The sequence below is a fragment of the Macaca mulatta genome, chromosome 16 (genome assembly GCF_049350105.2).
Source record: "Macaca mulatta isolate MMU2019108-1 chromosome 16, T2T-MMU8v2.0, whole genome shotgun sequence".
NCBI classification, from domain to species: Eukaryota; Metazoa; Chordata; class Mammalia; order Primates; family Cercopithecidae; genus Macaca; species Macaca mulatta.
In genome coordinates, this window is record NC_133421.1 from 91256909 (window position 1) to 91521766 (window position 264858).

General features: G+C 54.6%; 13 protein-coding genes and 6 long non-coding RNA genes across 87 annotated transcripts; 8 read left to right on the plus strand and 11 right to left on the minus strand.

Moving 5' to 3' along the window:
- Positions 1 to 486: 486 nt before the first annotated feature.
- Positions 487 to 87318, minus strand: NPLOC4 (NPL4 homolog, ubiquitin recognition factor). 7 transcript variants are annotated; one of them, XM_077973281.1, is made up of 18 exons: positions 87122 to 87318; positions 80337 to 80417; positions 70354 to 70466; positions 62719 to 62895; positions 60187 to 60235; positions 58680 to 58774; positions 56322 to 56445; positions 53543 to 53722; positions 48495 to 48581; positions 44512 to 44583; positions 43214 to 43340; positions 34797 to 34957; positions 15937 to 16008; positions 12804 to 12899; positions 11219 to 11335; positions 9302 to 9404; positions 7759 to 7817; positions 487 to 3017 (listed from the first exon to the last, which is right to left on the minus strand). In XM_077973281.1, exons 1-18 carry the CDS (start codon positions 87134 to 87136, stop codon positions 2910 to 2912), a joined length of 1836 nt encoding a protein of 611 aa, XP_077829407.1. In that variant the 5' UTR covers positions 87137 to 87318; the 3' UTR covers positions 487 to 2909. The 7 variants fall into 7 exon arrangements, with proteins under 7 accessions (XP_077829407.1, XP_077829410.1, XP_014976073.1 ...); XM_077973284.1 differs by lacking the exon at positions 7759 to 7817 and adding an exon at positions 83486 to 83601; XM_015120587.3 differs by lacking the exon at positions 7759 to 7817.
- Positions 4736 to 6067, minus strand: LOC144336075 (uncharacterized). Its single transcript, XR_013407497.1, has 2 exons — positions 5559 to 6067; positions 4736 to 5251 (listed from the first exon to the last, which is right to left on the minus strand). It is a non-coding gene; the product is annotated as an uncharacterized LOC144336075 (long non-coding RNA).
- On the plus strand, positions 28362 to 32777 carry LOC144336077 (uncharacterized). The gene is made up of 3 exons (XR_013407500.1): positions 28362 to 31124; positions 31651 to 31922; positions 32057 to 32777. It is a non-coding gene; the product is annotated as an uncharacterized LOC144336077 (long non-coding RNA).
- LOC144336073 (uncharacterized) lies at positions 49811 to 51604 on the minus strand. Its single transcript, XR_013407495.1, has 3 exons — positions 51446 to 51604; positions 50737 to 51278; positions 49811 to 50588 (listed from the first exon to the last, which is right to left on the minus strand). It is a non-coding gene; the product is annotated as an uncharacterized LOC144336073 (long non-coding RNA).
- On the plus strand, positions 86183 to 126015 carry CCDC137 (coiled-coil domain containing 137). 12 transcript variants are annotated; one of them, XR_013407478.1, is made up of 8 exons: positions 117776 to 117925; positions 119232 to 119365; positions 121717 to 121945; positions 123554 to 123636; positions 123865 to 123944; positions 124284 to 125612; positions 125656 to 125850; positions 125895 to 126015. XR_013407478.1 is itself a non-coding variant. In XM_077973366.1 (7 exons), exons 2-7 carry the CDS (start codon positions 117792 to 117794, stop codon positions 124491 to 124493), a joined length of 870 nt encoding a protein of 289 aa, XP_077829492.1. In that variant the 5' UTR covers positions 86183 to 86186; positions 117783 to 117791; the 3' UTR covers positions 124494 to 126015. The 12 variants fall into 12 exon arrangements, 2 of the variants coding, with proteins under 2 accessions (XP_077829492.1, XP_014976075.2); XR_013407479.1 differs by having other exon boundaries at positions 125656 to 125811; positions 125852 to 126015; XM_077973366.1 differs by adding an exon at positions 86183 to 86186 and having other exon boundaries at positions 117783 to 117925; positions 124284 to 126015.
- On the plus strand, positions 87403 to 99329 carry TSPAN10 (tetraspanin 10). 2 transcript variants are annotated; one of them, XM_077969313.1, is made up of 4 exons: positions 87403 to 87610; positions 93224 to 93365; positions 95567 to 96204; positions 98482 to 99329. In XM_077969313.1, the coding sequence occupies exons 1-4, from the start codon at positions 87603 to 87605 to the stop codon at positions 98873 to 98875; spliced, it is 1182 nt and encodes a 393-aa protein (XP_077825439.1). In that variant the 5' UTR covers positions 87403 to 87602; the 3' UTR covers positions 98876 to 99329.
- On the minus strand, positions 100699 to 113920 carry PDE6G (phosphodiesterase 6G). Of its 3 annotated transcripts, none has more exons than XM_077973389.1 (4): positions 113852 to 113920; positions 103211 to 103415; positions 101865 to 101905; positions 100699 to 101378 (listed from the first exon to the last, which is right to left on the minus strand). In XM_077973389.1, exons 2-4 carry the CDS (start codon positions 103354 to 103356, stop codon positions 101302 to 101304), a joined length of 264 nt encoding a protein of 87 aa, XP_077829515.1. In that variant the 5' UTR covers positions 103357 to 103415; positions 113852 to 113920; the 3' UTR covers positions 100699 to 101301. The 3 variants fall into 3 exon arrangements, with proteins under 3 accessions (XP_077829515.1, XP_077829514.1, XP_077829513.1); XM_077973388.1 differs by lacking the exon at positions 113852 to 113920 and adding an exon at positions 106190 to 106239; XM_077973387.1 differs by lacking the exon at positions 113852 to 113920 and adding an exon at positions 103735 to 103778.
- OXLD1 (oxidoreductase like domain containing 1) lies at positions 116032 to 117642 on the minus strand. The gene is made up of 2 exons (XM_001112666.5): positions 117567 to 117642; positions 116032 to 116616 (listed from the first exon to the last, which is right to left on the minus strand). The coding sequence occupies exons 1-2, from the start codon at positions 117624 to 117626 to the stop codon at positions 116197 to 116199; spliced, it is 480 nt and encodes a 159-aa protein (XP_001112666.4). The 5' UTR covers positions 117627 to 117642; the 3' UTR covers positions 116032 to 116196.
- A 7102-nt stretch (positions 126016 to 133117) lies between the features above and the next one.
- On the minus strand, positions 133118 to 136922 carry ARL16 (ADP ribosylation factor like GTPase 16). 2 transcript variants are annotated; one of them, XM_077973376.1, is made up of 5 exons: positions 136853 to 136922; positions 136697 to 136755; positions 136165 to 136278; positions 135225 to 135832; positions 133118 to 134966 (listed from the first exon to the last, which is right to left on the minus strand). In XM_077973376.1, exons 4-5 carry the CDS (start codon positions 135431 to 135433, stop codon positions 134795 to 134797), a joined length of 381 nt encoding a protein of 126 aa, XP_077829502.1. In that variant the 5' UTR covers positions 135434 to 135832; positions 136165 to 136278; positions 136697 to 136755; positions 136853 to 136922; the 3' UTR covers positions 133118 to 134794. The 2 variants fall into 2 exon arrangements, with proteins under 2 accessions (XP_077829502.1, XP_077829501.1); XM_077973375.1 differs by having other exon boundaries at positions 135225 to 135340; positions 136697 to 136754; positions 136852 to 136922.
- Positions 136923 to 137161: 239 nt separating this feature from the next.
- On the plus strand, positions 137162 to 156670 carry HGS (hepatocyte growth factor-regulated tyrosine kinase substrate). Of its 13 annotated transcripts, none has more exon segments than NM_001261611.2 (22): positions 137162 to 137261; positions 138757 to 138841; positions 139473 to 139548; positions 140108 to 140200; positions 141800 to 141923; positions 143693 to 143745; positions 144185 to 144253; positions 144948 to 145072; positions 147880 to 147958; positions 148031 to 148129; positions 148247 to 148342; positions 149152 to 149190; positions 149261 to 149404; positions 149500 to 149559; positions 150100 to 150313; positions 150649 to 150821; positions 150898 to 151038; positions 151115 to 151289; positions 155055 to 155188; positions 155271 to 155390; positions 155620 to 155706; positions 156047 to 156669. In NM_001261611.2, coding segments are annotated over 22 exon segments (2334 nt in total). In that variant the 5' UTR covers positions 137162 to 137224; the 3' UTR covers positions 156158 to 156669.
- Positions 156671 to 157996: 1326 nt separating this feature from the next.
- MRPL12 (mitochondrial ribosomal protein L12) lies at positions 157997 to 162190 on the plus strand. 5 transcript variants are annotated; one of them, NM_001266331.1, is given in 5 exon segments: positions 157997 to 158173; positions 158848 to 159034; positions 159237 to 159320; positions 161575 to 161709; positions 161794 to 162181. In NM_001266331.1, coding segments are annotated over 5 exon segments (597 nt in total). In that variant the 5' UTR covers positions 157997 to 158099; the 3' UTR covers positions 161911 to 162181.
- LOC144336074 (uncharacterized) lies at positions 158052 to 161400 on the minus strand. Its single transcript, XR_013407496.1, has 2 exons — positions 161183 to 161400; positions 158052 to 159535 (listed from the first exon to the last, which is right to left on the minus strand). It is a non-coding gene; the product is annotated as an uncharacterized LOC144336074 (long non-coding RNA).
- Positions 162191 to 165336: 3146 nt separating the features above from the next.
- Positions 165337 to 168108, minus strand: LOC144336067 (uncharacterized). The gene is made up of 2 exons (XR_013407488.1): positions 166513 to 168108; positions 165337 to 165794 (listed from the first exon to the last, which is right to left on the minus strand). It is a non-coding gene; the product is annotated as an uncharacterized LOC144336067 (long non-coding RNA).
- Positions 168109 to 168415: 307 nt separating this feature from the next.
- Positions 168416 to 183750, plus strand: SLC25A10 (solute carrier family 25 member 10). Of its 8 annotated transcripts, none has more exons than XM_077969402.1 (11): positions 168416 to 168909; positions 171096 to 171215; positions 171628 to 171742; positions 171836 to 171884; positions 172138 to 172179; positions 172945 to 172988; positions 173114 to 173184; positions 173508 to 173600; positions 173876 to 173980; positions 176090 to 176146; positions 176233 to 177241. In XM_077969402.1, the coding sequence occupies exons 2-11, from the start codon at positions 171132 to 171134 to the stop codon at positions 176332 to 176334; spliced, it is 762 nt and encodes a 253-aa protein (XP_077825528.1). In that variant the 5' UTR covers positions 168416 to 168909; positions 171096 to 171131; the 3' UTR covers positions 176335 to 177241.
- Positions 183751 to 203370: 19620 nt separating this feature from the next.
- GCGR (glucagon receptor) lies at positions 203371 to 213345 on the plus strand. 10 transcript variants are annotated; one of them, XM_077973288.1, is made up of 15 exons: positions 203725 to 203825; positions 204614 to 204799; positions 208391 to 208628; positions 209187 to 209289; positions 210163 to 210270; positions 210349 to 210470; positions 210561 to 210667; positions 210743 to 210899; positions 210991 to 211150; positions 211225 to 211285; positions 211523 to 211592; positions 211912 to 212000; positions 212143 to 212281; positions 212351 to 212392; positions 212811 to 213345. In XM_077973288.1, exons 3-15 carry the CDS (start codon positions 208569 to 208571, stop codon positions 213066 to 213068), a joined length of 1476 nt encoding a protein of 491 aa, XP_077829414.1. In that variant the 5' UTR covers positions 203725 to 203825; positions 204614 to 204799; positions 208391 to 208568; the 3' UTR covers positions 213069 to 213345. The 10 variants fall into 10 exon arrangements, with proteins under 10 accessions (XP_077829411.1, XP_077829414.1, XP_077829419.1 ...); XM_077973293.1 differs by lacking the exon at positions 204614 to 204799 and adding an exon at positions 206195 to 207783 and having other exon boundaries at positions 208475 to 208628; XM_077973292.1 differs by lacking the exon at positions 203725 to 203825 and adding an exon at positions 205218 to 205308 and having other exon boundaries at positions 204653 to 204799; positions 208475 to 208628.
- Positions 213346 to 217687: 4342 nt separating this feature from the next.
- LOC144336082 (uncharacterized) lies at positions 217688 to 219200 on the plus strand. Its single transcript, XR_013407506.1, has 2 exons — positions 217688 to 217894; positions 218480 to 219200. It is a non-coding gene; the product is annotated as an uncharacterized LOC144336082 (long non-coding RNA).
- A 1256-nt stretch (positions 219201 to 220456) lies between these two features.
- Positions 220457 to 261576, minus strand: MCRIP1 (MAPK regulated corepressor interacting protein 1). 10 transcript variants are annotated; one of them, XM_077973378.1, is made up of 7 exons: positions 231622 to 231678; positions 224385 to 224520; positions 222509 to 222564; positions 222296 to 222414; positions 221454 to 221555; positions 221251 to 221353; positions 220457 to 220950 (listed from the first exon to the last, which is right to left on the minus strand). In XM_077973378.1, exons 2-6 carry the CDS (start codon positions 224397 to 224399, stop codon positions 221289 to 221291), a joined length of 357 nt encoding a protein of 118 aa, XP_077829504.1. In that variant the 5' UTR covers positions 224400 to 224520; positions 231622 to 231678; the 3' UTR covers positions 220457 to 220950; positions 221251 to 221288. The 10 variants fall into 10 exon arrangements, with proteins under 10 accessions (XP_077829504.1, XP_028692835.1, XP_028692836.1 ...); XM_028837002.2 differs by adding an exon at positions 223906 to 223919 and having other exon boundaries at positions 220457 to 221353; XM_028837003.2 differs by adding an exon at positions 223784 to 223919 and having other exon boundaries at positions 220457 to 221353.
- On the minus strand, positions 231876 to 240124 carry PPP1R27 (protein phosphatase 1 regulatory subunit 27). Of its 2 annotated transcripts, XM_077969414.1 has the most exons (5): positions 239937 to 240124; positions 238825 to 239823; positions 233162 to 234456; positions 232902 to 233052; positions 231881 to 232236 (listed from the first exon to the last, which is right to left on the minus strand). In XM_077969414.1, exons 3-5 carry the CDS (start codon positions 233349 to 233351, stop codon positions 232113 to 232115), a joined length of 465 nt encoding a protein of 154 aa, XP_077825540.1. In that variant the 5' UTR covers positions 233352 to 234456; positions 238825 to 239823; positions 239937 to 240124; the 3' UTR covers positions 231881 to 232112.
- Positions 241451 to 261576, minus strand: P4HB (prolyl 4-hydroxylase subunit beta). Of its 6 annotated transcripts, none has more exons than XM_077973336.1 (11): positions 261267 to 261576; positions 260135 to 260341; positions 254681 to 254814; positions 254366 to 254503; positions 245591 to 245695; positions 245287 to 245352; positions 244711 to 244911; positions 244158 to 244278; positions 243847 to 244028; positions 243422 to 243508; positions 241451 to 242381 (listed from the first exon to the last, which is right to left on the minus strand). In XM_077973336.1, exons 1-11 carry the CDS (start codon positions 261415 to 261417, stop codon positions 242301 to 242303), a joined length of 1473 nt encoding a protein of 490 aa, XP_077829462.1. In that variant the 5' UTR covers positions 261418 to 261576; the 3' UTR covers positions 241451 to 242300. The 6 variants fall into 6 exon arrangements, with proteins under 6 accessions (XP_077829462.1, XP_014976086.3, XP_077829460.1 ...); XM_015120600.3 differs by having other exon boundaries at positions 245287 to 245412; XM_077973334.1 differs by having other exon boundaries at positions 244711 to 244950; positions 245263 to 245412.
- Positions 261577 to 264858: the final 3282 nt, after the last annotated feature.

Sequence of the window (264858 nt, forward strand, 5' to 3'; positions counted from 1 at the left end):
TACCTGAGGCTCAGAGAGCACTTGTTCTAGACGCTTTCTATTGTCACAGGAAAGACAGCTCAAGCAGCACAGGCGTGTCACCCCCAGGCCTCACTCCTTGCTGCACTTGTGCAGCCTGGGCTTCCTGGGCTTTGTCCTTCACCTGCTGTTTGGTCACATGTACCTGTCCACAAAGCAGTGACTCGGGAGCAGCTGCGGGGCTGACAGGTGGGGCAGATGCAGAAGAGGCACCCAAGGGCGGCCGGGCTGTCAAACACTGATGCACTCTCCTCCTCCTCCTAGATGTTAACACTTCAAGAAACTTATCGAGGAGTCAAGGTTGGGAGGGACTGGCTGGGGAAGTAGAATCCCCATCTTTAAATGGTCCATGCACATACACACGCGTAAGACGGTGATATCTTGGGGACAAGTTATCAAATCCCCACACAGTGAGCAGATGCCAGACAACAGTTGAGTGCGCCGGAAGGACACACTAAGACCAGGCCGTTGCTTCAGGCGCTTTTATTAGGTTCCACTGCAGGGCTGGGGTCAATGTAATGCAAATCCAAGCCCAGTGATGCACACCTGTGAGCCGAAACAGAGCCGAAGCAGGAGCACCTGTGCCCCACGAGCAGCCTGGTTAGAAGAGACCAGGGCCAGGCCCCACCTCCTCTCTGGGCCAGGAGACTGGCAGCCGCTGTGTTCACCTGGGCAGGTGTGCACCCAGTCACCCCCACTGGGTTATGGTGCTGGTAGCATGAGAGGGTGTGTCCACACCAAGGGCAGGTGAAGATGCGAGGTGGGGCTGAGACCTCCCTCCCACAACGGGAGGTGGCTGAGCCTCCCAGGGCCTGAACTCTTATAGCAGGGCTCACCCCCAAGCCTGTATGCTTAGCTCTGACTCTCTTTGGACAATAAAATAAAGTGCATTACTGAACAAAGAGTAACTCAAAACCAGAAGCAGACAAATTGCCAATGTTTTTTCTTTAGCTGAAAGACAAAAGAAAACATGAATGATGTGAATGCCGGAATTTCAGAGTGAGGGAAATGCTGGTGGAGGACAATGGAAACTAGAATAGCATGGCAGATAAGGATGAGCAAGTGGGAGAGGAGGAACTGGCAACGCGGCTGTCTCTAGAAGTCCGTGTTGTCCAGCTCCTGCCCAGTGGTGGGGACGGCCTTGGACTCACAGGGAAGCAATGCAGGAAGCCTTGGCCACCTAGGCTCACAGCTGATCTCAGGACCAGAGACAGCAGAGGACAAAACTTCAGCGTGACAGCTGCTAGGAGGGAGAGCAGACAGCCCACAGTGGCCAAGCTGGGAGTTGCACCCGCAGCAGTCCGCTTCAACCAGGCTCCTCTCCACCCCTCCAGACCCTCCACGACAGCTCTGCCATGCCAGACCCAACCCAACTGGCCCCTGGTCCCAAGAGCAGATGAGCTGCTTGGGCTTTCCACTTGGTGTCCCATGCCAGGCGGACCTGGAGGTGCCAGCCACAGTCCTGACCACTTCAGAAGCCAACAGGCAAGTGTTCTCTGTTCATAGTGCCAAGAATGTGGGAGGGTCACATGGGCTTACCCCCCAAGATGGACACAGAAGTCCAGCAGTCTGTAGCTGGGCCAGCCTCTCCCGTGGGTGCAGAGCAACCCAAATGTGGCCATCATTAAGGCAAAGAAGCATCGAGATGCCCACCACTCCCCAGGTAAGAGCCGTGCCCCGGCCTGGCCACAGACGATCGCAGAGCCCACAGAGCGCACACACACAGGACCCCACCAGGTGCTGTTCCAGATCGCCCAGGCTCCCTCCATTGGTACACTATCAATTGTGCAGTGCCCCAGAGAGGTCCCAGATGGCCCTCACAAGAGGCACAGCCCCTAACACCCTCAGCCAGGCAGTGCAGTGGGATGAAGCAGCGTATTGGGGAGGGCCAGAGCATCAACACCGGCGACCCAGCTCTCCCACCCAGGCCATCGCAGGGCAGCCTCAGGGCAGGCGCCACCACTGCTCCTGCTCAGCCCGCAGTATCTGCAGCTGCTGCAGCTGTGTGGCTTGGTAGAAAAGTCTCAGGCACTGAGGTTTACTTCAAGGGAGAACTGACTGGTACCCCCGTCCACACTCATCACCCTGGACACAACCTCGGGGGCTTCACTAAAGGAGGGAAAGATGTGGAAACTAGTCTCTCTCACTCCCCTTTTGTGCAGTTTTTATCTTAAAAAAAAATAAATAAAAGTCTTCTGGGCAGGAATTACTGATAACTGTTATTATAACCAATGCAGACTTTAAAATCCCACCTGGACATCGGGTGAGAGGAGGAGGGCAGGCAGCAAACCGACCTGCAGACCTGCAGAGGGGAGCTGTGTCCAGGGCCACGGCATCCCCCCCAAACAGCTCCCGGCAGAGGAAAGTGGCCCTCACAGGCAGGGTGTCTGCCACCAAGCAGTCCGACCAGGGGCAACCAAGAGCTCCCAGCCAGAAAAACGCGGGGGGCGGGGAGGCCAAACAAAAAGCATTGAAAGGAAGGAAAAGGCTGGGTGGTGGCAGCATCAGCCCCTCCCTATGCTCCCCAATTGCAGGTGCCGTATAGAGGTGAGAGGTCCTTCCAACACAGTGGGGGGCTTGTCAACAGGATTAGGCATGAGGGGCCGCTCTGCTTTTCCAGTCTGGGACTGCACTCAGCGTGCAGAATACCAGCCGTGGCACCCGCTCTCCAAGGAGGAACGTGCTGAGAAGCTTCAGTGGGTCAGGGAGCCCAGGACAGCCAGCCCTTGTCCCTCCAGGGCTGCCCACTGTGGGGCAGTTATAGGGAACACACTGAGCAACGCTTCTGGCTTCAGGAAGGGCTGGGCTGGGCCCGGTCCTAGCCAGCAGAGGGCAGGCACCCTAGGTCCTGGGGAGGCTGCACATCTCGCAGTGGCCCGTGCCTGGCTGGTTCATGAACGTGCAGTGCTGACAGGCCCACATGGCCGCAGTGGCCGTGTGTGTGGAGCCCCCGACGGCGCCGTACTCGTGGAGACCTGGGAGCTGCACGCCAACTGTGCCTGCAGGGTGGGAGAGAAATGAGCACTCATCGTTTCTGGCCCACCAGAGACCTCCAGAGTGTGGGCACAGGGACAGGGGCAGGCAGCTGAGAGCTCCCCACCCTCCACCTCCCACCCCGTGCTGGTCCTGCCCACGCAGCACTCCCACCACAGACACGTTTTGAAGTCCTTAATGCCCTTGGCTGTGACAGACTCAGAAAAATGCCTCCTGCACCACGGGGATTAACAGGGAGCCTGTGCTTGCTGGTTCCTTTTTGTTGCAGAGGGTGCCTCTCCTTGTGAATAATAATTCCCTGGGAGATATGCATTTGGGTTATTTCCAGCTTTTTTTTTTTTTTCCCCTGAGATAGGCTCTTACTCTGTCACTCAGGCTGGAGTGCAGTTGCGCAATCTCGGCTCACTGCAAACTCTGCCTCCCAGGTTTAAGCGGTTCTCCTGCCTCCGCCTCCCAAGTAGCTGGGACCACAGGCGCAGACCACAATGCTTGGCTAATTTTATCTATTTTTTGGTAGAGCTAGGGTTTCATCATTTTGGCCAAGCTAGTCTCAAACTCCTGACCTCAGGTGATCCGCCTGCCTTGGCCTCCCAAAGTGCTAGGATTACAGGTGTGAGCCACTGTGCCCAGCCTCCAGTTTTGAGCTAATATGAACAAAGTTGCCAGGATCATTCTTTTTTTTTTTTTTTTTTTTTTTTTGAGACGGAGTCTCGCTCTGTCGCCCAGGCTGGAGTGCAGTGGCGAGATCTCGGCTCACTGCAAGCTCCGCCTCCCGGGTTCACGCCATTCTCCTGCCTCAGCCTCCCGAGTAGCTGGGACTACAGGCGCCCACAACCGCGCCCGGCTAATTTTTTGTATTTTTAGTAGAGACGGGGGGTTTCACCGTGGTCTCGATCTCCTGACCTTGTGATCCGCCCGCCTCGGCCTCCCAAAGTGCTGGGATTACAGGCGTGAGCCACCGCGCCCGGCGGATCATTCTTATACAATTTCTTTGTGGATCTGTGTTTTTATTTCTCTTGGATAAAAACAAAGAGTGAGGCTGGGTGCAGCGGCTCTTTGTGAGCCAAGATTGTGCCATTGCACTCCAGCCTGGGCAACAACAACAAAAAAAAGGAGATGCAGGAACAGTCACTATGATTAGTCATCAGGGAAATGCAAATTAAAACATGATAAACCATTACACATCCATCAGTGTGGCTGAAATGAAAAAAACCAACCATGTCAAGTGTGAGTGAAGATGTGAAGCCGCTGGAACCCTCCTGGTTCAAGCGATTCTCCTGCCTCAGCCTCCCAAGTAGCTGGGATTACAAGCACGCGCCACCACACCTGGCTAATTTTTGTATTTTTAGTAGAGATGGGGTTTCACCATATTGGCCTGGCTGGTCTCAAACTCCTGACTTCAAGTGATCCACCAAGTGCAGGGATTACAGGTGTGTGCCACCGCGCCCGGCCTGCATTTCCTATTGTGAAACGTTTCACCCTCTGCCCAGCTTCTTATGCTCTTTCTGTTTGGTTATCAACAGGCAGAATTCTTTTGCTCTTTCTGCATGATTATCAACAAGCAGAGTTCTTTTTAAGTTTCAGATAGAAGTCATGTTGTGTGTATGTATCGCTAATACTGCATCCCCCATCGGTGCCTTTCCATGTTTCTAACAGTGCTGGTGAGCACAAGTGTTTTGTTTACGTAACATACATTTATCAATTTACCTTTTTTATGCCCGTGTTTTTCTGTGTGCTACCCCAAGGTCCTGCCTCCTGCCGAAAAGAATCTTTGTGTACTCCAAGGCCCTGAAGAGATTCAACTTAATAATAACTGTTTTATAGTTTTTATTTTTTTAAGACAGGGTATCGCTCTGTCATTCAGGCTGGAGTGGTACAATCATGGCTCACTGTGACCTCGACCTCCCGGACTCATGGGATCCTCCCATTTCAGCCTCCCCAGAAGCTGGGATTACAGGTGTGGACCACTCACCATGCCCAGCTAATTCTTTTGTTTATATATATTTTGTACAGACGGGGCTTCCGTGTTGTGTAGGCTGCTCTCGAACTTCCGGGCTCCAGTGTCCTCCAGCTTTGGCCTCCCAGAGTGTTAGGATGACAGTTGAGACATCGTGCCCAGCCTGCTTCATAGTTTTACCTTTTACCATTAGGCCTATGACCCATCCTGAGCTGATCTTTGTGTCTGATGTATACATGTCTGTAATCCCAGCACTTTGGGAGGCCAAGGCGGGTGGATCACCTGAGGTCAGGAGTTCGTGACCAGTCTGACCAACATGGTGAAACCCCATCTCTACTGAAAATATAAAAATTAGCCAGGCATGGTGGCGCACACCTGTAGTCCCAGCTACTTGGGAAGCTGAGGCAGGAGTATCACTTGAACCCAGGCGGTGGAGGTTGTCGTAAGCCGAGATCACGCCACTGCACTGCAGCCTGGCTGACAGGGTAAGATTCCATCTCAAAACCAAACCAAACCACCCATGAGGGCCGGGTGTGGTGGCTCATGCCTATAATCCCAGCACTTTGGGAGGCTGAGGTGGGTGGATCACTTGAGGTCAAGAGTTCGAGACCAGCCTGGCCAACATGGAGAAACCGTCTCCACTAAAACTAAAAAAATTAGCTGGGTGTGGTGGTGGCCACCTGTAATTCCACCTACTTACGAGGCTGAGGCAGGAGAATTGCTTGAACCCGGGAGGTAGAGGCTGCAGTGAGCTGAGATCACGCTACTGCACTCCAGCCTGGGCGACAGAATGAGACTGTCTCAAAACAAACAAAAAACCCATGAAAAAATGCCTAACATCACTAATCATCAGAGATGCAAATTAAAACCACAGTGAGATACTATCTTACACCAGTCAGAACTGCCTATTATAAGAGTTGGCTGGACATGGCGGCTTACCCCTGCAATCTCAGCACTGAGGCGGGAGAATCGCTTGAGCCCAAGAGTTCAAGACCAGCCTGGGCAATACAGTGAGACCTCATCTCTACAACAAATTTAAAAAATCAGCCAGGCTGGCCGGGCGCGGTGGCTCAAGCCTGTAATCCCAGCACTTTGGGAGGCCAAGACGGGCGGATCACGAGGTTAGGAGATCGAGACCATCCTGGCTAACACGGTGAAACCCCGTCTCTACTAAAAATACAAAAAACTAGCCGGGCGAGGTGGCGGGCGCCTGTAGTCCCAGCTACTCAGGAGGCTGAGGCAGGAGAATGGCGCAAACCCGGGAGGCGGAGCTTGCAGTGAGCTGAGATCCGGCCACTGCACTCCAGCCCGGGCTACAGAGCAAGACTCCATTTCAAAAAAAAAAAAAAAAAAATCAGCCAGGCATGGTGGCACATGCTTGTAGTCCCAGCTGCTCAGAAGGCTGAGGCGGGAGGATTGTTTGAGCCTGGGGAGGTCAAGGCGACACTGACCTCAAGTGCCACTGCACTCCAGCCTGGGCGACAGAGTGAGACTCCATCTCAAACAAAAAAAAAGATGGGGTCTTGCCATGTTGCCCAGGCTGGTCTCAAACTCCTAGGCTCAAGTGATCTTCCTGCCTTGGCTCCCAAAGTGCTGAGATTACAGGTGTGAGCCACCGCGCCCGGCCCTCCTTTTTTTTTTGAGAGCGGGTCTCACTCTGTCACCCAAGCTGAAGTGCAGTGGCACTTGAGGTCAGTCTCACTATCTTAGTTCACTGCAACCTCCGCTTCCCGGGTTCAAGCGATTATCCTACCTCAGCCTCCCGAGTGGCTGGGATTACAGGCGCTCACCACCATGCCCAGCTGATTTTTGTATTTTTAGTAAGAGATGGGGTTTCACCATGTTGGCCAGGATGGTCTCAATCCCTTGACCTCGTGATCCACCTGCCTCAGCCTCCCAAAGTGTTGGGATTACAGGTGTGAGCCACCGCGCCCAGCCAACCCCATCTCTTAAAAAAAAAAAAGAAAAAAAAAAAAAAAAAAAAAAAAACGTAATCCCAGCACTTTGGGAGACCGAGGCGGGCGGATCACGAGGTCAGGAGATCGAGACCATCCTGGCAAACACGGTGAAACCCCGTCTCTACTAAAAAAAATACAAAAAACTAGCCGGGCAAGGTGGCGGGTGGCTGTAGTCCCAGCTACTCAGGAGGGCTGAGGCAGGAGAATGGCGTAAACTTGGGAGGTGGAGCTTGCAGTGAGCTGAGATCCGGCCACTGCACTCCAGCCTGGGCGACAGAGCAAGACTCCGTCTCAAAAAAAAACAAAAACAAAAACAAAACAAAAAAAACCACCATTAGTTGGGTGTAGTGGCTTATGCTAATAGTCCTAGCTACTCAGAAAGCTGAAGCAGGAGGATCGTTTGAGCCCAGGAATTGAAGGCTGCAGTGAGCGATGATCACTCCACTGCACTCCAGCCTGGGCAACAGAGTGAAATCCTGTCTCTAAAAGGGAAACAAAAAAGAAAAAAAAAAGACTCTGGTGTCATTGTTAGAATCGCATAAAAGGGTTGGGTGCCGTGACTCCCAGGTATAATCTCAGGGCTTTGGGAGACTGAGGTGTAAGGAATGCTTGAGGCCAGAAAGTTTGAGACCAGTCCGGGCAACACAGTGAGCCCTCATTGATACAAAAAAATTAAAAACTTTTGCAGCCATAAAAAGGAATGAAATCATGTCCTTTGCAGCAATTGGATGCAGTTGAAGGCCATTATCTGAAGCAAATTAATGCAGGAACAGCAAACCAAATACCATGTTTTCATTTATAAGTGGGAGCTAAATGTGGGTACTCATGTGCATAATGATGGCAGTGCCAGGTGTGGTGGCGCACATCTGTAATCCCAGCTACTCGGGAGGCTGAGGGAGGGGAATTGCTTCGAGCCAGGAGGCAGAGGTTGCAGTGAGCCAAGATTGCGCCACTGCACTCCAGCCTGCGAGACAGAGTGAGGCTCCATCTCAAAAACAAGAAAAAAAAAAAAAGGCTGAAAAACTATTAGGTACTATGTTTAGTACCTGGGTGATGGGATCAATCATACCCAAACCTCAGCATCAGGCAATATACCCAGGTGACGAACCTGCACATGTACCCTGTGAATCTAAAATAAAAGTTAAAATTATTTTTAAGAAACAAACAAAAAACAACAACAAAACCCCAAGAATTAGCTGGGGGTGGTGGTGTGAGCCTGTGGTCCCAGTTACTCAGAAGGCTGAAGCAGAAAGATCACTTGAGCCTGGAGTCTGAGGCTGCAGGGAGCTATGATTGTGCCACTGCACTCCAGCCTGAGCAACAGAGTGAGACTCTGTCTCTACAAAAATAAAAATAATAAAGAATTGTATGAAAAGAAAACCTTGGCTGGGCGTGGTGGCTCATGCCTGTAATCCCAGCAGCACTTTGGGAGGCAGAGGTGGGCAGATCACAAGGTCAGGAGTTTGAGAACAGCCTGGCCAACATGGTGGAACCCTGTCTCTACTAAGAATACAAAAATTAGCCTGGCGTGGTGCCGCCCGTAGTCCCAGCTACTCGGGAGGCTGAGGCAGGAGAATCGCTTAAACCCAGGAGGTGGAGGTTGCAGTGAGGCGAGATCATGCCACTGCACTCCAGCCTGGGCGACAAGAGCCAAACTCTGTCTCAAAAAAAAAAAAAGAGAAAATGGTATAAAGGTGTTTGATATGTTATTTTGAAGGCTCTGTTAATAGAGGGATTCTAGTGTTTGTCCAAGGCTGTAGCAGCTGTTGGGCACTTTGGTATTCTCAGCTTGACAGACTCAGGACAGGCAGTCAGGCTGCACAGGGCACCACGGTGCGTGAGGAGTCCCTGCAGCAATGCTGCCACAGGTTCTCGCGGGTGGGGAGCTGTTCGGGACTTGGTGGCTGAGGGTCCTGAAGACACGCAATGCCTGCGGTTCATTCTGGAGAGAGCCCGCCAGGAAGAACACGCACGCTGTAGGCTTCTCCTCCTTACAGCTTTAAGCACTAAAGGGAAATTCCCAAGGAGACCAAAAGGTCCTGCGCTTCCACAGAGTTTCTGATTCTCTTAAGACAATGATGCTGAAAGTGCTCCTCGGATGCCTGGAGATTAGTATCTCTGATGTATAGATTTATAAAATTTACAGGGCTGTGCACCTAAGATGCATGGCCTGGACAACATGTATGTTACATCACTGGAAACTGCCACGTGCCTGGCAGGGAGGTCGAGTCTCTAGTCTCATTGCCCACAGCAGCTGCCAGGATGCAGCTGGGGTACAGAATCCAGGGCACGACAGGCAGTGGGGAGCTGTGCAGAGTGGACTGCTCTCCAGCCGCAACCACGGGGTACCAGGGCAGGGGGTGGGGGTACTCACTGCACAGCTGCTCGATGGTGGCCCACTGCTCAGACCTCTTCCATGTCTGGGCGAGCTCCTCATTTCTGGTCCGCACAGCCTCCAGCAGCAAGCTGATGCTGTCCTACAAGAAGCCAAAAGGAAGGTTCCACTTTGCTGTGCAGCTTCCTGCTGGGACAGGTTTCTTTTTCCCCAACACTAAGACATATTTCCGAGGACATTTAAAAAATCTTGCAGGATATCACTATAAAACGTAAACTGCCACAACTTACATCTATAAACTCAAGTGCTAAATTGAACTAGAATTTAAATTCTTCCCAAATAGGCCCAAGCAGGCATCTGTGCCTCTGCCGTGCACTGACAGTGCTCAACAGCCCAGACGATAGGAGCTCATGCCTCTCGTCCTGGAGGCTGGGATGGAGGGTGGAACCCTGGCTGTGAGACGTGTCCTCTTCCCTTACATTTCATCCCCCTGCCTCTTTCTCTTCTCCATCGTGTCTGGAAAAAGGCACTCTCTATCCTAGCCTTCCGGGTCAAAGTGCAGGGGATTAATGCATTAAGGATGGGCACGGTGGCTCACGCCTGTAATCCCAACACTGGGAGGCGGAGGCAGACGGATCACGAGGTCAGGAGTTTGAGACCAGCCTGGCAAACACGGTGAAACCCCGTCTCTACTAAAAATACAAAAATTAGACGGGCGTGGTTGCGGGCACCTGTAATCTCAGCTACTCGGGAGGCTGAGGCAGGAGAATCACTTGAACCCGGTAGGCAGAAGTTGCAGTGAGCCAAGATTGTGCCAGTGCACTCCGGTCTGGGCAACAAAGCAAGACTCCGTCTTAAAAAAAAAAAAAAAAAAAAAATCATATATGAGAAACGGATAAAGCCTTCAGGAGCTCTCAGTACCTCCAGAGAATGTCTTCCAACAGATGACTGCAAAAATAGTGCAGTATACTAGCAAGGTGGCTCTGGTGCAGAGGAGCCTCACCTTTCACCACCTGTCCAGACAGATGGGCAGCAGCTGAACCTGAGAGCAGGAGGTGCAGCTCCCTGGGCTGACTAGGGAAGGCACAGGCAGGCAAGAGGCACACGGTGCCTGATGTCAAATACCCGAGTGAGTGGTTTTGAGACAAAATACAGACACAAAATAAACTAGCAGGATACAAGAACAGCTATAGGCTTCCTGACAGAGAAAGGTTGGGGGAGGAGGAGCCTCTCCATTCTGTCTCCTTCAGGGAAAGGTCCTGAGTCAGTGGCGGAGCAGCTCAGAAAGAATTTGCTCCTTTCTCTTTGGCATTTCCTGTCGGCTTGAATAGTGAAGAAAAAGCCAAAGTTGGACCCCCACACATGGCACATGCAAGAACCTCCTGGGAGCAGCTGCCCACTGCCCTCCAACTACCCAGAGCAGCCGCTTCTGCAAAGCACTCGCCCTCTTCTCCCCCAACAGTGCCTCTTAAAAATGCCAACTGTGCAGCTGTGAGCTTGGGGTCTGGAAGCTGGCCAAGCCTTCTGGGCCAAGGCAATAAAACCAGAGTTGATTCGGGAGGAGGGGAGATATGAGTAAAAAGCAGAGGCTGTGACTCTGAAACTGTTAGAACAGGAATTTTTTAAACTGTCTAACTCTAACGCTGGAGGCAGAGCTAAATCACCTCTGCCTGCCATCCAATTGTAACAGATGAAACCGTACTTCCTCACAGAGGTGCAGACACTCAATGAAAATGCTAAAGGTGAAAAAATTCATCTTTCTATCAACAAGCTTCTTGTGAAAAGCTGCTGCCTACACTCTGCCCACAGGACAAATGAGGGGGACAACATGTGACCCCAAGCTTTGACCCAGTTTCCCAGTCACGCTCTGGTCTGTGAGGAAAGAAAGCAAGACACAGGCATCTCCTGGCGGGCAAAGCCCACTTGCTCAGGCAGACACCACACTTGGGCACGCACCTGCAGAGGCATAACTTCATTGGTGACCAGGAACAGCAGGAGGTGGAAATCTGAGATGGTATCCAAGAACACGGATGAGGTATTCTGGGACAAATAGGTGGCCAAGCTATGGAAGTCCTAGAGGGACAGGAATAAACATGAATGTTCCACACAGTCCCCCAGTGCCAGACCCCGAAACAGAGCCGTTTCCTACTAAGATGCAACTCAATACACTGAATGCTGAGAGGCACCTCTCCCTCTGCCTCTGCAACCACAAACAGGGTCCAAGAAAGAGGAGCAGGCAGCTGCCAAGCAAGCTCTTGCCCTCTTCTCCCAAGAAGATGCTCTCAGCACACCTGACTACCCAGATGTGCAAGAAGACACACTTCTAAAGCTGACTCAGACTGGCCAGGTACGGAGGCTAACGCTGTAATTCCAGCACTTTGGGAGGCAGAGGCAGGCAGGTGGTCAGGAGTTCAAGACCAGCCTGGCCAACATGGTGAAACCCCGTCTCTACTAAAAATATAAAAAAAATTAGCCAGGCTTGGTGGTGTGTGCCTATAATCCCAGCTACTTGGGAGACTGAAGCAGAAGAATCGCTTGAACCCGGGAGGTGGAGGTTGTAGTGATCCAAGATCGCACCACTGCACTCTAGCCTGGGTGATAGAGTGAGACTCTGTCTCAAAAAGAAGAAGAAGAAAAAAAAAAGGTGACTCAGACAGAGACACAGTCAAACAGAGGGCAATGCACGCTGGCCCCCAGGTGAAGAGTGGGCTGTGGGAGGGGCCTGGGGCCCCCTTCAGGGCAGGGAGATGCGTCTGGCTTTTCCTGTCGAACTGTATTCTCCATACAGGGTGGCAGGAGGGAGGAATGTGCAGGGCAGCCATGATGCGGCACAGACATCGTCAGCAGAACCACACACAGAGCTTCAAGAGTGCACCCTAATAATCGGCTTTGCGCCTCTACGAGCACCCCAAGTTCCCTGGGCGGATGGGCACTGAGGGGACCAAAGCACAGAAGCTTTGTCAGCCACTGAAGAAAACCTCATTATAGACATTCTTCGGAAATGTCTGTTAGCAAGTTATGATTTAAGAACAATCGTGTGTACGTAGCCTGTCTACACAGTATGCAGAAGGCATGACAGCAAATCGGACCTGGCCTGATCTGCCGGTGAGAGCAGAGGCCAACACGTGAGCCACGCTAAACAGCAGATCAACACTACACATGGGAAAGCCGAGGCCAGGACGAGGGGCGACACAGTCCCAAGGTGCCTGAGCAGGTGACCAGGCAAGGGCCAGGCCAAACCAACAGTGACGAGGCTGCTGGCAGAAGACACAAAGTGACACATTTGGGAAAATTACGAGGTCCACTGAGGATGGGACCAGTCTGAGGACGTCAGGGGCTTAGCCTTTGTGGCTGTCCATCACCCAGCCACAGGAAGGGCGTCCACCTGACCAACAGTGCCCCACAGCAGGCCCCAGCTGACCTGTCACGAGAATGCATCGGGAGCGTTTGAAAGCTTGATGTTTTCTGGAAAAACAATACTGACACTAGATAAGCAATCAGCAGTTACCTTAAATTATGTTTCTAAAGACAAAGAGCTCACCTGTGTCTCACCCAATACATCCCGGTTTTCAATAGGAAATGGATTTTGCGAAATAGAAAAAGTGTAAACTGGATCCTTGGGGAAAGTTGTTGTGATCTAATGAAGAAAAACATAAACCCATGATAAATGAGGCTGAAAATGGTGTGGCCAACTCCCAGCCAGCCCAAAGCATCTCCCAGAGCCCGAGTTAACGACTCCCAGCAATTCTGAGAGAGTTCTACAAGCTCTCCGTCGAAGGGAACCGTTATCTATTAGTGTCATCTCTAAACAAACACTTTGAAACTCTGCCATGTTGGAGGCAAGCTACACCATATCCGGGCAGCCTCTGGCCTGTGCACTGGCCTCGACATCCTACAAAAAGGGCACTGGGACTCCCCCTGCGGCACAGCTTCCCTTCACGCAGGTTCTCTCCCTCTGCTATGGAGGAACTAAAGGCAGGTTTGACCCCTTGTCCAGGTGACAAGAAGGGAATGGAAGGGGCCAGGAGGCTGTCAGGAGCTGACTTTGCTGAAGAGAAATTCGTGTCCCTGGATTTGGAGGGCACATGAGGAAATCAGCCAGCCAAGAAACAAAGCACCCTCCAGCAGCTTGCTAAGCCCCTTCTGAATGCTGGGGGCCACTCCATGGAGCTGTGGGCTTTTCCAGGCAGGGGTGAATATAAGGCCCTTGAGGAACACACGGCTCAGCTCTTCTCTCTCCCTCACAGCTGATACCCAAAGGCCAGCTAAGTACTTCAGGGGCTCAGACAGGCCTTAATGACAACAGAGGGCATTTTGTACCTAACATATAATCAATAGAAGCTACACGGACAGTGGTTAAATGTGCAAGAATATCAATAGAAATACAACTTTCATTCTTCGTGAAGCACCCAAGCTGAGTTGATGCTGCTTTTCTCTGCAACAGAACAGCAGCAGCCGAGTCACACCTCTTCCAGATTTCGGGGAACTATTCTGGTTCCTTTGGGACTGTTTCTAAAGAATGAGTGCGGTTCTGGTCTGTTTTCTGCATCAGCAAAGGCAGTGAGTTGTTGTTGAGCTGGCTGGCCCGGGATTTGCTGTGCCAGCACGAGCCGCTCTGGAAGGACAGCTGAGCCACCGGCAGCATCTCTGGCCTGAGCTGGCCCTTCATGGGCAAGCGGTGGGGCGGGGCATGAAGACTCGGGCCGCAGTGCCACATGTCGGCTACATGGCCTCGTCAGTGAGGGATCCTGGGCCTCACTTTACTCTTCCTCGAGATGAAGATGATCGGAGTACTCGCCTCCTGGGTGCCCAGCACGGGGCTGGTACACATAGTGTTGGCACACACAGTGTTGGTACACACAGTGTTGGTACACACAGCGTTGGCACACACAGTGTTGGTACACACAGTGTTGGTACACACAGTGTTGGTACACATAGTGTTGGTACACACAGTGTTGGTACACACAGTGTTGGTACACATAGTGTTGGCACACACAGTGCCGGGTACCAGGTGAAGACAGGGGAGGTGCTGACCTCCTGCAGAGACAAAGGCCTGGCCTACTCAGGCGTCTCCTTTGGGAAGGCCTAGAAATGGGGAGGGCGGCACCCCCAGAACACGTGCTAGTGAGCGAGCTAGTGGGACCACCGGGGTCTTGCTGGCCTTGTAACTGGCCCTTGGAGGGTAACAGAACCGAAGTCCACACAGCCCATCCCAGATGTCCCAGGCAGGGCATCAGTTCCCATCTTACACACTGAAGCCATTTCCCTACCCTACCCATCGTCTATCAGCCAGATGATGCCCCCAGAACCCACAAAGAAGCCCCAGGAACACTGGCTGGTGCCTTTTCCTGCCTGCCCAGCCATCCCATCCCAAGGTTTAAGAACCCTGACCCAGGCCAGTGCCTGTGACCCGGGGCTGGGCATGGAGCTTGACACACCTCTCTGGGCACCTGCTCTCAAGGACTCCTCATGCCTCACTTCCACAGGGTCAAGGAGTTTGGGCATCACAGAGCAAAATGCTCTCCCAAAAACAAGAACTTCTGAAAAACTGCACTAAGGCAAAAAGTTAACTTCCTTTATAAAAGAAGAGGAAACGAGTGGGGAGGCCGCTCGGGGTAGAAGACCTGAGAAAGCTGGTTTTAAATCATGCCGGCTCCTCCTGGGTGTATGCTCCATCAATCTGTTTTCATCTTAATTACACCCCAGGTAGTCTAAAAACCAGAGGCCTCCACGGCCTACGTAATAAATATGTTCTCGGGAGCTGTCAGTTGGAATGGTGCATCGATGGGCTTGGCTCGTGGGGACCTGCTGCTCCGAATGCAATGATATTTTACTGCCTGAATCACATGCCCATTCGAGCTCAAATGCAGCCTGAATAGATCCTGGCACGGCAGCAGCATAGCAAATGAGCTGCCTCCCGTCCACTCCGGACAGAGCTCTGGTGGGGCTGATGCAAAGACTCATCTTGCCATCCTTGCTGCCCTGTGGCCAATGGCACAGCCGTATCTCCATGACCATAAAATGCCTCCAGAGAGGAGCTGAGACACTGGGAAGATGTGGAAGAGCCAGGGGCATTTGTGGCTCCTGGAATTCCACCCAGTAAACCACGCTGATCCCTCACTCAAGAACACTGAGTCACAGGTGCGTCCCCTGGGGCCCACTCTGGACGAAGTGGCCCGGACGCACTGTGGGCTGTGGCAGCTGTGCTGGGGCCAGGGCAGCACCTGCACGTGCAGGACAGCTGACAGCCACACACCAAGCACGGCACATCTGGACAAGACTGCTTGATGCTCCGGTGACTGGAGACCCAAGCATTGGCGGTTCGCTGCCTTCCAGAGGCTCCCTAGCCTGGGGTCGGTGGTCCTTTGTACTTTAGTATGGGGACAGTTAACCCCTAGGCTGATGTCAAGGAAATAAAAACCTGAAACTACAACAAAAAGCCATTAAAGCTGTGAGCACTTCAGCAACACCGCACGCTCAGTGACTCTACAGCAACACCGCACGCTCAGTGACTCTACAACCACTCCTGGGTGCCTGTTATGGGGTGGGCACAGCACAAGGCAGAGGGTGCCTTAAATTGCAGCCTCCTCCCTTGAGCAGCCACCACCCAGCAGTCCCACCTCCAAGGCGCCTGATGGGTCTGTCTGCCCAGGCTGTGCATGGGGGGCACTTACATCTATGATGAGATACTCCACAGGTAAGGGCCGGGCCAGCTGGGTGATCTCGTTGCCAAACTTGTCTACGTCCTGCAATAGTCAGAGGGGAACAGCAGTGAGCAAAGGCGATCAGTGGTGATGATTTTCCTTTCGCATGTTTGTCTCACCCTTTATTTTTATTTATTTATTTTTTGAGACAGAGTCTTGCTCCGTCTCCCAGGCTGGAGTGCAGTGGCGCAATCTCCACTCACTGCAAGCTCTGCCTCCCAGGTTCACACCATTCTCCTGCCTCAGACTCCCAAGTAGCTGGGACTACAGGCGCCTGCCACCACACCCGGCTAATTTTTTTTGTATTTTTTAGTAGAGACGGGGTTTCACCGTGTTTGCCAGGATGGTCTCAATCTCCTGAACTCGTGATCTGCCCGCCTCAGCCTCCCAAAGTGCTGGGATTACAGGTCTGAGTCACCGCGCCCGGCCTTCACTTTTTAAATTACTACAAATCTTATTGAAGTGTATGGATAGCACAAAGGAAAACATGCGTATTTTTGCAGTGAAACCACCTTCCACCATTTCTTGGGGCTCCTTATTATAACCACAGCCTGAGAAAGCGGTCAAGCTCTCGGGCACTAGGACTCCCCACCGGGAGAGCACATCAAATGCCTCCCCCTCCACCCACGGTGCTTGGCCTGGCACTCAGGTGCGATCTGCGACAGGCAGAAGGGTCCGTGTTCCCCTCAGGCTGGACCCGTGCCCTGTCCATCCTCCAAAAGCACATGAAGCCTCACAGTCTGAATGCTAACTCTTAGAATCTCGCTCACACCTCTGAAAACCCGACTTTCCAGAAACCGAGTACTTGGACATGAACAGAGTAAAGGCATGCACAAATGAGCGCACACACACACAAAGACACGGGAGCCCCACACCGATCTGTCAAAGTCTCAACTTGTTTTGCTTTGTCAGATGCACGGAACATAAAGTTTAATTATGGGGAAAAACGGCCAGCATATGTTCATTAATCATAAAATGACAATTAGATCTGATTTATGTCAAACATGCTGAGTTCAAACAGAGCTCCAGACATAAATTCATAAGAACCAAAGCTTTTCATTAAAGATTCTGCAAGAGGGGGTCATATTTTCTATCTAAATCATCACTTAACATTATATAAATCATTCATTAAGTCATACGTAAATTATACATCCATAATTTCCAATTATAGGGCCTTACATAAAAGTTTACGTTTATTGGAGCTCTCAGACCCGAAATGATTGCCAAGCAAATCTCCCTGAGGTGTGCAGGGTTGACGGGAGGCCACCCCTAGCACAACCACACCTTCCTGGGGACGTCAGGGAGCCCTGCTGTCTTCTGAGACACTCATCACAAACTGTTCCCAAGTCAAACCAAGTCCATTATCCTAATGAGAAGCCCCAGGCCCCATGTGGCCCTTGGCCCTGCTCCTTGCTAGAAAATTAGGTTTCTGGCTGGTCTGAAGGTGATGAGTTATCTCAGTTGATTGTTCACAGTCAGTGACATATCCAACTCCTTGTTCTACTCTCTCCCCCTTTCTCACTACTGTATTTGACTAGTCTTAAAAAATAATAAAAATTTTTTAAATTCAATGTCTGGCCTGAAATGTATCTCAGTCTCCATACCCTCACACCTTTTCTCTACTCACAGCTAGAGAGCGGCCAACAAGAACTTGCCTCTACCCTCCCAGAGAAAAATGGTCCAAATATATCCAACCAATCTTTCCAGGAGGGCAGGAGAACGAACCTGTACTCTATTTCCATTTCACGTATTGCTCCCCGCCCCATCAGAGGCTACGTTCCTGCAAATACACAGTTCTGCTCTGTTTGCCTTCCTTGGACACTGAAATGACTTTCCACTGACGTGGGTGAGGGTCGTGTGTCCTCCTTCCACGTGACGAGTGGCTGCCACGGTAAGGACAGCTTCCACATTCCGGGCTCTGCTGGCTGTGATGGGGACACTAAAGACACGGGGACTACTGCTTGAGTCCTGGGGCCTCAAAAGAGGTGGTTTTTCAATGGAGATTTGGTAGGAGGCAAAAATCAAATCCAATCAAACTAAATCACCATTTCCAAAAATACACGCTTGCCCCTACAAGAAATAACCTGCAACAACTCACACATAATTAGCCCATCTGGAATTCATCTTCAAATCTAATTAAGCTCTAATATGCAGAAACATTTTTCCAGCACCTGTTCACTTTAATCTCCCCCTCTAGGGATTTTTCTTGTTAAATGTCCCTCTCTCTTTTTTGTGTCATGCTATTCTCTTTCAAACTTAACTATCCAACTGTACCTTTTCCAGTCCCCAAGAAAATAAAGGTGTTGTATCCCCCTTTCCTCCCTGGGGAAACAGGTAACTTCTACCTCTCCCCCAAGCCTTCACTCAGATGTTTTCACCAGCCAATCCCTAGGCCTACACACCATTTTAAAAGGCAATTACTTTTTATGGGCCTCAGCAAATGTCAGTTGGAATGTGCTGGGAGGAGGATGTCTTAATTCTAAGTTTGGCAGCCGTCAAAGTGTCAGCAGCTTTATCTCCACCTGGAGTGAGGCACCAGGAGGTCAGAGGTTGTGGCCCCAACGCCTCACCACCCGCCAGAGGCCACTTCTGGAAGTACTAGCGCCAAGGTCTTGACACCAAGAGAAATCCAGGAATCGATGTCTTTGTTAGCTCAAAAGCATTGGGGATGCCCGGGGTACGATGGCTCATGCCTGTAATCCCAGGGCTTTCAGAGGCCCAGGTGGGCGGATGGCTTGAGGTCAGGAGTTTGAGACGAGACTGGACAACATGGCGAAACTCCGTCTCTACCAAAAACACAAAAACGAGCTCGGTGTGGTGGCGCACTCCTATAATCCCAGCTACTCAGGAAGCTGAGGCAGGAGAATGGCGTGAACCCGGGAGGTGGAGCTTGCAGTGAGCTGAGATTGCGGCACTGCACTCCAGCCTGGGCCACAGAGCGAGACTGTCTCAAAAAAAAAAAAAAAAAGAAAAGAAAAAAGAAAACGAGTGTCTGAAAGCTTTGTTTTTCTGAGATATCCTGTGGCGGCTCAGATCCTGCTATCATTTGTGCCTCTTCTTGCCAGTTCTTAGAAAAGCAACACATTCAGGATTTCATTTACCTTTTCTTTTTTTTTTTTTTTGAGACGGAGTCTCGCTCTGTCGCCCAGGCTGGAGTGCAGTGGCCGGATCTCGGCTCACTGCAAGCTCCGCTTCCCGGGTTCACGCCATTCTCCTGCCTCAGCCTCCCGAGTAGCTGCGACTACAGGCGCCCGCCACCTCGCCCGGCTAGTTTTTTTTTGTATTTTTTAGTAGAGACGGGGTTTCACCGTGTTAGCCAGGATGGTCTCGGTCTCCTGACCTCGTGATCCGCCTGTCTCGGCCTCCCAAAGTGCTGGGATTACAGGCTTGAGCCACCGCGCCCGGCCTCATTTACCTTTTCTAAAGCAGGGTTGATGCCATTCAATCAATGGAATTCACTGTTGTCCTGGCACAAAGCCCACATGCTTTTGTGTGTGTGTGTGTGTGTGTGTTTGGTTTGAGAAAGTCTTGTTCTGTCACCCAGGCTGGAGTGCAGTAGTGCGATCTCGGCTCACTGCAACCTCTGCCTCCAGGGTTCAAGTGATTCTTGTGCCTCAGCCACCACGCCCTGCAATTTTTTGTATTTTTAGTAGAGACGAGGTTTCACCGTGTTAGCTAGGATGGTCTCGATCTCCTGACTTCATGATCCACCTGCCTCGGCCTCCCAAAGTGCTGGGATTACAGGCGTGAGCCACCACGCCTGGCTGACACTCGGTTTCTTAAAAGCACCACTGCTTAGAAAACAGTCCAGTCCATGTGCAACAACACAGCACCTGTCAGCTGCACACAGAACCGGCAGCTGGTATTTCTCGGGCCAGCTGTGTGCACAGAGCTACTTGGTTCTCACAACCACACCAGTCACAGGCACTACTGCTATCCCTGACACACAGCAAGACAGGAAGGGTTACAAAGATGAATGAACCTCCTAAAGCGATTGGCGAGGACAGTTGGACAGCTGTGTAGATACTGGCCCCCCACACCATGTGCACAGGCTCCCCACCTCCCAAGTCAGTGCTGGTGCTGCAGGGCCAGGGCACACGCAGACCTCCCTCCTGCCTTTGGGGAACCTTGAAGTTGAGGCTCGGACCCCAACAGTGGTCTCACACTGAGTAAGACTCTCTCCACCTCCACTGCAAGGGAAGATGCAAAATTTTCTCTTAGACTGGGAATATACTATAAGAAGTGATTCAGCATCTCTTCTCTTGGCAGTTTCTTAATTGATAAACTGTCCTGAAAAATGCTGGAAGCAAACACAGTCTCCTATGGGTGAAAACGCTTATTTTAAAAAGCTGTGTGCTGCTGGGTCTTGTCCCAACAAATACAAAAGTGGGTTACGGGGCTATAGCGAACAGAGCGGTTTGGTAACAACAAGGAGTACATTGCAGGTAAGTGGTAGAAGACGATGCCCAGAAGTAAGACACAAGGAGACACAGATACCTTGGTTTACAACAAACAGTGGGACTAGGTCAACCAGGCGAACATCTGGAGAAGCACAAAGCTAGATTCCTACCTCTACCAATATCATGCATAAATGGATTAAGGATCTCAAAGTAAAAATAAATCCTAAAAGCACGGAAAGAGTATGTAGGCAGATGCATAGTTCTGGGGTAAAGAATTACAGTTGGCTGGGGATGGGTGTGGTGGCTCACACCTGTAATCTCAGCATTTTGGGAGGCTGAGACGGGCGGATCACAATGTCAGGAGATTAAGACCATCCTGGCTAACACAGTGAAACCCCGTCTCTACTAAAACTACAAAAAAATTAGCCGGGCATGGTGGCGGGCGCCTGTAGTCCCAGTTACTCGGGAGGCTGAGGCAGGAGAATGGCATGAACCCTGGAGGTGGAGCTTGCAGTGAGCGGAGATCACGCCATTGCACTCCAGCCTGGGCGACAGAGCGAGACTCCCTCTCAAAAAAAAAAAAAAAAAAGAATTACAGTTGGCCGTTGCACAACACAGGTTTGAACTGAGCAGGTCCACCTATAGGCAGACTTTTTTCAACCGAACACAGATTGAAAACACAGCATTCAAGGGCTGGCAACTCCTGTATGCAGAGATCCAGCTTCACACACAAGCAGCCTGGAAGGGCCCACTTTGGGGCGTGAGTACAAATGGACTCAGGTGTATATGGAGGTCCTGGAACCGATCCTCTGTGTCAACTGAGGGATAGTTGTACTTCCAAAGTTCGACGACAAGGCAGAAATTACAAGAAAAAGAGTTAAGGTATCTTTGAAATCAGAAAATACTTCAGCTTCTTTGTATAAAAGACAAAGAATGAAAACCTGGTTTGTTGGCCAGGCGCGGTGGCTCAAGCCCTTTGGGAGGCTGAGACGGGCAGATCACGAGGTCAGGAGATCGAGACCATCCTGGCTAACACGGTGAAATCCCGTCTCTACTAAAAAATACAAAAAACTAGCTGGGCGAGGTGGCAGGCGGCTGTAGTCCCAGCTACTTGGGAGGCTGAGGCAGGAGAATGGTGTAAACCCAGGAGGAGGAGCTTGCAGTGAGCGGAGATCTGGCCACTGCACTCCAGCCTGGGCGACAGAGCGACACCCCGTCTCAAAAAACAAAACAAAACAAAACAAAAAAAATCCTGGTTTGCAACATATGACAAAGGGTTAATATACAAAGACCTCACGAATGAATGCCAAAAATGATGAATCACCTTATAAATACCTAAGCACACAAAGAGGCGACTCACAAAGAAAACAGTCAGTAAACACAGGAGACTCCCTGTGGCCAAAGCAACACAGAGAGAGGGGTCCTGGGCCTGCTTGGTTCTCGCCAGCGTCGCAGGCACGAGGGCCAGGCTGGTCTGCAGCACCACCCACAAGTGTCCACCCTGACACCTTCCCAGAGGAAATGTGGGAGGACACACAGACCCTTCGAGTACACAGTAAGCTTCGGCAACAAAATCCTAGTTCTGGGAATTCATCCCAAGCAATTTAAAGCATGCACTAAGAATGAGTTACAGGGTCCACCAAGTGCTGTTCACAGCACCAGATGCTAACAAGCCCCATGGCCTGCTGAGTAAGCAATGCCTGGCCACAGCAAGGGGCAGTGGCTTCCTCCGAGATGCCCTCTGGCCCCTCCACAGCCAGCTCCTTGAAGGAACGCTGTCCTTCTTGCTGCTTCTATGCCCCCTCGACCCCCCACGGCACTCTGACCTGCCCCCCCACGGCACTCTGACCTGCCCCCCCACGGCACTCTGACCTGCCCCACCCCAGCACTGTGTGGTCCTCGCCAGACTGCCTGTCCGCACAGCTCTCCAGGTGGGGGACCCCAGCACTGTCCCTTGGCACCAGGACAACACCCTCCCACCTCTCCCAGACCCTTCTCCTTGACCTCTTTAGAGCAGCAATCCTTGGAGTTGCTCAACACCCTCTTCTTTTCTCCCACTGAACCACAGCTTGGCTCATCTACTCCAGGTTAGCTCAACGCCCTCTTCTTTTTTTTTTTTTTTTTGAGACGGAGTCTCGCTCTGTCGCCCAGGCTGGAGTGCAGTGGCCGGATCTCAGCTCACTGCAAGCTCCGCCTCCCGGGTTTACGCCATTCTCCTGCCTCAGCCTCCCGAGTAGCTGGGACTACAGGCGCCCGCCACCTCGCCCGGCTAGTTTTTTGTATTTTTTAGTAGAGACGGGGTTTCACTGGGTTAGCCAGGATGGTCTCGATCTCCTGACCTCGTGATCCGCCCGTCTCGGCCTCCCAAAGTGCTGGGATTACAGGCTTGAGCCACCGCGCCCAGCCTTCTTTTTTTTTTTTTTTTGAGACAGAGTCTCACTATGTCGCCCAGGCTGGAGTGCAGTGGTGCGATCTCGGCTCACTGCAAGCTCCGTCTCCCGGATTCACGCCATTCTCCTGCCTCAGCCTCCCGAGTAGCTGGGACTACAGGCGCCCACCACCACGCCCGGCTAATTTTTTGTATTTTTAGTAGAGACGGGGTTTCACCGTGTTAGCCAGGGTGGTCTCGATCTCCTGACCTCCTGATCCACCCGCCTCGGCCTCCCAAAGTGCTGGGATTACAGGCGTGAGCCACCGCGCCCGGCCAACGCCCTCTTCTTTTCTCCCTCTGAACCACGGCTTGGCTCGTCTACTTCTGGGTTAATTTAGGCTTTCTCCGCAGATAGTCTGAAAAGGACATTATTGGCTGTATCTCTTGCCTGAGCTTCCAGACCTGAGTCCTGGCAAATGTCTGTCCTGCTACATCTTCAAACTCCGCATGTTGGCACCTGGACTCACCATCCTCTCCCACAGACCCATGGCTCTACTCTGGCACCAGTGGCAACCCTACTCCCCCAAACCAGGAACTTGGCTTGAGACTGTGCTCCTCTCTGCATGCCTGCCAGGCCTCCGAAGCTCTCAGTCCCAACACACCGTCCTCATCCCCAAGGCCACAGGGAATTGACATGTGGCCTGGATTACCAACATCACCAGCTTCTCACTGGGCTCCCCAACCCCAACCCGTTCCCCCCACTGCAGCGCAGGATGGGTCTTCTACAGTGGGGACCTCCCCTGCCCACCCCATCCGGCTGTCAGCACCTGTCCACTGCCTCTCCTACCTGGATTTCAGCCCCACTCACTCCTCTAACCTTGCTGCCTTCTCCTGACTCAGGCTACTGGCATCCAATGCCTGGACTGTTCAAAAGCTTCCCGCCTCCAGACTACCCCTCCTGACACCTCCAGTAGGAACATTCCAGAACCCACTTTCCGTATCTCTTTCCATGGCCTCCCACTGTCCACCACAGGTCACTCCAGCTAGACTGGCCCCCCAGGCGCATCCTGTGCTCTCCAGGTACATGGCTTCAGCAGATTCTACTCCACCTGGCTTCCTCTCACACACTCCAGTCTCAGTGCTGTGAATGGCCACCTCGGCGGGCCCTGTTTCCCAACAAGACACCTCCACAGAGTCTGCAAGAAGAGGGACCAGGAGGGACCTGCTCACCATGGAGCCCCAGGTCCGAGGCCTAACACCTGATCCACGGGACGCGCTCAGCAGATGAATGGTGTGACTGGTCCGTTTTCTCACTGCTATAATGAACTGCCCAAGACTGGGTAATTTATAAGAGGTTTAATTGACTCATAGTTCAGCATGGCTGGGGAGGCCTCAGGAAACTTACAATCGTGGCAGGAGGGGAAGGGGAAGCAAGGCACCTTCTTCACAAGGCGGCAGAAGTCTCCTTCACAAGGAGAAGTGCCGGGCAAAGCGGGAAGAGCCCCTTATAAATCCAACAGATCTTGTGAGAATGCACTCACTATCATCAAGAACAGGATGGGGGAACCACCCCTATGATTCAATCATCTCCACCTCATCTCTCCTTGACACCTGGGGATTACAAGTCAAGATGAGGTTTGGGTGCAGACACAAAGCCTATCCATATCACAAAGGGTGCTAGAGGCGTCCATTTTCTTCTTACCAATCTACAATATTTAATTTTTTCATAATAAACATACATTTCATTTCATATTTAAAATGTTCCATCTTTATTTATTTAGAGACAGGGTCTCAACATGTTGCCCAGGCTGGAGTATAGTGGTGCAATCAAAGCTCACTGCAGCCTCGAACTCCTGGGCTCAAGCAATCCTCCTGCCTCAGCCTCCTGAGTAGCTGGGGCCACAGGTGCACACAGCATAGACTGCATACATTACTGTTTAGTGTGGTGGCTCACACCTGTAATTCTAGCACTTTGGGAGGCAAGGCAGGTAGATTACTTGAGGTCAAGAGTTTGAGACCAGCCTGGCCAACATGGCAAAACCCCTCTCTACCAGCCTAGGTGACACAGCGAGACTCCATCTCAAAAATAAGTAAAGAGGCAGGGCACGGTGGCTCACGCCTGTAATCCCAGCACTTTGGGAGGCCGAGACGGGCAGATCACGAGGTCAGGAGATTGAGACCATCCTGGCTAACACGGTGAAACCCGGTCTCTACTAAAAATACAAAAAATTAGCTGGGTGCGGCGGCGGGCACCTGCAGTCCCAGCTACATGGAAGGCTGAGGCAGGAGAATGGCGTGAACCCAGCAGGTGGAGCTTGCAGTGAGTTGAGATCGCGCCACTGCACTCTAGCCTGGGCGACAGAGCGAGACTCTGTCTCAAAAAAAAAAAAAAAAAAAAAGTAAAGAGCATTCGAGCAGTCTGATGCAAGTGCATCTTTAGATGTGAGACCCTCCTGTTGCCAGCCTCTCCCTCCTGCCTGGACAACACCCCCTTCACAAGTTCTTGGTCTAAAAGGTGGTCTCCACTCCAGCCTCCCGCTTCAGCTGACCCTATGGCTTCCTGTGAGCAAGGTGATCCCCAAACCTGCATCCCATCGTTCCTGCCAGCTCCGCCCACCTCTGCCTCCCATCCTCATTGTACTGACCTGTCTCCAGATGCCCCAAAGTTGTCCCTGACACACAGACCATGCCCCTTCCTCTCTGTGTGCCAATTAGCTCCTTTGTTGGACACCAGGAAGCAGTATATGCCCATGCCAGTATTTCCCTTACGTTAATAAAAACACAAACAAGAAAACTTCTCAATCCCACTTCCCACCCTAGTGACTGTCCTTTGCTCTTTCCCTTGCAGTGAAACCCCCTGAAAGAATCATGCAGCTTGCTGAGGTGAGCTCACCCCCATCCTCCTCTGTGAGCTCACTCTCGGCAGCCGCTCGTCCTCTACTCAGCCAGGCTCATCAAAGCTCCCAACATCCCTGAGCTGCTGAAGGCAAAGCCTCCTCTCCCGACTCACCAGGGAGCTCCTCTCTCCCCTGCCTTCCAGGGCGCTATGCTTCTGCCCCCCAGCTCCTGCCTCCTGGTGCTCTCCACCTCCTTCCCCCAAGGAGGGGTTCTCCTCAACCATTCCCTTCAGGATGGACGACTCGGCCTCTCACCAGATCTTGAGCACTACCCCAACACCATCTGTGCCATGTGCCTCTCCCGAGCAATACGCTCACCTTGGGTGGTGCCCCTGCACTGGCACATCACCAACAGATCCCTGGCCTTCCAGCCTGGCCTGGACACCCTGGAGTCTGCCTGCCTCTTCTCTCAATCACACCACACACTCAGCCTCCTCACTACTGCACGGCCATCTCTACTCTCTACCCTTGTCTCCTTTTCCAGCTCTCAGCCCAGCAGCCAGAGTGATCGTCTCACAGCCCGGACACAGCCATCTCCCTTCAGCACCTTTCAGGAGCCCCCATCTCACTTCCAACCATAGATTCAGCTTCCAGGGGACCCTCCCACCTCTACCCTAGCAGGCCACCCTACTTACCACTCTCTGTGCTGGGAACAGGCTGCTGCCTTTGTCTGAACAATCTCCTCCAGACATCCCCAGAGCTGCTCTGTCAATCAACACCTTCTCTCCCCTCTCAGGACTTGACCCTCCAGGGCACTCCAAGCTTCTCTACCTGTTCTGCAGCAGCGGCCCACCTCCCCTGCTGCAGCAGTGTCCCCAGTGCAGGGGGCCCTACTCCATTCTCCGTGAACCCCAGGGCCTGGCAATTTACAGGTGTTCTCTGAACACTGCAGAACGGATGCTGGGAGAGCACTGCACGGTGAATCAGGTCAGTGCTACCAAGGGCTTGACCACCCAAACACAATAGCTTTTGCTCCCCAGTGGTGAGGAGCAGGGAGAAGACCCTGCGCAGCTCCAAAAGGCCCAGGGCCAGACTCCCATGCCCAAGCAGGGCCGGCGCCTGTTGGAGGCTCAGAAGCCCAGGGCCAGAGCTGGGGGCCTGGCAGAGACACGACATGGTGTGGAAGTACAAAATCCCCAGCGGACCTGGGCCAGTCCATCCCTGGGCTCACGCCCGTCAGACTGTTTCCTTGTGGCCAAAGGAGAAGAAAATTGAGATTTTAAAACAGAGTAAGGCTGGAAGTGGTGACTCACACTTTAATCCCAGCACTTTGGGAGGCCAAGGTGGGCAGATGACCTGAGGTCAGGAGTTTGAGACCAGCCTGGCCAACATGGTGAAACCCCGTTGCTACTAAAAATACAAAAGAATCAGGCAGGCATGGTGGTGGGTGCCTGCAATGCCAGCTACTTGGGAGGCTGAGGCAGGATTGCTTGAACCTGGGAGGCAGAGGTTGTAGTGAGCTGAGATTTCACCACCGCACTCCAGCCTGGGCAAGAGAGTCAGACTCCATCTCAAAAAAAAAGTTAGTTAATAAAATCACCATGTCACAAAAGAACTGGAAGCCAGCCCCTTGTCAAAGTGCCTAATTGTTACTTGTCCTCAAGAGGCTCCCTGAAACCCAATCAACCAATTCTCCCTGCCCCAGAAGAATAAGCCCATGGACACCAGACCCTTAGCACAGGTACAGACAGTGAGAAGACAACTGGCTCCAGCGAGAGGAGCAGCCAGTCCTCCAGAAAGCCAAGGCCACCTCTCCTCACTCCCCGACGGCGACTACAGAAATCAGCCGGTGAAGGCAGTCCATGGGAAGACAGTATATTCCCGGGTTGCCAGCCAGCAAGGTGGTAAGGGCACAGCTACAAAGCCAAGTCAGATTCCAGACACTGGAGTCACTGTCCCATGTCCAGAGGAGTGGGAATACAAGGACTGGAGGCTGTGTGATCTCTGTGGCAGAAGGGTCGTAGCCTGCCACATCCTCACACATCACACGGGCAGCAGGAAAGAACATTCCTGAAAGCAGAGGTGCACGGATAACTTACGCCTTCTGGGCAGAGCTAGTAGCTTTGCTATACCCTGGATGGAGTCCCACACCATCTCAAAATGTCTCTAGGATGTGCTGAGAGCAGAGACATGCTTCCGTGGCGGACCCACCGCACCCTGGTGTCAGAGAGGGATCATGAGGAGGGCTCCTCTGTACCAAAGAACACCCGAGGGGCCCACCGAGGGGCCCAGACACCACAGTGAATCACCAGAAAACACAGAGCATAGACGGAGCCAGTCGGAAGTCTTACTCAGGGAACATTTCCAGGGAACTTACGGTTCTAGGAGCCTAAGCTGAGGCCCAGTGGTTGTCCCGCAGGCTGCAGCAGCACAGCCAGGAGGGCCATGAGGTAAGCGAGCTGTGGCATGACGGGCATGAAAGGGCAAGCTGGAGATGCCTGCACGTCAGATCCATACCAGGAGGTTTTCAGACATGATGCACGATGAGGGGCATGGACCTGAGTTTCACCTTCAGTGGGAAGCAACTGAACACCTAAGCATCTAACGGTGCTCTGTGTGTGTATGTATGTATGCATGTTTTTGGAGGAGTCTGTTCTGTTGCCCAGGCTGCAGTACAGTGGTACAATCATAGCTCACTGCAGCCATGAACTCCTGGGCTAAAGGGATCCTTTTGACTCAGCCTCCTGAGTAGCTGGGACCACAGGCTCATGCCACAGCACCCGACTAATTTTTTTTTTCTTTTTTTGCAGAAATGAGGTCTTGCTATGTTGCACAGACTGGCCGTGACATCCTGAGCTCAAGCAATCCTCCCGCCTTGGCCTCCCAAAGTGCTGGGATTACAAGTGAAAGCCACCACACCTAGTCTATCAGTGTTCTTTTTAAAGGAAAAAACAGGAGACAGTCAAGCGCCTCCTGGCTGTACAACCATCTATGAGTATGAGTCTTGTCACTGTGTGATAGGCAGGAGGTCCCAGCCTGCCCAAACAAAACCCCCACCAGCTGGGCTCTGGGGCTGCACATACGGCTCCACAGCTGCAGACTCGAGGCGGATGGCCAATGAGCCACAGCCAGCCTCCTGATCTGAAGAAACACAGAAGCCCAAGGAGCCTCCCCGCCAGGGCTAGGCCTCCTCCCTGCGGCACTGCACCTGCGCACTCATGACTCAGCACCCATGTGCAAAAGCACCAGCAGCTACTGCCTCATGATGCAGCGCGCACGTGACACACCCATGTACATTCACGGCTGGAAAGTTATTTTAAACTCTTCTTCCTAATTATCAAGAGAGACATTAGTATGACTTTTTTAGAGAGCGAGTTGGAAATATCTATCAAAACTCAAAAAACCTTCCTCCCCAGCAGTTCTATTTTGAAGATATACAAAGATGCCACGGCTGGGCGCGGTGGCTCACGCCTGTGATCCCAGCACTTTGGGAGGCTGAGGCGGGCAGATCACAAGGTCAGGAGATCGAGACCATCCTGGCTAACACGGTGAAACCCCGTCTCTACTAAAAATACAAAAAATTAGCCAGAAGTGGTGGCGGGTGCCTGTAGTCCCAGCTACTTGGGAGACTGAGGCAGGCGAATGGCGTGAACCCCGGAGGTGGAGCTTGCAGTGAGCCGAGATCAGGTCACTGCACTCCAGCCTGGGTGACAGAGCGAGACTCCGTCTCAAGAAAAAAAAAAGAAAGATGTCACATGAGGATGTATGAGGGTGTTAAATGTGGCACTTTCTGTAATAACCAGGAAGAACCCAAGGCCATCAACACAACACCAATTAAATACATTCTGATCTGCCCATGTAGTCAATAAATGCACTCATTTATTCTCCATAATTACAAGTCTTTGAAGTTAAAAGAACAGAAAAGGAAACAACTCTACCAGATGCAAAGAGTAGTTATCATTAAATATGTTTTCTTCATGTTTCTCTGCAAGGGACAAGCGTTCCCTTTCACAAGAAAGGTGAAAGAGAAAAGCCCCACTTCCTGCCCCTGACTGCCCCATAGACAAGTGTGGCTGGCTGGCCCTAGTCCCTTGGGAAGCTCCTGGTCCTCACAGGACTATGTTTACACCCATGCTTTCTAAAAAAAACTACACGTGAATGATGACACAGATGTGCCTTCAAATCACTTCCTCCAAGGTCAGTATCTGCACAGCTCCCCTCATCTGTCCACAAAGCTCTTCCTCATTCTCTTACTGGCTGCATACGGGACAGGGCAAAGCTGCAGATTCTTCTCCCTCCTGAGGGACAGTCAGGAAGCTTCTGCTCCCACCCCGTGTGTGAGTGCATGTAAATGTATGCCCACATACATGTGCAAATGCCTATATGTGTCTTCAAAAAACAACAAAAAAAATTGGTATTATACTGTAGGTACAGATGCACTTTTAATTTTACTTTCTAAGTTTTATCCCTTATCTTTCAATGATTTGTAAACGCATACCTTTAGTAACCACATGCTATCCCAGAGTCCAGCTGTAACTTAATATCCCCTTGGGATGGGGCTGTTCAATTGTTTCCAATTTTTATTGCCAGAGACAACAATATGATGAACAACAGCCTTAGACAAATATTGGTGCAAGTTTTGTTTACAAGACATATTTTACCTTCAACCTCAAAGTCCATGGGAAGACTAAAAGGATGACTTTAATGTTGGCTTTTACAGTTCTCTTTGCTCCAACTGGTATTTTCCTGAAACATGAGAAATCTGTCTCAAATCCTACAGGGCTATAAACAATTTTGGGACGTATTTCTAGCCTATTCTCACTAACAGCGGGCAGATAAGCCCTCTATGAAAACAACAGAATGATTAAGGAAATGTCACATATTTCATGACAAAAGGGAGCTCCATTCCTAAGTGCAAGAAACTTATAATAACACATGGAAATAAAAAAGCAAATTTCCAACCCGAAAAGGGTATTTAAAAATAATCCTACAGAAAACTCACAGTTGATGATAAAATCCTACAAGCACTTGCTTTACGATTAAAAGCAAGACAAAGGTGCCAGAGACTTTCACTGCCATCAGTGCTGTGTGGGAGATCCCAGGCAAAATCGGGATAAGCCCAGAGAATGAGAAAGGCTGATGATGGAAAGGATAATACGTGTAGGAAATGCGAAAGACTAAACTTACAAATAACAATATTGAGGAACAGATAGCAGTTGCTGGATACAAAAATTTACCGGTTTCGAACAGCAACAGTTTAAAAATATAATTTTAAGACAGTGCTATTTTGTAATAGGTTAAAAATAAATTAAAGTACCTAGGAATAATCTAATAAATGATAGGTAAGACCTCCACAGAGAAAATTGAAAACCTTTCTAAGAGACGTTAAAGAACATGGGAATGAGGCCGGGCACGGTGGCTCACGCCTGTAATTCTACCACTTTGGGAGGCCGAGGCGGGCGGATTACCTGCTGAGCTCAGGAGTTCGAAACTAGCCTGGGCAACATGGTGAAACTCGGTTTCTACTAAAATACAAAAAATTAGCCAGGCGTGGGGGCGTGGGCCTGTAGTCCCAGTCCCAGCTACTCGGGAGACTGAGGCAGGAGAATTGCTTGAACCCAGAAGGCAGAGGCTGCAGTGAGCCAAGATTGCGCCATTACACTCCAGCCTGGGCGAGAGAGAGAGGGACTCTGTTTCAAAAAAAACAAAAAAAAAAAAAACAAAAAAAAAAAAAAACAAGAATATAGTATTAGTTCTGGTTTAGGAAAATTGGCCAATGGAATAGAAGAGAGTCCAGAAACATCCATGATTCTCCATGATTCAGGGAGACGACTGACAACAGAGAAGCATCAAAGATTAACAGGGAAACAAGTTTGTTTTTATTCCCAAAACCGTGCTCATATAGCTGATTATCCACAACGTTAAGAAAGAAATCAAGGACGGGTGAGGTGGCTCACGCCTGTAATCCCAGCACTTTGGGAGGCCAAAGTAGGCGGATCATGAGGTCAGGAGTTCGAGACCATCCTGGCCAAGATGGTGAAACCCAATCTCTACTAAAAATATAAAAATTAGCCAGGCGTGGTGGTGCACATCTGTAATCCCAGCTACTCGGGAGGCTGAGGCAGAAGAATCGCTGAACCCAGGTGGCAGAGGTTGCAGTGAGCTGAGATCAGGTCACTGCACTCCAGCCTGGGAGACAGAGGAACACTCCGTTTCAGGGAAAAAAAAAAAAAAAAAAAAGAAAGAAAGAAATCAGAGGCCGGGTGCAGTGGCTCACATCTGTAAACCCAGCATCTGTAATCCCAGCACTGTGGGAGGCCAAGGCAGGCAGATTGCTTGAGCCCAGGAGTTCAAGACCAGCCTGGGCAACATGGTGAAACCCTGATTCTACTAAAAATACAAAAGAGTTCGGTGGGCATGGTAGTGTGTGCCTGTAGTCCAGCTACATGGGAGGCTGAGGCAGAAGGATCACATGAGCCCAGGAGGCAGAAGTTGCAATGAGCTGAGATCACGCCAGCCTGTACTCCAGCCTGGGTGACAGAGCGAGATGCTATTTCAAAAGAAAGATATAGGTCAGGCACAGTGTCTCATGCATGTAATCCCAGCACTCTGGGAGGCTGAGGCAGGCAGATCACTTGAGATCAGGAGCTCGAGACCAGCCTGCCCAACTGGGTAGGAGGGAGGAAGAGGAGGCAGGGGCCTGAATCCAAACCAGATAAGAAGACCCCCAGCAAAGGGGACTGTGGCACTGAGACAGAAAGCCCCCTCCCTCCTCCTGCAGGAAGTGAGTGCTGGGAGACAAGAGTCAGGCAGAGACCCTAGAGACACAGGAATTTCAAACATGTAGCCATTCTCCCCCCTCAAGATGTTTGCAGCTGGGTGTGGTATAATCCCAGCACTGTGGGTGGCCTCACACCTGTAATCCCAGCACTTTGGGTGGCCCAGGTGGGCAAATTGCTTAAGGCCAGGAGTTCCAAGACCGGCCTGGCTAACACGGTAAAACACTGTCTCTACAAAAAATACAAAAAATTAGCTGGGTCTGGTGGCACATGTCTGTAGTCCCAACTATTCAGGAGGCTGAGGCACAAGAATTGCTTGAACTCCGAGGGCGGAGGCTGCAGTGCGCTGAGATCACGCCACTGCACTCCAGCCTGGGTAACAGAGCAAGACTGTCTCAAAAAAAAAAAAAAAAAAAAAAAAAATGCTTGTAAAAGTTTTAAGGTACATGGGATACCTACATGATTAAGTGTGTGAGGCATGAGAAACACGAGAAACTTCTGGACAGACTGTATCTCCCAGCCTTTCGGGGCCAGTGAGACAAAGATTTAAGGAAGACTGTCACCTCACAAAGAGCACTACCAGGCTCTCAGATGGCACCCCTAAGGGGCTACACTGTAGAAAAACAGTAGGATCAACTCATCAAAATGCAAGTCAGCTCTGACCTGCCACTTGCCGCCTGGATGGAGATGGACAGCTCACCACCACCACGCTTCCCATGGAGGAAGGGAAAGCCCTCTCTAGAAGACACCCTGCTGGAGTCTCTGGCTCGTGACACACAACGCGCACCACACCACACACACTCAGCACCCAGTAACAAGGACGGACAGACAGATGGTCCACAGAAAACACTGCAGCTGTAGACCTACATACGCTAACCCATGATTAGAAAAAACATCAATTAAAACTGACGCAGAAATAGCAGGTGACATAAGTTAGTATATAAGAACATTAAAAGTTAATACGGGCCGGGCGCAGTGGCTCATGCCTGTAACCCCAACACTTTGGGAGGCTGAGGCGGGAGGACTGCTGGAGGCCAGGAGTTCAAGATAACCTGGCCAACATAGTGAGATCCTGTCTAAAAAAAAAAAAAAAAAAAAAGGAAAAAAGAAAGAAAGAAAAAAGTTAATATAACTGTATCTTCTATGTTCAAAGAGTTAAGTAGAAACATGGGAAGCAATTAACAACTTAAACTTCTAGAATGAAAACTACAACGTCTGAGATTAACAATATGCTGGATGAGACTAACTGCAGATCAGACACTGTAGAAGTCAAGATCAATGAATGTTAAGACATAATAGAAACTATCCAAAATGAAACACTGAAAAAGACTGAAACAAAATGAAGAGAGTATCAATAAACTGTGGGAAAACTCCAGGCAGTCAAATATATGTGCGACTGGAGCTCCCAAAGGAGCAGGAACCGCCAAAAAGAAAAAACGTTGAATAGCTGCAACTGACAGGACTCTAAAAAAAGGTCCCTAACCATCTCCCACTGTCTTCTCATCTCCACCCCCATCCTTGAGACAGGGTCTCACTCTGTCACCCAGGCCTACATGTAATGCAGTGGCACGATCATGGCTAAGGGCAGCCTTGACCTCCGCAGACTCAGGTGATCCTCCTACCTCAGCCTCCTAAGTAGCTGGGACAACAGTTCATGCCACCACATCTATTTTTTGTAGAAACAGGGTCTCGCTATGTTGCCCAGGCTGGTCTTGAGGTCCTGGGCTCAAGCGATCCTCCTGCCTTGGCCTCCCAAAATGCTGGGATTACAGGCATGAGCCACCATGCCCAGGCCCCATCTTCTCCTTTAGAAACTGAGACTGTCGGCCGGGCGCGGTGGCTCAAGCCTGTAATCCCAGCACTTTGGGAGGCCGAGACGGGCGGATCACGAGGTCAGGAGATCGAGACCATCCTGGCTAACACGGTGAAACCCCGTCTCTAATAAAAAATACAAAAAAAAAAACTAGCCGGGCGAGGTGGCGGATGCCTGTAGTCCCAGCTACTCGGGAGGCTGAGGCAGGAGAATGGCGTGAACCCGGGAGGCGGAGCTTGCAGTGAGCCGAGATCTGGCCATTGCACTCCAGCCTGGGTGACACAGCAAGACTCCGTCTCAAAAAAAAAAAAAAAAAAAAAAAGAAACTGAGACTGTCTGTGTTGCAATGGTCGGATTTGGTCTTACTGATCTCAAACCTAGTGCACGTAGCTCCACTTCTGGTGAGAAGCCCTAATGCCATTGAAGCATGAGTAGCTAATATCCAGCCCCAGAAACGTGACAGAAGCCTTTAGTGACAAGGAGGGTTCAACCACAGCTGACGAATGGCTGCTATAGACAGAATGCACCCAAATTAGAAAGGTTCAAGACAGGCTGACACCATTATTATTATTATTATTTTGTACAGAATTTTCTTTTTATACAGAATTCTTTTTCTTACCATACTTTTACCTTATAAAACACATCAGGCACGTACTGCTCACTGCTAGACTCCTTGGCGTAGCCAAGCTCCGGGGCGTCCTTGCATGGTAGCAAACACTCATCACGGACGAGCGCCATACACTGATTGGACACCTGGTACCCTTCAAAGTGGACTTGATTGTCAGGACCACCTGCAAGAGAGAGACCTTCAAAAAGAGCCTACAAACCCAGCATTCAAACCCAGTCCACATCTGTTAACTCTTCACCTCTGATCAACAGAAAAAATGAACCCTCAAAAGTTTGTCGGGGTAAGAGTTAAAAAGTGTTCAGTAGTCAGCGGGTGCAGTGGCTCACACCTGTAATCCCAGCACTTTGGGAGGCCGAGGTAGGTGGATAATGAGGTCAGGAGATTGAGACCATCCTGGCTAACTCAGTGAAACTCCGTCTCTACGAAAAATACAAAAAATTAGCTGAGTGTGGTGGCAGGAGCCTGTAGTCTCAGCTACTTGGGAGGCTGAGACAGGAGAATGGCGTGAATCTGGGAGGCGGAGCTTGAAGTGAGCCGAGATTGCACCACTGCAACTCCAGCATGGGTGACAGTGCGAGACTCCATCTCAAAACAACAAAAAAAAGTTCAGTAGTCAACGGATGGGTGGCCACAACACAAGACCTAGACATGCATGTCAGGACACCCTGCAGCTCCACACACATTTGGCTCCACAAACAGGTGCCACCACGGACATGCTCTATCAGAATCAGAAAATCAAGATTGTTAAACTTTTGAATAAAAGAAAAAAAAAGAAAAGAAAATGCTGGGTGCAGTGGCTCACGCCTGGAATCTGAGCACTCTGAGAGGGCAGGGTGGGAGGACTGCTTGAGCCCAGGAGTTTGAGACCAGTCTGGGCAAAATACTGAGACCCTATTTTTCCAATTTAAAAAAAAAAAAAAAAAAAAAAGGTGATTAAACATTGTCTAACATCTGCCAATAAAGCGAGGCTTAGTGTCATCAGCACTTGGGCTCCTGGTTCATAGTAACACCAGGGGTGTAAATGGCAGATAGATCCCTAGGTTCACGGTAAGGATGGGTGGATAAATTCATCTGGAGGCAGAGAGATGGGGGAGGGGGTTGGAGAAGAGCAAGATGGAAACTATTTTTAATACAAATCCAGTCACTGTATTGTATACACAGTAGCCTCTGTCTTACAAAAGCCTGCACGGCCACCACGCAGAGTCGATGCCACCAGGTGTCATCACACAGTGTGGAGCTGCAGGTGCCACTCCACGGCCGTGGGCAGACCTGGGAGCCCAGATCCTCCACGGTTTCACCCTCCACACTGCCCACCCCATTCTTCTCTCCCAGTCTCCACTCCATCAAAACCTCCAGATTGACTTCAAGTGGGGACAAGGGGACTACAGATCACGGCTGAGAGGTGGCAGTGTGGTCCAGTTAGACCAGGTCCCTGAAGTGAGTTGGCCAGATGATGCCATGGGGGCAGCCTGAGCCTTTGGAGGAGGCAGGCATGGGGGAGATGCCCACCACCGCGGGGTGTGCTTCCAGAACTGAAGTTACCACTGACTATAATCTCATTATTTTTTAGGCATTTATTTATCGTTTTACAAGTAAGGTCTTACTATGTTACCCAGGCTGGTCTCCAACTCCTGGCCCCATGTGATCCTCCCGCCTCAGCTTCCCAAAGTGCTGGAATTACATGTGTGAGCCACTGTGCCCGGCTCTCATCATGTTATAGCTTTGGAAGAAAAAAAACCCTCAATACCTCTATCTCAGTTCCTTTGACAAAAACAATTATTTATGATCAGAAAACAGAAACATAGTGCACGTGGCTTTCAAACACACATCAGAAAGCAAACCTGACGGCCACAAAATCAAAAAAGGTGAGGGAAGAGATAGAGCTGGCTGCCACGAAGCTCTCAATGCACATAGGAGGCAGGTGATGGATGGCTTCAAAACCCTGAGTCAAACTTGCTCCAAAGGCACAGTTCACTAGCATAGGATATTCTCCCTGCCCCAAACTCAAATGCTCAGGAAGTAGCCAACCCTGCGCAAACGACCACTAATATCTCAGCAAAGACACAGGCACCTCACTTGCCCGTGTGCCTGGTGGCATAAATGGCACTAAAAGAATGCAGGGCTCACAGAGAGCTGAGGCAAAGGCTGGACAGAGCGCCAGGGAGCCACAGTGCAGACATCTGGTTAGGACACTGTGAAAACCTGGACTGGGCTTGGCACGGTGGCTCATACCTGTAATTCCAGCACTTTGGGAGGCCAAGGCAGGCAGATCACCTGAGGTCAGGAGTTCAAAACCAGCCTGGAAAACACAGTGAAACCCTGTCTCTACTAAAAATATAAATATTAGCCAGGCATGGTGGCATGCACCTGTAATCCCAGCTATTCAGGAGGCTGAGGCAGGAGAATTGCTTGGCCCCGAGAAGCGGAGGCTGCGACGAGCTGAGATCACGCCACTGTACTCCAGCCTGGGCAATGGAACAAGACTCTGTCTCCAGAACAAAACAAACAAACAAAAAAACAAAAAACCTGCACTGGTGTTTAGATTGATCATTAACATGACAGGTCATTCAAGAAAGAAAAATCTAGCAGTTGAGAATAAGAGAAAAATGGAAAGCAGTATTTATAAAACTGAAGGCTGTTTATAAACAGCAAAATTGGCCATATGGATAATCTTCAAGGGTAAATTCACTGAGATGAACTGCAAACTCCCCTTCTCATGTGGAGCAGCAGGAAATACGTGTCCTGATGGGTTTGTGTAACCCTGCCGGAACGGTTGGCAGGACAAGTTAACTATCACTCCCTTCACAAATCAGCCAGTCAGGAAATCCTTACGTGGGAAGGATCACAGGGCCTACAAACAGGCAGTGACAGAAAAACTCCAGCTGCTATTGAATCTGAGATGCATTTCTGGTTTTTTAAACCAGATCCTCAGGAAGTAATTTTCACAGCCTGTAAATTTAGAGTATGCCAGACTATGAGGACACAGACGCCCAGCCCAGTGAGGGGCGTAAGCTCTGCACTGTCCTTCCACAGGCCCCTCAGGGTCACTCGAGCAAAGTGCACACTTCATCGGGGCCCTTACACTCTAAAGTCTCATGCCAGAGAATATCTGTGTACAATGAAAGGGGAAAGGGGAGGAAGGACAGATGCAGAGGGAGGGGCGAGGCCTCCGCATCCCAGCCAGGACCTGAGTGCTGCTGGCAGGAGTACCACGCGCCCTGTGCCACATGGTTCAGTCTGCACCTTCCTTTTTTTTTTTTTTTTTTTTTTTGAGACGGAGTCTTGCTCTGTCCGCCAGGCTGGAGCGCAGTGGCCGGATCTCAGCTCACTGCAAGCTCCGCCTCCCGGGTTCAGGCCATTCTTCTGCCTCAGCCTCCCGAGTAGCTGGGACTACAGGCGCCCGCCGCCTCACCCGGCTAGTTTTTTGTATTTTTTAGTAGAGACGGGGTTTCACCGTTTTAGCCAGGATGGTCTCGATCTCCTGACCTCGTGATCCGCCCGTCTCGGCCTCCCAAAGTGCTAGGATTACAGGCTTGAGCCACCACGCCCGGCCTTTTTTTTTTTTTTTCTAAGAGTCTTGCCCTGTCACCCAGGCTGGAGTGCAATGGCATGATCTCGGCTCACTGCAACCTCCACCTACCAGGTTCAAGCAATTGTCCTGCCTCAGCCTCCCGAATAGCTGAGACTACAGGCACGCACCACCACACCCAGCTAATTTTTATATCTTAGTAGAGGTGGGGTTTCACCATGTTGGCCAGGCTGGTCTCGAACTCCTGACCTCGTGATCCGCCCACCTCGGCCTCCCAAAGTGCTGGATTACAGGCATGAGCCACCGTGCCAGGCCTGGTCTGCACCTTCCTGTCTAAGGAGGGACGTGGGACAGGAATGCAGCAAGTACAATTTCCAACAGCGCCACGGGGTCCCCACATGGCCACGACCAAAAGACCCTAACCCAGGGAAGAGCACACTTTACTTGCGTTAGAAAACCTTCACCCGGGCTGTAGCCATTAAAGACACGCAGGAGGAGGAGCACTCCTCAGTCGGCCACCAGGAAAGGGAGACACGGCAAGTCTGAGCACCAAGAGGGGTGATTCACACAGACACGAAGGGGCTGTCACTGCCTATCTGCTTATAAATTAGGTTATTTATTGTCTCTCAGTTCTAACATCTTTCAGTAAATGCCAATTCCAGAGGCGAAAAAAGCCCAAGGATGATCTATATAATCTCTCAACTCTCAACAAGAGGTATGACTCAAATTGAAGGTGGTAGCCCCCAAGTTAGAAACTATAATTCTAAAAATGTGCCAGTTCTTCTGGCCCATGGAATAATTTCTCCATAGAAACAGTAAAGGCCGGGCGCGGTGGCTCAAGCCTGTAATCCCAGCACTTTGGGAGGCCGAGACGGGTGGATCATGAGGTCAGGAGATCGAGACCATCCTGGCTAACACGGTGAAACCCCGTCTCGGCCGGGCGCGGTGGCTCAAGCCTGTAATCCCAGCACTTTGGGAGGCCGAGGTGGGCGGATCACAAGGTCAGGAGATCGAGGCCACAGTGAAACCCCGTCTCTACTAAAAATACAAAAAATTAGCCGGGCGCGGTGGCGGGCGCCTGTAGTCCCAGCTACTCAGGAGGCTGAGGCAGGAGAATGGCGGGAACCCGGGAGGCGGAGCTTGCAGTGAGCCGAGATCGCGCCACTGCACTTCAGCCTGGGCAACAGCGTGAGACTCCGTCTCAAAAAAAAAAAAAAGAAACCCCGTCTCTACTAAAAAATACAAAAAAACTAGCCGGGCGAGGTGGCGGGCGCCTGTAGTCCCAGTTACTTGGGAGGCTGAGGCAGAAGAATGGCGTAAACCCGGGAGGCGGAGCTTGCAGTGAGCTGAGATCTGGCCACTGCACTCCAGCCCGGGCGACAGAGCGAGACTCCGTCTCAAAAAAAAAAAAAAAAAAAGAAACAGTAATTAGACGGGGCACAGTGGCTCACACCTGTAATCTCAGGACTTTGTGAGGCCAAGGCAGGCAGATCACTTGAGGCCAGAAGTTCGAGACCAGCCTGGTCAACATGGTGAACCCGTCTCTATAAAAAATACAAAAACTAGCCAGGTGCGGTGGCTCACGCCTGTAATCCTAGCACTTTGGGAGGCCGAGGAGGGTGGATCACGAGGTTAAGAGATCGAGACCATCCTGGCGAACACAGCGAAACCCTGTCTCTACTAAAAAAAAAAAAAAAAAAAAAAAAAAAAAAAAAAAAAAAAAAAATTAGCCGGGCGTGGTGGCGGGCACCTGTAGTCCCAGCTTCTAGGGAGGCTGAGGCAGGAGAATGGCGTGAACCCGGGAGGTGGCGGAGCTTGCAGCGAGCAGAGATCGCGCCACTGCACTCCAGCCTGGGCGACACAGCGCCCAGGCTGGAGTGCGAAAAATTGCAAAAAAGAAAATAAAATTCTAAAAAAAAAAAAATTACAAAAATTGGCTGGGTGTGTTGGCATGCGCCTGTAATCCCAGCTACTTGGGAGGTTGAGGCACAAGAATCACTTGAACCCAGGAGGCAGAGGTTGCAGTGAGCCAAGATCGTGCCACTGCACTCCAGCCTAGGTGACAGAACAAGACTGTCTCAAAAAAATTAAAAATAAAAATAAAAGATCCTTGATTTCACTCAGAATAAAATAGAAATTAAAACCACACTGAAATACTATGGAACTGTTCCATATCCCACATAACTCAGAATGCCCACTACACACCTGTGTAGACAAAAGCACTATTTACAATCATGTGAGATTAGAAGCAATTCTATTTTATAAAGAGCCACAAAACAGACAGGCACAGTTTCAATGCACACTGAATTCTCTGGGACTATAATAGTGTAAGCTGAGGTAAGGGCACACTCTTCTGCCTGGAACTGGGTGGAGAGCTGTTGAGCCTCTCAGGAAGCCATGTTGCTGACAGCAAGGCCAGCTAAGAGGCCTGGACTCAGCCCTGTGCTCAGCCCTTGCCCACACAGGCCAGCACGGATCCCACTGTGCTGTCCTCACGGGTCAGTCCAGAAGCACTGACACACCTAAACGTTCGACTTTATTCTGTTTCTTTCCTATCACTTTCCCTTGATGTTACAATTACTCTGCCTTCTATTTCAGAATTCTGTGTGTCGGCAGCCTACATTAGCTGTATTACCCATGAATTTTATTTCTGCATAGTAAAGGGGTATCACAAAGTGTTCTAAAAACAGGAGTTGAGTCTGATAGGCTTGGAAACTACCAGCCTACACTACTGCACCCAGATATCAGCCTACGTGTGGCAGGGGTGTGGGGATGTGACACCGAGAAGAGTATGACGATACCTTTCTCCCCGTCTGTAAATACAATGCTAGCCCGGCAGAATTCTAAATGACATGAGCGCCTTTGTTCTCTGCTCCCCTCCTGGGTGCCCAGTGCCCTCTGCCTGACGCCCCAGCTACTCTCCAGCTGCCCTGAGTCTCCCACCATGAAAGCACCCCTCCCCAGGGTGCCCTCACTAACGGGTTCTGTAACGCAGAATTCCCAGACCCTCCTTCAATCCTAGCCCAAATTCCCAACCCTTCCCTTAAGCGCTCAACCCAAGCAACAATTTAGGAAAATAAATCTGACTCAACTAATTCACATGTGAAATAGTTAACATGTATTAATTATTAAAATAATTAACATGTGAAAGATGCCTATCACTATTCAAAAAGTATATTCATTTTGAAAATCCATCTAAATGCACCTTACATCAAGGAACTAACTGCAGGCTAGGCAACACAGCAAGACTTCGTTTCTGTTAAAAATTTAAAAATTAGGCCAGGCACGGTGGCTCACACCTGTAATCCCAGCACTCTGGGAGGCCGAGGCGGGCGGATCACGAGTCAGGAGATTGAGACCATCCTGGTTAACATGGTGAAACCCTGTCTCTACTAAAAATACAAAAAATTATCTAGGTGTGCTGGTGGGCGCCTGTAGTCCCAGCTACTTGGGAGGCTGGGGCAGGAGAATGGCATGAACCCAGGAGGTGGAGCTTGCAGTGAATTGAGATTGCACCACTGCACTCCAGCCTGGGCAACAGAGAGAGACTGTCTCTGGGGAAAAAAAAAAAAAAATTTTTTAAATTAGCCGGGCATGGTGGCGCACACATGTAGTCCCAACTACACGGAAGGCTGATGGGGGCGGATCACAAGAGTCCAGGAGTCACACCAGTGAGCTGTGTGACTACACCACTGCGCTCCAGCCTGGGTGACAGAGCAAGAACCTGTCTCAAAAAAACAAACAAACAAAAAGACACAAAAACCTGGCAAGCTCAAGAATATGCAGCAAAGTGCAAAAACTTCTGCAGTCAGCTTGAACACTTTTCTTTCTTTTTTTAAAATATGTTTTATTTATTTTTTGTAGAGATGGGGTCTTGCCATGTTGCCCAGGCTGATCTCAAACTCCCAGTCTCAAGGGATCCTCCTGGCTCAACCTCCCAAAATGCTACGATTACAGATGTTGTAATCCCAGCACTCTGAGAGGCCAATGAGGGAGAACACCTGAGGTCAGGAGTTCAAGATCAGCCTGGTCAACAAGGCAAAACCCTGTCTCTACTAAAAATACAAAAATTAGCCGGGTGTGGTGATGTGCACTTACAATTCCAGCTATAGGCTGGGGCATGAAAATCGCTTGAACCCAGGAGGCGGACGTTGCAGTGAGCTGAGATTGCGCCACTGCACTCTAGCCTAAATGACAGAGTGAGACTGTCAAAAAAAAAAAAAAACCCGCTTTTTCCTTTTTGAGATGGAGTTTCACTCTGTTGCCCAGGGGAACATCCTTGTCCATATATACATACACATATATACATACATATATATATATATTTTTTTTTCTTTTCTTTTTTTGAGTCTTGCCCTGTCACCCAGGCTGGAGTGCACTGGCACAAACTCAGTTCACTGCAATCTCCGCCTGCTGGGTTCAAGCGATTCTCCTGCCTCAGCTCCTTGAGTAGCTGGGATTACAGGTGCCCACCACCACACCCAGCTAATTTTTGTATTTATAATAGAGATGGTGTTTCACTCTGCTGGCCAGGCTGGTCTCAGGACTCCTGGACCTCAAGCGATCCACCCACCTTGGCCTCCCAAAGTGCTGGGATTACAGGCGTGAGGCACCACACCCAGCCAAAATAGTGGACTTTCAAGGACAGCACTGGCCTAAAGGAGAGCTCTGTGGAGGTCCTGATTCTGTTGTGAGGTTTGGGGTTTGTGTTTATAGTTTTATGCTGTTAAGTTCAGAATTTTTACCATAAAAAGAAAGGAGGAATTTACATCCCACAAGCCCAGTAAGAAAGTCCACTATAACTAAGTTAAGGATAAAAGGCTACCAAAAAGAGGAACAAAATATATTAACGAGATGGTAATATTTACATTACAACTGTCCCTGTTATACCTGTAGCCACTGCAGTAACAAACTTGGATCCAAAATGTCCATCGGGAGAGAGCCGGCACATGTTGGGATGCTTGTTCTGGAAGTCTCCTGCAGTGATGCACTCTTCTGAACTTAGGAAATAGGTGTCCTAAGACAAGAGAAGCAGCCTATCAATTTTACAGCATCATGCCAAATATGTTTCTATTTCTTCATTAAAAAATGAGAACTAAGTCAGGTGCAGTGGCTCACACCTCTAATTCCAGCACTTTGAGAGGTGGAGGTGGAAGGCCCACTTGAGGACAAGAGTTCGAGACCAGCCTGGCCAACACAGCAAAACCTGGTCTCTATTAAAAATAAAAAAATTACCTGGGTATGGTGGCGCACACCTGAACCCAGGAGGAAGCTGTAGTGAGCCGAGACTGTGCCACTGCACTCCAACCTGTACGACAGAGCAAGACTGTCTCAAAAAAAATAAAAAATAAGAACCAAACTATAAAACTCAAAACCGCCAGGCGCGGTGGCTCACGCCTGTAATCCCAGCTCTCAGGGAGGCAGAGGCGGGAGGATAGCTTGAGCCCAGGAGTTCAAGACCTGCCTGGGTAATATAGCGAGACCCCGTTCTCCACAAAAAGGAAAAAAAAAAAAAGACAAAAAAAATAAAACTCAAAACCACTTTGAAGCAACTATCTACAATTCCTAACCATTACCAATTCCTCATCTAAAACCGCCCACGACTACGAAGGCCAGAAGCACTATGCAAACCACCCGCCACGGGCTGAGCCCTGAAAGTCACTGTTTTGTAAAGGTAAGATGGGTTTAGCTCTATGAGACCAGGAGATCCGGCCTTCATTGATCAAGAAGACCTTCTTGAAAAATAATGGGGCCTGAGGGCTGGGTGCAGTGGCTCACGCCTGTAATCCCAGCACTCTGGGAGGCCGAGGTGGGCAGATCACGAGGTCAAGATCAAGACCATCCTGGCTAACATGGTGAAACCCTGTCTTCACTAAAAATACAAAAAAATTAGCCAGGCATGGTGGGGGGTGCCTGTAGTCCCAGCTTCTCGGGAGGCTGAGGCAGGAGAATGGCATGAACCCGGGAGGCGGAGCTTGCAATGAGCTGAGATTGCACCACTGTACTCCAGCCTGGGCAACAGAGCGAGACTCCATCTCAAAAAAAAAAAAAAAAAAAATAATAATAATAATAATGATAATGGGGCCTGAAAGCTAGAACCAGCGGTGCAAAGAGACCCTGAGAATGCAGGCCAGTGCCATCTGTAACCAAGCCACAGGGCCACATGCACATTCCTATCTCCACCTCACCTTATTTCGACTGTAGCGGACTGTACCCTTTCGGGTATCTTCTGAGACGAGGTCTGTAAATATCCAGCCAACCTTAATAAAAAGGAAAGTATCTTTTAAACATCTCTTTAAGATAGATGATGAATGGTTGGGTGTGGTGACTACGCCTGTACTCCCAGCACTTTGGGAAGCTGAGGCAGGAGAATCATGAGGTCAAGAGATCGAGACCACCCTGGCCAACATGGTGAAACCCCATCTCTACTAAAAATACAGAAATTAGAGTGCGGTGGCTCATGCCTATGATCCCAGCACTTTGGGAGGTCGAGGCGGGTGGATCACCTGAGATCAGGAGTTCGAGACCAGCCTGACCAACATGGAGAAACCCTGTCTCTGCTAAAAATACAAAATTAGCCAGGGTGGTGGCACATGTCTGTAATCCCAGCTACTCAGGAGGCTGAGGCAGGAGAATCACTTGAATCCGGGAGGCAGAGGTTGCGGTGAGCCGAGATTGTACCATTGCACTCCAGCCTGGGCAACAAGAGCGAAACTCTGTCTCAAAAAAAAAAAAAAAAAAAAAAAAAAAAATTAGCTGGGCATGGCCGGGCGCGGTGGCTCACGCCTGCAATCCCAATACTTCAGGAGGTCAAGAGGGCGGATCACGAGGTCACGAGATCAAGACCATCCTGGCTAACACGGTGAACCCCATCTCTACTAAAAATACAAAAAAATTAGCCGGCCGAGATGGCAGGTGCCTGTAGTCCCAGCTACTCAGGAGGCTGAGGGAGGAGAATGGTGTGAATCCGGGAGGCGGAACTTGCAGTGAGCCGAGATCGCGTCACTGCACTCCAGCCTGGGTAACAGAGTGAGACTCCATCTTTTTTTTGTTTGTTTGTTTGTTTGAGACGGAGTCTCGCTCTGTCGCCCAGGCTGGAGTGCAGTGGCCCGATCTCAGCTCACTGTAAGCTCCGCCTCCCGAGCTTACGCCATTCTCCTGCCTCAGCCTCCCGAGTAGCTGGGACTACAGGTGCCCGCCACCTCGCCCGGCTAGTTTTTTGTATTTTTTAGTAGAGACGGGGTTTCACCGTGTTAGCCAGGATGGTCTCGATCTCCTGACCTCGTGATCCGCCCGTCTCGGCCTCCCAAAGTGCTGGGATTGAGACTCCATCTTAAAAAAAAAAAAAAAGATAGGCCGGGCGTGGTGGCTCAAGCCTGTAATCCCAGCACTTTGGGAGGCCGAGACGGGCGGATCACGAGGTCAGGAGATCGAGACCATCCTGGCTAACACGGTGAAACCCCGTCTCTACTAAAAAATACAAAACACTAGCCGGGCGAGGTGGTGGGCGCCTGTAGTCCCAGCTACTCGGGAGGCTGAGGCAGGAGAATGGCGTAAGCCCGGGAGGCGGAGCTTACAGTGAGCTGAGATCCGGCCACTGCACTCCAGCCTGGGCGACAGAGCGAGACTCCGTCTCAAAAAAAGATAGATGATGAATGTTTTCTGGCTTTTGCCCAGAGAGCTCAAAAAGAATGTTCTCAGTCAGAAGCTCCTTTTTGTGAGCCAGGTTAATCTACATCAATGGGTTCCTCAAGTAAGATGCCAGGCCACACCCAGGGATCTCCATCTCTGTTCAGTAGAAACTGGCCACCCTCCCTCTGGTGCTGCTGGGTTAAAGATGAGTTTCTTCAGCCCCAACTCTGCCCAGCACCATGTGGATGCAAGAGACACAGCAGTGAGTAAGACCAACAGAAGGTGGGTGAAAAAGGCACTTAAACTCCCAAGAGGAAGACAGACAACAGGCAAGCAAATAAACATTTCACAGAATAGGTCTTTCCCAACAAGCTAAGAAAAAGGATTCCTAGAGAAAGACACTTAAGATAAAAGGGGAAATATAATGCAGACTTCACATAGTTGCTCCTGGGAGCTCCAGTTCAAGGTCAGAAGGAAGCATCTGAGGGTATCAGGATCTGAAACCTGCGACCCAGCACCCCCTGCACGTTCAGTGTGGCAGTGCCTGTGTGCTGTGGGATCCTCAGGCCCGCCTCTGCCTGTGAATTCTTGCACCAGAAGCCTGTCGCAAGGCCGCAGGAGTAGCACTTGGGTCCCGGCAGTTGTCACTTCTGTCCTCGGGAAGGATCTGTGGCCCATGACTCTCCCCAGCACTACCTGACACACAACTCTTCCCATCCGTCCCCAGCAGATATGACCAGCACACTGGGAGACTTTCACTGTCTTTAAAGATGCCCCAATGAATGAAAACCCAAGGTGATGGCAACAGAGAAAATGAGACTTAAAGGATTAATGTAATTAAGTAGTAAATAAAGCAGAATCAAAATCAAACTGAGAAATAGAAGGGCTTAGAAACTCATATTTTGGGCCAGACATGGTGGCTCACACCTATAATCCCAGAACTTTGGGAGACCAAGGTGGGTGGATCATCTGACGTCGGGAGTTCAAGACCAGCCTGGCCAACATGGTGAAACCCCATCTCTATTAAAAATACAAAAATTGGCCGGGCGCGGTGGCTCAAGCCTGTAATCCCAGCACTTTGGGAGGCCGAGGCGGGCGGATCACAAGGTCAGGAGATCGAGACCACAGTGAAACCCCGTCTCTACTAAAAATACAAAAAATTAGCCGGGCGCGGTGGCGGGCGCCTGTAGTCCCAGCTACTCAGGAGGCTGAGGCAGGAGAATGGCGGGAACCCGGGAGGAGGAGCTTGCAGTGAGCCGAGATCGCGCCACTGCACTCCAGCCTGGGCAACAGCGTGAGACTCCGTCTCAAAAAAAAAAAAAAAATTAACTGGGCGTTGTGGTGGGCGCCTATAATCCCAGCTACTCAGGAGACTGAGGCAGGAGAATCACTTGAACCCGGGAGGCAGAGGTTGCAGTGAGCCAAGATCGTGCCACTGCACTCCAGACTGGGTGACAGAGCAAGACTCCTAAAAATAAAATAAAATAAAATAGAGAGAGAAACTCAGGTTTTGAAGAAAAGTATTTAAGTAATTTCAAGATTATGAACTGTAAGACTACAACAAATTAGGCCAAAAAATTGGACCAATCTCTTTTCAACAAGAGAATTTCCAGAATTTGAACCAAAATATGACCCTAAATGAAGATGCTGACTCCTTGTTAGAAACAGGATGTTTCTTTCATAAGAGAGTAAAACTGCGTATGGACTGCTCACTGACACTAGGTTTTAAGTCACATTTGCAGTCTCACCCCCTTCATCTGTAGAGAGGATGAAATAATCTAGAGATTATTTTTCACAGTCTGAGATGATTAGGAAATAAAGGATAAAACATACTTACTAATATTAAACTTGTAAGATATGTTCAAATTCATGGCTCTACGTGAATTTATAAAAATTGTTCCTGGGAACTTTATCAATGATGTCAGATAAACCAGATCAACAGAATAAAAAAGGAAATTCTTGTCTCATTTTCTAACTGTTCCATGAAACTAGGAAGAACTGTAGGCTCAGAGAGCTAAATTATCAACAGGAAATGAAACGATGATTGATGACGGAACAGCAGAAGCTCCAAGTGCACGACACGGAACATGAATGTTGTCAGCGGAACGCCAGCCTTGACTGTCCTCGGCTTCCAAGCTACATGAAGGGACGGCTCAGGCAGAAGGGACACACATGCACAGGGGAGCCAGCAGGGGTGCAGCTGGGGTCTGACTCCTGCTTCTATTTCCCACTTGAAGCAGTCCTCAACAAGTGTGGCTGGAAGGCTGAAATACAACAGCCAGATCCGCACTGGGATTTTTTTTTTTTTTTATGCTCAAGAAAACGTTCTCATTTTAGTTTAAGTCAGAGGAACATAAAAGTTATTGGTGCCCAATAAACACACGTGAAGTTTCAAAACGTATGGTGCCTGCACCTGACCTTGTGCAGCTGGGGAGAGCCAGTCCCTGACACAGCCCGGCCACTCCCCCAACTCTCCCTGGCCTGGATGCTCAACAGAGCCTGGCCACTCCCCCTGCTTGGCTGCCAGATGCCTCAGTACCTTCCGCAGGCCAAGTTTGGCAGCAATTTCATCGACCACTTCAGCTTTTGGATCCTCAAGAAGCTCCAAGCTGTTCTGTGTACCAATCTGCAGGGAATCAAAGGGAGAAGACGGACTTAGAGCAGAGGGCTCAGGAAGCAGCACTCCAAGCCCTCCCAATTCCAGCTCCAGGTCACAAGGAGTGCTGGGGGCCTCCTTGTCAGAAAGGAGAACTACAGCCACAGATAAAACACATGCGACACGCCTCCCGGCTTCTCTCCTTCTAAGGTTGCGCTGTGCCTTTTACCAGGACTGCAAAACATGTGGCACACAGGGCCCAGCTGATGTGTGTGGCACGGCTCTGCATCAGGAGCACTCAGGACTAAGGGAAGGTCTATACTCCTGCCTGTTTTAAAAGTTCCTTCATCAGGAAATGAAGTTATTTTCAAACTTCCTTGGATAAGTAGCTTCACTCCAAACAGCTTTGGCTAAATTAGGCAAGACTCAAACTGTAAGATAACATCTATTCCCAGAAAACAGGCCTGGACAATCTGCGTGCCGCTCCGCAGAGACAATGCGCTTGGCTTCACAGCTAAGGTACTGAATTGGAGAGACACTATGAACTCCACAGAGAGCGATGAGCTCACCAACCCTAAGGAAGGGAAAAGGCATTCGAAAATCACCACCTCCTTCCATCTGGCACAGGGCAGTCGATGAGCTGTGGCTTCGACTGGCTCCCATGCAAATGAAACCAGCCACGGCACATGACTTCCCAGAGTGGACCAAGCTTACCAAAATCGTTAATGTTCACTTAAATGTAGCCTGCGGGTCATTAATAGGTGTCATTTCATGCAGAAACCCCAGCAATAAGAATAGGAAAGGTAAAGGTAATCCCAAATTGAGTTGCAATAACTGGGCATATCCTTGCAAATTAGTCAAAATCTGGCAAAACCACAAAGAAGTTTACGTTTGCTGGGTATTACCCATATGGAGGTTATTAATACCTCCAGAACACAGGTTAAACCACAAACTCAGAGAAAAATCTAAGGAAAAGGAGTTGTTTAATGACATGTGGCAACATAAGCAAATTTTTGTGTGTGTATTTTTAGTAGAAATGGGGTTTTGCTGTGTCAGTCAGGCTGGTCTTGAACTCCTGGCCTCAAGTGATCTGCCTCGCCCCTACAAAGTGCTGGGATTACAGGCGTGAGCCACCACACCTGGCCTCAATTATACTTTTAATAGAACCATTGAGCTCTCCATGAAAGAGACCCCTTAAAAAAACTGAATCTGAATACTTTGTGCTTGGAAGAGCAGCATACTGAGTACAGCACAGTGACCTAAGGGTTGAGACTTCACTGGCGGGGTCTCTACTGCCATCTAGTGTCTCTTTTTAAAAGAACCATGGCAAAGGCCTCATGAAACACTACATCTATTGTTACGCAAAGATACCAAAACTGTCACTGAAAATCCATATAAATACAGCTAAGAAAGACACACATTTCGTGCAGGGGCCACTAGCAAGCCTGTACACCAGCTATCACCCATGCACAACCTGCAGTTTCAGACTCTAATCAGCAACCTCTGAGAGCAGCTGCAGGGCACCCCAGCCTGCCTCCCAGTCAGGTTATTTAAATAGGAAGCCAGTCATCCAGTGATCTCCACAAGACAGTGTTAGGTGGAAAAAGTGCACATAATATAGTATACGCACAAAGAAACAAAGAAGGGGGATAGTATGATTGTGTGTGCATGCATATGTGTATCTGCTTACACCAAAAATGTCACACATACAAAGAAGACAAAACTAGCCAGGCTCAGTGGCATACACTGACAGTCCCAGCTACTTGAGAGAAAGATAAGAGGATCTCGCTCAGGAGATCCCTTACAAAACAAAACAAAACAGGCACAATGGCTCATGCTGGTAATTCTAGTACTTTAGGAGGCCAAGGCAGTAGGATCACTTGAGGTCAGGAGTTTGAGACCAGCATGGGCAACACAGAGACCCTCTCTGTATTTAAAAATAAAAAAATAGGCCGGGCACGGTGGCTCACGCCTGTAATCCCAGCACTTTGGGAGGCCGAGACGGGCGGACCACAAGGTCAGGAGATCGAGACCATCCTGGCTAACACGGTGAAACCCCGTCTCTACTAAAAGTACAAAAAATTAGCGGCCGGGCGCGGTGGCTCAAGCCTGTAATCCCAGCACTTTGGGAGGCCGAGTCGGGCGGATCACGAGGTCAGGAGATCGAGAACATCCTGGCTAACACGGTGAAACCCCGTCTCTACTAAAAATACAAAAAACTAGCTGGGCGAGGTGGCGGGCGCCTGTAGTCCCAGCTATTCGGGAGGCTGAGGCGGGAGAATGGCGTAAACCCGGGGGGCGGAGCTTGCAATGAGCTGAGATCCGGCCACTGCACTCCAGCCTGGGCGACAGAGTGAGACTCCGTCTCAAAAAAAAAAAAAAAAAAAAAAAAAAAAATTAGCTGGGCGAGGTGGCGGGCACCTGTAGTCCCAGCTACTCGGGAGGCTGAGGCAGGAGAATGGCGTAAACCCAGGAGGCGGAACTTGTAGTGAGCCGAGTTCGCGCCACTGCACTCCAGCCTGGGCAGAGCAAAGACTCCGTCTCAAAAAAAAAATAAAGATAAAAATAAAAATAAAAAAATAAAAAAATTTAAAAAAAATTAAAAAAATCAGGCCGGGCGCAGTGGCTTACGCCTATAATCCCAGCACTTTGGGAGGCTGAGGCGGGTGGATCACAAGGTCAGGAGTTTGAGACCAGCCTGACCAACATGGTGAAACCCCGTCTCTACTAAAAATACAAAAATTAGCCAGGCATGGTGGCAGCGCCTCTAATCCCAGCTATTCAGGAGGCTGAGGCAGGAGAATGACTTGAACCGGGAAGTGGAGGTTGAAGTGAGTGGAGATCGCACCACCGTACTCCAGCCTGGGCAACAGAGTAAAACTCTGTCTCAAAACTAAAAAAAAAAAAAAAAATCGCCGGGTGCGGTGGCTCAAGCCTGTAATCCCAGCACTTTGGGAGGCCGAGACGGGCGGATCACGAGGTCAGGAGATCGAGACCATCCTGGCTAACACGGTGAAACCCCGTCTCTACTAAAAAAAAAAAAATACAAAAAACTAGCCGGGCGAGGTGGCGGGTGCCTGTAGTCCCAGCTACTCGGGAGGCTGAGGCAGGAGAATGGTGTGAACCCAGGAGGCGGAGCTTGCAGTGAGCTGAGATCCGGCCACTGCACTCCAGCCTGGGCGACAGAGCGAGACTCCGTCTCAAAAAAAAAAAAAAAAAAAAAAAAAAATCAAACTTCGGGAAGTCCAACTAAAAAGATTTTAGGCTGAGCATGGTGGCTCACACTTGTAATCCCAGAATTTTGGTAGGCTGAGGCGAGTGGACTGTGTGAGCCCAGGAGTTCCAAACCAGCCTGGGCAACATGGCGAGATCTGACTCCACACACACACACACACACACACACACACACACACACACACACACACTACATATATACACACACACACACACAAACACACATATATATGATATATATGTCAGGTGTGGTGGTGCACGCCTGTAGTCCCAGATACTTGGGAGGCTGAGGCAGGAGGATTGCTTGAGCCCAGGAGGGCTGCAATTGAGGCTGCACTGAGCCGTGATATGACTACTGCACTCCAGCCTGGGCAACAGAGTGAGACGCTGTCTCAAAAAGAAAACAGGTTTTAAATTCTAGGGGCTACCTCTAGAGGAAAGCAGGGTAAAGGGAAATGAATAAGCCTTGTTTGTAAATATGACTTTGGAAATGTGCACATTTTTTTTCTTTTCCAACTTTTAAAAATACTTCTGGCTGGGCACAGTGGCTCATACCTGTAATCCCAACACTTCAGGAGGCCAAGATGTGAAGATCACTTGAGACCAGTAGATCAACACCAACCTGGGCAATATAGCGAGACCCTGACTCTACCAAAAATTTAAAAATTAGCTTGCATGGTGGCATGCACCTGTAGTCCCAGCTACTCAGAAGTCTGAGGCAGGAAGATCGCTTGAGCCCAGGAGGTCAAGGCTGCAGTAAGCCATGATTGCACAACTGCACTCCAGTCTGGGCAACAGAGCAAGACTCATCTCTAAAAAATAAATAAATAAAAATTAAAAATTTCTAACATAACAGCTAATGTAAAGAATTTTACAATGAATACTCATATACCCACCACTAGATTCAGCATGAACATTTCCTATGCACTATCTGTCCCTCTAGTCACCCATCAATCCATTTTTCTATTGGATTTCAAATAAGTTACAGACATAAATGTACTTCTCCCTAAATGGTACAGCATGCGTATCATTAACTAGCATTCAGTATGTTTAGTTTTTACTTTTGCAATAAAATGTATGTAAAACACACTATATAAATAGTATACATAATTACAAAACAAATTAAAATTTATATAAACATACACACACAGCCCAGTTCCTAAAAACCGGAAATACAATGTGTAACTGGTTGGTGGCATAATCATACGGAGAGGGCCTTCCAAGCACAGTGACTAGCTGTGTACACACCCTACGGATACACCCTCAGGACACTTCTTTCTCCTCCAAACAAATCTGAAGTTGTTTTCAGCCCTATTTGGTGGCAGTGTTGTTATTCTGGTGACTGGTGCTGAGGTGTCTGTGGCCTTCTCCACGGTCCCTACGACAGCGACCGCTGCACAGTGGAAGAGACCCAGAGTGACACAAGGAGGACTGAGCACCTGGACACTATGGAGGCAATGAGCGTCCCTGGACACAGACAGCAGACGAGATGAAAACACCGGATCAATAGTGCAAATGTACCGGGTGTGTAAGAAAATACCCTTATCCTTAGTAACTGAAGTAACTATCCAATATACTGAAGGTTTTAGGAGCCATGCTCTCACTCTCCAATAACTCAGAAAATGTTGTGCACATGCACCGGCGTGTGACAGAAGGGGCACAAACAACAGAGCGAACAGGGCAAGGCCTCTCCGAAAGGGCGTCCCCCACAGCCTCCAAACACAGAAACTCAGGAACTTGAATCCCATCGTGATTACCTGAGGTGGCTCATAAATCGCAGCCACTTCAGCCCTGATGCCAAGGGGAATGTCTTTGTGCTCCGTGTACCGTCCATATAAGTACCCGAAATGCTGGTTCCCTGTTTTTCTCCAGAAGTCAAGAAAGCGGTCAGCGACGGTGTGATTCTCAAACATGATATTGTCCACATGCCTGTACTTCTGTAGAGTTAACAAGAGTGGGCTGATGAAAATATGCCATCAAAAATAAATCACTTGTTTTTCTAGCACAAACCATTCATAAATATATTTTACCTAGTTCTTTAAAAAACAAACCAATAGGGTGTGCTGGTGCATGTCTGTGGTCCCAGATACTCAAGAGGCCGAGGCTAGAGGATCGCTCGAGCCCTGGAGTTCAAGTCCAGCCGGGGCGACAGAATGAGACCCCTGTATCTTAAAAAATAATCATCTGGGCCGGGTGCAGTGGCTCATGTCTGTAATCCCAGCACTTTGGGAGGCTGAGACGGGTGGATCACAAGGTCAGGAGATCGAGACCATCCTGACTAACACAATGAAACCCCATCTCTACTAAAAATACAAAAAATTAGCCAGGCGTGGTGGCAGGCGCCTGTAGTCCCAGCTACTGGGGAGGCTGAGGCAGGATAATGGTGTGAACCTGGGAGGCGGAGCTTGCAGTGAGCCAAGATGGCACCACTGCACTCCAGGCAACAGCAAGACACCATCTCAAAAAATAGAAAAATAAAAAAATAATAATCTGCTATTCTATTTAAAAAAATAAAAACAATAAACATTACTAAAGAAAAAAACCAGTCAGGTGTGGTGGTTTATTCCTGTAATGCCAGCACTTTGGGAGGCCGAGGCAGGCAGATCTCTTGAGGCCAGGAATTAAACCTCAAAAATTATTCAACACAGTGAAACCCTGTCTCTACTAAAAATACAAAAATTGGCCAGGCGCAGTGGCTCAAGCCTGTAATCCCAGCAATTTGGGAGGCCGAGACAGGCGGATCACGAGGTCAGGAGATCGAGACCATCCTGGCTAACACGGTGAAACCCCGTCTCTACTAAAAAAAAATACGAAAAACGGCCGGGCGCGGTGGCTCAAGCCTGTAATCCCAGCACTTTGGGAGGCCGAGACGGGCGGATCACGAGGTCAGGAGATCGAGACCATCCTGGCTAATATAGTGAAACCCCGTCTCTACTAAAAATACAAAAAACTAGCCGGGCGAGGTGGTGGGCGCCTGTAGTCCCAGCTACTCGGGAGGCTGAGGCAGGAGAATGGCGTAAACCCGGGAGGCGGAGCTTGCAGTGAGCTGAGATCCGACCACTGCACTCCAGCCTGGGCGACAAAGCGAGACTCCGTCTCAAAAAAAAAAAAAAAAAAACAAAAAAAAAAAACCTAGCCGGGCGAGGTGGCGGGCACCTGTAGTCCCAGCTACTATGGAGGCTGAGGCAGGAGAATGGCATAAACCCGGGAGGCGGAGCTTGCAGTGAGCTGAGATCCGGCCACTAGCACTCCAGCCTGGGTGACAGAGCGAGACTCCATCTCAAAAAAAAAAAAAAAAAAAATACAAAAATTAGCCAGGTGTGGTGGCTCATGCCTGTAATCCCAGCTACTCGGGAGGCTGAGGCAATAGAATCGCTTGCATCTGGGAGGCGGAGGTTGCAGTGAGCCGAGACTGCACCAACTGCAATTCAGCCTGGGCTACAGAGTGAGACATTGTCTCAAAAAAACAAAAACAAAAAACAAAAAAACGAAACAAAACAAAAACGCTCTGCCCTTTAGACCACTTCAGAGTCCAGTGGCGGGGTGGGGTGGGGAGGTATAGGAGGATGGAGATGGCTTTCATCTATCAATAAATTCAAAATAATTCCATTGTGATTTAACCTAAAATACAGGTTTTCACAATCTCTAGGGCAAAAAACAAATGAGTTTTCTTTTTTTTTTTGAGACGGAGTCTCGCTCTGTCACCCAGGCTGGAGTACAATGGTGTGATCTCGGCTCACTGCAACCTCCGCCTCCCGGGCTCAAGTGATTCTCCTGCCTCAGCCTCCTTAGCAACTGGGACAACAGGCGCCTGCCACCACGCCCGGTTAATTTTTGTATTTTTAGTAGAGATGGGATTTCACCATATTGGCCAGGCTGGTCTCGAACTCCTGACCTCAGGTGATCCCCCCGCCTCAGCCTCCCAAAGTGCTGGGATTACAGGTGTGAGCCACCATGCCCGGCCAAAATAAAGTAGTTTTCAAGAAGAAAAAAGGAATGGAGAACACAGGAGATTTCCAAAAAAGTCAAGGAGGCCACGGAATTCTCTCTAAGGAGCCGTTTTCTCTAAGGGCACAGTGGCAGCAGGAAGGCGAGGTAGGCTACTCTCAGAGGCGGGACAACGAGAGCAGAACATCCAGAAAGGCCGGAACGCCCCCTCCTTCCTGAGCCACATTCTCTCCTTAAGCCAGCCTGGACGGGTGCTCAGAGCTGGTCCAAGGGGTGCCCCTTTACCAACCTTCAGAGACAGTTTCCTCACAACCACTGAGGATTTTAAATAATCACCAGGAACATTCTGCCTCCATATGAGTCAGCAAAAAAGAGAACTGAGGGCTCATACTCCATACCTCCAAGAGCAAGAAGCCTTAAAAATGACATATTCAGCGCACCACTTCCACAAAAGCGTCATTCAATCCATCAGACAGTACTGAAAACCCGCCGCGGAGGTGCTAATGGCATTCCACTCCAAGCGGCTCTTCTGGAAATACTCGTTTCTCAGCCATGAAGACAAATCTAGACAGACAGGGAACAGCTCACCTGTCTGTTCAGCGTGATGGCGCTCGGCTGGCACTTAGTACAGATGCCGTTCGGCCACGGGAGGTGCCCCTCGCACCCTGACTTAATCTTGCAGCTGATGTTCTCCAGGGCAACAAATTTCCCCCTACGTAGAAGAGAAGCAACTTACTTAAACATCACATTGGTGAAAAGTTGAGCAAGAGGCTGGAAGCTACATGTTAAGTATCTTACACTTCCTGAACAGCATCTCAGGAGCTAAGCACGTGGCAGCAGCAGGGAAGATGTGCTAAGGATGTTTCTAATGGAAGCTCTACTTGCAGTTCCAGCACATTCCGAATCCTAGCTTGTCCCATATACTGCAACCACACAGAAACACACAACTACTTTCCTACCAAACTGTGGTGTTTTTTTACTATCTATCACTAACATGCAAGAAAGTTTGCAAGAATACTGCAGAATATCTATTGACGTCACCTGTGCCACTGAGTGGACATGAGGCTGGTACAGGTTTCATTACATTATCAGCAACGTTGACATTAACCCAGTACTTAGATATTTGTAAAAAATTATTATTCATGTGAAAAATCTGATTAGGATATATAATTAAGGCATCTTCACTGCTTTAGGCTAAAATAAAAACTACTGTTGAAGATTGTCAATGAGAAAGTCCTGGACCCTACTCTGAACTTCTTCTTTTTCTCCAGCTTTATTGAAACATAATTGACAAAAAAAAAAAAAAATTTTTTTATCTTTAAGGTGGACGTGAGGTTTTGTTTTTCAGATAAAAACTATATACTTACAGTGTAAGAAATGATATTCTGAAACATGTCCACACTGTGGAATGGCTAAATTAAGCTAATTAACATATGCATTACCTCACATACTGATCATTTTTTGTGGTGAGCCATTTTTGGTATCATAGCATCTAGGAAGAAATGACTCGTCACCAAATCTGTATGTTAATGGCAGCCACAAACATGCCCCCACTAGGGACTGTGTTCCTTGACCTAGACTGACAAAAGGCTGACCAAGTCTCTTTCACTACAATCAATCTGCACCCACTCCTTAGTCCAGAGAGTTCCATAGCTTTTCCCACTGACAAGCAATAGTGGGTTTCTAGTAGGTTTCTTCTTCTGGTCTAACATTTTTAAAAAGTCATTTTAGGATGTCAGCAGGTTGTCAGAGAAAAGCTACAATCAGGCGACTATGACATCCTTCACAAAATGTTGCTGACTTCAGTTCAGCCACCATCTCCTCTTGTCGCACTGACAGGAATTACAAAATAATAGCTGAAGCCTGTTACTTTCTGGTAGGGTGTACAGAGAGCCAACAGGAGAAAGTCGTACAGGCAAGGACTTGCCACGGCTTAAAAGAAATCAAAATGCTCAGTTCACCCCTCTCTGGCCACTGTTACCACCTGTGCCTACCTGGCTGAGCCTATGGGCAACTACTGTGGTGCCCTGAGGACAAGTGGCTGCAGCCCCTGCTGTGGCTGAAAACCAAGCTGACTCAGAGGCCGGGCTCTAGGGAAAGGATTGCCAGGCACTGAAGTGGGGGAGCTGAGATTATCACAGGGTAGTTGTTTTTCTGAAAAGCAGAGAATGAACTCAGATCACAGATACAAGAGGCCACCATTACAGATGCTATCTTGCCGGGGCGGTGTATGTGGGGACAGCCTCTGTCCGACACTGCACTGTGGCTACACAACCAGATGCCTGCACAGTCACTGCCTTGCTAGCTCCCTTCTAGAACCAGGTTGGCCAGGTGAGGTGGCTCACACCTGTAATCCAGCACTTTGGGGAAACCAAGGCAGGAGGATCACTTGAGCCAAGGAGTTCCAGACCAGCCTGGGCAACATAGCGAGACCCCATCTCTTAAAAACATGTATGTGGGCCGGGCACGGTGGCTCACGTATGTAATCCCAGCACTGTGGGAGGTCGAGGCGGGCGGATTACGAGGTCAGGAGATCTAGACCATCCTGGCTAACACAGTGAAACCCCGCCTCTACTAAAAATACAAAAAATTAGAGAGGCATGGTGGTAGGCACCTGTAGTCCCAGCTACTCGGGAGGCTAAGGCAGGAGAATGGTGTGAACCCAGGAGGCGGAGCTTGCAGTGAGCCAAGATTGCGCTACTGCACTCCAGCCTGGGCGACAGAGCCAGACTCCGTCTCAAAAAAAAACAAAAAACAAAAAACAAAAAACAAAACATATATGTGTACATAAAATATAAATAAATATAGAACCAGGGTAACATTCAAAGGCGTGTGGCCCCTTCTCATCTTTACTTCTCTCATTCACACGTTCAGTGGCTATAAGCAACAACTGCCAGATACACAAAAAGGAATTTACGCACAACCAGGTCATAGCAAGCTGCTTACTTGTCAGCCCCTCCAGTCAGCTTCCGGATGTAGGCATGGAAGGACATGTGCTTCACAGGAGGCTCGAGATGGTTTAGATAGTCCTCATCGAATGGCTGCCAAGACACAGAGTAAGCAAGTGCAGTCACACCTGCTGGGTGCTCCAGGCGCTGAGCCTCCGTTGTGCACAGAGGCCAGGCAGCATGGCCTCGGCAAGTCAAGGCCCACAGCCAAAGCAGGTACTGGGGTCTCCCTTACCACTCTAGGTCAGAACCAAGTTTTTCTTTTTTAAATTAATTGATTTTCGTTATTGTTGTTTTTGTGTGTTTTGTTTGTTTATTTGAGACAGAGTCTCACTCTGTCGCCCAGGCTGGAGTACAATGGCACAGCGGCACAATCTCTGCTCACTGCAACCTCCACCTCTGAGTTCAAGCGATTCTTCTGACTCTGCCTCCCAAGTAGCTGGGACTATAGGCACGCGCCACCACGCCTGGCTAATTTTTGTATTTTTAGTAGAGACGGGGTTTCAGCATATTGGCCAGGCTGGTCTCAAACTCCTGACCTCGTGATCCAACCGCCTCGGCCCCCCAAAGTGCTAGGATTACAGCATGAGCCACTGAGTCCGGCCAATTTAATTGTTTTAGAGATGGGGTCTCACGCTGTTGCCCAGGCTGGAGTACAGTGGTACAATCACGGCTCACTGCAACCTTGACCTCCCGGCCTCAAGTGATTCTCTTGCCTCAGCTTCCCGAGTAGCTGGGACTACAGGCGTGAACCATCACACCCAGCTAATTTTTAAAATTTTTTGTAGAGACAGGGTATACAAAAAAAGAGTTGCCCAGGCTCAACAACTCCTAGGTTCAAGTGATCCTCTCACCCTGGCCTCCCAAAGTGTTGGGACTACAGGTGTGAACAGCACATAGCCAGAAGCAAGTTTTTCTTTGTGGGCCAGTTATCTTTTCAAGATTAAAATGAATCTCTATTAAAAACAAAACGTTCTAAGTCAAATGAGTTTCAGGAAAATTTTGCAAAAAGAAATGCCACAAGATGAGGCAAGAGATGCCTCATGAAGAAAACCAGGTTGGCCTTCCTGCTGTAAATCCAGCATTAACAGCTCCAGTCAGCATCATTACGGTGACTCTCAATCTCACCAGGACAAACCAGTACAAGAGATGTGAGATTCAAGGCAAAGTAAATCGAAACAACGATAAGCACGGAAGCCGACAGACTCAGCTTTGTGTCAGATCTGAAAAGGATTGTCCAGGGAGTCTGCTGTAAATGCTGCCCCTTTATCACAGCCACACAAATGCTTCAGCCATTCATAATCAAGCGAGAAGGTCACTCCCATAAATAAAGGCTCGTCTTGTGTGCAGCTTGCACTAGGGGGAATATGAGGCCCAGGGCAATAAATAGATAAGTTCTTTGAACCACTACAACCAAGTGCATGGACTCAGGGAAAGCACTTAAGACAGCTGTCTACCCGCAGCCCCCCACACCGGCCCAGAACTTACTCCGCAGAGACTCTCACCTCTAGAGGGACGCAGTGCACGCATTTCCCCAACGGGCCGTGGCGGCATCTGAGGAGAGTAACAAGGCAGAAAAAGGCAGAGCAGTGAGGATGTCTGTGTTCCACTGCTGCCATCTCACACGTACGTCCTACTTTAACAGTGTTTCCGTGCCCACATGGAGTTATATTCCAGATGGCACATGGATGAACGTTTATATTTTAATTGTTGTTTTGTTTTGTTTAAAGACAGGCTCTCACTCTATCACCCAGGCTGGAGTGCAGTGGTGATCACGGCTCACTGCAGCCTTGAATTCCTGGGCTCAAGCACTCCCACCTCAGCCTCCCGAGTATCTGGGACTCCAGGTGTGTAGCACCACACCCAGCAGTTTACTATTTATGTTGATATGAATGAGAAAAAACAGACCCGCACATCAAACCTGTGACTTCATGAGGATCAACTGCTTAAAATAACAAAAACCAAAGATAAAAGTGAACGAACTCAAAGTCAATTTAAGTAGTTTTTTGGCCAAAGGTGGTGGCTCATATCTCTAATCCCAACACTTTGGGAGGCTGAGATGGGTGGATCACCTGAGGTCAGGAGTTAAAGACAAGCCTGGCCAACACGGTGAAACCCCGTCTCTACTGAAAATACAAAAATTAGCTGGGCATGGTGGCAAGTGCCTGTAATGCCAGCTACTAGGGAGGCTGAGGCAGGAGAATCACTTGAACCTGAGAGGAGAAGGTTGCAATGAGCTGAGATTGTGCCATTGCACTCCAGCCTGGACAACAAGAGTGAAATTCCAACTCAAAAAAATAAATAAAATAGTTTTTTGGTTTTTTTTTTTTTTTTTTTTCTTTTGAGACGGAGTTTTACTCTGTCACCCAGGCTGGAGTGCAGTGGTGCGATCTCAGCTCACTGCAACCTCCACCTCCTGGGTTCAAGTGATTCTCCTATCTCAGCCTCCCAAGTAGCTGGGATTACAGGCACACAGCACCACACCTGGCTAATTTTTGTATTTTTAGTAGAGACGGGGTTTCACCATATTGGTCAGGCTGGTCTTGAACTCCTGACCTCAGGTGATCCACCTGCCTCAGCCTCCCAAAGTGCTGGGATTACAGGCATGAGCAACTGTGTCCGGCCAAGTCCATTTAAAGAAAAGCGTTAAATAAATAATAACAAAGCTGGTACGTGAACATGGCAAAGGGCCTGAGAGCCGTGCATAAATAATCCAAGTTTGGAAAATACCTACTTCATGTGCATTTTGGGAAATAACAAAAAAACAAAAAACAAAAACACTTGTCCCATGGGTATCTGACATTTTCAGTCACAGAAGCCTTGGGAGCACAACACACACAACGTGAAGGCAGTGGTGGGGTGGTGAGACGCCGGTGGCAGTCCCTCTGGGGCTCCATCAGATCCCTTTCTAAATGGAGTCAGAATTCTTAGATGCATACAGGCTCTGTGTTTCGAAACAGAGGTGGTCTCTGTACTTCCTAATAAACAGGCAGGCTCTACCTGATGACGGGTCAGAACACACACACACACACACACACACACACACACACACACACACACACACACACGCGCGCGCTCTCTCTCTCAAAAGTTGCTAATGAAGCAATGAAAACAGATCATGCAAGCAAGCCAGCACCAGGCCCCTGGGAGGAAACACAAATGGAAAAGGCATGCCGGCTAATGGCTATGGCTACAAAGTGGCTCCATGCCAATGGCAGCCGAGCGCCATTTATGGTTCTCTGAGCTAAGACATAAAAGTTGCTAATGCAGCATTTGGAATCCCAGTATCTCAAAGTCAGCACCCCGTCACATCTACAGAGTGATGCATTTTGAAAACGACCCCACTGCAGAGACAACCTTCGCTCAGATAATTTCACATGGCCAAGTGTAAACTCAGATCCTTCTCACTGGTTTATTTAAAAGGAATTGCAAAAAATCTAAAACAAATATATATATACATAAACACTTCATATAGCCCCAGGTGAGGAGGGAATATTCCAAGGCACAGCATCTTCTGCAAGTGAAATGCTCGCTGCAGGGATGGAGAGCGCACACTAGTGTGGCAGGTCAAAATCATCCAACCACTACGAAATGAGAGACACAGCACGCACCTCACACGGGTGCACACACACAACTACCTGCCCCTTCCCTCTTCCCTCCCCTGCAGCTGCTGACTAACGTCCCACTCTGCATGGAAGTCAGCATCTCCAGAGAATATCACAGTAAAGACTTGGTGTGAGGCCCCCAACTCCCCCAATACCTTTCCAGTCTCTTTGTACCCAATGCTTCAAAACTTCTTATGGGAACATATTTTGACATTGAAACTGATAAAAAGCTAACAAACAACAACAAAAAAAAAACTGATAAAAAGCTAACAAGATAACTTGGAAGTAAAGTTTAACCTGAAAATAGTAAAACTTAAGACTTACATTTCTTCATCAGATACTTATTAAAACAGGACATGTTATAAATATTTCCCTTTATTCACCCATTAAGATCACCACATGTAGGACCCTAGAATCCCATGGATCACTTACAGCTGTGGGTCTCGGCTTCGGTAAATCTTCCCATCCTGTTTGCTGAGGTACTGATCAATCTCATCCTCCACCACGTTGGGAGCGCCAAAGACCTTGAAGCCCGGTGGAGCTGACGTCTCCATTTCAGATGAGGGCCCAGCAAGGCTCGAGGGAAACAGGAACAACAAATCGCCATGCCTGTTCAAATGACAAACAGAGGCCAATGCCTTCCCTTACCACCTGAGCTTCATGGAACCCCAACTCGGATATCTGCAAAAAGCAAATGCCAACAACCACCCCTGTAGGCCTAAATAATGAGGTTTCTAATTTTAAGACCACAATTCTCTTCTAACATCTCCCCTATGTTTCTTGGCATTATAAAGACCAGTATGCAGGTCTCTGGAATTTAATTTTTCTTACAATTTTACCTTAAAGTCTGTGAAGCCTCCATACACCTAAATGATTTTTCATGTACACACAGCCACAATGGACCTGCTGGGCTTCAGGGCCTCTCCTCCCACCTCTCACCCTCTGCTTGGCCCCCACCTCCCTCAGCCATTCCTCTGGCCTCTGGGAGGCTCCCTCCTCCCCCAACACTGCATGTGCTGGCTGCATGTATCTCCACTGCTTTATTGGCGTTCACATACACACGGAAGCACAGACACACATGGGAGCTGTCACTACTTTTAAAAAGTGGGATTGGCCGGGCTCGGTGGCTCATGTCTATAATCCCAGCACTTGGCCGGGCGTGGTGGCTCAAGCCTGTAATCCCAGCACTTTGGGAGGCCGAGACGGGCGGATCACGAGGTCACAAGATCAAGACCATCCTGGCTAACACGGTGAAACCCCGTCTCTACTAAAAAATACAAAAAACTAGCCGGGCGAGGTGGCGGGCGCCTGTAGTCCCAGCTACTCGGGAGGCTGAGGCAGGAGAATGGCGTGAACCCGGGAGGCGGAGCTTGCAGTGAGCTGAGATCCGGCCACTGCACTCCAGCCTGGGCGACAGAGCGAGACTCCGTCTCAAAAAAAAAAAAAAAAAAAAAATCCCAGCACTTTGGGAGGCCAAGGCAGGTGGATCACGAGGTCAAGAGATCGAGACCATCCTGACCAACATGGTGAAACCCCATCTCTATTAAAAATACAAAAAAATTAGCTGGGCATGGTGGCGCATGCCTGTAGTCCCAGCTACTCGGGAGGCTGAGGCAGGAGAATCACTTGAACCCAGGAGGCGGAGGTTACAGTGAGCTGAGATCATGCCACTGCACTCCAGCCTGGCGACAGAGCGAGACTCCATCACACACACACAATAAAGTGAGATTAGCAGAGACATACTTTTCTACTTCAACGACCCCTCATAAAATCCTCCAAATATAAGGGGTCTGCGTCTAATTGCTATGACAATGGCTGCATGTTCCCCAGTGAGGCTGCTTAACCACTCCTCAGCCACTCCCACACTGACGAGTATGCACACTGTCTGCCAGTTTCTGCCACCATCAACACCACCCAAAAACACCCACAGACAGACGTCCCTGCAGTTTTCCTTCTAAAGGGCAAACTCCCAAGAGTCATGCTTAAGGGTTTCTGTTTGTCTCTGAAGCTGCTGACATACGGCTTTCCAAAAAGGCTGCCACAAGTCACATTTGGTTTTCCATCAGTTTCAGTCTAAAGAGTCACGCTGCCAACTTGGTGCCAGGCTTGACTGCCATGGCAAACTGCTGACCTCAGAGACCAACAAGCATCTCCACTCACAGTCCACAGAAGCCGCCTGGGGTCCCAAGTGACCAGAGATGGCTGCCAACACTAACCCTCCAGGCCAGCCTCGGAAGAAAGGCTGCAGCATGTCCTCTGATGGATATTTAACTGCTGCCAACAAGACACACACACAGGACACAGACTGAGAGGGCAGGATCCACAGCTCCAAACCAACACAGTGTGAAGGAAGAACAGAGGCCTCAAGGACACACGGACACCGGGGCTCAGGGCAGCTCTTCAACTAATTTCTTCCCTCCCCTTCTTCTTCCCTCATTCGGGGGTGACGAACATTACCGAACATTACGAAGTCAGAGATGTCTGTTTCTTTCTCTTTTTTTTTTTGAGACAGAGTCTTGCTCTGTCACCCAGGCTGGAGTGCAGTGGCGCAACCTTGGCACACAGGAACCTGCATCTCCCGGGTTTAAGCGATTCTCCTGCCTCAGCCTCCCAAGTAGCTGGGATTACAGGCATGTGCCTGCCACCACGCCCAGATACTTAGTGTATTTTCAGTAGAGACGAGGTTCCTCCACGTTGGACAGGCTGGTCTCAAACTCCTGACCTCAGGTGATCCGCCTGCCTCAGGCTCCCAAAGTGCTAGGATTACAGGCGTGAGCCACCACATCCAGTCAAGACGTCTGTTTCTAATAGCAGATTACATATTCCTAAACACCCTCTAACTACTAATATAAAAAACTTGACTTACACACTAGATCAATTTCAACAAATATACTCTAAAATCAATTGCTGAGCTCTAAAGAAAGTGGAGGAAATCCTCAGAGGACAAACCCAGCAGTGCACTCAAGACAGCAGCCAGCAACACAGAGCTCAGAGCTGCTTACGGGGCCAAGGCCACTCTCAGTAATTCACTCACAACTTTGGGCCTACAGCAGTTTGCTGAGCACTGGGAGACAAGGACTTGAGCTTCCCTGCCCAGAGGGGGCAACTGAGTCTGAAACTTCCACATAAATGCAGATAACCAAAGAATGCCTGAACAGCGTGAAAAACCTACCAGCTGAAAATAGGAACCAAGGAGGAAGCCCATCTGCCTCTATCTAGTATAGAGCAAAAAACAAAAGTCACCTCTGAGACTGTAACCAAAGGCCTGCTGGGCCATGAATCTGCGGCCGAACCAGGGATGATGACATCTGGTTCAGAAAGTCCAAAGACAGAAATTAACTTGAAGGAGTTGTAGGTCCATCACACCCCCCTGTGCCAACAAAAGCAAATGCAAACCTTCTCTGTAGAAAAGCTGCTAAATCTGGACCGGGCACAGTGGCTCACACCTGTAATCCCAGCACTTTGGGAGGCCGAGGTGGGAAGATCACGAGGTCAGGAGATTGAGACCATCCTGGCTAACACAGTGAAACCTCATCTCTGCTAAAAATACAAAAAAAATTAGCCAGGGGTGGTGGTGGCAGGCACCTGTAGTCCCAGCTACTCAGAAGGCTGAGGCAGGAAAATGGCATGAACCCAGGAGGTGGAGCTTGCAGTGAGCCGAGATCGCGCCACTGCACTCCAGCCTGGGCGACAGAGCGAGACTCCATCTCAAAAAAAAAAAAGAAGAGTAACACACTACCACGCAAGTAAGAGTGGGTAGAGACATAATTAACCGAGTTAGACTGGCAAAGACTCAGAGACAGAAATTCTGAGACAGAATATCAACCTTTACATGGGATATTAAATGAACAACGAAATGGAAGAAGAGGGTTAGTGACAGAGGCGATCCAAAATGACCAGGCGGGATTCTAGGACATGGAGGCGGCAGGTGCCAAAGTCAGTGGCTCTTCCCAAATCTCCCTCCTGCAGACAGCTAGACCGCATGCCAGGTCCCACCGATGCATCTACAGCAATGTAGGGGCAGGGATACAAGTGGGGGCAGACAGATACCAACAGTCACAAGACCCAAGAGGCAGGCTCCCATGTCTCACAGCCCGGATGGGGAGCACTCAGCCACCCAGTGGTCTTCACTGGAGGCCAGTGGGCCAACGTGGCAGCAGAGCAGAAACTAGGAGAAACCAGGAGCAACATGGCACCTGTGAAGACTTGAAGCCAACAGCCAGATTTAGGGGGAAAAATAATCAGAGTATTTATTTATTTATATACTTTTGAGACAGGGTCTTGCTCTGTTGCCCAGCTGCAGTGCAGTGGCACAATCATAGCTCACAATGGTGTCGACAAAGACCCTGTCTCTAAAGAAAAAAAAAGAGGGGGCCAGGTGTGATGGCTCACTCCTGTAATCCCAGCACTTCTGGAGGCTGAGGCCAGCGGATCACCTGAGGTTAGGAGTTCGAGACCAGCCTGACCAACATGGAGAAACCCCATCTCTACTTAAAAATACAAAAAACTAGCCACGTGAGGTGGCGGGCGCCTGTAGTCCCAGCTACTCGGGAGGCTGAGGCAAGAGAATGGCATAAAGCCGGGAGGCGGAGCCTGCAGTGAGCTGAGATTCAGCCACTGCACTCCGGCCTGGGCAACAGAGCAAGACTCCATCTCAAAAAAAAAAAAAAAAAATACAAAATTAGGCCGGGCGCGGTGGCTAACGCACAGCACTTTGGGAGGCCGAGGCAGGTGGATCACGAAGTCAGGAGACCAAGACCACCCTGGCTAACATGGTGAGACCCCACCTCTACAAAAAATACAAAAAATTAGCCAGGATGTTGGCGGGCACCTATAGTCCCAGCTATTCGGGAGGCTGAGGCAGGAGGATGGCATGAACTTGGGAGGTGGAGCTTGCAGTGAGCCAAGATCACGCCACTGCACTCCAGCCTGGGCGACAGAGCGAGACTCCGTCTCAAAAAAAAAGAAAAAGTGAGCCGGGCTTGGTGGCACATGCCTGTAATCCCAGTTACTCAGGAGGCTGAGGCAGGAGAATCACTTGAACCCGGGGGTGCGGAGGTTGCCAATGAGCTGAGATCATTCCACTGCACTCCAGCCTGGGCAACAAGAATGAAACTCTGTCTCAAGAAAAAAATAAAAAAAAGAAAGAAAGAAAAGAAAAAAGACAAAGGCAGGGGGCCAGGCGTGGTGGCTCACGTCTGTAATGCCAACACTTTGGGAGGCTGAGGCAGGTGAATCGCTTGAGGTCAAGAGATTGAGACCAGCCTGGCCAACATGGTGAATTCCCGTCTCTACTAAAAATACAAAAATTACCTGGGTATGGTGGTGGGCACCTGTAGTCCCAGCTACTCAGGAGGCTGAGGCAGGAGAATCGCTCAAACCGGGGAGACAGAGGCTGCAGTGAGCTGAGATCGCACCACTGCACTCCAGCCTGAGCAAGATTGAGACTCTGTCTCAAAAAAAAAAAAAAAAAAAAAAAAGGTAGGTGTACAGCACCCCATGGTCCTGCTGAGGGAATGGCCTGTCAGGCCTCTGTAAACCACTGTGGATCGGCAGGAAATCCAGGACACAGAGGGTAACGCTGAAGTGTCTTGTGAACATGAAATCAGCAAGACCTCAGAGTGGGAAACCCTACAGGTCAAGGAACCAAGTTCCTCAACAGATAAATTTTAAGAAAAGGAAAGAGACAGAAGGTGAACCTGAAGATTACAAGATGTAAGACATACAAATTTCCTTAGAAAGCAAGACTAGGCCAGGTGTGGTGGCTCAAGCCTGTAATCCCAGCACTTTGCGAGGCCGAGACGGGCGGATCATGAGGTCAGGAGATCGAGACCATCCTGGCTAACACAGTGAAACCCCGTCTCTACTAAAAATACAAAAAACTAGCCGGGCAAGGTGGCGGGCGCCTGTAGTCCCAGCTACTCAGGAGGCTGAGGCAGGAGAATGGCGTAAACCTGGGAGGTGGAGCTTGCAGTGAGCTGAGATCCGGCCACTGCACTCCAACCTGGGCGACAGAGCGAGACTCCGTCTCAAAAAAAAAAAAAAAAAAAAGAAAGCAAGACTAACTGGCAGTGTCTAGGGACAGATACTCAAGTAATGAAAGAATAAAGAGCTGGGCACTGGGGCTCACACCTGTAATCCTAGCACTTTGGAAGGCCAAGGCAGGCAGATCACGAGGTCAGGAGTTTGAGACCAGCTTGGCCAACACAGTGAAACCCCATCTCTATATAAGTAGTCCCAGCTACTTGGGAGGCTGAGGCAGGAGAAATGCTTGAACCCAGGAGGCGGAGGTTGCAGTGAGCTGGGATCACGCCATTGCACTCCAGCCTGGGCGACAGAGCGAGACTCCATCTCAAAAAAAAAAAAAGAAAGAAAAAAAGAACAGCAGACACCGTTAGGGAAATTTCCGGGGTGGCTGCCAATGCCTTATCCCCGGACCTGCTTGGTGCTTGCAATGGTGACACATAAGGTTCACCCATCAAGGCATACACTGTTCTCTGAGGTGTTCAGTACGCATTTTGTTTAATAATTAAAAAGGGGAGAGAGAAAAAAAGGCCAAGCAACAGGAGAGAAGGAAGGAGGGCAAGAGCAGCGGGACACAAGCATGGTCATGAGCTGAGAGTTCCTCTGGCTGGGACAGAGGGTGTGCATTCACATTCTCTTTACTTTTAGATACGGTTACGTGTTCCAGATTCAAACTTAAAAAAAAAATTACCAGCCAGATTTGATTTAAAAATGAAAAATGTGCCTGTAATCCCAGCTACTCAGGAGGCTGAGGCAGGAGTATCACTTGAGCCCAGAAGGTCGAGGCTGTAGTGAGTTATGATCGCACCACCGCACTCCAGCCTGGGTGACAGGGCGAGATTCTGTCTCAAGAAAAGGAAAAGGAAAAGGAAGGAAGGAAGGAAGGATTATCAAGATGCAAAACCCTTCAAGAAAGAAAGAAAAGAGAAGAGAAGAGAAGAGAAGAGAAGAGAAGAGAAGACAAGACAAGACAAGACAAGACAAGACAAGAGAAGACAAGAGAAGAGAAGAGAAGAGAAGAGAAGAGAAAAAAGAATTATCAAGATGCAAAACCCTTCATAAGCTCAAAGGAAGGGTCACTCTGGAAATGAACAATAACAAGAGGTTCTGTTTCACCTCATCACAGGGGTAGGCAAACAGTAGGTGCCAAATAAATCTTTGTTAAGAACAAATAAATGCTACGATTGCATATTGTGTCCCTAGATATATTAATCTGTGAATCTAAAAGTGACCAAAGTGCAAAACCAGCCTATCATTCTGGCTGGTAAACAGACCCACAGCCAACTGCCAGCAGGTCCCAGGCCCACCACTGAGCCAGTGGCCATAGCACATGCAACCTGCAGCGTCGAGAGGAAAACTGACCACTCGCTCCCTAATGACTGAACTGATCTAAGGGATATGTGAGCAAGTGCCCAAACAGTTTCGATGGGAGCCAGCACACGTGTTCTGTAAAGGGCCAGTCAATACTTTCAGCTTTGCAGGCCTCACGGTCTACCACAACTACTCAACTCTGCCCTTGTAACATGAAAACTGGCACCAACAACACGACCTGGCTGTGTTCCAGTAACACTTTACAAAACCAGGCAGCAGCCAGGCTGTGATAAGAGGTCTCTGAGTCCTGACGGTCCTGAATGACCAACTCTATGGAGTGGCATGGGCCACTGCACTGCCGGCACTCCTACCCAAGCCAGCAGGGCTAACGTGATTTCCCTGCACACAGCTGCATTCAAGGTATTTCACTCCAGACAAGCAGCTGAGTATGCAGCTCACTCCACGCCATACATGGACAGAGACAATAACTTTCTCCTCCGTGACACAAACTCCAGAATTCTGCAAAGTCAATTAAATCTGCTCAATAGCAACGGCAGATTCAGGATAATTACTGAATCCCTGGCAAGCAACACAGTCACGTGTATTCTGGTCAGTTGATAAGACCATAATGAGTGGTGTGAAGAGGAAAGAGGATAAAACTGGGCAACCTCAGACAGATCATGGGGACCTCATTTCTCCCCATACCCTGCTTCCTCCTCAGAGGACACTTACTTGATTTTTAGCAAGTTGAGGGATTTGTTGGAGGAGGCTGTTATCTCTCCGGTCTTGTTTCTATTGATGTAAACTGAGAAGCCATTATTTTGGAAGCCAAACTCCTTTGCAACCTAAAACAAGGCCAAAAGAACAGAAATTTAATAAAATGCTAAATATCACTACACATACCATACACACATCAGACATTACTAGAAGAGTATTCACAAATTTGGAAGGTGCTCATCATTTACCAAATTCCTCTTGCTATTCTGCTCTGATAAAGAAATTTGTACTGCTCACAAAGGTGTCTATTAAAACGAATAAAGTGGCCAAAAAAGCAACAGTCTTGTCATTAAAATGAATAAAGTGGCCAAAAAAGCAACAGTCTTGTCAAAGATGAAACTTTATAACACATTTAAGACTTTGAAGCAAACAAGAGTTAGGGCTATCTTTGTTTTGTTTTCAGAGTCTCGCTCTGTTGCCCAGGCTGGAGTGCAGTGGCGTGATCGTGGCTTACTGCACCTTCACCTCCTGGGTTCCCGTGATTCTCCTGCCTCAGCCTCCCAAGTAGCTGGGATTACAGGCGCCTGCCACCATGCCCGGCTGATTTTTGTATTTTTAGTAGAGACAGGGTTTCGCCATGTTGGCCAGGGTGGTCTCAAACTCCTGACCTCAGGTGATCCACCCGCCTCAGCCTCCCAAAGTGCTGGGATTACAGGCATGAGCCACCATGCCCGGCCAATGGCTATGTTTGAAAAGTTCAATTTCTACTTTTGAAATCAATTGTAAAAACCCAATTCCAGGCCAGGCGCGGTGATTCATGCCTGTAATCCCAGCACTTTGGGAGGATGAGATGAGAGGATCATCTGAGGTTAGGAGTTCGAGACCAGCCTGACCAACATGGTAAATCCCCATCTTTACTGAAACTACAAAATTAGCTGGGCGTGGTGGCACATGCCTGTAATCCCAGCTACTTGGGAGGCTGAAGCAGGAGAATCACTTGAAGCTGGGAGGTAGAGGTTGCAGGGAGCTGAGATCGCGCTATTCCACTCCAGCTTGGGCAACAAGAACAAAACTCAAGCTGGGTGTGGAGGCTCACGCCTGTAATCTCAGCACTATGGGAGGCCAAGGCGGGAAGATCGCGAGGCCAGGAGTTTGAGACAAGCCCGGTCAACATAGTGAAACCGTCTCTACCAAAAATACAAAAATTAGCCAGGCATGCTGGCACACACCTGTAATCCCAGCTACCCGGGAGGTTGAGGTAGAACTGCTTGAACCCGGAAGGTGGAGGCTGTAGTGAGCCAAGATCATGCCACTCCACTTCAGCCTGGGCGACAGAGCAAGACTTTGTTTCAAAAAAAAAAAAAGGGCCGGGCACGGTGGCTCACGCCTGAAATCCTAGCACTTTGGGAGGCCGAGGCGGGCGGATCACGAGGTCAGGCGATCGAGACCATCCTGGCTAACACGGTGAAACCCCGTCTCTACTAAAAATACAAAAAAAAAAAAAAAAAAAAAAAAATTAGCCAGGCATGGTGGCGGGCGCCTGTGGTCCCAGCTACTCGGGAGGCTGAGGCAGAAGAATGGGGTGAACCCAGGAGGCGGAGCTTAAAGTGAGCCGAGATCGCACCACTGCACTCCAGCCTGGGCGACAGAGTCAGACTCCGCCTCAAAAAAAGCAAAACTCTGTCTCAAAAAAAAAAATACTCAGCCGGGTGTGGTGGCTCAAGCCTGTAATCCCAGCACTCTGGGAGGCCAAGATGGGCGGATCACGAGGTCAGGAGATCGAGACCATCCTGGCTAACACGGTGAAACCCCATCTCTACTAAAAAATATGAAAAACTAGCCGAGGCCGGGCGCAGTGGCTCAAGCCTGTAATTCCAGCACTTTGAGAGGCCGAGACGGGTGGATCATGAGGTCAGGAGATCCAGACCATCCTGGCTAACCCGGTGAAACCCCGTCTCTACTAAAAAATAAATAAATAAATAAATAAATAAAAATCTAGCCGAGCGAGGTGGCGGGCACCTGTAGTCCCAGCTACTCGGGAGGCTGAGGCAGGAGAATGGCATAAACCCGGGACACGGAGCTTGTAGTGAGCCAAGATCGCGCCACTGTACTCCAGCCTGGGCGACAGAGCGAGACTCCGTCTCAAAAAAAAAAACAAAAAAACTTCAATTCTAATTCTGAAACCTAACACAGAATGATGCCACTAGTTCAATCATAAAATGTCCACTGTGCAGGGCTCTTTGCTAGATACTGGGAATATTCACTCATTCCTTCAACAAACATTAAGCAGTTCTATGTGCTTATGTCCATTCTGGGTGTTCAGACCACAAAAATGAACTAGAAAAGACACGGTTTCTGGCCAGGCGTGGGGGCTCTTATTTGTAATCCCAGCACTTCAGGAGGCCGAGGTGAGCGGATCACCTGAAGTCAGGAATTCAAGACCAGCCTGACCAACATGGTGAAACCCCATTTCTCCTAAAAATACAAAAATTAGGCTGGATGCGGTGGCTCACGCCTGTAATCCCAACACTTTGGGAGGCCGAGACGGGTGGATCACAAGGTCAGGAGATCGAGACCATCCTGGCCAACATGGTGAAACCCCATCTCAACTAAAAATACAAAAAATTAGCCGGGCATTGTGGCAGGCACCTGTAGTCCCAGCTACTTGGGAGGCTGAGGCAGGAGAACGGTGTGAACCCAGGAGGCGGAGCTTGCAGTGAGCCAAGATCACACCACTGCACTCCAGCCTGAGTGACAGAGTGAGACTCCATCTCAAAAAAAAAAAAAAAAAAATTTGGCCAGGTGCAGTGACTCACGTCTGTAATCCCAGCACTTTCAGAGGCCGAGGCAGGCGGATCATGAGGTCAGGAGATCAAGACCAGCCTGGCCAACTTGAGGAAACCCTGTCTCTACTAAAAGACAAAAATTAGCTGGGCGTGGTGGTAGGCACCTGTTATCCCAGCTATTCGGGAGGCTGAGGCAAGAGAATCGCTTGAAACCGGAAAGCAGAGGTTGCAGTGAGCCAAGATCGCGCCATTGCATTCCAGACTGGGCGACGAGAGTGAAACTCCGTATCAGAAAAAAAAAAAAAAAAAAAAAAAAAAATTAGCCCAGCATAGTGGTGCACGCCTACCTATAGTCCCAGCTAGTCGGTGGGCTGAGACAGGAGAATCACTTGAACCTGAGAAGCGGAGCTGCAGTGAGCCGAGATCCATGCCATTGCACTCCAGTCTGGGCAACAGAACAAGACTCCGTCTCAAAAAAAGAAAAAAAAAAAAAAAGGTTCCTGCGGTCAAGCAGTTTACCATCAAATAGGGGAGACAAAGTCAACAAAGGTCGAAATAAGCACTATGACAGAAAAGGAAAAGAAACCTCAAATGGGAGGCTAAAGGTCTCTCTGAAGAGGTTCAACTGAGCATGGCCCACTTAGCGGCGGGTAAGCCTGCCACACGCGAGCTGGGAGAAAAGGCTGCAGGGAGCAGGAGCAAGCACAAAGACCAGGAGGCAGGAAGGGCGTTGGAAACACGGAGGCCAGAGCCCAATAAACAATAAGGAAGATGGAAAGGGATGAGGCTGGTGAGGCAGACAGGGCGGTGGGAAGCCACACAGTCTAAAGGCAGGGGGAATCATCATCCACAAAATCTCTGTTTCTCAACACCACACTGAACAGGAAGCTAGAGTTCCAATCCTAGAGACAAGAGAGACGGGCTGAGACAGGGGATGAGATGGGACAGGATGGTGGGGATGAAGGCAAGAGCACACCTTCCAGCAGTGGTCATCGCCAGGCCCTGCTGACAAATAAGACCAGGGGCAGGAATGCAATGAGAAAGGAAGGAGGTCAGAGTAAAGCTGAGAATTCCAGATTGAGAAACTATGTGGAAGTAACACCTGTGAGGGAACTATGAAAGGAAAGGCTAAAAAAGGTAGAAGACTAGAGGGAAAATCAGGACCTCCATTTGACACTGAGATTGGAGGTGACAACCAGACACACTCCAGTGAAGCCATCCAGCAGGCAGGTATGCATCTGTGTCTGAGTCCAGGCAAGGGGCCAGAGCTAGAGCTCTACACTGAGGGGTCATCAGAGTAGACATACCCAAATGAAAGGAACGTGAATCTCGGTAGAGAAACAAATCATATAAGAACAATCAAATGGAAATTCTAGAACTGAAAAACACAAAAACAAAAATAAAAAATTCACTGAATGGGCTTATCAGCAGAAGGGAGAGGGCAGAAGACATAGGTGAATAGCTTGTGGTCCCAGCAACTCGGGAGAATGAGGTGGGAGCACTGCTTGAGCCCAGAAATTCAAGGCTACAATGAGATATGATCACACCACTGCACTCCAGCTTGAGCGACAGAGTGAGAATCCAACCAACTCTAAAGAGAAAAACAGAAATGAATCAATAAAAATAACAGGTATACAATCTGAAGGCAGAGATTTGGAAGAAAACAAAAAAAAAAAACAAAAAAACAGAGCCTTAGGAACCCATGGTACAGCATCAAATGCTCCTCACTAGAAAACATGAGGGTCGGGCGCAAAGGCTCAAGCCTGTAATCCCAGCACTTTGGGAGGCCGAGTTGGGCAGACTACCTGAGGTCAGGAGTTCGAGACTAGCCTGGCCAACATGGTGAAACCCCACCTCTACTAAATATACAAAGATTAGCCAGGCGTGGTGGCGCACCCATGTAATCCCAGCTACTCAGGAGGCTGAGAGAGAAGAATCACTTGAACCTTGGAGGCAGAGGTTGCAGTGAGCAGAGATCATGCCACTGTACTCCAGCCTGAGCGACAGAGTGAGACTTCATCTCAAAAAAAAAAAAAAAAAAATGGGCAAGCACGGTGGCTCACACCTGTAATCCCAGCACTTTGGGAGACCGAGGCAGGCGGATCACAAGGTCAGGAGACCGAAACCATCCTGGCAAATGCCGTGAAATCCCATCTCTACTAAAAATACAAAAAAATCAGCCAGGCATGGTGGTGGGTGCCTGTAGTACCAGCTACTCAGGAGGCTGATGCAGGAGAATGGCATGAACCTGGGAGGCGGAGCTTGCAGTGAGCAGAGATCACGCCACTGAACTCCAGCCTGGGCGACAGAGTGAGACTCCGTCTCACTGAAAAAAAAAAACAGGCCAGGCGCAGTGGCTCGCGCCTGTAATCCTAGCACTTTGGAAGGCCACTTTGGGAGACCAAGACGGGTGAATCACGAGGTCAGGAGATCAAGACCATCCTGGCTAACAAGGTGAAACCCCGAATCTACTAAAACTAAAAAAAATTAGCCAGGCGTGGTGGCAGGCACCAGTAGTCCCAGGTACTCGGGAGGCTGAGGGAGGAGAATGGCCTGAACCTGGGAGGTGGAGTTCGCAGTGAGTCGAGACCGCGCCACTGCACTCCACCCTGGGTGACAGTGCAAGACTCTGTCTCAAAAAAAAAAAGACAGAAAAGAACGAAGATAGAACAGAAAAATTTAAAGAGTGGCCAAAACCCCAAAATTTAATGAAAAACATCAAATAACAAATCCAGGAAGTTCAGCAAACTCTCTCAAGTTAGGATACAGACAAAGAACACCACTGCGAGGCACACCAGAGTCACACTGCTGAAAGCCAGAGATAAACGAAGATAAGAAGATGGTGGAATAACAGCTTCAAATGCTTAACAGGACCAGGCACCACAGCTCCCGCCTAGAATCCCAGCACTCTGGGAGGCAGGGCGGGGAGGATCACTTGATCAAGGACAGCCTAGACAACGTGGTGAAACCCCTATCTCTACCAAAAAATTAAGCAATCAGCTGGGAGGCTGAGGTGGGAGGATCGCTTGAGCCCGAGAACTCAAGGCTGCAGTGAGCTGTGACTGTGCCAGTACACTCCAACCTAGGCAAAAAAAAAGGACCGAGCAAGGTGGATCACACCTGTAATCCCAGCACTCTGGGAGGCTGAGGCGGGCAGATCACCTGAGGTCAGGAGTTCAAGACCAGACTGGCCAACATAGTGAAACCCCATCTCTACTAAAAATACAAAAATTAGTTGGACATAGTGGCAGGAGCCTGTAGTCCCAGCTACTGGGGAGGCTGGGGCAAGAGAATCACTTGAACATGGGAGGCGGAGGTTGCAGTGAGGCAAGATTATGCCACTGCACTCCAGCTTGGGCGATACAATGAGACTTTGTCTCAAAAAAAAGGCCAGGCGCGGTGGCTCACGCCTGTAATCCCAACACTTTGGGAGGTCGAGGGAGGCAGACCACGAGGTCAGGAGATCAAGACCATCCTGGCTAACACGGTGAAACCCCATCTCTACTAAAAATACAAAAAATCAGCCAGGCGTGGTGGCAGGCGCCTGTAGTCCCAGCTACTCGGGAGGCTGAGGCAAGAGAATGGCGTGAACCTGGGAGGTAGAGCTTGCAGTCAGCCGAGATCACACTACTGTACTCCAGCCTGGGTGACAGAGCAAGACTCTGTCTCCAAAAAAAAAAAAAAAAAAAAATTAGTGCATGGTGGGGAACAAAAAAGAAATGTCAACTTAGAAATCTGTTTCGAGGCCGGGCACAGTGGCTCACGCCTGTAATCCCACCACTTTGGGAGGCCGAGGCGGGTGGATCACCTGAGGTGAGGAGTTCGAGACCAGCCTGACCAACATGGTGAAACTCGGTCTCTATTAAAGACAAAATTAGCCGGACTTGGTGGCACATGCCTGTAATCCTAGCTACTCGGGAGGCTGAGGCAGGAGAATCGCTTGAACCCAGGAGACAGAATATGCAATGAGCCAAGATCACACCATTGCACTCCAGCCTGGGCAACAAGAGCGAAACTCCGTCTCAAAAAATAAAACAAAAATTAGCTGGGCATGGTGGTGCGCGCCTGGAATCCCAGCCACTTGGGAGGCTGAGGCAGGACAATCACTGGAACCTAGGAGGCAGAGGTTGCACTGAGCCGCGATCACGCCACTGCACTCCAATCTGGGCGACAGAAAAAGACTCCATCTCAAAAAAAGAAAGAACTTCGTATTGAATGAAAATATCTGGCCAGGCGCGGTGGCTCAAGCCTGTAATCCCAACACTTTGGGAGGGCAAGGCAGGCGGATCACGAGGTCAGGAGATCGAGACCATCCTGGCTAACACAGTGAAACCCCGTCTCTACTAAAAAATACAAAAAGGCCGGGCGCGGTGGCTCAAGCCTGTAATCCCAGCACTTTGGGAGGCCGAGGCGGGCGGATCACGAGGTCAGGAGATCGAGACCATCCTGGCTAACACGGTGAAACCCCGTCTCTACTAAAAATACAAAAAATTAGCCGGGCGCGGTGGCGGGCGCCTGTAGTCCCAGCTACTCGGGAGGCTGAGGCAGGAGAATGGCGTGAACCCGGGAGGCGGAGCTTGCAGTGAGCTGAGATCCGGCCACTGCACTCCAGCCTGGGTGACAGAGCAAGACTCCGTCTCAAAAAAAAAAAAAAAAAAATACAAAAAAACGGGCCGGGCGCGGTGGCTCACGCCTGTAATCCCAGCGCTTTGGGAGGCCGAGGCGGGCGGATCATAAGGTCAGGAGATCAAGACCACGGTGAAACCCCATCTCTACTAAAAATACAAAAAATTAGCCAGGCGCGGTTGTGGGCGCCTGTAGTCCCAGCTACTCGGGAGGCTGAGGCAGGAGAATGGCGTGAACCCAGGAGGCGGAGCTTGCAGTGAGCCGAGATCGCGCCACTGCACTCCAGCCTGGGCGACAGAGCGAGACTCCGTCTCAAAAAAACAAAAAAAAAAACAAAAAAAACAAAAAAACTAGCCAGGCGAGGTGGCAGGCGCCTGTAGTCCCAGCTACTCGGGAGGCTGAGGCAGGAGAATGGTGTAAACCCGGGAGGCGGAGCTTGCAGTGAGCTGAGATCCGGCCACCGCACTCCAGCCTGGGCGACAGAGCGAGACTCCGTCTCAAAAAAAAAAAAAGAAAAAGAAAATATCCTGCCAGCACTTTGGGAGGCCGAGGCGGGTGGATCACAAGGTCAGATCGAGACCATCCTGGCTAACACAGTGAAACTCCGTCTCTACTAACAATACAAAAAATTAGCCGGAAGTGGTGGCAGGCGCCTGCAGTCCCAGCTACTCAGGAGGCTGAGGCAGGAGAATGGCGTGAACCTGGCAGGCGGAGCTTGCATTAGCCGAGATAGCGCCACTGCACTCCAGCCTGGGCGACAGAGCAAGACTCCCTCTCAAAAAAAAAAAAAAAAGAATAAAAAGAAAATACCCTTCATGGCCGGGCGCGGTGGCTCACGCCAAAGCAGGTGGATCACAAGGTCAAGAGTTCAACCAACCTGATGAAGATGGTGAAACCCCGTTTCTACTAAAAACATAAAAAATTAGTGGGGTGTGGTGGCGGGCACCTATAATCGCAGCTACTCAGGAGGCTGAGGCAGAGAATTGCTTGAACCTAGGAGGCGGAGGTTGCAGTGAGCCGAGATCGTGCCACTACTCCAGCCTGGGAACAGAGCGAGATGCCATCTCAAAAAAAAGAAAATATCCTTCATATAAACACGGGGTAAAACTAAAACATTTTCAGGTCAAAAAAAACCCAAGGGTCTGTGACCAACAAACCTACCTGCAACAAAGGCTAAAGGATTTTTTTTTTGAGATGGAGTCTCACTCTGTCACCCAGGCTGGAATGCAGTGGCTCACTGGGCTCACTGTAAGCCCCGCCTCCCAGGTTCACGCCATTCTCCTGCCTCAGCCTCCCAAGTAGCTGGGACTACAGGCGCCCACCACCACGCCTGGCTGATTTTTTGTATGTTTAGTAGAGATGGGGTTTCACCATGTTAGCCAGGATGGTCTTGAGCTCCTGATCTCGTGATCCACCCTCCTCGGCCCCCCAAAGTTCTGGGATTACAGGCACGAACCACCACGCCCGGCCTGGATGTTTTTCAGTCTGAAGAGAAATAACACCAGACAGAAATAGTCTGAGGAAATCCATGGGAAAAGTAAATAAGGAAGAAACGGTGAAGATAAGCTAAGAAGTACATAATATGCAACTATCATAGTAAATGAAATATTTTGTGATTGGTTAAAAAAAGAAAAACTGTCATGGGAATCCTGGACACAACGCAGGTCAGGAGACCAGGGAAGAGCCAGGGATGATTCTTTGAATCAACTGTAGTCATATCTACAATTCATACTCAATTAATACTTTTTTTCTTTTTTTTTTTTTTGAGACAGAGTCTCGCTTTGTTGCCCAGGCTGGAGTGCAGTGGTGTGATGTCCGCTCACTGCAAGCTCTGCCTCCCGGGTTCCCACCATTCTCCTGCCTCAGCCTCCAGAGTAGCTGGGACTATCGGTGCCCGCCACCACGCCCGGCTAATTTTTTGTATTTTTAGTAGAGATGGGGTTTCACCATGTTAGCCAGGATGGTCTCGATCTCCTGACCTCATGATCCACCTGTTTTGGTCTCCCAAAGTGCTGTGATTACAGGCATGAGCCACCGTGCCCAGCCACTCTTGTGAAATACGTTTTTTTTTTTTTTTTTTGAGATGGAGTCTCACTCTGTTGCCCAGGCTGGAGTGCAGTGACCTGATCTCGGCTCACTGCAACCTCTGCCTTCCAAGTTCAAGCAATTATCTTGCCTCTGCTTCCCAAGTAACTGGGATTACAGGCACCTGTAACCACGCCCAGCTAATTTTTGTATTTTTAGTAGAGATGGGGTTTCACCATCTTGGTCAGGCTGGTCTTAAACTCCTGACCTCATGATCCACCCACCTCAGCCTCCCAAAGTGCTGGGATTACAGGTGTGAGCCACTGTGACCAGCCGTGAAATACTTTTACACTTACCTTTGGGCTCTTGTTTCTATAATTTTGAGCAGTTATCAGCTGTGACAAACATCTCATCCAACCCAACTATTACAGAGAAAAGCAATGCAAGAGGCAATTTGGGAATAGGGAAAATAAGAAAATGAGGAAAAGAGAAAAGGTATCGATGGGAGTAACAGCAGAGGATGAAAAAGATCCTGAGGGTCAACACCCAGGCCACAGATACCTTTTTCAAAAATGTTGCTGCTGTTTCTCTCTTTGTTGCTGTGATCCGCTTCACTCCATCCGGGGACTGGACACGAATTATCTGTTGCAAACAAAACATGATGGTTACTGCACAGCCTAGTGAGCTCCTGATCTACTACCATGGCTTCCATCTGTGGTCTTTTAACATCTGGGTCACTGAAACCTAAAGCCAAACGTCACTCTTCACCTTTCAATACCCAGCTCAATCCTTCTAGAAGATGGTGCCGCGGGGCGAGATTCACCCGCATATGGGGAGGTATTTTAAGAGCACTGTCCTCTCCACTCTTAGTTTCACTCAGAAAACAACTTTAATTCCTAATCACTATTTATAGAGTATATGTAAAACACTTTTCGTCTCTTCAAACTTAAACGGAAAAAACCCACCATGAACCATGAATGAATGGTGTTCTTTAAAAAAGATGTCTTTGGGGGGGAAAAAAACAAAAGATGTTACTTTGTTCCAGGATCTATATACAAACATTAGAGTCCTACAATTTAAAAGAATCACAGGAAATTTTCTAATTGTTACTTTTTTTTACTTTTTTGAGACAGGGTCTTGCTGTCACCCAGACTGGAGTGCAGTGGCAAAATCACAGCTTACTGCAGCCTTGACCTCCAAGATTCAAGTGATCCTCTGACCTCAGCCTCCCAAGAGCTGGGACCACAGGCTTGCACCACCACACCAGGTTAATTTTTTTTTTGTAGTGATGGAGTGTCACCATATTGCCCAGGCTGGTCTCGAGCTCCTGGGCTCAAGTGATCCTGCCCCTGTGCTGGGATTACGGGTGTGAGCCACCACGCCCAGCTATTACTTTCCTAAAAAAGATTTTTAAATGGCCAGGCGCGGTGGCTGACATCTGTAATCGTAGCACTCTGGGAGGCCAAGGCGGTGGATAACTTGAGCTCAGAAGTTCAAGACCAGTGGGCAACATGGGGAAACCCCATCTCTACTAAAAATACAAAAGTCAGCCAGGCATGGTGGCAAATGCCTATGGTCTCAGCTACTTGGGGAGCTGAGGCACGAGGATCACTTGAACCAGGGAGGCTGAGGCTACATTGAGCCCAGATGGTGCCACTGCACTCCAGCATTGGTGACAAAGTGAGACCCTGTCTCAAAAAAAGAGATTAGGCCAGGCGCAACAGCTCACGTCTGTAATCTCAGCACTTTGGGAGGCCGAGGCGGGCAGATCACCTGAGGTCAGGAGTTCGAGACTAGCCAACATGGTGAAACCCCATCTCTACTAAAAATACAAAAATTAGCTGGGCATGGTGGCAGGCACCTGTAATCCTAGCTACTTGGGAGGCTGAGGCAGGAGAATTGCTTAAACCCAGGAGGCGGAGGTTGCAGTGAACCAAGATCATGCCATAGCATGATGCGCAGCAAGACTTCGTCTCAAAAAAAAATTTTAACTTAAATTTAAATTTAAAAAAGAGATTAAAATTAAAATCAATAAAGGTCTTTAATGGTAAAATTTAGTAGGGTTTTGAAAAAATATTTTCAGCTGGGCACAGTGGCTCATGCCTATAATCCCAGCACTTCAGGAGGCCAAGGCAGGAGGATTTCTTTAGCCCAGGAGTTCAAGATCAGCCTGGCCAATACAGCAAGACCCCACCCTAATGTAGTAACGTGTGTGTACGTGTGTGCACATGTGTATATTAAAGTGTGTGCGTATATATACATATATATATATTTTTTTTTTTTTTTCCCCCATGGCAAGCCTAAAAAAGTTGGCAGATCTGGAAGACTACTGGACAAAGGGCATTACTTTCTAAGACGACTTGATTTTTATGCTGATGAAAGCCATTGTGAAGGTGAGTTATCATGCCTAGCCGACAGCACAGGTCCCTGCTTTAGACAGGGAGGATGAAATGGCATGTTCTGCAGCAAACAAAGACCTGCTCCAACCACCTGCGGTACAGGAAGGAAGGCAGACAGGAACATGCCCATAATTGTCTCAGCTTCTGTTAGCAAAGACTGACGGTGCATTCTATAGTTTATCTCTCTCATTTCCTGCATTAACGTCTCTTGTATTTAGCTCATTTTTTTTTCTCCGAGACGAACTTTCAATCTTGTGGCCCAGGCTAGAGTGCAATGGCGCGATCTTGGCTCACTGCAATCTCTGCCTCTTGAGTTCAAGTGATTCTCCTGCCTCAGCCTCCTGAGTAGCTGGAATCACAGGTGCCCACCACCACACCCAGATAATTTTTTTTTTTTGAGACAGAGTCTTTTTCCGTCGCCCAGGCTGGAGTGCAGTGGTGCAATCTCGGCTCACTGCAACCTCCACCTCCCAGGTTCAGGCGATTCTCCTGTCTCAGCCTCCTGAGTAGCTGGGATTACAGACATGAGCCACCACACCCAGCTAATTTTTGTATTTTTAGTAGAGACGGGGTTTCAACATGTTAGTCAATCTGGTCTTAAACTTCTACCTCAGGTGATCACCTGCCTCAGCCTCCCAAAGTGCTGGGATTACAGGCATGAGCCACCAAGCCTGGCCTAGTGGATTTTTTGTAGTGAAACATTTCAATTCCCTTGTTTCCTTTTTTTTCTTCTTCTTCAGATGGACTCTCGCTCTTGTCACCCAGGATGGAGTGCAATAGTATGATCTTGGCTCACTGCCACCTCCACCTCCCGAGTTCAAGCGATTCTCCTGTCTCAGCCTCCTGAGTAACTGGGATTACAGGTGCCCGCCACCACGCCTGGCTAATTTTTAGTATTTTTAGTAGAGACAGAGTTTTACCATGTTGGCCAGGCTGGTCTCGAACTCCTGACCTCAAGTGATCCACCCGCCTCAGCCTCCCAAAGTGCTGGGATTATAGGCATGCGCCACAGCACCCGGCCTCCCTTATTTCCTTTTTTATAAATTCTGTAACTATTTTCTGTGAGGTTACCATGGGTGTTAAACATCCTCTTCAACCACTATGCAGATGAAAAGTGTCACAAGCCATTGTCTAAAAAATATTTCCCCTGAGTACAGGACAAAACACCATAAAGGCTTAGAGTCTACTGGAATGTGTCCACTTTTATTAAAGTAAGCCTAATCTAGATTTTCCTGAAATAGGGTAACCCTGTCCTGCATTTTCCCATAACTTTCACTTGGCAGAAAAGGCTCCACCCGACATGTTCTCAACTTTTAAGATTTTGTTTTCAGGCTGGGCACGGTGACTCAGGCCTGTAATCCCAGCACTCTGGGAGGCTGCGGTAGACGGATCACTTGAGCTCAGGAGACCAGTCTGGGCAACTCCATCTGTATTTAAAAAAAAAAAAAAAAAAGATTTTGTTTTGAAAAATCTCTGAATATCCCAATTGTTAAGAGAATATAAAAAGATATAACTAGAATTACAATTCTTTTTACTTCTAACGTCTACTATACTTCATTCTAGATTCAATACCCAAGAATAACTTTTTCACAATACATAGCATTACGTAAATACTTCCACTTATTTGTTTCTAAAATCTGTCTCCCAACATTTAGCTATCTTAAAAAGGAAAGTTCTGTTCTAAAGAAGGGGATAGTGCGAATGTTCCTTCAAATGATGACTATAGAACAAGAGCATGTCACCGCCACTCTTTACAGAACTAAATGGTTCAGGCTGCAGAATTCTAAGGTGAAGAAGTCATCCTACTTGATCCTCTACCACAGAAGATGGGAGTCCAGGTTTCCAAGGCCAACTCCAGTATTTAACAAGAGACAAACATAATTTGTACCAAGGAAAGTTCTGGCCTAGCCTCTGACATGGACTACAAAATGAAATGCACAGGAAGAGACAGACCTGACAACATGAACACATAGCCTCTTGGTAACTTAGGTTTCCCTATTTATAAGAAAGTAAGACCAGAACGCTTCTTGGGGAAGTTGAAAAACTGGTGAGATACAGTTATATCCACAGAAACTCTTTTTTCCCCTCAAGACGGAGTCTTGCTCTGTCGCCCAGAGCTGGAGTGCAATGACATGATCTCAGTTCACTGCAACCTCCACCTGCCGAGTTCAAGCAATTCTCCTGCCTCAGCTTCCCAGGTAACTGGGATTATAGGCGCCCGCCACTGCATCCAGCTAATTTTTGCTTTTTTTTTTTTTTTTTTTTTTTTTACAGACAAGAGTCTCTTGTCACCCAGGCTGGAGTGGAGTGGTGTGATCTTGGCTTACTGTAACCTCCACCTCCCGGGTTCTAGTAATTCTCCTGCCTCAGCCTCCCGAGTGGCTGGGACTACAGGCACACGCTGCCATGCCCAGTTAACTTTCTGTATTTTTTTTTTTTAGTAGACACGAGGTTTCACCCTGTTGCCCAGGCTGGTCTCAAACTCCTGAGCTCAGGTAATCCACCTGCCTTGGCCTCACAAAGTGCTAGGATTACAAGCGTGAGCCACTATGCCCCAATTTTTGTATTTTTAGTAAAGACGTGGTTTCACCATGTTGGCCAGGCTGATCTCGAACTCCTGACCTCATGATACACCCGCCTCGGCCTCTCAAAGCACTGGGATTACAGGTGTGAGCCACTGCGCCCAGCCCAGAAACTTTTAAAGACCTTTTCTTAAATTCAAAATAACTTCTTAAATCAATTTCAAAAGAAGAGTGTTTTAATTCCTCTTCTTTTGAAGAAGAGATATTCAACAATCTGAGAAATTCAATGAGATCTAATGCTGTCAATGAGAGCCTAACCTTATATACGCTAGTGGGAAAAAAAAAATGGCCTTGTCTGAAACACCTTTCACTTGTCAATGGTTACTTTAACTCAGTTAAAACTACAAAGGTAGTTTGAAAGAAGGTTTGAGTGCTAATTCCTAACCTATTTCTAGGCAGAGTCACCAATGATTAACACTTTTTTTTTTTTTTTTTTTTTTTGAGACAGTCTCGCTCTGTCACCCAGGCTGGAGTCCAGGCGCGCAATCTGGGCTTGCTGCAACCTCCATCTCCCGGTTTGAGTGATTCCCCTCCCTCAGCCTCCAGAGTAGCTGGGATAACAGGCGCACGCCACCACACCCGGCTAATTTTGGTATTTTTAGTAGAGACAGTGTTTCACCATGTTGGTCAGGCTAGTCTTGAACTCCTGACCTCGTGATTCACCCGCCTGGGCCTCCCAAAGTGCTGGGATTACAGGCGTGAGCCACTGCGTGGCCACATTTTATTCTTCAAAGGAGTCAAAGGTTTCTTGGCCAGGCAAGGTAGCTCAGGGCTGTAATCCTAACAATTTGGGACCCCAAGGCAAGAGGATCCCTCGAGCTCAGAGACCAGCCTGTGCAACGTTTGACCAGGAGTCAACGTTTCCTAAGTTTCTCCTGGACCCTATATTCATTCCACTCATCTCCAGGTTGGGAAACACAGAGGCACCAGGAGGGCCCCTGAATAGAGAGCTGATGGGACCACCAGAGAAGAGCCTTGTGCGCAAGTGTTAGGTTATCCTGGAGACCCATCTGTCTGCGTGAGACGGAGTCTCATTCTGTCACCCAGGCTGGAGTCCAGTGACGCCACCTCGGCTCACCATGTTGGCCGGGCTGGTCTTGAACTCCTGACCTCAGGTGATCCACCCACCTCGGTCTCCCAAAGTGCTGGGATTACAGGTGTGAGTCACCGCGCTGGGCCTGGAGACCTATTCTTAACACCTGGCAAAACTGCAGAGACTGTTACAATGCTACAGTATGAACATGACTCCTCAGTCAATCCTGCTTCCCCCAGAAATCCCAAATCTTCCTTAATATTAACCAAAATGCTCCTGTCCAATGGTCAGGTTTTTTTCCCCATCACATTTACTTTTGGGGAGAAACTTCTCACAACTTAACGAGGGCCTGGTTTTCTCTGATTTGTCACTGATTTTTTTTACCTTAAGGGGGGGGGGTGAGTGACAATTTATTTATTTTTATTTTTTATTTTTTTGAGACACAGTCTCGCTGTATAGCCCAGGCTGGAGTGCAATGGAGGGATCTCAGCTCACTGCAACCTCCACCTCCCGGGTTCAAGCGATTCTCCTGCCTCAGCCTCCCAAGTAGCTGGGATTGCAGGCGTGCGCCATGACGCCCTGCTAATTTTTTGTATTTTTAGTATTGGTCTTGAACTCCTGACCTCAGGTGATCCACCCGCCTCGGCCTCCCAAAGTGCTGAGATGACAGGCGTGAGCCACTGCGCCCGGCCGACAATTTTAATTTCAGGTAAAAAGTGAAATCAACATCATTTACAACATTCCTCTTAAAGAGGAATTGTCAACTTTTCCTTCCAAGCAAGGAGCAAAGCCGGCAAGTTACTGTTTTCATTTTCCCAGGTCCTCTGGTGCTGAGGGAGCTCTGTAACGTCCCCGTCTGCAGAGCTGCTCTCTTCAGTGACTCATGACAAGGCACTTGCTGGGAAGTGGGAGAGCAGGAGGAGAGAATCAGAGGGAGATTAGGGTAAGAGGTGTCCCTGGCTCTGAGAGGGGCAGGACTGGCTGCGGGTCCCTGGAATTAGACCAGGAAGTCTCCTGGAGCCGGGAAACGCGAGGGGAAGGAGGGCGGTTTCTCGTCGCCACAGTCCATTCTCCCTGCAGAAAGGCTCGGCCTTTCCCTGCCCAGGGCAGAGAACCGGGGTCGCAAGTCCTCCGGGGACAGACAGGGACGGGAAGAAGCCGAGGGGGTGAAAGTCCCCGAGAGGGGCCCAGCCACTGCAGAGAAAGCCCCGGCGAAAGAAGGGAAAGGGGCCGAGTCGCGGGGCCGGCAGGCCCGCCTCCCCCACAGGCCGCGGCCGGCAAATCTGCTGCCTCATCCCGGCGTCCCCGCTCCCGCCCGACCGCCGCACTCACGATGCTCTCGGCCATGGCGGCCGCTCCTGCCTCCGGGCTGGAGCCCCGGGCCGCCGCCGCCTGCCGCCCCAAGGGCCTCGCAGACCCGGCCGCGGCCTCAGCCCCGGCCCCGGCCTCTCTACGCCGCCGCCACCGCCGCTCCAGCTTCGCCCGCCCGGCTCCACCAGCCGCCGACGTCCCCGTGCCTCGCTCAATACGCTCCCCGCGGGCGCGCGGCCGGGAAACCAGGTTCCGGCCCCACCAACTGCTCAACGCATGCGCAGAGCTGCGCCGCTGACCCTCCCCGCATCCTTGTAACTAGAGGAGGGGATTTTGGAAAGATGCCTCTGCGATGACTTACGCTCGTCCTCGGAAACCCAAGCGGTACCGAAAAGCCCAAAAAGGAGGCAAAGACGAGCATCCGAAATCTCACCCAAAAATAACTACTGCTGCGTATTGTAGCGTATTATAATTGGGGAAACAGCATTCCGAACTTCTCTCCATGCACAAGTAAGTAGAGAAACAATTTCAGGAAGGGAGGATCACACCTTCATGTTATTTTTTAAAGTATTTTTTAAATTTAACATAAGAAAAACAAGTGAGTTTAAACTGCATTTCAGGCCGGGCGCGGTGGCTCATGCCTGTAATCCCAGCATTTTAGGAGGCCAAGGTGGACGGATCACCAGAGGTCAAAAGTTGGAGACCAGCCTGGCCAAAATAGTGAAAACCCCGTCCCTACTCAAAACACAAGATTAGGCCATACGCGGTGGCTCACGCCTGTAATCCCAGCACTTTGGGAGGCCAAGGCAGGTGGATCACCTAAGGTCAGGAGTTCAAGACCAGCCTGACCAATATGGTGAAACCCCGTCTCTACTAAAAATACAAAAATTAACCGGGCGTGGTGGCACGTGCCTGTAGTCCCAGCTACTCAGGAGTCTGAGGCCGGACAATCTCTTGAAGCCGAGAGGCGGAGGTTGGAATGAGCCAAGTTGGTGCCACTGCACTCCAGCCTGGTCGACAGAGTGAGACTTCATCTCAAAAAAAACAAACAAACAAATAAACAAACAGAAACATCGCTTCACAGATTCTAAGGATTTTAGGAATTGGATGCCAGGAAACCGAAAGAACAAATATATACCTATTTCACAACATCACAATTACCGTGAGGGTTTTTTTAAACTATGTTAAATTATGTTAATTGAGGCCGGGCACGGTGGCTCACTTTGGGAGGCCGAGGAGGGAAGATCACAAGGTCAGGAGATCTAGACCATCCTGGCTAACACTGTGAAACCCCATCTCTACTGAAAAAATACAAAAAAAATTAGCCAGGCGTGGTGGCAGATGCCTGTAGTCCCAGCTACTCGGAAGGCTGAGGCAGAAGGGTGTGAACCCGTGGGGCAGAGCTTGCAGTGAGCCAAGATAGCGCCACTGCACTCCAGCCTGAGCAACAGAGCGAGACACCGTCTCAAAAAAAAAAAAAAGTTAATTGATTAAATTGTGTTAGTAATTGTATTAGTTTGCTAAGGGTGCCATTGTAACTGCCCAACAGGTTGTCCTTGCCCACTGCCTAGACTTTATCAAGACAGGGGAATTGCAATAAAGAGTTTAATTCACACAGAGCCGGCTTGTACGGGTTACTGAGGTTTTATTACTACTCAAAAAAATCAGCGTCCTCAAGAATTTGGGGATTAGAGTTTTGCTTGTTTTTTTTGTTTTTTTGTTTTTTGTTTTTTGTTTTTTTGTTTTTTTGTTTTGAGACGGAGTCTCGCTCTGTCGCCCAGGCTGGAGTGCAGTGGCTGGATCTCAGCTCACTGCAAGCTCCGCCTCCCGGGTTCACACCATTCTCTGGCCTCAGCCTCCCAAGTAGCTGGGACTACAGGCGCCCGCCACCTCGCCCGGCTAGTTTTTTGTATTTTTTTAGTAGAGACGGGGTTTCACCGTGTTAGCCAGGATGGTCTCGATCTCCTGACCTCGTGATCTGCCCGTCTCGGCCTCCCAAAGTGCTGGGATTACAGGCTTGAGCCACCGTGCCCGGCGTTTTTTTGTTTTTTTTTTTTTGAGACTGAATCACTCTGTCACCCAGGCTGGAGTGCAGTGGTGCTATCTCAGCTCACTGCAACCTCCACCTCCTGGGTTCCAGCGATTCTTCTGCCTCAGCCTCCCGGGTAACTGGGACTACAGGCGCACACCACCATGCCTGGCTAATTTTGTATTTTTAGTAGAGATGGGGTTTCTCAATGTTGGTCAGGCTGGTCTCGAACTCCCAACCTCAGGTGATCCGCCCTCCTGGGCCTCCCCAAAGGGCTGGGACTACAGGTGTGAGTCACTGTGCCCAGCTGGGGATTAGCATTTTTAAGGATAATTTGGTGGGTATGGGGTCAGAAAGGAGGGAGTGTTGATTGGTTGGGTCAGAGATGAAATGATAGGGAGTCAAAACTGTCCTCTTGCGCTGAGTTAGTTCCTGGGTGGGGGCCACAATATATGAGCCAGTTTATCAGTCTGGGTGGTGCCAGCTGATCCATGGAGTGCAGAGTCTGCAAAATATCTCAAGCACTGATCTGTTTTATAATAGCTATGTTATCCTAAGGAGCAATTTGGCAGGTTTAGAATCTTGTAGCCTCCAGCTACATGACTCCTAAACCATAATTTCTAATCTTCTTTTTTTTTTTTTGAGATGGAATCTCGCTCTGTCGCCCAGGCTGGAGTGCAGTGGCACTATCTCGGCTCACTGCAAGCTCCACCTCCTGGGTTAACGCCGTTCTCCTGCCTCAGCCTCCCAAGTAGCTGGGACTACAGGCGCCCGCCACCACGCCCGGCTAATTTTTTGTATTTTTAGTAGAGACGGGGTTTCACCGTGTTAGCCAGGATGGTCTCAATCTCCTGACTTCGTGATCCACCCGCCTCAGCCTCCCAAAGTGCTGGGATTATAGGCGTGAGCCACCATACCTGGCCTGGAATTACTTGCTGACAGTCCTGGAAGCTAGAATCCCAGATGGAGGTGTCAGTAGACGTGGTTTCTCTTTTTTTTTTTTTTTTTTTTTGAAACAGAGTCTCACTCTGTCACCCAGGCTGGAGTGCAGTGGCGCGATCTCAACTCACTGCAAGCTCCGCCTCCCGGGTTCACGCCATTCTCCTGCCTAAGCCTCCCGACTAACTGGGACTACAAGGCATGAGCCACCGCGCCCGGCTAATTTTTGTATTTTTAGTAGAGACAGGGTTTCACTATATTGGTCAGGCTGGTCTTGAACTCCTAACCCCATGATCCGCCCACCTTGGCCTCCCAAAGTGCTGGGATTACAGGCGTGAGCCACTGTGCCCAGCCATCCCCATCTTTCAAATACAGCTGTTTGTCTAAAAAAAATAAAATAAAGGCCGGGCGTGGTGCCTCTTGCCTGTAATCCCAGCACTTTGGGAGGCCCAGGCAGGTGAATCGTGAGGTCAGGAGTTTGAGACCAGCCTGACCAACATGGTAAAACCCCGTCTTACCATTACGTGCCTGTAATCCCAGCTACTAAGGAGGCTGAGGCAGGAGAATCGCTTGAACCTGGGAGGCAGAGGTTGCAGTGAGCTGAGATTGCACCACTGCACTCCAGCTTTGGCGACAGGGCAAAACTCTGTCTCAGAAAAATTAATTAACTAGGCCGGGCGCGGTGGCTCAAGCCTGTAATCCCAGCACTTTGGGAGGCCGAGACGGGCGGATCACGAGGTCACAAGATCAAGACCATCCTAGCTAACATGGTGAAACCCCGTCTCTACTAAAAAAATACAAAAAACTAGCCGGGCGAGGTGGCGGGCGCCTGTAGTCCCAGCTACTCCGGAGGCTGAGGCAGGAGAATGGCGTGAACCCGGGAGGCGGAGCTTGCAGTGAGCTGAGATCCGGCCACTGCACTCCAGCCTGGGTGCCAGAGCGAGACTCCGTCTCAAAAAAAAAAAAAAAAAATTAATTAATTAACTAATTAATAATAACATTAAAAAATAAACAAATAAAAATGTGACCGGGCACAGTGGCTCATGTCTGTAATCCCAGCACTTTGGGAGGCCGAGGTAAGTGGATCACCTGAGATCAGGAGTTCAAGACCAGCCTGGCCAACATGGCAAAACCCCATCTCCACTAAAAATACAAAAAATTAGCTGGGTGTGGTGGCAGGCACCTGTAATCCAAGCTACTCAGGAGGCTGAGGCAGGAGAATCACTTGAACCCAGGAGGCAGAGGTTGCAGTGAGCCAAGATCGTGCCACTGGGCCGGGCGCGGTGGCTCAAGCCTGTAATCCCAGCACTTTGGGAGGCCGAGACGGGCGGATCACGAGGTCAGGAGATCGAGACCATCCTGGGTAACACAGTGAAACCCTGTCTCTACTAAAAATACAAAAACTTAGCCGGGCGAGGTGGCAGGCGCCTGTAGTCCCAGCTACTCGGGAGGCTGAGGCAGGAGAATGGCGTGAACCCGGGAGGCGGAGCTTGCAGTGAGCTGAGATCCGGCCACTGCACTCCAGCCTGGGTGACAGAGCGAGACTCCGTCTCAAAAAAAAAAAAAAAAAAAAAAAAAAAAAAAAAGATCGTGCCACTGCACTCCAGCCTGGGTGACAGAGCGAGATTCCATCTCAAAAAAAAGAACTTCATTCTTTTATGCCCAAATCATATTGTTCTGTGGGAAGCTAGTAGGGAGACATGAAGCAAGAACACAAACAACTACCAAGTGAAGCAAAGTCAAGCACCTTGTGATACTGTAAAAGGAAAAAGGTGTTCCAGAAGCCCAGGAGAGGGTGGGCTACAGCTCCCCGGGCTGGAGAAGACGCCTTTGTGGAGGAGATGGTCTGAAGCTGGCTCGGGAGACAGGGAGGGTTCCAGATTACAGGGATGGCACAGTGAGGAGATTTCAGGGAATAGCAAAGGTCAGGGACACATGGATGCCAGGCCCGGGACCAGCAAGCCGCCCGTTTGGCTGGATCGTCAAGTGGTGAGCAAGATCAGCGGTGGATACAGCTAAGGAGAGAGTCAAACAAAAGAAGCTGACACACCCGCATAGGGGCAAGGTGACGGTGGAAACAGCATGTGGTGTGCGGCGGATCCCAGGTGTTCACTCTTTCTCTTGCCATGAAAACATGTGCAGAGGCTCTCCTTGAAGCAGAGACTCTCCTTGAAGTCTCCTCTGCCCGAGACCTCCAGAGGTCTCATGAGCTCCCAGCACCTTTGACAGACATATCTACACCTCACACATCCCACATGGAACCAGCAAGGCTGGGGAGGGGGCATGCCCAAGGTGGCACAGAATTGGTGGCAGGTGGCATCCCACGTTAGAGACCCCGGAGCACCTTAGTCCAGGCATAAGCACACAGTAGTGACCACAGCACATTCCTGCTCCTGAGAGGCTCAGGGGGTGGGGGAGCCCCAAGCCCAGTACCTTAAAACCAGGAAGGAGGGCTGGGCACAGTGCCTGTAATCCCAGCACTTTGGGAGGCCAAGGTGGGCGGATCACCTGAGGTTGGGAGTTCGAGACCAGCCTGACCAACATGGAGAAACCCATCTCTACTAAAAATACAGAAAATTAGCTGGGCGCAGTGGCACATGCCTGTAATCTCAGCTACTAGGGAGGCTGAGGCAGAAGAATCATTTAAACCCGGGAGGCAGAGGTTGCAGTGAGTCGAGATCACGCCATTGCACTCTAGCCTGGGCAACAAGAGCAAAACTCAGTCTCAAAAACAAAAACAAAAACCAGGAAGGAGGTGATCTGGTGGGTGGACGCTGCTTCATTCGTGCAGTGAACAAACCCGGGGGATAGATTGGCACTGGGGCTGCTGATGGGTCTCTTGGGATTGGGGTTGTGAACCAATTTGCCGGGGTCTGATTCCCTGGTTGGGAGCTGATGGAGCAGCTGCGACCCTGCAGAGCTGAAGTCCGCCTGGGGGCCCTGCAGTGACAGCCACAAGGCTAGCCCCCAAACATCGCACCTGCGCAGAGCTTAACGGATCCACAGAGCCAGGGCTGGGGAGAAATGTGTCTATATAAGCAGAGGCCGCCTTAAGCTCTAAAATGTGATTCTTCACATGACTCAACTGTGACTCTGGCATCTGGGTGGGGCTCACAGCTCCTCCATTTCCATGCCCAGGGCTGCACCGTTCACAGACCAGCCCAAGGCCACGGTCAGGACCAGCCCAGCAGCCCAGCCACAGAGGAGCCAGCGAACCTCTCCTGGCGCCTGTGCTGGGGGCTTTCTGTTCTAGCATCAAGGATGGAGGAAGGGGAGAGGAGCCCCTTACTGTCCCAGGTGAGCAGTGTCAAGTGGCCTTGCCCTGAGGCTGGAGATGTCCCCAGCCCTGAGGTCCCAAGGGAAGTCCCTGGGCTGGGTTCACACCCACCCCCGCCCCTGGTGCCACCCCACACCTCAATGCTGAGATTGGGTTGGGGGGTGGTTCTAGGCAGCCCCCTCCCGCTTCCCCACTGCTACAGTTCTCTCAGCCCCATGCTGGCCTCTAGTCAGGGGATCTGCCAGGTCTCCCTAAGGGCCTTGGGGGCAACCTTTGGCTCAGGGTGCAGGAGGGGGTGAAGGCAAGCATCCCTTGCAGCCAGCCTCCAACAGCTTCTGGCCTCCAGCAGCCCCAGTCTGGCCAACCAGGCACTGGCAGCCTGTCCTTTTGCTTCAAGTGACTTGTTGAGGTCTTGGGGGTGATAAATAACCCTCCTCTGGGGCCGGGCACGGTGGCTCACCCCTGTAATCCCAGCACTTTGGAAGACTGAGGAGGGAGGATTGCGTGAGCCCAGGAGTTCAGGACCAGCTTAGGCAATGTAGCGAGACCCTGTCTCTACAAAAAATGTTATATATATATATTTTAGATGCAGTCTCGCTCTGTCACCAGGCTGGAGTACAGGGGCACAACCTTGGCTCACTGCAATGTCCACCTCCTGGGTTCAAGCAATTCACATGCCTCAGCCTCCGGAGTAGCTGGGATTACAGGCACACGCCACCACACCCAGCTGATTTTTTTAGTAGAGACGGGTTTTTACCACGTTGGTCAGGATGGTCTCGATCTCCTGACCTCGTGATCCACCCGCCTTGGCCTCCTAAAGTGCTGGGATTACAGGCATGAGCCACCATGCCCAACCTACAAAAAATAATTTTAAAAAATTACCGGGACATGGTGGCAGTGCTTGTAGTCCCAGCTACTCAGGAGGCTGAAGAGGAAGGATGGCTTGAGCCCGGAAGTCTGAGGCTGCAGTGAGCCGAGAGCCTGATGCTGCAATCAGCTTCTTCCTGGTGAAACTGGGTCGGAATGGGATCCTTGCCCAGCGCACAGCCATGGCTTCTTTTTATTTTTATTTATTTATTTTTTCAGATGGAGTCCTGCTCTGTCACCCAGGCTGAAGTGCAGTTGTGCGATCTCTGCTCATGCAACCCTGCCTCCTGGGTTCAAGCAATTCTCCTGCCTCAGCCTCCCGAGTAGCTGGGATTACAGGCGTGTGCCACCGCGCCCGGCTAATTTTTCTTTTTTTTTTTTTTAAGTAGAGATGAGGTTTCTCCGTGTTGGTCAGGCTGGTCTTGAATTCCTGACCTCAGGTGACCCACCTGCCTCAGTCTCCCAAAGTGTTGGGATTACAGGCGTGAGCCACAGCGTCCAGCCCAGCCATGGCTCATTCTCCTTTTTAAAAAACCTCTGTTCCCAGCAGAACTGGCCACCTGCAGGGCTGCCTCTTTCCCTACAGAGAGAGACCAGCAGGCCTTTCCTGCCAGTGGGCCAGGGGGTCCCCTCTGAAGGCCCTGCAAGCCCTCAGATGGTCTCCCTGAGCTCCTGGGCACCGTCCTCCCTGTCCTGGGAGCCTGTTGGGCAGGGGACCGTCCTGTCCTTGGCAGCAGGGCTCAGTGCCATGTCCACACTCGGTGTGGGCTGTTGGTGGGGCTGAATGAGGGGGTGCTGGGATGTGAGGACTAGTTTCAGAGGGGAAGGGAAAGGGCAGCCATGTGGGCCAGCCCCTCTGGCTGGTGAGGAAGCCCCTTTACACAAGGTCCATGCTGCAGGCACATACAGACTGATCCAGACAGACGCTGTTTCAAACGCTGGGGAAGCAGCCCTGCCTGTGCACTGCAGGAAAGCCAGGGTGGCCCTGACCCGGGGAGGCCGCAGCCACCCACATGCAGGACGGGAGAGAGTGGGTGTGTTCACTGAGCGCCACCCTGCCTGGTCTTCACCACAGCCTTTCAGGGTCTGCCCATCACCCTGTTCTAAAGGTGGGGGCCCACACACCAGTAGGCAGCAGAGTTGGGGCCCTCATGGTCCCTTCTGCTGCCCAGCCAAGCAGGACAGCCCTGAGGGCCCCCTGCCCCTGGCCGTCCACATCTCTGAGCTCCAGTTCTACCATCCGGCATCCTCCCATCCCTTGAAGGCTCTGCCACTGAGCTCTTCCCTGACCCCTCACCAGTTGTCACAGAGTCTGGGTGAATGCGGTCTCACCCTGTTACTCTTCCCTCTGCAGGAAACTGCAGGCCAGAAGCCCCTCTCGGTGCACAGTCCACCCACCGCAGGCTGTCTAGATCCAGCGCCCTGGGAGGACCAGGTGGACGCCTGGGGCTGCAGCTGCTGTGCCCCGGAGACCAAGCGCCAGGCCTTGAGGGGCACCCCCGGGAAAGGACCAGCCCCTTCCCTGTCCACAGGGAGCAGCTGTATCAAGTATCTGATCTTCTTCTCCAACTTCCTCTTCTCCCTGCTGGGGCTGCTGGCCCTGGCCATCGGGCTCTGGGGCCTGGCCGTCAAGGGGTCTCTGGGAAGTGATCTGGGGGGGCCCCTGCCCGTAGACCCCATGCTGGGGCTGACACTGGGGGGGCTGGTAGTCAGCACAGTGAGCCTGGCAGGCTGCCTGGGCGCCCTCTGTGAGAACACCTGCCTGTTACATGGATTCTCCGGGGGCATCCTTGCCTTCCTGGTGCTTGAGGCCCTGGCGGGGGCCCTGGTGGTGGCCCTCTGGGGCCCGCTGCAAGACAGCCTGGAGCACACCCTGCGTGTGGCCATCGTTCACTACCAGGACGACGCAGACCTGCGCTTCCTTCTCGACCAAGTCCAGCTCGGGCTGAAGTGCTGCGGGGCTGCCTCCTACCAGGACTGGCAGCAGAACCTGTGAGTCTTGGAGTGGGCGAGGGACAGGGCTGCCACAGGATCCCAGAGGCCACACACCCTCGTGTGTGTACACACAGTCACTCACATGTACACACTCAATTCGTGCATGCCCACATGCATGCACACGTATACCTACATGTACACACATATCCACACTGACACGTCTCGTGCTCACAGGTTTCACGCGTGTGGACACACACCTACACACTCCTCTACACTGACATGAACATGTTCTCATGTGCACACACAAAACAGCCTCACACTCAGGCACACACTCAAACTGAAACATGTTCATACACACACGTCATGCACACAAGGTACAGGGGTGCTTGCCTCTCCTTGTTCCTTGGGCTCAGGGCCCCAATCAGCCCTGCGGCCCCCACAGCCTCCAGTGTGTTTCTGTTCCCCCTGCCAGGGCCAGGAGGACTACTCAGGATCTTAGTGGAGAAGCTGAACCCACAGACTTAGAAAGTCATTTTTCTGCTGGGCACGATGGCTCACACCTGTAATCCCAGCACTTTGGGAGGCCAAGGCAGGTGGATCACCTGAGGTCAGGAGTTCGAGACCAGCCTGGCCAACATGGTGAAGCCCCCTCTCTACTAAAAACACAAAAATTAGCCAGGCGTGGTGGCAGGCACCTGTAATCCCAGCTACTCAGGAGGCTGAGGCAGGAGAATCACTTGAACCCAGGAGGTGGCAGTTGCAGGCAAAACCGCACCACTGCACTCCAGCGTAGGCAACAGAGCGAGTCTCCATCTCAAAAAAAAAAAAAAAAAAAAAAGGCCGGGCATGGTGACTCTCACCTATAATCCCAGCACTTGGGGAGGCCGAGGCGGGCGGATCACGAGGTCAGGAGATTGGGACCATCCTGGCTAACATGGTGAAACCCCATCTCTACTAAAAAATAGAAAAATTAGCCGGGCGTGGTGGCGGGCGCCTGTAGTCCTAGCTACTCGGGAGGCTGAGGCAGGAGAATGGTGTGAACCCGGGAGGAGGAGCTCACAGTGAGCCAAGATCATGCCACTGCACTCCAGCCTGTGCTGGACTCCATCTCGAAAAAAAAAAAGAAAGAAAGAAAATGACTCTTAGATGAATTCTGGACATTATTCTGGAATCTGACTCCAAAGTTTCCCTCCACCGTGAGTGTGATTAAACGCTGTCCATTTAGGATCCAGTGCAGGATTTTCTTATGTTCTGCTTGAGGGTAGCTGTCTGTTTTTGGTTTTGTTTTTGTTTTTTGATGGAGTCTCGCTCTGTTGTCCAGGCTGGAGCGCAGTGGCTCGATCTCGGCTCACTGCAGGGAGGGTAGCTGTCTGTTTCATTAGCTATCCTCAGCACATGCACACCCCGAGCAGCACGTACTCTCCATGCCACACCCAGGACAGAGGATATGCACTCTGTCCCCCAAGCCTTCTTGGTGCAGGTATCAGGGGCAGCTGAACACAACAGATGAAGTCATAGGCGACCCTGAAAACTGGCCATCGGGACCCAGCAGTGGCTAACAGGTGGGGTCCTTCCAGACTCTGCGAAGCACCACATAGGTTGCTTTTTGGCCACATGTGACTGGGTTGGTGGCAGCCCCCCTAGAGTGTCGTGATGCCACGTCTGCTGCTGGCCTCGACCCCCTCCCCTGCCTAAGTGGAGAATGCTCTTCTAGAGTGGAGAGGGCATGGGGATGAGCCTGCAGGTCTGCTGGGCCTGTGTGCAGAGCCCCGGACACCAGTGGATGCCTAGGGCACCTGGGGACTGCCTGACCTGGGCTGTGATGACATCAACTCTCCCCAGCCACCCTGGGAGCTCCTCCCCTGCCCCTGCGTTCTGTCACTGCCGGGTACTGCCTCTCAAGCCCTTGCTCTTCCCAGTAAGACCTGTGGACTATTCCAGAAGCCTCTGCCAGAGTTTCATCCACCCTCCCCCGCTCCAACTCTACCTTCTCAATGAACTCAGCAGCCTCTGCGGAGGGAGGTCCTCTCATCAATGCTTGTCTGTTTCCCCTTCAACCGTCTCATTAAATATCCTCCTGCTAGTCAACACAGCCACCACCCCTACCTGCAAGTGCAGAGGACTGCCATGCACAGGGATACGCTATAGAGAGCCAGGTGCTGTGTGTGTCCGTGTGTGCAGGCGCGTGTGCGAATATGCGGATGTATGCACGTGTGTGCATGTGCCTGTGTGGCCATGGAAGGGTGAAGGTGGGTAGGCAACATTCACTTCTGTGCCTGGTCCCAGAAGAGCGGGCCCTCCCCGCCAGAACTGACGCCTCCGTGCGCTTTGCAGGTACTTTAACTGCAGCTCCCCCGGGGTGCAGGCCTGCAGCCTTCCTGCCTCCTGCTGCATCGACCCCCGAGAAGATGGAGCCTCTGTCAACGACCAGTGCGGCTTCGGGGTCCTGGGCCTGGATGCGGACGCAGCTCAGAGAGTGGTGCACCTGGAGGGCTGCGGCCCGCCGCTGCGGCGGTGGCTGCGCGCAAACCTGGCGGCCTCGGGCGGCTACGCAATCGCCGTGGTGCTGCTGCAGGGCGCAGAGCTCCTGCTGGTCGCCCGGCTGCTCGGGGTACTCGCTGCCCGCAGGGGCGCGGCGTCGGGCCCCAGAGCGCGCGGGGAGGACCGCGCTGGCCCCCAGAGCCCCGGCCCCGGCGCCCCGCCGGCTGCCGACCCCGCCCGGGGCTGAGCGCATGCCCTGGAGTCCGAGGCTGCCACGCACAGGGATACAGGGGGCACCCCCGTCCGGCTAAAACGCGCTGCCTGCGCCGCCGCCGCCGCCTGATTTCGCTCGGGCTTCCGGAGACTTCGCCGTGGGACCTCCCTAGCTTGCCCACGCCGCGCACTCTGCGTCCCCCACGCCAGCCGCCAACGGAGGGCGCCCGGCAAACCCACGGGGTTGGCGTGAGGAGCACGAGGGGCCGGAGGAAATCCTGGAGCTGACCCTCATCTCCAAACCCCCACTCCCACCCCAGCCGCACAGTTCCCACCTCCTGGCACCTCCCTCCCCTGAGGCTGCCACCCCTTCTGGGCTCGTGGTGGTGGAGCTAAGGTCCAGGCCTCTCCCTGCCGAGTGCATTTTTGGGGAGAGAGTAAATGTTTTATTGGGGTGTATCATTCACACAGTAAAGACACCAGTCTTCGAGGCAGCGTGGGGAAATTCTTACCCATCTAAGCCTGTGAATCCACCACAGGTCCGAGCGGGGAGTTCCAGCCCCTGCCGGCGCACTCAACCGCAAGCCAGCCCTGCTCTGACTTCATTGCCAGGGCCAGCGGGGCCTGTTTTGGGCTTTCACTGTAAGTGGAATCCCAGAGGGTCTGTCCAGAGTCAGATCTGGCCCTTTCTGTGAATGGACTGGTCCATATGAACAGGAGGCTACTGTGAGGGCGCCTGCTGCTGGGCCAGCTTGCAGAGCTCTTGCTTCCCCTGGATGTGGTGTCAGGAGTGGGATCTCTGTCACAAATGGGCATGTTTTGTTTTTGTAGTTTTGTTTTCAGACAGGGTCTCACTCTGTCACCTAGGCTGAAGTGCAGTGGCAGGGTCTCAGCTCACTGCAGCCTCTGCCTCCTTAGCTCAAGCAATCCTCCCACCTTAGCCTCCTGAGTAGCTAGAACTACAGGTGCCTACCACGACGCTCAGACAAATTTTTTTTTTTTTTTTTTTTTGAGATGGAGTTTTGCTCTTGTTGCCCAGGCTGAAGTGCAATGGTGTGATCTTGGCTCACCACACCCTCTGCCTCCCAGTTCAAGCGATTCTCCTGCCTTAGCATCCCAAGTAGCTGGGATTACAGGCATGAGCCACCATGCCCGGCTAATTTGTATTTTTAGTAGAGATGGTTCCTCCATGTTGGTCAGGCTGGTCTTGAACTCCTGAGCTCAAATGATCTGCCCACTTTGGCCTCCCAAAGTGCTGGGATTACAGGTGTGAGCCACGATGCCCAGCCTCATTATTGTTATTTTCAAATACAGAAAGGGTCTTGCTATGTTGCCCAGGCTGGTGTTGAACTCCTGGGCTGCAGTGATCCTCCCGCCTTGGTCTCCTAAAGTGCTGAGATTATAGGCATGAGCCACTATGCCCAGCTACAGCCAGTTTTAGTGGGCGCTGTCTAAGGACAAGCTGGCTGGGTGCTCTGGGGGAGTTGCTAGTGTCACTGTGCCTCAGTTTCTCTCTTGTGAGGTGGGAGTAGGAGCTCCAGCCTCACGGCGTGTGGCATGAGCCGTGTCCCATCTCAAATTCTCTGTGAGGCCTGCTCCAGCCACGTGCATGCTTCATTGACTATGGTCCCTGGGAGTGCACCAAGGCCTTCTGCCTTGACCCAGCCATGGCCTGACATTGTGTGTCTCAGGGCCACCAGCAAGGCTCAGTGAGGGTGTGAGCCCAAGGGCTGTCTTCCCGCTCAGTCAGGCCAGCCTCTCCTGCCCCACTGCCCACTGCCCACCCCTTCACCCACGTGCTCCTGCTCAAGTGACCCCACCTCAGGTCCTGTCCCATGCACAAATATGCCACAGACAGGCGAGGGCACACTAATTTTATTTTGAAATAGGGACTGCAAGGGCGGGCTGTATTGAGAAGGATGGCCCCCTGCCGTGATGAGCGTGGGGCCTCATCTGCTCACTGTACACACCTGGAGTCCTGCTACTCAGCGTTTCCAAACCAAGGGCACCCACCTGGGAAGGGATGCAGAGAGAGGGAGCTCCTCTGCACCCCCATAGAGGCAGGACAGGGGACTGGGGTGCAGAGGCACTCTGGGCACACCCTGCCCTGGCTTTCCAGCTGGGAGGAGGGGATGACCTGGGGTCCAGCAGGCTCCCGGGCTGGGGTCCACTTCCCGTTCTCCCTGGGAGGGGAGACTCGCCAAGCCTCTCTGCGGGTAGGACTGAGGGGTGGGCCCAGTGTTGAGCAGGGCCTAGCCAGCCCCTGAGGGGGCGTCCTGGAGGGAGGTGATGGGCTCCTGGTGACTGGTATTAATATGTAGGGGGGGACCTGAGGACACAATCCCACACTGGTGTCCAGGTGCCATCTGGGCTAGGGGGACTTCTCAACAGGAATCCTGAGCAGGGTTTAGAGCAGAGAGGGCAGGAGGGGGAGGGTCTGGACCTCAGCAGGGCCTGGTGCTAGATGATGCCATATTGGGCCAGCTCGTGCAGCTCCAGGTGGTTGAAGGCCTCCCAAGGGCAGATGACCGTGATGTCTGTGGGAGAAAGGGGCCTGGATCAGAGAGGATCCCATGGCCCAGGGACCCCCACCCCTGTGGCCCTGTTTCCCACAGCCCAGGTGTAGCCCTACAGTGTGCTGAGTGGGGGCGTGCAGACCCTGGCGTGGGGCCCTCCTCTGGGGACACACTGGCTGTAGGGGAAGGAGGGTGCGGCAGGTCCAGGGGAGGGAACCAGAGGAGGGTGGGGCTTGCTGAAGGGGGAGGAGGCAGCAAGGGGTTCTGTTCTTTCCCAGACCCCTCCCCTCACCTGGTGCAAGTGTCCCAAATGGGAACAGCCTCACCTTCCAGATCCAGTGGATCTGGAGCTCAGTGTTGGGGGAAGAAGTGATGGACAGGCTGGGGGTCTCTAAGTGAAAAGCAGGGGAGGTGGGGGCCGAGGTGGGCTGCATTGGGCCCTGGGCGTGCTCGGTGTGCCTGGGGGGACCTGGGCAGACCTCAGGTTGGCACTGGCAGCCGTCGTACCTGTTCCCAGGCCTTCCATTCCAGGGATGTCATCCCCAAACCTGCAAGGACAGAGCAGTCAGGGACATGGCGGGGCCCAGCCCTGGCTCAGTCAGCCTGAGGCCTGAGGTCATCTCTAGCCTTCCTAGGAGATGAGGCGTTTGTCTGGGAGCCCAGTGGGCAGAGACCCGCCTCCTCCCCAACCTCCTGGGGCTTGGTGGGCCTGGGGGGGCGTCCTTCACAGACCCACAGTGAGTCTGCTACCCCGAGCATCATGGAGCTGAGGCCCAGAAAAGGAGGTGCAAGCCCCAGGGTGCTAGGCAGGTGTGTGCCCTGAGGGAGTACGGAGGGGGTGCGTGGTTGGTGTACGGTTTGAGTGTAGATTTGTGAAGGTGGCTTGTCTGTGAGTGTGCCTCACGTGTGCACATGTGGCGGTATGAGCATGTTTGTGCACACACATGAGAGTGTCATGCCTGTGTGTGCACCCACGTGTAAGTGGACACTCCTTGGTGCACTGTGCCGTGGCTGTCCCTGGGTGGCAGTGGCTGTATTTTTTTTTTTTTTTTTTGAGATGGAGTCTCACTCTGCCGCCCAGGCTGGAGTGCAGTGGTGTGATCTCAGCTCACTGCAAGCTCTGCCTCCTGGGTTCACACCATTCTCCTGCCTCAGCCTACCGAATAGCTGGGACTACAGGCGCCTGCCACCATGCCCGGCTCATTTTTTGTATTTTTCAGTAGAGACAGGTTTCACCGTGTTAGCCAGGATGGTCTCAATCTCTTGACCTCGTGATCTGCCCACCTCAGCCTCCCAAAGTGCTGGGATTACAGGCGTGAGCCACTGCGCCTGGTGGTTTTGTTTTTTTGAGACGGAGTTTCTTGTTGCCCAGGCTGGAGTGCAATGGTGTGATCTCGGCTCACCGCAACCTCTGCCTCCCGGATTCAAGCAATTCTCCTGCCTCAGCCTCCCGAGTAGCTGGGATTACAGGCGTGCACCACCACACCTGGCTAAATTTGCATTTTTAGTAGAGACAGGGTTTCACCATGTTTGTCAAGCTGGTCTCAAACTTGCGACCTCAGGTGATCTGCCCGCCTCAGCCTCCCAAAGTGCTGGGATTACAGATGTGAGCCACGGCGCCTGGCCGGCAATGGCTATATTTTCAAGCATGGTTGGCAGTAGCATCTGGAGCAGGTGACAGGAGCCCCCAGTTCCCCTTCCCCCTCCTCCATCCCTGCTCAGGCCCTCAGGCACCGCCCTACCTACCCCGGCTGTGAGGCTGGGATCACTCACCCAGTAAAGTGGCCCAAGGCCCTGCCGCGCCTCCCCTTCCTGTGCAGCTTTCAGAGGCCCCAGCCCCCAACTCTGCTTACCCTTGGACGCCTTTCTTTGGGGGCTTGCTCTTGAACTGCCTGGTTTGTCGCTGCTTAAATTTAGGGGGTCCTTTCCTGGGGGTGACAGGTCCCCCGACCACCCTGGTGGCTGACCGGAACTCAGCCTTGGGCGGCTCCAGGTTCATGGCGAGGCTGATGGAGACACCGTGGCAACCCTGGCTCCTGGACTCCCTCCTGCTGCAATCTGGGGACAGACCGGGCCCGGGTCTCAGTCAGCCCTCCTGCTTCCAACCCTTGTGGGGGTCTCAACCCACCGGTGGAGGGGCTGAGACCCAGCCCCACCAGCCCCAGCGTCATCCAGACGACAGCCCCTGCAATCTGCCCTGGGGCAGCTAGCCTGCCAGCCCTGCTCGGGCCGCCCACCGTCCACTGGCGCACTCCTATTCCCCTTGCCTAGTGGATGCCCCCCCAGCAACGCTGGCCACACACAGCTCCGGCCTCTCCCCTGCGTCCTGGCCTCCCTCACCCCACCCCACAATCCACAGCAAACCTAGCCTCCCAGCCTGGGGCAGGTCCTGAGCCTGGAGTCCTCACCGCCTCCCTGTGGGTGACCACTGACAACCTCCTGCCCCTTCCCCCGCATTCCCCACCCCAGGGGAGCATGACTGGGGAGCATTCAACTGCTACTCTTGTTTGTTTGTTTGTTTGTTTGTTTTTTGAGACAGAGTTTTGCTCTTGTCGCCCGGGCTGGAGTGCAGCAGCACAATCTTGGCTCACTACAACCTCCGCCTCCCAGGTTCAAGTGATTCTCCTGCCTCAGCCTCCTGAGCAGTTGGGATTACAGGTGCCCGCCACCACGCCTGGCTAATTTTTGCTTTTTTTTTTTTTTTTTGAGGCGGAGTCTCGCTCTGTCGCCCAGGCTGGAGTGCAGTGGCAGGATCTCAGCTCACTGCAAGCTCCGCCTCCCGGGTTCATGCCATTCTCCTGCCTCAGCCTCCCGAGTAGCTGAGACTACAGGCGCCCGCCACCTCGCCCGGCTAGCTTTTTGTATTTTTTTTTTTAGTAGAGACGGGGTTTCACCCTGTTAGCCAGGATGGTCTCGATCTCCTGACCTCGTGATCCGCCCGTCTCGGCCTCCCAAAGTGCTGGGATTACAGGCTTGAGCCACCGCGCCCGGCCTAATTTTTGCATTTTTGCATTTTTAGTAGAGACGGGGTTTCACCATGTTGACCAGGCTGGTCTCAAACTCCTGACCTCGTGATCCACCCGCCTCAGCCTCCCAAAGTGCTGATATTACAGGCGTGAGCCACCGCACCCGGCCCAGCTGCTACTCTGTTGAAAGTCCTCTGGGGCTCCTGCTGGGATTGGGATGAGACCCAAGTGGCCCCTCCCCTGCCTGCCCGGCCCTGCAGATGAGCCTCGAACGGCCCTTCCTGATGATTAGTGGGGTGGGCTCCCTCCATCTCAGGTCCCCGCTCAGGGAGGCCTCCCCTGAACTGCCGCCCTGCAACCCCTGTGTCCTCAGGTTCTGATTTGCTTCTTCTCATCACGTGTCGTGTTAGCCCTCATTCTGGGCTGGTGGGCGTCTCCCCAGGCTGTTGCCCTCTGATTCTTATTGATGGGTTTATTGCTTTCTGCCTCTTGTCTGTGCTTTGCGGTTGGGGTGCTGTCAGTTCCCTTCACCCACTCATGGAGGGATCCCTGAGCCCCTCGGCACCATGACGGGCACTCCGCAGTGCTGATGGAAAATGACGCACAAAATGAGGGGCAGGGTTGCCGGGCAGGGCGACCCTGGGAAAGGGGCCTGTCTCAGAGACTCGGGGCTGAGCTGTGAAGTCCTGTGTCTCCCAACCCCACTTCACAGAGGGACAAGCTGAGGCTCAGGGAGGGAGGGTGCTGGGCGTCTGTCTCCCCTCCTGGGGAATCCCCAGGCCCTCTGTTCCTGGAGCCAGCTTGGGGAGCAGGGTCACCCGCCTGGCATGGCGTGGCTGAGTGGCCTCGGCTGCTCTGGACAAGGCCAGTGTCCTTGCACCACTGCACAGGGTGACCTCTCCTCCTCCTCTCCCTAGAGCCTCTCCCCAGATGCCCTAAGCCCCAGTGACCTGGGCCAAGGGCAGTCCAGCTTCCCCTAAGCCTATTAACAGCAGAGGGGGATTCCTAATCTCCTGGCGAGCTGCTGCCAGACGCACATGCTGCCAGAAGGTTCTGGAAGGAGGCACATGACAGGAGAGGCTGCTTGCCCGCACTCGATGCCCCAGGGACCACCTCTTAGGGTCCCCTTTCCTGCCCCTGGTCTTTTTCGCTGGGATTCCTGACTCCAGGCCTGGGCTACCACCAGTTGTTTGCTGAGCTTCAGGCGTGGGAGTGACCAGAAAGCAAGGGCAGGTGGCCCATTCCGGGGAGGAGGGCTCTGCAAGGGGTGCTGGGCACCTGAGATTGGGGTAGACCCTGCCATGGCGCCTTCCCTCAGTAAGGTTCAGCCTCTGTCCCCGGGACCGGGACCAGCACCAGCCTGCGCAAAACCAGGACTCAGGAGCCTGGTGGTCCTAGCTGCTCAGATCCCACGGCACCCAATCCTCATATCCTAGACAGCACAGGCCCCATCCAGCTGCTTCCCCAGCCCCAGGACATGGGCGGTCCTGGGCAGCTCTCAGCGCTGATGGAGCTCCAACCATCAGATGCCATCCACGTGGAAACCGCTGCCTGCACTGCCCGGGCCTGACCCAGCCTGTGACTGGCATCCACTCAGGTCAGCTGAGCCCATGTGGCCTGAGGTTCCCAGACCATCACTGGCTTGGGGATGGCAGCAGCACTGGTTACCATGGGGGAGCAGAGGAGGTGGTTGGCTGGGAGTCCTCTCTGAATAACAGGGTGGTGGGTAGGCTTCTGCAGACCCGGACCTCAGCCACCGTGGTAAAAGCCTGTCAGCTCCCTGCCCTGTGGGCGATGGGCAGACCCCCACTAACTCCCTGGGGGAGGTGGCTGCGAGGAAAGACAGCGGGGTTGGCCACTACTCACCAAGTGCAGGGCAGGTCTCAGGGGTCCATGCTATGAGTGCTGGGCCTTCCTCCGCAGGGTGCCAGCCCGGGCATTTATCTTGCTGCTTCGTGAGCTGATTAGGCGTCTCAGTGCCACGCTAATGAGATTGTTGGGCCCCAAGGGGGGACACAACCACCAAAGTTTCTGGGGATGGGGAGGAGGGGCTCAGGTGCCGTCAAGGGCTCCAAGGAAGGACACCTGGCAGATGGGGCCGGGACAGGGAGAGAAGTGTGACCCTGAACAGCCAGGATCCTGCAGCTGCCTATCTTCCAGATGGCAGCACCTACAGTGGCCGCTGTCTGGGGCCTCCTCACTGCCTTTCCTGACCCTGCCTGACCTCTGAAGAGCCCACCTTCGTGGTCCCCAAAGCCCTCGGCAGCCTGGCCCTCACCCACTGCTGTGGCCTCACATCGCGCCCCTCCCACCCCAGGGCCTTTGCACCTGCTGCTCCTGAAACCAAACAAGGACCCCTCTTAGGGGCCTGTGGGTCTCCCCAAGCACAGAAGCAAGGACAATGTTGAGTTCCTTCAAGGGCAATCCAGGCCCCCAGCCATCCCTGAGAAGCAAATGAGCAGCCAATCCGCAGGAAGGTCACGGCACACAGACCTCAGATGAGCAGGAGCTGAGGACTGGCCTCTGACAGCCCTTCTCTTACCTAAATTTCTTCCTGAGGGGCCTGGAAGAGGCCATGCCCAAAACCCAGAGCTAACATTCTTTCCTGCGGATCCCAAAGTTTTAGACAAAGCTTTGCCTCCACACCAAATCAGAAAACCTTTGAATCCACCTCTGACTCGTGGGCCCCAACTTCAAGATCTCCTTGCTATTTATGCCAAAACCAGTGTACAGCCTCTGCGTACTGATTTATGACTTTGCCTGTGACCTCTGCCTCTGCACCTTTAAAAACCCGTAACTCAGGCTGGCCGTGGTGGCTCGTGCCTAGAATCCCAGCATTTTGGGAGGCTGAGGTGGGCAGATCATGAGGTCAGAAGATCTAGACCATCCTGGCTAACATGGTGAAACCCTGACTCTACTAGAAACACAAAAAAATTAGCCAGGTGTGGTGGTGGGCACCTGTAGTCCCAGCTACTCGGGAGGCTGAGGCAGGAGAATGGCGTGAACCTGGGAGGCAGAGTTTGCAGTGAGCCGAGATCATGCCACTGCACTCAAGTCTGGGTGACAGAGTGAAACTCCGTCTCAAAATAAATAAATAAATAAATAAATAAATAAATAAATAAATAAAAACCCATAACTCGGCCGGGAGGAGTGGCTCTCAAACAGCACTTTGGGAGGCTGAGATGGGAGGATCAGTTGAGGCCAGGAGTTCAGGACCAGCCTGGACAACATAGTGAGATCCCTATCTCTACAAAAAATAGAAAAATTAGCTGGGTGCAGTGACTCACTTCCTATTTAATTTATTTATATTATTTTTGAGACAGAGTCTTGCTCTGTTGCCCAGGCTGGAGTGCAGCGGTATGATCTCGGCTCACTGCAACCTCCACCTCCTGGGTTCAAGCAATTCTCCTGCCTCAGCCTCCTGAGTAGCTGGGATTACAGGTGGGTGCCACCACACCCGGCTAATTTTTTATATTTTTAGTAGAGACAGGGTTTCACCACGTTAGCCAGGATGGTTTCAATCTTCTGACGTCGTGATCTGCCTGCCTCAGCCTCCCAAAGTGCTGGGATTACAGATGTGAGCCACCGTGCCCGGCCACAGTGGCTCACTTCTATAGACCCAGCTACTTGGGAGGCGAGGCAGGAGGATCCCTTGAGCCTAGGAACTTGAGGCTGCAGTGAGCCGTGGTCAAACCACTCCAGCCTGGGGGACAGAGCAAGGCTCCATCTCTGAAGACATATGAAAATTTTGAAAAATTAAAAACAGGCCGGGCGCGGTGGCTCAAGCCTGTAATCCCAGCACTCTGGGAGGCCGAGACGGGTGGATCATGAGGTCAGGAGATCAAGACCATCCTGGCTAATACGGTGAAACCCCGTCTCTACTAAAAAAGTACAAAAAACTAGCCGGGCGAGGTGGCGGGCGCCTGTAGTCCCAGCTACTCAGGAGGCTGAGACAGGAGAATGGCCCGAACCTGGGAGGCGGAGCTTGCAGTGAGCTGAGATCCGGCCACTGCACTCCAGCCTGGGCGACAGAGCGAGACTCCGTCTCAAAAAAAAAAAAAAAAAAAACAAAACCTGGCCGGGCACAGTGTCTCCCGCCTGTAATCCCAGCACTTTGGGAGGCCGAGGCAGGTGGATCACTTGAGATCAGGAGTTCAAGACGAGCCTGTCCAACATGGTGAAACCCCATCTCTACTAAAAATACAAAAATTAGCTGGGCGCGGTGGCGTGTGCCTGTAATCCCAGCTACTCAGGAGGCTGAGGCAGGAGAATCGCTTGAACCCAGGAGGCGGAGGTTGCAGTGAGCCGAGGTCGTACCACTGCACTCCAGCCTGAGCAACAGTGAGACTTCGTCTCAAAAAATAATAATACAAATATAAATAGTAAAATAAAATAAAATGTATGAGTACTCCTTTCTTGGTATCATGTATCATGGACAACATACAAACACATGAAAATACATAAAGCTCCAAACAGACCTAAACAAAGACCCTATAGCCTTGATTTTAAAACTCTAGCCATGAGACTGGCAAAAATCGCTAGTCCAGAAAGGACAGCTGGATTCGAGTTATGCCACAATAAATGGAATAAGTCAAAAACCTCTTATCCCACATGACTCAATCCCTCACTCATCCCCAGAGGAAACAAGATTGCAATCCAACTTTTTTTTTTTTTTTTTTTTGAGACAGGATCTGGCTCTGTCGCCCAGGCTGGAATGCAGTAGTGAAATATTGGTGGTTGCAGGAATTCAAGGTTGCAGAGAGCTATTATTGTACCACTGCACTCTAACCTGGGTGACAGAGTGAGACCTCAACTCTAAAATAGTAAAATAGGCCAGGCATGGTGGCTCATCCCTGTGCTTTTGGAGGCCGAGGGGGGTGGACCACCTGAGGTCAGGAGTTTGAGACCGCCCTGGTCAATATGGTGAAACTCCGTCTCTACTAAAACTACAAAAATTAGCTGGGCATCGTGGCGTGCGCCTGTAGTCCCAGCTACTCAGGAGGCTGAGGCAGGAGAATGGCGGGAACCCCGGAGGCGGAGGTTGCAGTGGGCTGAGATCACGCCCCTGCATTCCAGCCTGCAGCCTGGACAACAGAGTGAGACTCTGTCTCAAAAAAAAAAAAAAGTTAATTACATGGGAATGGAAATAAACTAATAAATGACTATAGTAAATATTTTTGACTTTTTGTTTGAAATATTACTGATTTTCTTTTTATTTTCCAGAATCAAGACTGTTTCTTTCTCCCTTTCTTTCTTTCTTTTTTTTTCTTCCTTCCTTCCTTCCTTCCTCTCCTTTCTCTCTTTCTCTCTCTCTGTCTCTCTCTCTCTTTCTTTGAGACGGTCTCACACTGGTTGTTTGGCTGGAGTGCAGTGGTGCGATCCGAATCACTGCAAACTCTGCCTCCTGGGCTCAAGCGATTCTCTTGCTTTAGCCTCCCAAGTAGCTGGGATTACAGGTGTGCGCCCGCCACCACACCCGGCTACTTTTTTTGTATTTTTAGTAGAGACAGGGTTTCACCATGTTGGCCAGACTGGTCTTGAACTCCTGACCTTGTGATCCACCCGCCTTAGCCTCCCAAAGTGGAATTACAGGCATGAGCCACTATGCTCAGCCTCTTTTTGGCTAATTTTTTTTGTATTTTTAGTAGAGAGGTGGTTTCACCATGTTGGCCAGGCTGAACTCTGGACCTTGAACTCCGGACCTTGTGATCCACCCTCCTCGGCCTCCCAAAGTGCTGGGATTACAGGTATGAGCCACCATGCCCCTATGTCTTTTTCGTTTTGAGACAGAATTTCACTCAGTCACCTAGACTGGAGGGCAGTGGCATGATCTTGGCTCACTGCAACCTCTGTCTTCTGGGTTTAAGCAATTATCCTGCCTCAGCCTCCAGAGTAGCTGGGATTGCGGACACAAGCCACCATGCCAGGCTAATTTCTTTTTTTTTTTTTTTTTTTGAGACGGAGCCTCGCTCTGTCGCCCAGGCGGGAGTGCAGTGGCCAGATCTCAGCTCACTGCAAGCTCCGCCTCCCGGGTTCCCGCCATTCTCCTGCCTCAGCCTCCCGAGTAGCTGGGACTACAGGCGCCGCCACCTCGCCCGGCTAATTTTTTGTGTTTTTAGTAGAGACGGGGTTTCACCGTGTTAGCCAGGATGGTCTCGATCTCCTGACCTTGTGATCCGCCTGTCTCGACCTCCCAAAGTGCTGGGATTACAGGCTTAAGCCACCGCGCCCGGCCAAATTTCTGTATTTTTAGTAGAGACAGGGTTTCACTATGTTGGCGAGGCTGGTCTGGAACTCCTGACCGTAGGTCATCTGCCTGCCTCAGCCTCCCAGAGTGCTGGGATTACAGGCGCAAGCCACTGCACCTGGCCAACAGGCTACTTTTATTACATAGTAAAGTGAATACCAGAACTACAAAGGCAGGAGGTGTAAGTTTGACTTTTTATTGGGAAGGGAGGTTGTTGAGTTAAAAGAGCAGCAAATGAAGCAAGAGTAAGGAGACTCCTTGTCGCCACAGATAGACATGAGCCTGTAAGATGTGACATAGAAGGCGTTTCAATTTGTGACCCCAGCCCAGAGGTGACAAGTGCTTTTCCATTCAATCTAATACATCTGATTCCTACTAAGAAGGAATACGGGCCGGGCGCGATGGCTCATGCCTGTAATCCCAGCACTTTGGGAGGTCGAGGCGGGTGGATAACGAGGTCAAATTGAGACCATCCTGGCTAATACGGTGAAACCCCGTCTCTCATAAAAATACAAAAATGAGCCGGGCATGATGGTGGGCACCTGTAGTCCAAGCTACACGGGAGGCTGAGGCAGGAGAATCACTTGAACCCGGGAGGTGGAGGTTGCAGTGAGCCGAGATGGCGCCACTGCACTCCAGCCTGGGCAACAGTGAGACTCCGTCTCAAAAAGTAATAACAATAATAATAAAATAAAAAAGAAACTAAATAGTGATGTGGAACACTCTTTTAATTGTCATTCACCACATTTTCATATCTTCACAGTAATACAAAACACAGTCACTTGCAGAACTGGTTCCGATTACTTAAATAACAGGTATAATATTAGTCCTCTATGTAATTGTTTGGAAGTTACTTATGTTTACATGAAATGAAACTATTAGGCCAGGCACACTGGCTCATGCCTGTCATCCCAGAACTTGTGGAGGCTAAGGTAGGCGGATCACCTGAGGTTGGGAGTTTGAGACCAGCCTGACAAACACGAGGAAGCCCTGTCTCCACTAAAAATACAAAATTGGCCAGGCATGGTGGCGCATGCTTGTAATCACAGCTACTCAGGAGGCTAAGGGAGGAGAATTGCTTGAACCCAGGAGGTGGAGGTTGCAGTGAGCCAAGATTGTGCCATTGCACTCCAGCCTGGGCAACAAGAGGGAAATGCCATCTCAAAAAAAAAAAAAAAAAAGAAAAGAAACAAGGCTGGGCGCGGTGGCTCAAGCCTGTAATCCCAGCACTTTGGGAGGCCGAGACGGGCGGATCACGAGGTCAGGAGATCGAGACCATCCTGGCTAATATGGTGAAACCCCGTCTCTACTAAAAATACAAAAAACTAGCCGGGCGAGGTGGTGGGCGCCTGTAGTCCCAGCTACTCGGGAGGCTGAGGCAGGAGAATGGCGTGAACCCGGGAGGCGGAGCTTGCAGTGAGCTGAGATCCGGCCACTGCACTCCAGCCTGGGCGACAAAGTGAGACGCCGTCTCAAAAAAAAAAAAAAAAGAAAAGAAACAAAACGAGACTATTCAGCCGGGCATGGTGGCTCACACCTGTAATCCCAGCACTTTGGGAGGCTGAGGCAGGTGGACCAGCTGAGGTCAAGAGTTCGAGACTAGCTTGGCCAACATGGTGAAACCCTGTCTCTACTAAAACTACAAAAATTAGCCAGGTGTGGTGGTGGGCGCCTGTAATCCCAGCTACTCGGGAGGCTGAGGCAGGAGAATTGCTTGAACCTGGGTGGCGGAGGTTGCAATGAGCCAAGATAGCGCCACTGCACTCCAGCCTAGGGGACAGAGTGAGACTCTGTCTCCAAAAAAAAAAAAAAAAAAAAAAAGCCGGGCATGGTGGCAGGTGCCTGTAATCCTAGCTAGTCCGGAGGCTGAGGCAGGAGAATCACTTAAACCCGGGAGGTAGAGGTTGCAGTGAGCTGAGATAGCACCACTGCATTCCAACCTGGGTGACAGGGTGAGACTCCGTCTCAAAAAAAAGGAAAATATTTAAATCTACCTATGACCTGGAAGCCCCCTCCCTTCAAGTTGTCCCTCCTTTCCTGACCAAACCAATGTACATCTGATAGGTATTGACTGATGTATTGTGTCTCCCTAAAAAGTATAAAAGCAACATGTGACCACATTGGGCACATGTTGCCAGCACCTCCTGAGGCTGTGTCATGGGCACGTCCTAAACCTTGGCAAAATAACCTTTCTAGGCCGGGCGCGGTGGCTCAAGCCTGTAATCCCAGCACTTTGGGAGGCCGAGACGGGCGGATCACGAGGTCAGGAGATCGAGACCATCCTGGCTGACACGGTGAAACCCCGTCTCTACTAAAAAATACAAAAAACTAGCCGGGCGAGGTGGCGGGCGCCTGTAGTCCCAGCTACTCGGGAGGCTGAGGCAGGAGAATGGCGTGAACCCGGGAGGCGGAGCTTGCAGTGAGCCGAGATCCGGCCACTGCACTCCAGCCTGGGTGGCAGAGCGAGACTCCGTCTCAAAAAAAAAAAAAAAAATAACCTTTCTAAACTTATTGACCGCTAAAGAACTCATCCCTGGAACCAAAACCTGCCTGTTCCCCAAAAACTATTGAAATAAAAAATAAATAAATTGGCTGGGCGTGGTAGCTCACACCTGTAATCCCAGAACTTTGGGAGGCTGAGGTGGGCAGATGACTTGAGGTCAGGAGTTTGAGACCAGCCTGACCAACGTGGCAAAACCACGTCTCTACTGAAAATACAAAACAGCCAGACGCGGTGGGGCGTGCCTGTAGTCCCAGCTCCTTGGGAGACTGAGGCAGGAGAATCGCTTGAACCCAGGAGGTGGAGGTTGTGGTGAGCTGAGATCAGGCCACTGCACTGTAGCCTGGGCCACAGAACAAAACTTCGTCTCAAATAAATAAATAGATTGATTGAGGCCTGTCTCGGATACTTTTTGTTCATAGCTCTTACCAACTAAACAACTCATGAAAACGAAGCAGTTGGCCGGGCACAGTGGCTCACACCTGCAATCCCAGCACTTTGCGAGGCCAAGGAAAGTGGATTACCTGAGCCCAGGAGTTCAAGAGCAGCTGGGTGACGTGGTGAAACCCCATCTCTAGTAAAAATACAAAAAATTAGCTGGATGTGGTGGTGTGCGCTTGTAGTCCCAGCTACTTGTGTGGCTGAGACAAGAGAATCGCTTGAACCCGGGAGGCGGAGGCTGCAGAACTAAGCAGTCCACGGACACCAAAAACATGTACCTGGGTCTTTGGGCGACTTGGTGGGGAGTGGCATCCCGTGAGCACAGGATGAGGAATCTTACTTCGGGAATTCTTGCTGAGAAAAGTGTGTCAGCAAGGCAGCCCAGCAGAAAGGAATTCATTCACTGGCTCAGGTTGTCTTAGATAATAGGGTAGCCTTAGATTACATCTTAGCTGAGCAGGGAGGAACGTATAAGGTTGCAAATCCCACATCCTGTACTTACACAAATATATCTGCAAATATTAAAAACTCATCTAGGTGAAATTAGAGAACAGGTCACTTGGTTAAGGCAGGTTTCCCTGTCACTGAGGACTGTTTTCCTTCCTTGTTTTCTTAGATTTCTTATTTTTGGTTTTTTTTTTTTTTTTTTTTTTTTTTTTTTTTTTGAGACGGAGTCTCGCTCTGTTGCCCAGCCCAGGCTGGAGTGCAGTGGTGCGATCTCGGCTCACTGCAAGCTCTGCCTCCCGGGTTCACGCCATTCTCCTGCCTCAGCCTCCCGAGTAGCTGGGACTACAGGCGCCCACAACCGCGCCCGGCTAATTTTTTATATTTTTAGTAGAGACGGGGTTTCACCGTGGTCTCGATCTCCTGACCTTGTGATCCGCCCGCCTCGGCCTCCCAAAGTGCTGGGATTACAGGCGTGAGCCACCGCGCCCGGCCTTTTTTTTTTTTTTGAGATGGAGTCTCTGTCACCCAGGCTGGAGTGCAGTGGTACGATCTCAGCTCACTACAAGCTCCGTCTCCCGGGTTCACACCATTCTCCTGCCTAGGCGCCCACCACCACGCCCGGCTAATTTTTGAATTTTTAGTAGACAGGGTTTCACCATATTAGCCAGGATGGTCTCGATCTCCTGACCTTGTGATCTGCCCGCCTCAGCCTCCCAAAGTGCTGGGATTACAGGCTTGAGTCACCGCGCCTGGCTGGTTTTTTTTTTTTTTTGGAGATGGAGTCTCGCTCTGTCACCCAGGCTGGAGTGCAGTGGCGCAATCTCAGCTGACTGCAACCTCCGCCTCCCAGCTTCAAGCAATTCCTCCTCAGCCTCTGGAGTATCTGGGACTACAGGTGTGTGCCACCATGCCCCACTAACTTTTGTATTTTTTTTTTTTTGAGATGGAGTCTTGCTCACTGTTGCCCAGGCTGGAGTGCAGTGGTGTGGTCTCGGCTCACTGCAACCTCTGCCTCCCAGGTTCAAGCAATCCTCCTGCTTCAGCCTCCCAAGTAGGTGGGATTACAGGCACCCGCCACTGTGCCCAGCTAATTTTTGTAATTTTAGTAGAGAAGGGGTTTTCTCATGTTTGGCCAAGCTGGTCTCAAACTCCTGATCTCAGGTGATCTGCCCACCTAGGCCTCCCAAAATGCTGGGATTACAGGTGTGAGTCACCATGCCTGGCCACATCCTGCTGCTCTTACCAACTCCCTTGGGAGCTGCGGCTGAACGAGCCAGAAGAACTGGTTCCAGGTAGTGCTTGGGCCACTGAGGGCTGATCTGCAGCCTCTGCCAGGCTGGTGGAAGGGCACCCGAGGACGCCTGCCAGGGACTGATGTACCTGGACAGACGGGCACTTCCAGGCTGCCTGTGGGCTTCTGTGACTGTCAAAGGCTTTGCCACAGCGACTCCATGAGATCAGATGGCCTTCCTTTTGCTGCACACTGACAGCAAGCAGAGAAGGCCTTTGCCAGGACTTGGGGGAAGCTAGGACCTGGCCTGGAAGGGGCGCTGGGGTCACTGTCATTTGACCGTTCAAGGAAAAAGGGTCTTATTTATTTATTTTTTTGAGTCAGAGTGTTGCTCTGTCACCCAGGCTAGAGTGCAGTAGCACAATCTCAGCTCACTGCAACCACTGCCTCCTGGGTTCCTCAGCTTCCTGACTAGCTGGGATTACAGGCGTCTGCCACCACACTTGGTTATTTTTGTATTTTTAGTAGAGACGGGATTTCACCATGTTGGTCAGGCTGGTCTCGAACTCTTGACCTCGTGATCTGCCCACCTAGGCCTCCCAACGTGCTGGGATTATAGGTGTGAGCCACCATGCCCAGCCGGGGGTCTTATTTTACCCTCATAGCAGAGTGATGGCTGCAAGGGCTCCGGAGATGCATAATACTGACCTGGACCTGCTCGCTTTCAAGATGCAACACAGGCCTTACAGACAACTACACAAAAGCCTCCTGTTGAGGCTGGAGCAGTGGCAGTTCTGGTTGGCAGACACACTGCCAAAAAAACTACCCCCAAAACAAAAGCCTCCTGTGAAACCACCGTAGAGAATTTATTTTTTTCTCAGGTGAAGTCAATAAATAATTCTTCCCATTCCCATTGGATACAAGGAGTCTGTGAGGGGGTGTGAAGAAAGGAGGCTGCGGCTATGTCCCGGACTCTTTCCTGGGGGAGGGAGTCCAGCAGGGCTGGCTCAGCCTCCACACCTAGTGTGAAGTCGGATCTCCATCCTGAGGAAGGCCTTGAGGTTCTCGTCAGCCACGTGCTCCTCCAGGGCAGCCAGGGCCCGCTCCCCACCGTCCTGGAAGTGCTGCAGGAGCCTGTCCGCATACTCCACCCACACACAGTTGGGGCAACCACTCATGCAGCAGTTTGTGGGTGGCTGGAGCTCAGGTGGCAGAGGGTACTGAGGTTCTGAAGGGCCCTCGCTGGGCAGCGAGGCCTTGGGTGGCCTGGTGCTGTCTGCACCTGCTTGGGAGCCCACCTCTATGTGGTCTTTCCCGAATTTTCTGCGCCCATCAGGGGCTTGCACTCCGGGATGGTGCCTCTGAAGAAAGCTGCCACCTCCAGGAAGCCTCTTGCTGCAGTCTGGGCTGGAGAGCGGGGGAGCCCCCTAAGGATGCAGACAAACATGTGACTCTCCAGGAAGCTGGTGAGGCCTGGTCTACCCCTAGCAGAGAGGACATTTCAGCTCTCCTGTCATTGGGCAAGTGGCTCCAGGTCCTCAGCTTTTTCACTTTCTGTGACTTTAGACATGTTATTTCACCTCTCCAGACTCAGTTTCCCTACTGTGCAATGGATATGGCACGGTGTGATTTACAAGAAGTGCCAGGATCAGGGCACGGCGCCGGGTGTGCACTCCAGCAGATGGTGGGGGTGGGGGAGGCACTTGCCACCTCCAGCTAAGACGACTGCTCTGTGGACAGGAGCACGGGGGAGGTATAACCCTGTAAGCTCCTGGCCAGCCCAGCACCTCTCTACCAGTATAATCAAGCCCCGCCACCCTCCTCTGAGAGACCAACCAGAAGAATCACACCACCCTTTATCCAAGTTTCCCTGTCACAAAGCCCAGGCCTCTCAGGTCCCTGTCATCCCAGCGTGAAGGTCCTATAGGCAGCCTTCCCTCGCTCCCCTGCTCTGTCTACCCAGGATCACGGACCGACACGCTACCAACTTCACTTATTTCTCTAACTAGTCCTGCGAGGAGCATCATCAGCTCCGTGTCCACGGCCAGTCCCCACAGCCCAGGACTCGCACACAGTAGGAGCTCGGCAGATACTGATAAACAGGAAAGTGGCCGTTCACCGGGCTGCTTCCCCTCCCAGGACTAAGCGGCCCCTCCACAGATGAGGGGAGGGGAGGGAAGGGCAGGGGAGGGGAGGGAAGGAAGGGCAGCGGAGGGGAGGGAAGGGCAGCGGAGGGGAGGGAAGGGCAGCGGAGGGGAGGGAAGGGCAGCGGAGGGGAGGGGAAGGGAGGGGGGCTCCTTCCAGCACGTGCGGGCCGCTGGACAGCGGCCTCTTGGATGTACCCTTCAGTGCTCCCCGGACCCCTCCCGGTACTTGCCGAGCCACGGGCCGCGGCGGCTACCGCCCGGCCTCCCCGGACGACGCTCCGCAGCAGCATCGCCCTGACAGTGAGCGGCGGGCGTTCCAGCCAATCCCGGACCTTCAGGAAGTCGCGCCGCTCCAGCGAGCGAGGGGCTGAGCGCAGGAAGCGGAAGTGCCCATCGGTGGCGGAACCGTGCAGGAAGGCGGAAGTGGCTTCCCTAGGGAAGTTCCCGGAGTGGAGATGGCGCGAGCTGGACGCGGTGCAGCGGTGCCCAGGGCGCAGGCGGGTCCTGGGAGTCCCCGGCGGGCACGGCGGCGGCAGCAAGTGCAGCCGCTGGGGAAGCAGCGCCCAGCCCCGTGGCCCGGGCTTCGCAGGTGAGTGCGCTGCCCCGCGAGGCCGCTGCACTTCCCCTAGGAAGGAGACGCCTAGAAGGCTCCTTCCCGGACACCCTAGGGAGCATTCGCTCTGACGCCTTTCCCAGGCGGGGCTCAGTGCTGTCCTCTGCGCCCGCGCCCCACCAGGATCGGTTGAATGAATGGAGGCGCGAGGGAGTCCCAGGTTTTGCCTTTACCGCGTCCCACTGTCCCGTCTTTGCGGTTCTGGACGAGGTTTTCACGCGTGTCCGTATGAAGAGACCACCAAACAGGCTTTGTGTGAGCAATAAAGCTTTTTATCACCTGGGTGCAGGCGGGCTGAGTCCGAAAAGAGAGTCAGCGAAGGAAGATAGGGGTGGGACCATTTTATAGGATTTGGGTAGCTAAAGGAAAATTATAGTCAAAGGGAGTTGTCCTCTGGCGGGCAGGGCCGGGGGTCACAAGGTGCTCAGTGGGGGAGCTTTTTGAGTCAGGAGAAGGAATTTCACAAGGTAACGTCAACAGTTAAGGCAAGGACCGGCCATTTTCACCTCTTTTGTGGTGGAATGTCATCAGCTAAGGCGGGAACAGGCCATTTAAATTTCATTTGTTTTGTGATTCTTCAGTTACTTCAGGCCATCCAGATGGATACGTGCAGGTCACAGGTGATACAGTGACTTGGCTTGGGCTCAGAGGCCTGACAGAGGTCAGGGCAGAAAGGCCTCCTGGGCTTTCGGAGTGCCTTTCAGCCTCGCGTCCTGTGAGGAAGCGGTTCAGGGACAGCCACTGAGTGAGACCGAGAGGAAAGATCCCTGCTCCCTGGACTGGCTCGCACCACAGAAGCCAGATGTGGCCTTGTAGATTCCTTTTTTTTTTTTTGAGACGGAGTCTCGCTCTGTCCCCCAGGCTGGAGTGCAATGGTGCCATCTCAGCTCACTGCAAGCTCCGCCTTCTGGGTTCGCGCCATTCTCCTGCCTCAGCCTCCCGAGTAGCTGGGACTACAGTCACCCGCCACCACGTCCGGCTAATTTTTTTGTATTTTTAGTAGAGATGGGGTTTTACTGCGTTAGCCAGGATGGTCTCGATCTCCTGACCTCGTGTATTTTTAGTAGAGATGGGGTTTTACTGCGTTAGCCAGGATGGTCTCGATCTCCTGACCTCGTGATCCGCCCGCCTTGGCCTCCCAAAGTGCTGGGATTACAGGCGTGAGCCACCACGCCCCGCCCACCCCTGTAAATTCTATTGCCAGACCCAATTATTGTTTCTCTTATTGATTCTGCTTATGCTTTACTTGCAACGGGTCTCACTCACGTGTTCTTCCTCCCAGCAAAGAGAAGAAGAAAGTGAACTGCAAGCCCAAGAACCAGGATGAACAGGAGATCCCTTTCCGTCTCCGGGAGATTATGAGGAGCCGCCAGGAGATGAAAAACCCGATCAGTAACAAGAAGAGGAAGAAAGCAGGTGTGTGCAGGCCCATACTGGGCGGCAGTGAAGCTTTGTGTGTCTCAACCCGCCCAATCGCCCAAATACTTCAGAACGTTTCAGGCAGAGGAAATATGCCAAGACCCAGTGCTCAGAAGGTGGGGGGAGTGTGGACAAAACCAAAATAGTGGCTGGCAGCGGGTGGCGCTGTGGTTCCAGAGGAGGCTTGGAAGGAGGCTGTGGGGTGGGCGGGGAGCACCCGTTACGGGGCCTCAGGAGCCAGGCTAAGGAGTGGCGTTTTTTTCCCCCCAAAAGTTGCGAAGATCCATCAGAGTTTTTAGCAGGGCATGGCCAATTCATGTTTACTGTAAGCAAAACAAGGTCACCGAGTGGCGATGTAGCGAGCAAGAGTGGACTTGGCAGGTGTCAGCACTGCTGCCAGGGAGAAGCCATGGTTCTTGGGACAAGAGTGCTGAAGCCATGGTAGAGAGAAGTGGGTGGAGTCTGGAGCCGAAGGAGGAAATTCGATCAGGCCCCTCTGAGAAGTCTGCCTTCCTCCCCCAAGTCTGGGTAGGGTGGCCACATGTCCCACCATTGCAACCCAGAGGTAACCACTCTGGGCACGTTGGGAAACGGTGTCCATTGTGTGTATATTTTGGATATAGACACATTTCTCTTCCCAGACGTGGGACTGATTTTACAGCAAAGCTGTTTTATAATTTGTGTATAAACTGTAGGCTTCTCGTTGGGGGTTATATGGCTGCCAACGGGATGGTGAGATAGAGGTGAGGAAGGTGCAGGGAGGAGGCGCACTGGCCTGGGTAGCAGATGGCATATTCTGAACCATGCTGCATTGCACTGGCACCTTTGTTTATTTATTTATTTATTTATTTATTTATTGAGATGGAGTCTTGCTTTGTCGCCCAGGCTGGAGTACAGTAGCATGATCTGGGCTCACTGCAACCTCCACCTCCTGGGTTTAAGCAATTCTCGTGCCTCAGCTGCCTGAGTAGCTGGGATTACAGCTGCGCACCACCACACCTGGCTACATTTTTTTGCGTGTTTTTTTTTTCTTTTTTTTTTTAGACAGAGTCTTGGTCTAGCTCAGGCTGGAGTGCAGTGGCACAATCTCAGCTCGCTGCTACCTCTGCCTTTCGAGATCCCAGTTCAAGCAATTCTCCTGCCTCAACCTCCCAAGTAGCTGGGATTACAGGCACACACCACCAAGCCCATCTAATTTTTGTATTTGTAGTAGAGACGGGGTTTCACCATGTTAGCTAGGCTGGTTTTGAATTCCTGACCTCAAGTGATTTCCCCACCTCAGCCTCCCAAAGTGCTGGGATTACAGGCGTGAGCCACTGTGCCTGGCCTTTTTTTTTTTTTTGGAGACAGAATCTTGGCTCACTGCAACCTCCACCTCCCGAGTTCAAGTGAGTCTTGTGCCTCAGCGCCCCGAGTAGCTGGGATTACAGGCCTGTGCCACCACACCTGGCTAGTTTTTGTATTTTTAGTAAAGGCTGAGTTTTGCCATGTTGGTCAGTCTGGTTTCAAACTCTGGCCTCAAGTGATCTGTCCACCTCAGCCTTCCAAAGTGCTGGGATTATAGGTGTGAACCACTTTGCCCGGTAATATGCATGTCTTCATATATTTATGAACACAACCCCCTGCCTGGCACTGTCCACTCCTGTGTTCTACACTCGCCTGTCCCGTTCTACACGGCAGTGTCCACTCCTGTGTTCTACACTCGCCTGGCCCGTTCTACACGGCACTGTCCACTCCTGTGTTCTACACTCGCCTGTCCCGTTCTACACGGCAGTGTCCACTCCTGTGTTCTACACTCGCCTGTCCCGTTCTACACGGCAGTGTCCACTCCTGTGTTCTACACTCGCCTGGCCCGTTCTACACGGCACTGTCCACTCCTTTTTTCTACACTCGCCTGGCCTGTTCTACACGGCACTGTCCACTCCTTTTTTCTACACTCGCCTGGCCCGTTCTACACGGCACTGTCCACTCCTGTGTTCTACACTCGCCTCGGGTCCTGCGCTTGTGTTCACAGTGGTGTCGTAGGTCTGCCCACGTTTCTATGTGTAGCTCCGCTGGGCTTCCTTCAGCAGCTGTGTGGTGGAGTCTGGGTGCTCAGAGGAGAATTCATTCAACCAGCCACCTAGGGGTGGACATTTAGGTTGTTTCTGCTTTCCTTTTTCAGCACAGCTGTGCATCCCTGGGGATGCCAGGCTGGACATTCTAGGTCCTCTTCAGCTGCTATCGTTGGGCTGCTTCCAGCCAACCTGGTCTTCCCTTCTTTAGGCTTCGGGAGGGGAAATGAGCATGGGCCACCTGCCTGCCACTGTCTGCCTCGTGTCTCCTCTGAGGCCTCCCTTTGTCCTCAGCCCAGGTGACCTTCAGAAAGACATTGGAGAAGGAGGCAAAGGGAGTGGAGCCCGACATTGCCGTCCCCAAGTTCAAACAGAGGAAGGGGGAGTCCGATGGGGCCTATATGCAGCGCATGCAGCAAGAGGCCCAGCACGTGCTGTTCCTCAGCAAGAACCAGGTCCCCCGGCAGCCAGAGGTACAGGCGGCTCCCACGGAGAGGTCTGAGCAGAAAAAAGCAAAAAAAGCGTGAGTGGAGGCAGGAGGGGTCGGGGCCTGCCCCCGGAGCCGGCGGGAGGACATTGGGTTCCCATGATGGCCCTCTGCAGGGACCCTGTTTCGTAGCTGTGGGGCAGCCCGGATTCAGGGAAACCAAGCTGGAGCCCTGGGAGTTGGCGAGTCAGATCGTCCAGCTGGGAGCTAGCGAGGGCGTGGCCTCCAGGAGGCTGTGGAACTGAGGACTCTGCGGAGACCTCGCTTGGTCCTTGCTTTTCACAGGAAAAGCTCCAGAAAGCCCTGGCCCTGTGGAAATCCGCCCTTGGGGGGTCGGTCTGAGGGCGACGTGCCCGGGGGTTCTGTTTCCATTGGGGCCCTTCCTGGTCCAAGAGACTCGAGAGCTCTGGCTGTACTGGCTCTGCTGTCCCTGCCGCTCTGTGGCAGCTCCTCAGCCTGGCCTTCCTCGACTGTAGAGTGGCCACAAGGTTCAGATGGATTTCTCATTCCGTTCCTAAGGATGGTGGCTGGCAGGAGTAGTAAGCCCACCACAAGCATTAGCTCCTCTGCCCATCCCTGTAGGCAGGATGGGGAGGCAGTTTCAACAAAAGCTTTGTTGAAACAAAAGGTGCGCCTGGCCACACCTTTCTAATTCTCTAAATGCTTTGACCAAGTGCAGTAGCTCACACCTGTAATCCCAGCACTTTGGGAGGCCGAGGCAGGTGGATCACAAGGTCAGATCGAAACCATCCTGGCCAACATGATGAAACCCTGTCTCTACTAAAACACACACACAAAAATTAGCCAGATGTGGTGGTGCGTGCCTGTAATTCCAGCTACCTGGGAGCCTGCGGCAGGGGAATCGCTTGAATCCAGGAGGTAGAGGTTGCAGTGAGCTGAGATCGCGCCACCGTGCTCCAGTCTGGTGACAGAGCACGAGACTCCATCTCAAAAAAAAAAAAAAAGGAAAAAAAAAACTTTGAAGTTTAGAGAGGTTGCTTTCAGCTCTGTAGATTCCCTGTTTCTGGGCTGTTGTATTACTTACAATTACCTTAGCCAATGAAAGTTCATCCCAGAGAACGTGTCCCAGACACAGCTTGGCGCCACAGTGATCTCCAGAGCTGTCGCTGAAGGTGAAGCTTCCAGATTCACAGTGAGGGAGATGTGACACACGATACGTGTCAGGCCCTTTAGACACAGCAGCACCGGGTGGGCTGGATGAGTCTCTGTAGGGGTCTTTGGCAGCATTCCCAGCCTTCACGCACCAGGTGCCAGTAGCCCCTGCCCATGAGACCGCCTGCGTGTCTGCACACATTGTCAGATGCTCCCTGGGAGGCAGCCGTCCCCGGCTGAGAATCACTGAGGGGACCCCTGAGGGGCCTGCTGGGCTCAGAGCCTCCTTTGGTGGCAGCTATGGTTTGGGGCAGTGAGGGGAGCGGGGACTTGGAGTGGGTGGGGGCAGTCAGGGGAGCGGGGACTTGGAGTGGGTTTGGGGCAGTGAGGGGAGCAGGGACTTGGAGGCAGCCGCCTGTTCTCGGGTCCCTGCTCTGCCACAGAGGATCCTTGTGGGTGGGGCGGCCTCTGCCTCCTCCCTGGGTGGAAAGAGAATTTAGGAATCCGAGTGACATGTGCTTTCTTCCCCAGGTTCCAGAAGCGGCGACTAGATAAAGTCCAACGGAAAAAGGAGGAAAAGGCGGCCGACAGGCTGGAGCAGGAGTTGCTCCGAGGTAGCTCCTCCCAAAGCGATGGTGTCAGCAGTGGTCCGGGCAGGGCCTGGGCACAGGCCTTCTGTTCCCCACCAGCCCTGGCTGCACCTGGGGTCCACAGCCATTAGACCACTGGATGAGTTGGTGTTCTGTCCCAGCCCTATGGGAGGGAGGTGGGCGGGTGGTGGCGCTGGGTGTCGGGTGCAGTGGCTGTGGGCAGCAGTCCTCAGTTGTACTCTGCCCTTCCAGACACGGTGACGTTTGGAGAGGTTGTCCTGCAGCCCCCAGAGCTGACTGTCAGGCCCCGGAGGAGTGTAAGCAAGGACCAGGTAAGTGGGGCATGGGGAAAACTGAGTCTGTCCCCCAGTGCTGCCAGGGAACAGAAGCCTTGGACAGGCTGGATACAGTGGGTCACACCTGTAATCCCAGCACATTGGGAGGCCAAGGCAGGTGGATCGCTTGAGCCCAGGAGTTGATACCAGCCTGGACAACATAGTGAGATCCTTTGTCAAGAAAAAAAAAAAATCCTCAGCCAACGTGTGCGCTGTCTGGTGTGTGGCCTGAGAGTGCAGCATTCTCGCTGGCCAGAGAGCTGTTGGTGCTGTGAGGCTTTCTGTGGCGTCCCCTCCTTTCCCAGCCTGTGCCTCACCCTCCCCTCTTTCCCGCAGCCTGGCAGGAGATCGCAGATGCTGAGGATGCTTCTGAGCCCCAGCGGTGTGTCCCAGCCCCTGACCGCCTCCTTGGCCCGCCAGCGGATTGTGGGGGAGGAAAGAGAGCGGGCCGTGCAGGCCTACAGGGTGTTGAAGCAGCGGCGGCGGCTGCTGCACGGGGAGCGACCCCACCTCACTTCCCGGAAGAAGCCAGAGCCGCGGCCGTGATGGAGAGACACCCGGGGCCTGGCCATGCTCCTGGGAAACTGGCACCAGGAGCTGCCACACCTGGGTAGGGGAGAGGCAGGCCATGCCAGCAGTGTGGGGTGGGGCCTCCAGCTACTTGTTTATACGTTGGGCACTAGCGGGTCCACATCCTGCAAGGGGTGAGTGTCCAATGGACTAGGGCCAAGGCCTGGTTGACAGACGGCCCGTGGGGCCCGGTGTCACTCACAGCGCCATGTCTTTGTTTTGAACGTCCATTCTGAGTCTCAGCCCAGGTGCACCTTAGGAAGGGCTGGGTCCCTGTCCCTGAACACCAACTAGTGAGACAGCTGATGAGGCTGGCTCAGTGTGTGACGGAGGCCCTGGGAGTCAGCAGAGCCGAGCGCACAGTGCACATCAGGCAGAGCAGGCCACGGGCAGGGAAGACGCTTCGGGGCAGGGCCACTGGGCACATCTGGACCACCTGCAAGGGCTCTGCAGGCGACCATGACTACAGGTCAGTTGTGAGTGGTCCCCACAGAGGCTGCCCACCCAAGGTCTGCTTGGGGTGAAATGTGATGACACATACACTACACTACACATACACTAAGGTGGGACCTGGGGACTGGGCACGGTGGCTCACACCTATAATCCCAGCACTTTGGGCAGCCGAGGCAAGTGGATCACCTGAGGTCAGGAGTTCAAACCAGCCTGGCCAACATGGTGAAACCACATCTCTACTAAAAATACACGAAAAGAGAAAAAAAAACAAACAGTGGGAACAGGGCTGTCACCTACCTCAGAGGGCTCAGAGAGCCGGGAGGCCCAAAGTGGCTGGAGAAAGTAAAGGAAAAATCCTGGCCTGAGCTCGGGGTCACAGAGTGGGGCCCAGGGGAGTTCCTGCTGAGGGCAGGGCCTTGCCAGGCTTCAGTCTCCATCCAGTGCCAAAGGAGGGAGGCCCAGGCTGTCAGCATTTCCAGATGAGGGCAGAAGGGAGAGGCTTAAACCCAAGTCACACATCCAGCAATGGAGTCCGACTGCCCAGCACCGTCTAGGGAGTGAGGAGCGCCTCTGCCTGGCTGTCAGCCGACCATCTGGGAAGTGAGGATTGCCTGGGTCCCTCCACCGCCAACCATCTGGGAAGTGAGGATTGCCTGGGTCCCTCCACCGCCAACCATCTGGGAAGTGAGGAGCGCCTCTGCCCGGCCGCCAACTGTCTGGGAAATGAGGAGCGCCTCTGCCCGGCCGCCAACTGTCTGGGAAATGAGGAGCGCCTCTGCCCGGCCACCAACTGTCTGGGAAGTGAGGAGCGCCTCTGCCCGGACACTGCCCTGTCTGGGAAGTGAGGAGCGCCTCTGCCCGGCCGCCAACTGTCTGGGAAGTGAGGAGCGCCTCTGCCCGGCTGCTGCCCCACTGTCTGGGAAGTGAGCGCCTCTGCCCGGCCGCTGTGCAACCTTCCAACTGTGAAGTGACAGCCTTGTATGTGATCTTTTCTGTCTTCCCCAAGTTTGCATTTTCGACATTAAAGTTTACCTTTTAGTTAGAAGTTTTAATGTGGAGAATAGATATTTAAAGTCAGGGCTGTTTTCCTCTTATGGACGTGTTTCTGTCGGATGAATGGTTTTCCCACCTTGTGATGTACCGGGTGGCCCCAGCCCTGGCGTTGGCATGTTGGTTTTGCAGCAGCCAGAACTCAGCCCTAGAGCACATGCAGCAGCTGGAAGGGGGTGGCCTTTCCCTGGGAAAGGGCTGGGGCGACAGCGGGCGGCACTCCCACTCGCTCGGTGCGTTTGGTTTTGGGCGTGTGTCGGCCCCTGTGTGGCTAAGTGAAGGCGTCCCACAGGGCTGGGAGAGCGCTCATGCTCTCCACTGCATCCACAATTCTCAGATTTCAGCTGCTGGGAGGGAAACCCCTGGTGGTTTTTAGGGCCTCTTTGTTGCCCAGGCTGGGGTGCAGTGGCATAAGCACACTGCAGTCTCAAGCCGGGGCTCAGGTGATCCTCCCACCTCAGCCTCCCAAGTACTTGGGACAACAGGTACTTACCAAAACACCCAAATAATTTTTTGTGCTTTCTGTATAGATGGGGTTTTGCCACGTTGCCCAGGCTGGTCTCGAACTTACGGACTCAAGGGATCCACCTGGTTTGGCTGCCCAAAGTGTTGGGGTTACAGGCGTGAGCCACTGTACTTGGCGTTTTTTTTTTCTTTTTTTTTTTTGAGGCAGGGCCTTGCTGTCACCTTGGCAGGAGTGCAGTGGCATGCTGGTCTCAAAGTCCTGGGCTTAAGAGGTTAGCCTGCCTTGACTTCCGTCAGTGCTGGGGTTTCAGGAGAGGCCAGCTCACCCCTCCTGCTTTTCTTTTTTTTTTTTTTGAGATGGAGTTTTGCTCTTGTTGCCCAGGTGGGAGTGCAATGGCACGATCTTGGCTCACCACAACCTCTGCTTCCCAGCAGCCAACCTTATCACACATTTATTAATGTGATTTTTTTTTTAGGAAAAAATATTAATGATGTAATTTCACATACTATATAATACTATCTGAAGGGGGCCAGCCCCTCCACACCTGTGGGTGTTTCTTGTCAGGTGGGACGAGAGATTGAGAAAATAAATAAGAGACAGAGACAAAGTATAGAGAAAGAACAGTGGGCCCAGGGGAACGGCACTCAGCATATGGAGGACAGAGGACAGTGCTGGCACTGGTCTCTGAGTTCCCTCAGTATTTATTGATCACTCTCTTTACCATCTCAGAGAGGGGGATGTGGCAGGACAATAGGGTAATAGTGGGGAGAGGGTCAGCAGGAAAACATGTGAGCAAAGATCTCTGTGTCATAAATAAGTTTAAGGAAAGGTGCTGTGCTTTGATGTGCAGGTACACAAACATCTCGGTGCATTAAAGAGCAGTATTGCCGCTAGCATGTCTCACCTCCAGCCCTAAGGCAGTTTTCTCATATCTCAGTAAATAGAGCATACAATCGGGTTTTACACCAAGACATTCCATTCCCAGGGATGAGCAGGAGACAGATGCCTTCCTCTTTCACTCATCCTCCTCAGCACAGACCCTTTATGGGTGTCGGGCTGGGGGACGGTCAGGTCTTTCCCTTCCCACGAGGCCATATCTCAGGCTATCATATGGGGAGAAATCTGGGACAATACCCGGCTTTCCTGGGCAGAGGTCCCTGCGGCCTTCCTTCCGCAGTGCATTGTGTCTCTGGGTACTGAGTTTAGAGAATGGCAATGACTTTGAGCAAGCATACGGCCTTCAAGCACTTTTTTAACAAAGCACATCCTAGCCGGGCGCGGTGGCTCAAGCCTGTAATCCCAGCACTTTGGGAGGCCGAGACGGGCGGATCACGAGGTCAGGAGATCGAGACCATCCTGGTGAACACGGTGAAACCCCGTCTCTACTAAAAATACAAAAAACTAGCCGGGCGAGGTGGCGGGCGCCTGTAGTCCCAGCTACTCGGGAGGCTGAGGCAGGAGAATGGCGGGAACCCGGGAGGCAGAGCTTGCAGTGAGCTGAGATCGCGCCACTGCACTCCAGCCTGGGCGACAGAGCCAGACTGCATCTCAAAAAAAAAAAAAAAAAAAAAAATACAAAAAAACTAGCCGGGCGAGGTGGCGGGCACCTGTAGTCCCAGCTACTCAGGAGGCTGAGGCAGGAGAATGGCGTAAACCCGGGAGGCGGAGCTTGTAGTGAGCTGAGATCTGGCCACTGCACTCCATCCAGCCTGGGTGACAGAGCGAGACTCTGTCTCAAAAAACAAAAAAACAAAAACAAAAACAAAAAACAAAAAAAACACAAAGCACATCCTGCACAGCCCTAAATCCATTAAACCCTGAGTCAACACAGCATGTGTCTGCAAGCACAGGGTTGGGGCTAGGGTTACAGATTAACGGCATCTCAAGGCAGAAGAATTTCTCTTAGTACAGAACAAAATGGAGTTTCTTATGTCTACTTTCTGCATAGACACAGTAACAGTCTGATCGCTCTCTTTTCCCCACAGCTATCCTTTGATTAGCATTTAGTTTCATGGGAACTCCAAACCGTTAAAGACAATTCAGGCCAGCTGTGGTGGCACTGTGCCTGTGGTCCCAGCTACTCGGGAGGCTGAAATGAGAGGATCATTCAAACCTGAGAGGTCGCCACCCCACCGTCTGGGAAGGGAGGAGTGCCTCTGCCTGGCCGCTGCACCGTATGGGCCTGTGAGCTGTGATTGTACCTCTGCACTCCAGCCTGGGCTGTAACAGAGCAAGACCCCCAACTCTAAAACAGAAAAGAAAAACAATTCATATGCAGGTGCTACATCTGTGCTGAGAAGAGCCCACAGGCAGAGATGACTCACAACAGTGGGGTCCTCAACAGCATCAGTTTTCCCAGACTCAGGAGTGAAGTGGGCTCGGCATGTGCACTGATGGGGGGTCCAGCGTGCCTGGGCCCAGAACAGCTGCTGAGCGCAGGGACCCTAAAGTCGGGTGGGGGTCTGGGTGACAAGGCCAGGGGAGTCCCCAGCACCCCTCATCCACCCCACAGGACACCCCAATTGACACTGTGTGCCAGCAAAGTGGGGACCTGATGGTTTTGGGAACGTGGGTCATTCAAAGTGGCCTGCAGCACCCGGCCTGCCAGGAGCAGGCAAGGAGGGTCCTTATCCGCCCATCCCGAGACTGTCCTCCCGTGGTGTCATGCCACGCCTGCGTAGGGCTCCCTGGCTGGAACCCACCCTTGAAAACCACCTGAGGAGGTGCCAGAGTGTGGCTGCCAGCTCCAGACCACGTTGGCTCCACCGGCCTGGAACCCAGCTACCACCAGCGCTGGCTGGGAACATAGGCTTGTGGTCTCCTCCGGGTCTTGGAAATCTGTACCCTTAGGACTCATTCAGGATCAGCATGTCCAGCACCAAGGATTTCTTCAGAAAAGGTACCTCCTCCCAACTAACAATGTTCCTCCAAGCAAGCTGGGAAGCACAGCCCACCGGCCTCCAGCTGGGTGGCCACAAGCACCTCAGGCTGCCACCTTGTGTTTTCATGCCTCACAGCAAAAATCACGGTGGGTTATTTCTTTTCAATTTTTTTTTTTAGCGACTGAGTCTCGCTCTGTCGCCCAGGCTGGAGTGCAGTGGCTCTATCTCAGCTCACTGCAAGCTCCGCCTCCTGGGTTCACGCCATTCTGCTGCCTCAGCCTCCCGAGTAGCTGGGACTACAGGCGCCCACCACCATGTCCGGCTAATTCTTTTGTATTTTTAGTAGAGACGGGGTTTCACCGTGTTAGCCAGGTCTCGATTGCCTGACCTCATGATCCACCCACCTCGGCCTCCCAAAGTGCTGGGATTACAGGCATGAGCCACCGTGCCCGGCCCCTTGGTGGATATTTCTTCCCAGTTATGCCCTGAGCCAAATGTTGAGCTTTTCTGCCCCAGGAAGGGCAAAATTCTAGCACAGACAGTCGTGCAACCCGAGGGGTGGCCGGGGTTCTCGCTGCCCTTGGCCACGGGGCAGGCTGGTCTACACAGCAGGGGGATGTTTCCAGGGTTGAAGCTTCCCCCACCCAGTCCTGAACACATCGGGTGCTGGAGCATCTGTGTTCCCGCGAGGCCACGTGGGCCACACGACTTCCAAAGGTCCTCGAGGCGGAAGTGCGCCGGTTTCATTCTGAACATGCTGCTCTAACACACAGCCCTGCTGAGCCACAGGAGGAGCAGATACTGTGAGCATCTGGCTGTTGATGGTCAAGAGCCTGGGCGTGCAGGGAAGACTCCAGAACTCCTAACTCTTGCTAACCTTACATCTGGGATTCTTACACCCTCAGCTGAAGAACTCAATGAATTTCAGCTTTGAAGAGGTTCTTCTAACACTTGGCCATTTCTTTTTATTTTTTTTGAGATGGAGTCTCACTCTGTCGCCCATGCTTGAGTGCAGTGGCGCGATCTCGGTTCACTGGAAGCTCAGCCTCCCGAGTTGCTGGACAACAGGCACCCACCACCACACCCGGCTAATTTTTTGTATTTTTAGTAGAGACGGGGTTTCACTGTGTTAGCCAGGATGGTCTTGATGTCCTGACCTTGTGATCCGCCTGTCTCCGCCTCCCAAAGTGCTGGGATTACAGGCGTGAGCCACCGCACCCGGCCTTCTTTTTCTTTTTTTTTTTTGAGATGGAGTCTCACTCTGTCGCCCAGGCTGGAGTGCAGTGGTGCAATCTCAGCTCACTGCAAGCTCCGCCTCCCGGTTTTACATCATTCTCCTGCCTCAGCCTCCCGCGTAGCTGGGACCACAGGTGCCCACCACCACGCCCAGCTAATTTTTGGTATTTTTAGTAGAGACGGGGTTTCACCGTGTTAGCCAAGATGGTCTCGATCTGCTGACCTCGTGATCCACCCACCTCGGCCTCCCAAAGTGCTGGGATTACAGGCTTGAGCCACAGCGCCTGGCCAACACTTGGCCGTTTCAACCAGACTTTGCTAAAGTCCTCTAAAACTGGGGGACTGAAAGGCAATTACTTGGATCACAAGTTGCCTGTGACATCTGCAAGGACCTGCTGTTAGGGCTCATTGAACCCCAAAGTATGGCACCTTGGCATGCAGAGTGCTCTGACCCAGAGGAGACTGGAAGGCCTCAGAAGCCAGGTCTTTGTCTTTCCCTCCTGGTTCCTGCCCATTTTTCTCCCCCAAAGTGAGTCCCAGAAACCACAATTCTTTTTCCCCACGGCAGGTCATAGAAACTAGAACTCCTCTCCCCCAAAGCCAGCCATAAAACCTAGCAAGGTCGCTCTCTCCGTTCTCCCTGGAAGATCCTCATTCCCGAGGGGTCCTGCCCCATCCCCAGGGGAAGGGGAATTGTACAGTGCGGCCTTGCTGGGTTTCCCCAGTTAAACGGATGTTACGCCAGATCCTGTGTGTCCAATCACATTTCTGCATGCCTGCTCATTCGTCAAACCTAAATATAAAGATTTTCATGCCAGGCACAGTGGCTCACGCCTATAATCTCAGCACTTTGGGAGGCCCAGGCGGGCGGATCACTTGAGGTCAAGGGTTCGTGACCAGCCCGGCCAACATGTGAAACCCTGTCTCTACTAAAAATACTAAAATTAGCCCGGCGTAGTGGCACACACGTGTAATCCCAGCTACTTGGGAGGCTGAGGCAGGAGAATCGCTTGAACCTGGGAGGCGGAGGTTACAGTGAGCAAAGATTGTGCCACTACACTCCAGCCTGGATGACAGAGGGAGCCTCGATCTCAAAAATAAGTAAATAAAGGTTTTCCTGGGTCTTTATAGATGAAGGCTCCTGTGTCATGTAAAACTTTATTTACTTATTTTTTTTAGATGGAGCCTCAATCTGTCACCCAGGCTGGAGTGCAGTGGCGTGATCTTAGCTCACTGCAACCTCCACCTTCTGGGCTGAAGCGATTTTCCTGCCTCAGCCTCCCAAGTAGCTGGGATTACAGGCAGGCGCCAACACGCTGGGTTAATTTCTGTATTTTTAGTCAAGAAGCGGTTTCACCATGTTGCTCAGGCTGGTCTCTCTCAATCTTCTGGCCTCAAGCTATCTGCCCACCTTGGCCGCCCAAGTTGTTAGGATTACAGGTGTGAGCCACTGTGCCCGGCTGTCATGTCAAACTAATGCATTTGTTATGCTTTTAGGCCAGGCATGGTGGCTCATGCCTGTAATCCCAGCATTTTGGGAGGCTGAGGCAGAAGGATCACTTGAGGCCAGAAGCTCAAGACCAGCCTGGGCAACACAGCAAGACCCCGTCTCTACCAAAAATACAAAAAATTAGCCTGTAATCCCAGCTACCCAGGAGGCTGAGGTGGGAGGACTGACCGAGCTTGGGAGTTTGAGGCTGTAGTGAGCTGTGATCCCACCACTGTGCTCTAGTCTCGGAGACAGAGAGCTTATCCCAAATAATTAAGTAAATTTGTTAATGCTTTTCTCTTGCTCACCTGTATTTTGTTAGAAGTGTTGGCTGTCACCCTTATGGGTGATAAAAGGTATATCTTTCCACCCCACAGTACTAACAGGACAGATACCTCAGGTGTCCAGTAGCTGCTTGGTGGTGGTAAGGGGCAGGGGGAGCAGTGCATGGAGATTCACGTGGTGTCTAAGAAGGTGGCATGAAGGCCAGGCACAGTGGCTCACGCCTGTAATCTCAGCACTTTGGGAGGCTGAGGCGGGTGATCACAAGGTCAGGAGTTCAAGACCAGCCTGACCAAGATGGTGAAACCTCATCTCTACTAAAAATACAAAAATTAGCTGGGCGTGGTGGCGGGTGCCTGTAATCCCAGCTACTCAGGAGGCTGAGGCAGGAGAATTGCTTGAACCTGGGAGGCAGAGGTTACAGTGAGCCACCGAGATTGCATCACTGCACTCCAACCTGGGCGATACTCGTCTCCAAAAAAAAAAAAAAGGTGGCATCCAACAGGGCACAGTCTGTGTACAGTTGAGAGCCCATGACACACTGGAAAGCAGAGATTGGAGCCTGAGCCACCCTGAAGCACGCCGTGCTGAGCTTTTCCCAGGCATCGCACACAGCCCTCCATGGGAATAAAGACCCCTTTCCCCACAAGCAAAGTACAGCAGGTTTGTGACATGGAGGAGGGTGGTGGGTGCGAAGCTCCTTCCATGATCGAAGGAGCCTAGGCTTCCAGCTGCAAAAACATTTGTAGAAAATTTCCATGTATTCTCAGGACTATAGGGTTTCTTATTCAATCGTTGTAGTCAAATGATGGTCCCCAAAAGGTGTGTCCAAGTTATAACCCCTGGAACAAGTAAGGGTGACCTTGTTTGGAAGAGCATTTACAGATATAATGAGGAATCATCCTGGATTTCCAATGACAGATGTCCTTGTAAGAGGAGAGAGCACAGAGGCACAGGAGAGAAGCTGCGTGAAGATGGGGGCGAAAACAGGCTCTGCAGGCCACAGCCCAGGCATGCCGAGGAGCACTGCAGCCGCTACACAGGCAAGGCACAGATGCTCCCTCGGAGCCTCTGGAAGGAAACCACCCTGGTGAAAGCCTCCGGAACCACGAGAGCAAATTTCTGTTGTTTCAGCAGCCGCAGGACACTGACCCGTCAAATCAACACTCCCACATGCGGCCACAGCTGAGAACCAAAGTCAAGGCAGGCCGCTGTGGAACCGCAGGTGGCATGGCCACTTTCTGTGCTTCATCTGAGCCCCTCCTGGCACACCTGTGGGCATTTCAGGGCAATACCTGTTTACTGAACAAGTGAGAATGCTGGCTGTTGGTTCGTTTTGTTTTTTTTTTTCCGAGACTGTTTCGCTCATCAGCCAGTCTGGAGCGCAGTGGCGCGATCTAGGCTCACTGCAACCTCTGTCTCCTAGGTTTAAGCGATTCTCCTGCCTCAGCCTCCTGAGTAGCTGAGATTACAGGCAAAAGCCACCATGCCCAGCTAATTTTTTGTATGTTTAGTAGAGACAGAGTTTCACCATGTTGGCCAGGCTGGTCTCGAACTCCGGACCTCGTGATCTGCCTGCCTCAGCCTCCCAAAGTGCTGGGATTACAGGCATGAGCCACCGCGCCCGGCCACAAGCTCATTTCTAACTCGAGGCCTGGCTCTTACGACCACACTCAGTTCACTGGCCTCATGCTGTCTGTGATGGACGTGGGGTCAGGGTGCCAGTGGCTCAGCAGGTTGAAGCTTGTGCTACAGCAAGAGGCCAGGTCTCAGTGGCACTGTGCATTCCATACGCCTCGGGGGCAGTCCAGCAGGTCTCTAGGAAGGAGGGCAGCCAACCCCTATAGCACCACTCCAGGACACAGAACACTTGGCCACGTGCAGGCCCTGCTCACCCAGTCTGGGGACAGGCTTTTATATTTTTATTTCTTATTTAAGACGGAGTTTCATCTTGTTGCCCAGGCTGGAGTGCAATGGTGTGATCTCGGCTCACTGCAACCTCCGCCTCCCGGGTTCAAGGGATTCTCCTGCCTCAGCCTCCCAAGTAGGTGGGATTACAGGCATGGGCCACCACACCCAGCTAATTTTGTATTTTTAGTAGAGACGGTTTCTCCATGTTGGTCAGGCTGGTCTCGAACTCCTAACTTCAGATGATCAGCCCGCCTTGGCCTACCAAAGTGCTGGGATTACAGGCATGAGCCACCATGCCTGGCCCCTGGAGACAGTTTTTTCGGAGGCCAGATGTCAACTTCCATCTCCGCATGCCTCAGTTTACCCATCATTGCATCTCGGCACAGAGCCCCATCATGTAGAGTTACTTCGGGTTATTCTGCCCGTGAGAAGAAACTATTGGCAGCGAAGCCATACTTCCCCCTGCCACCTCTCCCCAGCGCAGGTCAGCCGCGCCTCTGCGGTGCAGTCAACCGTTGGCTCTGTGGGTGGCCTGGAGCCAGGCCAGCACCTCTGCCAAGCCAGTGCCTTCACGGGCGCTGATTTCTGCCGTGGTGATGTCCTGCTTGGCACAAGCAATGATGTCTGGAAGCCTGATTAATGACTTCATTTCCTCCATGGCCATGTAACAGGGTAGGTCGCTGGAGTGAAAGAAGCAGCCCATCAGAGTAGTGGCTGCCACACACCTGCCCCGGACCCCCAGCCGCACCACCTCCCTACCCAGCCATGCTCTGGCTGTAGTCCCCGGGAGCCCCTGCCCCTGCTGTGCTGCCTCTCAGCTCAGGGACACCTGCCCCGGACCCCCAGCCGCACCACCTCCCTACCCAGCCATGCTCCCGGCTGTACTCCCAGGGAGCCCCTGCCCCTGCTGTGCTGCCTCTCAGCTCAGGGACGCGTACATTTTATTGAAGAGTATCAGCACCGATGCTTCTGCGAGCTGTTCTGAAGAAAGGAGACCTAAGAGCTGCACACAGGATGCGGAGAGCTGGGTGGGGTCAGAGGCGTCCATCATGAACTGGGGAAAAAGAAACAGATGGCAGCAACGCCCTGCTGCCAAACTTCCTCCCCTGGGCCTCACAGACCTGGCACTGGGAGAGCAAAACTGCATTTTTTTGTTTGTTTGTTTTTGAGACGGAGCACCATCTCGGCTCACTGAAACCTCCGCCTCCTGTGTTCAAGTGATTCTCCTGCCTCAGCCTCCCCAGTAGCTGGGACTACAGACACCTGCCACCACGCCCGGCTAATTTTTTGTACTTTTAGTAGAGACGGTGTTTCACTATATTAGCCAGGATGGCTCCATCTCCTGACCTCGTGATTCGCCCACCTCGGCCTCCCAAAGTGCTAGGATTATAGGAGTAAGCCACTGCGGCCAGCCCAAAACAGCTTTAAACAAAGCTTTGGGAACAGGCAGAAGCAGAGGGAATCGAGTTTTATGAGGATGATCTGGTGACACTCGTCTGTCCTCATGTGGCCATCAGTTCTCCATACTGGAATCTGGGGCACAGGCCTTGTTAAATTGGGACCAACCAGAGGCACGTATAACTCCAACATAAACACAGACGTACCAGGGAGCGACACAGAGGGTTAAGTCTGTTCTCTGCGGAGCAGCAGCCCTGCCCTCAGCAAGGCCTCTGTGAACTCCTACCCGGGCCCGGGAGCGCAAGCACCAGAAACCAGACGTGGTGCCCAGCAGGAAACAACACTACCGTAGGACCTGTTTCCATGACCAGTATAGTCACTAAGTAACCCAAACCCCGTTCTACACACAGCAAGGTTGGGGACTGGACATCACAGAAATGTAGACACAGGTCCCTAAAGAAAGCCCAGGAGAGAACCTACCAGGAGAGAACGGCAGTTTCCATAGTAACTGGACCAGATGGGGCCCATGCACCCCCCCAGCTCCCGGATGGTGATCTTTCTCTGTGCCACGATGTCAGTAAGATTGGTGCCCACCTATAGGAAAAACCACGATGCAGACAATACAAGCACTGTACCGTTGTGAAGTCCTGAAGAGCACCGTGCCCACACCTAACGCGGTGGCCTGAACCCCGCAGACCCATTCTCCAAGGGCTCAGTCCCTAAAGCAGTAACGGCAAGCAGGGACCGACGCCCATCAGTAGTTGCATTCGCTGTGGGGGTGACCAGCCACAGGAACCCGTTGCGAGGGGAGAGGAAGTGCCCGAGGAGGGCGGCAGGCCCCCGCATCCCGCGCCAGGTATCCTCAGCTCGGGCCTCCCCCACGCTCCCGAAGGCTGGCCTTAAGTCAAGACCTGACCCGCTGCGCCTCGGCGTGCACTTAGAGGAGCCCGCAGGTCTTCACCAAGCGCAGAGCGGACCCCGCGCAACTCCACCCGCGGGAGCGGACACCTACCGTGGGCCGTGTCGGGGGCGGCTCCCCCAGGTCGCCCTTCCCATCCCGGGAGCTCACCTGTACAGAGCGGTCAAGGATCCGAGCAGTTAAGGGGTGAGTACCCGCCCCCGTCCGGTGACCCCCGCACCCCGGTCCCGTCCCCGCGCGGAAGGATATCCTGCAGCCGTTTCACCAGCAGCGTCTTCCCGACGCCCGTGGCCCCCAGCAGGAGACACATTCCGTGCTTCGCTCCACCCGGCACCCGTAGCTCGGCCCGCGGAGCAAGGCCCGCCCACCGCTCACTCTCATTGGATAGTTCTGACCCCCGGACTACTCATTGGTTCTTAGGGATCAGGTTCTAAGGGTGAGCCCAATTAGCGGGCAGCGTTAGCGGGAGAGCGGAAGACTCCGCCTCATCGCGGCTCTAGGAACGGCGCGGTGACGTGCGCGTGCGCGCACTGGAGGGAAAAGGCGGAAGCGGAAGTCGGGGGGCGCGCCAGCTGGGATCAGGGGAGCGCCCGCGGCGACGGGTCTGTGCTGGAGGTCGCCATGGGGCGAGGTAGCGGCACCTTCGAGCGTCTTCTAGGTAACGCATCCCCACCCGACGGCCCGACCATTGTCAGCCCGTAGCCCCCGCCCGGCGCTGAGTCAGCGCGGCCCCGAGGGCCCGAGGGGCGCGGACCGGCCGCCCTACCCGCCTGTCCCCGGCCCACTGTCCTCCTGGGCGCGGAGAGGCCGATCGTGGACCCTCGGCGCAACCGTGGGGTCTGCGTCCGTCGGGCGTTGGCGAACCTGGGCTCTGTGAGGGTCCGCGCAGGGCGCCGGCGGCGCTCGGCGTTCTCGCTCCTTTGCGGGCCCGGACATTTGGCCGATTTCCCCTTGACCGACGAGCACCCGGCCGAGTGGGCCACAAGGCCTGAGTCATGAAAGTGGGTGACTCAGTCGGATGTTAGGCTCGCACTTGGGCTTCTGACCCAAAACATTGGGTCTCGAATGGTAGAGCCAGCAGTGTCCTCTCTGGGACCTTCGAGCTCTCTTGGGGGCTGTGAGTCCCAGACCCACTTTTTGTTCCCACACTGGCTTCGGGAAGCGTCTAATGGTTTAGGAAGGCGTTTTCTCACGTTTTTGGAGGTGAAAGCTAATCCTATCTGAGCCTCCTGGAGGTGACACGTTTTAGGAGGGAAAAGGAATGTTGATGTGCACGTGCCCTGTAGGGAAAATGAGTCTTGTGTTTCAGGTTAGGCGCTTGGGTGCTCAGATGGGCTGCCCCAAGCCTGCCTTTTTGTTAAGTATGGTTTTCAAGGAGACTTCAAATGAGACACCTTCCTTGCCCAGGGAACCTGCAAGCAGACTGAGTATCTCAGCCACACAGGTAGTTCAGTGCTTCAGGGATAAATCCAGAGGTTAACTACTGAATCAGTATAGAAAGTGGACGTGGCTTGATTTGTTAGATTGTTTCTGTATCCGGGGAAGGCGGTGTGGGCAGAGCTGGAGCTGCTCCTCAGAGGGACCAGTTGTTGGAGACAGCAGTGATGTGGTATGATGACAGGTATTAGCTGGCTAGTCTTCCTTGGAGCGCCGTTCTGCCCTTATTCCCAAAGCACTTGGAGCGAGGGGCCTGGAGTCTACACTGCAGGCTTCTCTAGCTCTTGCCCAAGCTAAGATCCCATTGAAATGGGGAGCATCTGGGCAAATGGCAACTCCAAGGGACGGGTGATAGAGTTCTTTGTTGAGAAGCAGCTGAGCCTGATGTTTAAGAGTGAATCAGTCTGTGTCTCTGGTGAGCTGTGTGACTCATGGCAGTGCCCTCGCCTCTCTGCTGAGTGTCTTTACCTCGCTCACAGGTTGTGGGAGGGCTTGGACCAGCACCTGGTGTGCTGTTCTCACGCTGTTTGCTGTTTCCCTGAGACCGATGGCACTTCCCTTCCCATCAGCGTGCTCAGGAGGATTCTCTCCTGGTTTTTCATGTGGTCCAAATGTCTAAAGGGGAAGTAGGGAGTCCCCCATGCTGCTGCCAAGCTGGAGTGCTGTGTGGGGAGTCCAGCAGGATGACCCCCCTCTCATGGCATTTTCTCACTCAGACAAGGCGACCAGCCAGCTCCTGCTAGAGACGGATTGGGAGTCCATTCTGCAGATCTGCGACCTGATCCGCCAAGGGGACACACAGTGAGTTCGCGGGGCCTGTGTCGTGAAGCAGGGGAGCGGCCGTGCACTAAGCTGGGCTTGCTTGATTCCCGTTGATTCTCCACAATGTAGCTGACCATGTTAGGTTGTTTTGTAGAGAACTGCATGGTCTACGTGCTAGGATTTTTTGATATCTTGGACAATTAAAGGGTTTTCTCTGCACAGCTTGCAGATGACCTGGTTATGTTTGTATTTGCTTTGGGGTTCTCAAAGACTTAAGACGGTAGACAGACTTTTTTTTTTTTTTGAGACAGGGCCTTGCTTTGTCACCCAGGCTGAAGTGCAGTGGCATGATCTCAGCTCACTGCAGCCCCTGCCTCCCAAGCTCAAGCGATCCTCCCACCTCAGCCTCCCGAGTAGATGGGACTACAGGCGTTCACCATCACACCCGGCTAATTTTTTGTATTTTGGTAGAAATGGGTTTTTGCCATAATGCACAGGCTGGTCTCAGACTCTTAGGCTCAAGCAGTCCTGCTGCCTTGGCCTCCCAAAGCACTGGGATTACAGGCCTGAGCCGCTGCACCTGGCAGCAGATGAACTTTTCTCATCTTGGTTGCTGAGACTATTTTCTTCCCCTTTCTCTCTGCTTTTACCAACGTCATTTCCCTTTCAGAGCAAAATATGCTGTGAATTCCATCAAGAAGAAAGTCAATGACAAGAACCCACACGTGGCCTTGTATGCCCTGGAGGTAAGTAGACTGCCTTGCCTCAGTGGCCCCCAGGGGCCCCACCCCTCACCCCCCACCCCCCACTAGTCAGGACAGCATGAGAAGAGTTTGTCCTGTGGCCTTGCCCACCTCCCTGGGCATACATCAAGCAGGAGAGTTACCACTCATCCTTGAGTGCCTGTGTGAACAGTGCCACCTAGGAGGGGTCACGCTGAGGGACAGATGGGAGATGGGGGAGGGAGTGAGCACCACTTCTTCAGCCGGTCCTGCGTGAGTAAACACTAAACACCAGAAGGCGGATCTTGTCGCTGTGCTTGGCAGTGAGACTTGGCATCACAGGGAGCGGTGCCGTGCAGGCCACTGAGTCTCAGATGCTGCTGCTTGGGGTTCCCCACCGGCCCAGTGGCCTGTCGGGCCTGTTGAAGGGCTCTGCTGTCCCACCAGGTTCCCCACCGGCCCAGTGGCCTGATGGGCCTGTTGAAGGGCTCTGCTGTCCCACAGGGAGGTGGGTCCGTCGAGGAGGACGAGGGGCCCCTGCCCTGATCACTGGCCCCACCCTTCCCTTCCTGGGCATCTGCAGGTCATGGAGTCTGTGGTGAAGAACTGTGGCCAGACAGTTCATGACGAGGTGGCCAACAAGCAGACCATGGAGGAGCTGAAGGACCTGCTGAAGGTGGGTGAGACGGGGGCAAGTGGGTGATCACCCAGGCTGGCACCTTTGCTTCTCCGGGTGTTTACCGGGCACCGATGACAGAACAGCACCAGGTGTGGCGGAAAATGTGCAGGTGCGGATCGGTGGTCCCTGCACTGCACAAGCTCGCACTCACAACTGGGAGGCCCGGGTTTAGCAGGAGCCGGCCTGGGGTGCTGTGTCTGGAGCACCGAGGTGACAGCAACCCTGAGGCCTGGGGGAAGCTTCTGGGAGGCAGGGCTGGGGCACCTGCTGTCCTCAGGAAGGTGAGTAGATGCTGCTGGGTGGGCAGGGCAGTCGCTGGCTATCCTGTGTGAGTGGCTGTGGTCTGGAGGGCAGGCTGGCCACATCCACAGGCCAGCCTGGGAGGGCTGTGAGTGACGGCTTGTAAGATCGGATGTGTCTGGCGGGGGTAGGAGCTGTTTTGGAGAGTGGGGGCTTCATGCTTTCCTGGGCGGAGGAGGAAAAGCCCTCCAGATCCCCAGGAGATTCTGCCGGGGACACTTGCAGGGATTGTGATGTGGACTGTGATGCAGTGGGGGTGCTGCCGCCGGTGTCGGGGAGAAAGGGTGTCCCGTGTGGTCAGGCTGATCCCACTCCGTCCCGACCTGTGGGCCGGGCCTGTGTCTCATAGGGGACTCCCTGGACCCACACAGCTGAGAACCTGCCCGGGATCCCAGTGAACAGCCAGGCCTCCCAAAGCCCTCACTGGCCACCTTGGCTGGCTTCCTGTCCCGTCCTGTCCTGGCTGAGAGGCAGAAGGTGCCAGAGTCCGGCCCTGCCTGACCCTGGTGCCCCCGAGCTCCTTCAGTCAGGCTGCAGATCCTGAGCTGGTTCACTCCTCTATGGGGTGGGGCAGAGCTGTGGAGGGAGGGCGCCGCTGAGGATGCCGAGAGGTTCTGGAAAGGAGCTCAGGCCGCGGTACAGGTGCCCCAGAGCTTCCTTGAAGCAGCCTCTGATCGCACGCCATTCTGCACGTCACACTGGGACGGCGTCCTTGAGAGGGCCTTAGGTGCAAGGCCAGGGTGCGCTTTAACCTGGGGGAAGGGTGGCAGCAGGGGGCTCGGAGCCCGCTCTGAACTTGGGGGTGTTTCTGGAGCAGTTGCCCCCTGGCGTCTCCCCGGCTGTGACTGGAAGGAGGGGCATAGCCGGAGTCCCGCAGTGCCCCTGTGTGCTCAGCCCCAGCACCATGCTGCCACCGTCAGGCCTGCTGGGCCCTGCCTGTTGGAGCCTGACGGGAACCGGGGATCGTGGGCTGGGCGGGTCCCGCGGGGAAAGGGAGACACAGATGGTCAGGAGCGCAGAGACGCGGTATCGTTTGACTCCAGTGAGCCTCCTGGTTTTTGGCAGTGGTTAGAGAAGAGCCATAGTCTTGAGCAAGTAGAAGCAGGCATGAGGTTTGAAGTCAGGGTCTGGGAACAGGTTGGTGCATGGCCCCCACGCCCCACTCGGGGGGCCCTCCCTGGCCTCCATGTCAGCCCCGTCTCCTCAGAGGCTGAGGTCTGCCAGCTGCTTCCTCACACCGAGGCCTCTGGCGCCTGGAGTCTCCTGCGACCCTCACCCCCTCTTCCCTGCCTGCAGAGACAAGTGGAGGTAAACGTCCGTAACAAGATCCTGTACCTGATCCAGGCCTGGGCGCATGCCTTCCGGAATGAGCCTAAGTACAAGGTGGTCCAGGACACCTACCAGATCATGAAGGTGGAGGGTGAGTCAGGACCGAGGTTGGGACCAGGCCAAGGCTTGGAACTGTTGGACAGTCAGGCCCAACGGGCACAGTGGCGAGGAGCCTGGGAAGATGGGCTGCTCCCCGTGGTGGGAGGGAGGAGGGCTGTGGTCTGGAGCCAGGGAAGAAAGACCGTGTGTGTGAGGGCGGGCTCAGACCGGCTCCTGCCTTTCTGGACCCATGACCCACGGGCAGAGGCAGGCAGTGATGTTAGACAGCACGCAGGTGGAAAGGCAGCGGACAGTCTGTTTCAGAGGGGCAGGACTCCTGGCGCCGGGTTGGCTGTGCTGTCAGGGAAGGCCTCTGGAAGAGCTGTCCCGAGTGTCGAGACTGGAACAGAAGTCAGAGCTGGCATGAGCGGGCAGACAGCACGCGTGGGCGGACACTCAGGGTTGAGGCCCCGGGGCAGAAAGGTGGCCAGGTGCCCAGAGGAGAGCGCGGCCGGGCCTGCACAGCGACGGGCTCCGGGCTGTGGGCTGGAGCTCAGCGTTGCTCTCGGCGCAGCAGGAGGCCTCTGGTGGTTTTGTCTCGGCTGTGGCGGCCGAGGTGTGTTTCTCGAGGGTCCCTCGGGGCCGCTGTGGCCACGGAGAACCGGGGATTGTGCGGAGAGAGGTGGGGGTTTCAGGATGCATTTGGAGGTCTTGGCGGGTGCTCGGGGCCCGCTCAGTGAGAGAGAGGTGGGTATGGCTGCTCCCGTCCGTGCAGGCCCTGTGTGGCCCTCAGCTCTGCTGAAGACGAGGCCGGGAGTGTGGGGAATGGGGCGGGCTCCAGGGCTGGTGTGTCCCCTTTGCAGGAGTTGGATGCTTGCCCTGTGGCTGCAGGGTGGGCAGGACCAGTGTGGACAACGCAGGGGGCGCTGCACGAGCTGTCTTGGGCTCTCAACTTCGGGGTAGTGGACGCTGGTGGTCTGTGCTCATGTCTCCTTCCTGGGGTGGGAGCTTTCCTGGATTTTCTCTGGGGTCTTGTGTCTCAAGAATAGCTCGAGGCCGGCCGGGCGCGGTGGCTCACGCCTGTAATCCCAGAACTTTGGGAGGCAGAGGCAGGCGGATCACTTGAGGTCAGGAGATCGAGACCAGCCTGGCCAACATGGTGAAACGCCGTCTCTACTAAAAATACAAAAATTAACCAGGCGTGGTGGTGGGCACCTGTAGTCCCAGCTACTCGGGAGGCTGAGGCAGGAGAATTTCTTTTTTTTTTTTTCCGAGACGGAGTCTCGCTCTGTCACCCAGGCTGGAGTGCAGTGGCACGATCTCGGCTCACTGCAAGCTCCGCCTCCCGGGTTCACGCCATTCTTGGCAGGAGAATTTCTTGAACTCAGGAAGCGGAACTTGCAGTGAGCCGAGATCGCGCCACTGCACTCCAGCCTGGGCGACAGAGCGAGACTCTGTCTCAGAAAAAAAAGAATAGCTCGAGGCCTTGTCCTCAGGAACAGTGGGAGCCCTGGCCAGAGAGCAGAGGGTAAGGGAGCCACTCAGCAGGCGGGGCCGCGCAGGGGCCTGATGCCCTGATGGGGTGGGAGCGGTGTCTCAGGACGGGGCAGCAGGGCCTGGCTCTCGTGTGCCGCCACAGCAAGGACGGAGGCTCCGTGGAGACACCAGCCTTGCGGGCAGGAGGCTGTCTCGGTGCCCCCAGACGCCCTCACTTGGGTGCACAGTCACTGCTATGTCACAGCTGCCAGGAGTGAGGAAGGGGCTTCGGGAGGTCTTGCAGGCCAGGCAGGCGCGGACGGTGACTATGCCTCCTCTCTCCAGGACACGTCTTCCCGGAATTCAAAGAGAGCGATGCCATGTTTGCTGCCGAGAGAGTGAGTGTGGGCGGCCGCTGGGGGTCCTGGAGTTGGGCTGCTCAGGAAGCGTGAAGTGGGGAGCGCTGGGAGTCCGGCTTGCTTGTACCCGGGTTGGTGGCTGAGCTCCCATCTGTCTGGGAGCTGAGGATGCCTGTGTGTCCTGGGCCGAGGCGTAGCAGCCGTCTCTGGAGGGCGAGGTGGAGATGTGGCTTGAGGGCCTTTAGCGTGGCTGGGGGGCTCAGGAAAGAAAAACAAGCACCTTTGATGAGGAAGTCCCTTCCTCAGGCCTTAGCAGCTTCACCCCAGGCCACGCCTCCGGGAAGGGTGGCCCGGGGCATTGCTCTCGCTCGTGCTAGGATCCTCTCTGGGTCCGTTCCCTTCTTTGGGGCAGGGGACTCTGTGCCTCTGGAGCTGGTGGGGAGGGGAGTGTGTGGTCCTGACTGCCTCCCCTCCTCAGGCTCCGGACTGGGTGGACGCTGAGGAATGCCACCGCTGCAGGGTGCAGTTCGGGGTGATGACCCGTAAGGTGAGTTCCCACCTGGGGGGCTCTGTCTACAGCCCCGGCCAGACACCAGGTCCCCTGCCATGTGCAAGGCCACCGTCCCGGCTGGGCCTTTCCTTCCTGGTGGGTGGTTCAGGAGGCGAGTGCAGCTCGCATGGGTGGCAGTGGGGTGTCAGGAGGGGACAGTGAGGCCCACATGAGGGCCTGATGCCGCTGCCTGGGCCAGGCCCAGCCTCACTCTGGAATTATAATGTCTTAAAACAAGGACTACAGGCCTTGCCACAGTCACTCTCCTGCTTGCCAGGGCCATGTGGTCCCCTTCTCTGTGTGGCGTAGCCCATCTGGATTCTGACCCCTCGAGCCATCTTCACACCAAAGCCCCCTCCAGGATGGCAACCGGGAATGCTTGGGGTTTGGGGTGTCAGCAGCTTCCAGCACCCACTGCACTCACAAAAGCTCTTGTTTTGTCAGCACAATTGATATATATTTTGTTTTTGCTTTTCTTTTTAACTTATATTTCCCCAAAACGGTGGCTGGTGTTGAGATTCCTGGGAGCATGTCCAGGTTCCTTGGCCTTAGTGTCCTCCCAGGCATTGTTCTGCTTGTCCCCTGCCTTCCCCGACCTGTGAGGCTCAGCTTCAGCGGTGTACGGAGCAGTTCTGGGCCGGGTGGCACATCAGGGTCCCCAGTGCCTGTGACCAGCCCCCCCATCTTGCAGCACCACTGCCGGGCGTGTGGCCAGATCTTCTGTGGAAAGTGTTCCTCCAAGTACTCCACCATCCCCAAGTTCGGCATCGAGAAGGAGGTGCGCGTGTGTGAGCCCTGCTACGAGCAGCTGAACAGGTGGGTCCCCGCCCCCGCTTGGGCTGCAGGCAGGGCAGGATCTCCAGGCTGGCCTTCCTGTCCCTCTTGGCCATGGTGCCCGAGGCCTGCAGACCCCAGAGGGCCCTCACAGCACAGCAGCTGGAAGATCAAGGGAAACCCAGGGCGGCCGCATGCCCTCGGACCCTGCCCCACACTAGGGCAGGTGGGTGTGCGAGACTGGGCGCTGCGGCTCCAGGGACCAAGGCTGCCCCGACAGACCTGTTGCTTGGGTTCGGGTTTGGATTCGTTTGCATTTCAACGTTTGGAATAAAACTTACAGAAAAGTTGCAAGAGTAGCACAGAGAAGCTGCGGGGCCGTGGCCAGTGCCTCAGCAGTCGGTGTTTTGCGGCAGAGTTTGCTCTGCCTCCCCTCTCCTGCGTGTGCGCGTGTTCACACAGGTTTTTTGTTTTTTTGTGTTTTTTTTGAGACGGAGTCTCGCTCTGTCACCCAGGCTGGAGTGCAGTGGCGCAATCTGGGCTCACTGCAACCTCCGCCTCCCTGGTTCACGCCATTCTCCTGCCTCAGCCTCCCGAGTAGCTGGGACTACAGGCACCAGCCACCGCGCCCGGCTAGTTTTTTGTATTCTTTTTAGTAGAGACGGGGTTTCACCATGTCAGCCAGGATGGTCTCGATCTCCTGACCTCGTGATCCGCCCGTCTCAGCCTCCCAAAGTGCTGGGATTACAGGCTTGAGCCACCGCGCCCGGCCTTTCACACAAGTTTTATCCTGAATTTGCATGAGTGCAGACGTCATGCCCCTTGGCACCCAGATCTTCACGTGGCGATCCCTGAGAGGGACAGTGCTCTCATGGCCACAGTGGTTGCTCAGGACTGTGCTGCCCCCAGCATTGGCTTCTGCTCTGTGGGCCACGTTCCATTTCTGCCATGGTCCCAGCAGCATCGCTGGGTCGCGTGTGTTTTTTGTGTGGGCTGCACTCCCTCCTTAGTTCCCTTTTTCTGGACCATGTCATTACCTCCCTGTGTCGTGCTGTGGACATTTCTGGAAAGTCAGGCCGTGGCCCCTTGGCCCTCTGTTCAGGTCTGAGGCTTCCACCTGCTTAGGTTCGGGAAGCCCAGGAGTGAGGCCATGCCCCTCTCATAGCGTCCCATCCCAGCCAGCCATGTCTGGTGATGAGCTGCTGCTGCCCGAGAACTTCCTTTTTCTTTTTTTTTTTTTTTTTTGAGACGGAGTCTCGCTCTGCCGCCCAGGCTGGAGTGCAGTGGCCGGATCTCAGCTCACTGCAAGCTCCGCCTCCCGGGTTCACGCCATTCTCCTGCCTCAGCCTCCCGAGTAGCTGGGACTACAGGCGCCCGCCACCGCGCCCGACTAGTTTTTTTGTATTTTTTTAGTAGAGACGGGGTTTCACCGTGTTAGCCAGGATGGTCTCGATCTCCTGACCTCGTGATCCGCCTGTCTCGGCCTCCCAAAGTGCTGGGATTACAGGCTTGAGCCACCGCGCCCGGCCAACTTCCTTTTTCTTCCTGTAACTAAGAAGAACTTGGCCGGGCGGGGTGGCTCACGCCTGTAATCCCAGCACTTTGGGAGGCCGAGGCGGGTGGATCACAAGGTCAGGAGATCGAGACCATCCTCGCTAACACGGTGAAACCCCATCTCTACTAAAAATACAAAAAAAATTAGCCGGGCGTGGTGGCGAGCACTTGTAGTCCCAGCTCCTCGGGAGGCTGAGGCAGGAGAATGGCGTAAACCCAGGAGGCGGAGCTTGCGGTGAGCTGAGATCGCGCCACTGCGCTCCAGCCTGGGTGACAGAGCGAGACTCCGTCTCAAAAAAAAAAAAAAAAAAAAAGAAAGAAAGAACTTGCCTTGAGCCACATCAGTGTCCCGTCCGTTGCAGCCACTGCGCACATGCGTGAGTCTGCTGTGACCCAGCGGCTCCATGGCAGGGTATCCCAGCGCCACTGCTGCCTTCACACACACACACTGGCCGGTGTGTCCCTGCCCGGGGGCTGTGCGAGTCTGCCTCACGCGGACTTTTCTTTTAGAAGAGAGCCCCAGGCCGGCCAGGCGCGGTGGCTCACGCCCGTAATCCCAGCACTTTGGGAGGCCGAGGTGGGCAGATCATGAGACCAAGAGATCAAAACCATCCTGGCCAACATGGTGAAATCCTGTCTCTACTTAAAATACAAAAATTAGTTGGGTGTGGTGGCGGGCGCCTATAGTCCCAGCTGCGCGGGAGGCTGAGGCAGGAGAATTGCTTGAACTCAGGAGGTGGAGGTTACAGTGAGCCGAGATCGCGTCACTGCACTCCATCCTGGGCGACGGAGCAAGACTACCTCAAAAAACAAAATAAAAAAGAAAAGAGCCCTAGATCGAAGGTCAGCGTGCGTGCTTTGAAATTGGCGACCATGCTGTGAGCCTGTGGCCCCTGGACTGCCTGGGGTGCCCCAGAAGAGCTTACTGGGCATGACAGGTGCTGCCCTGTCTGCCCCTTCTTGGGTGGGGCCCATCCCACAGTGGCAGTGCTGTGTTTGGTTTCCCGAGCGCCGTAGGAAGGTCTTCGCAGGCCTGGCTGGTGTCCCGAATGTCCATTTTCAGGAGAGGAACTGGGGCTTACCCTGAGGGACTCCCCCAAGCCCTTGTGGCTGCTGTGATGCCCTCGAGTCCTGCCCTGCTCTGCTCTAGCGTGTAGCCATTGGGACTCTGTGACTGACCACTGTCATCGCTCTGTGGGGACACTTAGAGGAGCCCATGGAGTGCAGTTGAGAGCTTTGGCGGGGGCAGGGTGGCGTCAGCGCATGGTCACCTGCAGCATCCCTTGTGCCCACAGGAAAGCGGAAGGAAAGGCCACATCCACCACTGAGCTGCCCCCCGAGTACCTGACCAGCCCCCTGTCTCAGCAGTCCCAGGTACTCAACCCCGTCCATCCCGTGGGCACATCTTCCCTGGGGGCCCCCCTCACCCTCCCCACTTGTCCTCAGCTGCCCCCCAAGAGGGATGAGACGGCCCTGCAGGAGGAGGAGGAGCTGCAGCTGGCCCTGGCGCTGTCACAGTCGGAGGCAGAGGAGAAGGAGAGGCTGGTAAGCCGGGTGGGGCGGGGCAGCCTCAGGAAGGGCCCAGCTGCCCTGGATGTGCTGCGGTGGGACCAGAGGGGCATCTCGTACACCCGAGTGATGCCCCTCCTAATTCTGGCTCAGAGACAGAAGTCCACGTACACTTCGTACCCCAAGGCAGAGCCCACGCCCTCGGCCTCCTCTGCGCCCCCCGCCAGCAGCCTGTACTCTTCACCTGTGGTGAGTGGCCCTCGGGCTGGAGCTGCCTCTCCCGGAAGGCAGTAGGGTTGATAGGGGACGCGGGTCCCCGGGCTTCCCAGAGAGGACAGCCCTAGCACACGGACAGACATCAGGGCAGAGCCCCAGGGCTCCAGGCCCCCGTTCCTCTGGGTCCCTGGTCTGGCCCTTGGGACTGAGGACATGGGACAGGCTGTGGGGAGGGCGCCTTGCTGGTGAGACGCCATCTCTTCCACACCCTCCCGCCCCACAGGAACTGGAAGACTTGCTTTCTGGGGCATCCACATGGCCTCTCCCTGGCCTCAGCCCTGCTCTCAGTGGGGGGTGAAGAGGCCGCCTGTGTTGCAGGGGGTTGGGTCAGGGACAGCAGGTTGAGAAAGTAATTTTGTAGGTTCTGTGGAGTGGCCAGGCCGCTGCAGGCCCAGGGGCTCAGAACAGCTCTGCCCCGGTGAGCCACCCCTTCCCTTCTTCCCCTCCTTCCCAGGCTGTTGGCCGGGGCCCCACATGCAGGACCATGGGGGCTGTCCAGTGTCCACCTTGAGGCCCCAGGGCTGGCCTGGTGCTGCCCTGTTCCTCCCATAGCAAGGTTAGGAGTCTCATAGGACGGCAGTGCTGCCTGCCTCTGTGGAGTTCTGAGCATCTGGAAGAGGAGAAAAGATGGCCACTGAGATGCCAGGAATCAGAGGAGGGCACGGAGGGAGGGCCCAGGCTGCAGCTCCGGTCTCCAGGATCTGCCGCACTGGGGCCATCCCTGTCCCTGCCCGAGCAACTGTCCTGTCGCCTGTGACACTCAGATGCCCCTTTCTCCCCAGAACTCGTCGGCGCCTCTGGCTGAGGACATCGACCCTGAGGTAAGGCCCGGTGTGAGGTGTGTCCTCTCACGGTTTCTGGCCTTGGGAGTGACCCCCTTGTTGCCTGCAGCTCGCGCGGTATCTCAACCGGAACTACTGGGAGAAGAAGCAGGAGGAGGCTCGTAAGAGCCCCACGCCGTCAGCGCCCGTGCCCCTGACGGAGCCGGCTGCACAGCCTGGGGAGGGGCACGCAGCCCCCGCCACTGTGGTGGAGGTGAGGGGCTGCTCCCGGCGTTCCTAGTGGCAGGGTCCCTTGGAAGGGGTGGATGTGGGACAGGTCGGAGGCCCCACTCATTCTCTCTCTTCCAGAACCCCCTCCCGGAGACAGACTCTCAGCCCATTCCTCCCTCTGGTGGCCCCTTTAGTGAGGTAAGCTGTGGCTCCCTCCACGGGCCAGGGCAAAATACGGCCTCCAGGCCCCATAGCACCAGGCACATGGCACAGGTGCCTGCCCTAACCAGAGGGCTGTGCCAGAGCAAGGGTGTCTGCCCCAGCCCCGCCCTTAGTGGCCTTTCCCAATGGAAACTGCACCAGGCCGTGGTCCAGAGCTGGGGCCACTCTGTGGACCTAATGTGGACCTGAATATTCCAGAGCAGTCTAGAACCACCAGATGAGGCCTTGGCCTTACCTGGGGCTTCTGGGCTGGCTGGCTGTCAGAGCACAGGGCCTTGGAGAGGGAGGCAGCTGGCATGGGGCCCTGAGCCCGCTCCGTCCTGAGCAGGGCCTGCTGCTGGACAAGGGCCTGCCTCCGGGGCCTCGCCTTCCTCGGCTGCAGAAGGGGTTGCTTCCATAAGGAGCAGATGGACTGTGCTCCAGGCCTGCGTGCAGCAGGCGCCTCCGTCCCAGGCCCCACCGGGGAGGCTGGCTCGGGCGTGGCCGCACTCATCCAGAACCCTGCCCTGCCCGCAGCCACCGTTCCACAACGGCGAGTCCGAGGAGAGCCACGAGCAGTTCCTGAAGGCGCTGCAGAACGCCGTCACCACCTTCGTGAACCGCATGAAGAGTAACCACATGCGGGGCCGCAGCATCACCAACGACTCGGCGGTGCTCTCGCTCTTCCAGTCCATCAATGGCATGCACCCGCAGCTGCTGGAGCTGCTCAACCAGCTGGACGAGCGCAGGCGTAGGTGCCCGTGCCACGGGTCCTTGGCTGGGGGGCAGCGGGTGTTGTGAGTGCCGTCCTGGGCCAGGGCCTCCCCGGAGGACGCTGGGCTCTTGTGAGTCCTTCACTGGGGCTGTGGCCTCCTCTGAGGGTCTCAGTGGGAGGTGGTCTCAGTGATGACCATGCCGTGCCCTGCCCTGCCCAGAACCCTCTGCCTGCCTCCCCTAGAGCCCAGTGCCTTCAGAGCCCTCTGCAGAAGGTTGGGCACAGGGCAGCCTGTCTGCGTGTCTGTTCCACCCAGGAGCTTCTCGGCACTGTGCCGGAGCGGTCAGGGTTGCTCTGTCGTCTGCCCACAGTGTACTATGAGGGGCTGCAGGACAAGCTGGCACAGATCCGTGATGCCCGGGGGGCGCTGAGTGCCCTGCGCGAAGAGCACCGGGAGAAGCTTCGCCGGGCAGCCGAGGAGGCAGAGCGCCAGCGCCAGATCCAGCTAGCCCAGAAGCTGGAGATAATGCGGCAGAAGAAGCAGGTGCAGTGGCTGCCCAGCCACGGGCCGGGGTGGGCTGGGGAGCCCCCAGCGTAACCACCGCCTTTCTGCCGCACAGGAGTACCTGGAGGTGCAGAGGCAGCTGGCCATCCAGCGCCTGCAGGAGCAGGAGAAGGAGCGGCAGCTGCGGCTGGAGCAGCAGAAGCAGACGGTCCAGATGCGTGCGCAGATGCCCGCCTTTCCCCTGCCCTACGCCCAGGTAGGTGCCATCCTCTTTGCACCCAGGGGCTTGTGGGCTGAGGACCAGCTCTCACCACTGTCTCCTTCGTCCCCAGCTCCAGGCCATGCCCGCGGCCGGAGGCGTGCTCTACCAGCCCTCGGGACCAGCCAGCTTCCCCAGCACCTTCAGCCCCGCTGGCTCGGTGGAGGGCTCCCCCATGCATGGCGTGTACATGAGCCAGCCGGCCCCTGCCGCAGGCCCCTACACCAGCATGCCGGGCACCGCAGCTGGTAAGGACGGGTCGGGGCAGAGAGCACGCTTTTTTCCCTCGTTTATTTTAAATGAATTTACAGAAAAGCAGTAAGAATGGTGCGAAGGGTTTTCCCAATTGCCCCGATGTGAATGTTATCCCTGCTTTCTCCTGTTTTCACGCAAATGCACTCACACAGGCTTTCCTGCTGGAGCCGTGTTTCAGTCCATGCATGGCAGGTGCTGCCCTCTCCCCTGAATGCGACAGCGAGCATTTCCTGAAACCAGCAGGAAGATCCTCGTCCATAGCAGGCTCAGCCCTCACGGACTGTCCCAGTGGTGTCCTGTAAACAGCACGCCCGCTGCTGCGTGGATTCAGCCCTCCGTCCACTTGCCTTTAATCTAGAGTGTTTCCCAGTCAGCCTTTGTGTTTTGTGACATCGACTGTCCCAAGAGCACTGGCCTGTCGTTCGGCAGACTGTCCTCAGCTTAGGTTTGTCTGGTGTCTCCATGCGGTGACCGTAAGGCTGTGCTTTTCCTCAGAGTGGCACAGAAGGTGACATGCGTCCTGTCAGTCCCGTTCTTGGCCATTCGGCTGAGACGGAGTCTGCCAGGGATTTTCACTGTGAAGTGACTGTCTTGCCCTTTGTAATCAGATGTCTCTTTGGGGAGGCTTTTCAAATACTCTGGGACTCCTCAACGTCTAGCATTGTTTTGCTAATGTTGCCTGTGTTTATGACAGTGTTTGCCAAATAGCGCTTTCTAATTCTGCTGTTGTCTTTCCACTGGCGGGAGGTGCTCTGCCCGCTCTCCTACTTATTGTCAGTCACAGCAGCATGGAGATGTGTTTGTTTTTTCTTTCAAAGGTGACGCTCCTCTGTCATCACTGTTTATTCTTAGAGTCTTGCTGTCACCGAGGCTGGAATGCAGTGCCATGATCCTGGTTCACTGCAGCCTCCACCTCCTGGGCTCAAGCAATCCTCCCGCCTCAGCCTCTTGAGTAGCTGGGACTACAGGATTACGTCACCATGCCTGGCTAATTAAAAAAAAAAGGGCGGGCGCGGTGGCTCAAGCCTGTAATCCCAGCACTTTGGGAGGCCGAGACGGGCGGATCATGAGGTCAGGAGATCGAGACCATCCTGGCTAACACGGTGAAACCCCGTCTCTACTAAAAAATAGAAAAAACTAGCCAGGTGAGGTGGCGGGCGCCTGTAGTCCCAGCTACTCGGGAGGCTGAGGCAGGAGAATGGTGTAAACCTGGGAGGTGGAGCTTGCAGTGAGCTGAGATCCGGCCACTGCACTCCAGCCTGGGCGACAGAGCGAGACTCCGTCTCAAAAAAAAAAAAAAAAAAAAAAAAAAAAGGCTGGGCATGGTGGCTCACGCCTGTTGTCCCAGCACGTTGGGAGGCTGAGGCGGGTAGATCATGAAGTCAGGAGTTCAAGACCAGCCTGCCAAGAGGGTGAAACCTCGTCTCCACTAAACATACAAACATTAGGTGGGCATGGTGGCAGGTGTCTGTAATCCCAGCTATTCTGGAGGCAGAGGCAGAGAGTCAGTTGAACCCGGGAGGCAGAGGTTGCAGTGAGCTGAGATTATCCTCTGCACTCCAGCCTGAGCAACAGAAACTCTGTCTCAAAAAAAAATGTAGAAATGAAGTCTTTCTGTGTTGCCCAAGCTGACCTCAAACTCCTGACCTCGAGTGATCCGCCCTTCTCGGCCTCCCAAAGTGCTAGGATTACAGGCATGAGCCACCGTGTCCAGCCCCGTTACTTTGATGCTCAAAGTGTCCCAGGTGTGGCCATGGGAGGCGCCAGTGGCTCTCTGTTGCGTAGGGCCTTCAGTTTCAGATGCTTCCGAGTTTCTGTTGCTAGATACTCTGTGTTCGTCTTGTACATGCCCAGCCCTGGACCCAGCCAGTTCTTCAAGGAGCCCTAGTTCCCTTTAGTGGAGGGTGGTCTGGATCTTGGTTAGAAGCCAAGATCGATATTCTGGGTGTGCCCACAGCTCTAGGTTGTTAGCAGAGCTGGAAAGTGTGTATATTTATCCAAGTGCACAGTCATGGGTGTGTCTGTGCATGTGTGAATACATGCATCTTTGTGTATTATAAAAACCATGAGTGCAGCCAGGTGCAGTGGCTCATGCTTGTAATCCCAACACTTTGGGAGGCTGAGGCAGAGATCAGGAGTTCAAGACCAGCCTGACCAACATGGTGAAACTCCATCTCTACTAAAAATACAAAATTAGCCGGGCGTGGTGGTGCACACCTATAGCCCCAGCTACTTGGGAGGCTGAGACAGGAGAATCACTGGAACCTGGGAGGCGGAGGTTGCAGTGAGCCAAGATCATGCCATTGCCCTCCAGCCTGGGCAACAGAGCAAGACTCCGTCTCAAAAAAAAAAAATAATAAATCCATGAGTTAATTCCAGTACTTGCAATTTTAATCCAATAGCACAGTTTTCTTTTGCATTGTTTTCAATATACTTACTTGCTCAGCCCTAGAGTACACAAAAAGTGGTTTTAAGAATGCCAACCTGGGCCGGGCGCGGTGGCTCAAGCCTGTAATCCCAGCACTTTGGGAGGCCGAGACGGGCGGATCACGAGGTCAGGAGATCGAGACCATCGTGGCTAACACGGTGAAACCCCGTCTCTACTAAAAAATACAAAAAACTAGCCGGGCGAGGTGGCGGGCGCCTGTAGTCCCAGCTACTCGGGAGGCTGAGGCAGGAGAATGGCGTAAACCCGGGAGGCGGAGCTTGCAGTGAGCTGAGATCCGGCCACTGCACTCCAGCCTGGGTGACAGAGCGAGACTCCGTCTCAAAAAAAAAAAAAAAAAAAGAATGCCAACCCGGCCTGCTGTGAAGACGATGCCTCATAACTGGAGTGTAACATTTCTGTGTAGTTCCTGTCATTTGTAGCCTGAGGCCGTGGAGTCCAGATTCTCGGTTCAGAAGTTACTAGGATTCACTCTCCCATCCTATCGGTCAGACCATGTCACTTATTTCAAATACAGTTTGGTTCGTTTCTTCTGATTTCATTCCATTCTAGGATTTTTCTCCCATCCTTGTTGGTTTTATTTTATTTTTTTTGAGACCAAGTCTTGCTCTGTTGCCCAGGCTGGAGTGCAATGGTGCTATCTCAGCTCACTGTAACCTCTGCCTCCCAGGTTCAAGCAGTTCTCCTGCATCAGCCTTCTGCATAGCTGGGATTACAGGCACTCGCCACCATGCCCAGCTAGTTTTTGTATTATTAGAGACAGGGTTTTACTGTGTTAGACAGGCTGGTCTTGAACTTCTGCCCTCGTGATCTGCCCACCTCGGCCTCCCAAAGTGCTGGAAGTACAAGTATGAGCCACCACACCCGGCCGATGTTCCTTTTTTTAAAAACATGAAATCTGAACTTGGTTCCAAAAGTCACAACAAAAAGGAAAACTCCTGGCTGGGCGGTGGCTCATGCCTGTAATCCTAGCACTTTGGGAAGCCACGGCAGGCCAATCATCTTGAGGTCAGGAGTTCGACACTAGCCTGACAAACATGGCGAAACCCCGTCTCTCCTAAAAATACAAAAACTTAGCCGGGTGTGGTGGTGTACACCTGTATTCCCAGCTGCTCGGGAGGCGGAGGCAGGAGAATTGCTTCAACCCAGGAGGCAGAGGTTACAGTGAGCCAAGATCACGCCACTGCACTCCAGCTTGCACAACAGAGGGAGACTCTCTCAAAAAAAAAAAGTAAAACTGAAGAGTAGGGCGTCCCTTACTCCCCTCCGCATTGCCCTGGCTGAACCATCTCCCCTGTCTTGTTTGTCACAGATCCCAGCATGGTGAGCGCCTACATGTACCCAGCAGGGGCCACTGGGGCGCAGGCGGCTCCCCAGGCCCAGGCCGGACCCACCGCCAGCCCCGCCTACTCGTCCTACCAGCCTACTCCCACAGCGGGCTACCAGGTATACAGGAAGGCCTCTTCCCTCCTGCCAGGGCCAGCCCCAGCGCCAGCCCCTTCTCCCACGGCACCCCTTCCCTCCGCAGAACGTGGCCTCCCAGGCCCCGCAGAGCCTCCCGACCATCTCTCAGCCTCCGCAGTCCAGCACCATGGGCTACATGGGGAGCCAGTCGGTCTCCATGGGCTACCAGCCTTACAACATGCAGGTACAGCGGCCTCCAGGCTCTGCTGGGGCTGGGGTGGGGGAGCAGTTGATGATGCTGAGGGTCCCTTGGTGAGGCTGGCGGGCACTGGGTGGGCTCCACTCCTTCTGCTCCTCGCCCTCCACTCTCTGGGCGCTCCTTGTGGTCACCTCTGGATTGCTGCAAGCCAGAAGCACCCCTGCCTGCCTGGCCACAGGGCCGCTTTCTCACATCTGGCATCCTCTCGCGACAGAATCTCATGACCACCCTCCCGAGCCAGGACGCGTCTCTGCCACCCCAGCAGCCCTACATCGCGGGGCAGCAGCCCATGTACCAGCAGGTGAGCCATGCCAGGGGCCTCACAGCAGCACCCACGGGGCAGCCTCCGCCTTCGTGGTTTAGCATGGGTCCTCTGGCCCCAGTGGGGATTGTCCTGTGCGCCTGCTCACATGGGGAGACGCATACCCAAGGCCCCTTCTCAGCAGACAGAACGAGGACGCAAGTCTTAGGGCAGACATGCATGTCCACAAGTGTAGACAGAAAAACCGTTAATTTACTCGAAAGCCAAAGGCCATGTAAGCTGCACTCGGTGGACATGGATTAGCAGCTCTTGTGGGTCTGTGGCTCTGCTGGGACAAAAGCCTTCCTCCCAGGGCCATTCCTGCTTTCCTCCTGCACAGATGGCATCCTCTGGCGGTCCCCCCCAGCAGCAGCCCCCTGTGGCCCAGCAGCCGCAGGCGCAGGGGCCGCCGGCACAGGGCAGCGAGGCCCAGCTCATCTCATTCGACTGACCCAGGCCGTGCTCACGTCCGGAGTAACACTACAGTTCACCCGAAACGCCTCGTCTCTAACTGCCATCATCCCGCCTCCCTGTCCTCTACTGCTGGTAGTGTCCCTTCTCTGCGAGTGAGGGGGGGCTTTCACCCCAAGCCCACCTTCCTTCTTGTCCTCAGCCCGCTGCAGTCCCTGAGTTGGTCTCTGCTTTCTTTCCCCAAGGCTGGGCCACGGGGAGGGAAGGTGGGAGGGAAGGACCTTCTCCCAGGGGAAGCCCCCAGCCCTGTGGGTTATGGTCTGTGAGAAGTGGCAGGAATGGGGACCCTCACCCCCCCGAGCAGCCTGTGCCCTCTGGCCCCACTGTGAGCTGGCTGTGGTGTCTGGGTGTGGCCTGGGGCTCCCTCTCCAGGGGCCTCTCGGCAGCCACAGCCAAGGGTGGAGGCTTCAGGTCTCCAGCTTCTCTGCTTCTCAGCTGTCATCTCCAGTGCCCCAGAATGGTACAGCGATAATAAAATCTATTTCAGAAAGCATCAGCGTTTTTTTTTTTTTTTTACTAATTTTTTTGAGATGGAGTCTCACTCTGTCACCCAGGCTGGAGTGAGGTGGTGATCTCCACTCACTGCAAGCTCTGCCTCCCGGATTCAAGCGATTCTTGAGCCTCAGCCTCCCAAGTAGCTGGGACTACAGGTGCACGCCATTACCATGCCTGTCTAGTTTTTGTATTTTTTAGTAGCGACGGTGTTTCACCATGTTGGCCAGGCTGGTCGTGAACGCCTAACCTCAGGTGATCCACCTGCCTCTGCCGCCTAAAGTTCTGGGATTACAGGCGTGAGCCACTGCGCCCGGCCTGCATCAGCGTTTGCTCAGGGGGCAGGTGGTCCGGCTGACGGCCCAGCTGCGGGCAGGGTCCTGTCCAGCCTGTCCCTCCCTGAGGCTGCGTGCCAGGGGTCACCTGTGCCCTGCGCGGCTCTACACCGCCGGTGGCTGGTGAGGAGTTTGGGCTTGGCGCCGCCTCCGTATAGTGGCTGAAGCTTCCCGAGCGCTCCTCATTCCTGGGAAGGGAGCCGGATAATGGGAAGGGTGGGGGCTCAGCGCTCCGAGTCCGCGGCCGGGGGCTGGCAGGGCTGAAACCCGCCTCCCGAGTGTTGAAAGCGGCAGGCGCCGGCCTTTGCACCCAGAGGCCAGGGCGTCTCACGCACCTTCACATCCGGGCCTCTTAGGGGGGCGCGGCTTTGGCTTTTCCAGGAAGGAATGGACTCGAACGGAGAGGGAAAGCGGAGGTGTGGAGAGGCCGGCAGGATAAGCAGGCACTGGGCCCAGGCCGCCTCTGGAGGCTCCGCCTGTTCTGATGTGAAGGCGGAGGCTCAGCCGCGCTCTCCCAGGAAGCCACCTGGGCGTTTGGGGCTTTAGCTAGGAAAAAAGACGATGCTTGCGGCTGCGAAGGCGCCAAGGCCCAGAGCTCGCGCCTCCGCCCGCGACGGCGGCACTGGTGGCCCCGAGCGGGCTGGAGACGCGGGTTACTGCCGGCTTCGGGGCCCAGCCTCGGCCGCGACGTTCGCTCGTATCGCGCACGGACAGAAACCCGTGAGCCCTGGAGAAAGAACACGTGAATCCGCAGCCCCCAGTCCCCGTCGCTCCTTTGCGCGACCCCAAAACCCGACAGGAAGAGGGCAGCCCGCTGCCCACCTGCCGCGACAAACGACGATTTTGCGTCTGCGCGGCGCGCCGCCTTGTGGGTAATCTCAGGATGAGACGTGCTAGCGCGAGGTGCGGCTAGAGCGCCATTGCCGGCTCGAATGCCCAGCGGCTGCGGCGGCTAGAGCGTCCCTCCCCAGTTCGAATGCCCGGCGGCTGTGGCGGCTAGAGCGTCGCTCCTCAGCTCGAATCCCCGGCGGCCGAGGCGGCTAGAGCGTCGCCTCCTCCCGGGGAACCGCGTGTGACCTTCCAACCCGCGGACCGATGCTGCCGGCGGCCGCTCGCCCCCTGTGGGGGCCTTGCCTTGGGCTTCGGGCTGCTGCGTTCCGCCTTGCTAGGTACGCGGGATCCTGGGGCGCCAGGACTGGGCCGGTGGGCAGGGTAGGGGACGGGCGGGCACTGAGGGGTCGATCCGGGCGGAGGCGGGCAGCGGGGCCGGCCTCCCTACAGCGGCCAGGCCGGGCTTGGGGGTCCTACTGGGGGCTGGGGAGGAGGCCTCCCGGTGCGCAAGTCCCTTCCTTCCTGGGCCGTGGAAAGCGCCAGGGTCGGCCCCAGATGACCTTGGACGATTCCCTGCTCCTCCCCCGGCCTCAGCCATCTCCGCAGCAAAGGCCCATCCATGGGTGCGGCGTTTTGCGGCCAGGGGGCCCCACGTTTTGGGAGGTTTTGCTCAGGAAGATGCACCTAAGTAATAGTTTCACCACCGCTGGGTTGATGTAGTTCATTCACACCAGAAGCTTGAGGTTTGAGTGGTATAGCTGCAAGTAAACACGTGGCTTTCTAAGGCTCTTTGAAGAATTTAAAGTAACTTGCAAATCTTACCAATACGGACCCCTTGAGATCTGAGAACCCTGGACTGGGACCAAGGAGCTAGGTAATTTCCGGCCCTAGTGATTATCAGCCTGAGCTTATGGCACCCATCAGTCCCCCAGTTCTGTCCTGTCCCCCTGGTCTCTGCAGCCCCTTCCATTCCAGGACTGACAGGTCTGTTTGAATTGGGGGTGGGGGCTAGGCGACAGGTGCCATGCGTCTGTGCCATGCGACATATGAGGAGTAGCGGCCATCGGAGGTGTGAGGCCCTTGCTGGTGCACCCCTGGATAACGCCCCCAAGGAGTACCCCCCCAAGATTCAGCAACTGGTCCAGGACATCGCCAGCCTCACTCTCCTGGAAATCTCAGACCTCAACGAGCTCCTGAAGGTATCATGAGAGGGTGGCACAGACCCAGGGGCTGGAAGTTTGGGAGCCCCTGTGTTTTGTTCCTGGTGTATTTTGGGAGTTTAGCAAATTGTCAGAAGTGTGTTTGTCCAGGTGCAAGGTCCATGCCAGGCTAGTTGCCCCTCCTCAGTAGGTTCCGGCTGGTGTGAGGGCCAGCTGTGGACACTGTTCTCTATCTCTGCAGAAAACGTTGAAGATCCAGGATGTTGGGCTTGTGCCAATGGGTGGTGTGATGCCTGGGGCTGTCCCTGCTGCAGCAGCCCAGGAGGTGAGTCCTGGGCAGAAAGAGGCATTTCTGTGGTGCCTAGTTCGCCTATGGCCTCATGTGCCATGGTTCGGTATCTCAGGTTCTGCAGCTGCCGTCATTGTCTGCAGCCTGCACACCTGTGCCGGCCTCCTGCAGCCTCCTGGGACCTACCCCCTTCCATGGATGTACAAGTCTTTGCATGTGGAGGCCATGTTTCTAATGGAGGGAAACAGACACTAAGCTAAGAGAGGAAAAAGGCTGGGCGTGGTGGCTCACGCCTGTAATCCCAGTGCTTTGGGAGGCCGAAATGGGTGGATTCACTTGAGGTCAGGAGTTCGAGGCCAGCCTGGCCAACATGGTGAGACCCCGTCTCTACTAAAAATGCAAAATAAAAAAAGTAGCTGGGTCTGGTGGCATGTGCCTGTAATCCCAGCTACTCAGGAGGCTGAGGCAGGAGAATAGCTTGAACCCAGGAGACTGTCTCAAACGAACAAACTAAATAAATAAATATAAATAAGCAAATAAGAATACAAAAATTAGCCGGGTGTGGTGGCAGGCGCCTGTAATCCCAGCTACTTAGGAGGCTGAGTCAAGAGAATTGTTTGAACCAGGGAGGCAGAGGTTGCAGTGAGCCAAGATCACACTACTGCACTCCAACTTGGCAACAGAGCAAGACCCTGTCTCAAAAAACAAAAAAAGGAAAAAGGAAGAAACTATACCAAATAGAACGTTGAAAGCATTGTGGAGAAAAGGAGGGGCCTCCCCTGCACCTCCCTTTGGGGCTTTAGAATGGGGTGGGCCAGCAGTGGAGGTGCTAGCTCCCCCCCAACCCTTTCTCCACAAAGAAGCTCAAGTGGGAGGGAGAGTTCCAAGTTCAAGGTGGGCTTCAAAGAGGAGGCAGACATTGCAGAAGAGAGCATGGCCTTCCTGGGAGAGGAAGGGGTGGCACCAGGGCCACCAGGCAAGAGGGTGTGTGACAGTTCAGGGAGCAGCAGCAGGGTAGGGGCTGGCGCAGGCGAAGGGGTGTAATAGGCAGCTCTGTCCTTGAGTCTCTGCAGGGAAACCAGTGAACTTGAAGCCACCCATTGCATTTGGTCATTGGGTTGTGTAAACCTCTCCGCCAGAGCCCTCCTCTCAGCCCCTTTCCCCCACTGGGGAACCAGGTCGTGTCCTGTAGAGTGTCCCACGTTCCAGATGCGTGGGGTGCCCATGGAGCATCATCACTCTCATGCCTGAGAACTGGAAGGTAGTTTAAAGGCTGATTAGATTCAGGCCGAGCGTTTGGGTAAGAATAGCTGGGATTACTGTAGAGCCTATTGTATAAACTGGATTGCTTTTGAGGATGGAGGAGATGTTATAATAGCCTTCTCAGGCCATGGGGACATGCAGCCCCCCCATCCCCGGGTGGTGCTGGGTCTCCATGCGCCATGTCAGAAGTGCAGTGTGCCCATCAGTCCATGGCGGGTTGTCAGTTTGTCGTTACATGTGCACTGTGGCGTGGCTGAGAAAGGAGTGACGCTCCTTTTATCTACAAAGCACTTTGATGTCATTTTTTCCTGTCTCATAAGTTATGCTTTCTAAGGGAGACAGGAGTAGAGTATTGAGGGAAGGACTGTGAAGCATGTTTTTATTTATTTATTCATGAAACTGAGTCCCACTCTATCACCCAGGCTGGAGTGCAATGGCGCAATCTTGGCTCACGGCAGCCCCCGCCTCCCAGGTTCAATCAATTCTCATGCCTCAGCCTCCTGAGTAGCTGGGATTACAGGCGCGCACCACTAGAGACAGGGTTTCACCATGTTGGCCAAGCTGGTTTCAAACTCGACCTCAAGTATCCACCCGCCTTGGCCTCCCAAAGCGCTAGGATTACAAGCGTGAGCCACCACTCCCGGCCGAGACATGTTTACAAAGTGTTATTGGGCAGATCTGCCTCTGACTAGCTATGAGAAAGAGAAGAGCACCAGCTGGACTTGGGAGGCTGAGGCAGGAGACTCGCTTGAACCCGGGAGGTGGAGGTTGCCGTGAGCTGAGGTGGCACCACTGCACTCCAGCCTGGATGACAGAGTGATACTCCGTCCAAAAAAAAAAAAGAAAAGAAAAAGCACCAGCTGGTTAAAGATTGACGAGTTGGGAGACATGACTTCTAACTCCAGGCTTTGCTGGGGCCTCCCCTGCACCTCCCTTTGGGGCTTTAGAATGGGGTGGCCCAGCAGTGGAGGTGCTAGCTCCCCCCAATCCTTTCTCACCTAGCCCTCCTTCTTTCCTGCTCCCGAAGGTGGTGGAAGAAGAGATCCCCAGAGCGAAAGAACGGACACATTTCACCGTCCGCCTGACTGAGGCGAACCCCGTGGACAAAGTGAAGCTGATCAAGGAAATCAAGAACTACGTCCAGGGCATCAACCTCGTCCAGGTCTGCACCGCGTTGGGGGTTCTGAGGCAGGTTCCGTTGTGGCGGCCCAGGGCCCCCAGTCCCTGACTTGGCTCTCTCTGGCAGGCAAAGAAGCTGGTGGAGTCCCTGCCCCAGGAAATCAAAGCCAATGTCGCCAAAGCCGAGGCGGAGAAGATCAAGGCGGCCCTGGAAGCGGTGGGCGGCACGGTGGTTCTGGAGTAGCTCCAGCTCAGAGGACTTGTATTCAGGGGTCCCTGGGACCCTGGCGAGGTCCCGCCCTCCTGTGGCCACTGGCACCACCCCCAGCACCAGGCGCCCACTGGAGCCGTTTGGGAGAACCTCCTGCGCCATGCAGCGGGGCCAGACAGGCCGCACAGACCTACTGTGGCGGGCGGGAGGGGCAGCTGCTGCCTGGTGACGGCACCAGGAGGCCCACCAGGACGTGCCACCAGTGAATGTGCCTCTGGTGGCTGCTGAGAAAAATACACTGTGCAGTTCAGTGTGTGGAGTGTCGTGAGCAGGCCGGGCTGCGGGGCCAGCGGGGGGATCCAGGCAGCGTGTGGAGTGTCGTGCGCAGGCCGGGCTGCAGGGCCAGCGCGGGGATCCGGGCAGCATTGGAGTGTCGTGCGCAGGCCGGGCTGTGGGACCAGCGCAGGGATCCGGGCAGTGTGTGGAGTGCCGTGCTCAGGCCGGGCTGCGGGGCCAGCGCGGGGATCCGGGCAGCGTGTGGAATGTCGTGCGCAGGCCGGGCTGCGGGGCCAGCGGGGGGATCCAGGCAGCGTGTGGAGTGTCGTGCTCAGGCCGGGCTGCGGGGCCAGCGCGGGGATCCGGGCAGCATTGGAGTGTCGTGCGCAGGCCGGGCTGCGGAGCCAGCGCGGGGATCCGGGCAGCATTGGAGTGTCGTGCGCAGGCCGGGCTGCGGGGCCAGCGCGGGGATCCGGGCAGCATTGGAGTGTCGTGCGCAGGCCGGGCTGCGGGACCAGCGCAGGGATCCGGGCAATGTGTGGAGTGCCGTGCTCAGGCCGGGCTGCGGGGCCAGCGCGGGGATCCGGGCAGCGTGTGGAATGTCGTGCGCAGGCCGGGCTGCGGGGCCAGCGGGGGGATCCAGGCAGCGTGTGGAGTGTCGTGCTCAGGCCGGGCTGCGGGGCCAGCGCGGGGATCCGGGCAGTGTGTGGAGTGCCGTGCTCAGGCCGGGCTGCGGAGCCAGTGCGGGGATCCGGGTTGGGATGGGATGGGAGGCTTGTTCTGCCCCCTCAGCAGACATCTGAGAGTCTACAGACATTCAGCGGGTCCCCTGGGTGCAGGGCCCTGTCCTGAGACCCCACACCAGGCCTGGTGGACGGCAGTGGTATGGAGGACTGGGGCCCGTCCTGTTTAGAGGGGTGGGTTTGGAGTGTGAACCCTGCCCGTTTTCAGTGTTGGCCCTCTTTTAAGACAGCAGGAAATTCAGCACTTGCATGAGAAACCGAGGGAGCCTTGGAGCCAGCAATGCCACCCCTGGCTCACGTTGCAAGTACCCCTGAACCTAAGCCCGGCCAGGGGGCTGCGTCGGGGGTAGTGGGGAGGGGTGTGGGATGCACCTGGCATCTGCAGGGTGGGGTGTCAGCTGTCCCTCTGGGGTTAAGTGGGGTATCCTGGGACCTGGGCATCTGCAGGGTGGGGTGTCAGCTGTCCCTCTGGGGTTAAGTGGGGTATCCTGGGACCTGGGCATCTGCAGGGGTGGGGTGTCAGCTGTCCCTCTGGGGTTAAGTGGGGTATCCTGGGACCTGGGCATCTGCAGGGTGGGGTGTCAGCTGTCCCTCTGGGGTTAAGTGGGGTATCCTGGGACCTGGGCATCTGCAGGGTGGGGTGTCAGCTGTTCCTCTGGGGTTAAGTGGGGTGTCCTGGGACCTGGGCATCTGCAGGGGTGGGGTGTCAGCTGTTCCTCTGGGGTTAAGTGGGGTGTCCTGGGACCTGGGCATCTGCAGGGTTGGGGTGTCAGCTGTTCCTCTGGGGTTAAGTGGGGTGTCCTGGGACCTGGGCATCTGCAGGGGTGGGGTGTCAGCTGTTCCTCTGGGGTTAAGTGGGGTATCCTGGGACCTGGGCATCTGCAGGGTGGGGTGTCAGCTGTCCCTCTGGGGTTAAGTGGGGTATCCTGGGACCTGGGCATCTGCAGGGTAGGGTGTCAGCTGTTCCTCTGGGGTTAAGTGGGGTATCCTGGGACCTGGGCATCTGCAGGGTGGGGTGTCAGCTGTTCCTCTGGGGTTAAGTGGGGTATCCTGGGACCTGGGCATCTGCAGGGTGGGGTGTCAGCTGTTCCTCTGGGGTTAAGTGGGGTGTCCTGGGACCTGGGCATCTGCAGGGTGGGGTGTCAGCTGTTCCTCTGGGGTTAAGTGGGGTATCCTGGGACGTGGGCAGAGTGGCAGGAGGGGCTTGTGGACCTGGGGACTGGGAGTGCCGGGGCCAGCTTGGAGCACTGGTCACTGCTCTTGGTGAGGTGTGGCCCAGTGCTGGGCAGCCCTTGGCAGCCACCCTCAGGCTGCAGACCCCTTGGTGCCACTGCTGAGTGCAGGGGGTGTGGCCCCATAAACTGGCTGGAACGGCCAGGGCCTTACTCTGAGGACCCGTGGCCTCCTTTTCTTGGGCACGCCTGTTTTCAGCCAAACCTGGGAGAGAATCAGGATTTCTGTCTCAGCTGGCCCATGACCAAGGCCAGCCCCAGGCTGTGGGCCCACCGTGAGGCCAGACACGGCACGTTCCGCACCTGCTTCGGGAAACATGCCCTGTGTGGCGGCCCCGTGGGCTGCGTGCCCTCCGGCCTCAGTGTTCCTGCTGGAAGGATGCCTTGGCATGGGACCAGAAAGGGGCACTGTGCATCTGGGAGCTGCCCACTGACTGGGACTCCCGGGGGAGCGGGAGCAGCAGGGAGTTTTAGGCTCACTGGGCGCACATGCCCTGCCTGGCCCAGGTCCTCTTCCAGGGCCTTCTGATAGAGTTTGTCTGACTAACCTGCTGTCCCCAGGAAAGGCTGTGTCCCAAGCCTGGAAGTCCCTATTGCCCATGGTAGCTGTTTTGAGGGGTTAACGATTCTTCCCTCAGGAGGTGACACTGCCACCTGGGGCTGGGTGCATTCTGCCTGGTACCCTGCTGACCTGACCCCAACTGCCTTTCCCGTCTGGAAGGCAGCACATATCTGAGCTCGGACGAGCCCTGCTTGGGGTCAGACAGGCATGCTGTGTTCATCCAGGCTGCAACCAGATCAGATAGACCAGCAAAGCCTCCGCTGGTGACTCCTCACTGCCTGCCCTGGCTCAGGCATCTGCCAGGTCACTCGCAGGAGCCACCGAGAGGCTGTCCTCCCTGCCGGGGGACCCCCAAGGTAACCCGTGGATGCCAGGCCACAGTCGGAGGCTAGACGGGAAGCCCTGTCCCATGAACTAGCTCGGTCTGCCCCAACCACCCCCTTGGGCCTACTGATATAACTTACGATCCGTCTGAGAATCAACCAGGGATCTTCGTGAGTCCCTGCCCTACAGTTCTAAATTCACCGTTTGGAAAAGTCTGGCCTTGGATGCATTTCCTGTTTTCCAGGATTCCTCACCTTCTGACTGCCCTCCTGGCATCTCCAGCTCACAGAGTTCACAAACTTCAGTCCCCTGCAGCTCCTTGCGCTTTTGTTCTATTTTTTTAATGTTTTATTTGTTTACTTATTTATTGATTGATTGTTTTGAAACAGGGTCTCACTCTGTCACCCGGGCTGGTGGTGCAGTCTTGGCTCACTGCAGCCTCCACCTGCCGGCTTCAAGCAATTCTCCTGCCTCAATTTCCCAAGAAGCTGGAATTATAGGCATGCGCCACCACGCCTAGCTAATTTTGTGTTTTTATTAGAGACAGGGTTTCACCATGTTGGCGAGGCTGGTCTTGAACTCCCTCAAACAATCACCTGTCTTGGCCTCCCAAAGTGCTGAGATTACAGGTGTGTGCCAATGTGCCCAGCCTTATTTTAATTTTTTTTAATTTCTTTTTTTTTTTTTGAGACCGAGTTTTGCACTTGTCACCCAGGCTGGAGTGCAATGGCACGATCTCGGCTCACTGCAACCTTCACCTCCCGGGTTCAAGCGTTTCTCCTGCCTTAGCCTCCCAAGTAGCTGGGATTACAGGCGCCCACCACCACATCCAGTTAATTTTTCTATTTTTAGTAGAGGGGGGGTTTCACCACGTTGACCAGGCTGGTCTCGAATTCCTAACCTCAGGTGATCTGCCCACTTCAGCCTCCCAAAGTGCTGGGATTACAGGCATGAGCCACCACATCCAGCCTATTTTTGTTTTTTAATATAGATAGAATATCACTCTGTCACCCGAGCTGGAGTGCAGTGGCTTGATCAAGGCTCACTGCAGCCTCGGCCTCCTGTGTGCAAGCAATCCTTCCACCTCAGCCTCCCAGGTAGCTGGGACTACAGGCACATGCCATCATGCCTGGCTAATCTTTTGATTTTTTGTGGAGATGGGGTCTCACTGTGTTGCCCAGTCTGCTCTGAAACTCCTGGCCTCAAGAGATCCTCCCACCTTGGCCTCCCAAAGTGCTGGGATTACAGGTGAGAGCTGCCATGCCCAGCCTTTTTTGTTCTTTGTAAATCTCTGGCCGGGCGCGGTGGCTCAAGCCTGTAATCCCAGCACTTTGGGAGGCCGAGACGGGCAGATCACGAGGTCAGGAGATCGAGACCATCCTGGCTAACACCGGGAAACCCCGTCTCTAATAAAAAATACAAAAAACTAGCCGGGCGAGGTGGCGGGCGCCTGTAGTCCCAGATACTCGGGAGGCTGAGGCAGGAGAATGGCGTAAACCTGGGAGGCAGAGCTTGCAGTGAGCTGAGATCCGGCCACTGCACTCTAGCCCGGGCGACATACCTCAGGGCCCTGCTCTTTCTGCTTTGGAGCGGTTCCTCCTCCAGCCGGGAGCCAGTGTTCTGTGCGTTGGTGGTCTCTGCCAGCAGCCTGTTCCAGCCCTGTCTTGCAGGTGGCCTTGGGAGGGACAGGTTGCAGCCCAGGCCCGCCCCGCTCCTTCCTGGAGTGTCTCAGACTCAGGGGACACTGGCCCTCCAGGCCCTGCTTCCCTCAAGGTTTCCATCGCCTCTGATTCTTAGTAATTGGGAGCCGACGGATGCAACTCATCATGGTTTACACTGAGATCAGGCCACTTCCTAACTGTTGAGTCTGTTTGCTCTGGGCCTTTTAAGCCTGGCGTGATCCCTCTGAGTCCCTGCAGTGCATTTGCGCCATCTCCACATGTGGAGCCCCAGCCCAGGCTTGGTGTGGGCAGCGCTATGCCACACTCTCCTGGCTGCCTCCTGAGCACCTCCACCTGCTTCCCCACCAGGTGTGGCTGTGTTTTCACCCCGTGTCCACCTGGCACCCTTCCCCATCGCCAGGTAGTTACGGTCTGTGTGGGCGACACCTGAGGGTCACAACCAAACCAAGGACCACAGCACACTTCCGGGCAGGGGGACCGCCTCTGGTCAGCTGCTCACTCGCCAGCCCAAATCTTCCGCTGATGACTTACGGGGTCAGAGGCCACCTAAGGGTCTAGAAAACAGTCTCCTCCAGTTGGCCAATGAAGACAAATACAGAGCCTGCCTGCCTATGTCGGGGTTACGGCCCAATAAACCCACAGCCAAGCTGAAAATCCTATGTGTCTTGCGCCTCTGACACAGCCAGGGCATCGCTGGATGCGCGGATACAGAGCTGGACACATTCTGGTGCTTGAGGGGTTTTTCCAGTGCCCCTCACCTTTCGCCCTGGAGGGTGGGGGAAGCCAGACAGCAGTGACTAAGCTGGAGCTGCAGCTTCTTCATCCCTGTGGCCCAGCCCCAAAGCAGCCTTGGGGACTTAAATTTCATTTTCCCCAGCAGGTGCACCTGGGCCAAGAACACACCAGTACCTCCTTGTTCTTCGCAGGGAAATAGAATCCAAGCAGGGGCCCAGATGCAGGCAGGCATCTCCTGGGAACGGGAGCCCCAGGACCCACCCCGGGGCCCCACTTCCAGGGTGGTTCCCTGGGGCGTCTGGTCAGAGCCAGACCAGAACTGAGCGGGAGCTCCCGGTCATCTGTGTGTGGGAAAGGAGGCAAGTCCTTCGTAACCGCCATTTTCTCCCAGTTTTCATTCAATCTGGCCCCAAGCAGGTTCTTTTTTTCCGAGATGGAGTCTCGCTCTGTCTCCCAGGCTGGAGTGCAGTGGCGCGATCTCAGCTTACTGCAACCTCCTCTCCCGGATTCAAGCGATTCTACTGCCTGAGCTTCCTGAGTAGCTGGGATTGCAGCAGTGAGCCACCGCGCCCGGCTCCCGAAGCCGGTTTTCTGCTCTCTTGCAGTTGGGCCGGGGCTGAGCCCTCGTGGGGGCAGGGGTTGCAGACCAGTGGACGCAGGGCTCACGCCGCACACACGTGGCCCCCGCCGGATGACTCACGAGCCAGCGCCTGCGCGGCGGGTTGGCCACGGCGGGGGGCAGGTTCAGGGCCAGGGGCCGGGCCTCTTGGGGATTGGCAGGGCGCCCGCCGCGGTCCCGTGAGCCTGGGGCCGGTTCCCGGGCGGTGGCCTTCAGCGCCGCGCTCCAGCCCGGGGAGGGGAGGACGCCACGCAGCAGCCCCAGAGCACCCGCGCGTCGCCAGGCTGGGCCCACCGCGCTCGGCGCCCCTCCGCGGCCGCTTTAAGGCGCCGGGCACGCCTCCATCGCTGGGGGCGTGGCCTAGAGGTCCCGCCCCCGGGGCGCGCGCGCGCATTGGCTGTGCGGGGTGCGGGCGCGCGGGCGGCGCTTTGAACCGCGCGCGGGGCGCGGGGCGCTGCGGGTCAGTCCACGCCGGGGTCGGGCCGGGGTCGGGCTGGAGTTGGGCTCTTCTGGGCCATGGCGGCCGAGGCGCGCGTGTCGCGCTGGTACTTCGGGGGGCTGGCCTCCTGCGGGGCCGCCTGCTGCACGCACCCGCTGGACCTGCTCAAGGTGAGGCCGGGCCCCGGAACGCGGGGAGGATGGGACCTTGGCGCCGCCCAGACGCCTGCAACGGCAGCAGCCCGGCCCCACGCACCCGCGGATCGCTGCGCCCGGGGCCCCCTCCTGGAGACACCGAGGAGGCCCCCGACGCCCGGGTGGCCGATCCCGGGTGTCCCTCGGCTGTTGGCCGCCGAGCTCGAGGCCTGCAGGGCGCAGCCGGGCTCCCCAGCTTCCCGGCCGGCTTCCCAATTCTCAGCAGGTGACGATCCAGCCCCAGCTCTGCACTTTAATATTTGGTGACCTTCGGCAAGTCACTTGGCTTGTCTGAGCTACCCACCCCCATACATTGAAGAACACTCTTTCCGCCCAGTTGGAAGTTGTGGGGGGAGTTCTGTGAGGTGCACAGGTGTTGGCATCTGGAGGCGTGCTGGCTGTAGCAGACCCAGGGCATGGGCCAAGCCGCCCCCCACCCAGGGGTGCTTAGCACACCGCCGGACGTGGCCCTGGGCAAGTGGGGTGACCCTGCGCCCCGGCTTTGGGCTGCTTCCTCCGGAGAAAGCTGGGTGGGCACTGGAAGCAATGTTAGGACCAGCACACCCCCAGGAGAGATGCGGGAGACCCCGCATGCGTGTGGTCCTGGCTCTATGAGAGTGGGCATTTCTCAGCACGAGAAGCAGCCACAGTTCTTTTACTTTTTTTTTTTTTTTAAAAAGCTTATGGGGCAAAATAAGACAGAGCTCTCCTTGTTTCCCAGGGACAGCCAAGGGGCGTTGTTTTCTGACCCTGTCTTGCCACAGAGAACAAAGAAGAAAGGGCCTAAGGCATTGCACAGTCTGCCCAGCGGGCCCTGCCCTGTGAACCTGGCTGTGCTCACTCGGCAGCCACCCGTCTGGGGGACCTTTATTTTAGCAGCCTGCCCAGGGTACTTGTATTCCAGCAACTTTTGAGGGGACTGGCTTTACTAACGAGCAACATTGCTGGCCACTGTGTGAAGGCCAGGTGAGCAGATGTGGGCGTCTTGGGGTACCTGAGACCTCGCTGGTCCTGGGAGAGGCCTGCAGAGCTCCCAGGCCACAGGCAGCCAGGGCCAGTGAGATGCAGTCCCAGCGACAGGAAGGCACTGGCGTGGGCAGGAGGAGCCCCTCCTTGGCATCTGGCTCTTCCTTTCCTCCTGGGCGCCGCACAGGTGCCCCTCCCCCCAGGGCCTCTCCCACGGGCCCTCTGGGTGTTGAAGGCCCTCTGAGCCTCACTGCCTCTTGGCCCCGCCCCATCAGGCACTCTTTGGCTGCAGAACACTCTGGGGGAGGCAGGAAAGGCAGCCCGTGTGGAGGCGGGACTGCCCTCTGGCCTGGGAGGGTGGAAGAAGCCAGCTGCTGGCAGCATATGGGGCTGTGGTCTGGGTGTGCCCCTGAGGACTGCTCACCAGGGCTCTCTGGCTGCGGAAAGATCGTTTTAAAGCTTCTTGATCACTCTGTCCCATGTCCCTACAATCCCTACTGTGGCATCTGGCCTGGACAGGGGCTACTGCCTGTGTGGCCCAGTCCCTCTGTTCTGCTGGGCTAGCACAACGGGAGGCCCCTCTCTGTCCCCACCCATCTTTGCCGCCCCCCTGGGTGTGCGTGACAGGGGCCGCGTGTGTGCAGGTCACACTGAGCAGTGGATGGGTTTCTTTGGGGTCAGTGCTGGGAGTGGGACCCAGGAGCTGGGATCCTGGGCCAGATGCTGGCCTTCCTTTCTGGCCCTGGCCCACCCCGCTTCTGCCTGGAGCTCTCAGCTGGCCAGGCCAGGAGGCAGAGGTCCTATGAGTGGTGGAGGCCAACGGAATGGGAGGTTGTCAGGCTGATGGCCCCCGAGTGCCTGCCCGCAGCTCCTAGGTGCTTTGCGGAGGAGGCTGCTATGCCCTGCGGCCAGCTGCATCATCCCCTTGTCCGCTGCTGAGCTCTTGCTGCCTTTCAAGGCCTTCTGGCTACCTCCTCAGTCTCCCATGGTCCTGCAGGCTCCCTGGCCGTTTCTGAGTCCCCGTAAACGTTTGTCCCTCTTGAGACATGGTGTGGTGGATAAAAAGGAGGGCTCTGGGGTCTCCTCGCTGGGCCCAAATCCTGATGGCGCCAGCGAGTGCGTTACCGCTCCGTGCCTCAGTTTCCTCATCTGCAGAAGGAGAATGGCAAGCCCCTGAGGCCAGTGCAGCCAGGACTCAGGTGCAGTACGGGCGCCCGCGGGGCTCACGGGCACTCTCAGTTCCATGGCCTCTGGCTCCATGTCCGCTGATGTGGTTGCTGTTGGAAAGCAATGGTGTGAGCTGGTTCCAAGCGGGGGTGTGGAGTCCCTGGGCAGGGCCGTGGGCGGCCTTATCACTGTCTCCTGCCTCACTTTCCGCCTCTCTGGATGGACCTGGCACCGATCCCTTGGGGTCGCTGTGAGGTCTGAGAACACTCGCTCCCACAGGTGCATCTGCAGACGCAGCAGGAGGTGAAGCTGCGCATGACGGGCATGGCACTGAGGGTGGTGCGCACCGACGGCATCCTGGCGCTCTACAGCGGCCTGAGCGCCTCGCTGTGCAGACAGGTGTGCGGTGGGTGCCAGTCTCGGACTCCCCACGACCCCTCGGGGCTCCCATACGGGCTCAGTCCTGCAGTGGGCATCCAAGCTATTTCCATTTCTGTTTCAAGACTTTGTGCAAGGAAGGACCTACCAGGCCGAGAGTTGGTGACCCCAGGGTGGGCCTTCCATGGGCAGCCACCCAGTTCTCAGGGCTGGGCCTGAGGCCGTCACTTACCGGTGGGGAAACTGAGGCCCAGGGAGGGAGAAAGCAGGGTGCAGCTCTAGATTTGTGAACTGGCTCAGCTGCATGCTGGCCCAATGGCCCCTCAGGGTCCCTGTGGACCCTTGGGCTGAGGGGGGCCTGGCTGGGCCAGGGTGGTGAGGCTGAAGGGTGTGGGGCGTGCCTACCCCTCCAAGCCGGGCCCTTCTCCCCCAGATGACCTACTCCCTGACTCGGTTCGCCATCTACGAGACTGTGCGGGACCGTGTGGCCAAGGGCAGCCAGGGGCCCCTCCCCTTCCACCAGAAGGTGTTGCTGGGCTCCATCAGCGGTGAGCTGCCGGGTGGGAGGGGCACGGGGCGGCCAGGTGGGCTGAGGATGCCACGTGTCATTCTGCTCGTCTCTGGGGTTTGTGTCACCGCAGGTTTAGCTGGAGGCTTCGTGGGGACGCCCGCGGACTTGGTCAACGTCAGGTTGGTGTCCCCTCCACCCTACCTGCAAGGCTAGGGCCTGCCAGGGCTGCTCGCAGGGTGGGGTCAGCCTGGAACAAGCCACTCAGACCCTGGTGTCCTGGGCATAGGAGGGTGGGTGTCCCTGAGCCCTGGCGTGCCCTGTCCTGTGGGCCCCGCTGACCAACATAAGCTCCCCTGCTGCCCGTGGGGCTCTGCCAGGGCTGCCCAGGCCCCTCAGCCTGCCTGCCCCTCCCGCCACCTGCTTCTGTTTCAGGATGCAGAATGACGTGAAGCTGCCCCAGGGTCAGCGGCGCAAGTGAGTCATGGGCAGCCCTGCCTTCTCGGGGTGGTTGGGGTGCAGGAGGCTTGGGCGGGAGCAGACCCCCAGCTGCTGTGCCGTGACCTAGCCAGGACTCCAGCAGGCTGTGGTGCCTGTGTGGTCCATGGAGGGTCCTGACGGCTGTTCTGGACTCAGGGGTGTCACTCCGCCCCCCAGGACCTTTGGGTTCTTCCTGCGGGGAGAGCCTGGTTGGATTGCGGGCTGGGCCTGCTTGCACCTAGGGCGTTGAGTGCGGAGGTGAAGGCCGCAGGTATGGACAGAGCTCATGCAACAGAAACACCTGAAGGAGGCACTGCCTCCCTGCCCAGCTCAGGGCAGCGGTACCCTCCTGCCATGGCCCGGGGCCTTTCTAGGGCCTGGGGTCCACTCCAACTGTAGCGTGAGCCATTTCCCCGCCGCTTCCGAGGACCCCTGGGGAGTTCTGGCTTCTAGCTCTGCACACAGACTGTGTTCCCTCAGGACTCCCGGGGGCTGGCAGGCAGGAGGCCTGTGTTTGAGGAGCGGTGCCCATCCAGGGGCTCTGTTGGAAAAGACGGAACCTCCTCCCTGAGGGCCAGGCGGGGTGGACGGAGTGGCTGTGGGACGGTAGGACCAGCCTCAGATGTTCCCAGGGAGAGGCCTTCAGGCCCATGAGGCCTCTGCTTCCTCAAGAACCCCCGGCCTGCAACAGGGCCTGGGAGGACCCTCTGTGGGAGCCAGTGGCCGGGGGAGTCTCATGTGGTCATTCCGTGTCCCCGGCAGCTACGCCCACGCGCTGGATGGCCTGTACCGCGTGGCTCGTGAAGGTGAGGGGCAGGTGCTGCGCACAGGCGAGGGTCTGGGGTTGCAGGCAGGGTGGGCAGCGCTGGGCACCGAGGGATTTGGGCCAGGTGCCTGGCCTCACCCCTTGCCTCACCCCTTGCTCATGCAGAGGGTTTGAGGAGACTGTTCTCAGGTGCGACCATGGCGTCCAGCCGAGGGGCCTTAGTCACCGTGGGCCAGGTAGGCCTCCTGCGTGGGGTGGGTGTGGGCAGTGCCTGCGACCTCTGACCTCCATCTTGAGAGAGGCCATAGAACAAGGCACTGGGCACCAAGACCCTCCTGGGGAACCACCAGCTGTGGCCTTGGTGGGGCGGGATTGGGGGCGTGGGTGGGTCAGGGCTGCAGCCTGTGAAGGACCTCGGGCAGGTGCCTCCCCTTTCTGGGCCTCACGGATGGACGGAGCAGGTGCTTGGCCATTGCCAGGTGGTGTTGCTTGGGGCACTGTGTGCTTTCCCTGAGCTGGGCCCCCCGCTGCAGCCCTGACCACCCTTGTTCCGCTGCAGCTGTCCTGCTACGACCAGGCCAAGCAGCTGGTCCTTAGCACCGGCTACCTGTCTGACAACATCTTTACTCACTTTGTTGCCAGCTTTATTGCAGTAAGTGGCTGGCGTGGCTAGGGTGGGTGTCCCTGGGCCGGCCTTGGGAGCTGAGGGCACCCAGGATGGGGCGAGCGCTGGGGGAGGCGGGGGCCTCGGGCATCTGGCAGTCCCCCCCTGGGGCTCATAAGTGGGTGCTGGGGCTTTCAGAGCTCATGGGTCAGCTGGGTGCCCCCGCCAGCATGCTCCTGGCCTTCCCGGGAGTCAGGTTGAGGGGCTCTTTCTGGACTGGCATGCGGGTGGGATTCGGCAGTGGTGCCAGGGGTACCTGGCAGGCCGCTGGTGACGAGCCCCCTCCCCAGGGTGGATGTGCCACGTTCCTGTGTCAGCCCCTGGATGTGCTGAAGACCCGTCTGATGAACTCCAAGGGGGAGTATCAGGTGAGTGGGGCCTGTGCAGTCAGGCTGTGCAGCCCAGCGAGGCCCCTCACCTCTCCGGGGCGCGGACACTCGCACTGGGAACCCAGGGAGGGTCCCCCTCGCTTCCAGTTGCCTATCTCTGCACAGCACTAGGCCTCGGAAGAGGAGTCGCGCCTTTGAGTGCCTTTGCCTTGTTTTTGTTTTTGAAGATTTCTTGGCCCAGCGCAGTGGCTCACGCCTGTAACCCCACACTTTGGGAGCCTGACGCGGGCAGACCACTTGAGTCTAGGAGTTCAAGACCCGCCTGGGCAATATACTGAAACCCCATCTCTACCAAAAATACAAAAATTAGGGGCCCGGTGCGGTGGCTCACGCTTATAATCCCAGCACTTTGGGAGGCCGAGGCGAGTGGATCACCTGAGGTCAGGAGTTCAAGACCAGCCTGGCCAACATGGTGAAATCCCATCTCTACTAAAAATACAAAAAATTAGCTGGGCGTGGTGTTGGGCGCCTGTAATCCCAGCTACTCGGGAGGCCGAGGCAGAAGAATCACTTGAACCTGGGAGGCGGAGGTTGCAGTGAGCTGAGATCACACCATTGCACCCCAGCCTGGGCAACAAGAATGAAACTCCGTCTCAAAAACAAACAAACAAAAATTAGTCAGGCTCGGTGGCATGTGCCTCCCAGCTACACAGGAGGCTGAAGTGGGATAATCCCTTGAGCCCAGGAGGTCCAGGTGACAGTGAGCCAAGATTGTACCACTGCATTCCAGCCTGGGTGACAGAGTGAGACTCTGTTGTAAAATGTTTATTTTTGGCCAGGCATGGTGGCTTACGCCTGTAATCCTAACACTTTGGGAGGCTGAGGCGGGCAGATCACAAGGTCAGGAGTTGGAGACCAGCCTGACCAACATGGTGAAACCCTGTCTCGGCCGGGCGCGGTGGCTCAAGCCTGTAATCCCAGCACTTTGGGAGGCCGAGACGGGCGGATCACAAGGTCAGGAGATCGAGACCACAGTGAAACCCCGTCTCTACTAAAAATACAAAAAAAAAAAAAAATTAGCTGGGCGCGGTGGCGGGCGCCTGTAGTCCCAGCTACTCAGGAGGCTGAGGCAGGAGAATGGCGTGAACCCGGGAGGCGGAGCTTGCAGTGAGCCGAGATCGCGCCACTGCACTCCAGCCTGGGCAACAGCGTGAGACTCCGTCTCAAAAAAAAAAAAAAAAAAGAAACCCTGTCTCTACTAAAAATACAAAAATTAGCCGGGCGAGGTGGCAGGCGCCTGTAGTCCCAGCTACTCGGGAGGCTGAGGCAGGAGAATTGCTTGAACTTGGGAGGCGAAGGTTGCAGTGAGCCGAGATTGCGCCACTGCACTCCAGCCTAGGCGACAGAGCGAGACTCTGTCTCAAAACAACAACAAAAAAAACCCTTTCTTTTCTTTTTTTTTTCCCCCTCACTGCAACCTCTGCCTCCTGGGATCAAGATGATTCTCCTGCCTCAGCCTCCCGAGTAGCTGGGATTAAAGGCACATGGCACGGTGCCCGGTGAAGTTTTCTATTTTTAGTAGAGACAAGGTTTCGCCATGTTTGCCAGGCTGGTTTTGAACTCCTGGCCTGAAGTGATCCGCCCGCCTCAGCCTCCCACAGTGCTGGGATTACAGGCGTGAGCCACTCTGCCCAGCCAAAGCATTTCTTTCACAGATTAACGGAGGTGGTGCTGCTCATGGCAGTTTGTGCCTCGTAAATGCTCTGGTTCTCCTCCCTCGGGCCCCCGCCAGCTCCATGGGGCTTCCACGTTTGCAGAGCCCATGGCTCTGTCCCTGCTCTTCTCCTTGACCCTGCCGTGCTGCGTCCCTGGTTCTCATGGTTCTGTTCACAGCCCCCTCCGCCCGCTGGACCCTGGGCTGCACCCTTGGGCCCTGGTTGTACTGCATAAGCAAGCAGGGCGGCCATTGACCTGGCTGGTGCCTGCAGACCTGTGGTTACCTGTTACCAGCCAGCAGCTGCCACTCACACCCACAACCCACGTTGAGAGTCCCCAGGCCACCGTGCCTGGCTGGTGCCTGGGAGGGGATTTTCATTGCCCTGTGGGTGAGAAGCAGCCTTTTTGATTGTTTCACTGCGTTTTCTGCAGGGCGTTTTCCACTGCGCCGTGGAGACAGCGAAGCTCGGGCCTCTGGCCTTTTACAAGGTGCAGTGGTGGCGGCGGTGGCGGCTCGGGCAATGGGGAGCCAGTCCCTTCGGACTCTGTCTCTCACTTTCCCTGTCTCCCTCCAGGGCCTCGTCCCAGCTGGCATCCGCCTCATCCCCCACACCGTGCTCACTTTTGTGTTTCTGGAACAGCTACGCAAAAACTTTGGCATCAAAGTGCCATCCTGACCGGCCGTGGGAATGGCTGGGCTGCCAGGCCAGCTGCGCTAAGTTCTTCCAAAGAGTCCCAAGCCCAGCACCTGCTTCTGGGGCCACAACCTCGCTGGCCATGGCCACCCGTCCTCCCCAGCAGGCCCCTGCTGTCCCCCCACCTGCTGGCTGAGCTCCTCCTGGCCTCGTCCCCTCTCAGCTGTAGCTGCACCCCCACCCCTGCTCTGGCTCCCAGGCTCTCCCGGCTGGGCGCTGCGTGGCCTTGCCCCTCCCGCTGGCAGCTCCTCAGGGGAACAGGGGCCACCAGAGGCTCATTTCTCCCCTCTCCTGGGCCGGGGGAGGGTATTTTCCCTGCCTCCTGCCTCTGAGGCCCAAAGCAGCATCTTCCAGCACTTTCCATCGAGGACTCGGGTGGCAGAGTGTGGGTGCAGCCTGGCTGTTGCTCACCCAAGTGCTAGCTGTGCACTTTGTGTCCGCTGAGAGCGACCAGACCTTCCGTGTCCTCGGGCAGCTGCAACTCCCCCCAAGACCCCGCGGCTGGGTGGGAGGAACAAACAACGCAGACCACGAGCGAGTGCCTGGGAGGGAGGGGCCCAGAGAGGTTTTGGAGCCATCACGGGTGAGGGTGAAGGGCCACCGAGGTCCCGCGCACCCCCATCCATCCCACAGTGGCTTTAACAGTTTTGCCAAAGCCTCTCCACTCACCAGCAGGCGGTCTCGTCTTCAGGGATTGTGCCGGCGTCCCGCTTGGCTCCCTGGGGGAATGGCCCAGGCGGGCTGCAGTTCCTCCTCAGGGTCTTCTCCCGACAAGGAGTCCCCCGGGTGGCTGCTGCATTCTCTGCTTCCCTAGTCGCTGGGCTTCGCCCCACCTGGGAAGGGCAGTGTGCTCTGGGGGGGGCTGCAGTCAATAAATGCCGGGAGCTGCCGCGTCTGTTCCTGCCTGCCCAGCCCGCCTGCCGGCTGCCTTGCTGTCCAGACCAGCAGGACCCCCTGCACCCCGTAAGGAGGACAAGGCCACGGCCTTTTGGGGAGGAGCCAGGGTCCTCGCTGTGCATTTGGGAGGCCTTTGGGCGAAGGAATTGTTTAAGTAGGAGGAACCAAAACTGGTGTTGGGGGGAAGGGAACGAGACGAGGAGTCTGGGGTTGAGGGGTCTCAGGCAGTGTAGAGACTGGACTGCATGGGGCCACCCCACCAACAGCAAGCACTAATTGTTTTTTTGAGACAGGATCTGGCTCTGTCATTCAGGCTGCAGTGCAGTGGCACGATCTTGGCTTACTAACCTGGGCCCCCTGGGCTCAAACCAGTCTTCTACCTCAGCCTTCTAAATAGCTGGTGCTATGAGTGTGTGCCACCACACGTGGCTAATTTTTGTATGTTTTTGTAGAATTGGGGTCTCACTGTGTTACCCAGGCTGATCCCAAACTCCTGAGCTCAGGGGATCTGCCTACCTTGGCCTCCCAAAGATGCCCTTTTTTTTTTAAGACAGGGTCTTACTGTGTTGCTCAGGCTGGAGTGCAGTGGTGCAAATAGCCTGTAGTCCCAGCTACTTGGAAGGCTGAGGTGGGATCGCTTAAGCCTGCAGGTTCAAGGCTGCAGTGAGCTGTGATCGCAGCACCGCACTCCAACCTGGGTGACAGAATGAGACCCCATTTCAAAAAAAGAATGTAATGGTGGGCTGGGTGTGGTCTCTCAGACTTGTAATCCCAGCACTGTGGGAGGCTGAGGCAAGATCTCTTGAGCCCAGGAATTCGAGACTAGCTTGGACAATATGGTGAGACCCCCATCTGTACAGAAAATTTAAAACTTAGCTGGGCGTCATGGCACGCACTTGTAGTCCCAGCTACTTGAGAGGCTGAGGTGAGAGGATTACTTGAGCCCAGGAGATTTAGGCCACAGTCAGCCATGATTGTGCCACTGCACTCCAGCCTGGACAACAGAGCAAGACCCTGTCTCAGAAAAAAAAAAAACAAAAAAACTTTGATATTCTCAAATACCCATTCAGTGCTCAAATTTCTCTGACCGCCATGTGCATTTTGTGAAGAGCTGGTTTTGTTTGAACTGGAGATCAGCGGGAGGTCTGAGGTTTGTACATGGTACCCAGTGCCCAGGTTGGAAATTCACAGCCAGGGACGGGGTGGGTAGGTTCAGGGGGACGGCTGCTGCTTCCTGAGAAACCAGGTGGTTCAGAAAGGCAGCTCTGGCCAGCAAATGCCAAAAACTGCAGATGCAGGGACCACATTCTCAGAGCTGCTTTGATGGGAGCACTGGAGGAAGTGGCCGTCCTACCAGGGTCACCCCGGAGGCTGGCATCACCCGCAGCCCTTCCCTGCTGTCAGCCCCACTGGGACAGTGCCAGTCAGGGGATGAAAGTTCCCAGTCTGGTTTGGCAGGGCCAGGCCTGGCAGTGGACCACCGCAGGGCAGGGTGCAGAGGGTGGGGCGGGAGAGAAGGCCAGTGGGCAGAGCTCCTTACCCACCCTCCACAGAAGCCCCAGCTCCCCAGGGCCAGGGTACAGGCCCAGGGTAGGGGTAGGTCAGAGGGAATGTCAGTCCTGGGGTTTCACGGCCCTTACCCCACAGGCCCTGCAGACTACCTGGTGCGAAGGCCAGAAGCCGGTCAGTTTCACGCTTGGGCGCCAGGGACAGAGCTGGACCCAGCTGAGTCAGCATTTCAGCAGTCACCTGCTGAGTCAGCATTTCAGCAGTCACCTGCTGAGTCAGCAGTCACCTCTGTGCCTTTTTTTTTTTTTTTTTTCCTTTCCTCCTTTTGGATGGAGTTTTGCTTTGTCGCCCAGGCTGGAGTGCAGTGGTGAGGTCTCGGCTCACTGCAACCTCCACCTACCGGGTTCAGGTGATTTTCATTTCTCAGCCTCTTGACTAGCTGGGACTACAGGTGCACACCACCAAGCCTGGCTCCTTTTTGTATTGTTAGTAGAGACAAGGTTTCACCATGTTGGCCAGGCTGGTCTCGAGCTCCTGACCTCAAGTTATCCGCCCCCCTCAGCCTCCCCAAAAGTGCTGGGATTACAGGCATGAGCCACCACACCCGGCCTCCATGCATTTTTTTTTAAGTGACTTCCTAGTTTACAGAAAGTTACACAATAATCATTTATTGTCAAAAAATTTCAACAAGGATGCCAAGACAATTCAGTGGGGAAAGAAAAGTCTCTTCTCCCAGTGCAGGGGCTCACGCCTGTAATCCCAGCACTTTGGGAGTCCGAGGCAGGTGGATCATCTAAGGTCGGGAGTTTGAGACCAGCCTGGCCAACATGGTGAACCCCCGTCTCTACTAAAAATAGCAAAAAATTGCCCAAGCATGGTGGCGCACACCAGTCCCAGCTACTCGGGAGGCTGAGGCAGGAGAATCGCTTGAACCCGCAAGGCAGAGGTTGCAGTGAATCAAGATTGCACCACTGCACTCCAGCCCTGGGCAACGAGAGCAAAACTGTCTCAAAAAAAAAAAAAAAAAAAAAAAACTTTAAAGGACACTATCAGGAAAGAGGGAGACAGCCTGCGTAATGGGAGGAAATCTCTGTAAATCATATCAGATAAGGGACTATGGTCTAGAATATTTAAGAAAATTCTTACAAGAAAATTTTGTTATTGACACAGGATGGGAACGAAGGTATACAAATGGCCAATAAACACATGAGAAACCACTCAGCATTATCAGTTATTAAGGGAATGCAAATCAAAACCACCATGAGATGCCGTAACATCCACTAGGCTAAAATCAAAAGGACAGACGTTGGCAAGTGTTAGTGAGGCTGTGGAGAAATTGGAACCATCCAGCACTGCTGGGAATGGAAGGTGGTGTGGCCGCTGTGGAAAAGAATTTGGCAGTTCTTCAAAGCGTTAAACATAGAGTTGCCATCTAACCCAATAATTCCATGTCTCTGTATGTACAAAGAGGAAAGAAAATGTATTTATAGAAACTTGGACACAAATGGAGATGGGCGTAGCGGTGCGTGCATGTAGCCCCAGCTAGCCAGGAGTCTAAGGTGGAAAGATCGCTTGAGCCCAGTAGTTCAAGACTAGCCTGGGCAAGTTAGTGAGACTCCATCTCTACAACAATTTTTTAAAAAATTAGCTGGGCGTGGAAGCACACGCCTGTGCTGTTTGGGAGGCTGAGGTGGGAGGATCGCTTGAGCCCGGAAGGTGGAGGCTGCAATGAGCTGAGATTGCACCACTGCACTCCAGCCTGGGCAGCAGAGTGAGACTCTGTCTCAATAAACAAAGAAGAGGCCGGACGCAGTGGCTCAAGCCTGTAATCCCAGCACTTTGGGAGGCCAAGACGGGCGGATCACGAGGTCAGGAGATCGAGACCATCCTGGCTAACACGGTGAAACCCCGTCTCTACTAAAAAAATAAAAAAAAAAAACTAGCCGGGCGAGGTGGCGGGCACCTGTAGTCCCAGCTACTCGGGAGACGGAGGCAGGAGAATGGCGTGAACCCGGGAGGCGGAGCTTACAGTGAGCTGAGATCCGGCCACTGCACTCCAGCCTGGGCGACAGAGCAAGACTCCGTCTCAAAATAAATAAATAAATAAATAAATAAACAAAGAAGCACAATGAAACTATAGGGTCGGGCGCAGTGGCTCACACCTGTAATCCCAGCATTTTGGGAGCCTGAAGCGGGCGAATCCTGAGGTTAGGAGTTCAAGACCAGCCTGACCAACATGGTGAAACCTTGTCTCTACTAAAAACACAAAAAATTAGCTGGGTGTGGTAGTGGGCACCTGTAATCCCAGCTAAGGCTGAGGCGGGAGAATCGCTTGAACCCGGGAGGCGGAGGTTACAGTGAGCCAAGATCGCACCACTGCAGTTTAGCCTGGGTGACAGTGCGAGACTCCATCTCCAAAAAAAAAAAAAAAAAGAAAGAAAATGTAGCGTTTAGGACACATACTGAGGTGGTAAAACAAAAAAGGCGGAAAAATTCCCATAAAGTCAGAGGGTGTGGGCTGGAAAACCTGTAACTGGGAGGTGGCACCAGTGGTTTCTGAAAGCTTCTGGAATCTGGCTCTGCTCCGCACCATGGCCTGGGCATCACCAATCACTTGACTCTCGGTATTTCCTTTTTTTTTTTTTTGAGACGAAGTTTCACTCTTGTTGCCCAGGCTGGAGTGCAGTGGTACGATCTCGGCTCACTGCAACCTTCGCCTCCCGGGTTCAAGCAATTCTCTTGCCTCTGCCTCCCGAGTAACTGGGATTATAGGCGCCTGCCACCACGCCCAGCTAATTTTTGTATTTTTAGTAGAGACAGGGTTTTGCCATGTTGGCCAGGCTGGTCTCGAACTCCTGACCTCAGGTGATCGACCTGCCTTGGCCTCCCAAAGTGCTGGGATTATAGGTGTGAGCCACTGCGCCCGGCCTGAACCTCATACCTTAAAACTATTTTTTGTGTGTGACTGGTGCAGTGACTCACGCCTGTAATCCCAGCACTTTGGGAGGCTGCTTCGGGCGGATCACCTGAGGTCAGAAGTTCGAGACCAACCTGACCAACATGGAGAAACCTTGTCTCTACTAAAAATACAAAATTAGCTGGGTGTGGTGGTGCGTGCCTGTAATCCCAGCTACTTGGGAGGCTGAGGCAGGAGAATCACTTGAACTCAGGAGGCGGAGGTTACAGTGAGCCAAGATCACGCTACTGCACTCCAGCCTAGGGAACAAGAGCGAAACTCCATCTCAAAAACAACAACAAAAAATAATAATAATAATTTTTTTTGAGATGGGGTCTCACTTTGTTACCCAGGCTGGAGTGAGATGGCACGATAATAGCTCCCTGCAGCTGGAACTTCTAGGCTCAAGTGATCCTCTGGCCTTGGCCTCCCATAGCCCTGGGGCAGCAGGCATGAGCCACGGCCCAGCTAGTTTTCTGAAGTTATGGATATTTTTATTGCAGTCTCATAACTGCTGCACTTTTGTGAACTGCTGCATGAACGTCTGAGAACACGTGTTGCCTCTCGGTTACACAGTTTAATTTAGGTATTCATGACTTTTTGATGAGGCATGCTAATTGTAATGTGCAAATCTTTTTTTTTTTTTTTTTTTTTTTTTTGAGACAAGTTTTCACTCTTGTTGCCCAGGCTGGAGTGCAATGGCTCAGTCTAGGCTCACTGCAGCCTCCGCCTCCCAGGTTCAAGTGACTCTCCTGCCTCAGCCTCCCGAGTAGCTGTGATTACAGGCACCCACCACCACGCCTGGCTAATTTTTGTATTTTTAGTAGAGACAGGGTTTCACTGTGTTGGCCAGCTGGTCTCGAACTCCTGACCTCAGGTGATCTGCCTGCCTTGGCCTCCCAGAGTGCTGGGATGACAGGCATGAACCACCGGGCCCAGTCGTAATGTTTAAATCTTGTATGTCCTTGTTTGGTTGTGTTGAGCCAACCTTGTAAATTCTGAGATTGCATGTGAAGGTCTCTCCCTGTGTTTCTGGATCTGTCCAACCTCTGTGTGCCTCAGTCCTTCCTGGCGTGATCCAGCCCCGTGTCTACGCTTGCTGCTTTAGTCTCAGGTAAACATCTTAGTGACACAGAGCCCACCAGTCTGCCCAGACGGGAGAGGTGGGTGAGTGGTGGCAAACCATGTGACCCAGTTCTTTTTTTTTCTTTTTTCTTGAGATGGAGTTTCGCTCCTGCTGCCCAGGCTGGAGTGCAGTGGCATCATCTTGACTCACTGCAATCTCCACCTCCTGGTTCAAATGATTCTCCCGCCTCAGCCTCCCAAGTAGCTGGGATTACAGGCATGCACCACCATGCCCGGCTAATTTTGTATTTTTAGTAGAGATGGCATTTCACCATGTTGGCCAGGCTGGTCTTGAACTCCTGGCCTCAAATGATCTGCCCACCTCGGCCTCCCAAAGTGCTGGGATTACAGGTATGGGTCACCGTGCCCAGCCTCCATGTGACCCAGTTCTGATGGCAAGACATGAGGGGAGGTGCCTTGGGAGCCCCGATGCAATTGAGGCTCTGTGGACACACTTCTGATGGTCACACAGTTACATAAGGCAGACCGTTCTTTTTTTCAGTAATGGAATATTCTTTCTAGGTCCTATGTAATCATCGTTGTCTTCACTTCTATTTTGTCTGATGTTAATATCACCGCACCTGCTGCCTTGTGCTCTGCCTTTCTGGGTCATTTTGGTTTGGGTGTGCATAAATACTCATGTGGCGATTCAGGCTGAACGCAGTGGCTCACACCTGTAATCCCAGCACTTTGGGGGGCCGAAGCAGGTGGATCACTTGAGGTCAGGAGTTCAAGACCAGCCTGGCCAACATGGTGAAACCCCATCTCTCCTAAAAAATCAAAAATTAGCTGTGTGTGGTGACGCGCACCTGTAGTCCCAGCTACTCGGGAGGCTGAGACTGCAGTGAGCCAAGATTGCGCCACTGTATTCCAGCCTGGGCTACAGAGCTGAACTCCATCTCAAAAATAAATACATAATAAATAAAATAGTAAAATAAATAGTCATATGATGCTTCAGGCCATTTGACATCCTGTCCCCCCCACTTAGTAAAATGCCTGCTATTTTGTTGGAGCAGTCACCACCCCACCCCAGTCCTTGGGCCTCAGGGACACCAGGGCCCGACCCCAGCTCCCAGCATGAATGGGGTTGGTTTAAACCAGTCGGCATGGCCCACAGTGATTGGTTTAGGCATGGGCCTGTCACCCAAACTGGGCCAATGATATGTAAGAAGATGTTTATTGTAGCTTCTGGGATGCAAGCTTCTCTGTCAGCTGTCGGTTGGGCAAGTACGACAGTCCCAGCCCTACTGGTGGAAGCTCTGCTCCTGTCATGTGTGAACCACACAGCAAATGGCCTTGGAGGCTGCTGGCAGCCATCTTGTGACCATGAGGCAAGTCAGCCTCGGCCGAAGCCGACGACAGGAAGATAATGAGGAGAGGGAGAAAGAGCTGATCGTTGGTGTGTATCAGCGGTGACATGCTGCCGCCTCTCTGGAGACCGGGTTCATGATACTCTTCCTGGTATCTTCTCTAAAAAAACCCTGGTATCCACGAGTTTTACTTCCTGGATGTATTGTGTGTGCCTGTTTTGTGGAGCTGGTTTTGCTCCTGGGTTTGTTGACTCTTGGGTGTCTGCGATTTTTTCTTTTTTTCCTTTGTTTTTGGCGGGGACAGAGTCTCACACTGTCACCCAGGCCGGAGTGCAGTGACCTGATCTTGGCTCAGTGCAACCTCTGCCACCGGGGTTCAAGTGATTCTTCTGCCTCAGCCTCCCGAGTAGCTGGGACTGCAGGCGCAGGCGCCTGCCAGGGTGGATTTTTATACTTTCAGTAGAGACGAGGTTTTGCCATGTTGGCCAGGCTGGTCTTGAACTCCTAACCTCAGGTGATCTGCCCACCTCCGCCTCCCAAAGTGCTGGGATGATAGGCATGAGTCACCGTACCCGGCATTTTTTGTTTGTTTGTTTGTTTGTGACAGAGTCTCGCTCTGTCGTCCAGGCTAGAGTATGGTGGTACAATCTCGGCTCACTGCAAGCTCTGCCTCCCAGGTTCACGCCATTCTCCTGCCTCAGCCTCCCCAGTAGCTGGGACTACAGGCGCCGCCACCACACCCGGCTAATTTTTTGTATTTTTAGTAGAGATGGGGTTTCACCATGTTAGCCAGGATGGTCTCGATCTCTTGACCTCATGATCCGCCCGTCTCAGCCTCCCAAAGTGCTGGGATTACAGGCATGAGCCACCGCGCCCGGCCGAGGTCTGACGTTTCTTTTTTTTTTTTTCTTTTTCTTTTTTTTTTTTTTTTTGAGACGGAGTCTCGCTCTGTAGCCCAGGCTGGAGTGCAGTGGCCGGATCTCAGCTCACTGCAAGCTCCGCCTCCCGGGTTCACGCCATTCCCCGGCCTCAGCCTCCCGAGTAGCTGGGACTACAGGTGCCCGCCACCTCGCCCGGCTAGTTTTTTGTATTTCTTAGTAGAGACGGGGTTTCACCGTGTTATCCAGGATGGTCTCGATCTCCTGACCTCGTGATCCACCCGTCTCGGCCTCCCAAAGTGCTGGGATTACAGGCTTGAGCCACCGCGCCCGGCCTGACGTTTCTTATATGCAGCTGACTTTAATTTATTAATAGTTTATCTAGGCTTTCTGCATCTACAGTCATGAAATAGATGTGTCTTTTAATTTTCATTTTGGAGTTGAGATCATGCTAGCCTTCTGTAAAAATTTCAAGACATGGATTTTTCTGTTCCATGAATGTTTGGTAAAAATTCACTGGTAAAACCAGTGAAAGCTGGCCAGGCGTGGCCAGCTCTTGATTCTTTCTAAATTCCTTTTCTTTTCTTTCTTTTCTTTTCTTTTTTTTTGAGATAGAGTCTCTCTCTGTTGCCCAGGCTGAAGTGCAGTGGCATGATCTTGGCTCACTGCAACCTCCACCTCCTGGGTTCAAGCAATTCTCTTGCCTCAGCCTACTGAGTGGCTGGGATTATAGGCACGTGCCACTAGGCACAGCTAATTTTTGTATTTTTAGTAGAGACGGAGTTTCACCGTGTTGGTCAGGCTGGTCTTGAACTCCTGACCTTGTGATCCGCCTGCCTTAGCCTCCCAAAGTGCTGGGATTACAGGTGTGAGTCACTGTAACCGGCCTAACTAAATAATGAAATAGTGCCTTTTTTTTTTTTTTTTTTTTTTTGAGACAGAGTCTCGCTCTGTTGCCCAGGCTGGAGTGCAGTGGTATAATCTCAGCTCACTGCAAGCTCCACCTCCCGGATTCAGGCCATTCTTCCATCTCAGCCTCCTGAGTAGCTGGGACTACAGGTGTCCGCTACCATGCTCGGCTAATTTTGTTTTTGTATTTTTAGGAGAGACGGGGATTCACCATGTTGGCCAGACTGGTCTCGAACTCCTGACCTCGTGATCCACCCACCTCGGCCTCCCAAAGTGCTGGGGTTACAGGAGTGAGCCACCGTGCCCAGCCTTATTTGCAATTTTTAAAAATCGCTTTGCAACCTGGGAGTAGAAGAACAATTCCTTGATCTGATGAAGAGCATTTCCTTAACAAGATATAGCAAAATTAAAAACCCATGAATTATAGAAAATATATACATTTGATTATATAATATTTTTAAAAATATGCACGGCACAAAACTCTATAAACAAATATACACGGCCGGGCGCGGTGGCTCAAGCCTGTAATCCCAGCACTTTGGGAGGCCGAGGTGGGCGGATCACGAGGTCAGGAGATCGAGACCATCCTGGCTAACACGGTGAAACCCCGTCTCTACTAAAAATACAAAAAACTAGCCGGGCGCGGTGGCGGGCGCCTGTAGTCCCAGCTACTCGGGAGGCTGAGGCAGGAGAATGGCGTAAACCCGGGAGGCGGAGCTTGCAGTGAGCTGAGATCCGGCCACTGCACTCCAGCCTGGGTGACAGAGCAAGACTCCGTCTCAAAAAAAAAAAAAAAAAAAAAAAAAAACAAATATACACGATGGAAGCCATGGTGGGGGGTATCGGCCGGGGCCATGTCTAAGTCCTTGGCAGAGCCAGGTCACGCAGTGAGGAGCTGGGAGGGGCCTTGACAGGGCAGCAGTGGGTCAGGTTTGGGCATAAAGAAGACGTCCCAGCTGGTGGTTCTTCAGACAATTAAACGGAGAGTGGCCATGCGACCCGGGAATGCCACTCCCAGGTGAGTACCCAAGAGAAATGAAGACGTCCAGCCAGGCGCATTGGCTCACACCTGTAATCCCAGCACTTTGGGAGCCTGAGACAGATGGATCACTTCGAGCTCAGGAGTTAAAGATCAGCCTGGGCAACACAGGGAGACCCTGTCTCTTTAAAAAATACAAAAATTGCCAGGCGTGGTGGCTCATGCCTGTAATCCCAGCATTTTGGGAGGCCGAGGCGGGCGGATCACCTGAGGTCAGTAGTTTGAGACGAGCCTGACGAACATGGTGAAACCCCGTCTCTACTAAAAATACAAAAATTAGGTGGGCGTGGTGACTAATGCCTGTAATCCCAGCTACTCGGGAGGCTGAGGCAGGAGAAGCACTTGAACCTGGGAGCGGAGGTTGCAGTGAGCCGAGATCTCGCCATCGCACTCTAGCGTGGGCGACAAGACGAAACTTTGTCTCAAAAAAAAAAAAAAATTAGCTGGGCGTTGTCTTGTGCCTGCGGTCTCAGCTATTCTGGAGGCTGAGATTGGAGAATCATTTGTGCCCACTGAAGCAGAGGTGGCAGTGAGCCAAGATCATGCCACTGCACTCCAGCTTGGGTGACAGAGTGAGACTCTGTATCAAAAAAAAAAAACAAGTCTACATAAAATGTTGTGTGCGCCTGTGCATACCAGCACATCCACAATCACAGAGAGGCGGAAACAGCTGTGTCCATCAACAGAGGATGGCCACACAGGGTGTCCTGTGTCCATGCAGTGGACTCTTTGGCCTTAGAATGACGTTCTGGCCGGGCGCGGTGGCTCAAGCCTGTAATCCCAGCACTTTGGGAGGCCGAGACGGGCGGATCACGAGGTCAGGAGATCGAGACCATTCTGGCTAACACAGTGAAACCCCATCTCTACTAAAAATACAAAAAAACTTAGCCGGGCGAGGTGGCAGGCGCCTGTAGTCCCAGCTACTCGGGAGGCTGAGGCAGGAGAATGGCGTAAACCCGGGAGGCGGAGCTTGCAGTGAGCTGAGATCCGGCCACTGCACTCCAGCCTGGGTGACAGAGGGAGACTCCGTCTCAAAAAAAAAAAAAAAAAAAAAAAAAAAAAGAATGACGTTCTGATCCATGCGGCGGCACCGACGGACCTTGGGCACTGTGCTGCGTGAAATAAGCAGGCACGGAAGGACAGACGCTGTGTGGCAGCACTTACAGGGGCATTTTTACGGAGCAAGTTTATGGAGACAGAAGCACATCAGCAGGTCTTAGGGCTGGGGAGGGAGGGATGTGGGAAGGGGGCGGGAGCTGGAGGGTGGAGGGCTCTTTCTGAGATGAGGAAATGATCTAAAACCGCCTGTGGCAGAAGACGCAGAAACTGGCTGAGCTGGACGCATTCTGAATTGTGTGGTATGTGAATTATGTCTCAGTAAAGCCGTTAAAAAAACACCCAGGGGCCGGGCGCAGTGGCTCACGCCTGTAATCCCAGCACTTTGGGAGGCGAAGGCGGGGAGATCACCTGAGGTCAGGAGTTGGAGACCAGCCTGGCCAACATGGTGTAACCCCGTCTCTACTAAAATACAAAAATTAGCCGGGCGTGGTGGTGGGCACCTTTAATCCTGGCTACTGGGGAGGCTGAGGCAGGAGAATTGCTTGAACCTGGGAACGGGAGGTTGCAGTGAGCCGAGATCGCGCCACTGCACTCCATCCTGGGCGACAGAGTGAGACGTCGTCTCAAAACAAACAACAACAACAACAACAACAACAACAACAACAACAAGAAAAACAAAACACCCGGTCAACCAAGTAGGCAATGGAGGGAGGGGTGACAGTTGGGGACGCCCACTGTCTGCTGGTGCCCCGGGCGGTGCTCCCCCCTCCCAGCCCAGCCACCCCCTGCTCCTGGCCTGGATTTGAGGCCTAGAGAGACACGTGCCCTCCCCGGGGGATCCACGCCCCGCGGAATTAGGGTCTTGGTGCCCAAATGTGCGCCCGCTGGGGCAGAGGAGAATCCGCGGGGCCTGACGCAGAATCGCGCCCTCCCCGCAACCTGCCGGCTGCCCGGGCGCTCCCCATGGGCCCAGACCCAGGAGACAAAGGAGAACATGGGGGTTCGGGGGTGCACTGGGGCGCGGTCGGAGCCAGGCAGGACAAGAGGGCAGGGCTGCCGGGAAGGATGAGCGCCTTGGGGAGCCCTCTGCAGGGGAGACGCAGTTTGAAGCATTGGCTGATTTGTTCTCTCGCAGTGAGGCAGGAGAGGAGGGAATAATTGGGGTGACTCAGGGTTGAGACGTGAGCAAGAGAACTGCAGGGGCAGCCGGTTCTGGGTAAGGCTGGGCCTCACTCCCGTGGTAACAAGAGTTTCCACTTCAGCCTCTGATTGGCTGTGAGCCAATCCTTCATAAGGAGTCACCAATTGGAGGCCTCTAAAGGGCACCTGGGGTGTTACCAAATTCTCCCGGCTTCCTAAAAACCCCGGGGAGCGCTCTGGAGCCGCCTGCTCCGCCCACTGCCTCTCTGTGAATTGCACTTTGTTGTCTTCAGTGACTCTGCGCCTTCGTTACTCCGTTTTTTGGTTGTTTTGTTTGCCTTTTGTTGCTTCATTCTTTTGTTGCTTTCTTTGTGCCTGTTCAGTTCTTTGTTCTGCGCACAAGAACCTGAACAACTCGCAGTGGCGCCCTTCCCTCCGGTAACACCAGTTGCCCCTCCCCTGGGAAGCCCTCAGAGGATGGGAGCCTGCCTGGAAAAGCCAGAGTCCTGAGTCTCCTGCGTGAGTTCCAGAGACTCCTGGGAACCCTGGGGCCGGGTCATGGGGCAGGGGAAGGCTGGGTGAACCCAGGAAAGATGTGCAGAGCGCCTTGCCCCGTCACCCTCCTCCCAGGCCATGCCGCACCTGTCATCTGCCACCCAGGCCAGGGCTACACCTCACCTGCCACTCAGGCCATACCACACCCTCACCTGTTGCCCGGGCCACGCCCACATCCTCACCTGTTGCCTCTCCTCCTTGCAGCCCAGGAGGTCTCTGAAGATGCAGGCTCTACCTTCTACCCAGCCCCCAGCCCTCCACCTGCGAAGTGGATGTGAAGTCGCTCTGTGCATCTCCACCTGCCCCTGCCCGTCGGCCCTTGCCTTGCTCAGGGTCCCACGCTCTTCCCTCCTCCTGCCCCTCATGGCCCCTCCTGTCTGCCCTGGCCCCCCACACATCCAGGGGCAGTTTGCTTCCTCCATTGACCTCCCCTCTCTGTGACATCTGTTTTTACAAACTTCAGGCATCTAAGCCGGGCGCACTGGCCCAGGCCTGTAATACCAGCACTTTGGGAGGCCGAGGCGGGCAGATCGATCACTTGAGCTCAGGAGTTCGAAACCAGCCTGGCCAACATGATGAAACCCTATCTCTACCAAAAATACAAAACGTTAGCTGGCCGTGATGGTGCGAGCCTGTAACCTCAGCTACGCGGGAGGCTGAAATGAAGCACAAGAATCGCTTGCACCTGGGAGGTGGAGGTTGCAGTGAGCCAAGATCATGCCAGTGCACTCCAGCCTGGGCGACAGAGCGAGACTCCGTCTCAAAAAAACCAAAAAAAACAAAAGAACTACAGCCATCGGCTGTGTCCCCACTAGCAAGCCAGAGAGGAGCAGGGCTGGCTGTGTCTTCTCTGGCTGTGTCCCTGCAGCCACGAGGCCTGTTCTTCCTCTGTGCCAAGCCTGCCAAGGACCCAGCCTTGTGAAGGATGGATGAATGAATCATTGAGCAAATGCATAAGCGTGTGAACAGGTGAGTGAGAAGCCGGCAGAGGCAGTGGGGCAGGTGGTCCACCCAGCTGGCCAGCGGCCTGTCACTCCCTGAGTGACCTCTGGGTGGCAGCCACGTGGCGCTGTTGGCTCAGGAGGGCTTGGGGCTGGAGTGGGGCTGGGATGGGGCTGGAGTGGGGCTGGGATGGGGCTGGGACTGGACCAGCCAGGCAGGGTGAGGAGGGTGGCAGCGCCCAGTGCTGCCTGGACAGATGGGGTGCTGGACAGCAGGACTGTGATGGGGGCTCCTTTATGCCCAGCCGGCCCTGGGTGAGGCCTCAACTTGCTGACTGAGGGTGAAACAGGCTCAGGGTGATCAGGCTCAGCTTGCGGGGGCGGCCTGTCCTGGCGGAGGGTCCTCCTCACCCCACCCCAGCCTGCTGCAGGCCGTCTGCGGAGGAGCTGGCAAAGGTGGTGTTTTCCAGTTTGCTTGGGACATGAATGGTCTGGCAACAGAGGATGGCAGCCACAGCATCCTTCCCCGGGGTCTGACTCCACGCTGCAGACAGAGGGGCTGGGCTGGTCATCCTAGACCTGGGAGCCCATCTGTCCAGCCACCAGTGTCTGTCTGTCTGGGTCCCTGCTGGGGGAGAGTCTGCAGCAGGGAGACCCCGGCATCTCCGAGTGTGGAGGGGAGATTCTGGCTGCCTGAGGTGAGTCACTTGGGGGGATGATTGTGGGGCTGGGTTGGGACTTGGCAGGGCTCGGGGGTGGGCACTGCAGGGGAAGCAGCTGCAGGCAGGTTGCAGAGGAGGCCCAGCTGAGTTTCCCGCGTGGGACCCCAGGGTCTCTCCAACCCACTCCAGCTTGCAATCTACTCTCCTGTCCTGTGACCATGTGTGGTCACCTGCCCTCAGGGCACAAACGGAGTCTAGCTCTGTTTTCCAGGGACAATTCCAGACCCATGATCCCGGAAGCTCGGGGCCTGCCTTTATCCCAGCGCCCAACCCCAAGATCCCCCAGTGAGGGAGCTGATGCAGCGGTCACCACCGCCCCCAACCCAGGAGCAACACCGAGGCTGCACCTGGAGGCAGGAACGAGGTGCTGATGCGTCCTCTGCAAGGGGTCCCACCTCCCACAGCAGGTCTCTCGGCTGCAGCTCAGCCCCAGCCCCTGCAGTCTCCAGAGTCCCGGTCACTGGGGGCTCTGCAGGCCACCTTTTCAGCCCCCGGTCCAGGTCAGGCAGAACCCAGGGCCCACCGTCCCCTCCTGATGGCTCAGGACCTCCTGGGGGAGTTCCCTGTGTGACGCAGAGGGCACGCTCACCCTGCTGGGAAGGCTCACTGCTTCCCAAGGGGTCTGAGCTTTACTGGCACCTCGCTGCAGTCCCTTCCCCGGGGAGACTCCGGGGCTTTCCCTGTGGGACCAGGCACCCGGAAAGGCAGCTCTGTCCCTGCTGAGTCACGCCCGCCACCCTGCAGGCGGGAGGGCATCTTCCTAGCTTCTCCAGCCAGGAGTGCGGCCGGGACCTGGGAACCTCCCTGGATCCACCCCGCTCTCCGGCAAGGCGTTCCAGCAGCCTGTGTCCACACACGCAGCCCCGCAGAGCAGGTTTCGTGATGCCTGGAGACAGTCACTTCCCCTTCCTCCTCCTGGGACTTCTCGGTCACACGGGCTGAGCCGCAGAGGGTGCGTGACCTGGGCTGAGCTGGGCTTTGGCAACTGGGGACTTTGGTTTGACGGTTGGTGGGGGGGAGGCTTTCCTAACTTCCAGGGGTGTGAGTGGCAGGAGGTGCAGATGACAAGACAGTGGCCATTGCCTGGGGCTGAAACCAACGCAGCGGTGGGCGGAGCACAGGGAACTCCGGAGAGGGAGCCGGCCCCGAGTCAGCTGCTCCTGGGGGTGCTCCCCACATCATCTGGTGATGTGACTGTTTGTCCTTCCAGCCCATTTCAGTTGAGTTTCCAGGGACTTACAACCAACAATGTCTCAACTGACATTTGGGCTTTTCAAGCACTAGAATTGCTGGTGACGGCAGGAGCGTTAACACGCTCTGGGGCGGGACAGGGACTGCGGACTGAGCGGGCTCCAGGGGAATGCAAGCTGCCTCCCTGCTGAGCCGGGCCAGGACGGACACGCTCACTAGGTCCGTCTCCACGTACCGTGGGCCAGCGCTGTGGGGCTCACTCCAGGGGAGACAGCAAGTTGACTCAGCCACTGCTGTGTGGCTGCTGCTCTATTGAGTTTATGGTCGTCCATGGCATCTGCCAGGGCCCATCTGGTTTTTGTGGGAATCGTGCCCATGAATTTAACAGGGATAAGATGGGCACTGCCGTCTTGTCTTTTTTTTTTTTTTTTTTTTGAGACGGAGTCTGGCTCTGTCACCCAGGCTGGAGTGCAGTGGCCGGATCTCAGCTCACCGCAAGCTCTGCCTCCCGGGTTCACGCCATTCTCCTGCCTCAGCCTCCCGAGTAGCTGGGACTACAGGTGCCCACCACCGCGCCCGGCTAGTTTTTTTTTTTTTGTATTTTTTAGTAGAGACGGGGTTTCACCGTGTTAGCCAGGATGGTCTTGATCTCCTGACCTAGCAATCCGCCCATCTCGGCCTCCCAAAGTGCTGGGATTACAGGCTTGAGCCACCGTGCCCGGCCTTTTTTTTTTTTTTTGACATGGAGTCTCACTCTGTCGCCCAGGCTGGAGTGCAGTGGTGCGAGTTTGGCTCACTGCAACCTCTGCCTCCCGGGTTCAAGCGATTCTCCTGTCTCAGCCTCCTGAGTAGCTGGGATTACAGGCACCCACCACCACGCTCGGCTAATTTTTGTATTTTTAGTAGAGACGGGGTTTCACCATCTTAGCCAGGCTGGTCTTGAACTCCTGACCTCAGGTGATCCACCCACCTCAGCCTCCCAAAGTGCAGAGATTACAGGTGTGAGCCACCACACCTGGCCTATGTTTAATACTTTTTTAGAGATGGAGTCTCGCTTTGTTGCCCAGGCTGGAGTGCAGTGGCGCGATCACAGCTTGCTGCAACCTTCGCCTCCCAGGTTCAAATGATTCTCCCACCTCAGCATCCTGAGTAGCTGGGACCACAAGCATGTGCCACTGCACCTGACTAATTTTTTATTTTTTATTTTTTTTGAAACGAGTCTCGCTCTGTCGCCCAGGCTGGAGTGCAATGATGTGATCTCAGCTCACTGCAAGCTCTGCCTCCCGGGTTGACGCCATTCTCCTGCCTCAGCCTCCTGAGTAGCTGGGACTACAGGCGCCTGCCACCATGCCCGGCTAATTTTTTCTATTTTTTAGTAGAGACGGGGTTTCACCATGTTAACCAGGATGGTCTTGATCTCCTGACCTCGTGATCCGCCCGCCTCGACCTCCCAAAGTGCTGGGATTATAGGCGTGAGCCACCACACCTTGGCCTAATTTTAAAATTTTTTTGTAGAGACAGAGTCTCACTATGTTGCCCAGGCTGGTCTCAAACTCCTGGTCTCAAGCTGTCCTCCCGTTTTGGCCTCCCAAAGTGCTGGGATAGCAGATGCGAGCCGCTGTGCCGGGCCTGTAATCGCAGCTCACAAGTAACCCGTGTGGATTCCTCTCTCCTTGTGTGGCTCAGGTCTGGAATGTCAGCAAGGGGCCACCCGCTCTTCTTCTTCTTCTTTTGAGACGGAGTTTTGCTCTTGTCACCCAGACTGGAGTGCAATGGTGCAATCTCAGCTCACCACAACCACTGCCTACCGAGTTAATCCGATTCTCCTGCCTCAGCCTCCCGAGTAGATGGGATTACAGGCGTGCGCCACCATGCCCAGCTAATTTTGTGTTTTAGTAGAGACGGGTTTCTCCATGTTGGTCAGGCTGGTCTCGAACTCTCAGCCTCAGGTGATCTACCCGCCTCAGCCTCCCAAAGTGCTGGGATTACAGGTATGAGCTGCTGTGCCCGGCAGGTCACCCACTCTTGTCTCTTTTGTGGCACTCCCAGCTGCCCATCCATCGCTTCCTGTATCCATCACGGCCTCTAGGGTGGCCCCATGAGCCCACTCGTGTTGGTGCCCCAGTGAGTTGCCCCCACCTTGAGCGTGAGTGGGAGCAGGCTCGCTTCTATGAATAGGATGTGGCCAAAGTGACAGGCTTCCCTTCCAAGGGGAGGTCACGCCAGCACTGGGCTTCTGTTTTCCTCTCTGTCTGTCTTACACGTTCCGAGCAGAGCCGGCTGCCAGGTACCGAGCTGCCCCGAGAAAAAGCCCCCATGGCAAGAAACTGATGTCTCCAGCCAGCAGTCAGGGACCCGAGACCTGAGATGGCAGAAGGTGAGCTTGGAAAGGGACCCCACAGTCGGGCCTTGAGATGCCCACAGGCCCGGCCAACACCTCGGCTGCAGCCTTGTGAAAGTCCCTGAGCAGGGGACCCAGACTTCTGTCCCACAGTAACTTGGAGATAATAAATGTGTGCTCTGAGGTCAGGAGATCGAGATCACCCTGGCGAACACGGTGAAACCCCGTCTCTACTAAAAATACAAAAAATTAGCTGGGCGTGGTGGCGGGCGCCTGTAGTCCCAGCTACTCGGGAGGCTGAGGCAGGAGAATGGCATGAACCCGGGAGGCGGAGCTTGCAGTGAGCCGAGATCGCACCACTGCACTCCAGTCTGGGCGACAAAGCAAGACTCCGTCTCAAAATAAATAAATAAATAAATGCGTACTCTTCTACGGCACTGAGTGTTGAGTGATTTGTTATGGGCAGTAGATAGCTAATGCCTGCCCTTAGGATACCAAGTCCTCATCTCTTGCGGGCCCAAGACCCTGGGAGCCACGCCTGACTTGCCGCCTGTTGAAGGGCCACGCGTTCCTTGTTGCTGCCATTCCGGGGTCCCCTCACCCCAATACACTGGGAGCCAGTTCCAAGGGAGGCTCTCCTGCCATCAATCCTGGCTCAGGGGAACACTGAGCTCCTCCTTGATGCTGAGGGCCAGTGGTTCCTTATTGCCTGGCGACCAGAGTGTCCTCCAGGTCCTCTTCCAATACTAGCACCTCCCAGCTCAAAAACACCCAACCCAGCACTCCTGTTCCTCCGTCTCCCGGCCTTCCCTCGACACTGGGCCGAGGCAGCCTGTGCACCTGCCCCAAGCTCCCAGGAGCTGACCTGGCAGTGGATTCAGCCTGGTTCCCAGCATCCTTACCAGGATTTGGAAAATGCTCCTATCAATCAGTAAAGGCCCCACTCGGGCCTTCTGCCACCCTCCCCTCCACCATCCTCCATTTCCATTTCCACCGGTCCGCCCCGTCCTGCCAGGCTGCAGCTCCTTGCAGAATGACCCACACCCTCCAGTCACAGGGACAGAACGTCCTAGTTACTGGCCTAGAATTTTGCGGGAGACAGGGCAGACCCTAAGGAGGACACCTGCCTTGGGGGAGACCTTTGCAAGGTCCTGGCAGTGGGAACCACTCCCGCCACTTCGGAGGGAACAGAGGGCAGGGATCTAAGAGGCTTCTACCCAACACCAGGTCATAGCATCCCACCCACTTGCTGCCACCAGGGCCCTGACTCCAACACGGGAGGCAGACCAGGCTCCATCACCCTGGGATCAAAGCTTGGGCCCGAGTGTTGGCCCCGTCTGCACTCTGGCTTTGGGAACGAGGCTCGCTGTCCATGCTGCTGGAGTGCTGCATTCGTTTCTGGCGCTTCTGTAACAAGGTGCCGCAGAACAGGGCTCCAACAGCAGGAGCCCATTCTCCCACAGGCCTGGAGGCTGGAAGTTCGAGACCGAGGTGTCTGCAGAGTTGGTTCCTCCTGAGGCCTCTCTCCCTGGCTTGTAGATGGCCCCCTTCTCCTGAGTCCCCACACAGGGTCATCCCTCTGTGTGTATCTTCTGTGTCCTCGTCTCTCTTCCTTTTCTTTTCACTTCTTTTTTTTTTTTTTTTTTTGAAGACAGGTTCTCTCTCTGTCACCCAGGCTGGAGTGCAGTGGTGTGATCATAGCTCACTGCAGCCTCGACCTCCCAGGCTCAGGGATCCTCCTAGCTCAGCCTCCCAAGTAGCTGGGACCACAGGCACATGCCATCACACCTTACTAAATTTTTTTTTTTTTTTTTGAGACGGAGTCTCGCTCTGTCACCCAGGCTGGAGTGCAGTGGCCGGATCTCAGCTCACTGCAAGCTCCACCTCCCGGGTTTACGCCATTCTCCTGCCTCAGCCTCCCAAGTAGCTGGGACTATAGGCACTCGCCACCTCGCCCAGCTAGTTTTTTGTATTTTTTTAGTAGAGACGGGGTTTCACCATGTTAGCCAGGATGGTCTCGATCTCCTGACTTCGTGATCTGCCTGTCTCGGCCTCCCAAAGTGCTGGGATTACAAGCACGAGCCCCCACACCTGGCCAAAATTAAAATTTATAATAGCTTTAAACATCCTAAAATATTAAGGGAAGAATCTAACAAGAAACGTACAAGTTTGGCTTACTGAAAACTAGAAAACATTGCTGAAATTAAAGAAGATCCAAATAAATTGAGAGATATATCACGCTCATGGACTGGAAGATTCAGTGTTGTGAAGACGTTCGTGCTTTCTAAACTCACCTATAGATTCAACTGAATCTCAATTGAAATCTTTTTTTTTTTTTTTTTTTTTTTGAGACAGAGTCTCCCTCTGTCACCTAGGCTGGAGTGCAATGGCACAATCTTGGCTCACTACAGCCTCTGCCTTCTGGGTTCTAGTGATTCTTGTGCCTCAGCCTCCCTAGTAGCCAGGATTACAGGCGTGCACCACCATGCCTGGCTAATTTTTATATTTTTTTTTAGTAGAGAGAGGGTTTCACCATATTGGCCAGGCTGGTCTCGCACTCCTGACCTTGTGATCCGCCTGCCTCGGCCTCCCAAAGTGCTGGGATTACAGGCATGAGCCACTGCACCTGGCCGAGAAAAAATTTTATATTTGGGCTTTATCAAAATTAAAAACTTCCCTGTGTAAAATGATTCAGAAAATGAAAGAATGGCCAGGTGTGGAGTTTCACAACAAGAGCGAAACTCAGTCTTAAAAAAAAAAAAAAAAAAAAAAAAAGGGGGCCGGGCACGGTGGCTCACGCCTGTAATCCCAGCACTTTGGGAGGCCGAGGTGGGTGGATCACGAGGTCAGGAGATCGAGACCATCCTGGCTAACACGGTGAAACCCCATTTCTACTAAAAAAATACAAAAAATTAGCTGGGCGTGGTGGCGGGCGCCTGTAGTCCCAGCTACTTGAGGCAGTGAGCCGAGATTGTGCCACTGCACTCCAGCCTGGGCGACAGAGCAAGACTCCGTTTCAAAAAAAGAAAAGAGCAAGCCATTGAGCCGAAGAAAATATTTATGAAACAAATATCTGATAAAAGACAGGCCTGGTAGGCCGGGCGCGGTGGCTCAAGCCTGTAATCCCAGCACTTTGGGAGGCCGAGACGGGCGAATCACGAGGTCGGGAGATCGAGACCATCCTGGCTAACACGGTGAAACCCCGTCTCTACTAAAAAGTACAAAAAACTAGCCGGGCGAAGTGGCGGGCGCCTGTAGTCCCAGCTACTCGGGAGGCTGAGGCAGGAGAATGGCGTGAACCCGGGAGGCGGAGCTTGCAGTGAGCTGAGATCCGGCCACTGCACTCCAGCCTGGGCGACAGAGTGAGACTCCGTCTCAAAAAAAAAAAAAAAAAAAAAGACAGGCCTGGCATAGTGGCCCATGCCTGTAATCCAAGCACTTTGGGAGGCCGAGGCGGGCGGATCACCTGAGGTCAGGAGTTCAAGACCAGCCTGATCAACATGGAGAAACCCTGCTGTCTCTACTAAAAATACAAAATTAGCCAGGCATGGTGGTGCATGCCTATAATACCAGCTACTCGGAAGGCTGAAGCAGGAGAATTGCTTGAACCCGGGAGGCGGAGGTTGCAGTGAACTGAGATCATGCCATTGCACTCCAGCCTAGGCAACAATAGCAGAACTCTGTCTCAAAAAAAAAAAAAAAAAAATCTGGTAAAGACTCTCTAGAATGTTTAAATTACCTGGCTGGGTGCAGTGGCTCACACGTGTAATCCCAGCAGTTTGGGAGGCCCAGGTGGGCATATCATGGGGTCAGGAGTTCGAGACCAGCCTGGCCAACATGGTGAAACCCCGTCTCTACTAAAAGTACAAAAATAACTGGACATGGTGGTGCACACCTGTAATCCCAGCTACTCGGAAGGCTGAGGCACAAGAATCACTTGAACCTGGGAGGTGGAGGTTGCAGTGAGCCAAGATCACACCATTGTACTCCAGCCTGGGCCACAGAGGGGGACTTGGTCTCAAACAAACAAAAAAAAAAATCAAACAAACCAGCCAGGTGCAAGGCTCATGCCTGTAATCCCAGCATTTTGGAAGGCTGTTGCTCTGTTGCCCAGGCTGGAGTGCAGTGCCACGATCTCAGCTCACTGCAACCTCCATCTTCCATATTCAAGTGATTCTCCTGCCTCAGCCTCCCAAGTAGCTGGGACTACAGGAGCCCACCACCACACCAGGCAAATTTTTGTATTTTTAGTAGAGATGGGGTTTCACCATGTTGGCCGGACTGGTCTCGAACTCCTGACCTGAAGTGATCCACCCGCCTCAGCCTCCCAAAGTGTTGGGATTACAGGCGTGAGCCACCACACCCAGCCTCAATTTTCTTTTTTTTTTTTTTTTTTTGAGACAGAGTCTCACGCTGTTGCCCAGGCTGGAGTGCAGTGGCGCGATCTCGGCTCACTGCAAGCTCCGCCTCCCGGGTTCCCGCCATTCTCCTGCCTCAGCCTCCCGAGTAGCTGGGACTACAGGCGCCCGCCACCGCGCCCGGCTAATTTTTTGTATTTTTAGTAGAGACGGGGTTTCACTGTGGTCTCGATCTCCTGACCTTGTGATCCGCCCGCCTCGGCCTCCCAAAGTGCTGGGATTACAGGCTTGAGCCACCGCGCCCGGCCAGCCTCAACTTTCTAGTGAACCCTCCACTCTCTGTTATTTTTTATTCCTCTTGGATTTTTCTTGTTTCTCTTTTTTTTTTTTTAAGACGGAGTTTCATTCTTGTTGCCCAGGCAATGGTGCGATGGTGTGATCTTGGCTCACTGCAACCTCCGCCTCCTGGGTTCAAGCAATTCTCCTGCCTCAGCCTCCCGAGTAGCTGGGATTACAGGCATGCACCATTACGCCTGGTGAATTTTGTATTTTTAGTAGAGATGGAGTGTCTCCATGTTGGTCAGGCTGGTCTTGAACTCCTGACCTCAGGTGATCAGCCCGCCTCAGCCTCCCAAAGTGCTGGGATTACAGGTGTGAGCCACCGCGCCCGGCCTTTTTGTTGTTTCTTCCAAGAGATTTCTTCAACTCAATTTTTCAATCCTTCTACTAAATTTTTAAAATTCCAGATATTCTATTTGTAGCTGGCAAGGGCTTCTCCTGTCCTCTGCTTGTTTTCCAAAGCATTCTGTTCAGTGTTTATGGGGTCATCATCCTTTCATATCTCTAAGGATAATCAGAGTGGTTAAAATATTCTTGAAGTTTTCTTCTGTTCTCTGCAGTAGCTCTGTTTCCTCCAATTTCCTCTTTTCCAAGTGATTGGTCTCTCTCATATACCTGGAGGTCTTGCTTTGCATTCACTTCTAAGAGCAAAAGGTGCTAGGATGCAGTCTGCAGGTCCATTCACTTTGTCATAAGATTTGTGCCTTGTGTTATAGGTTGTGGGGAGAAACACTGGTTACAAAACTATATCAAAGTAAAAATATATTAATGCACAGTGAAGACACCTGGGGGAAAATGCCCTTTAATGCTCACAGAGGTTCTCTCTGAGGGGCGGCCCCACCACGCTCCTGTTTCCCTTCCTGCATTTCCACGTTTTCTGGACCCAGATGCAGCCTCCCCTCCCACCCCTGGTCCCTCCGCCCTGGCTTCTGGCTGCCCCTTTTGTCCCTCCTCCTCAGCCTCTTTCAGAACTCCAGGGTGGGGCTTCTGAGTCTCGCTGGCAGGCACCGAGCCTTGCAGGCAGTATGGGCTCCAGAAGTCTCGCTGAACGCCAAAATTAAGCTCTGCAGGTGCCGTCTCCAGAATCCCCAGCAGACAGACAAACCCACATCTCAGGGATTGGGGGTGCAGACCAGCCCCCAGTCCTGCTGCAGCGCGCCCGGCAGCACAGGACCAAGCACACCTCCAAGAGGGCCCCCTGCAATAAGGAGGGCCCTAGGGATTGGATGGAGGGCAGGTCCCCCCACCCCCCCTGCTGCGTGGGAAGGCCCCGCCCCCTCCATTCCCAGCTGCCCTCTGTTTATATGTCTCACCAATGTAAGGGAAACCAGAACTGGATAGCAGTTGAAAAACATATTTTGTTCAGGACTATTGTAATAAGGGAGAAAAGATTTTAGTATAGACCTGGGCTCAAGTCTGAATGTGGCATGGGCGAGTGGGATTTAAATCCCAGGAGCAGGGTGGGGTCAGTGGGTGGAAAATTACTGGGACGAAACACCTGTCTGGAGGATTCTGGGGGTGGCGGAGGCTGAGGACCCTACCAGGTAACAGGAAGCTTGCTGGAGGCAGGCAGGGTGAGCAGACATCGTCTGGGGGTGACAGAGGCTGAGGACCCTACCCAGGTAACAGGAAGCCTGCTGAAGGCAGCCAGGGTGAGCAGACGTCGCCTGGGGGTGGTGGAGGCTGAGGACCCCATCAGATATGGGGGATGGAGGCTTCTTGCCAAACTGACTTAGCAGAGTTCTTGCTAAATCTGGATTTTACAAGGCAGAATGCAGATGAGCCTGCGAGAAGGTTCTGAAGCCAGACTACAGTTTGGTCAAGCAAAGAATCTTGTCATAGATTCAGTCATATAAATAAGGCTCATCCAGCCCAGGGGAGGGTCCACACCCTATCTGTTCCCTCTCCTTCCCCACACTGAGTCCAAACCTTTCAAGTTTTGCCCCCTTCACACACTCCAAATTTATTCTTCTACTTCTCTTCCTGTGGGTACCAGACTCCAGCCACCCAGCGCTTACCTGGGACTGCTGGGCCTCTGCCCCGCAGGGACCTGTCCTCCAGGAAACAAAGCTGGACACAGGAGGGCAGGGAGGACTCCTCTCCAGGGCCGGGGCACTGTCTCCTCAGCCCCACGGCACTTGACTTAGGCAGAGCCTGCAGCACCCTCACCCCAGTCCCTGCAGCCACCAGGAGGTGGTCCCCATCATCCCATCACCCCCATTCACAGAGGTCTCAGACTGAGGCTGGTGGGGGACGTACCATTACCCAAGATCAGAACCCTGTTGTCTGTGCCTCTGGAGAGGTGGGGGCAGGAGCTGAGGGACGGTTTGGGTGGAGAGGGGAGAGGATGCGGCAGCAAGGGCAGATGCTGGCAGGTAGAGATAGACTTTTATGACCTTTGCCTTCTGACTTTTGCCTCTGGCCACTGCTCGGACCACAACAGAATGCGCCTCTCCAGGAACAGGGCTTCCTATGGGCTGGGAAGCACGGAGCCCCCACAGTGTGGCTATGTAGGGGAGTGAGGACCAGGCGGGGGCAGGCCTGTGGGGGTCACAGAGCTGGGCTAAGCTTCAGAGGGAAGTGGCCCCTGGGAGGGGGAATGGCTGGGGTTAAGACCCTGGGTTCCAAAGCGCCCTAAAACAGAAGCAGAATTAAGGAGAAAGGACCCCCAAGACCAAGGACAGCATCTATGAAAGGAGCCCTCCATGGGCAGGGCATGTCCCAGGACGAGGGTGGCCAGGACAGATCCAGGGAAATATAGGAGCAGCGGGACCCGGAGATGGAGTGGAGATGCCAGAGGGAGGCTTCTCAGTGGGGGCGGAGGCACCATCCGGACAGAGACAGGCCCTGAAGACAAGTGTCAGCGGGAGGGGCTCTGGGTGGGGAAGAAGACTGGGACTTGGAGGAAGATCTCTCCAGGGAGAAGGGAGGAGGGGGAAGGAGAAGGGGAGGAAGTGGAGTGGGAGGAAGAGAGTGCTCATCCTGGAACCCACAGCCTCGGGAAGAACTTTCCAGAAGGAAGGCATGATCATCAGTGTCCCAGGATACTGAGAGGCCAGGAAACGTGAGGTCTCAAGGCGTCCATGGGGTTGTGGTGACCCCAAGATCACTGGGCACAGAGCAGGGACGGCTGGAGGTAGAAGGGGAGGGACGCGGGCTGAGGTTCTAGCGGCTCCAAAGCCAGGTGTGAGGTTGGCTTTAGGAGGAATGAGGAAGGGGAGAATGTCCCCCTTAGCGTGCCTCATGGGGAAGGCAGGGGTTCTGGCTGGGGCTTCTCCACTCCCAGGAAAGGAGGTGGTGTGGAAGGAGGGGGTGGGACGGAGGAGAGAGCCCCGCGGCCGCAGGACCAGCAGGTGGGGGACCAGGGTCAGCGCTGCTGGAGGTGCCTTAGAGCGACAGGACTGGCCAGAGACCGGGGAATGTGGCACAAAAAAAGTTAAAGGGCACCCCAGGGACCGCCCTGCCGGTCCACCCATGTCACCCATGTCGGCCCCCCTCCCGCCCCCATTGCTCTGCAGGGAAAGGAACCCGGAGCCGCGGTGGGGGCGAGCGGGGGTGTCGGTTCTTCCAGAAAATTAGGAAGGCAGTAGGAAAGAAGCAGTGAGAACCTGGGGCCGCGAGGGAAAGCGGGCGAGGGGGCGCCCAGGGACGCGGAGGGAGCGAGAGGAAGGGGCGCTGAGCCACCGCCCCCACGCCCCGCCGCGCCCCGCCGCGCCCCTCCACGTCCCAGGGTGTCCCCGCCGGGAGCCGGGACCCATCGCGACCACCACCCGCCGGGCCAGGGTCCGCGGGGTCCGGGGTCTGCAGGATTGGGGTCTGCGGAACCAGGACCCGTGGGACAAAAGTCTGTGGGGCGCAGGTCCGCGGGGTGGAATTCAGGGCGCCGGGTCTGCGGATGGCCAGGGGCGGGGTCCGCTCCGCGGGTACCGGGCGCTCACCGGGCTCCCCGCGCAGGGTGGGCAGGACCGAAGCTCGCCGGGAGGCTGCGCGGAGGGCGGGCGGGGACCCTCGGCTATCGCTCCCCCCCCCGCGGGGCCGCCCCCGCGCCCGCCCTCCGCCGCCGCCCTCGCCCTGCGTCGCAGCCGGAAAGTTTGCACCGACCCCGATCCGGCAGCGCCGCGGAGACGAGCGGTCACCGGCGCCCGACCCGAGCGCGCCCGGAGGACGGCGGGGAGCCGAGCCAAGCCCCCAGCAGCGCCTCGCGGTGAGCACCTGGGCCGCGGCCCCGAGGGGACGTTCGGGAGCCGAGCCAGTGGGGGCAGAGACTGCGGGGCTGGCGCGGCGGGGCTGGGGGGCGCGGGGAGGAGGGAGCCGGCCGGGCGGTCTCCGGGGCCTGGGCTGGTGCGGTCCTCGGTCCCGTCGGACACCCCCGTTCCCAACCCCGGCTCGGACACCACCCGGTCTCGCACCGTCGGGCAGGTCCAGGGGTCTCAGCCCCTCCCCCGTTCTCTGGTCCCGGGGGCGCGGCTGGGGGCGGGGATGTCGCTGGCTGCCTGGCGCCCTGCGGCGGCCACACTCCCCGCTCTGGGCCCCGGGCCCGCCGCCCTGGGAGCGCACAAAGCGCCGCGGACGCGCCCCCGAGGCGCGGGGTCTCACCAGCTCTCGCTCCCCTCGGCGGGCTCCTGCCCCCAGGACTGCCCGGTGGCACCGACGCGGCCCGGGATGGGGTGAGGGGTGTCTGCGCCCCACCTGGCCGCTCCTCTGCCGCGGCCCACACTGGCGACTTTGACCCCAGCAAGCGGGTCACTGCCCTGCCAGGCTCCGGCCTCTGCGGCGCCCCCGCCACCGGCCCGACTCGGCCACCGGGCTTGTGCTCCTACTCCGAACCGACCGACCCAGCCCTCTCGGCGCCCGCATCCTCCAAGGACCGGCCAGGGCTGCTTTCTGCCCTTGCTATTGGGCGCATGAGGGTTGGGGGGTCGGGGCGCACCCAGGCCGGCACCCAGGCCTGCCCCGCCCCCACGGAGTGAGGGCTCAGGGCTTTGTCAACAGCCTGTGGCCCCTGATCCCGCCCTGGTGCCCTGACCTTCCGCTGCCTTCTCTGGTTTCACAAAAACATCCCGGCTCCGATGCCGGAGCTCCTCAAAGCGTCTGAGAGGCCCCTTGCGGACGCCCTGGGAGCCCCGCTGCCTTCCTGAACCAGTGGCCGCTGCACCCATCCTGGGGGCCCAGCTCCAGGTCTGCGAGTCCCTCAGCCACCCCCAGTGGGAATTGGTGGAGCCTGAGGGAGCCATGAGCACACAAGAGTCACGTGTTCTGCCAGGGCGGACATGGGACAGGACAGGGGGTGCCAGCCCTGCAAAGGGGCCAGGGCAGTGGAGCTCAGGTGGCCCCAAGGCCTGGTGGTGGCTGGTGTGGCCCGGCAGGCGGCTGTGGGAGGGAGGAAGGGGGTGGTGTGCGGTGGAGGGGCTAGGAAAGGCGGGCAGGGCACCTCGGGAGACCCCCTCATTGGGCACCTCGGGAACCCCCCCGGCATTGGGCACCTCGGGAACCCCCCGCATTGGGAACCTCGGGAACCCCCCGCATTGGGCACCTCGGGAACCCCCCCCGCATTGGGCACCTCGGGAACCCCTCCCCTAATTCTTATGACTCCAAGGCCTGAGAAGGAGCTTGGTCACCTGGACTGTGAAGGCCGAGGGTGGGGTCTCTGGTGGGTGGCCCCACCTACCAGCAGCGTCGCCAGCAGGGTAATAAGGGGCACTGTGGCCATGGGGAGCCCCGGGTGGCACCTCCACAGCTGGGAGTTTCTGTCCACTTCTTCAGTCAACAGACATTGATCCCGGGCTGACGGGGGCCCGGGGTTGTCAGTGTCTCCTGTCAGGGGAGAGGGCTGGGTGAGATCATCAGAGGAGCCTCCCTTCTTCCCTTCAGGCTGGTGTCACCTTCAGTGACGGGGCAGGGTCCCTATTTGGGAAGTTAAATCATCATCCCCGTCCCAGGACCACAGCGGTCTCAGCCCTGCTCTCTAGGCCAGGCTGTCTCCTGGGTGCTCAGCTGGAAATTGGCCCATCCCCCCGGCTTCACCCACCCCTGCTGGGATGAGGGGCTGGAGTCTCCCTACCCACATGGGACCCACCGCCCGCAGGGAACAGAGGACCCCCACACTCCTACACCTCCTGCCTCACTATCAGAGACCCAGTGGAGAATTGCCCCCCACCCCACCTCTTGTATTCAGAGGCCCTGACCCCTAAGGATCCAGGACTAGGGGTGCCCTGATGGGGAGCCCACCTGTGGCCTGTGGATGCTGAGCTGTTAGGGGAATCCTCCAGGATCCGCAGCCCCACTTTCCCAACCTTCTGTTGAGATTGGGGGGGACACAGAGAGCCCCACTCCCTCTTCCTCCCCACTCCTGGGCCCTGACTGCTTCAAAGAAAGGCCTGGGGGACTGGGCAGCCCGCCCCTCCCTCAGCTCACTGGGGTCTCCAGACTGCATGCACGGCTGGAAGGTGGGGCCCCGGCACTCGAGGAGCTTGTGTGTGGAGGCGCCATCTCCTCTCGCACTGGCTTGGGGGTGCTCCCAGTGGCTCTGGGGTCAACATGGCAGTCATTGAATGGCTCCTGTTTCTCTGGCAGAGTTGGGGCAGAGCCAGGCTTGGCCACGCTGGGCTCTAAGGGGCTGTCATTTTGCCCAGGGAGCTCCTGGCTGAGCTGTCCTCTCCCCAGGGTGAGCACGCATGCCCCTAACCCCCACTGCAGGGCCCCCAGGCAGGGAACAGCTTATCAGCCAGTGTCCTTCCTCCTTGGCCCCTGCCTGCATCTCCACCATCCGCCCTGCTCCAGCTGCCGTTTGTCTTTCTCCCCGTCCCCTGCCCAGAGCCCCAGGCCTCCCCTGCACCCCTGAGCCTGCCCACCTAGCAGTGCCCCTCCTCCAGGGCCCCTCCTCCAGGGCCCCTCGGGGTTGGGGGTACACACAGCAGGGAGAGGCGGCTCCTGCTGCTCCTCACCCAGCCCAGCTCAGTGGCCAGAGCCGCCCAGGGCAGTGGCAGCAGATGGGGCTGTTTGATCAGAATCAGGAAAAATAAGGCCCCTTGGGTGACCCCAGAGCTGGGGACGCCAAAACTGCTCCTCCTCCCCCACCCGCCTGCTGCTTTCTCCACCAGGGAGAGCCCCCTCCCTACTCCGTGGGTCCTTCGCCCCAGTGCTAAGCCTGCATGGCTGCTCACCTGGCTCAGGGACTGGGGATCAGTGATGCATGGGTCCTGTCTCCCATCAGCCCCTACCTGAGCCCAGGGTCCAAGGGCTGCGGTTGGAAGCCCCTTAGCAGGCTGTGATGCAGGTGCCTGTCCCTATCATTCAGCTGTCACCCTGTTTGGTGCATCTCAGGCCCTGTTAGCAGGAGGAGCCCCAGGTGGTGCTGGCCCCACGCAGGCTCACCCAGCAGCTGCCTGGAGGAGGCTAAAATCCAGGCTGTCCCATGGCAGCCAGCTGTCCAGCCCGGCCCGGAAATCCTCCGCTCCAGCGGCAGCCTTCGCCCTTCTCCTCGCCCCTCTCCCCGGCTTCTTCCTGGCACTGCCTTCCAGCTGGCCGGCCCTCCATCTGCCCAGCCCTCCATCCACACCTCTTATTCCGTTTGAGGGTGCCCCAAAGAAGAGCTCATCGCAGCCTGGGGGCTCACAGCCAGCCACTCGCGGGCCCCGGCACTTGCACACGGGCCCCACGGGAAGACCCTCCCTGCTTCTCCCACAGAATTCAGTTGGTGCAGAAACTAGGCTCTGCAGCAATGAAAGGCCGATTTGTGGAGCTGTTCCCGCCCCAAACTCCCAGCTCAGATGCTGGCTCTGGCCTGGGACCAGGTGCTGTGACTCCCGCAGCCCTGGCAGACACCACAGGGGCTGTCCTCCCCACCCTGTGCCCCCACTCTAGGCCAGCTCCTCCTCCGAGCCGGCGCTGGCAGTGCTAATCTCAAAGGAATGTGCAGCCAGCCTGTAGTGTCCCATGGGACCCAGGAAGCCCAACCGAGCCTTGCATGGCACCCATGGGGCACCTAGGCACCACAGTGCTGGGCAGGGGCATGCATGTGACACAGATCCCCGAGTGTGGGTCCCACACACTTGGCCTGGCACAGCTGCAAGCCAGCCCAGCCACTTTGCTCACCGTGGCACTGGGGCCAAGTGATGGAAGGTCTGGGCACCGCCACCCTCAGGCTCGGCACGTTGGCTCAGGTCAGCCTGGCAAGCCAACTTTCCCAGGGGTTAAGAATGGGTGAGGACCGGAACCGACGGGGGCTGTCAACTGAGGGAGGAGGTCAGCATCTGGGGAGGCTGGTCCCCTGCCAAGAGCATTGGGTCACCCGGCAGGAGGGTGGCTGCCAACAGCACTGAGACAAGGGGCTCTGGGACCCTCAGAGCTGCCAGCCAGCCAGCGCTGGGTGGCAGGAAAGCCAGCTCCACTTCCTACTGGCAAGGAGTGACTCCTGCTGGGGTCTCCTCCCTCCCAGCTCCCTCTTTTTTTTTTTTTTTTTTTTTTTGAGACAGTCTCACTCTGTCTGCCAGTCTGGAGTGCAGTGGTTCCGTCTTGGCTCATTACAAGCTCTGCCTCCCGGGTTCACGCCATTCTCCTGCCTCAGACTCCCGAGTAACTGGGACTACAGGCGCCCACTACCATGCCCGGCTAATTTTTTTATTTTTAGTAGAGACATGGTTTCAACTATTTTAGCCAGGATGGTCTCGATCTCCTGACCTTGTGATCTGCCTGCCTTGACCTCCCAAAGTTCTGGGATTACAGGTGTGAGCCACCATGCCCAGCCCCCAGCTCCCTCTTTATCCGTAGGACTCTGAGGCTGAGAGGGGCAGCTTAAGGGGAGGGCCCCCCCACTGGCCAGGGCTCCCCAGGCTCTGCTGCTCTGCCACTCAGCTGCCCTCGGAGGAGTGCGCACACCCACCAGGACTGCATTGCCCCAGCCGTGCAGCCCCTGCCAGATGTGGGAGGCAGCTAGCTGCCCAGAGGCATGCCCCCCTGTCAGCCACGTCGACCCCTGCTACTGTTGCTGCTGCTGCTGGCCTGCCAGGTGAGGACTCACAGCACCCTCAGCACCCAGGGGCCCTCCTGAGGACTGCACACTGATGGTTCTCTGCCTGCCTGCCTGCCTGCCTGGCTGTCCGTCTGCCTATCTGTCCATCTGCCTGCCTGTCCATCTGTCTGTCTGCCTATCTGTCTGTCTGCCTGCCTGTCTGCCTGCCTGCCTATCTGTCCGTCTGTCTGCCTATCTGTCTGCCTGTCTGCCTACCTGCCTATCTGTCCGTCTGTCTGTCTGCCTATCTGTCTGCCTGTCTGCCTGCCTGCCTATCTGTCCGTCTGTCTGCCTATCTGTCTGCCTGTCTGCCTGCCTGCCTATCTGTCCGTCTGTCTGTCTGTCTGCCTATCTGTCTGTCTTTCTGCCTGTCTGCCTGTCTGCCTATTTGTCTGTCTGTCTGCCTGTCTGCCTATTTCTCTGCCTATCTGTCTGCCTGTCTGCCTGCCTGTCTGCCTGCCTGCCTGTCTGTCTGTCTGTCCATCTGCCTGTCTGCCTATCTGTCTGTCCATCTGCCTGCCTGTCTGTATGGTTGCTTGTGCATGTGTCCCCCAGCCACAGGCCCCCTCCGCTCAGGTGATGGACTTCCTGTTTGAGAAGTGGAAACTCTACGGTGACCAGTGTCACCACAACCTGAGCCTGCTGCCCCCTCCCACGGGTGAGCCCCCACCCAGAGCCTTTCAGCCTGTGCCTGGCCTCAGCATTTCCTGAGCTCTTCATGGGAAGGTTCCTGGGTGCTTATGCAGCCCTTGAGGATCCCGCCAAGGGGCCCCACCACCTCAGGCCCCACCACCATGGGCAGGTGACGTAACCAGGTAGCTGAGCCACAGAGCTGGGGACTTGCCTAAGGCTGCAGAGCCAGGAAATAACAGAACAGTGGAATTGCTGCGTGTCCCCAGGCCCAGATGCGTAATACCGCCTATAGCCCCATGGAGTTTTCAGTGGGCAGACAGTGCCAGGGCGTGGGAGGTGGGACCCAGAGGGTCAGCAGAGGACACAGGCCTGGGAAGGCTTGGGTGGAGAGTGCATATCATGGCCTGGACACTTGGGGTGCAGGGCGAGGCTAGGGCTGGAGGACTTACCTGGGAGGCAGTGCCACGGTTCAGACGAGGGAGGCAGCCTCCACTGGGCAGAGGGGAGCGGGTGTGGCAGCCACAGGTTTGGCAGTGCACCTGGGATGGATGAAAATGGCATTGGGGTTCAGCCCCCAGAGAGGGAGGTACTGCGAGAAAGTCACGGAGAATGGGGGACCCCAGTGTGGGTTTGGGGGACATCTGAGATGGGGGTTCTCCGAGTGAAGGTGTCCTGCAGAGCTGGAACTCAGGGATGGGCTGGGAGTGCTAGGGGAGGCTGGCCCAGGGGAGATGGATGGTCAGGTGAGGAAGGTGGAGGTCAGATTGGGGAGGTGGAGGTCAGGTGGGGGAGGAAGCAGCCCAGGTCATGTCCTGGGGGAGGTGACAGCTGAGCTCAGGCCTCCAGAGAGAGGTAAGAGGCCTGCTGAGGGAGCCCCTTCTCCCACCCTGCCCTGCAGAGCTGGTCTGTAACAGAACCTTCGACAAGTATTCCTGCTGGCCAGACACCCCCGCCAATACCACGGCCAACATCTCCTGCCCCTGGTACCTGCCTTGGCACCACAAAGGTACCCATAGAGGGAAGGAACAGTGGGAGGGGCAGGCCCAGGGGTGGCGCTGACCCCAGCCTCCCCCAACACACGCAGTGCAACACCGCTTCGTGTTCAAGAGATGCGGGCCCGATGGTCAGTGGGTGCGTGGACCCCGGGGGCAGCCTTGGCGTGACGCCTCTCAGTGCCAGATGGACGGCGAGGAGCTTGAGGTCCAGGTCAGCCGGCGGCAGGCGGGCGCGGTGGGGCTGGATGGGAATGGGCACGGGGGTCCCCGCCCGGCCCTCACAGGCCACTGTAACTCGCAGAAGGAGGTGGCTAAGATGTACAGCAGCTTCCAGGTGATGTACACGGTGGGCTACAGCCTGTCCCTGGGGGCCCTGCTCCTCGCCTTGGCCGTCCTGGGGGGCATCAGGTAGGATCCCGCCAGTGCCCGGGGCGGCCGCAGAGGGCAGGGAGGAGGGCGGTCGCTGACTGGCTGTCCCCACAGCAAGCTGCACTGCACCCGCAACGCCATCCACGCGAACCTGTTTGTGTCCTTCGTGCTGAAGGCCAGCTCCGTGCTGGTCATCGATGGGCTGCTCAGGACCCGCTACAGCCAGAAGATTGGCGACGACCTCAGTGTCAGCATCTGGCTCAGTGATGGAGTGAGCCCCCCGTAGGCGGCCCCACACAGGCGGGTGGGCGGGCAGCCAGGCAGGTGGCCATGTGGCCACGCTCACACTGCACCTGTGCCAGGCGGTGGCCGGCTGCCGTGTGGCCGCGGTGTTCATGCAATATGGCGTCGTGGCCAACTACTGCTGGCTGCTGGTGGAGGGCCTGTACCTGCACAACCTGCTGGGCCTGGCCACCCTCCCTGAGAGGAGCTTCTTCAGCCTCTACCTGGGCATCGGCTGGGGTGAGTGGGCCGGCACGGGAAGGGGTCGGGGCAGGCTGGCCAAGCCTTGAGACCACAGCTGCTGCCCCCCACAGGTGCCCCCATGCTGTTCATCATCCCCTGGGTGGTGGTCAGGTGTCTGTTCGAGAACATCCAGTGAGTATGAGCGGCCGGACGGCCCGGGGAAGGGGCCGGGGGGCTGGGGTGTGGAGCTCTGGCCCGAGGCAGGGAGGGGCCGGGGATGAGCCTGGTGCCCGGGGAGGGTGGTCATTCGTGACCTTCTCCCTTCGTTTCCTGAGGCCTGAATTAGATACTGGCAAGATCGGGACGGGGGTGCTGAGGGCTGAGGGGCCGGGGGCTGTGCCCCAGTTTGTGAGTGGCCCGGCCTCGCAGGTGCTGGACCAGCAATGACAACATGGGCTTCTGGTGGATCCTGCGGTTCCCCGTCTTCCTGGCCATCCTGGTGAGGAAATGAAGAGCAAGGACCGCACGCCAGGGCCCTCCTCCCTTGGCGTCCTGAGGCTGCCCCAGGAGGCAGCATCCTGTCTGGGAGGGCCAGGAGGGAGCTGGCACCCAGACAGGACACCAGGACACTGGCCAGCACCCTGGGCACTGAGCCAGGCTGCTCCTCCCTGGCTGGGTGCCCACCAGCCCCAGGGCTCTGTGCCAGGGCCTATCTGGCTGCCAGACCCACCTGCAGGAGGGTCAGGTGGGGCCTTCCAAGGGCACAGAGCTGTCCCCTGGGGCTCTGGGTGCCCCTGACTCGTGCCCTTCTCACATAGATCAACTTCTTCATCTTCATCCGCATTGTTCACCTGCTTGTGGCCAAGCTGCGGGCGCGGGAGATGCACCACACAGACTACAAGTTCCGGTGGGTGCCACAGCAGGCCGGCGCCTCGGGATCTGGAGACCCTCAGGGCCAGAGGGCAGCTGGGTGGGGGGACTCCAAGCTCCACGTGGATGGTGCGGGCCGAGGGCGAGGGTGGTGGGTGACTCGGGCTCTGCCTCTGTAGACTGGCCAAGTCCACACTGACCCTCATCCCCCTGCTGGGTGTCCACGAAGTGGTCTTCGCCTTCGTGACGGACGAGCACGCCCAGGGCACCCTGCGCTTCGCCAAGCTCTTCTTCGACCTCTTCCTCAGCTCCTTCCAGGTGCCTGCCCGCCCGCGGCTCCCCCACCCGGGGCGCAGCATGCCACCCCTGACCACCGTCTCTCTCCAGGGCCTGCTGGTGGCTGTCCTCTACTGCTTCCTCAACAAGGAGGTAGGTGGCAGTGGGGGCGTCTGAGACCATCAGCCCTGGCCGTCAGGGTCAGGGGCAGAGAGTGGCACAGGGATGCCAGCCCCACCCCTGCTCAGGGGTTGGAACACATGTGGCCCAAGCCTTTCCCTCCACATGCTCTTACGGGGTGCAGTTGCCGTGGCGCTGGCTGTCAGGCCCCCAAGACAGGTTGGCCTCAGCCCCATTGCTAGGGTGTCCACAGCGGGGGTCCCCAGATGTCTGCAGACTGTGCTTTCCGTGGCGATGCTGGGTGGCATAGCTGTGCCCAGCAGGGAGCTTGTGTCGCTCTGCACCCCTCAGAGTGGAGACCGGGCATCTCTGACGGGGCCAACAGCAGGTCCCGGTGGGGCGGAGAGGACAGGCAGACCCCAGGACTGGCCTGCCCCACCCCCCGCCCCAGGTGCAGTCGGAACTTCGGCGGCATTGGCACCGCTGGCGCCTGGGCAAAGTGCTGCAGGAGGAGCGGGGCACCAGCAACCACAAGGCCCCATCTGCGCCTGGCCAAGGCCTTTCTGGCAAGAAGCTGCAGTCTGGGAGGGATGGTGGCAGCCAGGACTCATCTGCGGAGATCCCCTTGGCTGGTGGCCTCCCTAGGTTGGCTGAGAGCCCCTTCTCAACTCTGCTGGGACCCCAGCTAGGGCTGGACTCAGGCACCTAGAGGGCATCGCTGGACAACTCAGAACCAGACGCCCAGCTGAGGCTGGGGGCAGGGGAGCCAAAAGCAGCCCCCGCCTATCCCCTACCCCCAGTGTGGCAGTCCGAGAGATGGGGCCTCCTCTCCCTGCACCTGCCCTGTCCCTGGTGCGGGGGCGAGCTGAGGAGTCCAGGGCAGAGGTAGGGGCTGTGCTGCGAACTGCTCACCAGTGTCCCCATGGATGTTGGCACGTGCTACATGCCTGGAGATGTCCTCCAACAATAAAGAGCTCAAGTGGTCACCGCGCATGTCCTGGAAAGCAGGGCTGGAAATGCCGGGCCGAAGCAGTGGGGATGGAACAGCAGTGGGTGGTCAGCGCCAGTGCGGGTCGTTGAAAGACCCCTGCTGTCCCAGTTCACAGAGAGTTGGTACTGGAACCCCAGAGGATCCCGAAGGCAGCCAGCCTGTGCCCATCTGAGCAGGCCCTGGCCACCTTCCCATCCTGGTTCTGGCGGGCATCCCCCTGGACGCTTTGGCCACCAGAGGGTCACCATTCACCAGCAGAAATGTGAGGGGCACAGTGGCTAAGGGAGCATGAGGCATCACAGTCCCCCAACCCACCCCATCAGCACTGGATTCACCCAGAGGGTGTCTCCTCCCTGGAGGCCGTGAGGACACTGGTACCTGGCTCACCAGCCCGCCCTTCCTCTGAGCCTCCTGGCCTCCGCTTCATCTCAGCTCCAGCCCCCTCGGGCAATTTGCAGGCCACGTAGCAGACTGAAGCAGGAAGAAATGGGCCTGAACATTGCCACGGGTCCAGGTGACGAAGCAGTGCAAGTTGCCCAAACTCTGCACAGGACCCACGGCGTGCCACACAGAGAGGTCCAGCCTACGCCAGTCCTCCTGCCACTGCATGGTGGGTAGGTGCCCTGCTTGCCAGCCAGGGAGCACCAGGAAAGAGCTGCCTCCTGCATGTTGGACACAGGAGGTGCTTGAGGGTGGGGTCTCCCATTGTCTGGGGCACACCCTGAATCTAAGGGCCCAGGGACCACACAGCAGGGGTGGAGACAAGTCCAGGGTGGAAGCCCATGAGGGGCCTGTGGTCAGTCCTCGGGGTGGTCCTTATGGTAGGTGCTGTGAGACCTGCTGAGGTGTGTGCATGGGCTGGGGAAGGAGCCAGCCAGGTGCCCCTGCTCTGAGGAGCTGCTGGGAGGTGCCGCTGGACCCTGGGGGAAGGGGTGCTCACAGGCCCCGCCTGGGCCACGTGGGCTGGAGCCGCTCAGGCAGAGCCGGACTAATTGGGGCAAATGAGGGGACAGGAGGCCTCTGAGGAAAGGTAAATAGAATTACTCACCCACCAGGCACTGGGGCCCTCCTGGGGGGGCCCTCACCCTGCCACTCACCACAGGGCCTGTGGACAGCAGGGAGGGAAGCCAGCTAATTAGGCAAGGCTGGACCCTTCTGGGGCCCTGGGGTTGCTGTGATTGGGGCTGCAAGGCCAGGAGACGGTCCCCTGAGCTGCACCTGCTGGAGGCCTGTGGTCTCAGACCTTAAGACTTCAGGCCAGCTCTACGCCCTCCGGCCTCAGGTCCTGGCTCTCCTCTGAGCCCTGGATGCCCAGGTGCCTGTGTGGGCACAAGGCTGCTCCAAGTCAGCACAAGGGAGGTGGACATTCTCCTTCACGCCAGCTGAGCTCAGGGTCGATGACTGCCCTAGGGAAATGCCCCTCACCTGGGGCCTCCTGACAGCCCTCCCCATTCCCGAGTCCCTCTGCCCTTGTCCTCTTTCACCCCTGCCCCGCCCTCATCCCTAAGGGAACTGGAGTGGCTGGTGGAGTTGGGCGGAGTTGGGGACTTGCAGGGGGTGGACTCACCCAGGCAATAAACACTGGCCCTAACCAGGCAGCCCTGCAGGCAGGTAGGTGGAGGGACTGTTTTTTTCTTTTTTGGAGATGGAGTCTCACTCTGTTGCCCAGGCTGGAGTGCAGTGGCATGATCTTGGCTCACTGCACACTCCACCTCCTAGGTTCAAGCGATTCTCTGCCTCAGCCTCCCGAGTAGCTGGGATTATAGGCGCCTGCCACCATGCCCGGCTAATTTTTGTACTTTTAGTAGAGATGGGGTTTCACCATGTTGGCCAGGCCGGTCTTGAACTCCTGGCCTCAAGTGATCTGCCCACCTTGGCCTCCCAAAATGCTGGGATTACAGGCATGAGCCACCACACCCAGCCGGGACCCATTTTTTTAAGTCACTCCACACAGCATCTCCCTCCAACTTGGGCCCTTTGACCCTTCCCCATCTCTGCCTCCCCTCCCACCTCTACCTCCTGTGCCTCAGCCCCTTCTCCCACAGGAATGTATGGGTGTTGCTAGCAGGGTGTGTGTGTGTGTGTGTGAGCATGCTGCATGGGAAAGGCTGTGTGAATGTGGAGGAAGGGAAATACACACCTGTGTGTGCACAGTGGGGCAGGTATATGATGCCCGGCGTCCCAAAGGAGTATCTGCAAGAGTTATATGCTGTGTGTGCATGGCTGGGAGGGAGATGACTTTGACCTCCTGGAATCTGGTGTATGTGGACACACAAATACTACTAAAATGAGAGTGGAGACCAGGAAAAAGGAAGACATAAACCACATCAAGGATCAAATCTAGGAGAGCCAGGGGTGTGTCACAGGAATAGGGGAACTTGAGCCAGGCAGAAGGCTCAGGAGAGAGACCCTCAAGGGCATGAAAGTGATTGAATGCACTAAGATTTAGAGGAGAGAGTTCAGGACTTAATTAGTGACTAGTACATAGAAAACTAAATACATGAGGCCGGGCACGGTGGCTCATCCCAGCACTTTGGGAGGCCAAGGCGGGCAGATCACCTGAGGTCAGGAGTTCAAGACCAGCCTGGCCAACATGGTGAAACCTCGTCTCTACTAAAAATACAAAAATTAGCCGGGCATGGTGGTGGGCACCTGTAATCCCAGCTACTCAGGAGGCTGAGGCAGGAGAGTCGCTTGAACCTGGGAGTCAGAGGTTGCAGTGAGCCAAAATCACGCCACTGCACTCTAGCCAGGGTGGTAGACGGGAATATCACGTATGTACTGGGGGTGGGGGAGACAACAACATGGGAAAAATCAAGAATAATTCACGTTAGAAATAAAAATACAGAGCAAAATTTAAAAATAAAGAATGAGGTGTAAGCCGGACGCGGTGGCTCAAGCCTGTAATCCCAGCACTTTGGGAGGCCGAGGCGGGCGGATCACGAGGTCAGGAAATCGAGACCATCCTGGCTAACATGGTGAAACCCCGTCTCTACTAAAAATACAAAAAACTAGCCGGGCGTGGTGGCGGGCGCCTGTAGTCCCAGCTACTCGGAGGCTGAGGCAGGAGAATGGCGTGAACCTGGGAGGCGGAGCTTGCAGTGAGCCGAGATCGCGCCACTGCACTCCAGGCTGACAGAGCGCGAGACTCCGTCTCAAAAAAAAAAAAAAAAAAAAAAAAAGAATGAGGTGTAGAGTTCAAAGTGCTCATCTCTAGTACCCCCAGACGTCCTGGCAGCACTCAGTCCCGGGTCCTCCCCCTGCATTCACTCAGTCCTGGGTCCTCTCCCTGCATTCACTCAGCCCCGGGTCCTCTCCCTGCATTCACTCAGTCCCGGGTCCTCTCCCTGCATTCACTCAGCCCCGGGTCCTCTCCCTGCATTCACTCAGCCCCGGGTCCTCCCCCTGCCTGCTGTTTCTCTGGCCTTGCCCTCCGCTGTTCCTTTTCCTTCTCCTCTCCCTGTTGTGTCCAGGAACCAGGCACCACCCTCATTTCTTCTTGATCAATTTTTAAAAATCAGCAGTGCTCAGCAAACTCTTTCTCCCCGGCCTGTGGCCCTGCTGAATCCACGCTTTAGACCCAGTTTGCAGCTTGGCAGGTCCAGCTGGATGTCCACACCGAGCTGCTCACCCTCCCCCCAGCTTCTTCCTCCCACTGTCCTCTGCAGAAGCCTCCTAACAGGACCCCTGCTTCTACCCCGGACCCACACAGCGGCCAGATGCTTTGTCACCTGAAATCTCCTAGGAATCCAATCAGGCCTTTGCACCACACCTCACTTTACAGAAGTACAGGGGAAACAGGGTTTTGTTGACACCACAAGGATGCAGCCGGCCAAGGGCAGAATGTAGGATACACAACTGTCAAACGCCCAGGGGTCCTTAGACGAATGGCGGAAAACGAGAGGCATGTTATGGATGGAGGCTCGGGACACATGGGCTCTGCCTTCCCATGCTGTCAACAACCCACCGGGAACGTGCTAATTTAGTCATTTGGGAAATGTGAGCTGGATATATCGGCTATTAGGAAATTGTTTTTTTGTTTTTTTTTATTTTTTGAGACGGAGTCTCACTCTGTCGCCCAGGCCGGAGTGCAGTGGCCAGATCTCAGCTCACTGCAAGCTCTGCCTCCCAGGTTCACGCCATTCTCCTGCCTCAGCCTCCCAAGTAGCTGGGACTACAGGCGCCCGCCACCTCGCCCGGCTAGTTTTGTGTACTTTTCAGTAGAGACGGGGTTTCACCGTATTAACCAGGATGGTCTCGATCTCCTGACCTCGTGATTCGCCCGTCTCGGCCTCCCAAAGTGCTGGGATTACAGGCGTGAGCCACCGCACCCGGCCCTTTTTTTTTTTTTTTTTTTTTTTTTTTTTGAGATGGAGTCCCGCTCTGTCGTCCAGGCTGGAGTGCAGTGGCCAGATCTCAGCTCACTGCAAGCTCCGCCTCCCGGGTTCACGCCCTTTCTCCTGCCTCAGCCTCCCGAGTAGCTGGGACTACAGGCGCCCGCCACCTCGCCCGGCTAGTTTTTTGTATTTTTTAGTAGAGACGGGGTTTCACCGTGTTAGCCAGGATGGTCTCGATCTCCTGACCTCGTGATCCGCCCATCTCGGCCTCCCAAAGTGCTGGGATTACAGGCTTGAGCCACCGCGCCCGGCCCCTTTTTTTTTTTTTTGAGACGGGGTCTTGCTCTGTTGCCCAGGCTGGAGTGCAGTGGCTCAATCTTGGCTCACTGCAACCTCTGCCTCCCAGGTTCAAGCGATTCTCCTGCCTCAGCCTCCTGAGTAGCTGGGATTATAGGCGCCCACCACCACACCCGGCTACTTTTTGTGTTTTTAGTAGAGACAGGGTTTCACTGTTAGCCAGGATAGTCACAATCTCCTGACCTTGCGATCCACTCGTCACAGCCTCCCAAAGTGCTGGAATTACAGGCGTTAGCCACTGCGCCTGGCCTTTTCTTTAATAAACTTGCTTTAAAAAAAAAAAAGAAAAAGAACCCAAAGGCCAGGCGCAGTGGCTCACGTCTATAATCCCAGCACTTTGGGAGGCTGAGGTGGGTGGATCACGAGGTCAGAAGTTTGCAACCATCCTGGCTAATACGGCAAAACCCCGTCTCTACCAAAAATACAAAAAATTAGCCGGGCGTGGTGGCGATCACCTGCAGTCTCAGCTCCTCGGGAGGCTGACGCAGGAGAATCATTGAACTTGGGAGGTGGAGGTTGCAGTGAGCCAAGATCACGCCGTTGCACTCCAGCCTGGGTGACAGAGCAAGACTCCATCCCAAAAACAAAACAAAAAAAATAAAAAAACAGAAAACCCAGAGGGGTAAACTGTGGCAGGCTGGCCGCGTGCCAGGCCCCGGACTGCAGAGCCCAGGCTCCCCCACTCGAAGGCTGAGGGTCACGCTTGCTGTGTGGGGCTGAGCACCTTGTCAAGTGCGCCCACAAGGTGACTCATGGGGATAGAAGCACCGAGCACCGGGTCACCCAGGATGTAGGTCACCCAGGATGTAGGTAGTCATCATCACCTGAAGAAACCGAGGCTGAGACTCCAACCTGCTCATGGCCATGGTGTACCAATGTCCTGGCCAGGGCTCAAGCCCACCCCCCTCCTCCTGGAATCTAGGAACCCCATGTTTGAATGGGCCCCTCTGCGGGACCCCTGCTGGCCGTGGCAGCCTCCTGGAATCTAGGAACCCCATGTTTGAATGGGCCCCTCTGCGGGACCCCTGCTGGCCGTGGCAGCCTCCTGGAATCTAGGAACCCCATGTTTGAATGGGCCCCTCTGCGGGACCCCTGCTGGCCGTGGCAGCCTCCTGGAATCTAGGAACCCCATGTTTGAATGGGCCCCTCTGCGGGACCCCTGCTGGCCGTGGCAGCCTCCTGGAATCTAGGAACCCCATGTTTGAATGGGCCCCTCTGCGGGACCCCTGCTGGCCGTGGCAGCCTCCTGGAATCTAGGAACCCCATGTTTGAATGGGCCCCTCTGCGGGACCCCTGCTGGCCGTGGCAGCCTCCTGGAATCTAGGAACCCCATGTTTGAATGGGCCTCTGCGGGACCCCTGCTGGCCGTGGCAGCTGCTCCTGTGCAGAAGGCGCACAGGGAGGGCCTGGTCCCTAGGACGCTCAGTGGGTGGAGGGCACATGGCATGAGGACCGTTGTGAGCTGCCCGCCCCTCATCCCCGTGGTAGTGTCCCCCAAGCTGCATCGGCTCGACAGCAGTGGGCAGCTTGGGTCACCCTAGCCTGGTGGGCACTGGAAACGCTCCTCAAAGGACTCACAGGCCCACAGGGGATAGGTAAGGCCATGTGTTTACAGGGAGTTGGCTCGGGGCTGGGTACTGCTGTGCACACTGGCTGCCAGGCAGAAGCTGGGTTGGTTTATTACTGGAACACCCTTCCCAGCTCCTCCTCCCCAGGGAGGCCGGCCCTGCGCCAGCATCTCCTGCACCAGCCCACCCACCAGGAGGCGACTGTGGGGCCACTCAAGCCCCGAACACTCTTCTGGGAAAGGGTGTTCCTGGAATAAATTCTGGTTTGGCTTCCAACAGGAGCAGGAATCGAGTTCCCTGTCTGGCCTGCCAGGGCGGCTTCCAGGTTTGAAGGTCAAGTGCACACAGCTCTCTCCTGGGCCGTGGCACCCCCTTCACCTGGTCAGGGGAGGAGCCCAGCGGCACCCCCTTCACCTGGTCAGGGGAGGAGCCCAGCGGCACCCCCTTCACCTGGTCAGGGGAGGAGCCCAGTGGCACCCCCTTCACCTGGTCAGGGGAGGAGCCCAGCGGCACCCCCTTCATCTGGTCAGGGGAGGAGCCGGCTCCTGGAGGGCCCACAGTACCCTAGAGGGTGGGTTCAGGGTGGCGCCTACTACCTCTGGGGCCCCCTGGGGAGCCCCTGTAGCAGAACAAGGGTGGGGGTATCAGGCAGCCCAGTCTCTCCCTCCAGAATGCCCTCCCCGCCACCACCTGCCCTAGGAGGCCTGACCACCCCCAGTGGCTTAGACTGAGAATTTCTGGGCTTGAGGAACGTCACCATGATCTGGGTTCCAGCCCTGCCCAGGAGCTGGCTGTGCATGCGTGCTGCAGGGCTAGAGGCCTGACAGACTGCCAAGAGGCCACGCCCAGTGCTGCTGCCTTTATTAACAGACCCTGGAGCTCCACAGCCACACAGACACTTGGCTTTCAGAGGGCACAGGAAGAAAAAGGGACCTGGTGACCCTCCCAGCATACCCCAGAGCCAAGACAGACCCAGCAGCAGCACCTCAGGGTCAGCCTGGGTGCCCCTACCCATGGGCCACTATGACCACAGATACCAGGAGGCCAGGCCTGGCTGCTGGGGACCCCCTTTGGGGGGCCCGGCAGTATCCTAGGCCCAAAGAGCTGGTGCCATCTTGAAGCTGATTCAGGGAACGGGCCAGGCTGGACAGTAGGGGTAGGTGTGAGAAGCTCCCCAGCGTGTCCAGGCCACAGGAGCAGCAAGGGTCTGTGGGGGGGTCCCAGGTTGGATGGGGTGGGGCTGCCCTTGTCCTGTATCCTGGCCATTTCAAGGACAAAACCAGCCCAGTCCCAGCAGCCTGGGGGGCAGCAGAGGCTCCTTCTGCTCCCCTCCTGATTCTGCAGTGGCCAAGGACAGGAGGGTGAGGGGAGAGGAAAGAGGGCAGGCCAGGGTCCCTGGGGGCCAGGCAGCTTCAAAAACACAGCCAGGTGGCTGGGGGAGGGCAGGAGGGTGGGGAGGGCCCAGACCCCCATGATGGGGGCAGCCTGAGACCCCCAAGGAGGAAGGAGGGGACTTGGGAAGGAGAGAGAGGCCTCAGCCGTCAGTCACACCGGTGCTGCGGTCTGCAGCCCGCTGGAGCAAGACACCCCCATCCCAGGAGCAGGGCCACAGGACAGGAGGGAGCCGACACCTCGCACCCTGATCTTCCAGAGGCCGGGGAGGGGCGCTGGGCGCTCTAGGACTTCTTGGCATCCTGCGTGCTCCGGCGCTTCAGGTCACTCAGGTCGATGGGCTTGAAGGCTGCCAGGGAACAACGCGGTAGGTGGTAGGCACAGGCCCCCCCTGCCTGTGAGGCCCAGCCTGCCAGCCCAGCCCTGCCCCCAGGTCAGCCCCCACTCACTCTTCAGGCTGGGGTTAGGGACCTTCTCCACATACTCCTCCACCAGACCCCGCTCGCCGCCCGGCACCTGGCTTCGCAGGTCTCGCTCCACGCCCTGCCAGGCTGCAGAGGCAGAGGGCAGTGTGCTCAGAGTCCCCTGCCCCAGGGGGTGGCGTCCACATCAGGAGAGTGCCTACCCTCAGCTCCTGCCCTCCCAGACCCTTCTCTCCCTCAGAAGTGTCCTCCATGCTCCCCCACAGCCCTCTGCCCACCCCAGCCTCACTCACCTGTAGACCCCATCCCTGCTCCTCCGGCAGGCCTGTCCCTTCCCCACAAGATGACCAGGACTGTGATCGAAGGGACCCCTATGACCCTACCCCAGGCTTCCCTACGCCTCGGGGGCAGCACAACCTCCTCAGCTAGGCCTCTACCTTTCCCACCTCATCCACACACCTCGCCAGCCCCAACACATCACACACTCCCCTAATCCCAGACAACCACCTCCTGGCCCATTCATGGCTGGGTGCGTGCCTATCTGTCTTCAAAGGCCCCTCCCTTTCTCCAGCAAGCTCCTTTAGCACTGCTAGCATGGATGACTGGCTCCCAACGCGGCCTCTATCTGGGGCAAGGCCCACTCCCAGCCCCTCCTCCTGGGTTCCCCCATGATCAGAAGCAGGTCTCCTCTCCACACAGGGTCCCCTCGGCCACCCCCACCCGCCTGGGCCCTGAAGGCTGTGGACACAGTGATGGAGGAGCAGGGGCAGGGGCTGCAGGAGATTCCTCAGAAACCTGGGTCCTGGGCTGGGGGCAGAGCTGACTCTGTCAAGGACAGGGCAGGAGCTGGGTGTGGCAGGCGCACCCACCTTCGTAAATGAAGCGGACGTTCTCCTCGTGGGCTGGGGTGAAGATCTCGCTGCTGCTGGGTGGGGAGCGGGGGCTGCTGGTCCTCTTGCCGTTGTACACGACTCTGGAGACGGGGGAGCTGGGGGAGCCTGGCGCATGAGGCAGGGCACGCAGCAGGGTGGGAACCCACACCCCTGCCCCGGTGGAGACCACCCCACCTGCCTGAGACCCACCTGGTCATTGCGGGGGCGTCTGATCCTAGCGCTCCACCGCCAGATCCCCTCAGCCTCTGAAACAGAAGCCAGCGCAGGAGTGGGACGCAGGGCCACCCTCTCCAGCATGGGAGGAGGGGGAGGCACAGGGTACACCTGCCTCCTCCCTTCAGATGTGAACAAAGTGCATAGTCTCCCTGCCTACCAGGGGGTCCCCCACAGGCTGGGGTCCAGCCATGGGCAGCCAGTGGGCTCCAGGCAACCCCAGGAGCTATCAGGGAGCTGGCCAGAGCCAGCCAGACACACACACGACTTGAAGCAATCAAGCCCACTCAGCAGCCTGAGCTCTGCAAGATGTGGAGGCCTCAGCCCCAGCACCGGGAGCACCGTGGCCACAGCCCCTCCCGCCACGGGCTGGTGGGACCGTCAGCATCTCTGATGTCTGGCTGCTTCTCACTGCAGCAGAGCGCCTGTAGCACCTGAGGAAACTGGCCCTGCTCTCCCTGGTGCAGGGCTGGGCACACAGCTTCCGCTGAGCCTTGATTTCCTTTCCGTAAAATGGGGATGAGCTTCCTAACGGTGATCCCAGCTCCAAGCACCTACCCAGACTCAGCTTCCTGGTTCCCTGGAGCATGAACCACATCAGCACCCTGCAGATGGAACCAAATTCCAACTCCCCTGGTGGGCAGAGGGGGTGACCCTGGAGGAAGCTGCCGGGCCTGACCTGTGACCAGGACCCTGGGCTGCTGCCCGTTTACATCCTCTCAGCCCAGGGGAATCCACAGCTCTGGAGAAAGGGAGTCTATTTTGAGGCTCAGACGCCCACACTGGCAGGCTGGACAGTGTCCCCACTCCAGCTGAGGACACACAACCCCAAGGTGGGGAAGCCAACAGGGCTGGTCTCCAGCCTGCCCTGTTCCAGAGGGGGCAAATCCAGGTTCTCGGGGAAGGGAGTCCCAGGATTCCCAGGAGGGGGATTTTAGCACAAGCGACTCCCCTGCCCACCCCAGGGACCAAGGCTGCAGACACTCCAGGGCACATGGCTGCTGCACTCACAGAGGGCCAGGAGCACTGAAGCTTCGAGTCCTCTCTGGCCCGTTCCACCTCATGTCAATGGTCCAGCCCTCAAACACCACATGCGATCAGAAGCCCACAGCTCAAGGGCAAAACCAGCAAAGAGCAGAAAACCAGCTCCCAGCCCTGGAACTCTGTGCCCCATCCCAGGCCAGGAGTGGGGTCCAAACAGGGCCAGGGGCTCCCCACCCATGGCAGCACCCAGTTTGCTCACAAAGTCACCTCTCCTTTCTTGGACTCTGGGATCTCTCTGCCCAGTCCTCCTGCCAGGGACTCCAGCCCACAAACACCAGAGAATGCAGGGAAAGGCCTGTTTGGGTTGAGGGTCCACAGGGACACGCTACCTGCTGGGAAGCTCCTGTTACAGAGAATGGCAGAGCTCAGGTTAACAGGTGGACTGGCCAGTCCCCTGCCTCGCCCCCTGCTGGCTCTCACCACTGACCGACTGCTGCTTTAGGGGTACCTGCCTCCCAGCCTGCCCTCCCCAGTGGCTCTTCTCCCCATGCATCCTCTGCCTCCAGTGGTGACTTGGCTTTTATGCAGCCACACCTTTGGCCTGGGGTCCCCTGCTGAGCTCGGTTGTCACTCCTGCCCCAGATCCCACTGATGGCCCCACATCCTCCCAAGCAACTACCCTTCCAGGGCTTCCTTTGCCTTGCTGCGTGCATGCAGGCAGGCGCACACACACACACACCTGCCCCCACACACCTTAGCTGAATACACCTGCCACACACACATGCCTACACACAACCGTCTGTGCCTGCACACACCGGTCTGTACATATCTGCCCACACACATGCTGCACACACCCATCTGAACACACCTGGTGTGGCAGCATGCACTTGTAGTCCCAGCGACTCAGAGGCTGGGGTGGGAGGACTGCTTGAGCCCAGGAGGTCAACGCTGCAGTGAGCCAAGATCGTGGCACTGCACTCCAGTCCAGGCAACAGAGCAAGACCCTGTGTCAAAAAAAAAAAAAGGCCAGGCATGGTGGCTCACGCTTGTAATTGCAACACTTTGGGAGGTTGAGGCAGGTGGATCACCTGAGGTCAGGAGTTTGAGAGCAGCCTGGTGAACATGGTGAAATCCTATCTCTACTAAAAATACAAAAATTAGCTGGCTGTGGCAGGCACCACTACTCGGGAGGCTGAGACAGGAGAATTGTTTGAACCCGGGAAATGGAGGTTGCAGTGAGCTGAGATCGCACCAATGCACTCCAGCCTGGGTGACAGAGCAAGACTCCGACTTGGGAAAAAAAAAAAAAAAAAAAGGCCGGGCCTGGTGGCTCACACCTGTAATTCCAGCACTTTGGAAGGCTGAGGCGGGTGGATCACAACGTCAGGAATTCAAGACCAGCCTGGCCAACATGGTGAAACCCTGTCTCTACTAAAAATACAAAAATTAGCCAGACATGGTGGTGGGTGCCTGGGGTCCCAGCTACTCAGGAGGCTGAGGCAGGAGAAGTACTCGAACCCGGGAGGTGGAGGTTGCAGTGAGCCGAGATCACACCACTGCACTCCAGCTTAGGTGACAGGGTAAAAGTCCGTCTCAAAAAACAAAAAACAAAGAAGGCCAGGCACAGTTGGCGGCCTATTAAAATCGGCCTGTAATCCCAACACTTTGGGAGGCTGAAGAGGGCAGATCACTTGAGCCCAAGAGTTCAAGACCAGCCTGGGCAACATGGCAAAATCCCATTTCTTTTTTTTTTTTTTGAGACGGAGTCTCGCTCTGCTGCCCAGGCTGGAGTGCAGTGGCCGGATCTCAGCTCACTGCAAACTCCGTCTCCCGGGTTCACACCATTCTCCTGCCTCAGCCTCCCGAGTAGCTGGGACTACAGGCACCTGCCACCTCGCCCGGCTAGTTTTTTGTATTTTTTAGTAGAGACAGGGTTTCACCGTGTTAGCCAGGATGGTCTCGATCTCCTGACCTCGTGATCCACCCATCTCAGCCTCCCAAAGTGCTGGGATTACAGGCTTGAGCCACCGCGCCCAGCCGCAAAATCCCATTTCTACAAAAACATAAAAACTTCGCCAGGAGTGATGGCTGAGGTGGTAGGATTGCCTGAGACTGCGAGGTGGAGGCTGTGGTGAGCCATGATCATACCACTGCACTCCAGCCTGGGTGACAGAACGAGACTCTGTCTCTAAATAAACAAATTTAAAACCCCATAAACATATACACCTATTGTGCACCCATACCTTTTTTTTTTTGAGACGGAGTCTCGCTCTGTTGCCCAGGCTGGAGTGCAGTGGTGAGATCTCGGCTCACTGCAAGCGCCACCTCCTGGGTTCACGCCATTCTCCTGACTCAGCCTCCTGAGTCACTGGGACTACAGGCGCCCGCCACCGCGCCTGGCTAATTTTTTGTATTTTTAGTAGAGATGGGGTTTCACCGTGTTAGCCAAGATGGTCTTGATCTCCTGACCTCGTGATCCGCCCGCCTTGGCCTCCCAAAGTGCTGGGATTACAGGCTTGAGCCACCGCGCCTGGCCACACCCATACATTTTTTAGGTCAATGAGGAGTCCCGTTTGCCTCCTCTTGTTAGTAGAAGAAATTTACCCACACCCTCAACACCACAGGCTGTGTCCTAAGTCTTCCCAGACACGAGGAGCCCTTCCCACCTCTTCCTACTTCTTCCTACTTCCTCCAGCTCAGCAATCCCCAGGGCCTGCCCGCTGCCCCCTTTCCCCCTCAACCCTGCACATATAGCCCCAGGCTTTCCAGCTCAGTGACCCCCCAGACCTCATGCTGGCCCCACCCCTGCACACATAGCCCCAGGCTTTCCAGCTCAGCGACCACCCCCAGGCCTCATGCTGGCTCCATTCCTGCACACATAGCCCCTGGCTTTCCTGGATGTGCCAGCAGTTCCCAAGAGGCCAGGGACCTGTTGTCCCCCTGGAAGCAAAAGAAACGGTTCTGCCGTTCACTCAGCCTCACTGCCTCCTGGGGCTCTGCCCAATTCTTCTGGGTCAATTTCTTCTGGGTCAGAATTGCCCAATTCTGACCCCGAAGAAATTTTCCATTAAAAATCAAGTATCTGTGCACACTCTATGACCCAGCCATTCTGCTCCTAGGTACACACAGCCAAGACGCACACAAGGACAGCTGGAGAATCTCCACTTGTAATTACCAAGGGAAGAGCCACCGCCGAAGGGTATCAGTGCACACCTGGCCTATTCCCATAAGGGAATCAGCATCCGGAGGGGGCACCACAGCCCCTGCAGCAGACCGACACCAAGCACAAGAGGCAGGACCTGAGGGGCCACAGACAGGCCCTGAGACACACAGCACGGGAGGAAGCTGCAGAGGGCCGAGGCACAGACAGAACCGGAGCCAGGGCCAGGACGGTGTCTGTGAGGGCAGGAAGGAGCCCTCCACGGAGACGGCTGGAGGTCAAGCGAGCTCTGACCCGAGAGGTCACCATGGAGCCACAATGAGAAGGCCTCCAACAACCTTAGCGGGGCGGCCAAGCACAGTGAGGCACACAGCTGAGGGGGGAGGGCAGGAAGTGTGGCTGGCAGGCAGCTCAGCCCTAGCTTAGGCCCAGTGGGCAGAGGCTGGTGTCTGGCTAAGCAGGGGGAACCCTGAGGCACAACATGCATGCATCCCTGAGATGGTGGATGTGGAGGGACCCAGGACCACAGTGGGTGAGAGTGAGCAGGGGACAATGGTACAGGCCCAGAGAAGCGCCGGGGACAGCCTGAAAAGACTTAGCACATGGCAGATGGCCACCTGAGGTGGCGGCCCCTGAGCCAGCAGGACACTGACCTGTTGCTCAGCCGCCCAGGTAAAGGGGAGTGGTGGCCTGACCGAGGCTGACCATAGGTGAAGGGTGGGAGGGAGGGGGCTCCATTCAACCCAGAGAGACAGCCCCACTTCAGAGGTCTCGAGACCCTACCCAGCCCAGCTCCCCAGCCTTCATCCCACCTGGGCCACCACCAGGGTGAGAGCAGCGAGGGAGGGTCAGGCAATGCCTCAGTCCCGTTCTCCTTCCCTCTTTCAGTCAGAATGAAGACCGAGCGTGCCGATGTCCCGGCCACAGCCCTGTACTCCTCGGTCGCTACACCACGCCCCACTGCCTCTGAGAGTTTTCCTTCATAGTTTTCATATTTTAATATCTTTGAAACTGGGTTGTACCTGACGATTGCTAACACGTCTGAGTTTAACCAATGGTGGTTTTTCTTTCTCAGTGTACTGTGAAATATAGCGCAGCTCATAATATAGCGCATGAAATATAGCGTAGCTGGGGTCTCACATGGGAGGACCCTTGATGACACTCTCCTGGCCCAGGACCACCCTTCCAGAGCCCCTCAAGCTACACAGTATTTAGGTACTTTCTCCCATTCCCCTCAAAGTCTTCCACACCCCATGCCACTCCACCCCACCCCACCCAGGGCTAGAAAAACCTCTGGTTCCAGACCCCCAGTGTCAGCACGGGTGGACACAGATGTCTACATGATCTTCCTGACACCCTTTCCCCAAGTCACTTACCACTAGGGTGTCACCCAGGCCCTCTGCTGCCATCAAGCCCACTGTCCAGCCCCAACGTGTTTCATCAGGTGTCACCTGCTGCTCCACTCCTGCCCCAACAGCCTTTGCCACAGGACCACCTGCCACCAGCCACCCAGAGTGCAGGTGACCTGCAGGTCTGTGCATTCTGCAGGGCCTGACCGCCTACTTCTGTGGCTGTCCAGCCTACAGGGCCTGGCCTGCTGGGCTGCAGGTATTACCCTACTCTGGGGCCCCAGGAAAGCTCCTCTGAGCCTCGGCATCCTCATTCAAAGTGATGCAGCCCACAGGGATGCTCGCCTGCTCCAATAGGGACAGAAGCACAGCCATGGGAAGTGAGCAGCTCAGTGAGGTCTCTGTGGCTCCTTATCCAATACAATGATGGACAGGACAAGCATGTGCCACATCGTTCAACTGGATGCTGTTAAGAACGAAAGGAGGCTGGGCGCGGTGGCTCACGCCTGTAATCCCAGCACTTTGGGAGGCCGAGGCAGGCAGATCACGAGGTCAGGAGATCGAGACCATCCTGGCTAACACAATGAAACCCCATCTCTACTAAAAATACAAAAAATTAGCCGGGCGAGGTGGCAGCGCCTGTAGTCCCAGCTACTCAGGAGGCTGAGGCAGGAGAATGGCGTGAACTCAGGAGGCGGAGCTTGCAGTGAGCCGAGATCGTGCCACTGCACTCCAGCCTGGGCGACAGACTCCGGTGGCTCACACCTGTAATCCCAGCACTTTGGGAGGCTGAGGCGGGCAGATCACCTGAGCTCAGGAGTTCGAGACCAGCCTGGCCAACATGGAGAAACCCTATGTCAACTAAAAATACAAAAATTAGCCAGGCGTGGTGGCAGCTGCCTGTAATCCCACCTACTCGGGAGGCTGAGGCAGGAGAATCGCTTGAACTCTGGAGGCAGAGGTTGCAGTGACCCGAGATCGCGCCATTGCACTCCAGCCTGGGGTAAAAGAGTGAGACTTCGTCTCAAAAAAAAAAAAGAAAAAGAAAAAGAAAAAAGAAAGGGGCTAGGTGTGGTGGTAATCCTAGCACTTTGGGAGGCCAGGAGTTCAAGACTGGCCTGGGAAACATAGAAAGAGCCCCATCTCTACCAGGTGTGGTGACTCATGCCTGCAATCCCAGCACTCTGGGAGGCTGAGGTGGGTAGATTACCGGAGGTTAGGCGTTTGAGACCAGCCTGGCCAACATGGTGAAACCCCATCGCTACTTAAAAAAAAAAAAAAAAAAAAAAAAAAAAAAAAAAAAAAAAAAAAAAAATTAGGCAGGGTGCAGTGGCTTAGCTTGTAATTCCAGCACTTTGGGGGGCCGAGGTGGGCGGATCACCTGAGGTCAGGAGTTCGAGACCAGCCTGGCCAACATACAGCGAAACCCCATCTCTACTAAATAATACAAAAATTAGCTGGGCGTGGTAGCACATGCCTGTAGTCCCAGCTATTTGGGAAGCTGAGACAGGAGAATCACTTGAATCCAGGAAGCGGGGGTTACAGTGAGCCGAGATCACGCCACTGCACTCCAGTCTGGGCAACAGAGCGAGACTGTATCTCAGAAAAAGAAAAAAAAGTGAGCCAGGCATGGTGGTATGCACCTGTAATCCCAGCTTCTAAGGAGTCTGAGGCAGGTGAATCACTTTAAACCCGGGAGGCGGAGGTTGCAGTGAGGGAGATCACGCCACTGCACTCCAGTTTGGAAGACAGAGACAGAGCAAGACTCCATCGCAAAAAAAAAAAAAAGAATGAAAGGGATGCTGTTGATTATTAAGCATGAAACAACTCTTCTGGGAAAACTGGAATGTAGAATCAGCCCACTCCTAGGGAGGTGGAGGCACAGAAAAGCACTGGGGACAGAAAGAAGAGACTGCCACCAGACACGCAAACACTTGTCAGGGACTAAGGGCAGGGCAGCCACCACACTGGGTCCTCCTTACACACACTGCCCATGTCCCCACAGCTGGGCCAGAAAGACACCCTGAGAACTCCCAGTTCGGCGCTGAAGGAGCCTGCCACCAAGTAGCGGTGCCCCTGCCAGGGCCTCCAGGGCTACAGCAGTTGGGGCTCGGCCCGAATGCTGCAGCTGGCCTCAGCCTCCCCAAAGCCTGCCTCCACCTCACAGCAGGTTTCTGGACTCCCTGAAAGCCCCATTCCCCACTGATACCCGTGTGGCTTTGCTCAGAGACTGGCCCTCCCTCCAGATACGGAGGGGAGTCTTATTGGGTAGAACTATATAGAACCTTCCTCCTCCAGGGGACCCAAGGGCTTCAGAGACTTCCTGGTGGGGAGGGGACAGAACCCCAGTCTCTGGCCTCTCAGTCTCAAATTCTTTCCCCCACACACAGCCACATGCCTAAGAACAGGACATGAGGTAACACTCCAGCAACGTGACAATATTGTGAGGTTCCAGAGTTAGAATCAGTGACGCCATCGCTATTCGGTGCTCCTCTGGAGTTTCTGAGATTCAAAGTTGCTAAGACTCCACTTTATCTTCGTGTTCTGTGTCTTTCTCAGCCAATCAGGCTAGAATATGATCTACTACCCAAGCAGGCGCACAAGGATGCCGCTGTCACAGCTGATACACTGGCATCTCGTGGTTCCTTGAAGACCCCCGGAGAAAGCCTCTAAGTGTTGCCCCACCTTCTTACCCTCTCCCCTGGGTGGTGGCAGCAACAGACTAAGCATGTGCGCCCTCCTCCCCATCCTGATCCCACTCAAACCACAACCTCCCCTGACTCGCCCCAGATCCAGCCCCGTCTTTTAGGAAGAGTTGGCTCTTCTTCACGTCCCACCTCCCACCCTCTCTACATCTTCTCGCCACATCCCACCCAAAGTCCACTCACTGGTCCCCGTTTACATCTCAAGGCCTTTGGTCAAGCAGTGTTCTCTGCCCATAACTATCCTACTCATCCTTGAGGGTCCAGCTCAAAGACCACCTTTCTGCGACGGCTACCCTGGGGCACGACGGAGAGAAGCACAGCCCGTGCCCCGTGTGGCTGCCGCCCCCGCGGTCACAACCACCGCCCAGTGAGTGCCTCGAAGGCAGGCGGAGGCCCGGTTCTCCCCGTTAGGCCCAGCACCACTGCCTGGGTAGACGGGAAAGCGGGCAAGGCCGGAAAATGGACAGAAGAATGCGCACGGCCCGGCCCGCGGGGCTCCGAGAGTCGGAGGCATCCTCAGGCACGGTCCCTCCGGGAGAAAGCGGGGCTCTGTCAGCCCCAGAGCCCCGACGGTGGCAGAAGGCGGGCCGTCCGCGAGCGTGCGGCCGCGCTGGGTCCCCGGCCCCTGCCCCGGCCTAGGCGGGAAAGGCGCTCAGTCCGAGTCGCGCCCTCCCCACGCGCGCTCCCAAGTGCCCCGCGGGCCGCGCCCTCCTGCAGGTGCCGGGCAAGGAACGCGGGCCCCTCCCTCGGACCCCGGCCACTCGGCCACTCCCCTGCGCCCGGCCCCGCCCGGCCCTGCAGGGCACCCGCGGCAGCCCGGCGACACCAGGGCGGGGCCCAGCCGCGCCCGCCCCGCCCCGTCCCCGCCGCCCGGCGCCGCACCCGCCTCACCTCACCCCGACCCGCCGCCACCGCCTCTTCCAGCTGGGAGGCCCCGCCGGAAATGACGCCACCGCCGGCTGCGCAGGCGCAGACGCAGCGCGCTCCCACGTGACCGCCCGGCACGCGGAGGGCGGGGGCGGCCGGGATTCCCGGGCGGGGTCGGGGCTCGTGGCGGCAGCTCTGGGCCGGCCCGGCCTGGACGGTGAGCGCCGCTGGCCACCGGCAGCGGCGGGAGCCCAGTAATCAGGACACCACCACAAGCACCACCTGTGTAGACCCAGGCCCCCTCACCTGGGAGTCACGTTTATTGAAAAAGTAAAAAGTGTCACAGTAAAAAATTCACCTGGAGACAAAGCCAGGCCTAGGAGGGGTGGCGGGGTCGTGGAGGGACGGGTCCGGCCGCCCCTGGCCCACGGGTGGGGCACGTGCTGGCCCCGGGGCGACCCGCGGCTTCCCCAGGGAGGCGGCCCTGGGCGCGGGGGCGGGCGGGCAGAGCTGGCTCAGTCCATCGTGGCCCCTTTGAAGAGCTCCACCAGCTCCTTGAAGTCCGGGTCGATGAGGTCGGAGGGCAGGTCGCCATCGTCGTTGGCTGCGTCCCTGTCCGCTCCCAGGGAGATAAGGTACCTGGGGTGCAAAGTCGCCCTGGCTGAAGCGGGGAGGAGCCGGGAGAGTGCTCGTCCCCACCCAGGTCAGAGGGCCAGAGTCCTGGGGTCACCTGTGTGTCCCCCACCTTCGGGTCTCAAGGTCCGGGTAGGGTGAGGAGGAAGAAACCTGACCCTTTGGAAGCTGTGGCCAGCTTTTCAAGTTGGCTCTGTTGAGGACAAGGGCAGAAACAGGATTCCAGAAGCTTTTAGGGTTTGTAGGGTTCTTTTTTTGTTGTTGTTGCCGCTGTTTTTAGAGACAGAGTTTCGCTCTTATCACCCAGGCTGGAGTGCAGTGGCATGATCTCCACTCAGGGCAACCTCCGCCTCCCGGGTTCAAGCAATTCTCCTGCCTCAGCCTTGAGTATCTGGGATTACAGGCATGCGCCACCACGCCCGGCTAGTTTTGTATTTTTAGTAGTGAAGGGGTTTCTCCATGTTGGCCAGGCTGGTCACGAACTCCTGACCTCAGGTGATCCGCCCACCTCAGCCTCCCAAAGGGCTGGGATTACACGCCTGAGGCACCGTGCTCAGCCCGTATGGTTCTTGCCTACACCACCAGGACCACATTTTGGGGCCCACATCCTGGGGGCCCACTGAGGCCTGGAGGGGTCGAGTTCAACCCTGTGTAGACCCAGGCCCCCTCACCTGGCTATGTCGGGGTACCCGTCGCTGCAGGCAATGTGCAGGGGTGTCCAGCCCGCCTCATCTCGCTGGTGAATGTCGGCTCCGTATTTGACCAGCAGCTTCACGCATTCCAGGTTTCCAGACAGCACGGCTTCATGCAAGGCGGCCAGGCCTGGGCAGGGAGGAAGGGAGGGGTCAAGACTGAGCCTCAGGTCGGGTCCTCCTTGCTGGCTTCCACCCCACCCCACAGCCCCTGGCCAGCTCTTCCAGGGCTTGCTCACCTGAGGGATGTATCGTGGCCAGGGAGACTTTCTGAGCCCGGATGAAACGCCGCACCTGCTCCAGGTCACCCTGACGGATGTGGTCCAGGAACAGAACATCATTAGGGAAACGCACGCTGCGATCAGCCAGCATCCGTCGCCGCCGCTGCCGTGGGCTGTAGCGGGCATAGCGGGCAGTTCTGCTAGGCATCTTGGGCGCTGTGGGGCAGGGTGTCCCTGGGGATCCTACTGCGCTGGGGTTAATAATGTGTCCGGCCCCAACCAGATCAGCTTGAGGGCTCCTGTCGGACGAGCCCCGGCCTCTGACTTGCTTATATAGGGCTCAGGGGCTATATAAAGCTGCACGGTCATCCTCCCCGGCGCGAGGGGCTGAAACTGAGCTGCACCCCCGCCCCGCGCCCCAGATCATGTTTAGTGACTCATCTTTCAGCCCACCTGTCACCGTGCCCGGCCAAAGGGGTCAGATCATTCCTGCCTGTCGCTCCCTGCCACACAGCTGGACCTAGAAGGTGCCTTACTGAGGGTGGGAGGAGGCACTGGTGCAGAGCCCATGAGATAGCTAGGAATGCGAGGTCAAGGGCACAGTAGGTACCAAGGTCATTGGAAGGGCTTGCTCTCTACCTCCTGGAGAGTGAGGGGCGGCCACCCCCTCCACATCTGCAGAAGCACAAGTCCACCGTGCCATGGGGAAACAGGTCTGAGCCCCAGCGGCCACCCCGTCTACATCTCCAGAAGCACAGGTCCACTGTGCCATATGGGGTAACGGGCCTGAGCCCCTCCATCTCCCTACCTGTCAGTTTTCACCTTCTAGCGTGGCTTGCCTCACTCTCAAGTTTTCCCAAAACTACTCTGATGCCCAAGGCGGGTGGATCACAAGGTCTGGAGATCGAGACCATCCTGGCTAACACGGCGACAAAAACTACTCTGATGGTGCTGGCTCGTGCTCAGAAACCCCCCAGGCATCATTGGCTGGGATCTCAGTGCCTCAGGCCCCTGCTCAGTCAGTCCTGCGACCCTTCCTCCACATGCCTGGCTCCCCTGCCTCACATCCCTGCAGGGGCAGGGTGTTCCCTACACACTCATGGGTTCACCCTGCACGGTGTCTCTGCATTCCAGGTTTGACACACGTACTCACACTTAAGGTGGTGTCCAGTTAGCTCTCCACATTCAGGGACCATCACACCCTGGGTGGTGTGCTCTCTCTGCCCTGCCTCTGTGATCTTACTTTTAGAAGCACAGCCAAGGGATTTATTTATTTATTTATTTTAAGATGGAATCTCGCTTTGTCACCCAGGCTGGAGTGCAGTGGCGCAATCTCGGCTCACTGCAAGCTCCGCCTCCTGGGTTCACACCATTCTCCTGTCTCAGCCTCCCAAGTAGCTGGGACTACAGGCGCACGCCATCACACCCAGCTAACTTTTTCGTATTTTTAGTAGAGACGGGGTTTCACCGTGTTAGCCAGGATGGTCTCGATCTGCTGACCTTGTGATTCGCCCACCTCGGCCTCCCAAAGTGCTGGGATTACAGGTGTGAACCACCGCGCCTAGCCAAGGGAATTTTTAAAACTCATGTTCCAACAGGCTCTTCATTGCTGGCTGCCTTTACTTTTGCAACAGCCCTAGTGGAGGTCCAAAGTGGGGCTTGGACTACAGGACATGAGCAAGTGGATGGGATGGGACACAGACACAGAGTTGACCAGGGAGGTCTTTGTGGTCAGGGACAGCCATCGATTGTGCTGGGAACACTGCAGCACTTGAAGCTGGCTGGATGAGTCTGCTGGGGCTATCTTGACAGACCACAGACTGAGTGGCTTAAAAAAACAGATGATCGGCCGGGCGCGGTGGCTCAAGCCTGTAATCCCAGCACTTTGGGAGGCCGAGACGGGCGGATCACGAGGTCAGGAGATCGAAACCATCCTGGCTAACACGGTGAAACCCCGTCTCTACTAAAAAATACAAAAAAAAAAAAACTAGCTGGGCGTGGTGGCGGGCGCCTGTAGTCTCAGCTACTCAGGAGGCTGAGGCAGGAGAATGGCGTAAACCCGGGAGGCGGAGCTTGCAGTGAGCTGAGATCCGGCCACTGCACTCCAGTCCAGGCGACAGAGCAAGACTCCGTCTCAAAAAAAAACACAAAAAACAGATGATCAGCCAGGTGCAGTGGCTTACCCCTGTAATCCCAAAACTTTGGGAGGCCGAGGTAGGTGAATCACCTGAGGTCAGGTGTTCGAGATCAGCCTGACCAACCTGGTGAAACCCTGTCTCTACTAAATATACAAAAAATTAGCCGGGCGTGGTGGTGGGCACCTGTAGTCCCAGCTACTACTCCGGAGGCTGAGGCAGGAGAATGGTGTGAATCCGGGAGGCGGAGCTTGTAGTGAGCTGAGATCGTGCCACAGCACTCCAGCCTAGGCAACAGAGCAAGACTCCGTCTCAAAAAACAACAACAACAACAACAAAAAAAAACAAACTCTGGTCCCTCCCAGAGTTCTGGAAGCTGAAGTCTGGGATCCGGGTTTCAACAGGGCAGGTTCTTCCTGAGGCTCTGAGGAGCATCTGTCTCAGGCCTCTCCCCAGTTTCCAGTGCTGCCGGCAATGCTGGTGTCCTTGGCTCTGGCAGCATCACCACGATCTCGGCCTTCATCTCCACGGTGTTCTCCCAGCCTTTGTCACTGTTCACGTCTCCCCCTTGTATAAGGATACCAGTCATAGTTGGGTATTGCCTCATCTTAACCAGTGACTTCTGCAAGCACTCTGTTTCCAAACAACTGTCACATTCTGAGGTCTTGAGGGCTAGGACTTCAATGTTAATTAAGGAGACACATGCGTCAACCCGAAATGCTGGTAAAACCTTGCAGGTGGTCACTAACGGCCTGAATAAGGACAGAACCAAGACTGGCCAGCAGCTCTTTGCAGGGGCAGAGGAGCTGGGCCACCAACAGCCTTGCATCATTAAGCTGATCTGCATCCAACGAAATCAAATCAGCAAACTAAATATTAGACACCTCTAGGTGCAAAGCCTTGGCCAAATTCTGTGGGAGGGCTGGGCACAATGGCTCATGCCTGTAATCCCGGCACTTTGGGAAGCCAAGACTGGAGGGTCAGTTGAAGCGAGGGGTTTAAAAAGACCAGCCTTGGCTGGGCGCAGTGGCTCAAGCCTGTAATCCCAGCACTTTGGGACGCCGAGGCGGGCGGATCACGAGGTCAGGAGATCGAGACCATCCTGGCTAACACAGTGAAACCCCGTCTCTACTAAAAAAATACAAAAAACTAGCTGGGCGTGGTGGCGGCCGCCTGTAGTCCCAGCTACTCCGGAGGCTGAGGCAGGAGAATGGCGTAAACCCGGGAGGTGGAGCTTACAGTGAGCTGAGATCCAGCCACTGCACTCCAGCCTGGGTGACAGAGCGAGACCTTGTCTCAAAAAAAAAAAAAAATTTAAAACTGGCCGGGCGCAGTGGCTCACGCCTTTAATCCCAGCACTTTGGAAGGACAAGGCAGACGGATCACATGAGGCCAGGAGTTCGAGACCAGTCTGAGCAACATGGAGAAACCCTGTCTGTACTAAAAATACAAAAATTAACCGGGCATGGTGGTGTGTGTCTGTAATCCCAGCTATTCAGGACGCTGAGGCAGGAGAATCTCTTGAACCTGGGAGGCGGAGGTCGCAGTGAGCCGAGATCGCACCACTGCACTCAAGCCTGGGCGACAGAGCAAGACTCATCTCAAAAAATAATTAAAAAATTTAAAAATTAAAAAAAAATAAAAAGAAAAATGCTGCTGCAGAAGCGGCCCTGACGGAGGGTCCGTGCCTGGCAGAGGTTTCCTTGACCTGCGTTGGTGCCCAGGTACACCCACTGCCCCCTCCCCTGCCCCTGGGCCCCTCGCCACGGGTACACCACCTCTCGTCACACACTGGAGTGGCCCTGGAGCCTCTAGCCAGGCCCAGGCCTGCAGACACCCGGAGCGGGGTGGGCTCCCAGCGTGGCTGCATTTCTAGGGACTCAGGGAAAGGTGCGGATGGTAGGAATTCCGGGTCACTTGGGAGGAACAAGGTCGTCTTTTCTGGTTTGTTTACGTGAAGCCTAGAGACGAAAGGTTCTACACTGGAGACAGGAGACAGAGTCTCCTCTGATGTGAAGATTGCCTTTTCTCATGTTGTGGAAAGTTCTGTCTGCCCTCCCCCCTTCGGAGGATCAGATGAAAGCACGCTGGATGAAGCTGCCACCAACAGTGTGACCAGAAGGAACGCCCTTTCCAGGAGTGACCGGGCCTCGGGCTAGAGACACGGTGGGGGCAGGCCCATCGGGTGAGCCTGTCTGGCGACCCCAAGCAAGCCCCTGTGTCCCTCCTGCTGAAGGTGAGCTGAGAGCATGCAGAGCTTTTGGTTTTGGGGTTTCTGTCTGGATCACCGAAGGGATGGGTGCCCGAAGCCTCACCAGTCACAACAGATCCCTTGAAAGCTATTTTTGTGCCTTTTATTCTAATAAGGATGTGGGAACCATGTGTGCTACGCCATGATGGACAATCCCTGGAGCTCCTCACCCTTGGAACTTTCCATCAGAAGCTGGCCGTAAACAGTCGTACCTGCTCACTGTGGGGAGAACGTGCTGCTCTTGCAGCATGACGTCAGAGCAAAACCTGTCTTCGTGGAGTTTTGTCCCTGATTCTTCTTGGTCCATATGAGCTTGCAAATTGACCTAATTTGCATGATTTTTAAGTTTCTGCCTTCTGGAGGATGAACTAGAACATCTAATTCACGAGGTTTACCATCCAACTTTTAAAAGTCCAGTGAGGCCTGGCTGGGCTCAGTAGCTCATGCCTGTAATCCCAGCACTTGGGAAGGCCAAGGTGGAAGGATCACTTGAAGCCAGGAGTTCAAGACCAGCCTGGGCAACATAGGGAGACCACCTTCTCTTCAAAACATTAAAAAATTTGCCGGGCGTGCCTATGGTCCCAGTTACTTGGAATGCTGAGGTGCAAAAGATTGCTTGAGCCCTGGAGTTTGAGGCTGCACTGAGCTACAGTCACACCACTCCACCCTAACCTAGGCAACAGAGCAAGACCCTGTCTCAAAAAAAAAAAAAAAAAAAAAAAAATGTCCAGTGAATGCAACCAGCAGTGCTCTGCAAAAGCACTCAGGAGACCCTGTTAGAAAAGTCTGCTGAAGCCGGGTGCAGTGGCTCACGCCTGTAATCCCAGTACTCCAGTACTCTGGGAGGCCAACGTGGGTGGATCACCTGAGGTCAGGAGTTCGAGACCAGCCTGGCCAACATGGTGAAACCCCGTCTCTACTAAAAATACAAAGATTAGCCGGGTGTGGTGGTGCATGCCTGTAATCCCAGTTACTCAGGACGCTGAGGCAGGAGAATCGCTTGAGCCCAGGAGGCAGAGGTTGCAGGGAGCTGAGATCACAGCACTGAACTCCAGCCTGGGCAACACAGTAAGACTCCGTCTCAAAAAAAAAAAAAAAAACGGGAAAAGTCAGTGCAGGTCGCACTGCAGTCCGGCAGGAGGCAGGAGGGTCAGCCTCGGGCTAGAAGGGCCCTTCCCTCCCTGAGGTCAGAGGACCCCCAGGGTATAGTACATAGGTCTGGCAATCACAGTTTTAGGCTCCAGGCCAGTGGCTCCCTGGCATCTGGAGGGACAGAGGGTTGGGAAGTCCCAGGCTGCTAAGCCCTAACCGCCTCCCCCCAGAGCCTTCAAAGTCTCCCTACTAATCCAGCAGTACAGCCAGAGAGATTTTGGACATTGCCCCACCACCTTCCAGCAACAGCCAAGCCCAGGAATGTGCTCATCAGCTGCCTCTGCAAAACGGGAAAGGTATCAGTGACTCCCTCGCCTCCCCAGAGCACATGACACCAGGGCTCCGGGCAGCTGCGCCGTGTCCCAGCGTTCTCTCTGGAGGGTCAGCTCCCCACACAGCGGGTCCACAGGGTCATTGCACCCCATCCCACAGCCAGGGAGCACAGGAACAAATACAGCCCACCCCTTTAGCTGTGACTCAAGACAGTCTCCCTCCTCAGAGACCCTGCAAGGAGCCACAGCCCTCGGAGCTCTGCTCACATCTTGGGGGCAGAGCTGACATCCTCCCACGGCACCTCCAGATGCCTGTGCCCACTCTTCCGTGAGTATGTGGCTCACTGTGTCGCAGGACCCAGGCATGACATGCAAACCCAGCTGAGGCCCTGGAGCTGAACTAGCCAGAAACCAGCCCCAACATGGGCTGCCTCCAAAACCCACAGAGCTAGGGTCCAGGGCAGATGGCAGCACCCAGACTGCCGAGCTGGTGTGAGCCGTGTTGGGCCAACGACATGTGGGCAAACCGGGCTGGTTGGTGCTGGCAACGTGCTGACACAGCTCCTCGCGGCATGCTGGCCGGATACTCCACAGCCTAGAGCGGAGGCAGGAGCGGGAGCGGCCGGGTTTGTGAGGGCCCGTGGGGCTGGCGAGGGCGGTAGCGGGGAGAACGGGAGAACTGCACCCCCAGCAAGGCCTGGTCTGGCTTGAGAGCTGTCTCTGGCTCCAGCAGCTGCAACCAGCCCACAAGCTCGGGAACTGGGAGGACACCCGGGAATCTCAGCGGTGCGGAAGCTCGTACTCCGGGAAGCACGTCAGCACGTGAAGTTGGCAGGGCTCAGAGTCACAGGCAGGGCTCCTCAAGGCAGCCTGGTGAGAGCCGCTTGTTCTGTCCGAGCTTCCGAGGGCCGAGCAGCCTCCCTAGAGCCACAACTCCACCCCCACTCCCTCCTGCACCCTCGGGCTCCTTCCTCCTGCCTCACCTGTCCTCTGAGACCACCATGAGCCCTGCTGGATCCTCAGGGCCTCTGCTGTTGCCCTCAGTGGAACCCACAGACACCACAGAGCTCCTGTTGCCTCCCCTGCAGAGAAGCAGCAAATCCAGGCTCAGCAGAGCCATCGCCCAGCCCTGCACACAGGCCGCAGCTTTCTGTCTGCAGAAAAATCAACTGTTGGCTGGGCGCGGTGGCTCATGCCCGTAATCCCAGCACTTTGGGAGGCTGAGGTGGGTGGATCACGAGGTCAGCCAGCAGATCCTGGCTAACACAGTAAAACCCTGTCTCTACTAAAAATACAAAAAATTAGCCGGGCGCACGGTGGTGGGCGCCTGTAATCCCAGCTACTCAGGAGGCTGAGGCAGGAGAATCACTTGAACCCGGGAGGTGAGGCTGCAGTGAGCCGAGATAGCACCACTGCACTCCAGCCTGGGCGACAGAGCAAGACTCTGTCTCAAAAAAAAAAAAAAAAAAAAAAAAAAAAAATTGACAGTCTATGTGTTTTTCTGTACGTGAAGCATAAGAGCGCTGAGGTTAAGCCAAATTACAACTTAGACCAGAAGATGGCCGTGCGTGGTGGTTCACACCTGTAATCCCAGCACTTTGGGAGGACGAGGTGGGCGGATCCCAAGGTCAGAGAGATCGAGACCATCCTGGCTAACACGATGAAACCCCCTCTCTACTAAAAATACAGAAAAAAAAAAAAAGTTGGCTGGGTGTGGTGGTGGGCACCTGTAGTCCCAGCTACTCGGGAGGCTGAGGCAGGGGAATGGTGTGAACCCAGGAGGTGGAGCTTGCAGTGAGCCGAGATCGCGCCACTGCACTCCAGCCTGGGTGACAGAGCGAGACTCCGTCTCAAAAAAAAAAAAAAAAAAAAGACCAGGAGATTCTTCTTTTTAGAGACAGGGTCTCACTCTGCAGTCTTGACCTCCTAGTCTTGATCTCGGCTCACTGCAGTCTTGACCTCCTAGGATCAAGCAATCCTCCTGCCTCAAACTCCCGAGTAGCTGGGGCTGTAGGTGCAAACCATGCCCAGCTAATTTCTAGTTTTTCGTAGAGACGGGGTCTCCCCATGTTGCGCCAACACTGGGATTCCAGGCGCGCGTCCCTGCGCCCAGTCCAGCCTTTATCGTGTGAAGGGTTAGTGGTAAGCGGGACACCCTGTTCCTCTCATCCGCCCTTAAAGCCTGAGTTCACCTGATTTCTCATCACTCCACGGCAGGGATGGGAGGGAACGACCTGGAGTCTGTGAGCATCACGTGGGGCTGGGTGGCTCCACCCATGTCCACATCCAGGGTCCAGAATCACAGAAGCCCCATCACAGTCCAGGTGAAGCAGCCGGCAGGCAGGGAGACGGCACCTGTTTCTGCATCTGCACCTCGCTCCAGGGGCGCGGCCTCTCAACGCCAGTGACTCCACCAAGGCCTGGCAGATGGCCTTGGCGTCAGCATTCCAGCCCAGCTCCCCAGGCTTGGCGAGATCATAAACCCGAGGCAAGAACAGGTGGTAAAATTTAAACTTTATTTGTCCAATGTGTTCAATTCCAGATTGTGAATTAGAAATGCCTCAAGAACTGTCAACGTCTGATTCAGCTCCAGCATCCTTGGCCACCTCCCCGCCTGGGAGTCAAGGGTCCTGGTTCTGCCTCAAGCAGGCCACGAGCCATGCTGTAGAGAGGCCAGTGGTCACAAGCAATGAGCCCACGACAGGATGCGGAGCCCTGGCTTGAGGGAAGGGGAAGGCCTAGGCCTGTGCTGGGCTCCAGGGCTGGCAGCCACCAGCCCTTCCTCCAGGCATGGGGGACACCCTGACAGGATCTGGAAGTCTCCATTTACCCAAAAAATGCAAGAGCCATGATCAGTCATGGCAACACTGCACGCGGTGCTGAGTGACCGTGTCCAGTCTGGCTCCATCCCTCCCGCACGGGGGACAAGCTTCTCCAAAGAAGCCTGGCCAAGGTGGAACAAATACCCTGATGTCGAAAAATGTCTAAAAATCCCACAAATGGAATTTTCAAAGAGAGCAGAAACCTCCCGCAGGAGGGAGGCAGCGAGACTCTGAACACTCCAGCAAGCACTCTGGACAGACCCATAAGTACATCACGGTTTCAAGAAACAAGCCCCACCGGGGTGGGCTGCCTGGAGATGGATCCCTTTCCAAAAACCGAAAAGCAGAAGGAAGAGACGGGGGTGAATGGACGGTGTGTGGGGGCGAGGTGTCACTTCAGAAAGGTTCCCTGGGTTTCCGGCGACGCCCTCCTTCAGATGAGGGCCGCAGGCTTCAGAGGCGTGCGCTGCTGCTGGGTGTGCAGCCCCGAGAGGTCTCGGCAGCGCCCGGGTCTGGCTTTCCGTCTTACAGTTCATCTTTCACAGCTTTCTGATCATCATCTTCCTCCATGTCTGGCTCCTCTGCTTCTTCCAGGTCCTCGAGATCCTGGGATACAGGAAAAGGTGGGGGACACGTTGGCTGCAACGGCTGAGGCTGCCGGCACCCAGCACCCCACGATGCTCACACTGGGGACCAGCCGGCCACGTTGGACATGGCGACCGGCCACTGGAGCAGCCAACCCTGGTCTTTACGAGATACACGGGGTCTTCCCAGGAAGAGTGAGGCCTGGGGGATTTCTACCTATAGCAGGATGAATCAGAGCCCCCACTGTGTCAGGAACCCTGGGAGTCCCAGCTCAGCCTTGGACCCTTCCACTGGGCATGGCAGGCATATGTGTGCCTCCCAGCTTGGCACCATGGAGCCTACAGAGAGTTCACATCTTGGCAGGGACAATAGCCCCAGCATGATGTTCAGGCAGTCACCGCTGGCGTGACCCTTCTACTTCCAACCCTCAGGCTCTGGCCAGCGACAGACCACAGGCAGCACAAGGGGCCGGCCTCCGTCCCCCGCCTGGGCAGGGTGTTTCCAGCTCCCACTGTGCACCAGCACTCCCAGCAGGCCCTGCCAGCCTAGACTGACCATGCCCTCATCTCCCTCACCATGGTCAAGCACCCTGCCCCTGCCACATCCTCCCAACACCAGCCCTCCTGCTTCTCCAGCAGAGTCACCACTGCTGCTGGCCACGTGCTGACAGGCAGGACTGAGCTCCTGAGGGCGTCAGACCCATGTCTGCTCCCTTGTGCCCAGGCTCCGCCAGCGGGCTGGGGATGGACATGTGAGTCCAAGTTAGCAGCGTGTGAGGAACCGGTGCCACGCGTCTGAAAAGGTTTTCTAAGCAAAATCTGGTTTTTAAGATGTCTTTGACCTCGCCCCCTAAAGTGCTGGCCAGGGAGAGCTGTTTCAGCAGAGCGCTGGGAGCACATCCCTTGCCCTGCTGGGCAGAGGTGTGGAGCCCCAGAGCCCTGGCTGCACAGACGTGCCTCCGACAGCACCGTTCTCATCACAAGCCAAGCCCAAGTGGGCATGTCCCATGGGGCCGCGGGGCTGAATCCCAGAGACCGGCCCAGGGCTGTGACCCCACTCACGTCATCATCCCCTGCCCCATCCTGGCCACCGCTCTCCAGGAACTTCTTAAAACCATCCAGTGTGCGTTCCCCATTGTAATCGATGACCTGTGGAAGACAGGGATGAGTGCAGGGGCTGGTCCTGGCCCAGAACCAATCTCCCAGCACTGGCTCCTCCTCCCTAGAGAAAGGCAGAGCAGGCCCAGCCCGGTGGCTCACGCCTGGAATCCAGCATTTTGGGAGTTCAAAACCAGCCTGGGCAATATAGTGAGATCCCATCTCTCTCAAAAAAGAAAAAAAGGTGGGTGCTTCTGAAGGAGCTCCCACAGCTCTTCTTCCACCCAACTAGCCCCAGGCTCCTTCCAGACAAAGCAGCACCCAGGCTGGCGTGGAGACCATCGCTCTTCCCAGGGCCCGCCCCGGCCCCATCTAGAGGGAAGGCGCACCGTCCTGTCGACGCTGGCAGGAAAGAACTTGAGTGTGGGGAAGCTGTGCACTTTGATGGCCTCCACCTCGTTGGCGGTCGAGTCCATCTTGGCGATAACGATGTTCTCATGGTCCTTGTACGTTTCTCCCAGTTTATCCCAAATGGGAGCCAACTGTTTGCAGTGACCACACCACGGGGCATCTGAAAAGAAAGCAGTTCTAGGGTGTGTCCTGGACCACAAAGTCGCTGGCAGACGCTTCCCCGGGAGTCCGCACACCTCCCGCGTGCCCTGGGGGCACAGACCTGGGAAGCTGAAGGGGCAGCACTTACAGAACTCCACGAAGACGTTCTTGTTCTCGTCAAAAGCCACCTCTTCAAAGTTCTTCCCAACAAGCACCTTCACAGGCTGCTTGTCCCAGTCCTCCGGCAGCTCCTGGCTCATCAGGTGGGGCTGGAGGGCAGGCAGGGCACCGTGAGGGGCGGTGCCGCCTGGGGGACCACAGAGCTCCACAACCCTCACCCCTGCCTGGCTGAGGTGCACGGCTGCCCTTGGCATCACCAGGATGGCAGCCGCGGAAGCCAACAGTGCCAAGAATCCAGGAAGAGAAGGCTGAGCCAGTGGGCTGGGCCCAATGAGCCCACGTAGGCCACACCCTCGCCCGCCAGGAGGCTTCCCTGAGGAGCATCTGGGCCAGCAGTGTCAACAAGAGGGCTCCTACAGGTCCCCAAGGGTGTGACAATAGTGGTCTTCACACGATCTTGGGCTCCGTCTTCTTATCTGAAGACCTTACTTTGAGGATGAAGCCCAGGACACTGAGAGCCCAGACCCCCTAAGGTGGCAGCTCTATCTGGGGGGCAGCCCTGGCCCGGGATGCGCCCGCACCTTGATTTTGCCCTCCAGGAAGCGGTGACAGAACTCTGTGATCCTCTCTGCTGTCAGCTCATCCGATTCGGGCTTGTACTTGGTCATCTCCTCCTCCAGGGTGATGAGACGCACGGCTGGGCACTCTTCCTTCTTCAGGCCAAAGAACTCCAGGATGCGCTGGTTGTCCGTGTGGTCGCTGTCGATGAAGATGAACAGGATCTGGGGGAGAAAAGGAGGTTGCACAGGTGAGGGAGATGGCTGGCCTCTGCCTCCAGCCCTGACGTCACTCAGACGGTGCGGGAGACGGCTGGCAGGCTAGCCTCTGCCTCCAGCCCTGACTTCGCTTGGAAGCAGATCATGCCCCTGGTACCTTTCGTCCAACCTGGACTCTGGGGTTGCCCAACCAGACCAGCAGGTGACTGGGAGCAGAGGTCTGGCCTGGCTGGCCCCTCATCTACATCCAGGCTCTCCTGAATCGGGTGCCTGGTCTGGTCCAGGAGGCAGCCTCAGGAAGGCCCCACACTTCTGTCACCTTAGGAAGAGTCGTACTGTTCCCTGGCACCGCCCCACGAGCCACCCGGAGGAGCAGCTCACCTTGCCCTTAAAGCTCTCGGCTGCCGTCCTGAAGCTGCTCAGTTTGCCGTCGTAGTCAGACACACTCTTGGGCAGGAACAGCAGGATGTGAGTCTTGATTTCACCTCCAAAAATCTTCGGGGCTGTCTGTGTTATAAACTTCAGTTACTGGGTCTGAGTCACACGCTGTTAACGCGGAATGTTCTCCCAACGGCCTCCAATGCTAGATGCTGGACAGCAGTGGTGACCAGGAGCCTCATGCTACCCCCAACCCACTCCTCCCCGTCCCCAGCCTGGGGGATGCATGGCAGCAAGGGAGCCGCACCTGCTCGGTGAACTCGATGACAAGGGGCAGCTGGTTGTATTTGATAAAGTCCAGCAGGTTCTCCTTGGTGACCTCCCCTTCAAAGTTGTTCCGGCCTTCATCAAACTGTGGACAGAAAGGGGGCCCTGACTGAGCACTGCTGCCAGGAGCACAGCCCCCGGGCCCGCATCTCCCTGGATGTGGGAAGTCACAACAGCCAGCAGCCCTGCCCTCCTGTGGCGTTTCGAGCCACAGATCCCAGCAATGGGTATAGGACATGACTGTTCCCTGACAGCCAGACTGGCTCTGGCCACGGCCTTATGGCTGCCAGTGAATTCAACAGCTGGTTTTACATCCACAACTTGAGCCTGGTGCATGTGGTTCCAGCAACCCTTGAAGTGTGGCCCATCCCCAGGGCCCCCAACCCTTTCAGGGCACCCATGTGGTCAAAGCTATTTTCTTTCTTTTTTTTTTTTTTAAGACGGAGTCTCGCTCTGTCACCCAGGCTGGAGTGCAGTGGCCAGATCTCCGCTCACTGCAAGCTCTGCCTCCTGGGTTTACGCCATTCTCCTGCCTCAGCCTCCCGAGGAGCTGGGACTATAGGCGCCCGCCACCTCGCCCAGCTAGTTTTTTTTGTGTTTTTTAGTAGAGTTGGGGTTTCACCGTGTTAGCCAGGATGGTCTCAATCTCCTGACCTCGTGATCTGTCCGTCTCGGCCTCCCAAAGTGCTGGGATTACAGGCTTGAGCCACTGCGCCCGGCCCAAAGCTATTTTCTTTTGTATTTATTTTTGAGTCAGAGTCTCACTCTGTAGCCCAGGCTGGAGTGCAGTGGCACGATCTTGGCTCACTGCAACCTCCGCCGCCCGGGTTCAAGTGATTCTCCTGCCTTAGCCTCCCGAGTAGCTGAGACTACAGAAGCCCGCCACCACGCCCGGCTCATTTTTTTTTTTTGTATTTTTAGTAGAGATGGAGTATTTTAATAGATAGTTTCACCAGTTGGCCACGAAGGTCTCGATCTCTTGACCTCATGATCCACCTGCCTTGGCCTCCCAAAGTGCTGGGATTACAGGCGTGAGCCACCGCGCCCCACCGGTCAAAGCTGTTTTCACACTCACACTTCTCTAGCCTTTGCACTCTCCCGCTCACGTGCTGCGGCACAGATCCACAGAGGCTGCTGGCTGTGTGGTGTCGCAACAGCGGGAGGGCGGGAGAGGAGGATCCTGCTGGAGGAATCTAAAACACCACTTAGCAGTAAATTGTTTTTTTTTTTTTTTTTTTTTTTTTGAGGCGGAGTCTCGCTCTGTCGCCCAGGCTGGAGTGCAGTGGCGTGATCTCGGCTCACTGCAAGCTCCGCCTCCCGGGTTCCCGCCATTCTCCTGCCTCAGCCTCCCGAGTAGCTGGGACTACAGGCGCCGCCACCACGCCCGGCTAATTTTTTTGTATTTTTAGTGGAGACGGGGTTTCATTGTGTTAGCCAGGATGGTCTCGATCTCCTGACCTCGTGATCCGCCCGTCTCGGCCTCCCAAAGTGCTGGGATTACAGGCTTGAGCCACCGCGCCCGGCCAGTAAATTGTTTTTGTCTGGGAAAAATTAGTTTCCATAAAGGTGTGATTTATAACATGTAATGGGATGATTATTCTTTTAAATTAACTTGGCCACAGTGACTTACGCCTGTTAAGTCCAGCATTTTGGGAGGCCAAGATGGGTGGACTGCTTGAGGCCAGGAGTTCGAGACCAGCCTGGCCAACATGGTGAAACTCCATCTCTACTAAAAATACAAAAATAAGCTGGGCGTGGTGGTGGGCACCTGTAATCTCAGGTACTTGGGAGGCTGAGGCAGGAGAATGGCTTGAACCCGGGAGGCGGAGATTGCGGTGAGCTGAGATCGCGCCACTGCACCCCAGCCTGGGCAACAAGAGCAAAACTGTCTCAAAAAAAAAAAAAAGGGCCGGGTGCAGTGGCTCACACCTGTAATCCTAGAAGTTTAGGAGGCTGAGGCAGGTGGATCACTTGAGTTCACGAGTGTGAGACCAGCCTGGCCAACATGGTGAAACTCCCACTCTACCAAAAATACAAAAAATTAGCTGGGTGTGGTGGTGCGCATCCATAATCCCAGCTGTTTAGGAGACTGAGGCAGGAGAATCACTTGAACCCAGGAGGTGGAGATTGCAGTGAGCCAAGATCGTGCCACTGCACTCCAGCCTGGGCAACAGAGCAAGACTCTGTCTCAAAAAAAAAAAAATACGGCCGGGCGCAGTGGCTCAAGTCTGTAATCCCAGCACTTTGGGAGGCCGAGACGGGCGGATGATGAGGTCAGGAGAGCGAGACCATCCAGGCCAACACGTTGAAACCCCGTCTCTACTAAAAAATACAAAAAACTAGCCGGGCGAGGTGGCGGGCGCCTGTAGTCTCAGCTACTCGGGAGGCGGAGCTTGCAGTGAGCTGGGATCCAGCCACTGCACTCCAGCCTGGGCGACAGAGCGAGACTCCGAGACTCCGTCTCAAAAAAACAAACAAACAAACAAACAAAAACAAAAATCAGTTGGGTGTGGTGACACCTGCCTGTAATCCTAGCTACTCGGGAAGCTGACGCAGGAGGACTGCTTGAGCCTGGTAGGTAGACATTGCAGTGAGATCGCACCACTGCACTCTAGTCTGAGTGACAAGAGTGAAACAGGCTGGGCGTGGTGGCTCACGCCTGTAATCCTAGTACTTTGGGAGGCTGAGAGGATCACCTGAAGCCAGGAGTTTCACAGCAGCCTAGTGCAACATGGTGAAAGCCCGTCTTTACTAAAAATACAAAAATTAGCCGGGCATGGTGGCGGGTGCCTGTAATCCCAGCTATTTGGGAGGCTGAGAGGCGGAGGATGCAGTGAGCCAAGATCGCGCCACTGCATTTGAGCCTGGCAACAGAGTGAGACTCTGTCTCAAAAAATAAAAAATAAATTAAATAAAGAAATAAAATGGAAGAAACAAAAACATTTTTTACATTCTTAGTTCTAGTTTCTAATACAACAGATCCTGAAAGGCACAATCCACATGCCCGTAAGGCTCTGGCGATCCCTAATAATGTGAGGCAGCTTCAGGGAGTCAGTCCTCAGGCCACAAGATGGAGAGGCTGTGGCGGCCCAACCACGAGGGGTCAGTCTGCAGCTGAGGATGCGGCCTCGGCTCAGGCTCAGAAAGGTGCTCCTGGGCTGAGGCTCTTCAAGTGAGAATTTTGGGTGAGCCTTCCATCATTCCCTCTGAACTACATTTTTATTTTAAAAATTTATTTTATTTTTTTTATTTTTTGAGATGGAGTTTTGTTCTTGTCACCCAGGCTAGAGTGCAACGGCGTGATCTTGGCTCACTGCAACCTCCACCTCCTTAGTTCCAGTGATTCTCCTTGCCTCAGCCTCCCGAGTAGCTGGGATTATAGGCATGTGCCACCACGCCTGGCTAATTTTTGTAGTTTCAGTAGAGACAGGGTTTCACCATGTTGGCCAGGGTGGTCTCGAACTCCTGACCCCAGGTGATCCACTTGCCTTGGCCTCCCAGAGTGCTGGGATTACAGGCGTGAGCCACTGAGCCTGGCCCCCAATTTTTTTTTTTTTTTGAGATGGAGTTTCACTCTTGTTGCCCAGGCCGGAGTGCAGTGGCAGGATCTTGGCTCACTGCAACCTCTGCCTCCCGGGTTAAAGCGATTCTCCTGCCTCAGCCTCCCAAGTAGCTGGGATTACAGGTGTACGCCACCACACCTGGCTAATTTTGTATTTTTAGTAGACGACGTTCCTCCATGTTGGTCAGGCTGGTCTTGAACTCCCAACCTCAGGTGATCCGCCTGCCTTGGCCTCCCAAAGTGCTGGAATTACAGGCGTGAGCCACCGTACCTGGCCCGAACGACTTTTTAAAAAATTTATTTATTTATTTAGAGATGGAGTTTCACTCTTGTTGCCCTGGCTGGAGTGCAATGGCATGTTCTCGATCTTGCCTCGTTGCAACCTCCGCCTCCCAGGTTCAAGTAATTCTCCTGCCTCAGCTTCCCAAGTTGTTGGGATTATAGGCATGTGCCACCATGCCCGGCAAATCTTGTATTTTTATTAGAGATGGGGTTTCTCCATGTTGGTCAGGCTGTTCTCAAACTCCCGACCTCAAGTGATCCGCCTGCCTCGGCCTCCCAAAGTGCTGGGATTACAGGCATGAGCCACCACATCCAGCTAAAAAAATTTATTTTACTTTTATGTTTTGTAGAGACGGTCTTAGCATGTTGCTGAGGCTGGTCTCGGACTCCTGGCCTCAAGCAATCCTCTTGCCTTGGCCTCCCCGAGTGCCGGGATCACAGGTCTGAGCCACCAAGCCTGGTACCCTCCCCTCATTTGAGAGAGAGTCTTGCTCTGTCGCCCAGGCTGGAGTGCAGTGGCGCAATCTCGGCTCACTGCAAGCTCCACCTCCTGGGTTCATGCCATTCTCCTGCCTCAGCCTCCCGAGTAGCTGGGATTACAGGCGCCCGCCACCACACCCGGCTAATTTTTTGTATTTTTAGTAGAGATGGGGTTTCACCGTGTTAGCCAGGATGGTCTCGATCTCCTGATCACCTCGTGATCTACCGCCTCGGGCTCCCAAAGTGCTGGAATTACAGGTGTGAACCACCGCGTCCGGCCCCCTCGAACTTCTTAAATGAGACTTGGGGAAATGAATCACTCATCCTTTCTTACTGGCCATTTCTCCTTATGCGTCCTCAGAGTTACTTCGAAACCAGGTGCCATTTCCTGCTCTTGTGCACGCTGTGCCCAGGTCACCCTGACTGGGCCTGACCACCAAAGAGCTGATACTAAACCAGGCCAGGAGCACCAGTCACCCCTGCCCAAGCCCGAGGGGCAGAGACTTCCAAGCCTGCTACATCTTCCCCAGAGGGGCAAAGGTGGATAAAAAGAGGCAGAAAAGCCAAGGTCAGGAGGCCCTTGGAGGGAATCCTTTGGAACACGAGCTGCTGATCACATCTGGGCTCCCAGTGGCACTGGTGGGCTCGCACTCTGCCCACGAGTAACGCTGGGCTGCAACTGCAGGCAAACAGAAAATCCCCCCCAGCCCTGCAGAACGTCTCCGGCTCCCTCCAGAGTGTCAGGTGCTGCCTACATCATCTCGTGCCAAGAAGCCAGGAGGAGACACTGCCGCAGCTGTCCCAAGGCTGCCATCGTTTCAGCAGAGATGCCACATCACACTCGATCATGGTCTACTGTGGTAAGGGAAACCGGTCCCCTTAGCAGGGCACAGCAGCAGGAGGCCAGCCCCGCCAGGCCACAGTGACAAACAACACAGAAAGGCCCAATGCAGGCCAGGTGATGTAGCTCACACCTGTAATCCCAATGTTTTGGCAGGCTGAGATAGGAGGATTGCTTGAGCTCAGAAGTTTGAGACCAGCCTGGACAACACGGTGAAACCCCATTTCTACAAAAATATTAAAAAATAGCCAGGTGTGGTGGCGCACACCTGTGGTCCCAGCTACTCAGCAGGCTGAGGTGGGAGGATTGCTTGAGCCCAGGAGGTCGAAGCTGCAGTGAACTGTGATTGTACCACCGCACTCCAGCCTGGTAACAGAGCAAGACCCTTTCTCAAACAACAGGCCCAGTGCTGCCGGCTGGTGGAGAAGACAAAACGAAATATCAGCTCTCACACCCATGGTCCCAGTGACCAGCGGCCCCCGCAGAGGCTTTCCTGGGTTGCAGTGCCCGCTAGGGAAGGAAGGGAAGAGCAGGCAACAGTGGGCCACACAAGAGCACCTGACTCAGCCAGGCTGCCCACTGTGGCCAGTGAACACACAGGAAGACCTCACTCACTTTGAGGGATGGAAGTTAATAGCCTGGAGGAAAAGGAACAAGTTGGACTCATCCTCTCAGCTGTGGGGCGAGCTCTGACTTCTAGCGCAGCCCCTACTGTGTGCACAGCACAGGGGGCCGGGCTTCTGCCTGCAACCACCACATTCACCATCACAGACACCTGGGCCACCTTCGGTGGGCAAGAAAGCACCACCCACCAACTGGCATCAGACCCAAGTGGGGTTGTCTGTGCCCAGCTCTAGTGGACTCCAGAGAATCGAGGCAGAATGGTAACCTGTGGGGAGCCCACATGGATGGCCATGTGTGAGCCCTGGCAGGCAAGAGCAACGAAACTGCCCTCCCACCTTCGCGGACACATGACCACCAAACTGTCCACAGAGTCCAAACGGCCACTCCAGACATCCAGGGCACTGAAGGAGCTGTGGGCTGTGTGACAAAACAGGGTTCGCAAGTTTCATGGGCCCTGGAGAAAGTCTCCCCCAGAACCCAAGTTTCAAGACAAGACTCGGAACCTTCTCTCTCTTTTTTTTTTTTGAGACGGAGTTTCGCTCTTGTTGCCCAGGCTGGAGTGCAATGGCATGATCTTGGCTCACCGCAACCTCTGCCTCCCGGGTTCAAGCAATTCTCCTGCCTAAGCCTCCCGAGTAGCTGGGATTACAGGCATGTGCCACCACGCCCGGCTAATTTTGTATTTTTAGTTGAGATGGGGTTTCTCCATGTTGGTCAGGCTGGTTTTGAACTCCCGACCTCAGGTGATTCGCCCACCTCGGCCTCCTAAAGTGCTGGGATTACAGGTGTGAGCCACTGCGCCCAGCCTGGAATCTTCTTTCTAATAAAAGCTCTAAATAGACCTTTGCTTCCCTCAACTTTATCCAACACCACACTGGCTTTTTCTAGTTAGATGTTAGTTTCCTGGGCACCCTGCAGTGGTGACTGTGTCATTTAGAAAAACCCTCTTCCTTTCAGGAACGTCAGGAAAACATCTCCTGGTGAAGAGCATCTACTGTCTTGAGTTCTCTTGAGGAAGTGGCTGCAAAAACAGCTAAGTGACAAGAACAAGGACGTGGAAACAAGCCGTCCTGACCCACCCACACCACACTCCAGGAAGGCTCCACCCTCCCTCCTACCCGGTCCCAAGGAGTGCTGGATGCTCAGTGCTGATTACAGAAAGTGAACGGGTTGGTGGCTCACGCCTGTAATCCCAGAACTTTGGGAGGCCGAGGCGGGTGGATCATGAGGTCAGGAGATCAAGACTATCTTGGCAAACACGGTGAAACCCCGTCTCTACTAAAAATACAAAAAGTTTAGCTGGGCTTGGTGGCGGGCGCCTGAAGTCCCAGCTACTCGGGAGGCTGAGGCAGGAGAATGGCGGGACCCGGGAGGCGGAGCTTGCAGTGAGCCGAGATCGCACCACTCACTCCAGCCTGGGCGACAGAGTGAGACTCTGTCTCAAAAAAAGAAAAAGAAGGCCGGGCACAGTGGCTCACGCCTGTAATCCCAGCACTTTGGGAGGCTGAGGCGGGTGGATCACGAGGTCAGGAGATGGAGACCATCCTGGCTAACACAGTGAAACCCCGTCTCTACCAAAAATATGAAAAAATTAGGCCGGGCGCGGTGGCTCAAGCCTGTAATCCCAGCACTTTGGGAGGCCGAGATGGGCGGATCACGAGGTCAGGAGATCGAGACCATCCTGGCTAACACGGTAAAACCCCGTCTCTACTAAGAAATACAAAAAATAGCCAGGCGAGGTGGCAGCGCCTGTAGTCCCAGCTACTCGGGAGGCTGAGGCCGGAGAATGGCGTGAACCCGGGAGGCGGAGCTTGCAGTGAGCTGAGATCCGGCCACTGCACTCCAGCCTGGGCTAGAGCGAGACTCCGTCTCAAAAAAAAAAAAAAAAAAAAAGAAAAAATTAGCCAGGCGTGGTGGCGGGCGCCTGTAGTTCTAGCTACTCAGGAGGGTGAGGTTAGAGGATCACTTGAGCCTGGGAAGCACAAAGTTGCCGTGAGCTGAGATTGTACCACTGTGCTCCAGCCTGGGTGGCAGAGTGAGAAACCCTATCTCAAAAAAAAGGGCAGCCAGGCGCGGTGGCTCACGCCTGTAACCCCAGCCCTTTAGGAGGCCGAGGTGGGTCGATCACCTGAGGTCGGGAGTTCAAGACCAGTCTGACCAACATGGAGAAACCCTGTGTCTACTAAAAATACAAAATTAGCCAGGCATGGTGGTACATGCCTATAATCCCAGCTACTAGGGAGGCTGAGGCAAGAGAATCGCTTGAAGCCAGGAGGCGGAGGTTGTGGTGAGCTGAGATCGTGCCATTGCACTCCAGCCTGGGCAAAAAGAGCAAAACTCCGTCTCAAAAAAAAAAAAAAAAAAGGCAAATGGGGCTGGGTGTAGTGGTTCACGCCTGTAATCCCAGCACTTTGGGAGGCTGAGGCAGGCAGATCATGAAGTCAAGAGATTGAGACCATCCTGGCCAACATGGTGAAACCCCATCTCTACTAAAACAAAAATTAGCTGGGCATGGTGCACACCTGTGGTCCCAGCTACTTGGGAGGCTGAGGCAGGAGGATCGCTTGAACCCAGGAAGTGGAGGTTGCAGTGAGCTGAGATTGCACCACTGCACTCCAGCCTGACAACAGAGCAAGACGCCGTCTCAAAATAATAAATAAATAAATAAACAAGGTAAATGTTGTTACATGTTTTATCCTAAATGGAAAAAAAAAAAACAAAAACTAACAGTCAAAAGCAGCTCTTCTGGGATGGCTGTGGCAGGAGAGTGGCCAGAGGGCCCACAGCTGAATGCAAAGGCCACAGGTGTCAGTGCTGCCTACAACCCAACTTGGCAAAGCTGCAGAACATACCTATTGGGCCAAAGGTGCCAGGAGCAAGGTTCCCTTAATGATAAGGAGAGCAACGCCACCCTCTGCAGACCAACCCCGGAACTAACGCGGGCAGAGCTGCCTGGGCCCACTCACCTTCTTAAAGAGGACAACCCCATCTTTGTCGAGCTGGTATTTGGAGAACACGTCACTGTTGGAAGTGATCCCAAATGGTATGTCATCGATGGCCTCTGCCGCCTGCAAGAACTGCTTGGCAGAGTCTGACTCCACGTCCTGAACGAGGAGGGAAAAGCAGAGGTAGTCACAAGCCCACAGCACCAAGCAGTAGGGGCAGACCCTGTAATGCCTGGGCCCGGGGGGGACACATGCAGAACTGCCAGCCGTAGCCGCGGACCCCTCCTCAATGGATGACAGAAAAAAGAAAGACTGGAATGACGCTCTGGTCTCTACCTTGAAGAAGCCGATGACAGCCACCTCGCTGGACTCCACCAAGGACTCTGCAGCTGCGCCGTCAGGCAGGGTGGTGGCAGCCGGGCCCGTGCGCTTCTTCAGCCAGTTCACGATGTCATCAGCCTCTCTGCCAGCTAACCCCAAACAAATGTAGGTTCCACTCTCAAACAGGGAGTGCCGCCCGCCCTGCTGGGCCTGTTCCTGTCTTTACTCTCTGCCAGCCAGGTTGAGGACACCTGACTCACCCTAAGCAAGATGTTTTCCCACCACGGAAGAGGTCTGGTGTCATCGGCCCGCCTCCTAAACCCCAGTGTATATGGGACTGTGGTTGTGTTTATGGCGAGTGGGGAGGAAAGAGGATGATTCTCTCTATGAATAACAGGATCACAAACTCATTTTTTTTTTTTTTTTTTTTTTTTTTTTTTTTTTTGAGACGGAGTCTCACGCTGTTGCCCAGGCTGGAGTGCAGTGGCGCGATCTCGGCTCACTGCAAGCTCCGCCTCCCGGGTTCCCGCCATTCTCCTGCCTCAGCCTCCCGAGTAGCTGGGACTACAGGCGCCCGCCACCGCGCCCGGCTAATTTTTTTTGTATTTTTAGTAGAGACGGGGTTTCACTGTGGTCTCGATCTCCTGACCTTGTGATCCGCCCGCCTCGGCCTCCCAAAGTGCTGGGATTACAGGCTTGAGCCACCGCGCCCGGCCAACTCATTTTTTTTCTCTGATCTCTCGGCATTTTGTTTTCTCTTTTGACACAGGGGCTCACTCTGTTACCCAGCTGAAGGCAGGATCCTGGCTCACTGCAGCCTCCACCCAATGGGCTCAAGCAATCTTCCCAACCTCAGCCTCTCAAGTAGCTGGGGTACAGGTGCATGCTATGATACCCAGCTCATTTTTGTATTTATTGTAGAGACGGGGTTTTGCCATGTTGCCCAGGCTGGTCTTTAACTTCCGTGCTCAAGCACTTTGCTCACCACGACTTCCCAAAGTGCTGAGATTATACGCATGAGCCACCAATCCCAACCTTTTTTTTTGGAAGACAGGGTCTTGCTCCGTCACCCAGGTTAGAGTGCAGTGGCATGATCATGGCTCACTGCGACCTCGAACTTCTGGGCTCAAGCAATCTTCCCACCTCAGGCTCCCAAGTAGCAGGGACCACAGGCATATGCCCCCACACCCAGCTAACTTTTTTTTTTTTTTTTTGGAGACAGTTTCACTCTTGTTGCCCAGGTTGGAGTGCAATAGTGCAATCTCGGCTCACTGCAACCTCCACTACCGGGTTCGAGCAATTCTCCTGCCTGAGCCTCCCGAGTAGCTGGGGATTATAGGTGCCCACCACCACACCCGGCTAATTTTTAGTAGAGACAGGGTTCCCCATGTTGGCCAGGCTGGTCTCACTCCTGACCTCAGGTGATGCACCTGCCTCGGTCTCCCAAAGTGCTGGGATTACAGAGGTGAGCCACTGCACCCGACAAATTTTTCTTTTTCTTCTTTTTTTGGAGACAGAATCTACCTCTGTCGCCCAGGCTGGAGAGTACAGTGGCACGACCCTGGCTCACTGTAACCTCCTCCTCCCAGATTTAAGTGATTCTCCTGCCTCAGCCTCCCAAGTAGCTGGTATTACAGGAGCCCGCCACCACGCCCAACTAATTTTTGTATTTTTAGTAGAGGCGGGGTTTCACTGTGTTGGCCAGGCTGGTCTTGAACTCCTGACCTTGTGATCCGCCCGCCTCGTCCTCCCAAAGTGCTGGGATTACATGCGTGAACCACCGTGCCTGGCCAATTTTTCTATTTTTTGTAGAGATGGGGTTTTGCCATGTTGCCCAGGCTGGTCTCAAACTCCTGGGATCAAGCAATCCACCCACCTCGGCCTCCCAGTGCTGGGATTACCGGGATGAGCCACTGTGCCCAGCCCCAGCTAATTTTTCTTTTTTTTTTTTTTTGAGACGGAGTCTTGCTCTGTCGCCCAGGCTGGAGTGCAGTGGCGCAATCTTGGCTCACTGCAAGCTCCGCCTCCTGGGTTCACGCCATTCTCCTGCCTCAGCCTCCCCAGTAACTGGGACTACAGGCGCCCACCACCACGTCCGGCTCATTTTTTGTATTTTTAGTAGAGACGGGGTTTCACCATGTTAGCTGGGATGGTCTTGATCTCCTGATCTCATGATCTGCCTGCCTCAGCCTCCCAAAGTGCTGGGATTACAGGCGTGAGCCACCGTACCTGGCCTGCCCCAGCTAATTTTTCTATTTTTTGTACACAGGGTTTCACCATGTTGCCCAGGCTGGTCCTCTGCATTTTTAAAATTTTATTTTATTTATTTATTTATTTTTTGAGACGGAGTCTTGCTGTGTGGCCCAGGCTGGAGTGCAGTGGCGCAATCTCGGCTCACTGCAAGCTCCACCTCCCAGGTTCACGCTATTCTCCCGCCTCAGCCTCCGAGTAGCTGGGACTACAGGCGCCCACCACCACGCCCGGCTAGTTTTTTATATTTTTAGTAGAGACGGGGTTTCACCATGTTAGCCAGGATGGTCTCGATCTCCTGAACTTGTGATCCACCCGCCTCGGCCTCCCAAAGTGCTGGGATTACAGGCTTGAGCCACCGCGCCCGGCCTAAATTTTTATTTTTTGAGACGAAGTCTTACTCTGTCGCCCAGGATGGAGTGCAGTGGCACGAGATCAGCTCACTGCAACCTCCATCTCCCGTGTTCAAGTGATTCTCCTGTGTCAGCCTCCCGAGTAGCTAGGATTACAGGCGTGCACCACCATGCCTAGCTAATTTTTGTATTTTTAGTAGAGATGGGGTTTCACCATATTGGCCAGGCTGGTCTTGAACTCCTGACCTCAGGGGATCCACCCATCTCAGCCTCCCAAAGTGCTGGGATTACAGGCATAAGCCACTGCGCCCAACCTGCTCCGCATTTTCTAAATTTTCTTTGACATGTACATTAATCAAACACACATGTTCTCACCCAGGAGTCTGACACGAGGCCTCATCTTAGAGAGGTGGTCAGTAACTCAAAACTCAGTACCAGTTTTTCTACCTGTGGGAACAGGCCGACACCTAGTCCACCTAACTCCCGCCTCCTAACTTATCCCAGGCATTTCAGAAGTTCTCGCCAAGGGCCCACTCTACGTGTCTCCCAGACTAGGAAGATGACACACTTTATGCCACCAAAGGCAATCAAACGACAGAGAAGAAACCTACTCCTCCTGGGAGACTGAGGCTAAGGAATGCTGACCCTTTCCCTCTTAGAACTTGACTCCTGGCCGGGCGCGGTGGCTCAAGCCTGTAATCCCAGCACTTTGGGAGGCCGAGACGGGCGGATCACGAGGTCAGGAGATCAAGACCATCCTGGCTAACCTGGTGAAACCCCGTCTCTAGTAAAAAAATACAAAAAAATAGCTGGGCGAGGTGGCGAGCGTCTGTAGTCCCAGCTACTCGGGAGGCTGAGGCAAGAGAATGGCGGGAACCCGGGAGGCGGAGCTTGCAGTGAGCCGAGATCCGGCCACTGCACTGTCTCGGCGACAGAGCGAGACTCCGTCTCAAAAAAAAAAAAAAAAAAAAAGAACTTGACTCCCTGGTCCGAACGGGGAAAACCCCATTCAGATGTAGAAGGATTCTGCCAGTGCTAACAAGACGGTCACCAGTAACAAGTGGATTTAGGAGTGCTCATCTCATCTGCAAACCTGAGTGTTAGTGACAGAACCACGGTGACTTTGCACAGAGCACTTCCCATTCCAAAAGTCAACGTGTAAAAAATGGGAACATCAATCACGCCTGTAATCCCAGCACTTTGGGAGGCTGAGGCGGGGGGATCACGAGGTCAAGAGATCGAGACCATCCTGGCCAACATGGTGAAACCCCACCTCTCCTAAAATACAAAAATTAGGCCAGACATGGTGGGTCACGCCTGTAATCCCAGCACTTTGGGAGGCCGAGGCGGGCAGATCACGAGGTCAAGAGATTGAGACCATCCTGGCCAACATGGTGAAACCCCATCTCTCCTAAAAATACAAAAATTTAGGGCCGGGTGCGGTGGCTTAAGCCTGTAATCCCAGCACTTTGGGAGGCCGAGACGGGCGGATCATGAGGTCAGGAGATCGAGACCATCCTGGCTAACATGGTGAAACCCCGTCTCTACTAAAAATACAAGAAAATTAGCCAGGCGTGGTGGCGGGCGCCTGTAGTCCCAGCTACTCGGGAGGCTGAGGCAGGAGAATGGCGTGAACCCGGGAGGCGGAGCTTGCAGTGAGCCGAGATCGTGCCACTGCACTCCAGCCTGGGGCACAGAGCAAGACTCCGTCTCAAAAAAAAAAAAAAACAACAAAAATTAGGCCGGACGCAGTGGCTCACGCCTGTAATCCCAGCACTTCAGGAGGCCGAGGCGGGAAGATCAAGAGGTCAAGAGATTGAAACCATCCTGGCCAACGTGGTGAAATCCCATCTCTACTAAAAATACAAAAATTATCCAGGCTTGATGGTAGGCACCTGTAGCCCCAGCTACTCAAGAAGTTGAGGCAGCAAAGTCACTTGTACCCGGGAAGCGGAGGTTGCAGTGAGCAGAGATCACACGGCACTCCAGCCTGGTGACAGAGCGAGACTGTCTCAAAAAAAAAAAAAAAAAAAGAAAAGAAAATAAAAGAAAAAAAAGAGAGAACATCAAAACAGCCAAGTGAGAGGCAACCACAGAGTTTGCTGCCACTAGAACAGGACAGGGCACACCTGCTTAAGGGGACAACCCTGCTAACACTAGAATGAACTGCTTTCGGGCCGCCCATCATGTGCATCTGACGTGCCACAGAACTCGTTTTACAGATGAGTCTTCTTTTGCCACAGTCACTGATTTGGCTACACAGGGGCTCGGCCTCCACGAAGGCAGCTTCAGAGGTGGCAGATGAGCAGCTGAGGGCCCGTGCTACAGACAGAGCGGGTGGGCTTGGATTCGAGGTCTGCTACCGACATGCACAATGCTGTTACTCAGCTGCTCTAAGCCTCAGCCCTTTGTCTGGGAAAGGCCTGCCTCACAGAGAGGATGCAAGGAGAAATCACCCAAGCACATGGCGCGGCAGCTGGCACGCTCCAAACAATAGCTAGCAGGTGTCACCCCAAGAACTACAGCTACGCTGCTGCTCCTAGGAAGAGGGGCAGCACAAAGAGCCCATGTGGCCAGAAAGGCACCAGTCTCCTCTCCTCGCTAGTCAGTCTCCAGACAGACCTCAGTCAGCCGACCCCAGAGTGGCACTAGACAAGACAGGTTCTCCACTCGAAGGTTCTTCCAGGATGAAAACTTTCTTCACAGGACCCTCAGGACACAACAGGAGAACCCGGCCTGAGGAACGGGATCCCTCCAAGCCTCTGGAACCCGGCCTCCCCACCGCTCAGACTACTGCCTGTGCCTTTCCAAGCCGGCAGACCAGTCCCTCTCTAAAGACAGTTCAAGGGCAGTGCCACAGCCACACCTGTATATTCCTTGGGGGAAGCCGTGTCTCCGTTCCTGAAGAACTTGATGGTGGGATAGCCGCGCACGCCATACTGCTGGGCCAGGTCAGACTCCTCCGTGGCGTCCACCTTGGCCAACCTGATCTCGGAACCTTCTGCCTTCAGCTTCCCAGCGGCTTTGGCATACTCAGGGGCCAGAGCCTTGCAGTGGCCACACCAAGGGGCATCTGGAAGCGGAAATGAGATGCTAGAAAGCAGCCTTGATTTCTCGGCACTGCTTCCCTTTCTCCTCTGGCACTTCCCTTCATAAAAACCTTATCTACTCACCAAGATAACCCCTCCTAACGCACAAGGCTGAGCTGATAGCCTGGTGCTCTTGGGCAATATCAGGACAGAGGCCGTGAACGACAAACCACTACCAACCAACACCAGCGCCCACTCTGCTATGTCACCGTCAGCACAGGAAGACAAGCCTCTCAATGGTTGCTGACTTCTTATTACCTGTAGGCAACCAAGGCAAGGGTCTCCCTAGAATTTCCCTTTAAGAGTACAGACAAAAGTGAAGACGTGAACGTGGCGGCCTGTACCAGCACTGGCTGTGAGTACGGGATGCACATCCGTGCACACAGGCCCTGAGTTGCTTAGAGTGCGGGAATAAGACGATCTGTCAACAGAGTTAGCAACTGTGTCCGGCAAAAGATTCCCACCCCAGGGACAGAGCTCAAATCCTTATGGACGTGAGGAAGGCTTCGGATTCTCGTCCGAGACACCATCGGAATGACTACTGTGGCAAGGTGAAGGTGGGGTGGGCAGGAGCGGGGCGCCTTCCGGGTCGGCCCCCGGGGAAGACTCGGCAGGGCTGGACCCTGGCTTGCTCTGCTGGCTCACACAGGTCGCTCCTGTTCTTCTCGCACTAACAGGAAGATACTGCCGTGCGCAGGGCGCGTACCTGGACGGCCCCCCGGCTCCCAGCCAGGCTCTCATTCCCGAGAAACCCCGGACACGGCCCCCAAGGCGGCCAAGAAGGGCGCCCTTCAGTCCCGGGCGCGCCGAGGATCCCGACCCCGGGGGCGGCCGGGCCGTGCCTGCGTCCCAGAGCCTGGCCCGACGGCCCCGAGCCCCGCCCGCCCGCCCGCCAGGCCCGGCGCTCACAGAACTCCACCAGCAGGTACTTGTGGGCCGCCAGCGCCTCCGCAAAGTTGCTTTTCCGCAGCACCAGGACGTGGTCCTCCTCCTCGGGGGCGTCGGCGTACACCCGGGCGGCCGCGGCCACGGCCAGGCACAGCAGAGCGCGGCGCAGCATGTCGCACACGGAGCAGGCGGGGCGCTTCGGTTGGCGCCGCCGGGACAGCGGGGGCGACGAGAGCGCGCGCCGGTCCCGGCCTCGCCTTTATAAATCCTAGGTCCGGGGCGCGCCTGCCCCCCTGCCCGCGCGCGCTGGCCGCGGCGCGCACGCGCCCCTGGGCCCGCCTTCGATTGGCCGGCGGACTTCGAGGCTCGTCTTTGCCGCTCTCGGATTGGACACTCACACTAGGCCCGGCCCCGGATTCGGAAACGCTCCTGAGGCCTCCCTGGCCTTCGCCCGGGATTGGCCGAGGACCTCGCGCTCGCTGTCTTTCTTAGCCTTTCATTGGCTGCCGACGAGAACTTTTTCTGCCTTGGCTTCTAATTGGTGGCTTTCTTCCACACCTTCTACGGGTCTGGAATGGCTGCCACTTTCGGTAGCCGGAGCTCTGCGCCTCCTGATTGGCCAAGGGATGCGCGCACTCTGCGCGTTCCTTCGTCGAACGTGGCAGTGGGGCGGAGTTCCCAGTCTAGGGGCGGAGCTGCGGCTGCGCCTCCGAAACCCCTCGTGTTGCATTCTGACTGGACCGCGTACCCAACTGGCACGCCCCCTGGACCCCGGGCCGGAAGCTGGGGTGACGTAATTTCCGGCGCGCGTGTCAAGCGTGCGGCGGCGGCCCTGGAAGGTGGGGTCCGTCGCTTAGGGGCGGCGGTGGGCTCGGTCTGTGATATCCGGCGCGGTCCGACGCGCTCCGCGAGGTCACGCAAGACACCCACCGAGGCATGACGGCAGGGCCTTGGCACGGGAATCGTGCGCACAGGTCGAGGACGCCTCGGAGGGGATGAGAGCACAGGGACGGGGGGTTACGAGAATGGGGCTGGAGAGACAGGCGGGAGGGGCGGGACGTGGGCGCTGGGGACCTGCCGGCTCCCAGGCCCCAGGAAGACGCTGCCCCTGCGTTGAGCGGCCATAGGAAAGGTCCTCCCGGCTAAGGCCTTCAGGGAGCGGCCCTTTGCCCTGTACGATCTCTTCCCTCCCTTCCCACTGGTTGCCAAATCCTGTGAAGCTGTCCCTACTCTAGTGCTTCTCAGATGCTCTGGTCGGTTCAGGAGACCTCCCAGCCGTTATACAGCTGTGGAAATACCCTGGGTGCTGCTTCACTCCGAAGGCAGCAGCTGGGTTTGCCTCCCGACTCGACCCGCCACCGAGGCTCCCGAGCACTTGAAATGTGGCCAGTCCACTCGGGACGGGCTGTGAGTGCGCAGTGCACATCAGACTTCTAAGACTGAGTGTGCAGGGCCGGGCGCGATGGCACACGCGTGTAATCCCAGCACTTTGGGAGGCCGAGGCAGGCGGATCACGAGGTCAGGAGTTCGAGACCGGCTTGATCGTGGTGAAATCCCTACTAGAAATACAAAAATTAGCTGGGCCTGATGGCGCGCGCCTGTAATCTCAGCTACTCGGGAGGCTGAGGCAGGAGAATCGCTTGAACCCGGGAGGCAGAGGTTGCAGTGAGCCGAGATCACGCCATTGCACTCCAGCCTTGGCAACAGAGCAAGACTCCGTCTCAAAAAAAAATAAGACTGAATGTGCGTGTAGGGGCTGGGGGACACAAGGTACAGTATTTCGTTAATTACTTTGACTACTACATGTTGAAATACTCTGTATACATACGTTGGATTACATAATAATATTGAGGCCAGGTGCTGTGTGACTCACTCCTGTAATCCCACCGCCTTTGGAGACCGAGGCTGGAGGATCCATTCAGCCCAGGAGTTCGAGACCAGCCTGGGCAACATAGTGAGACCCCGCCCCCTGTCTCTACAAAAAATACATTTAAAAAATTAGCCATGGCTGGGCGCGGTGGCTCAAGCCTGTAATCCCAGCACTTTGGGAGGCTGAGACGGGCGGATCACGAGGTCAGGAGATCGAGACCATCCTGGCTAACACGGTGAAACCCCGTCTCTATTAAGAAATACAAAAAACTAGCCGGGCGAGGTGGCGGGCGCCTGTAGTCCCAGCTACTCGGGAGGCTGAGGCCGGAGAATGGCGTGAACCCGGGAGGCAGAGCTTGCAGTGAGCTGAGATCCGGCCACTGCACTCCAGCCTGGGTGACAGAGCGAGACTCCGTCTCAAAAAAAAAAAAAATTAGCCAGCGCTGTGGTGTGCACCTGTGGTCCCAGCTACTTGGGAGGCTGAGGTGGGAGAATCACTTGAGCCCAGGAGGCTGAGGCTGCAGTGAGCCATGATCCCACCACTGCACTCCAGCCTGGGTAACAGGTAGACACCCTGTCTCAAAAAATAATATTTGTTTACTCTTATATATATATATATATATATATATTTTTTTTTTTTTTTGAGACAGTGTCTCATTTTGTCATCCAGGCTGGAGTGCAATGGGCAATCTTGGCTCACTCCGCCTCCCGGGTTCAAGCGATTTTCCTGCCTCAGCCTCCTGAGTAGCTGGGATTACAGGCACCTGCCACCACGCCCAGCTAATTTTGTATTTTTAGTAGAGACAGGGTTTTACCATGTGGATAGGCTGGTCTCGAACTCCTGACGTAGGTGATCCACCTGCCTTGCCTTCCAAAGTGCTGGGATTACAGGTGTGAGCCACCGCACCCGGCCTCCTCTTTTATCTTTTAATGTGGCTTTTAGAAACTTTAAAATTACATAGAAGGTCTGCATTTTGTTACTGTTGGACACTGGCAGCCCTCCCTCTCCCTCACTGCCTGGAACCTGCTGCTCTCCTTTTCCCCAGGTGCCTGCCCTCTCCATTCCCCTCACTTTCCTCCGCTGGGAAGCAGCACCACCACTGATTTTAAAGTTGAAATTTGGCAGGGAAAAGGGAAATGCTCCCACGTTAAATGTATACACATTGACTGCAATAGCATCCTGACTTTTGAAATGGTAAAACGTAGAGTAAGTTGCTTTTGTACTTTGAGAGTTTGTGTTTGTTGATCAGTTGTTCATGCTTCTCATCCTTCACACAGGGAACTCCCTGCCCTAGAAGGTGAGTTCCTTGTGGTCAAGACTGGGTCCTCTGTGCCCCTCCCCCCAGTGCCAGCGGAGCAAAGGTCAGTCAGAGGCATAGGTTGTAACTGCTGGGAGAACTGTCTGCTTCCTCTGGGTGATTTTCTGGCCTAGAAGGAATATGAGTATGTGCCTCGCTGAGCACTGGCCTGGAGCCCACTCGGGAAACACCATCTCTTCAGAGCTCGTTTTGATTGCAGGCACGGTCCCTTCTGCCCTCTGGACAGATGGAAATTGCTTCAGGTTGCTGCACTATCTTCTAGCGTTTTTGTGGTTGCTGTGAGCTGTTTTACAGACCACAATTTGGGGCCTGAGACAAGCTGGGCATGGTGTTGCCTGCCTATAATCTCAGCTGTTTGGGAGGGTGAGGCAGGAGAACAGCTTGGGCCCGGGAGGTTGAGGCTGCAGTGAGCCATGATCATACCA

Coding starts and splice junctions, on each gene's coding strand:
- NPLOC4 (XM_077973279.1), bottom strand. Junction 34,958..43,213: donor TGTTACTGCAGTGGCTACAG/GTATAACAGGGA, acceptor TCTCTCTTGCAG/GTGGTCCTGACAATCAAGTC. Junction 12,900..15,936: donor TGGAGTATCTCATCATAGAT/GTAAGTGCCCCC, acceptor TTTCTTCATTAG/ATCACAACAACTTTCCCCAA.
- TSPAN10 (XM_077969313.1), top strand. Junction 93,366..95,566: donor GGAGCCCCTTACTGTCCCAG/GTGAGCAGTGTC, acceptor TTCCCTCTGCAG/GAAACTGCAGGCCAGAAGCC. Junction 96,205..98,481: donor CAGGACTGGCAGCAGAACCT/GTGAGTCTTGGA, acceptor TGCGCTTTGCAG/GTACTTTAACTGCAGCTCCC.
- PDE6G (XM_077973389.1), bottom strand. CDS start 103,356: ATGAACCTGGAGCCGCCCAAGGCTGAGTTCCGGTCAGCCACCAGGGTG. Junction 101,906..103,210: donor CCAAAGAAAGGCGTCCAAGG/GTAAGCAGAGTT, acceptor CTGTCCTTGCAG/GTTTGGGGATGACATCCCTG. Junction 101,379..101,864: donor AATGGAAGGCCTGGGAACAG/GTACGACGGCTG, acceptor TTTCTCCCACAG/ACATCACGGTCATCTGCCCT.
- OXLD1 (XM_001112666.5), bottom strand. CDS start 117,626: ATGCTGCTGCGGAGCGTCGTCCGGGGAGGCCGGGCGGTAGCCGCCGCG. Junction 116,617..117,566: donor CCGCCGCGGCCCGTGGCTCG/GCAAGTACCGGG, acceptor CTGCATCCTTAG/GGGGCTCCCCCGCTCTCCAG.
- CCDC137 (XM_077973366.1), top strand. CDS start 117,792: ATGGCGCGAGCTGGACGCGGTGCAGCGGTGCCCAGGGCGCAGGCGGGT. Junction 119,366..121,716: donor CAAGAAGAGGAAGAAAGCAG/GTGTGTGCAGGC, acceptor CTTTGTCCTCAG/CCCAGGTGACCTTCAGAAAG. Junction 121,946..123,553: donor CAGAAAAAAGCAAAAAAAGC/GTGAGTGGAGGC, acceptor TTTCTTCCCCAG/GTTCCAGAAGCGGCGACTAG.
- ARL16 (XM_077973375.1), bottom strand. CDS start 136,913: ATGTGTCTCCTGCTGGGGGCCACGGGCGTCGGGAAGACGCTGCTGGTG. Junction 136,755..136,851: donor CTGGTGAAACGGCTGCAGGA/TATCCTTCCGCG, acceptor CCGCTCTGTACA/GGTGAGCTCCCGGGATGGGA. Junction 134,967..135,224: donor CTGATACTCTTCAATAAAAT/GTACGCGTCCCT, acceptor CTTTCACTCCAG/CGACCTACCCTGTTACATGG.
- HGS (XM_077969390.1), top strand. CDS start 137,225: ATGGGGCGAGGTAGCGGCACCTTCGAGCGTCTTCTAG. Junction 149,560..150,099: donor CTGGTGGCCCCTTTAGTGAG/GTAAGCTGTGGC, acceptor CCCTGCCCGCAG/CCACCGTTCCACAACGGCGA. Junction 150,314..150,648: donor CCAGCTGGACGAGCGCAGGC/GTAGGTGCCCGT, acceptor GTCTGCCCACAG/TGTACTATGAGGGGCTGCAG.
- SLC25A10 (XM_077969399.1), top strand. CDS start 168,567: ATGGCGGCCGAGGCGCGCGTGTCGCGCTGGTACTTCGGGGGGCTGGCC. Junction 172,180..172,944: donor CCCCAGGGTCAGCGGCGCAA/GTGAGTCATGGG, acceptor TGTCCCCGGCAG/CTACGCCCACGCGCTGGATG. Junction 173,601..173,875: donor TTGTTGCCAGCTTTATTGCA/GTAAGTGGCTGG, acceptor GGTACCTGGCAG/GCCGCTGGTGACGAGCCCCC.
- GCGR (XM_077973285.1), top strand. CDS start 203,517: ATGGCCAGGGGCGGGGTCCGCTCCGCGGGTACCGGGCGCTCACCGGGC. Junction 210,271..210,348: donor CCTGCCTTGGCACCACAAAG/GTACCCATAGAG, acceptor CAACACACGCAG/TGCAACACCGCTTCGTGTTC. Junction 210,668..210,742: donor GCCGTCCTGGGGGGCATCAG/GTAGGATCCCGC, acceptor CTGTCCCCACAG/CAAGCTGCACTGCACCCGCA.
- MCRIP1 (XM_077973378.1), bottom strand. Junction 222,415..222,508: donor GACGCCCCCGCAATGACCAG/GTGGGTCTCAGG, acceptor AGGCTCCCCCAG/CTCCCCCGTCTCCAGAGTCG. Junction 221,354..221,453: donor CCCTAACCCCAGCCTGAAGA/GTGAGTGGGGGC, acceptor GTTCCCTGGCAG/CCTTCAAGCCCATCGACCTG.
- PPP1R27 (XM_077969414.1), bottom strand. CDS start 233,351: ATGCCTAGCAGAACTGCCCGCTATGCCCGCTACAGCCCACGGCAGCGG. Junction 233,053..233,161: donor GGCCACGATACATCCCTCAG/GTGAGCAAGCCC, acceptor CTCCCTGCCCAG/GCCTGGCCGCCTTGCATGAA. Junction 232,237..232,901: donor GGGTACCCCGACATAGCCAG/GTGAGGGGGCCT, acceptor TTTGCACCCCAG/GTACCTTATCTCCCTGGGAG.
- P4HB (XM_077973333.1), bottom strand. CDS start 261,417: ATGCTGCGCCGCGCTCTGCTGTGCCTGGCCGTGGCCGCGGCCGCCCGG. Junction 245,413..245,590: donor TCATCGAGTTCACCGAGCAG/GTGCGGCTCCCT, acceptor TTTATAACACAG/ACAGCCCCGAAGATTTTTGG. Junction 245,008..245,262: donor GCTGCTCCTCCGGGTGGCTC/GTGGGGCGGTGC, acceptor GGCAGAGGCTAG/CCTGCCAGCCGTCTCCCGCA.